Here is a 231,628-nt window from a genome sequence, read left to right on the forward strand (position 1 = left end):
GGATGGAAATAAACGAGATACAAAGGTAAGTCAAACACAGAAAGCAAAAGGATGAAAATAAGTTGAGGAAAAATACATTTAAAAGCCCAAATTGGTAAAGTATGGGTAGAGAAATTAACAGGTTTTTAATACAGCTTCTATTGGATTCCTGAAAGCAAAGGAGGTGATTAGAGCTTTATATTATGAAATGTGGAGCTTTACATTATAAAATATGGAGCTGAAATAGGGGATTACCAAGGTGGTACAGTTCTTGTCACACCCTCTCAAAAGCTGAGCAACTGAGATGAGGTCAGAGAAAGGCCACATCATGCCTCGCTGCACACTGAAAATAAACTGTACTGTTAACAAATTTTTAGTTGCTGGACAAAAAGTGAGACTTACTGAATGTTTACTACTTTGTTTAAGGGTTTGTGAGTCGCCAAATGTGAACGTGCTCCTGTCATTGTCCTACCTGCCATCCCTTGATATGAATAAATAAATGGGTGTGGTCAACATTTATAGGTTGCTGATGCACTAAGTGCAAGCACGTTAAGGAGATGAGACCGAGCTTTATTATTGTAAGTAGTAGAACATAGACTGCAGGACGTTCAATGTAGCTATCCTCTGAAGTGGAAGATTAGAAAAGTACAACACAAAAGATCATTCCATTTATTTCACATCAGTTGAGCCATCCACTTAACAGTATTTCAGACGAAACTCACAATCTATTTCCCTTTGGAGCATGAAAAATCCATTAGTACTATCTGTAAAGAAGTAGGGAGTCCGTTGACCAACATCATCAGGCAAGTTTGTTCTAATTCTCAATCATCACCTCCATAAGGCAACACACTTTAATAGGAATCAATGGCAAGTAAGAGTGTGAATATGTTCTGAATATTCTCCCTGGATTAGTATCGTCGTGTTCTGGACTCCTAATGTAATTTTAGTACCATTAGCTTTGTCAGCACCAGCCCAGGATTGGCATGGGGTGGGGAGGCGTTGAAGTGGGGTGTTGGCAGACGAATATTTCTGGTCTAGGTGTACATTGACCAGCTCATTCACCCACTGTGTGACTGCTCCCTGTTTAAGTGGAGCATTAACACAGACTTCGAATAGCATCTGTGATCAAATTCACCTCTGAGCTGTGCTGAGTGATACAGGATGGAGAGTATGTAACAAGAGCTATGTACACACAGCTGTAGATCACAGGACCCTAGCCCCCAGTTAACAGTAACACAATGTCAGGTTTCTTGCTCCAACTGTGGCTCACAATTACTATTTGTTAACATCGTTTCATGTGGGTACTCATATCATATTTACGGGAATGCTATTCGGAGGACTGACTGCACTGACAGAACTGACAGGAACATGACTCAAATAAAAACGTTACCTCTTCCTTGAGTGTTGAAATCATTTTATGGATCCTCCAGTCTGATTACCACTCTGTAATAGGAGAAAATGGAGAAACATAGGAGCAGGAGTGGGCCATTCAGCCCCTTGAGTCTCCTCTGTCATTCTCATTCATTTCTGATCGTCCGCCTGAGCACCATTTGCCTGCACTACCAGAGATCCCTCGTTGCCGTTCATACCTAAAAATCTATCAATCTCTCTCTTTGAACTTACTTAATGACTGAGCTTCCACAGCCCTCAGGAAGTAAAGAATTCGAAAGATTCACTATAAAAGTGAAGACATTCCTTCTTTGAAAGTGACCTGTTCTGGCTCCTAAGCCACCATCCCTGGAATTAGTCTAGTGAACTTCGACTGAATTTGTTCAATGGCAAATATATCCTTTTTCAGGTTTGGGATCCACTATATACTATATTCCAGATGTGGTCTCACCATAGTGCCAGACAACTGAAACAAGGTATCTTTATTCCTATTCATTCCTGTGTCCTTAATTTGACTGGTGATCTTTGTTTTGGTTGGTTCTGCTTTGCTACCCAAGGAAGTCTCCTGATGAACAGTTTGACAAAGAACAAAGAACAAAGAATATTACAGCACAGGAACAGGCCCTTCGGCCCTCTAAGCTTGCGTCAATCGAAATCCTCTGTCTAAAATTGTCATCTATTTTCTAAGGATCTGTATCCCTTTGCTCCCTCCCCATCCATGTACCTGTCCAGATACATCTACCACCTCCACTGGCAATGCGTTCCAGGCACACACCACCCTCTGCGTAAAGAACTTTCCATGCATTTCTCCCATAAACTTTCCTCCTCTTACTTTGAAGTCATGGCCCCCAGTAATTGAGTCCCCCACTCTGGGAAAAGCTTCTTGCTATTCACCCTGTCTGTACCCTCATGATTTTGTAGACCTCAATCAGGTCCCCCCTCATTCTCGGTATTTCTAATGAAAATAATCCTAATCTCCTCAACCTCTCTTCATAGCACCCTCCATACCAGGCAACATTCTGGTGAACCTCCTCTGCATCCTCTCCAAATCATCCACATCCTTTTGGTAATGTGGCGACCAGAACTGTATGCAGTACCCTAAATGTGGCCAAACCAAAGTCTTATACAACTGCAACATGACCTGCCAACACTTGTACTCAATACCCTGCTCAATGAAGGAAAGCTTGCTGTATGCCTTCTTGACCACCCTATTGACCTGTGTTGCCACCTTCAGGGAACAATGGACCTGAACACTCAGATCTCGCTGTTCATCAATTTTCCCTAGGACTTTTCCATTTACTGTATAGTTCGCCCTTGAATTTGATCTTCCAAAGTGCATCACCTCGCATTTGCCCGAATTGAACTCCATCTGCCATTTATCTGCCCAACTCTCTAATCTATCTGTATTCTGCTGTAATCTCTGACAGTCCCCTTCACTATCTGCTACTCCACCAACCTTAGTGTCATCTGCAAACTTGCTGATCAGACCATCTATACCTTCCTCCAAATCATTTACGTATATCACAAACAACAGTGGTCCCAGCACAGATCCCTGTGGAACACCACTGGTCACAGGTCTCCAATTTGAGAAACCCCCTTCCAATACTACTCTCTGTCTCCTGTTGCCTAGCCAAGTTTTTTTAATCCATCTAGCTAGCACACCCTGGACATCGTGCAACTTCACTTTCTCCATCAGTCAGCCATGGGGAACCTTATCAAACGCCTTACTGAAGTCCATGTACATGACATCTACAGCCCTTCCCTCATCTATCAACTTTGTCATGTCCTCAAATAGTTCTATTAATTTGGTAAGACATGACCTGCACAAAATCATGTTGTCTATCACTGATAAGCCCATTTTCTTCCTAATGGGAGTAGATCCTATCCCCCAGTATCTTTTCCAGCAGCTTCCCTACCACTGACATCAGGCTCACGGGTCGACAATTACCTGGATTATCCCTGCGATCCTTCTTAGACAAGGGGACAACATTAGCAATTCTCCAGTCCTCAGGGACCTCACCCGTGTGTAAGGATGCTGCAAAGATATCTGTTAAGGCCCTAACTATTTCCTCTCTCGCTTCCCTTCAAAACCTGTGATAGATCCCATCTGAACCTGGTGACTTGTCCACCTTAATGCCTTTTAGGATACTCAACACTTCCTCCCTACTTATGCCGACTTGACCTGGAGTAATCAAACATCTATCCCTAACCTCAACATCCATCATGTCCCTCTCCTTGGTGAATACCGATGTAATGTACTCTTCAAGAATGTCACCTATTTTCTCTGACTCAATGCATAACTTTCCTACTTTGTCCTTAAGTGGGCCAATCCTTTCTCTAGTTACCCTCTTGCTCTTCATACATGAATAAAAGGCTTTGGGATTTTCTTTAACCATGTTTGCTAAAGATATCTCATGTCCCCTTTTAGTCCTCTTAATTCCTCGTTTCAGATTCGCCATACATTCCCGATATTTTTCAAAAACTTCATCTGTCTTCAGTTGACCAGACCTTATGTATGCTTCCTTTTGCCTCTTAGCTAGTGTCACAATTTCACCTGTCATCCATGGTTCCCTAATCTTGCCATTTCTATCCCTCATTTTCAGAGGAACATATCTCTCCTGCATGCTAATCAACCTCTCCTTAAAAGCCTCCCACATATCAAATGTGGATTTACCTTCAAACAGTTTCCCCCAATCTACATTCCCCAGATCCTGCAAAATTTTGGTGTAGTTGGCCTTCTCCCAGTTTAGAACTCTTCCTCTAGGAACTCTCATCTTTATCCATGACTACAGTAAACCTTACAGAATTGTGGTCACTATTTCCAAAGTAGTCCCCCACTGTAACTTAAACCACCTGCTGGGCTCATTCCCCAACACCAGGTCCAGTATGGCCCCTTCCCGAGTTGGACTACATACATACTGCTCTAGAAAACCCTCCTGGATGCTCCTTACGAATTCTGCTCCATCTTGACCCCTAACATTAAGTGAATCCTAGTCAATATTGGAAAAATTAAAATCTCCCGTCACCACCACCCTGTTGCTCCTACGCCTTTCCATAATCTGTTTACATATTTGTACCTCTATCTCACGCGCGCTGTTGGGAGGCCTGTAGTACAGCCCCAACGTTGTTACTGCACCCTTCCTATTTCTGAGTTCTGCCCATATTGCCTCACTGCTCGAGTCCTCCATAGTGCCCTCTTTCAGTACAGCTGTGATATCCTCTTTGACCAGTAATGCAACTCCTCCACCCCTTTTACCTCCCTCTCTATGGCGCCTGAAGCATCAATATCCTGGGACATCTAATTGCCAATCATGCCCTTCCCTCAACCAAGTCTCAGTAATAGCAATAACATCATACTCCCAGGTACCAATCCAAGCCCTAAGTTCATCTGCCTTATCTACTACACTTCTCGCATTAAAACAAATGCACTTCAGACCACCTGTCCCTTTGTGTTCATCATCTGCTCCCTGCCTACTCTTCCTTTTAGTCACACTGACTTCATTTTCTTGTTCCCTACAATTGACCTGGAACAGTTACAAAGATGTGACATTACATGCAGTTCTTTCAATTCCATGCTGCAAAGTTGAATGATGTAGATCCAAAGGAGGCCATTCATTCTACTGTGCCTGTACCAACTCTTTGAAAGGGCTATCTAAATTGTGGTGCTCCCCTGCTCATTGCAAAATTTGCCTTCTGCAGAAGCGCATTCTGTGGGAACAACATTTTTATGGAGTTTTCATCACTCCTCCAGCAAGATTACGACAGAACTTCTACAATAATATCACACAAATATTTTTTCACTTCCTGATGCAAGTAGACCCGCTGTATATTTCTAGTATTTTGCCTGCTCTCTTTCAATTCCCGATTTGCTTTAACTCTTGTAAGCAAAAATAAAAGTTTGAAGTGCCAACGGCCCCATTCGTGTCAAGTTGGCAGACATCGTAAAGAACAAAGTTAAAGGTATCTGATCCTCTTAATCATTCAGAGTTTCTGTTTATTCAGCAGCATGGTATTTAAGGTACCTGTAATATGAGGCTACCTTGTGAAACAAAGCCTACAATTTGAATACAACTAATTGATAAAACATTACATTTGATCAGAACAACGTAAATGAGGCTATTAAACAAAAATATCTAGGGCTATGAGCTTCTCCTGCTTCTACTTCACTTCAAATTGCATTCAGCAGAAAGTCCACTTGCAGGGCAAAGCTGAAGGAAATTCACCCGCTCCATGTTTAATCCACGTCATGTCAAGAAGCATTTTCTATTGAATGCCTTTATGCCTACTGTGATAGGGAGGACAGGAAGGAACAGCATACTTGTGGGCTTTAGGCTCACATCCAGCACCATCCAGGAATGACAGGTGTTCAAACAGAGCTTGCATGCTGTAGAGTCCGAGAGTCATATAGCAAGGAGACAGGCCCTTTGGTGCAATCAGTCCATGCCAACCATAAACCCAGAATAAACTAGTCCTGCCTGCTTGTGCATGGCCCATATCGCTCCAAACATTGCTTTTTCATGCACTCGTCCAAATATCTTTTAAATGTTAAACAAGGAGGAAAGAGTAATCCTTTCACAATAAGCCTAACGTTTTGTGCATGCTCAACGCAAACTGTAGCACTGGCCTCCAAGTGTTTTGTAGCCAAAAAAGAGGGATGGAGAGGGGGGACGACTGGCTAGCTTGACTGAAATATTCTTTCTCTGGTGTGTCAAGTCCGTTCAAGCAGGCAAAGTCCACTCAAGCATTTCTATCATATAAACAGCAACGCTCCCTTTCTTCCTCACATGACCGTCATGATTCAGTCATAAAATTCTTCAAGATTTTTTAGAGAAAAAAGCAATATTACCCCAATGAACAAGTTTAATCAACCAAATGCGCTTGCTTATTTCCTCTCTCTCTCTCATTCCCTCATTCACAACATCTTCAGCCTTTCCCTCTCTAATGGTTTCCACCTACCTATCTGCATATTGTTGGAAATGAAGTGCACACCTACAGCACACTCCCGATATAACAATGAAAAACCTGTTAAGAAGGAATTAACATGTGTTTTAAAAACAGAAAATGTTGGAAATACTCAGTAAATCTAACACTATCTGTAAAAAGAAGGCAATAGATGGGCTGGATGTCTAAAAAACAGTGGAGGTCCTGACACCAGGGTCAGTATATGAGTTGCATAGCTACATTAGGAGGTGGTGGGACTTCCTTGACAATCTTTTTATTAATATCAAAACAATGTCCATAGACCAGCCAAGAACGAGTGGAGGGCAGAAGGAAGTCCAGGCAGCTCAAAGGAGGCCACCATCTTTTTAAAGGTCAATGCTGTCCTTATACAGGACAAAGTAAATCTGCTCCTTTATCAAAGTGAGCAGTAGGATCCAGGTGGACAGGAATATAGAACATAGAACATAGAACAGTACAGCGCAGAACAGGCCCTTCGGCTCTCGATGTTGCGCCGACCTGTGGACTAATCTAAGCCCCTCCCCCTACACTATCCCATCATTATCCATATGCTTATCCAAGGACTGTTTAAATGCCCCTAATGTGGCTGAGTTAACTACACTGGCAGGCAGTGCATTCCACGCCCTTACTACTCTCTGAGAAAAGAACCTGCCTCTGACATCTGTCTTAAATCTATCACCCCTCACTTTGTAGGTATGCCCCCTTGTACAAGCTGAAGTCATCATCCTCAGAAAAAGACTCTCACTGTCCACTCGATTTAATCCTCTGATCATCTTGTACGTCTCTATTAAATCCCCTCTTAGCCTCCTTCTCTCCAATGAGAACAGACCCAAGTCCCTCAGTCTTTCTTCATAAGGCCTGCGCTCCAGACCACACAGCATCCTGGTAAATCTCCTCTGCACCTTTTCCAACGCTTCCACATCCTTCCTGTAATTGGGCGACCAGAACTAGTCAAAGACTTTAACACTGCCCCTTTAGAAATATTGAATTTGACGAAGATGGTACTGGTAGAAAAACACATTTGGGAAAATGAACTTGGAAAAATAAAAGTTTAGACACATTAGGAGCGAAGAGATTTAGGTAGCTGTTGTTCAAAAGTGCTTTCAATGCCAGAGTGCATGCAATGAAGACCAACCTTTCCCTGGATCTGTCACTTAATTAAACATTCAACCCTTCAAAATGAAAGAACAAGCTGCAACTGAGCGCATCTTTGATGAGCAAAACAGAAATCCATGTTCATAAACAAGCTAACTGATGTTACATAGGTCCATCTGATCTGGGCATGAAACCAAAGAGAGCAAAATCTTTGTCATATTTCATGACCATGACACGAGTCTATGTTTCAGAGATTGTAGGAACTGCAGATGCTGGAGAATCTGAGATAACAAGGCGTAGAGCTGGATGAACACAGTAGGCCAAACAGCATCGAAGGAGCAGGAAGGCTGGCGTTTCGGGTTTAGGCCCGCTGTGTTAACCCAGGTATGTGTGTTGTTCAGCGCAACAGCCTTTTCACAATGATAATATTCTGGAGTCACCATCTGCTAGTGTTTTATGTGTTCAGCCAGGACAAAGGGAATACAAGCATGTTACATATCACTTCAAAGACATTGCTGCGGGTAAATGCAGGTGTGTTCCATAAACACAAACTAAAGCAAACCAATCTCAACTACCAGAAAGGTCTCGACCTGAAAGGTCAACTTTCCTGCTCCTCTGATGCTGCTTGGACCGCTGTGTTCATCCAGCTTCACACCGTGTTATCTCAACTACCAGATGTTGCTATTTTGTTTATCAAAGAACTTTTTCTACTTCCATCATTATTTCAAAGCTTTCTTGAGAATTTTCAAGTTCTTCTCAAGAATTCTACTTGAATATCGCTAACATTAGTCCCTTTCAAATGAATCTTTTTTAAATGGGTGCACAATGCATGCTATGTACTTCTGCTTCTTCAACAAAAAGACTGTCACTTTCACATGGGCTTTAAAGTCAAACACTGCATACACATTTTCTGTCTGCACACTTGCCCTCATTGCTCAGACCTTTGAGTATAGGAGTTAGGATGCTATGTTGAGGTTGTATAAGACGTCGGTGAGACTTCTCCTGGAGTACTGTGTCCAGTTCTGGTCGCCCTGTCATAGGAAGGATATTATTAAACTGGAAAGGGTTCGGAAAAGATTTACCAGGATATTGTCAGGAATGGACGGTTTAAGTTATAAGGTGAGGCTGGAGCTTTGGAGGTTGAAGGGTGAACTTATAGAGGTTCATAAAGTTACAAGGTGAATAGATAAGTTGTCTTCTCCCTAGAGTGGGAGATTTCAAAACTAAGGTGCATATTTTTAATGTGAGAAGAGAAAGGCTTTAAAAAGACACAATGGGAAACTTTTTTATACAGCGAGTGGTTTGTGTATGGAATGAACTTCTAAAGGAAGTGGTGGATGTGGGTAAAGTTACAATGTTTAAAAGACATTTAGATAAGTATATGAATAGAAAAGGGTGGAAGGAATAATGGGTGAAGTGCAGGCAGGTGTGGCTGGTTTAGTTTGGAATTATGATTGGCATGGACCGGTTGGACCAAAGTGTATGTTTCTTTGAGTATGACCATATAATTTACATGATTCCAGCTAACTGATAGGGAAGGTAATACACTCAAATCTACTGAATCATCTGCATCAGGATATGCAAGGTTAACAGAGCTAATCCAGTTACTACATTAAAAGATTCCTTAAGAGATCAAGAGAAGATATCCTACAAATGGTGATTCCCTCGAATTTTCAATGAGAAAATTGTAACTCTACAGATAAGCACTATGACTGTAACAACTCAGGAGACGTAACTTTGGCAATAAATAACATGAATAATTAGAAATCAAAGGGAGTAGCTGATTGTTTGCAAGTAATCATGCAATTTTAGGAATAATTCCTTGCAGAAATTTCTACACATTGAACATTTGTTGAGTGTGGGAATTATCAATAGTACTCCTACAGGGCTAATGTTATTAATGCATTGTCAGCCAATTAATTTTCCTTCATAAACATAGATTTAATTGGAAATAGATTTAAAGTGATTTGCAAAAGAAGGAAGAGTGAAGTGAGGAAAAACTTTTTTCACAAAAGTAGTTAGGTTACAGAACACACTGCTTGGATATGTGTTGGAGGCAGGTTCAATTGAGACATTCGCGAGGGCATTGGATGGTTATTTAAATAAAAATAATGTGCATGGGTATAGAGAGAAGGAAGGAGATCAGCACCAAGTAATGATGCTCGTTTGATAAGCTGGTACAGGCATGATGGGTCAAATAGCCTCTTTCTATGCTGTAACACTTCTGTGATAAATGTGTTCAGTCATCATGTGCTTTGAAATTTTGGCAGAATTGATATTTAGACTATAATTCAAGTGTCTATTTATCAGGGCTTCATTCATCTCTGTACCAATGTGCGGACATGACTAAAATAAGGATGCCATAATCAAATAATAATTATACTTCAATACAACCAGAAATGCCTGGTTTTACTCATTGAAGTCAGTGAATTATAGGCTGCCTTCTCATTCACAACATTAAAGAATTCACAGAATGGAGGAATATTTTTGAAAACGAACAAGTTTATTTACAGCATTATATGTACAGAAAAATCTAATATACAAAGTAGTAACTGATCTTTACAAAACCTATGCAGTATCAATTGTATAATGGGCCATAAGGCACTTGACTCACAAATGTTTAGAACAAGTATACTCTGCAGTCAATGAAATGTAGCCTTCATGCAGTCAAAGAAAGTTATCAAGATCTTATTCTATCCCTCCCCAGCCCACACTAACCTCAATTTAATTTGTGCTTGTTCAAAGCAACCGCTGGCCAAGGTAGCACAGTTAACAGTTTTAACCCTATGAGGCTAGATAAAGGGTGGCACAGTAGTTTAGTGGTTAGCACTGCCTCACAGTGTCAGGGACCTGGGTTCAATTCCACTCTCAGTTGACTACTTGTGGAGTTTGCATATTCACCTTATGCCTGGGTGCACTGGTTTCCTCCCACAGTCCTTAGATGTGTGATGCCAAACTGTCCACAGTGTGCAGGCTAGGTGGATTAGCCATGGGATATGCAGGCTTACAGGGGCTGGGTCTGGGCTAAATGGCCTGCTTCCACACAATAGGGATTCTATATATATATATATATATATATATATACACACACACACACTAAGCATTTAACCTACCAGTAGATATTTTTATTTCACTGCAACAAGTGGATGAGGCAGATATAAAGCATGTAACCAATTCCCATAATAATCCTGCTTAACAAACTTTAATAATGTAAAATATATAAAATTCCTGACAAAGATATGTCTGCCCAAAATTCAGTTTCACACATATGTAAGAACCAAACTCCACCCAATGTAGCCAAGGTCAAAGAAAAAGAGATTTGATAGTCAGAGGAACTTGCACATGGACTTTGGCTAATTTCTCCTAAAATCAAGAGGAGGCAATGTTTAGTGCTGCTACTACTGCCATCAAGATCAATGAACTCAGCCCACTTCCAATCTACTGGAATGAATTTTATACACATGCTCTTGGTGGAGACGAACATATAAACAGTACATATAAATCGCACATAAACTTGCACTTTGGAAAGAACAGGATCCTGTTATTGCTTTTTAAAAAAAATTAGACCCTAGATATGTTTTCCAGACAAATACTTACTTTGTGCATATTATAAAATAAAACCATTAACTAGGAGGGAGGTAAAAGGTCACATTTTACTGTTATTTAAAATGTTATCTCTGAAGGTGAATGCTGATTGCTTGGCACAAACACACAGAGGTAAAGGGTGTTTTACTACTGTTTTTCTGTTTCTACATTCTCAAAAATTCTGGTCTTCCTTGGTGGTTCCTGACAAAACTCTGGTTTCACAGGTGCATTGTACCTTGCAAAAGTTCAAGTTAAAATCTTAATTAAAACAATCTCGCTAAGTATTTAACTCGAGAGGGCATAACAGTCATGCTAGATCTCTCCAATAACTACAGTACAGAAATCACTAACAATGATCAGGAACATGGACTCGGGCTAATTTCTCCTAAAATCAAGAGGAGGCAATGTTTAGTGCTGCTACTACTGCCAGCAAGATCAATGAACTCAGCCCACATTGTGGATCAAGCCTGAGGTTCCCTGAAGGGCTCTGACCCATTGAGGCAAAGCTTCTTCTTACATGGTCACCAGTCCAGTTCAGAGGCTATGTTTTCTTATTTTGAAATTGGAAATGGAGAAAAAAAAACAAAACATTTAAAGAATTGAGTGAAAATACAGAAGAAAGAAAATAGTGCTGAAAGACTTTAACCGGACTTTACAAATTTTAAGAAAGAGGAGCAGAGTAATATTGTCATCATCTCAAAATAATAGTCCTTCTTCAATGATGAACGGTGATGAAGTCTAGGTACTTTTTAGAAGAGAAGGATGGGTAAAGAACACCTGTCAATATGTAGTCATTATTACTGAGTGAGCACTGTTGAATTCTAGGTACTTTCGGTCCTGTGTTGTCACCACAATAAACACATTGGACCAAAGCCACGTTCGGCTCAACAGCAAAACTACAGCTGAACGCAGGTAAATTCAAATCAGTTGGAGCCTATAATCTAACCGGAGCACACCGAATAATTAAAATCACAACACAGTTGCTTTAACATTGCTGTATTGGTAGTACAGTTGTCCTTCTTGTAAACAAACTGTGCTACAGGTTTTCACTATTCAATGCTATGGCTGATTAGGACAGTTCATCCAGTATACACCAGCAAAGGACTTAATGCCATGGCAATTGCATTGCACACGGTGCTGCCACCAGACTAATGTGTTTATTGGCCTTTGGCTAATCGGAATATCCAGTATCAGTTAATCTTCAAAGTTGTTTGTCTGAGAATCAGCTATATCACAACAGACCATGCACTGGCAACCTGGATATAAGTGCATGAGAAAAGTCTTTTTTCCCCTCTCACATACATGCACAAAAATATCTAATCTCTTTGTGTTGTATACTGGACTCATTCATTGTAATTAATGTTCTAAGTAACAATTCCCAAATATGTCCCATATATCAGCATTATGGAGCCAACTATCAAAATCTTTAAACACAGAAACCTTATAGTAATCAACATTAGTGTGAGCCTGCAGAAATATTTAAAATAGTCTTTTGCTTGCCAAGTTATGTTGCTTTCAAACCACAAATAATTTTCTTTAATTTTTTTGCATCAGACATCAAAAGGGCTTTATCTTTGATTTGAAAAGAATTAGCCAATTCACTGAACTGGTTATTTAATATGTTTTTATCTGAGCTTTTAAGGATTAAGTTTCAAGGTTTATTTTCTGATCAGCAATACTGATGTTGAGTTTAAGAGGTATTGATATAAGTTGCTAATAAATCTGATAAGGAATTCAGGAGAGACTGCTTTACTCAGAGAATGTAAAGCTTATTACCACATGGAGAGGTTGAGGCAAATAGCACAGATATATTATAGGAACATCTAGATAAGTTCATGAGGGAGAAATGAATAGAAACGTAGCTAAATTAAGGTGGGAAGCAGCTCGGGTGGACCCAAATCAACAGAATAGATATGAATGGCTATTTTCTGTGTTGTATATTCTAACTAATAATTATGTTTAAATGTGTCCATACTAAATGCCAGATTCTGATTTTCATTTCTTCAGAAGTGTTAGTATTCATGCTAAAAACATGAACAAAGGAATACAGTTTTCTAATCAGCCAAGTGCCAAATTTGTTTGTATCGCACCAAAACTGGTTAAAAAGTATATACCAATATTTTTAAGGTATCTTCAAGTTAATTCTTTGAAGCAATGAAGTTAATGTGAAAGTTTAAGAATACAGTCCATTTAGGAGTGAGATGATGTGAAATTTCTTCATCCAGAGAGTGATGAATTCTCTTCCATAGCAAAAAGTTGAGGCCAAAACATTAAATGTTTTCAAGAAAGCATTGGATATAATACTTGGGTCAATGGGATCAAGGTGTACGGGGTGGAAGCAGTAACAGAGTACTGAGTTTGATGACCAGCAATGAACATATAGAATGTCTGTGTTATATGTTAAAAATGAATGCTCAAAATCCATGAAAAATACCCTCAAATTATGAAATTAATATGCAACTTGTACCAATATTTAATAATATTTCAGTCCCACAGATTTTCAGAGTAGTTAGTATCAGCCAATTTAGGGAAGGTTTTACAAAATTGTAATGGCACATTCACTGAATTGATGTGAAATAAAGTAAAAGCGCAGGAATTCGAAGAAAAAGGCAAATAAAAGACTCCAGTGCAGAATTAGATGTGCCTGTCTAAACTGAAAACAATGGAGAGATTACTTGCTCCTTAATTTTAACAGTTTCCATGTTTTCTAAATTTATCTTCCCCCGCAGCTAGCAAAATAAATTAAGTTTGAGGGATATTTTGACGGTTTTAGCACATTAAGATGAAATAGATACCTTTGTTATCAAACAAGATGAACTAATTGGATAATTACATAAACAGTCTAATAGTAAGGAAGTTCTGAGATTCGATGCATACAGCAACTGTTTAGCTCACAGCCTTAGCTCGGATGATAACTTTCATGCCTCCAGGGGTGTTGGTGTATAAAATTAGGCTGATATCTCAGTAAAATAACAGTATAATTTGTATTTAATATCAGAGGTGCCATTAAAATAAGATCCTAACTGTACTCTCAGGTGAATGTAGAAACATCCTGTTTCAAAGAAGAATTCTCCTTGGTGTTCAAAATACTGTTTATCCTGAAATCAGTAAAATATCTAGGTAATATCACACTGCAGTTTGCAGGAGCTTGCCATGCATACGTTAGCTACTGTGTTTCCTACATTATAACAGTTCAAGCTGTTCAAGCAACAGTTTTAAAGCACTTTGGAATATCCTGAGCTCATAGAAGTGCTGATATAAATGCCAGATTTTCTTGAGAAGTCAATTGTCTCTGCAGAAATGTGCCTGTGTTCAACTGAAACTGTACTGCCACACTTAAAACCAACATCAGTACCTATATTCAATATTACAAAGTAATTGCAAATTAATGCACAACATAACATGCAAGATTGTACATTTATATACATTGCAATCTGTTTTCTTTAAAAGCCAAACTGATCTCAAAATTGTGAGGCAATTTATACCCAAGCACAACTTCAAAACTAGATTCAAGGTAAATTTTTGGAACCCATTATAATAAACCTATGCAAGTCCCTCTTAGATATCCATTATTCTGCAGATAATAAATATTTCTTACATAGTAAGTGTCTTGACAATAACGAACAGTATTGCATTAGATTCCTGTTCAATGCCTTATGTTAAAAACCTCTGTGGATAATAAACTGGTCTTCACAGTGAAAAATAAACTTTCATAAAATATACGATTATTTTACAAAATGCAACATTGTTATAAAAATATTAATTGCAGTGCAAAGCTGCATTCGGCCAACAAGGATGATTAGGAATTCAGAGTCCTTTAGCAAAATCACTGACATCCAGCAAAGAGCATTTTTCTTAATGCTACCGACTTACGCAAAAGTCCTTACATCACTGAAACGGAGATTTGTTTTTGTTATTCTCAGCTTATTTGTTGGTTTTCACTGTAGGCAGGTCTTGGGTAGCCAAAACTATTCATACAAAGTTCATGAAGAATCCCAGACAATTTGTCTTCTGTTGTTTCATTGGAAATTTGAAGATGGATGTTGTTATCATAATTCCTTGACTGCAGTACTGCTTGCAAAATATGCTTTGTTTTCACTTGTTCAATCTGTAAAAGTAGGCAGAAAAATGTTCCATTTTTATTTTGCAAAAACTAAGTAATTTTGCATTGGTAAAAATGCTTTTAAGATGATCTTTGCAGCAGGTAGTTTAGGAATCTCGTCTGTCCTTTTTTTATTATTTGTTCAAGGAAGGTGGGAATCGCTAGCTCGGCCAGTATTCATTTTCCATCCCTAATTGCCCAGAAGGAAGATAACAAAGTGTGGAACTGGATGAACACAGCAGGCCAAGCAGCATCTCAGGAGCACAAAAGCTGATGTTTCAGGCCTAGCCCCTTCATCAGAGAGGGGGATGGGGAGAGGGAACTGGAATAAATAGGGAGAGAGGGGGAAGCGGACCAAAGATGGAGAGAACACAAGATAGGTAGAGAGGAGAGTATAGGTGAGGAGGTAGGGAGGGGATAGGTCAGTCCAGGGAAGATGGACAGGTCAAGGAGGCGGGATGAGGTGGTAGGTAGGAAATGGAGGTGCAGCTTGAGGTGAGAGGAAGGGATGGGTGAGAGGAAGAACAGGTTAGGGAAGCAGAGAAAGGCTGGGCTGGTCACACACCACCCCACCAACCTCCGGATACAACGCATTATCCTCCAACACTTCCGCCATCTACAATCCGACCCCACCACCCAAGACATTTTTCCATCCCCACCCTTGTCTGCCTTCCAGAGAGACCACTCTCTCCGCGACTCCCTTGTCCGCTCCACACTCCCCTCCAACCCCACCACACCCGGCACCTTCACCTGCAACCGCAGGAAGTGCTACACTTGCCCCCACACATCCTCCCTCACCCCCATCCCAGGCCCCAAGATGACCTTCCATATCAAGCAGATGTTCACCTGCACATCTGCCAATGTGATATATTGTGTCCACTGCACCCGGTGTGGCTTTCTCTACATTGGGGAAACCAAGCGGAGGCTTGGGGACTGCTTTGCAGAACACCTCCGCTCGGTTCACAACAAACAACTGCACCTCCCAGTCGCGAACCATTTCAACACCCCCTCCCATTCCTCAGACGACATGTCCAGCATGGGCCTCCTGCAGTGCCACAATGATGCCACCCGAAGGTTGCAGGAACAGCCACTCATATTCCGCTTGGGAACCCTGCAGCCGAATGGTATCAATGTGGACTTCACAAGCTTCAAAATCTCCTCTTCCCCCACTGCATCCCAAAACCAGCCCAGTTCTTCCCCTCCCCCAACTGCATCACAGCACCAGCCCAGCTCTTCCCCTCCACCCACTGCATCCCCAAACCAGCCCGGCCTGTCTCTGCTTCTCTAACCTGTTCTTCCTCTCACCCATCGCTTCCTCTCACCTCAAGCCGCACCTCCATTTCCTACCTACCACCTCATCCCGCCTCCTTGACCTGTCCATCTTCCCTGGACTGACCTATCCCCTCCCTACCTCCTCACCTATACTCTCCTCTCTATCTATCTTGTTTTCTCACCATCTTCGGTCCACCTCCCCCTCTCTCCCCATTTATTCCAGTTCCCTCTCCCCATAACCCTCTTTGAGGAAGAGTCTAGGTCCAAAACATCAGTTTTTGTGCTCCTGAGATGCTGGTTGGCCTGCTGTGTTCATCCAACTCCACACTTTGTTATGTTGGATTCTCTAGCATCTGCAGTTCCCATTATCACTGCCCAGAAGGAAGAGTCAATTTCATTGCTGTGACTTTGGGCTTGCATGTAAGCCAGACAAGGTAAAGATAGCAAATTTCCTTCTCTAAAAGAACATTAACAAACCAGATAGACTTTACCAACAATCAATATATACATAGTAATGTTCCGATCACCATTAGGCTGGCTTTTTATTCCAAGTTTGTATTGAATCAAATTTCACCATTTTCCGCAGTGGAATTTGAACTCATGCCCCTAAAATATTAAGCTTGGAGTCTGATTACTTGTTCAGTGACATTATCACTACATCACCGCCATCCCCTCCAATGTAATAAATTCCTTTACCTCCACGGCAATTAATTTTTTGTTGATGGGTTTCATGTCAGGAAACTCCTCTCCAAAACATATAATCACTTTGTTATCTGGAAGGGCACACTGGGGGTTCTCTGCGGAAAGCTGCAGAGCTGTAAGAGAAGTACAATATTTTAAGACTACAAACCATCATCTCCATTGCACCTCAAGTTTAAGCCAAATTGTTATTTAACTCTTGTCTCAGATTAACATAAATTTTCATTCAAAAAGATTTTCTATTCTTTGTAAATGCACACCAATACCTGTATAGAATGTATATATAAAATTCTGTGACAAATACCTTGTCTAACTTCCCAAACAGATGTGGGTGACTTCAGTCCATTCATATATCAGGTACCCAAAACTATCAGAGATAACAAGGTGTAGAGCTGGATGAACACAGCAAGACAAGCAGCATCAGAGGACCTGGAAGGCTGAAGCTTTGGGTCTATAACCTTCATCTCAGGCACCCAAAATTATCAGTATTTGTTTTCAACAAATTCATGAGAACTTCTTGAACTAACAGCCTACAAGATGAATTTACAAATCTCCCTCCTCTGAGAGACCAATGCTTATTAATATTTCTACAAGTAAGATTTGATATGCAGGAGAATCTGTACAAAGGGTTTACAAGACATAAACACATTACATGTACAGTATCCCACAATGGCCACAAAATCATAGGCAAGTCGAGGACGGGGCCATTAGGCTCATTCATTCTTCTTTGCCAGTCATTAAAGTCATGTTTTATCTGATTGTGACCTTAATTGCAATTCCCTACCTGCCCTCCACAGTCCTTGACTCTATCATTGACAAATGTCTGTCTCACAGAGAATTGAATAAATTAAACGCTCCAGCCTCCACTGCTCTGCAGCACAGAATTCCAAAAACTAATGACCTTATGTGAGAAGAAATTCCTCTTCTTGATCTTCAATGGGAGATTTTTGCCTTCCTTCCTACTTACTTGCTGTGCCTGCACGCTAACATTGTGATTCATGTACATGGACATTCAAATCCCTCTAAACTGCAGCATGCTACATTATCTCTTTTTTTTTGTAGTAATCTGATTTTCTATTCTTCCTTTCAAGAGGCCAGCCTCACATTTTCCCACATGAGACACCATCTGCCTCTTTTTGCATACTCAACTAAGCTATATCCCTATTTCAGACTCCTAACTACAGCAGATTGTAGCATTTTCTGACTTGTCAGATGTTGGACGAATTTATAAGTTCTCAGTTTGTATTTCCAATCCTTCACCTATTTTGAACAGTAGTGTTATACTTGTTGTTCTCTTCTCTACAACCACTTCCTCCAAGACCCTAAGATGTAAGCTATCAGGTCTAGGAGACTTGTCCGCTTATATTCCCATTCGTTTCCATGCAACTTACTGCTTTTGCTTCCCCGTCCCCCTCTCCGGTTCTTCTAGTATTCTTGGGATGCTTAAGAATTAAGGTCAGTGAGGTTAAGCTCATGCAAGCGCACCAAAAGCTGAGGTGTGCCTTTAAATGCATCTATCAATCCATATCTGTACAAGTAGCAGATGGCAGATGCCTATTTTCCCTTTCCATAAATGGCAAAGTATCAGAATGAGTCAACTGAGCAGTCTGCACACAAAAAAGGAGTGCAACTATTAATTTCTGAACTGGATGAAAAGAAGTTGGACATTCAAGTTTAAGGCTTAAGTGACTGTGAGTCCAAACTGCAATTACTGACACAGAATAAGGCAGGAACTTCTTTGAGAGTTCTTGTAGGCGTCCCTCACCTTTCCCTTACACTTCCAACATTTTCAAACAGAAACAGCATTGTGCATAACTTTCCCTCTCTCCAAGCCAGAAATTGCATGTTATAATTCTACACAAATCCTGGGAGTCTATCACAGAGTATATTCACACAACATTTGCATCTCAGCAACACTGAGCATAAACGGTTGGCTGTTTCCTTCTGTCAGCTAACACTGCTGTAACTGACAGAGGAGACTCATATAAATATTGTCAGAAGCAAACTCATGTGGCCAGGAATTAACACAGGATAAAAGCAATTGGTATCTTATTGTTTCTGAAGAAAGGTCACTGGACCTGAAATGTTAACTCTGATCTCCCCCACAGATGGTGCCAGACCTGCTGAACTTTTCCAGCAATTTCTGTTTTTGTTTCTGGAATCTTATGGCATTTTTCCAAAACAAAGAGACAAATGATTTGGCCTTTGCACCCAGCCACAGATAATAGGAACCCAAAGCCTGTCACAGTCATTTCCAGGTGAGCACTCAAAGGGGAGGACAGACAACCATCCAAAATAATCCCAATTACTCTGATCCCAGAAATTCCACCACGAGAATGATAGGGCCCCTGTGGTGCCAGAACTCCTAGCCTAGCGTAACTGCCAAGTAGCAAATGTTGGCTTCTTATTTAAAATATTACAACCCAAATCTCATAACATTTAGTTTCATTATTAAAGAGTTTCAATACTCTACCCCAGTGCACCAACCCCCGACCAAAAACACTACTGCAAGAATGACAGCTCCAATCAGCTAAAGATCTCTTACTGACGTTAATTTTAAGAGTGGAATATTTCAATAGTATGTTAATTATATTGTTAAGATACACAAGGAAGGGTATGAAGCACTAAGAGCATATACAAAATGAGATTGAGGGACACTGGGTTCATTCACAGGAAACACAGAAATGTTGGGCTGCATTTAGTGATTATTATCAACAGAAGTATTAGTGTCTTGCTTCATACTTCACCAATGATTTGTGATCAATATAACATAACATAACATAACTGGTATAGAGCATCCCAAATGTGGCAAACAATCCATTTTGCAATGATAACAATATTGTCACACCTTCAGTATATCACTCAGACTCATTAACTCACAAATGGATAATACTTCCCTCATTAATTGAAAGCTAAGTGAAATACCATTGGAGTTAACACATCTTGTACTGGTAGCATACCCTTACCTAAATTCCACTGATATTCTAACATAGGTGTTAAACAATTTGTCAGAGGCATTAGTTTTGATATACATTTATAACATATCTCACTCAAAAACTAAGGTATATTTACACTGCAATCATGAAATTCACAAAGACACCATCAGATCATGCAATAATGTTGTGAGCTTTGTAAAGTGAGCCAAGCCCTTTTAAACAGGTTACTCCATGAGAGAAACAATGTACCTCGGACTAGCATACAATGTGATGTACAAATTTGGATAATCAAAATTTCTGTCACATCTTGATCATATTTTGCACTGCGCTGAAGAACGTTTTGTGTGAATCCTCCCTCAGAACGGAATCTGATCTAACTGCGATAGCATCTACTGTCAAAGAGCTCACCGATGCTTTCTCTCGAGGCACACTGATGAAGAATGGCATTTGGTCAAAGCACCTATGGTATAACGTTCTAATGTCAGCACCCCCAGTAGAAAGGCTAAAATAAATTACAACAGTTCACACCCAATTTTCCAAACTAAATTACAATCTAATCTGGAAGATGTACTGTGAAATATTAATTTCTGTGCCAATAACAGCAGTGAACCTCAGTAATATCTACCTCTAGTTAACCAGTTCCCAAAGATTAAATTTTATTTATCTGTCCTGTGCTTCCTGATTGACATAGGGTCCCACTCCAGCAAGCTTTGATTATGTAATTTTCATTCTCAAGTTGTTTTGATAGTCTCACCTTTCCCAATCTCTTTAATCTCCTCCCTCTCATAACACTGAGGCCCCTGTATCCGTCCTGTTCTGGCACCTCTTGCACTAAAATCTAATTTTACTTCCGCCTAAGCTCCGGAACCACCTCCTCAAACACGTTCACTTATCTGACATCTTAAGGCACCAGTTAAAATCTGCCTCTTTGACCAAGCATATGGGCACGTATCCTGAAATCCTAAGGGGTATGGCATTAAATAATACTTCATAATGCTTATTAAGCACCATTAAATATTCTTCTACGTTAGACAGTGCTACCTAAATGCAACAGTCCACAGTTACTAAGAAAATTATAATACAAACCATGCAAAAACTGCTTTGTGTCAAAAAGCTTCACTATCGCATCTCTCTCCAGCTTGTTTGGCCGGTCAGTAAAAGGCGCACAGGGGCCACTCCAGAAAACCCTGCCCTGGCAGAGCCTTTTGATATAGATGCCCTCATTGTTGCTAAGCAGCAGCACTCCACGCTCAAGGTGAGTCAAGAGTTTATTTGTGACTTGCTGCTGCCGGTGGTTCATGATCTTGCTTGTGGGTGGGAACAGGACCTGTTCCATGCCTTCTGGCCCAAATATGGTCTCATTGCTGGTTGGAGCGTGATGGACAGTGATTCGACAGCCATCGGATCGCCGAATGGGAACCCGGGACATTGGAATTCCTCCATAGTAAAAGGTGACTATCATCTGGCAAAACCCTAGATAAAACACAACATTTTCAAGACTCACAATACCTCAAGATCAGAGGCCAACAAAGGAGAAATGACAACTCCCCCCACCCCGCCCCCGTTTCATAATTGTACAGCAATAACCTGTATCTGTCAGCAACAGTCAAAGTGCTTGGGGACAGTGATTGCATCAAGTGCACTGAAACGCCTGGGGAAATTCAACCAAAATATAACCAGTGAAAAGTCATCCTTCACTACCCGCCCCCCCCACCAAGTAGAGGTGTCAAAATCTGGGTCCTCTAATAACAGGCTGGTTCTCTCTTACATTTGCTACTGTTAAGCTTACTACAGTCAACAGTGAGAAGCTGAAGCAGCAAGCCTGCTACAGAAATACAGGCTTCAAGGTCCAGAGTTACAGGGGAGTAACAGGGGCAGAAAATGACTCTGCAAGATCACGGGGTGGAAGTGGGGCATGGCAAGAAGGAAGCATGGTGAGCTGGAGGTCTGGGGTGTGAGGCCACCAGGCTAGGAATCTTTAAATCATGCTATTCTTTCAATGGTATGCATGTATGTTGTCATAGACTATTCAACTGGGCAATGTTCCTTCCTCAGGGAGTGTCAGTCCTGTATCATTTATTGTCACTGCAGTATCTACAGTTGTTACTTCATTTCCATTATTGAGGTGCTTTGGACTTCGTTGACTGATGATTGAACCGTAGTCTGCACAGATTGAGTTTATGCCTTCCGAACTGCAGTTGTGGATCGGCTTCTCGAGCCATGCTTGAGTGCCTGCAATCGTGAGTGTGTATCAGGTTGTTCATTACCACTGTGTGCAAGCAAGGTGACAACTTCTCCAAGCAGGTTCTAAACTGTCAAGTGAGAGGACTCTTGTGGAGTGCATTGAGGTTTTTACTAAGACTGCCTATCCATTGCTGAAATCTAGCAATTGTTTTGCAGTTTTTTCAAAATGAAATTTAAGTTGATGCTCTTTCACCTCGATTCCATCACTTAAGCCTGTTACTATTCCTGGCTTCATTAGCTTTTTACAATTGGAAAAGTAGTCTGGGTGTGCAATCACATTAACTTTTGTACAGACCTGTGCCTTCAGTAAGTATGTTTCTCCACTCAGTGATTGCTTTGCATCTCTCTGTGATTGATTTCCTCAACTTCTTTACAATTCCTTTCGGCAATTTTCACTGCCTCCTCAATCTTCTCATTTGACTGGGAATGGATGTAGAGTTGAGTGTGGTGTTGAATTTCGCAATGCTTTATCAAGCAACTGAATTCTTCACTTGTGATCGGAGGTTCATAGTCACTCATCACGATGTTCAGAATATCATAATATATACTTTCAATTTCATCAGAAGTCACTAAGGTCATCTGGTTCGCCTCTCAGTAGTCAGAAATATACTACAGAGAGATGATAATCAGTTTTAATGAGAAAAAAGATGACCTACTTCCAGCTTCGTTCATGGACCCTGTGAAGTGCTGTGTGTTGTCAGTAACTCTCCAGTGTGTTCAGCTTGGGACTCAAGTATATGTAAATAGAATCTTGCATAAGAAATGCCTTTGGCTTGTCTGTTGGGCAGAGTCAAATTCCAGTGTTTGTTTGTTCCTTCATGTGCTACTGGACAGAACCAAACTGCTTCAGTGACTATGTATGTACATGAACATATTTCTATGAAGAAAGTATATTTTTGAGATTAAAAAATCTGATTACAACAACTGCATTAGCAGATCCAGTCCTTGATTTCACTGTTCAGATCAGGCCAGTAGAGCATATCTATTGTCCTACTCAGACTTGACTCAATTCCTTAATGTATGGGAAATCCAAGATAACAAAGTGTGCGAGATAATGGTCCTCCCTCCGGACCAACCTCAGGGAATCTCTCTCCCACTGCAACTCTCTTGTAATCTCTTCTCCATCTTCGGTCCGCCTCCCCCTCTCTCCCTATTTATTCCAGAACCCTCTCCCCATCCCCCTCTCTGATGAAGGGTCTAGGCCCGAAACGTCAGCTTTTGTGCTCCTGAGATGCTGCTTGGCCTGCTGTGTTCATCCAGCTTCACACTTTGTTATCCTTAGTGTATGGATGTGTTTTAGCATCTTTCCTCCCAACTCCTTAGGGATAAAGACTCTGTATTCTTTATCCAATATGCCACCTTGTCATGTCATTTCACACCTGTCTGCCCAATATGCTTATGGCTATAAGACCGTCTTTGATGCTTTTGGGTCATCCTTCCATCACTACTTCTTGCAACCCTTGGAGTGTTGCATCTTGTTTGGTAGTTCACTTGATTTGAACAAGGCCCGTGACTTTTGAGATTAATATCTCTAAGGGATTGATCATTTCCAGAACAGGCGAAGCTGTTGCTTCTTGTTGGATCTGGAAGGTTTCAGCACCCTCTATTTCCTTCATGCTCTCAACATCCTGTCAGCGATGTCCATCTGCTCCCCTGGCTTGTGCCTCTCATTCAGATGATATCTTTGCAACCCAAAGAACATACTTTCCAAACACTCTGGAGCAGATAGTGGTGGCTTGAGGAAAATATTTCAAAGTGACTTGTGTTTGAGCTCAACTGTCACTTTTTGTCTTCAAAGAAAACATTGGTGAAAGTGTACACCAGCAAAGAGTGGCCAGGCACTCTTTCTCACTCAAAGCATAACAAAGTCCCATTTGTCGTAAAGACATGGATGTAAATTCAATGGCTGTCCTTGCTACATTAGGGTTGCTCCAAGTTCTACCTGCACAGTGACTTCATCATTTACATTACAGTATTTCAGTAGAGGCCTTGCCTAACCATTGCACAAACTGGATGCCAGCTGGTGCAATGGTTCCCATTCAGATGACAAATGGGGCAAGAACCTTGCTAAATATTTGCCACACCCAACATATCATTGCACTGCTTTTACATTTGTTGGTCAACACATCACTACTACAGCTGTCACTAGTTCTGGATCTGGGCAAAGACCTTTTGCTGATGTACAAAACCAATGCACTCGATTTTAGACAATTTAATTGCAATTTTTCTTATTCAGCTTCAAGTTCAATTTGAGGGCTCATTCCAGCAATCACACAGGAATTTGATCGTGGTCATCCATGGCTTCTTCTATTGAGTTTCTACAGCAATAAACTAGCAAATTATCCACCATAACATGCACTCCAGTAAGATAATTAACTGTCTCATGTTGTATGTCTTGATACTTTTCCTCTGGAGCTATGGAAATGCCATATGCTTTATGCAGCCATCTATATCTCTTGAACAGCATTTAGAAACTTGTTAGAGAGCTGCTGCTTTCATGCGGCTTCACTTGCCAGGAACCACCTTTGCCATCTAAGGAAGTGAAGAATTTTGTCTTTGCAAGTTTTGGAAAAATTAATTCAATAGTTGGCATGGTGTAGTGCGATCTCTTCAGAACTCTAATTAGATCTTCAGGGTCAATGAATAGTCAACTTTGCAGGCTGTTTCACTACCACCTGTTATTTTCTTGATTATTCCCTTCTTTTCCAGGTCTTCTATCTTGTCTTTCGGGTTGGCCATAAAAATAGCTTGAGTTTTCCTCAACTGATGCTGAACTGCTCTTGCATTCTCATTGACTTTGACATGATTTTCTCTCAGAAGACATATTGTAAACATATTGTTATACTCCTCTAGGGTCAGTTCCACATTCAGTGCTTTAATGTATTCCAAGTTGTTGTAAATCTCTTTTGGCAGGTTGAGGGTTACTAGTCCAAACTTTAGACTTGCTCTGGTCCGAATGCTTTTTCTTTGCTTTGCTTCTATGATCTGGAATTCCGATTCTCCTTCATGTACGTGCAATGGGCTCACAGAGTGATCTATCCTCTCAGCACAAGTATGGTACCATTGTATAGCCTCTATCTTATTTTTAAACTGCTTAATTTTTGGATCTCCACTTCATTAAGGTCTGTGAAAGACAGTGACGCACCAACGTCTATCTGACACTTTAACCTGCTGTTCTCCTGCTGCAGTCATTATTCCAACAGTCAGAACCACGTTAAACCTGGTGTCCTAACTATTCCAGCTTGTTGTATGGTCCAGCATGGTTCATCAGCATCTTCAGCCGATATCTCTCTCGTGGCCATCTGCACTTACTCATTGCAATTGCTTTAAGCCATACACTTGTTTGTAAAACAATTCAGCTTCTTGCAGTGAGAATATGGTTTTCTCAATGCTGGTCATGCTTTCCTTTCCTTTCCTTTCTTTGATGTTTTCCATACTATCTATATCCTGTACTTTATCTGAGATTATTCTATGCTGTTGGCCTGCAGCTTCTATCAGTATAAAGCAAGGCTGAGTCTTTTCTGCCACCAAAATGTTTTAGTTGCTGACTTATAATTGCTATAGTTGCTGCACACGTCAATCACTTTCTGTACAGCAAGTTCTACCTCTTTCAGGCATGCTCTCACTGTGGGTCCACTGATGTCTAATACACTCCTGTCTTTAGTTAGATTATTTCACAAATTCTGTAAGCTGTGCTGATCAATGGAATCTTTTTCACTTTGGACCCTAATATTGAACACATACCGTTCATTCAAGGTACAAAGTGTGCTTTCTCGGCTTTCAAAATTTCTACTGTTTTTTTCTGTTCTTCAGAGAGATTTAAGGGTGAACACTTTGAAACAGTCCCGCACAAGCTATGACAAAAATATAGTTACTCTTGGCTGTTCTGGCTCATTAAGTGAATCTCTTGTACTTTTGTAATCCTTCTATTCCAAGTGAGAAAACTGCCAGTTCTGCTTCATGTCACATTTCATACAGATTTGCACTGCGAGAGAAACAGGTGTAGCTATCATGCTTTAGGCAGTGTTTCAGCTGTGCTTTGCTTCCTTGTTCCTTTGTCATGTCTTTTACTGGTTTATAGCAGCTTTCACAGCTCTGAACGTGTATCTTTCTGTTGTAACTGTGTTTGTATTGAACTCTTCAACACTTAATCTCACGCCCACATTTAATACTCTGTGGTCAGTCTAGTATATGTTGGCTTCACTTTGACTTGATTTAATTGCAGCTGTGGATCACCCTAGTCAGCGCCTCATGGGGGGGGGTCAAGTTACTAAGGCAAGACAGGAGGCACACTTGTGCAGCTTCCATCCAAGTGAAGAGGGTGCGGTGTGGGTGAGGAGGAAGAGAAGCTGCAAAGGGCAGCAACAAGGGCTCTAAAGTGGATTCTGGGTCTACGACAGGACACAGGAGTTTTAAACATACCAACAAAGGAATACTCAGCTAATTTGTAACCAGGACAACAGTATTATTCCTTGCAAATGAATGCAAAGTATCTAGCTTAAGATTGCTAGAACTTGGGAACTATTTTATGGGGAAAAACTAAAATGATTGCTATTGCAATTAACACTGTCAATCAAATAATATAATAATGAACAGTTTCATTTCACAAACATAGAAAATAGGTGCAGGAGTAGGCCATTTGACCTTTCGAGCCTGCACCATCATTCAATACGATCATGACTTATCATGCAATCCCAGTATCCTATTCCCGTTTCTCTCTATATCTCTGGATCCCTTTGGCCACAAGGGTCACGTCCAGCTCCCTCCTGAATATATCTAATAAACTCACCCCAACAACTTCATGACTGTCTGAGTGAAAACAAATCGTCCCCATTTCAATCCTGAATGGTTTAACCCTTATTCTTAGATATTTTACATTACGTGAATCCCATCTCCAAGGATCTCAGATTATGTGAATTAATTGAGATGCAGTGGCTGTCTTGGAGACAAACATGCAATAGTTCAGCAGAAATCTCAGCAGTTCATGGAAAGTATGTTTAGATGATGCTTTCAGTGTTTAAATTTGTCAGGCATATATTTAAAAATCCATTTGGTGTTAACTTATTTCTCTTCTGTCTCATACCAATTTCAATATTATCGTGTCGAAGAAATCAATGCTTCCTTGTGGGCAGTGGCTTTAAGGTTAAATGGAGCAGTAATGATCATTGAGAATATTGATGAATTTTTCTAATTCTGCCTCTGTGCAAGTCCAATTCCACCATATTTCAACACACATACAGGAAGTCTGCATCAGATATGAACTTCAAAAAGCAACAATGACCAATGATTTTGATACCTGAATTGGGTTGCAGAGGTCCAAAGTTATTGGCATAATAGAGCATTGAAGAATCTGTGACAGAAAAAAATAAAGGATTAAATCACAAGACCTCCATTATAATGAGAAACACAATAAAGCTAAGAGAAACAAGAGTGAGGTATATTTTGACTTCCTGTAGCCACGCAAAGGGGCATTGACATGTTGGAAGGTCATTTTCTGTTTTGCTCAGCCTCTATTGGGAATGAATATCAGGATCTATATCACCTGTTGATTCACTATCAGCCATTTACATGATTCACTAAGTCAAGATCTATCTCATAGAGAGAGTTAAATATATAGCTACTACAGACGTTTCGTCACCATTCTAGGTAACATCATCAGTGAGCCTCCGATGAAGCGCTGGTGTTATGTCCCGCTTTCTATTTATCTGTTAAGGTTTCCTTGGATTGATGATGTCATTTCCTGCATCAGTGATGTCATTTCCTGTTCTTTTTCTCAGAGGATGGTAGATTGGCTCCAAATCAACGTGTTTGTTGATGGAGTTCCGGTTAGAATGCCATGCTTCTGGGAATTCTCGTGCGTGTCTCTGTTTGGCTTGTCTTAGGATGGATGTGTTGTCCCAATCAAAGTGGTGTCCTTCCTCATCTGTATGTAAGGATACGAATGATAGTGGGTCATGTCATTTTGTGACCCACTATCACTCGTATCCTTACGTACAGATGAGGAAGGACACCACTTTGATTGGGACAACACATCCATCCTAAGACAAGCCAAACAGAGACACGCACGAGAATTCCCAGAAGCATGGCATTCTAACCGGAACTCCATCAACAAACACACTGATTTGGAGCCAATCTACCATCCTCTGAGAAAAAGAACAGGAAATGACATCACCTATGCAGGAAATGACATCACCAACCCAAGGAAACCTAAACAGATAAATAGAAAGCGGGACATAGCACCAGCGCTTCGTCGGAGGCTCACTGATGATGTTACCTAGAATGGTGATGAAACATCTGAAAACCAACCTTCCAGCTCAGCGAGCAGTCACATCCAGAACCTCAACCTGAGCTACAAATCTTCTCAAAACTTGCTATAACCACTACAATTACAAACTTGCAATCTTAATGAATGGTTGACTGCTGTGATAGATTCTTTCTAAATGAAAGTAAAATTAGTCTGAATAGCCTTCCTCACCTATAAATGGGACACAAATAATTGACACTGCAGTATCATTCCATTCTTCTCTTTTCAATACAATCTACAAGTCCTGAAATTAGAGTGTGTGATTTGCCTGTGTAACAACATATCCATCCATTTTCCTTATTGAATCAATCATGGAATATAGGCCTGCCTGACAAGGATAGTAATTATAGCACCCCGATTACCCTTGAGAGGGTTGTGTACTTGACGGTGGATCTAAAACTCCTCTGCACTGTTTTTATGCAGGTTTTAACTTGCTCACGTTTTTCCTCTTAAACAGCAGGGAAAGGTAGTTTAGTCAAACATACTAAGTGTTAGCACATAGCCTAAGTTCTTAGATTGCTACATCATAAACTTTACATTTCCTAACCATTACTTCCTAAGTTCCCCCTGCTGTTAATATTGCTCCTGCACTTCTGGCCTCCTCCCTGCATGAAGGGATCTCAGCTCTCAGTCTCCTGTATTTATCTAGAATCTAATGGATTGTTTACTCATGTGTAGATTGTTGAGTGCAAGCTTTGTTCAGGTATTTTTAAGAAATTTCCATCTCAGGATTCACATCTTGCAAGGAGAGTAGAGGAAGTTCCATGGGCAATCTTCACAATTTCGATTTAACTGTTCATATCGGAATATTTCTTTACAAATTTCCTGTGCTTTATTAAAAACTGCTCAAAGCTTACGGATTTTTGTTCTTCTAGCTGACAATATTTCCACGAACAGAGATTATATTCCACTTCCTGACCTTTCAGAATCCTCCTAATGGGTGATAACCTATGATAAAACTTTCCAAAAGACTAAGCAAACAGAAAAATATATAAATCAGATTACAGCCAGTAAAAAAGGGAAGATTTGGCTCATTTTACCTTCAATGGTTTGTCGTCCCCACCAATCTTGCTGTGGTTGACTTGTACAATCCTCCTGTGGTGGAGAATGACTTCTCTTTATTATGCCATTATAATCCACAATAACCTGCAAAATGTATTTCAAAAAGCACATAATTATCTCACCAACTTTTTTAATGCGTTACTAGTTTATCACTCTATACAGACAATAGTCTGTTTTATCCTGCAATTATACATCTGATCCCCAAATTGACGTCAGCTCCTGCTGTTTAGTAATAAGTAGTATGAATTCAATGACTGAAGGGAAAGTCTGAAATAATACATTCATACGTTTTGTCGACTTATCCCCTTCCTTCAATCCTGCTTCCCTTTAATGGAGATGTGGCTGCTCTGTCAGAATCCAATCAATCCACCATATCCTGTAATGTGCCTTTTCAAGTCGTTAAACTCGATGTGTCATGCAATGGGAAATTAAGTTGGGAAAAGGAAAAACAATGACTAGCTTTTACAAAGTTGTACTTCAGAAGTTTGTCTATCAGCATAGTGATGGAATGTGTCACCACAATGCTATCAGGTGGCACTTACCCAGGTGGCTCTGGTCTGACGGACACCCTTTAAGGTATATCTTTCTTTTTTGTTTATTTTCTTTATTCTTAAAATTATTCAAAATGGCACTGAATTGTGGTAACAAATTGCTGTATTTTCTTGTAAACTTACTGTAAAATATAGGTGACAATAAAATAATTCATTCATCACTCATCAGCTCACTTCCTAGACTTCATTACAGCCTAGTCCAAACATTTAAAGAAACAGCTGAATACCAGTGGGGGAATGAAGTGAGAGCTACTGCTCTTGAAATCAAGGCAGCATTTGATGGAGTATGGCATCTTAAAGCCTGTGCAAAATTGAAGTCAATGGAAATCAGGAGGCAATCTCTCCATTGGTTAGATTCTTACCTCGAACAATGGAAGACTGTTGACCTTGAGGAGGCCAATCATCTCAGCCCCAGTACGTTATGGTGGGAGGTCCTCAGAATAGTATCCTGACCAGCAAGCCCAACATCTTTAACTACTTTAATGACATTCGCTCCACCATTAAGTCAGAATTGTGAACGTTCAGTGATGATTGCACAGTACAGAGTAAAATCACAACTCGTCATAATACTGAAGAAGGTGTGTTCATATACAGCAAGATTGGACAATTTTCAGTCTCAGAATGATAACTAGCAGCTGACATCTACACCACACAAGCAGCAAGTAGTGATGATTCAAAGAGAAGGAATCTATTCCCCTGACATTCAATGGCATTGTCACCTCTACTTCTCCTGTGCAAAATCGACATTACGCACTTACCACTGACTAAAAGCTGAAAGTCTGGTAAATATTGTGGCTACAAGAGCAGGCCAGAAGTGAGCAATTCACCTCCTAACTCACCAGAGCCTGTTCACTAACAACAAAAGCACAAATCAGGAATGTGATGGCATACTCTACACTTGACTGAATGAAGATAGTTCCTATAATACAACAAAGGCTCAACAACATCCAGGATAAAGCAACCCATTCAACCAGCTTCCTCAAATCTAAACAAATGTTCATTCACTTCACCACTGTACAATGGCCGTTGTGTGCACCACAGCAACTCACCAAACTCCTTCCACAGCTCCTTTGAAACAAGTGGCCAATGCCACTTAAATAGACTAGGGTATTGGATGCATGGAAATACCACAATTTAAAAGACCCCTTGCAAGCAACACACCATCCAGAATTTCAAATAAATTGCCGTTTCTTCATGGTCACTGATTAATATCCTGGGACCTTTTTCCGAACCATACTGTAATTGGCTATACACAACATGGACTATAGCAGTGCCTCTTCACATGAGTCTAAAGGATGATTAGGGATCAGCAACAAGTGCTCGCTTTAACATCATATTAAATGGGGAACATTTCTAACAATGGTATACTGTCTATGTGGCTTATACACTCCAATCCTGGGCATGGGCCTGAAATCCTTGAAATGCATGACTAGGTACAGCAAAGATTTTATTAACCAGCACCGATGGGACCAGGAGTGACCAAATATTCCAGACAATCAAGAGGTGCATGTAACCATAGAAAACCCTGACCAAGCAAAGCTTCAAGACATCGACATTTCTCAAAAGTTCTACATAAACAAAAAAAAATTTGTGCAACGTCAACACTCGTCCGAAAACCACTGTAAAAACACACAGTAAGCAGTAGAAACATAATGCAGGGGATATGCACAATACTGTTATAATTTATTTACAGCATAAATACTCGAACATCATGGTAGATCGAGGTATATAATTTTTGCTGGTTAACCAAGAATGCTAGTTGATAATGTGCTGGTTAAAACAAAGTTTGCTGTATTACAGTCAAAACCAAACTGACATAGTCCAGGCTTCAAATGCAACATTCCCAGCAAAACTGCTTTCATAACATTACATTTTATAATCAGCGTAAAATTGACAATGAACAAGTCTAATTTTAAAACACAGCACTTACACTGCTCCCAAATAATCTGAGCTTGATACCACAGCCATTTATACTATGGTGTGCACTTCGAGTAATAATTATTGAAATGCTTGCAATTTAAGACTTCTAAAATAGAGACTCCACACCAGTGTACAATCCAGCTCAAACAAGCTTGACAATCAAAAACTGGAAGTCTAAGCAAAAAACCAGAGAGGTCAAGTTAACCACAACAGAAGGACACTAACCTTGACACTTGCTGAGGCTGAAAACTTTTCAGTGCTCAGCGGCAGCAGCAAAAACCAGTTTGTTTGGAGATTCTCTCCATTATACTTGAACACCATAGCACCAACATGGCAAAGGAAAGGTATGCATTCTTATCATAAAAATAATTGGCCCGCCAGTCAGCACTCTTATCTGATGAAGGGTCTAGGCCCGAAACGTCAGCTTTTGTGGTCTTGAGATGCTGCTTGGCCTGCTGTGTTCATCCAGCTCCACACTTTGTTATCTAGTACTCTTATCTGTTCATTTCTGTTCTCCCTGCCTGTCATCTGGCATCAATCCCATCTACATATTAGCATATTTAGGAGCATAAGAAAAAGGAAGTTTAAAAGAAGCAAAATTCACAAAACAGAATCCCTGCAGGATGGGAGCAGGCCATTCAGCCCTTCAAGTCCACACTGATCCTCCAAAGAGCATCCCACCCAAACGGACCTTCCCCATCCCTGCATTTCCCATGGCTAACCCACCCAGCTTGCACAATATGGGCAATTTACTGTAGCCAATCCACCTAACCCACACTTCTTTGGGCTGTGGAAGGAAAGTGGAGCACCCAGAGGAAACATCTGCAGACACGGACAGTCGCCCATTGGTGGAATCAAACCTGGGTCCCTGGGGCTGTAAGGCAGCAGTGCTAACCACTGAACCGTCATGCCACCCCTGGTATATAACTGCTGGTACAAGAAGATAGTTTTTTTTACTTAATTGAAACAAACCAAAAATGACACTAGTTAAAAAAAAGTAATTAAAATTGTTAACCCTTTCTCGGGTTAGCTCAGGACAGAAACAAGACATGGCAGCAGTGGTAACAACTATTTTAGAGAGGGGATGGCTTCATGTCCAATAGAACGAAAGTAGTTCTGACAAACCTCTCTCTCAAGTCATTCTTTAATATTGTCAGGCTATTTTCCTTCCACAAGCAAGTTTCCACATGCTTTTTCACAAAAATAATGCCACTCAAATGAACTGCTACAATGAATGTTAGTAAGAAGTCTGAATTCAAGCAGTTCAGGTGAAACAACAGGCAAAGAACAAAGAAAATTACAGCACAGGAACAGACCCTTCGGCCCTACAAGCCCGTGCCGATCGAGATCCTCTGTCTAACCTGTCATCTATTTTCTAAGGGTCTGTGTCCATTTGCTCCCCGCCCATCCATGTACCTGTTCAGATATATCTTAAAAGACGCTAACACGTCTGCGTCTACCACCTCGGCTGGCAACACGTTCCAGGCACCTACGACCCTCTGTGTAAAGAACTTTCCATGCATATCTCCCTTAAACTTTCCTCCTCTCACTTTGAACTCGTGACCCCTAGTAATTGAGTCCCCCACTCTGGGAAAAAGCTTCTTGCTATCCACCCTGTCTTTACCCTTCATGATTTTGTAGACCACAATCAGGTCCCCCCCTCAATCTCCGTCTTTCTAATGAAAATATTCCTAATCTCCTCAACCTCTCTTCATAGCAAGCACCCTCCATACCAGGCAACATCCTGGTGAACCTCCTCTGCATCCTCTCCAAAGCGTCCACATCCTTTTGGTAATGTGGCAACCAGAACTGTACATGGCATACTAAATGTGGCCGAACCAAAGTCTTATACAACTGTAACATGGCCCGCCAACTCTTGTACTCAATACCCCGTCCGATGAAGGAAAGCATGCCATATGCCTTCTTGACCACTCTATTGACCTGTGTTGCCACCTTCAGGGAACAATGGACCTGAACACTCAGATCTCTCTGTTCATCAATTTTCCCGAGGACTTTTCCATTTACTGTATAGTTCGCCCTTGAATTTGATCTTCTAAAATGCATCACCTCGCATTTGCCCGGATTGAACTCCATCTGCCATTTATCTGCGCAACTCTCCAGTCTATCCATTTTCTGCCGTAATCTCTGACAGTCCCCCTCACTATCTGCTACTCCACCAATCTTAGTGTCATCTGCAAACTTGCTGATCAGACCACTTACACCTTCCTCCAAATCATTTACGTATATCACAAACAACAGTGGTCCCAGCACAGATCCCTGTGGAACACCACTTGTCACAGTCTCCAATTTGAGAAACTCCCTTCTGCTACTACTCTCTGTCTCCTGTTGCCTAGCCGGTTTTTTATCCGTCTAGCTAGCACACCCTGGGCCCCATGTGACTTCACTTTCTCCATCAGCCTGCCATGGGGAACCTTATCAAACGCCTTACTGAAGTCCATTTATATGCCATCTACTGCCTTTCCCTCATCAATCAACTTTGTCACATCCTCAAAGAATTCTATTAAATTGGTAAGACATGACCTTCCCTGCACAAAACCATGTTGTCTATCACTGATAAGCCCATTTTCTTCCAAATGGGAATAAATCCTATCCCTCAGTATCTTCTCCAGTAGCTTCCCAACCACTGACATCAGGCTCACCAGTCGAAAATTAGCTGATAGAAGTGCTCTTTGAATGATCTATGTTGTTATATCAATCCCAATCCCAGATGGTGAAATACGAAATCAAACAGTAACATTTTCACTGAAAATAGATCACAGCTTTGCATGTGTGCTTTCTCGCTATAGTGTCCCAACAGTCATTCATTATAGTGTTTTTGTGAGACAACTTAAACAAAATGAAATTAAAGAAACAGTTGACAGCCCTTTTACAAGGAACAATGTAATGAAAGTAAATCTAAAATGAAATTTACAAACTTTAAACTTAAATATGGTCATGGAAATGGATTATGTATTCCAGCTCCTGCGATACCCACTAGTCACAGAAACCTACAACATACCAGTGGGTGTCATTTGCTCCCTCTCCAAGGTCACCAAGGTAATCCCTCTGAATAATTAATTAAACAACACCTTTTACCTCTGTATTTTAATCATGTAATTAACATACTATTAACTTGGATTCACTATGAGGGTCTGTCAGATGTTAATTCCTCCTAATGCAAATTTGCACTGTTCCGCAGAACAATAATAATTTCATTTGTAGTTCATTCTATTGGTTGTATAAAAGTCATGGCAGAGGTTTCCTCATTATTTCATGGCTGATTGTTTAATTACAACAAAGCCACAAAAGTGAGAATAGACTAGCTAGGATTCTAAATTTATATCATATTAGCTGTTCTCAGCTGGGCTCTCAGTAAGGGTGCCATAATTGGAAAAGAAAAAGAAAATGTGAACCAGAATTCCTGATCCTGTGACTTTTAGTGGAATATCATCAGAGTGGAGACTGATCAGCCGGAGCTATGATGCTAGCCCACAATCATTAAATAGATCTCTACATGAAAATGGACTCCTGGACTACAAATTTGTTTAGACCAATCACGCCTTAGCAAAGTTCATGTCTTCAAAGAATGAGGACAGAAAACTTGACTGGGAAATAAAGTCCGTGACCATAAAACTATGAAGCCTGAAATAAGTGAGACCACTGTTGTCTTTCACTTTCAACATTTACTTTATGCTAGAAGATACTTCAGTACTTCTGTATGACATGAGAAACTAGCCAACCGTCAATTATAACGTAAAATCATCATATCATCAGGTAAGTACATTTCAAGAACAATAAGGTCTCCCAATGTGTTGCTAACATTCTTTCACAGTTAATACTACTATGATCAGGGCTAAGTGATCATGTATATCTTTGACTACTTGCATGAACTTTATCACATACAAACTGATTGTTAAGTATGGCCATACAGTAATTGTGACTGTCACTTGAAAAGTTGCTCATTGGGGAACAAAGAGGCCTTAGAATATCATCTGTCATAATGAGGCCACACTTAAATCTAAATTCCTTCTTAATGCACAGAAATTTCAAACAAAAGGAGGTACTGAACTGTTCACTTTACATGCATGTTTGGATTACAAACTTATTTGGACCCACAGCCATGAAATCAATTAACTTTAATCATTTCACCAAGTACTTTTCAATCTGACTGAGGCCTTAAAACCATAAGAAAGGGATGAAAGGATGCAGTCACTTACGTCCTTTATAAGCTCATCGGATCCAGGCGGGCTGCAATCCATATCAGTGACATCGCCTTGTTCATTGGAATGATTCCCAAATTTGCCTGTTTTAGAAGGTTTAAAATCCATTCAGTCAATTCAATGAACAAAACACAGTATTTAGTTGCTGTTCTGGGATAGTTAATCAATGGAAGTAATTTGTGAAAGTGATAGTATTAGTACTTGTCCTGGGAAGGATTTGTTTAAAGAAATGTTTCTATATTTACTATCCAGGGTACATTTACATGGCCTGATTAATGAGAAAATCATCTCTTTCTCACATATCTGCCCTTTTGTGATAGTAAACTACATTTCAATTGCTAATGAATCCCAGCCACAAATAAAAACCTTCACTACCTTCCAGGGTTCATCAATAGCTGCAAGAAATTGCTGGAAAACTCAGCAGGTCTGGCAATATCTGTGGGGAGAAAGCAGAGTTAACATTTCGGGTCCAGTGACCTGTCTTCAGAACTGACTGTAGCTGGGTGAAGATGGTTATATATGCTAAAGATGGGGTCGGGTGTTGAGTAGATAATAGGTGGAGATGCAGCCCAGAGAAAGAAAAACGATTGGGCAGACAAAGGAATGGGTAAAGGTCAGTTTGGGAGAATGATTAGCTGCTAAAGGGGACCATTAGTGTCTGACAATGGGTTGTTTGTGGTAGCAGCCCATGTGACCACATGGCCCGGTGTGTGAGGATTGGGGTGAGCTCATGGGAAAAGGTATTGAGGCCCTAAAATTGTTGAGCTCAATATTGAGTCTGAATGGCAACACAGACCCCAAGCAGAAAATGAGGTGCTGTCCTTTCAGCTTACACAGAGCTTTGCTGGAATACCGCAGCAGGCCCGAGACAGAGATGCTGGCCAGGAAACATGGCAGTGTGTTGAACTGGCAAGCAACCAGATGCTGTGGGGCATTTTTTTCAGGCACTCTGCCCAGTTGGTGATTCTTTTCCACATTGTAGAGGAGACAACAGTACCCTTGGGTACTCTGCAGCCTTCTGGACTCAATATTAAGTTCAACAATTTTAGGGCTTCAGCACCTTCTTCCATGTCCTTACCTCAATCCCCATACACCAGGCCTTGTCAACGCATGGGCTGCTACCAGACACAATCCATTGTCAGCCATTAAATGTCTCTATCAGCACATTCATTCACCCAGGATGACATTTACCCACTCCCCTGTCCGCCCACTCTTTCTCTCTCACAGGACTCCATCTCCTACCTCCTCCTCTGACCCCATCTTTAACATATATACCAACCTTTCCTAGCTACAATCAGTTCTGAAGAAGGGTCACTGGACCCGAAATATCAATTCTGTCCACAAATGCTGCCAGACCTGCGGAGTTTTCCCAGCAATTTTCATTTTTGCTTCTGATTTCCAGCATCCACAGTTCTTTGTTATTTTTATTCATTATCTGGCTGCCCAATCATCAACAGTGCCCTGGAACAGTGCAGATCTTGTGAGTCAGCAAATTGGCTTAGCTATCAGCTGGGGCTCAATAAGTTCCCCAAAAAGATCAAATTATCTTTGCCTTCCCTTTGAATGAAACAAATACTGTATAAAATTTGTAACCGGATCTTATTTTGAGTCTGTTTTTTGAAGATTTTTTAAATTGTGTATACTGCTCTGCAAACATGGTTAATCTAACAATTTATTACTCAAAATAACAGAACTTTAAGAACTGAAAATTAATTGATTCCTTTGATTTGGCCAAATATCAAAGCAATTGCGTCCTGCTTCATTTTATCAACTTAACGTTGCATCCTCCTGCCTGCAGTCATTACCATAATTTCCTAAAAAGCTGCACAATTTCAACAAGCGATGTCTTGCTATATTTGCTATCATATGTTTGCACGATTCACTCATATCAAAATTCTCTTTCCGTTGCTGTGCTTCCAATAAAATAAATTTGACGCATGTTGCTAATATTCATATAACGAATACGATGAAAGTGTGAAAAAACCTATATCAAACCAAAGCAAATTATTTTCAAGTCATCCCCAAACTTCTACAATAGGGTTAAAATCACTTATTCAAGGAAGTAATTAATTTAATTCCATACGACGAAATCTATTAATTCTAGAATCCCAACAATGATGGGCTATTTGGCCCATCAAGTGTACATTGACCTTCTAAACAGCACCACATCCAGACACACATCCTTACCCTGCCAGACATCCCTGGACAATTTAGCATGGCCAGTCTATCTAACCTGCACATCTTTGTGACTGTGGGAGGAACCCACACAAAAAATATGCAAACCACACAGCCAGTCACTGGAGGCTGAAATCCAATTCAGGATCCTGATGCTACAAGGCAGCGATACTAACCAGTGAGCCACCATGATGCCCTAATGTTTCCAAGTCTCTAAACCCCACACAATACAGCACAGAATGATTTCCCTACAACCTTTTACATCCCAGGCACACCACAAATGCTTTATAAATGAAATCTTTAGAAAAAAATAGAAAAAGAAAAAAGAAAAACAGAAAAAGTCAGAAATGTGAGGCCGGCTAGTAGGTCAGCCGAGAAAACAAGGAAAGCTCAAGACTTTAAAATGGAGCAGCTGCTCAAAATGTATCTTTCCTTTTCAGACATGAAAAGAGCAAACACAACTGAAACCATTGAATCTAAATTGACAAAATTAGATGTGTGAATCCGGCAGTGGAACACCAGGTACATAATCTGCCCAAACTACTGAATTACTTGTGCTCACATTTTTGCTGTCCTTCAGGAACAATTCGATAAACCTTATATGGTTCGGAGATGTCAAGCTGTGAACGGTCAGTCACTTCTTCAAAATCTGGACTTTTGTTGAGTGCACAACGAAGTCTTGTTTTCCAAGTGGCAGGCTCTGCTTTCTCACCTTCTTTATATTTTCCTTTGAAAATAGCCCAAGCCTATAAATGCCATATAACATATAAACCATGCATAAGTTAGTATAGAGTCTCAATGAACTAATTGGTGCACTATGAACTTGTCTTGTACTGGAAGCCATTAAAGAGGTGACCTCTCACATCTCTGATCTCTGCCTTTGCTGAAGCTAAGAGTTAATCTCCAGCCAATACAACTGCAACATTCTTTTCAGTCCCCCAGTTGAAGGACAAGCTTGGTTTTGGCTGTTTTAATCAAAGTGTTGAAAAGCAGGTGATAAAATAATAAGATGCCTTCCTACCCTACCCTGTATTTGGGAGCTATTTTCTAACAGTCACCTACGTTCTTGTTTTTGTTGTTCTCTAAAATCAAAACAACAATTCTGTCCAAGTCTTCTTTAGTTTCACAATAATCCAAATAACAAAGCAGACAAAGGCAAAAGGAAATTTGCATCCTGGACTTACATTCTTAAAAAGATTATAGAATCACTCCAGTGTGAAAACAGGCCCTTTGGCCAACAAGCCCACACCAACCCTCAGAGCATTCCATCCAGTCCCATCCCCCCATAACCCACCTAACCTATGCATCCCTGAACACTATGGTCAATTTAGCATGACCAACCCATCTAAACTGCACATCTTCGGAGGAAATCTGCGCAGACGCAGGGAGAATGTGCAAACTCCAAACAAACAGTCACCTAAGGGTGGAATTGAACCAAGGTTCCTGGCGCTGTGACCCAGCAGTGCTAACCACTGCTGCCCTCAAGGTATTTTGGTTATTTATTTTCCAATGAAAGCAAAAGAAATGCACTCAGTATATTTCATTCAGCTTCTATATATATTTTACAACTTTAAATGTTCCTGACAGTTGCATCAAAATGAAATATTTTTCAAAATGAAACTAAACAGAAGCAAAATAAAATCTAGTTACTTAGAAACTTGGTGCTTAGAAGAGTTAGATGCCCTTGATCTAGATATACTACCTCAATGGATGTTGATTTGCAACTGAGCTTCAGTTTAAACCTTCGTTCAGCTGCTGATACTTTGTCCTTACTACTACTTAATAACATGTAACATTCAGCTAGAAGTGTTCAGCTTTCTGCTCTTTTCACTGAGTGAAATTTCTGAATCCTTCCATAGTCCTGTATCCAGATGCAAACAAGGGGATGTATAGCTAGGGTCTTCAGATCTAAAGAAGGATTACTAGACCCAAACTCTACCTCTACAAACCCTTAACACTACCTTCTTTCCACAGACTGCTGCCAGTCTTGTTGAGTATTTCCAATAATATGTTTTTGTTTCAGATTTCCAGCATCTACAGTTCTTTTTTTTTGGATCTAAAGCTAGGTCTGTTCTTCAGACATGACAATATTGTCATTAGAAGCATTCTCAACCTGGATAAATAATCCCTCCCGATAAACTACATGCAAGTGTTCAGAGATGATTTCACCTTCAGTGCTAAATAACTATTACATCCAGCTTCTTGCCCTATACATTTTTCCATAATTTTATTTTCAGTGTAACAGCAAAATGTCTAAACTTACTGCAACTGCAGAATCTAAGTGTCTGAACTTAGTGCAACTGCAGAAGCTGCAGTATATTTTTGCAAGATAATGAGCAGGAAAATATTGGCCAGGGCCGAGCAAATGAAGCAAAAATTGCCATTATTTTCTACGCAACTTATAAGTTAGTTCTCATTCCAAATAGGGATACTCCCTCACTAAGTAATATCTGTTAAAAGGCCTCCTTTCTCAACTCCCAGAATAAAATGTACAATTTACGTTTTTAAAAGTTCAAATTATTCCCCCACAGTTTTGCCCTTTCGTTCCTCGAAAAACATCCGACAATAGCTAAACTGAACTCAAAAGTCCCTCGATGCAGACCGGCCTCAAAATCAATGAAGCAAATTGGCTTGCAAAAAGATGCGTATATTGGCTTAACTAACTTAGGGTCACTGCTACAAACCTCCAAAGTGCCCCCAAACCTAACCGTATGCTTTACCCTTCGCTAAAATGTAGCCAAGTATTGCGATCATGCGTGGTAAAGTAGGACTGCTACATTAAAAAAGAACAAATGCAGCATCATAAACTGTGCCAGAATCCTCGTACTTTGAAGATCGAAGCGTCCACCTCCTGGTTGTAGTCTTGTTTCCCGGCGTGTTTCCAAGGAATCCGAAAAGTGACTTTCTCCTCATCGTCCCAGACCAAGCCTGGGTACTGATCGCTGTCAATCTGATCAATGAGCCACTGTTTGAGACGGCGCATCCCGGTGCTGTTTCTATCGACCATGCCGATTCTGCAATAGCAACATTTTAACTCATCAGAGAATAATTACCTCGTAACAAACTAGCGTGCCCAAGAAATTTCATTTGTCCTAAATCATAGAAAAAGTTACTTAGAAACAAAATATCATGTTTTAAACTATTGTGAAAAAAGTTTACATTGTAGTGTTGAAAATGTTTCCTCACCCTTGCATCATTCCAGAGCAGTTCTGTGCCAGGTATAATTAACAGAGGTCAATTACCTAACTGCAGTGCTTTTCTCTTCTGGTTTCGTATCTCCTGTTACTATTCCTTTAATTGTCTGACAATCAATGCCGTGTTATCTCGTCTTGAGCTGAACTGTGGGCGTTTATGCACTCCCAGGAAGGTGGGGTTGATGCGCGGCAACTGTCTGCTCATTGACGCTGCCGTCGACCAAACATCTTAGCCAAGTTCAGACGGCGGGGCCAATGAGATGGGAAGGCGGGAGGGATTTCCTCCCGGTCCAACCCTTTTATAAGAAATCAGATGGGTTGCAAGTAGTTGCAGTGGTCGTTCTGTTAAGTGTGTGTGTTTCCTTGTCTCTTTCTAGGAGGTCCGAGGATCGCTTTTCAAAGTTTCCAGCAGCACGTTTTGCGAAATGAGCTTTTATTGTTTTTTGACCTTTCGTCCATTGCACTTTATAATGGTATGGTTGTATACACGTGGGAGTAGAGGGGGATTTACTTAAGTGGCATGTATTGGGGAATTTCCCGGGACCTGTACGCCTCCTCCTGTCCCAGGGTGGTAATAGTATCGGGGAATGGTTTCGCAATACTCTTGAGGCATTGTGTTTTATGAATTCCTAATAAAATGTCCCAGTAGTTGAAGAGGGTTTAATTTCATTGGACAATACCCACAGACCGGGGGTGTTTTACTTTGCAGACGTTTTCAGCAGTGGTCAATGAACTAAGCTGATTCTTTGGCGAGGAAAAAAGACCATCAGAATATCCCTTGTCTGAATCAACTTTCCCTTCATAGTATCTAGTTTACTTTGTTCCCGCTACCACTAGACTTGATATAACAAGGTGTGGAGCTGGAGGAACGCAGCGGGGCAGGAAAGCTGACGTTTCGGGTCGAAAATGATGGAGTTAGGCAGCTACGGAGATAGGGCTGGAGCCTAAGTGAGGAGCTCTTTCAGAAGCCCGTACAGATACAGTGGGTCAAATGCCCTCATGCTATACTGTAAAACTAAGTGATTCTTGCAAGGTCTGTATTCCTAATGCCCAGTTTCTCTGATAGTAGGAACGGCATATGCTGGAGAATCTGAGATAACAAGGCATACTGCTGGATGAACACAGCAGGCCAAGCAGCATCAAAGTAGGAAAGCTGACATTCCAGGCCTCGACCCTTCTTCAGAAAATGTCCAGTTTCTCTGTCGCGTTTTTTTTAACCACCAATACCAGCACGTCCAATCTGACTTTCTTTTTACTGAACCCAGGATTCACTGCCCACCATCCCCCTTCCAGCACCATGATCAACACAGCTGTCCACTGTGTCACCACCCCCAGGCCTCCTACCCTCCCTCGACCTCTTCATCTCCAACTGCCGTCGAGACATTAACCGCCTCAACCTCTCCACCCCTCTCATCCACTCCAACCTCTCCCCCGCAGAACGGGCAGCCCTCCGCTCCAACCCCAACATCACCATCAAACCCGCAGACAAGGGTGGCGCAGTGGTAGTATGGCGCACTGATCTCTACATCGCCGAGGCCAGACGCCAACTCTCCGACACCACCTCCTACCGCCTCCTCGATCATGAACCCACACCCGAGCACCAAACCATCATCTCCAACACCATTCATGACCTCATCACCTCAGGGGACCTCCCACCCACAGCCTCCAACCTCATTGTTCCCCAACCCCGCACGGCCCGTTTCTATCTCCTTCCCAAAATCCACAAACCTGCCTGCCCTGGTCGACCCATCGTCTCAGCCTGCTCCTGCCCCACCAAACTCATCTCCACCTATCTGGATTCCATTTTCACCCCTTTGGTCCAGGAACTCCCCACCTACGTCCATGACACCACCCACGCCCTCCACCTCCTCCAGGACTTCCAATTCCCTGGCCCCCAACACCTCATCTTCACCATGGACGTCCAGTCCCTATACACCTGCATTCCACATGCAGATGGCCTCAAGGCCCTCCGCTTCTTCCTGTCCCGCAGGCCTGACCAGTCCCCCTCCACCAACACCCTCATCCGCCTAGCCGAACTCGTCCTCACCCTCAACAACTTCTATTTTGACTCCTCCCACTTCCTACAGACTAAGTGGGTGGCCATGGGCACCCGCATGGGCCCCAGCTATGCCTGCCTCTTTGTAGGTTACGTGGAACAGTCCCTCTTCCGCACCTACACAGGCCCCAAACCCCACCTCTTCCTCCGGTACATTGATGACTGTATCGGCGCCGCCTCTTGCTCCCCAGAGGAGCTCGAACAGTTCATCCACTTCACCAACACCTTCCACCCCAATCTTCAGTTCACCTGGGCCATCTCCAGCACATCCCTCACCTTCCTGGACCTCTCAGTCTCCATCTCAGGCAACCAGCTTGTAACTGATGTCCATTTCAAGCCCACCAACTCCCACAGCTACCTAGAATACACCTCCTCCCACCCACCCTCCTGCAAAAATTCCATCCCCTATTCCCAATTCCTCCGCCTCCGCCCCCACGATAAGACATTCCACTCCCGCACATCCCAGATGTCCAAGTTCTTCAAGGACCGCAACTTTCCCCCCACAGTGATCGAGAACGCCCTTGACCGCGTCTCCTGCATTTCCCGCAACACATCCCTCACACCCCGCCCCTGCCACAACCGCCCAAAGAGGATCCACCTCGTTCTCACACACCACCCCACCAACCTCCGGATACAACGCATCATCCTCCGACACTTCTGCCATCTACAATCCGACCCCACCACCCAAGACATTTTGCCATCCCCACCCCTGTCTGCATTCTGGAGAGACCACTCTCTCCGCGACTCCCTTGTTCGCTCCACACTGCCCTCCAACCCCACCACACCCGGCACCTTCCCCTGCAACCGCAGGAAATGCTACACTTGCCCCCACACCTCCTCCCTCACCCCTATCCCAGGCCCCAAGATGACATTCCACATTAAGCAGAGGTTCACCTGCACATCTGCCAATGTGGTCTACTGCATCCACTGTACCCGGTGTGGCTTCCTCTACATTGGGGAAACCAAGCGGAGGCTTGGAGACCGCTTTGCAGAACACCTCCGCTCAGTTCGCAACAAACAACTGCACCTCCCAGTCGCAAACCATTTCCACTCCCCCTCCCATTCTTTAGATGACATGTCCATCATGGGCCTCCTGCAGTGCCACAATGATGCCACCCGTAGGTTGCAGGAACAGCAACTCATATTCCACCTGGGAACCCTGCAGCCCAATGGTATCAATGTGGACTTCACCAGTTTCAAAATCTCCCCTTCCCCAACTGCATCCCTAAACCAGCCCAGTTCATCCCCTCCCCCCACTGCACCACACAACCAGCCCAGCTCCTCCCCTCCACCCACTGCATCCCAAAACCAGCCCAACCTGTCTCTGCCTCCCTAACCTGTTCTTCCTCTCACTCGTCCCTTCCTCCCACCCCGAGCCGCACCCCCATCTACCTACTAACCTCATCCCACCTCCTTGACCTGTCCATCTTCCCTGGACTGACCTATCCCCTCCCTACCTCCCCACCTATACTCTCTCCAGCTATCTTCTTTTCTCTCCACCTTCGGTCCGCCTCCCCCTCTCTCCCTATTTATTCCAGAACCCTCACCCCATCCCCCTCTCTGATGAAGGGTCTAGGCCCGAAACGTCAACTTTTGTGCTCCTGAGATGCTGCTTGGCCTGCTGTGTTCATCCAGCCTCACACTTTATTATCTTGGATTCTCCAGCGTCTGCAATTCCCATTATCACTGTCCTCTGTGTCCAATCTGTCTCACACATTTCTGCCTTCTCTACTTACCCTCCCTCCAAGAATAATGATAGGGTTTCTCTTGTCCTAACTTGTTAACCAACAGCCTCTGTGTTCAACATATCATCCCATTCTATTCATTTCCATTTCTAGTGATAGCACCACCAAATGCATCTTCCTAGGCGCTCCCCTTTCAGCACTCTGATATACGATATCCTCCATGGTATATTAACCCTCTCCTTGGTCATCTGCAGATTACCTCTTTTCCTACAACACTTTTCCATGCAACTGCAAGAGATGTAACACCTGCACTTCCACTTCCTCCCTCATTGTTATCCATGGGCCCAAACATTCCTACTCAATGAGATTCATTTGCTTTCTTTCAGTTTTGAACAGAGTATTTGCACCTCACAACTTAGTCTCCTGTACACCCGGTGACTGCTTTGCAGAACACCTGAATTGAGGACAACTCTGGGCATTCTGTTATTAGTCCTTTCAATTCTCCATGTTGTTCCTATCCAAACCCATCTGAACTTGGCCAGCTGCAGCATTTCAGTGAAACTCAGGGAGCAGCACCTCATCTTTCAAGTTTGCACTTCCATTTACAAATTGCACTTCTGGATTCACCTCTGCATTCAATCGTTTTTGATATAACCATTGCCCCCGTTTTAGTGTGTTTTTCTTTGCTAGTTCAGTTTTTCTCTTATTTTTTAACTTAATTCCTTTGCTTTCAGGCAGCTGCTTTCCAGATATTTTCACCTCTTCTAGTCAATCCTTTTGTTTCTTTCCCATAATTACTACCACCTTCTTTGACTTTAGCACCATTAAAGATTTTTCTCTTGAATCAGTTCTGCTTTGATCTGTTATCACTGCTTTTCTGTTCAAGGGATCAGTAGTGTCATAGCACAGGTACCAGTCCTTGTAAGGTGCTGGAAGCCCAGTCTGCCAATGGGTTTGCCTTCCAAGGAGGAGAAAACAGAGCATACATGTCCCACACTTCCTGAAAACAAGCTGAAGATATTGTTAGAAAATGCGATCTTTGGTGAAAGTGACTTGGGGAAGGGGATGGAGGAATATGATGGAAATATAAATAGCTCATGATACAATGGTTTGTAGGTAGAGCAAACGTGGAGGAGAGATGTAGTGTAAGGGATTAAAAGGTTACCCTATATCATCTCTGATGCCAGATATCTGATCACATTGAACTAGTATCTGAGTGAAGAAGATTCTAGTGAGCTCCCATTGCACCATGCCTTTGTGCCTAGTGTATAAAGTTAAACATACAGGGAAGGTGATGATCTAGTGCTATTATTGCTGGACTGTTAACCCAAGGACTCAGTTAATGTTCTGGGAACTTGGGTTTGAATCCTGCCATGGCAGATGGTGGCTGGAATTAAGAGTCTAACTATGACCATGAAACCATTGTCAATTGTGATAAAAACCCATCTGGTTCACTAATATCCTTGTGGGAATGAAGTCTGTCATCCTTAACTGGTCTGGCTTACATGTGACTCGAGATCCACAGTAATGTGGTTGACTCTAAATGGCCTGCAGGGCAATTAAGGATGGGCAATAAATGCTGGCTGATGACACCCATAAATTGCGAACAAATACATTTTTTTAAATGTTCATCAGTTTTCACTGATATGGTGTCCACTCTTCATTAATGATCCAGGCTTTTTTGTAAAGCGCACAAGTATATAAAATCTGAAATGTCTTGCAAACTATGAGGAGAATGGTGGTAGTTTCCAGCTAGACATAGACAGACTCCTGGAGCAAACCGACATTTTAACAGGTGAAAGAAAATTTAGTGAAGTGTGAAGTGACTATATGATTGTAGGCAGAATGAAGAAAGACAATATAAAGTAAAGGATACTGAAATAATTCCACAGAGGCTGGTATCCAGTCACCAGTTCACCCTTTATTTACATGTGGAGTCCCTCAGAGCTATCTCTTTAGAATGAACAGAATGGTTGACACTTATCTAACAGTCCCAGTCAGGGAACTCATATTCTATGAGGTTAACCTGGCTGACCTCTTTACGTTTACTACAGATACAATCCTAGAAAGAGTGCAAGGGCTGTGTATACAAATTTTTCAAGCTAGCGAGGAAGGTTAGCAATGTGGTTAGTAAGGTATATAGATCATGAGCTTGATAAACAGAAAGTCTTTGTGGTAGAAAATAGTAAGTAGTCATTAGTAAAGTATATAGATCATGGGCTTTATAAATAGAAGCATAAGAGTGCAAAAGTAAGAAAGTTATGGCAAATCTACGTAAGACACTGGACTGAGGAAGGGTCACTGGTTTCGAAATATTAACGTTGATTTCTCTTCACAGATGTTGCCAGATGTGCTGAGATTTTCTAGCAATGTCTGTTTTTGTCTATGGCTGAACCTTAAACTGGAGCCCTGGGTCCAATTTCGGACACCATGCTTTGGTGCTCCTGAGATGCTGCTTGGCCTGCTGTGTTCATCCAGCTTCACACTTTGTTATCTTGGAGAAGGTGTAGACAGGATTCAGTAGAATGGTCCATTTCAGTTAATTTCAATTCATAGATTTGTGAAAACGGGACTGTTTCCATTAGAGAAAAGAAAGTTGAGAGTGGATTTGACAGAGCTGTTCAAACACATAGGGTTTAAACAGAGTAAATGGCAAACAATTCATGAAAAACTGCAGGGATACCAGGAAAAAACATGGTCATGGCATCAGCTGAGACAGTCTTACAGAGAGTCAGCACAAACACCACAGGCCAATTCATCTCCTGTGCCATAATCATTCAAGATTCAATAAATCTGTGATCCTTCAAAGCCAAATCCAGATCATTCACTCTGAGGAACACTGCTGTATATTTCCCTTCAGTGCTCTCTGTCTTCTGTTTGTTAACCAATTTTGTATCCATCAATCCAAAAAGCTTTATGTTTATCAACAAAATTATTATGTGACATATGAAATGACTTTTGAAAGTCATATATATAACCTCATCATCCAGTCTTTCCACTGGTTGAAGAATTTGATCAGGTTAATCAAAAATTTTGCTTTCTAAATTAAAAGTTTGCATGTTGGTTTTTTTTATTTATTATCAAATGTTTTCCAGATAAAAAATAATTTTGTTCTAAGTTAATGTCTCCAACCAACGTTAAGCAAGCTGGTCTAGAATTTTGAAGATTGTCCTCCCCCTTTTTAATCAGCTATCCCATCTCTGGCAAAACCACCAAAAGCAGAGCAATATTGGAAGATTGTGGCCAGAGCTTTCTACCCTGATTTTCCCTTTTAAGATAAAATGTATCCCATTTGGACCAATTTACTACTACTCACCATCCTGATTTGGAAATATATCAGCACTCCCTCACTGTCGTCTGGAATTCCCTTTCAACAGCATTGGGGACAGTCAACCTGCACACACGGTCTGCAGCAGTTCAAAAAAACAACTCACCATCACCTTCTGGACAGCAATTAGGAACAGGTAATAAATGCTGACCAAATAGGTGATGCCCACATCCCACGAGTGAATTTTAAAAAATGCAATACCTGCTAAGCCTGTAAACAGTTTAATGACAAATTCAGTCCAATCAGAAGCTATTGCCTGCTGAGATCAATGGACTCCAATGGATGACAGATGTCCTTTAACACAGTGCAACATTAGGAGACTGAGGGAAGACTCTATTTACCTATCTGTCCAGGGTTTCCACTAATTTTCCTGCAATATCAATTGTGAGAACACTAAAGAAAATCACTGGCCTATGTTTCCGAGGACATTGACCCACTTCCGGCCTTTACAGCATGGGCCTTTCCAATAATGAATCATAAATAATTGCAGGCTTCTGTGATTTGTATTTGCTTTAAGGAATTGAGAAGGACTTCCCTTATTCCACAAGTTGTAAGCAGGATCTACTCCCTGTTTTTTATTTAGTTTTCAGCACCCCTATCAATTACGGACAATTATTTATATTTCTAAATGAGAAGCACAAATATTTTTATTCATTCATGGGAATCCATTCAATCATTCACTTTATTCATCATTGGCTGGGCTTTGATTGGCTTCGTTGATTCCTTTAATGGAAGACCATAGCATACAGGGTGGCACGGTGGATCAGTGGTTAGCGCTGCTGCCTCATAGCACTAGAGACCCAGGTTCAATTCTCAGCCTTGGGCAACTGTCTGTGTAGAGTTTGCCAATTCCCCCCATATCTGTGTGGATTTCCTCTGGGCGCTCTGTTTCCTCCCATGGTCCGAAGATGTGCAGTTAAGTGGATTGGCCCTGCTAAGTTGCCTTGGGGGGGTAGGAGGATTAGCCGTGGCAAATGTAGGATTAGAGAGACGGGATTGGGGATGAGTCATGTGGGATAATCTCTGGAGAGTCAGTGTGGACTTGTTTTGCCAAAAGGCCTGTTTCCACCTCTTTAGGGATTCTATGATTGCAGAAGTAGGCCATTCAGCCCATCGTCTTCCTCTTCATTCAATGAGACAAAGGCTCATCTGAATATGGTCAACTCTCCTGCCTTTTCCACATTATCCTTGGTTGCCTTACAGATTAAAAACAACCTTGAATACTTAATGACCTAGCCCAGCCTCAACAGCCCTCTGCAGCAAAGAATTCCATAGATTCACAACCCTCTGAGAGAAGACATGCTTCTTTATTTCTGACTTAAATGTGCAGTACCTTGTTCCACAGATTTTTATGTAACATCACTGACACAGATTTCTGACCAGAAAGAAACATTTAAAGGCCAGATTTTGAATAGCCATGAATAATTAATGGCGAACAATGCATGTTATTCACATCCATAGCTCTACCGAAACCGATGGATAAAAGATCCATGATATGCCTAAGTATTGAATTTCCTAGTCTTACCTGAAAATCGCCTTTTATTTCCCTAAAGTGATAGTTGCCTGCATTTAGTTTGTTTTTTCTTCAAATGCAAAATGCAAAATTCTGTTATATATTTAAAGAATAAAAACTGAAGATAAAGAACTCTAGTCATGTGTCACCTAGATATGTGGGGTTTATCCAGTTTCCGCCACTGGTATCAGTGAGATTGCTGATGTGGTTCAGCAACCACACAAGAGTTTATGCAAATAAAGCAAAATGGAGGGGTTCTGGTCGTAATTTGGTGCAAGAAAGTTTATGTTGGCATTTACTATCTGACTGAAAGTACCTGTGCTTACATGGCACCTTACCATACCTGGCAACAGAGACCGTAGCATTTTTCTTCAGTTACTGCTCATTCATTTATCTCTCATGATCAGTACAAGGATTTCTTTCCATTATATTATTTCAGAAAGGTCAAGATCTCTTGAGCCACAGTGTCCCAGATCCTCCAGTATTGGATTATCAGATACCAGCATGTGACCCAAGCTGAGCTAACATCATAGGAATTGAGCAGGAAGTTTGAACTTCTGATGGTAATTTTCCTTCTCCCTCGGGCCATCTACTTACTAGGGTCTCCGACTCTGATCTCAAGTCATTGTACTTAGCTCAGCAGTTACCCAGGAGATGGTATACACACAGTGACATACATGGCTTCCCATTAATCAGTCCTGACTGATCCTCATGAACTTATAAGACATACCTGACTATTCTCCATCATCTGACAAACCCCTCCAATCTGACCTGACTAGCCCCCAACTTTTACTCATTTCATTTCGTCCATTACTATTCCACCACTTACCCCACTCAATGTCTCATTCATCCACTTACCGATTTACCCATACACTAACATTCACACTGGGCATTTGAAATTACTTCATGACAGCTAACACCGTAATAAAGGGATATTGCTAGTCTTTCTGTATGTGACAATACTACAGTGGAATTCTTTGATGAATTCTGTGCTCTGCATTTCTGAAAAAGTCAAGCCGAGAGATGCCTGCATGAAATGTACAGCATCTTTAAAGTGGACAAAAATACAAATAGAATAGTAATCCAACGACGATTTCGACTCCAGAGAAGATGCAGAGTAATTTAAAATAAAGCAGGAAGTAGCAGTACAGGTAACACAGTCACCACTACGTACAGCATCTGCACTTATCTTAGACAGGTATCTACATTGTATCAATGACATTAGCCAATTGACATCATGGTAAACACTTCATACACCTTCTTCAAGACTTCTACCCATACTAGTCTGATGTAATTTGACAACAGACAATATGATTAAGACTGGAAACCAAACCTTATTGCCCCTTTTTATATCTCTATTCATTTGTGGGATGAGGGCATCGCTGGTTGACCAGCGTTTCTTGGCCAGCATTTCTTGCCCATCCCTAGTTGCCCTTTAGAAGGTGGTGGCGAGCTATGACATCCGTCATTGTATCTTCTGATTCTCCCAGTGAAGGTGAACCATTTTGATGAATATGAATTATGTGTTATAATATTCTTTATTCATGTGGTAAGCGCACCCTTAAAATTTTTGCAATATCCTTACAAGAAATTCATAATATTAATAATTTATTCCAGTTATATATAGGTGCAACTACTGACAGGGAGAAGAATGGGGGTCATGTTGTGGGATGGTGTAGTACTACTCTGCAGTTATTCATCCTGACTCTGAACTTTGTAATTATGAAATACGTGGGCATTTGGAACTTGAACCCCGATTTAATGTCTCAATCTTAAAGCATAATGAAGGGTCTAAATTGTTCAACTTTAAAACTGAGTATTTTGCTGCACTCATGAACACAAGAATTAGGAGGAAGAGAAAGCTATTTGGCCCCAAAAACTGATCCATGATTCGATATGGCAGTTCTGAGTATTGCTTCAACTCTGCTTCCCAATCTACCTCCTATAACATTGACACCTTTGAGGATCAACAATATATCCAACTCAGCCTTGAGTATAATCAATGATCCAAACTCCACTGCTCTCTGGTAAAGACAGTTCCACAGACTAATAACCCTCTAATGGGAAAAACCTCTTACCCCAGTCTTAAATGGAAGATCCATAGGCAAGTGGAGAACAGCATTAACATAATGCTAAAAAAAATGACAAAAACCAATGGTATAGAATTGAGAGAGAATTGAAACTGTCAATGCGAAAGGAGTTTGTGCACATCCCACACATACTAGCGCTAGCCTCATTTTTTTCCCCCCAGTGATATAAGTAATGAGACATGGCTTAAATAGAAGGAAGAATCTAGAGAATTTATTTTCTGCTATTCAACTAGTTTCTATTTAACCATAATAGCCATATTGCCATTGGTGAAGAGAGAGTCAACTTTGTTGTGTAGTGACTCTTCCTTTTAATAGAAATGCAATCATAGATAGGCCTAGAAGCTAATTGAGAGCAATCCTCTTCCAGGAAAATACACACAAATGATGACAAGGGTGGACTCATATCAATTTGAGGCTTTTAACAAAATTTTACTTTCAATAGACGATGACAAACTTCCAGGGGCTTTTCTTGTCCTTAGAATGAAAATTGGAGTTGTTAGTTTCCTCATTTTTTGAAATAATTGCAGTTAAGAGTAGCAAGATATTCAACAGATTTGGATCGTCGTGTTACCAAAAAACACTTGGACAAGACAGAGTCCCAAGTGTGTCTAAAATATCAAGACTTTGCTAGCATACAATTTACACTTGAGTGTAAGCTAAAAAGCATGATTTAACACAATTGGCCAAGGTACACAGAGAAAGAAAAGGAATCCATTTTTTCGCCTCTCATTCCTTCTTGCTGTGTGAATCTCTTGATTCCACACCTTTATTGCCAACAGCTAAATCTTAATAAGTGGAAGTATCTGAGCTGGTGCCAGGGCAAGATGTGTAGAGCTAATCTTGCATCGTACTTGCACTGCAGGCTACTGAAGGAAGCAGATTCCATTTCGAAACGAAAGTATTTGAAGTCCCTCATTTTGATAAAACTTTAGGTTGGCTCATTGTTCTGATTATCTGTAGGAAAATAAAAAAGTCATTTGCATAATAAAAAAGTAAAAGATGATCGGTAAAAGAAACAGAAGCTCTGAAATTGTAACCTGGGGACAGGATAAAACAGGCAGTATACCAGATAGAGATCAGGATTTGGAAAGAATTCAGTTCTTCTAGGATTTCAACCTATTCCAAAAACAGCTATAAATTTAGCTTGGGATGAAGTAATTGCACTGCACCCAAATGAAAGCAGTATGCCCAGTAGTTCCCAGGCTTCCCCAGAAATTCCACCCTGTTCATTCTTTATAATGCTACAGAACTATCACCTGCTGACACCGACACCCTTAGAAAGATCCAAAAGAATTCTGAGTCAAATTTAATCAGTTTCAGAGAGAACTGAGTTTTTTTTTTAGAACCCTCAGTTTTCCACGGGATAGAAAATATTATTGTTAATATCAACAAATAAATGCTTTAAAAGAACACTGTAAAAAACTGTCAACTAATTTGGCCAAGAGTTTCATGATTTGAGAGTTACTGGTGTGACTGACAGAACATTGGAACAGGAAGAAGTTATCCAATTCCTCAAGCACATGCATCATTCAACTAAGTCATGGATGATCTCTGTTTCAGCTCCAATTACTCACCTTTGCTCCATTTTTCTTGATGCTCTTGCATAAAAAAGATCAATTGTTGAAGGCTTCAATTGACACAACATTTCAAGAGAAAAATTACCACATTTCCACTACTTCCTGAATTCACTCCTAAATGCTCTATAAAAAATTTCAAGATTAATGAGTGGCATGGTGGTAGACTGGTCAGCACTGCAGCCTCACAGCAGTTCTCCTCATGTCTATGTGGATTTCCTCCCAGAGTCCAAATATGTGCAGGTTAGGTGGATTGGCCATGCTAAATTGCCCATAGTATCCAGGGATGTGCAGACTAGGTAGATTAGCCACAGGAAGTGCAGGGTTACAGGGATAAGGTGAGTCTGGGTGGGATGCTCCTCAGAGGGCCAGTGTGGATTTGATAAGCCGAATGGCAGGTTTCCATACTGCAGTGATTCTATGATTAAGCCCTCTTGTTCTGGATTTCCCCCACCAGACTGAGTAATTTCTTTGTATCCACACTACTGAATCCCTTTTTAAGGGTCATAGATTGACCATGCTTTAAACTTTTAAACTAATGTGAGTACACAGAAATAACACAGTATGGAGCTGGATGGACACAGCAGGCCAGGCAGCATTAGAGGAACAGGAAAGTTGACATTTCATGTCAGGACCCTTCTTCAGAAATGGGGGATGGGGTACGGAGCTCTGAAATAAATAGAGAGAAGAGGGGTGGGGCTGGAGAAGGTAGATGGGATGGTGATAGGTGAGTGCAAGTAGGCAGTGGTGGGGATTGGCCAGTGAGGTGGGAAGATCGGATAGATGGGAGAGAAGATGGACAGGTTGTCTCAGGCCAAGGAGGCAGGGATGAGAGGGAGGGGTTGTTATGGGATGAGGCTGGGGGTGAAGAGATTTTGAAACTGGTAAAGTCCACATTGACACCATTAGGTTGAGGGCTCCAGAGTCAGAATATGAGGTGCTGTTCCTCCAGTTTGTGGGTGGCGTCATGGTGACACTGGAGGACCCCAAGATGGACATGTCACCCAGGGAGTGGGAGGGGAAGTTGAAATGGTTCACGACTGGAAGGTGTTGTCATTTGTTGCAAACAGAGCGCAGGTGCTCTACAGAGCGATCTCTGAGCCTCCACTTTGTCTCACTGATGTAGAGGAGGCCACATCGGGAGTAGCAGATGCAGTAGACCACATTAGCAGATATGCAGGTGAACATCTGTCTGATGTGAAAGGTTATTTTGGTTTCTTGGATGGAGCGGGGTGCAGAGGTACAGGGGCAGGTGCTCCTATGAGGAGCAGCACCTCATATTCCTCCTTGGGATCCTACAATGTGGACATTACCAGTTTCAAAATCTCCCCATCCCCAGCCTCATCCCATGACCAACCCTCCCTCTCATCCCTACATCCTTGACCTGACACAACCTGTCCATCTTCTGTCCCACCAATCCATTCCTCCCACCTCACTGACCAATCCCCTCCACTGCCTACTTGCACTCATCCATCACCATGCTACGACCTTCCCCAGCCCCAGCCCTCCTCTCTCTATTTATTTCTGAGCTCCCTTCCCCTCCCCCATTTCTGAAGAAGGGTCCCAACCTGAACCGTCAACTTTCCTGCTCCTCTGATGCTGCCAGGCCTGCTGTGTTCCTCCAGCTCCACACTGTGTTAGCTCTGACTCCAGCATCAGCAGTTCTTACTATCTCTGAGTGGGTATACAGAAAGTTTTCCCAACTCAGTTCGTTGGGCCATGTCTGCTTATCTCGACTTCATAAAGACTCTTCACGTGCACCATGTTTAATGTATAAAGGATGCATTAGATAACAGAGTTTCAAAAGTGATGAGGCAAAGGTTTCTGTCTGACAGCACTGATCCAGTTTCATGTACTAAACTTGAAGGAACTTTCTCCATTCTTGTTTTGATAAAGCATAACCTTCCCAAATTAGTGAAGAATAACATTTTGCAGATAAAGTGAAAAGTTCTTCAAACTTTCATCTGGAAGAGAAGAAGCACTTTGTCGAATTTGATTTGCACACCACTATTTCAGATAATGGAGAAGCAGGAACAATAAAAGTAAATGTGTTGTCTTTATGTCACATCTGGTTGACAGCTCTCTCTCTCCTAAGGCATTATAAACAGGTGTGATTTGTATCCAAAGTATTCATATCATACTTTGTGAGTACGCTATGCTGGCAGTGAATGTGAAATAATTAAAGCTGAGCTATTGTTAAGTGAAAGCATAACACAGAAATTTTATTTCGGGGCGGCAGGAACTTGGTTTCTGCTCCATGAAAATTGCATTCCTGATTCCATTTCAGAGTCCACAGGGTGTCTTCTTTTAAATTAATTGTGGGATAAGGGTATCACAAGCTGGGTTTATTTATTGCCCTAACCTAATTGCCCAGAAAGCAGTTAAGAGTCAACCATATTGCTATAGGTCTGGAGTCACATATAAGCCAGGTCAATTAAAAATGGCAGTTTCCTTTCCTAAAAGATATTTGTAAACTAGATGGGTTTTTCTGACAATTAACAATTGTCATTCACGGTCATCATTAGACTCTTCATTCTTTGCCTCTCCATCTCACTACATAACATGTGTAGACAGTTTTGTGGTCAGACAGCGAGTAACAGTTCTGGGCTATGTAAACCACTCCATGGATTCTTGACAATTAAGAAAGCTATGCCAGCAAAAAGTTGACGTGTGTTTAATGCTGGGCCACCCAAATGATCTCAAAACACTTTCCAGCAAATGTACTGTTTGCAGCTGTGAAATGGCATGGCTTCCGTAGGCCAAAGGAAGGTATCTTAGGTGGAATTATGAGAATTCATTCGCATTCGATGGAAGGCCATTTTTGTTTTCCGTTTTGAGCAAAGAATTAATTTCAATGTGAAACCTACTGATTCACCGATTAGGTTGATGCCCCAACACTCAGCCAGAGAGTCAGATCTATCCCGTGTCTCTGTTGTGCCTCTATCAACCTGAACATTCAACTGACGTAATCCCCATCAATGGAATAGTGTCAGTTCCAATGGTCAGGAGATATCCAATGGCTGATCAAGATCTTGAAAATTTCAGACCCAGTGAATTTCCCGTTACTCGGTTATTTGACACGGTGTCATCTTGAACACAAAAGCGCTCTCACAGCAAAAGGAATAATTCTGTCAGCAGTAAATTTTACATAATGGACAGTTTATTGCAGAATGGAACTGATACATAAAAGGAGAGAGTAAATATATTCAGCGGTTCATCTGTTACAGCATCTCTGGCTCAGGTCCATCCTTTGACATACAAATGAAACTACTTATAGTCAGCTTGGGTTCGTGGTTTATATGACTGCTCTCTTATCTTAGAAATACTGTGACACTATATAATAGAAGTAATCTCCTGCCATCACATGACAGTAATTACTTCCTGCAAGTGATGTTTCAGAGTTTTTCTTCCTGTTCATGGTTTTTACATAAACCTCTTTAATTATTGGCACAGTTTTGTTGGGTTCTCCTGGTTGTGTTATTACCACATTGGGAATGAGCTATTGAGAGTTTTCTTACTGAGACACTCAAGAGAGCAATTAGGTGCTATGGTTTTTGGGTCTAAAGTGATACGAGAACATGAGGCAAACCATGCGTCTATGGTTTGATTCTGGCAATGGGGAGGATTCCTAAGAGAGGAGACACATTCCAGAATATTAAAGCTGGTGGAAAGTCATATTTCAATGGATGACATTTGCAGTGATGTTTCAATACAATGAGAATAAAAGGATGTGGAATACATAGAGGGAAGTTTAAAACCTGGGAAGAGTGAGAGAAGGAGCTATACATAAGCACCGGTCATTGCAATTTTGTGAAAAAAGAAGTAGCTAAGTTCAGCCTGCTTGTTATCTATCACATCCACAAACATTCAGGGACCCCACCATTGATACTCAGTAGCAGCAGTGTGTACTATCTAGAAAGTTCAGAAGTGGGGTGTCCACAAATGATTACACAATGTGCAGATCATTTGTGAAACTTCTACTACAAATGGCCGTGTTTATCTACCGAAAGACCTCGGCAAGGTGCTAAGTAACATTCATGCCATGCGAGTGTCAGCCCATCACCATCTCTTACAAAAGAAAATCTAACCATCTCCACTTGGCAATCAATGTTATTACCATTGCTGAATCCCCCACTATCAACATTTTCTGGGTTAACATTGACCAAAAACTGAACTGGACTAGCATATATAGCCTGTGGCCACAAGAGCAGATCAAAGCCTAGGAGCTGTTGAAAGCTTGTTTGTTACATTCACTGATGGGACATCAGTGTCACCGGCTGTGCCAGCACATATTTTCCATGTCTAGTTGCCCTAGGAAAGGTACTGGTGAGCTATATTCTTAAACCACTGCAGTACACGTTCTCGAGGGATGCCCACAATGCTGTTCCGAGAGGAAATTCCAGATTATAACACAATAGCCCAGGCCAAAATGGTGAGTGACTTGGAAGTGAATTTGCAGATGGTGGTGTTCCAATGTATTTGTTGCCTATACCCTTCTCGATGGAAGTGGTCATGGGTTTGGAAAGTGCTGTTTAACTATCTTTGGTGAATTTCTGCAGTGCCTTTTCTAGATAGTACACACTGCTGCTACTGAGTATCAATGGTGGGGTCCCTGAATGTTTGTGGATGTGATAGATAACAAGCAGGCTGCTTTGTCTTGGATGGTGTCAAGCTTTTTGAGAGCTATTGGAGTATCACTGATCCAGCCAAGTGGGGTGCATTCCATCACACTCCTGACCTGTGACATGTAGATGATGGACAGGTTTTGGGAGTCAGGATGTAAGTTACTTGCTGCAGTATTCCTAGCCTCTGACCTACTCTTGTGGCCACTCTAATTACATGGCTAGTCCAATTCAGTGTCCGGTTAATGGTAGGCCCAAAATGTTGCTAGTGGGGGTTTCCATAATGATAGTACCATTGAATGTCAAGGAACGATGATTAGATTGTCTCTTATTGGAGATGGCCATTGGTTATCATTTGTGTAGCTTGAATTTTACTTGCCTCTCTTCAGCCAGATGTTGTCCAGATCTTGCTGCATTTGAAAGTGGACTCTTTCAATATCTGAGCTTTCACAAATTGTGCTGAATATTGCTCAATTGTTGGGCAATCTGCAAGGCAAGAGTCAGGAATGGTATATAATGCTGTCCACTTGCCTGGTGGATGTAGATCCAGCAACACTCAAGCAGCTCGGTGCCATCCTGGTCAAAACAGCCTGCTCGATTGGCATTACATCCACAAACATTCACTCCCTCCTCCACCACCATGTGGTAGCAGTGCATTCCATCTACAAGATACAACTCAACAAGACTCCTTTGACAACAAAGTGTGAAGCTGGATGAACACAGCAGGCTAAGCAGCATCTCAGGAGCACAAAAGCTGGCGTTTCGGGCCTAGACCCTTCATCAGAGAGGGTGTAGGCCCGAAATGTCAGCTTTTGTGCTCCTGAGATGCTGCTTGGCCTGCTGTGTTCATCCAGCTTCACACTTTGTTATCTTGGATTCTCCAGCATCTGCAGTTCCCATTATTTCTGATACGAGACTCCTTTGACAGCAGCCTTCCAAACACATGACCTCTACCGACTAGAAGAACAAGAGCAGCAGAGATGTGAGAGTATCCACACCTAGAAGATCTCGTCCAAGCCACATACCACCCTGACTTGGAACTATAGAACATAGAACATAGAACATAGCACAGTACAGTACCTTCGGCCCACCATGTTGTGCTGTGGAATAATCCTGATCCAAAAATAAAATAACCTGACCTACATTCCCTTCAATTCACTGCTGTCCATGTGCATGCCCAACAGTCACTTAAATATCACTAATGACTCTGATTCCACAACTACCACTGGCAAAGCATTCCATGCACTCACAACTCTCTGGGTGAAGAACCTCCCTCCGATGTCTTCTCTATACCTTCCTCCTAACCCCTTAAAACTATGACCCCTCGTGGCAGTCAATCCTGCCCTGGGGATAAGTCTCTGGCTGTCGACTCTATCCATGCCTCTCATTACCTTGTACACCTCGATCAGCTCAACTATATTACCACTGACTGATTGTCTCTGGATTAACATCCTAGAATTCCCTCCCTCATAGTCCCATGAGTCATCCACCATGGACTGGGGCAGTTGAAGATTGTAGCTCACCACCACCTTCTCAAGGACAGTTAGGAATTGGCAACAGATGTTGGTCTAGCCAACAAAGCCCACATCAACCAAATGAAAAGGATCTGGTGTTTCAAACCAGATCTGCCTCCATTCATGATATACAATATTATTTTGGCAATTTACTCTCTTTCATCTACCTATAATCATTTGAAAAATAAATGACATCAGTCACATGGGTTAAGTGGGATAAATCAAATAATTGCTCAATTGGTTTACTCTGGCCTTGAAATACCACCATGCTCTTTTGGAGCCCAGATGTAAATATGGCAGGAAAATGGCAATCAAATTTTGAAAAATGCTGCAAATGACTGGAAGGAGAGAATTAATGCAATCACATTTGAAAAGGTACCACAGTGTATAACAAATTCTCCCAATGTCAAGGCAGGAATCACCTGAAATTCCTCTGGCCTGCCAGTACATAGGCCAAGCCCCATTAAGGGGCTCAGGAGGCTTGAACTTTCTTTCTGTTCTTATTCCTAAAACCTCACTTCATTTCTAACCATTAAAAAAAACTATACAAATTCTGGCAGCTGGAGGATTTCTCAAACTAATGCCCTCCTGCCAGGAAGAATCTGTTCTCCTGAACTCAGCTCCTTATTCTTGTGAACCCAGTAATGAAAAGCATATGTAAAACAAACAAGATTTAAAGTTTAAATTTCAATACAGTAGCATGTGAGTGTTGGTTACATTTGTGAAGGGCTTTAGTTCAGAAAGCAGGTGACTATGAACCCTTAAAGTGTTAATGGAAAATTTGTTGTACTGTGGTGGTTTAGGAAAAGTAGGTAAATGTGAAAGACTGTTAGTTTGTTTTCAGTTCAGGGTAAGCAAGGATTGATTCTGGTTTAGAAAATCCAGTGATTGAAGCTTTTTAAAGCAATTTAGAACAGACCTAACTGGGGTCAAAAACAAGTTTATTCTTATCTCCTTACAACAGTATAGAACAGTTCTGGGAACAGAGGCATGGGATTGAGGGTGATTTAGCGGTTTAGATCAGAAATTGGTAAGCTGAAAGAAGACAGAGGGTGGTGGTTGATGGGAAATGTTCATCCTGGAGACCAGTTACTGGTGGTGTACCACAAGGATCTGTTTGGGAGCCACCGCTGTTTGTCATTTTTATAAAAGACCTAGGTGAGGGTGTAGAAGGATGGGCTAGTAAATTTGCAGATGACGCTAAAGTCGGTGGAGTCATGGATAGTGCGGAAGGATGTTGCAGGTTACAGAGGAACATAGATAAGCTGCAGAGCTGGGCTATGAGGTGGCAAATGGAGTTTAATGTGGAAAAGTGTGAGGTGATTCACTTTGGAAGGAGTAACAGGAATACAGAGTGCTGGGCTAATGGTAAGATTCTTGGTGGTGTGGATGAGCAGAGAGATCTCAGTGTCCATGTGCATAGATCCCTGAAAGTTGCCACCATGTTGATAGGGTTGTTAAGAAGTTATACGGCGTGTTAGGTTTTATTGGTAGAGGGACTGAGTTTCAGAGCCATGAGGTCATGTTGCAGCTGTACAAAACTCTGGTGCGGCCGCACTTGGAGTATTGTGTACAGTTCTGGTCGCCACATCATAGGAAGGACGCGGAAGCATTGGAAAGGGTGCAGAGGAGATTTACCAGGATGTTGCCTGGTATGGAGGGAAGGTCTTATGAGGAAAGGCTGAGGGACTTGAGGCTGTTTTTGTTAGAGAAAAGAAGGTTAAGAGGTGACTTAATAGAGACATGCAAGATGATCAGAGGATTAGATAAGGTGAAAAGTAAGAGCCTTTTTCATCAGATGGTGATGGCTGGCACGAGGGGATGTGGCTTTAAATTGAAGGGTGATAGATATAGGGCAGATGTCAGAGGTAGTTTCTTTACTCAGAGAGTAGTAAGGGCGTGGAATGCCCTGCCTGCAACAGTAGTAGACTTGCCAGCTTTAAGGACATTTAGATGGTCATTGGATAAACATATGGATGATAATGGAATAGTGTAGGTTAGATGGGCTTCAGATTGGTTTCACAGGTGGGCGCAACATCGAGGGCCGATGGGCCTGTACTGTGCTGTAATGTTCTTTGTTCTATGTTCTAACACAGTCACCTCACCAGGGAGGTTTCATTTGTGAAACTTCCAAACAAAGAGGATTTGGCTAGAAATGCACAGGTTATTAAAAATAAGGAAACTTATGGTCCGAGAGGTGTGAAGAGCTCACGTTCTTGACAGATTTAGACAAGATTCATCAAATTGTCTCCTCAGTTCATAGTGGGGAGAAAAATCTTGGTAGAATCAGTTAAGTAGAATTTAGCGATTTTATAGAGGGGTAATTTAACTGCACTTCATTCTCTATAAGTGTCAGGAAACATGCTGAGACTTCGTTTTAACATCTATCTAACTGTGTTTTACACTGAGACAGCTTTTTAGAAAATATATTCTTTTGTATAATAAATTGTTCTTTTGGCAAATAAATTATGCAGCCCAAGTGATTCTGTTATAATGACTGACAGCCTTCTAAAACAATTTTTAAAAAAATAAAGATATGATCTATCATGCAAGGTTTCACTCTGGGTCCAAAAAGGGTGTTTAAGTGACAGCAATTACATTGTTCCTCTCCTTCCATCAGAAATATATTGCTGAGATTATATGTAAGATGACTAACATTGACATATGCTATCAGATAGTTGAAGAGCCAAGTTGTTTGGGCTTCAAGTAAGACCAAGAAAACAACATCATCTGCTGCGACTAATTCTCTTGCGATCATATAATAGTAGGTCACCTTGTTAGAAAAGTCCCATTGAAAATCAGCTGGAGGCTCATGATATATTGAAAAAAGCAGCAGACAGATGAGCTAAATACATGAGATTGGAATCTGAATGTGCAGAAAGGTGATGGGTGAAATTGCCTCCTTCTGCGTAACAACCTCTCTGAAACTTTAATACTGAGATGATGCCATTGCTGGATTTTAAATTGTTGTTTGAAATAGTTATAAGATGACGAAAAGATTCAGGAAGATAGTAAGTATTAGGGTTCTGGGAAATAATGAGTTAGAACAGGAGCCAATGAGCCTTCATTTCAACACAGCAAAGATGCATTAAAGAGGAAGAACAGGCTGGCTGTATATTTAGAGCTCTGACGGAATAAGACTGGTGGGCAACCATTTTACTGCAGTTTAAAAAAAGAGAAAGACAAGATAAATTGCAACACAGGCGGGGTGACAGGCTGGAAGTGAGAAAATTAATATCTACTGCTAAATTAATCTTGTCCTCTCAAGGAATGTGTGAGAAAGCCTGGAACAGTTTTACTAGATATGAAAGCTGCACGAAAATCTGGAATTGACATGGGCTGTGGAAAGATCCAAAGCTAAGAATGAAAGGCATGTCTAACAAGGATGATATGTGGGAGTTGCAGTTAATAAGCCACCCACTATTTTCCAGAATATAAAACATCTGTTAGCAATTTATAAGGATGGGAATTTACTGCAACCCTTTCTGGTTGCAAAAGCAGCCACGGAAATACAATTAGCTGTTGCTTTTGTCTGACGACTACTTTCGTTTCATTCACGAAACTATTATGGTTGTCAAATGTTATACTAATGCACAGAAATGCTGTTTCACTACATAGGCTAAACTAATTAGATAGTTACATAAATCTAGAGAACGTGTTCTGATTTGCACCTACATCTTGTTCTATTGTCTACTTTGGACTAATGACAAAAAAATCATTTTGATGACTTGTACCTTATCCGCCCATGACACAGCTCACCTAGGCCCATCTTCCTGCTGTGTTTTGAAATATACCTACTAAAAATTTGATTAAATTAATTAGTGGTCATCATTTTGGTGTCCCAAAGGTAATAAAGAAATGTTACTGTGCTATCATATATTCTTGTTTTTTATTCTTGTCATTACTTTCTCATAAGATTTAGTCGGACTCTGTAAGGTTGTAACACAAAAACTTTGCCAGTCTGATCTAAATAATTTAAGATTTCTATAAAATTCTGTAGGACAGTGTAATATCACTTGCATTGCTGAGACAATAATGAAATAGGTCAAATCATTTATCATTTGTAAAGCCCATCTGATTTCCATCCATTAGATTCAATGAAGCAAACATGTCTTCTGAGGAGGAGTCACTGGACCCAAGATGTTAAATTTGTATTTAGCTTCACAGATGCTGCCAGACCTGTGAGTTTTTCCAGCAACTGTTTTTGTTCCTGATTTACAGCATCCATTGTTCTTTCAGTTTTTATTTTTGTCATGGGAGATGCTGGGATGGAAAGCCATTCAAATGCAATAGTGTGTCTTTGGAATAAAACATCAACAGAAAGTTGTCAATCTTCTGGAAATTTCATAATTCTGTCACTGACAGACAAGTGCCGTGCTAAAGTCTGGTAAGAAACAGGTTTGTGGCTAAATTTCCTCATACAATGAGTTTCTGATCTGTTGTGGTGGGACATAAGCAGGGTGAGCTCTTTCTTCAGACAGAGGAAGTGAAATTGTTGGCTTAGTCACCATGAATTTCTCCCAGGAATCTGCTAACTGCCAATTAAGACCATTGTCAGTTATGGCCTCACCCAAATTTCAAAGGAACAAAGTACATGTATGAGGTATGTAAATGATAAGAACATAAAATTAAGGAGCACAGAACAAGACCATTTAGATATAACCCGTCTTATCTGTGCCAAGCCAGTTAAACACAACTTCAAATATCAAATTAACTCAAATATCAAAACCAGGTTGATGATTGTACTGTTCTTGTTAATAATTGTTTCAAGAATGCCAAGTACACTGTCCCTGTCTAGTTACAATACTCCAACGGATGTAATATAAAGTTGGAGATAAAGGAATAAATGGGCCATAAGCAATTCAGTCCTTGTTTTAAAGCCATCGTTCTTTCTTGATTTTTCAATTAATATAAATTCCAGACACATTTTTGGCATATTATCTTCCATGCTGCTATTATATACTTTTGGTGACTTGAAAAAGGGTGTCTACCTGTATGCAAAATCTCATGGCAAATTATTCAACTGGGCAAGACTACACACCAAAAACAAGGTGTATAATGTCCTTGTACATTTGCTGATGCCACTGCACTGGAATGGCATTTTAATGTTCATTGTATCACCTTGGATATAGCTTTTCTTGGGTCCGGGTGGAGTTTGGACTCGCAATCAGCATCAGGTAGACCAAAGTCATCTTATATAAAGATTCCACTGAATTAATTCCACAGAGGCTGGTGTCCTGTCATCAAGACACCTTTTATTTACATGTGCAGAACTCTTGACATTGATCCAGCTTCCTCAGAGCCAGCTCTTAGTGTTAACAGAATCTCTGACACTGCTGTTTATATCCGTCAGGTAGGTCTCTCTGGTTGGGCCAGATTATAGCCCCAATCAGGGAACTCATATTCAATGATGTCCATCTCGTTCCAAACATTAAATCCATCTTAATTCAACGTTGATAACCTTGATCTAGAGATCGTGTTTCCACACACTTTGAGCCAACAATCACCAGCAACTTATTCCCTATCGATGAAATCAGCAATAGCATTGACTAAGACTGCAACTGCCAAGTGAAGTTGCGAAGTTGAGTGTGGATGATCAACAAACTAATGGAAAACACAAATTTCTGTGTTACCTGTGGGCGCAGCATCCTACTTTTGCACCCGCAAGGCATGGACAACTCAGCCAAGCCAAGAAAAATAATTCAACTTGTTTCACTTCTGGTGTCTCTCATGACAACTGGGCCTATCCAGCACATAAGAAAATTAGAGGTAGGAACAAGAGTATGCAATTCTGGTCCTCGAACCTGCTGCGCCATTTGATGTGATCATTGCTGATCTCATCTCGGCCTCAACTCCACTCCCCTGCTTGTTCTCCAAAATACTTCAACATAATAAGAAATGAAAATCTGTCTATCTCCTGCTTAAATGTAGTGAATGTCCACTGCACACCAGCATAGTGAATTCCAGAGCTGCACACTGCAAAGCTGATCTGACTCTGTACACATATTTCTCCATTCCAAAGTGGTACTCATCTGTCTTTTGGATATTGCCTGCAATTTTTTTGTATTATTTCTTCATGGTTTGTGGACATCGCTGGCCAAGCCAGCATTTATTGCTCAGCTATTACCCTTAAGAGATGGGGGTGAGCTACCTTCTTGAACGGTCGACTCCTTGGCATGTAATACACCCCCAGTGCTGTTATAAATGTAGTTCTAAGATAATAACCCATTACAGTAAAAGGAATGGCGATATATTTCCAAGTCAGGATGGTGTATGACATGGAAGGGACTGGCAATTGGTGATGTCTCATATATCTGCTACATCTGTCTTTCTAGGTAATGGAGGTCACAGGTTTGGGTGAATTTCTGCAGTGCGTTTTGTGGGTCTACCCACTGCTGCTACTGAGCGTGAATGGCACGAACATTGAAGCTGCTGGAAGGGGTGCCGAGGAGGTAGTCTACATTAACCTGGACGGTGTTGAGTTTCTTGAGTGTTGTTGGAGTTGCCTTTGCCCAGGCAAATGGGGAGTGTAACATAAGACAGAAATGCCTTACCTAATTCTTTCAGATCTGATCAAAATGAATGCAAGAAACCACTGATATAAAGCAAAAACAGAAATGCTGCTTTTTGTGCTGACAGCTCTGATAAAGAGTCACTGGACTCAAAATGCTTTCTTCCCACAGATGCCACCATTCTGCTGAGGTTCTCCAGCATTTTCTGCTTTTGTTTCAGATCTCCAGCATCCACGGTTCTTTTTTTATCGGTATAAAGCAAATTTATTAGCTTTGTGTGACTTGTGGCCTGTATGTAGGAACTGAATATTACCTTATACTACTTTAGATATGTTGAAACTAACGATTAGCTTAAATTACTTAGATATATTCAAAAGAGTGAGTCTCATGCCCATTCACCTGTGAGGAAACCAGACACTGGCACTTGGAGATCGATCTCAATTTCCACAGCATCCATCATGAACCCAGTCTAATGAACTGTGAGAAGTCCCAAAATTAATGGTACACTGGATTTGATAATACATGCTGAATTTCCCCTTCTAAGTACTTTTCCCAAATATTCCTCTGGGCTTGGTCAAAAACAAGTCCAGGTAATGCTGCAATACTGCTTGTTCTCAAGAAGGCTACCTTCTTGCAAAACAGCCTGTTTTCACATACATTTCTGCCGTCCAGCAATTGCCTATTGCTATGTCTAATTAACCATTAAATGATCTGGTTTGGAGATGTCATTTCTGGCATGATACACTACAGGGAGCATTCCATCATACTTGTGACTTATGCCTTTTAGAAAGTCAACAGGCATTCAGGCGACAGGAGGTCAGTTACTCTCAACAAAATTCATAGTCCCTGATCTGCTATTTAAAGCACAGTAGAGCACAGGAACAGGCCCATCAGACCACAAAGCCTGCGTTGGCACATGATGCCTTTCTAAACTAAAAACCTTTTGCCTCTATCCTTCTATTCCTACCCATCCATATCTCTGTCAAGATTCCTTTTAAACATTTACACAGATTATATATAAGGTAGGAACAAGAGGGGGCTATTTGGCCCTTCAAACCTGCTCCACCATTTTCACAATCATGGCTGATCGTCCAACTCAATAGCCTTATCCTCCTTTCTCCCCGTAACCTTTGATCCTATTCACCCCAAGTGCTATACCTAATCGCGTCTTGAATACATTCAATGTTTTTGTGTCAACCACTTCTTGTGGGAATGAATTCCACTCTTTGGGTAAAGAACTGTCTCCTCATCTCCGTCCTAAATGGTCGAGTCTGAATCTTCATACTGGGGCCCCAAGTTCTGGACACGACCACCATCAGGAACGACCTCCCTGCATCTACCCTGTCTAGTCCTGTTAGAATTTTATAATTGTCTATGAGATACCCCCTCAATCATCTCAACTCCAGTGAAAACCATCCCAACCTAGTCAATCTCTCCTCCTACGTCAGACCTGCCATCCCTGGAATCAGCCTGGTAAACCTTTGCTGCTCTCCCTCAAGAGCAAGACCCTCCATCCTCAGAATAGGAGAGCAAAATTGCACACAATATTCCAGGTGTGGTCTCACCAAGGCTCTGTACAACTGCAGCAACAACACATCCCTTCTCCTCTACTTGAAACATGTCACAACGAAGGCCAACATACCATTTGTCTTCTTTACCACCTACTGCACTTGCATGCTTACCTTCAGCAACTGGTGCACAAGGACATCCAGGGCCTGCTGCACACTCCTCTCTCCTAATTTACAGCCATTCAGGCAGTAATCTGCCTTTCTACAGTTTCTGCCTCCACACCGCCTCTGGCAGCTCATTCCAGGCACTTATCACCCTATGTTTAAAAAAACTTGCCTCTCACATCTCCATTAAACTTACCCCCTTTTACGTTAAACCTATTTCCCAAGGAATTGACATTTCTATCCTGAGAAAAGGCCTCTGGCTACCCATTATATATCTCTCATAATTTTGTAAAATTCTATCAGTTCGCCCCTCAACCTTCAATGTTTAAGTGAAAACTTGGTTTGTTCAATCTCTCCTCAATACCCCCCAGGTAACATCCTGGCAGGCCGTTTCTGTACACTCTCCAAAGATTCCATATCAGTCGGAGAGCACGTTGAGTCCAGTGACCATAACTCCCTTAGTTTTAATGTAGTTATGGAAAAAGATAGGACAGGTCCACAGATTAAGGTTCTAAACTGGAGCAAGGCCAATTTTATAGCCATTAGGCTGGATCTAGCAAAGTTCAATTGAGTCGGTCTGTTTGAAGGAAAAGGAACAACTGGCAAATGGGAGGCTTTTAAAAGAGTGATTTGAAGAGTCCAGGGACAGTCTGCCACTCATAGGGTGAAGGGAAAAGCTGGCAAGTTTAGGGAATCCCGGGTTGACGATGGATATTGAGGCTTTGATCGGGGAAAAGAAGAAGGCATACATTGGGTTTAAGCTATCAGACTCAAGAGAATCCTAGGTGACAATAAAAACTGTAGGAGCACACTTAAGAGGGAAATCAGAAAAGCAAAAAGGGGGTATGAGATGGATCTGGCAGATAAGATTAAAGATAATCCCAAAAGGTTCTATAGCTATATTAAGAGTAAAGGGGTGGCTCAGGAGAGAACAGGTCCCCTTAAAGATCAGCACGTCTGTCTATGTGTGGAGCCACTGGAGATGGGGGAGATTTTTAATGAATATTTCTCCCCAGTGTTTACTGAGGAAAGATTTATGGATGCTAAGGAAGTAAGGGAAACAAGTGGGGACATTTTGGATCGAATACATATTACTGGAGAGGAGGTGTTTGCAGCCTTAAAGCGCATTAAGATGGATAAATCCCCTGGGCCTGATCAAGTCCATCCTCAGAAGTTGTGGGAGGCTAGGGAAGAAATTGCAGAGGCCCTTGCAGAGATTTTTACTTCATCTTTAGCCACTGGTGAAGTTCCAGAAGACTGGAGGGTGGCTATTGTTGTTCCATTGTTTAAGAAAGGTAGTACAGACAAGCCAGGAACTACAGGCCAGTGAGCCTGACGTCAGTGGTAGGCCAGTTATTGAAGAAGATACTGAGGGACAGGATCAACCAACATTTGGATAGTCAAGGTCTGATCTGCGATAGTCAGTATGGATTTGTGTATGGGAAGACATGTCTGACAAATCTTTTAGAGCTTTTTTGAAGAGGTAACCAAAAGGTTGTTGTTCTATATGAACTTTAGTAAGGCATTTGGCAAGGTCCTGCATGGTCAGCCAGTCATCAAAGTTAGGTTGCATGCGATCCAGGGAGAGCTAGCTAATTGGGTTCATAATTGACTCAATGGTAGGAAGCAGGGGGTGATGATTGAAGGTTGTTTCTCCCACTGGAGGTCTGTGACTTATGGTGTGCCACAGGAATCAGTGCTGGGACCTTTGTTATTTGCTATTTACATAAATGATCTGGATGTGAATGTACAAGGCATTATGAATAAGTTTGTGGATAATACAAAATTAAGAGGTGTCATTGATAGCAAAGAAAGTTATCAAAAATTACGGAGGGATCTTGATCAATCAGAAGTGGGCTGAGGATTGGCAAATGCAATTCAATGCAGATAGGTGTTGCACTTTGGAAAGGCAAGCCTAGTTAGGACTTATACAGTAAATGGTAAGGAGTGTGTGGAACAGAGGGAGTACAACTACATCGTTCATTGAAAGCAGCATCACAAGTAGACAGAAAAACAAAGTTGCTGGAAAGGCTCAGCAGGCCTGGCAGCATCTGTGAAGGAAAGAACAGTTAACGTTTCAGGTACGATGACCCTTCCTCAGAACTTGTCACAAATAGACAAGATGGTGAAGAAGGCATTTAGCATACTGGTCGTCACTAGTCAAGGCATTGAGTATAGGACTTGGGACGTTATGTTACAGTTGTATAAGTCATTGGTGAGGTCACACTGGAGTATTGCGTACAGTTTGGTCACCCTGTTTTAGGAAAGACGTAGTTAAACTGGACAGTGTACAAAGAAGATTTACCAGGACATTGCCAGGATGTGTTGGTCTGAATTAAAGAGAGAGGTTGCACAGGTTAGGACTTCATTCCTTGAAACATAGGAGAATGAGGGGTGATCCGACTGAGGTGTATAGAAACATGAAGGGCATAGACAGGATGAATGCAGATAGTCTTTTTTTCCCAGGGATAGGAAATTGAAAACTAAAGGGCATAGGGGAAAGATTTAAGAAGAACCTGAGAGGCAACCTCTTCACTCAGAGACTGGTATGTAAATGGAATGGGCTGTCACAGAAAGTGGTTGAGGCAGCTTCAATAGCAACATTTAACAACATTTGGGTAGGTAAATTGATGGGACAGGTGGACCAAATGTGGGCAATTGGAACTAACTGAGAGGGTACCACGGTCAGCATGGACCAGCTTGAGCCGAAAGGCCCGTTTCCGTGCTGTACTAGTCTATGACTATGGCTCCTGCTGGTAATGTGATGACCAGCAATACTCCAAATGTGGCCTAAATAAAGTTTTATATATATCTGTAATATGACTTGCCAATTTTCATACTCTACCACCTGACCAATGAAGACAAGCATGCTAAATGCCTTCTTGCCCACCTTATCCATTTGTGTTGTCACTTTCAGGGAACTGTAGACATGTACACCTAGATTGCTCTCGATGTTAATACTTCTCAGGGCTCTGCCATTTACTGTATATTTCCTTCCTGTAGTAGATCTTCCAGAATACATCACCTCAAATTTGTCTGGATTAAATTCCATTTGCCATTTCTCCATCCAAATCTCCAGTATATCCATGTCCCACTGGGTCTTCTCCTCACTACCTGCAGCTGTGTCATCTGCAACCTTACTAATTAGGCCACCTACATTCTCCTCCAAAACATTTATATATATCGCAAACAACAGAACATCACTGGTCACAGATCTCCCGTCAGAAAAGCACGTTTCCATGCAGTCTCTGTCAGTTCTATATCCAACATACCAGTTCATGGGAAACCCACACCACTCTATTATTTTTGTATCAGCTTACCACAAGGGACCTTGCCAAAGGTTTGCTAAAGTCCACGTAGACAACATGTATTGCCCTGCCCTCATCAATGATTTTTGTCACTTCCTCAGAAAACTCAATCAAGTTTGTGAGACATAACCTTTCCCACACAAAGCTATGCTATCTATTACTAATAAGTCCACCCCTAAGAATCTTCTCCAATAATTTCCCTACCACTAATGTGAGGCTCACCAGCATGTAATTTTCTGGATTATTCCTGTTTCCCTTCTTAAACAAAGGAACATTTTTTGGTTATTCTCCAGTATTCTGGGACCTCTCCGGTGACTAAAGAGGATACGGAGATTTCATACATGGCCCTAGCAATTTCTTCACCTGCCTCCCTCAGCATTCTGTGATAGATGCAATCAGGTTCTGAGGACCTGCCTACCTTAATGCTTTTCAACACACCCAACCTTTCTGCCCTTTTTATATTGACATGCCCTAAAACATCTATGAGACCCACCATACACCATGTCCTTCTCCTTTGTGAATAATCATTCCAGACCTCATCTACGTCCTCTGGCTCAACGCATAAATTCCCTCCTTTGTCCTTGAGTGGACCTACCCTTTCCCTAGCTAACCTCTTGCTCCTTACATATGCATAAAATGCCTTGGAATTTTCCTACTGTTGTAGCCACAATATTTGTGTGTGTTGCCCAGATCAATTTCTAGTCAATGGCAATTCCCACGATATTGATAGCAGAGGTTTTGACTCTACATCCAAATAGTTGGAGAACATTTTCCAGTGTGAAGTCAGCTCTGACAGACCTCTGTGACCCTATTGCTGGACGTGTTCACTGTATCTTACCAGACCATTCCTGGATTACTTACTAAGCATCAAACTGATCTCATCATCTTTGCTGATCTTATCTCAAATTTGACTCGGTTTTAGTGGTGTTATATTCACCTGATGATAAATCTTCATACCTAGATCGACGATCTCAAGTTTTTTTAACTATGGCAAGAGCAAAGATAGGCTATCTGCCAGAACCACTTCCTGGTTTGCATTTAAGAATGAAATCATTACTTTGAAACCTCAAGAATAACCCCTGTGATGTCACTGGCATTTCACACAGATTATTCTTGTACATTAGCTCCAGTTGATGATGATTACTCTTCATTGTGATCTTTCTCCTCGAGAGCTCTGTATAGAACTTCTCGTGTTCATATAAGACTATGAAAAACATTCTTTCTACACTGGCATATCTGGTCTCAGCTAAAATTAGAGCTTTGCCAATGCTAACAAAGTGTGAAACTGGATGAACACAGCAGGCCAAGCCGCATCTCAGGAGCACAAAAGCTGATGTTTCGGGCCTAGACCCTTCATCAGAAAAGGGGGATGGGGAGAGGGTTCTGAATGCTGCTTGGCCTGCTGTGTTCATCCAGCTCCACACTTTGTTATCTCAGATTCTCCAGCATCTGCAATTCCCATCATCTCTGATCACAATTTTAACCTCACTGCGAAGCCTCTTCCAGGAATGCCCAACCTGAAGAAGTTACCCTCCTCCCTCCGGACCCTATTTATTTCAGAACCCTCTCCCTATCCCCCTTTTCTGAAGAAGGGTCGAGTCCCAAAACACCAGCTTGCATGCTCCTAAGATGCTGCTTGGCCTGCTGTGTTCATCCAGCTCCACATTTTCTTATCTCAGATTCTCCAGCATCTGCAGTTGCCATTATCTCTTTGCCAATGCTATTGGCTTTTACTCTTGTACCAAGAATGCTTTCAGTCCTTTCATGGAACCATCTACTTGCAGAGTAATGGGTTGATTTTTTTACTGCTACAATATGACTGATTTGGTCTCTCTGCATATTACCAATTTGAGTTTGTTGCAACTCATGTCATGTGACTCTGACCACTGGTAATCTGCGACTTCTTTCATCAGCTCCTATGGGTTTGCTGTGTGTTTTGACATATACACTAAGAAGGAGCTCATGAATTGAATGAAAGCAAGGAAACTCCTCACTTCTCTCATCTCTTGAAACTTCCATCCAAGAAATAGCCAGGATTCTTTCAGGATTTGGTTTGATTCCTTCAGGTGTGTGCACTGTTGGACTACATTTAACTTGAGTCCAAAATCCCTAGTTTTCTCCATCGTGTTACGTAAAAGGTGCAAATGATCTTTATCCTCTGTACCTTATATTTCAATATAATCGGCCGTATCAATTGCTCCTTTTCATCCTCTGTATGTATCATACACTTACTGTTGAAACACATCCTGGATCATTTTAAGGCCAAAATGGAGAGGCAGAAATTGGTTCACTCCAAAGGTTACGTTGAATGTTGTCAACAGTGAAGATGTTGGGCCTAGCGTCACATTCCAGTAATTATTTCAGACACCAAGGGGCATCTCAGGGCCTGCTTGGCCTGCTGTGTTCATCCAGCCTCACATTTTATTATCTTGGAATCTCCAGCATCTGCAGTTCCCATCATTTCAGACACCAAGTTCACTTTTGCCACTGTCAGTGCTAGTTTATGAACCTTCCAGAGTTGGAACGGGCTTGTGATCCTTCTTTATGGCCTGATTATGATCTTTGGGATTCAAGAACATTTTAAGTTATACATTTGGCTTCTCTCTCACTGCAACTGAATTTACCCAGCCTGCGGACTACGTCTGCTGGTCACCGTCCTATCTTCAATCTCTTGGGGCTCTCTTTCAAACATTCCTTTTGGTTCCTTTGATATTTTATGTATATCACAATTCACTGATTACATCGTTAGGTCAAAGGTGATGTGACACTCAAAACCTTCCAAGTATTTCATGAAATACTCTGGCTACATTTGCACCGTGCTCCTTTACATCTGTTTGTAGGGGGGTGCGGTTTCAGTGTGTAAACAATCTTCAAGCCCCCAGCATTGCCTCCTTCATCTCGTGATTGAAAGAGATAATCTGCAGGCCTTCGCAACAGGGCAACTCCAGGTAAACAGGACTGAGTGAGACTCTTGTGGCACAATAGTAGTGTCCTTATCCCTGGATTCCTGTTCCACCGGCTCCAGAAGTGCGTCATGCCACATCACCTCTTATAGGACCGTGTATCTCAGTGACATAAAACATACGTGAACATGTTTTCCTTTTGTGTGTGTCCCTCTGATTTGATTTGTTCTTGGTTGTCGAACCTCAGTTCCCCATAAGCTGTAAACACGAACTGCTGAGACTCAGAATGCCCTACATGGCCACATGCTGTTTTAATATTTTAACATAAGGCACTCATTCCCATTGTTAGCCATTAATGGTCTCCATTAACAGCTATTCACCCATCTATTCTCCTCTCTCTTTGGGCTCTACTGCTGCCTAGCATTGACTCCTCACCCCCTTGCCCCCACCCTAATTTCTTCATTAAAAAGCAACATTTTATTAGCTGACATCAGTTCTGAGGAAGAGTTACTGGACCCATAACATGATCTCTGATTTCTCTCCTCAGATGCTTCTAGACCTGCTGAACTTTTCCAGCAATTTCTGTTTTTGTTTCTGATTTCCTGCGTTCGCCGTTTCTTTGATTTTTATTCAGTGTTCTTTCTCTCTCCCTCCCTGTCTCACACTAACTTGGGCCAATTTTGCTTATCAGAATTAAATTAACTTAAATTGTTTTACATTTATTCACATTTGCCACCATGTTGTTTTCTGGCTATATTTGGTGACCAGATTTTAAAATGATCACACTCTTTACTTAAAAGGGTGAACACTCCTTGACTTTCGTCCAATTTGCCATGCTATCTGGTTCACCAGTGTCTTGTTTCACTTGGCCTGATGCTCGACTGCAGTAGTTAATGTCTCCCTCCACAACACTTGCACATAGAGTTGGTTCCTGGCTAATTTGTTCACAGCTCTTCACCAGGTAGTAAAACACTCTATAATAATTGTATAATTTACTGAACATTCTACAGACTTAAAGGGTTAATTCAATAGTGGCTTTTATCAGTCATACAGTTAATTGTGATAGTTTCTGATCAAATTATATCATATATTTAACCAGCATGAACCTGCCCTATAACTTTGCACAAAGTGCAGCAGCTAAGAAATGTTTGATCACTGATTAGATAACTAAGAAAGAAAACAAACAATAAGATGCTGTTTGTAGGGGGGTGCGGTTTCAGTGTGTAAACAATCTTCAAACCCCCAGCATTGCCTCCTTCATCTCATGATTGAAAGAGATAATCTGCAGGCCTTCGCAACAGGGCAACTCCAGGTAAACAGGACTGAGTGAGACTCTTGTGGCACAATAGTAGTGTCCTTATCCCGATATAAGACAAACTCGTCCTCACCCTCAACAAATTCTCTTTCGATTCCTCCCCCTTCCTATAGACAAAGGGGGTGGCCATGGGCACCCGCATGGGCCCCAGCTATGCCTGCCTCTTTGTAGGTTACGTGGAACAGTCCCTCTTCTGCACTGACACAGGCCCCAAACCCCACCTCTTCCTCCGTTACATTGATGACTGTTTCGGTGCCGCCTCTTGCTCCCCAGAGGAGCTCAAACAGTTCATCCACTTCACCAACACCTTCCACCCCAACCTCAAGTTCACCTGGGCCATCTCCAGCACATCCCTCACCTTCCTGGACCTCTCAGTCTCCATCTCAGGCAACCAGCTTGTAACTGATGTCCATTTCAAGCCCACCGACTCCCACAACTACCTAAAATACACCTCCTCCCACCCTCCTGCAAAAAGTCCATCCCCTATTCCCAATTCCTTCGCCTCCGCCGCATCTGCTCCCACAATGAGGCATTCCACTCCCGCATATCCCAGATGGCCGCCTTCTTCAAGGACTGCAAACTCCCCCCCCCCCCCGCCGCTCCTGCCGCAGTGGTCGAGAATGCCCTTGACCGTGTCTCCTGCATTTCCCGCAACACATCCCTCACACCCCGCCCCCGCAATAACTGCCCTAAGAGAATCCCCCTCGTCCTCACATACCACCCCACCAACCTCTGGATACAACACATCATCCTCCGATACTTCCGCCACCTACTATCTGACCCCACCACCCAAGACATTTTTCCATCCCACCCTTGACTGCCTTCCTGAGAGACCAGTCTCTCTGTGGCTGCCTTATCCGCTCCACATTCCCTTCCAACCCCACCACACCTGGCACCTTTCCCTGCAACCGCAGGAAGTGCTACACATGCCCCCACACCTCCTCCCTCACCCCCATCCCAGGCCTCAAGATGACTTTCCATATCAAGCAGAGGTTCACCTGCACATCTGCCAATGTGATATACTGCATCCATTGCACCCGGTGTGGCTTCCTCTACATTGGGGAAAACGAGCCGAGGCTTGGGTACCGCTTTGCAGAACACCTCCACTTGGTTTGCAATTAACAACTGCACCTCCCAGTCACAAACCATTTCAACTCCCCCTCCCATTCTTTAGATGACATGTCCATCATGGGCCTCCTGCAGTGCCACAATGATGCCACCCGAAGGTTGCAGGAACAGCAACTCATATTCTGCTTGGGAACCCTGCAGCCCAATGGTATCAATGTGGACTTCACCAGCTTCAAAATCTCCCCTTCCCCCACCGCATCCCAAAACCAGCCCACTTCGTCCCCTCCCCCCACTGCACCACACAACCAGCCTAGCTCTTCCCCTCCACCCACTGCATCCCAAAACCAGTCCAACCTGTCTCTGCTTCCCTAACCTGTTCTTCCTCTCACCCATCCCTTCCTCCCACCCCAAGCCGCACCTCCATCTCCTACCTACTAACCTCATCCCACCTCCTTGACCTGTCCGTCTTCCCTGGACTGACCTATCCCCTCCCTACCTCCCCACCTATACTCTCCTCTCCACCTATCTTCTTTTCTCTCCATCTTCGGTCTGCCTCCCCCTCTCTCCCTATTTATTCCAGAACCCTCACCCCATCCCCCTCTCTGATGAAGGGTCTAGGCCCGAAACGTCAGCTTTTGTGCTCCTGAGATGCTGCTGGGCCTGCTGTGTTCATCCAGCCTCACATTTTATTAATAAGATGCTGTTCATTAGTTACAAGTTACAGCATGACTGAAGACCAGAGTTTAAGTTTTTTGTTTCTTTTAAGAAAGTAAACTAATCTTTTTGGAGACTGACAGCGCTAGTGCCAACATTTTCAGTCAAGCCTGGCAGAATCCTACGCTTGATCGTCACTGTAGTCTGAAAGCATCTCAACCAAAGGAAACGAAAAGGAAATACAAGATTCTTCAGTTTGAATAAGTTGCATTCTCCAGATAATCCTTACCTGGTTTCAGTATCACTGCACTACTCAACATATTCCCACGCAGTGGTTTCATGATCCTAGATCTCATTCTGTTTGTCCCTCAGCCCTAGACCTCTGCCATGAGTGTTTCTAGACTCCTTCTCCAAAATAATCCCTAGCCATCTACGTTGAAACACCCAGGCCTATTCACTTCCCAGACAAGCCATGTCCTAATTCCTCCCTCCCACTCCTTCGATCACCCCAGCTCGAATCCCTTGCTTTTTTCTGGCTTAATCCTTGCCATATTCTCAGGAAAGCAGTCTGCACACAAGTGCTTCTTGGCATAATGCCCACTCGTTTGTTGCTCTGCCTTTATTTATTCAGCAGCACCACCACCCCCCATTCTAGTAACGACATTACACCTGTTTCCTTCTGTCCAAACCAATGGAAAGGACCCATACGAAAGCCATGGACACATCAGCAACAGAATGTGCAGCAAAGATAGACAGAAGGGAAAGCTGAAGTAAAGACTGAACGAAATAAAAACAATAAACAAGACAATACAAGAAGATTTGACCTGAAGGGGTGGCAGAAGTGAGAACCATCATAATTTGGTATTTAAATGAGCATTTCAAACACCATTGCATACAAGGCTATGGGCCAAGTGCTGGAAAGCAGGGCTAAAATAGATTGGTGTTTGATGACCACTGCAGACATAATGGGCTGAAGAATCTCGTTTCATGCTGTAAAAGAGAGAAGGGGATAGGATGACAAAGAGAAAAACAAAGATCAAATTTAAATGGGGAATATGCAGAAACAAAGTTGCAAGCGGCTAAGACACAGTTCAGGGAGTCTTGTGCCTTTTAAGAATAATCTCAGGCTGGATCATTCCTAGCAATGACATGATACCTGGTCGCAGCCCGCCTGTCCCCCAGAAGGAAACATCAGGAAAACTGGTCAATGAGACATATTAGTTCAACTGGATTCATGTACTTCAAAATGGAGCTTCGGGATAATCCTTTCATTTCCAAGTATCAGATTTTTGTTTTTTCCTCAGGGTTATTGGGTCTTCCAAAGGCAGCCAATAAAAAAGGCTTCACTGAGGTTCCCTGTGAAGCAACTTCACTTGTCAAATAATTAATAAGCTCTGAGTACATGTGCCAACTCTCCAGCAGAAGGTGACCTGTAGTCATTGCCAATTGCTGCTGCTGAGGTGCTCAGGGTTGGTGGATGGTAGAAGTGGAGAAGAGAGGAAGAACGCACTTCCAAGTCCTAAGCCTGCCACCTCCTGGAAGCCAACTGTGGGCTCCCTGCTCAGTGAGAAGCCAATTCAGTGTCATCACAATCTGCCCACAAATAGGCACTCAATCACTCAACTCAAACAATGAACTCCAGATGGAAATCTGAAACAAAAACAGCAATTGGATGGAGAAACTGAGCAGATCCGGCAATATCCATGTGGAGAGAAGCAAAGTTGACATTTCGAGTCTCGTTCTGATTAAGAGTTCCTGGACTTGAAACATTAACTCTGTTTTCCTTCTCCACAGATGCTGCCAGATCTGCTGAGTTTCTCTGCCAATTTCTGTTGCATTTCCCTTAATCACTCAAGGGCTTTTGGGCAGTTAACCATTGCTGGTCATGACCTGCCTCTGTTAGGATTTTTTAGAGGCAGAACATGTTGAGCCAGTAAACCAACACCCTTGGTTCCAAACTTCCTCTATGCCCAGACGTCTAGCTCCATCCATTAGACTGGGAAGATTTCACCTAATTTCTTTCATCTGGGGTCTGTTCATTTATTTGCTAAAATTTAGTGCAAAAGACAATAACAGCTGTATTAGAAAGTTTCACATTTCAGCTGCAAATTGTAGATATTTTCTAATCAATCTGTTCAGAGATGTTGCAAATAAAAGTCTAGAATTATTGAAAATTAGCTGTGACAAGTCAACAGTAGAGACTAGGTACAAAACTAGAGGCATTTCTTTTTAATCAAAGCATGTTACAAGTTCTGACTGTGGTCAGTATAAATTAACTATTATCCTTGCACAAGTTTAATAGGTACATAAGATTGGATGTTAATACTTTACATATCTATTACTAATTATCGTTATAGTGTCAGTAATAAAAAACAAAATGTGCCAATAATGAAGATCAGTTTCTGATTTCCAGTAAGCATTACATTTATCTTTATATTGTACTCCACCCACTTACCTGCAGGCACCTTTAGTTGTAAGTTCCTTCATATAATGTGCCATAAATCAATGGTTGTAGAAAAGATAAGATGTAATTTTTAGCTTCAGCGAGATTGGGTAGGGCAGTAAACTAGTGCAGTTTTACTATTCACAGAAAAAGATCCGAATTCAATCCAGATGTTTGAGATGCCTGCCACCAATCCCAACCAATTATTCAGACTTTAAAACTCAATGAATGTGAGCAGTCCTAAGACCACTGACCACCTTGACAGCTTGGCACCAATTGTCATTTTGACTCAGAGAAGCCACAAGGTATCTATTGGGAAACCTGCAAAGATTCACCCTGGTAGGGTAAGATATGAAGTTGGTCTGAAAGCATTTTGTTGACATAAAATATAGGGAAGTGCAATTAACCCATGAAAAATCTATCCCATCAATATTTAATACATTGGATGCCAGATGTAGAAAAGTGTCTCATATATTTTAAGGCTGACAACTTTCACGTGATCAATGCAATGATAATAATTTATTTAAATGTCTTTAGTTCTACTTTTATTATTGGATTAGCAAAGTAAATAAGGGGCAATACAGTCCTCAGCAGAATCTTTTGAGACAGAATTTATGTCTAATTGCTCACAGGGTAATCACTTCCATATTCGATAAAGTGTTTGATCACTCAATCAAACACCTCCACTCTGCCTATAAATATAACACTGATCACCCTGTGACCTCCCCAACACTGACCTGCCCACCTATCTTCATTCCCAACTCTGACCTATGACCAGCTACGTGAAGCTCAGTGTGAGCTCCAGAAACAGAAATTTCAGTAACTTCAGACTGCAGCTAAAGTCGCAGCTTTCTATCCAGTGAGGAAGCTGCTGGACTAGTGAAGTAGGTTTTGTTGGCATTTCAAGGAGGGGTTGAAACTTCTGATGTGGATTTTTTTGTCACAGGAACCCTGTTCTTGGGTGACAACCTCCCTTTTCTTCCCCTCATTTTGGGAGTAACATTTCCAGTTTTGATTTTAGACTCTTAAATGGATTTGTTCTTTCAGCACCTTTTCGTTTCTTTACTGGCAAAGGCCTTCATATCTCCTATGAACGTCAAACCATGAATTTCTGGACGAGAACAAAGAACAAAGAAAATTACAGCACAGGAACAGGCCTTTCACCCCTCCAAGCTGCACCGATCGAGATTCTCTGCCTAAATCTGCCACCTATTTTCTTGGGGTCTGTATCCCTTTGCTCCCCACCCATCCATGTACCTGTCCAGACACATCTTAAAAGACACTATCGTGTCTGCATCTACCACCTCCGCTGGCACCCACCACTCTCTGCGTAAAGAACTTTCCACGCATATCTCCCATAAACTTTCCTCCTTTCACTTTGAACTCATGACCCCTAGTTATTGAGTCCCCCACTCTGGGAAAAAGCATCTTGCTATCCACCCTGTCTATATCCCTCATGATGTTGTAGACTTCAATCAGGTCCCCCCTCAATCTCCGTCTTTCGAATGAAAATAATCCTAATCTACTCAACCTCTCTTTATGGATAGCACCCTCCATACCAGGCAACATCCTGGTGAACCTTCTCTGCACCCTGTCCAAAGCGTCCACATCCTTTTGGTAACGTGGCAACCAGGACTGTACAAGGTATTCTAAATGTGGCCGAACCAAAGTCTTATACAACTGCAACATGACCTGCCAACTCTTGTATTCAATACCTCCAGCACTGGCACTGAACCCATCTCTTCTGGAGATGAATGTGCCATTGGCCTCCAATATCATACTCTCCCAATTTCTGACATCCCAATATAAAGCAGTGTAGGTTTCCTCCAGGTGCTCCGGTTTCTTCCCACATGCCGAAGATTTGAGGGATGGGTGGATTGGTCATGCTAAATTGCCTGCAGTGTTCAGGGATCTGTAGATTGGGTCGGGTATAGGGGATGGGTCTGGGTGGGATGCTCTAAGGGTCAGTATGGACTTGTTGGGCCGAAGGACCTGTTTTCACACTGTAGGGATTCTATAATATCTAATGATATCTATGTATGCAACCTGTGTTTGTTCATGAGATGCATGAATTTCCCTATGTGCAAGACGGCTCGGCCCAAAGCAAGTTATAAATGTGCCTGAAATCCAAAGTGAAATCCTCATGGAATGAAGTGATGTAGGAATTGGTCCAACAGGGATATGGCTGGCTGTTTGGTGCTGTCACCTGCTAGGATAAAGGATGCCAGGGGACAACCAGGCACAGTTTTGTGAAGACAAAGATTTATGAAGGCTCAGAAAAGCAAGTGATGAGCTGCTTGCTGCCAGGTAACCATCCTGGCTTTCGTGTCGGGAATCGGTGAAAAGTCAGGGAAGGAGATGCATTAGAAATGAGTAAGTTGATCTGAAAATGAGGGACAAATGCATAGAAATAAGATGGTCACCAGTCATTAATGAGATTCAGAAATTACTGATTAAGCCCTTAGGGGGCAATTAGAAATATTTTCCTAGATGTGGAGCATATGGTTTGTCAATGTTTGCCCTATCTTGCCAACCTTCCCACCATTGCCCACTCTACTTAAGGGAGCAGAACATGATGCCCATTGTTTCAAGCTCTTGCTGCTGAACAGAATTTATTTCTCCCTCTCCTGATTGCCTTCCTTCCTTGCCTGGTTTCTTTTCACCTGCTTTTGTAACTTGTCAAAGCATCTACCAGAGTTCTAATGTAAGACTGTCAACCTGAAAAGGTAACTTACTTTCTTGCTTGCTTTTATGCCAGGTAATTTTTAATTCATTCTACCCATTAGCTCCATCTCGGAGCTTAAAATGTCAATTGGTCCCTCTTCCACCCTTTAATGGAGTTTCCCTCATTTTAGATCGGAATAAAGCTAAATATCTGGAAAATCTATTTGTTATTACTGGCGCAAATGGACTTGATGTACATTTGCAGTGTTATCTGTTTTCAGAACGCACATAAGTTTCCCTTGACCTTCCCATAAACTAAGCATTATTGAAGTTGCACACTGATCTGAACTGCTTCAGAATCCCAAAATAAAACAAAGAACTGCAGATACTGGAAATCAGAAACAAAAATGGAAAACGCCAGAGTATTTCTGTTATCTCCCAACTGCCAGACCTGTTGAGTTTTATCTAACAATTTGCACTTCAATCCTCATTGTTTAATAGGAGTTATTTGTACAATTATTGATAATTCTCATGATCTTTATAACTTACATTGAGGCAATATAATATAACGACTCTCAATAATTTATTGCGATTGGTATGCAGTTACTTGCATAAGTCTGACATGCCTTATCCTGGAGTGTAGATAGATGCCTGCATGTTAGTAAAACCAGGTACATATGGAAGTGCTCCAGTGTTCATGTGCAGGCATGTACATTCAGTTACATGTTAAGCATTTGCACATATGCAGCCAAAGCTCTGCATTTCTGAATACTGATGCTACAGGCTAATGTTGCAGATTCCACAGTATTGCCCCCTTGCTGTCTGCTGTAAATATTCATGATTAGATTTAAATGTGAGGCGTGATTGGAAAATTTGCAAATGATGCAAAAACTCAGCCACTTAATTGAAAGTGAAGAGAATGACAGTCAACTGCAAGATGATATCAATTGTTTGATAATTGAGCAGTAAAGTGGCAAATGGAATTACATCCGAAGCAATGTGCAGTTATGCATTTGGAGAGAACAAACAAATTGAGAGAGGTGGAAGAAATGAAAGGTCTGGGAATGCATATCTGGAGGTCCTTGGAAGTGGCAGGGCAGGTCAATAAAATGGTAAAGAAACCATATGGAATGTTTTCTTTATTGGATGAGGTAACAATTAACATTGGGATATAATACTGGAGCTATATAAAATGCTGCAAAGCAGTTAGGTTCTTCTTTAAACAGGCAGATCAGGCTCAATTATATCTGTTACAGATCAACTGCAATTTTAACCCGAGTCCTGGTTCGAGTGGTTACCATGGTTTCCCCACCAACCCAATTTAACGTGCAAAGAGGTGGGGCCAGAAGGGTGCAGAAATGTCGGGTTAATATCGAGATTATCTTCATTTATTTGTTGGCCAGGAACATCAGAATGCTTATTTTGGCTCCACAAGGAGACTAAGCCCTTCCATAGCAGGCCTCACATCCCAGTCCCTCATTATATAGCTTATTAAATAAGTAATCTCCTTGCCATTGCTGCAAGTGACCCAGGCAGATCTGCAAATAAGGCTTTTAATTTTAACTTCTCACTCATTTTCTTCAAATCCTTTGAATAGTTCACCCAAGTGATATGGTGTCAATGCTTTCCAACTGGTGCAGGAAGGTATTGTTCTGGACAGACAATGAGCAAGGTGACCAACGGCAGAGAAGGCAATCTAAAGGCTGCTCAAAGAAAACGGTCATTACGAGAAACCTACAGGAAAACATCCAACGAGAGTTGGCCATCCTGTTGGTTGTGACCTCAAACCTCTTAAAAACCCTCCCCATGACCAAGATTGACAGAACGGACAAGATTGAATGATATATCTGATGTTAATTGAGATGTGAAGTTTACCATCTGATCTTGGAATTCATTCATCGGAGCTTCTGTGCTGACCAATGTGAAAGCTGAGATTGTTTCCTTATAGCCTTCTGTCTGTCTGTCTCTTTCAGTCCTTCTCCCCCTCCACTGGTGGTCTTACTGATGGGGGACTGCACATGTGTCTCCACTGCCACCATGTTTCTAATCAACAATTTTAACAGCAAAGCAGAGAATCAAGTAAGGATGAAGGGACTTCAATAAATGTATAAAATCTCACAGTGCCAGAAGATCAGAAGGTGTAATTCCACAAGGGAACCGCTACAAGTGGTGAGTCAGCAAGCTCTTGACAAAAAATAAATTCATGGGGTACAGGCAATATTGTCTGGGCCATCATTTGTTATCTATCCCCAATTAGTTTGAAAAGGCAGTGCTGAACCACATCAGGAACCGCTGCAGACTATAAACTGTAGGTGGACCCACAACGGGAGGGAGTTCCAGGATTTTGGCACAGTGACAGTGAAGGAACAGCGATATATTTCCAAGTCAGCATGGTGAGTGGCCAGGAAGGGAATTTGAAGTGGGCAGTGTTCCCATGTATCTGCTACCCTGGTCCTTCTAGATAGCAGTTGATTTAGGCTTGGAAGCTGCTGACTACAGATCAATGGTGAATTTCTGTAGTATATTTTGTAACTAATATCCACTGCTGTTACTGAATGGTAGAGGGAGTGAATGTTTGTGGATGTGGTGCCAATAAAGCAGGTTCTTTTGCCCTTGGACAAAGGTTGAAGAACCTTAAATTTCTGGTATATCCAGTTACAACTAGTGGAACTTGTTCCACTGAGTGAATTTCCTCACCAACAGCCTCACTGGCACTGTTGTACAATCTATATTGTACAATTACCATTAGCATGCAGATTCTCCTCCCTGATAAGATGAGATCTTGCAGTTTGTCAGGTAAATTTGAGTCTATAGGAAGAAGTTTGGTTGATAACTGACATTCATTAGTTATGTTATTGTGCAAGACACCTTCTTGAAAAATCAGCAAATCTTTCTAAGATCTTCATGAAGCAATCACTGGCTTTCTGACAACTGCAATTTTCCTTTGAGTATTTGTGGTTTCTTTCCGTGCCAGAATATGTGCTAAATTGGCAATGAGATGTAGAACTGAGTTGCACAATGCATTTAGAGATGCAGTGCAGAGTCATAGATCCACATGCATTACATCATCGCAGTGGTCAAATTAGAATGCTGGGAATCAGTCATAATTCTGCTCTGAAGTACAGTACTACGATTCAGCATTGACAGTTCATCAAAGTGTTCCTCGCATTTTCAATCGCATTAGCACCTTACAGGATTAATTAAATCTTCAAAGTGAATCGTCATTATTTTCAGGAACAAAAACAAAGTTGCTGGAAAAGCTCAGCAGGTCTGGCAGCATCTGTGGAAGAGAAAACAGAGTTAACGTTTCGGGTCCAGTGACCCTTCCTCAGAACTGATGGTGCTGGGAAAATGGCCGTTTATATGCAGAAAATAGGGGGGTGGGTACGGTAGGGAGTAAACAATAGGATAGAGCCCACAAAGAGAGAAAGACACTTGGACAGACAAAGAGTTGCTAACGATCAGGCTGGGAGGGTGAATAGTTGTTAACAGGGACTGTTAGTGACTAACAACAGGGGGTGTGTAGTGGCAGGCTATGTGGTAACATGGCCTGGTATGTGGGGTGGGGGGCTGGGAAAGGGGAGAGTTTAGGCCCTAAAATTATTGAACTCAATATTGAGTCCAGAGGGCTGTAGGGTCCTTAAGCAGAAAATGAGGTGTTGTTCTTCCAGCTTATGTTGGGCTTCAATGGAATACTGCAGCAAGCCGGGGACAGAGATGTTGGCCAGCGAGCAAGGCGGTGCATTGAAGTGGTAGGCAACAGGTAATTCAGGGTCTTTTTTGTGAGCAGAACATAGATGTTCTGCAAAGCAGTCGCCAAATCTACGCTTTGTTTCCCCAGTGTAGAGGAGGCCACATTGTGAGTAGCGAATGCAGCAGACTGGATTCTTGGAAGTGCAGGTGAAGTCGGGATACTGGGGAGGGAAGAGCTAAATGTGCAGGTGTTGCACCTTCGCTGGTTACAGGGGAAGGTGCCATAGGGCTGTGGGGAGCTGTTTGGGGTGAAGGAAGTGTGGACCAAGGTGTCCCGAAGGGAATGGTCCCTGTGGAAGGCGGACAAGGGAGGGGAAGAGAATATGTGTCTGGTGGTGGCATGTTGCTGGAGGTTGCGGAAATGGCATCTGATGATCTTCTGGATGTGGATGCTGGTGGGATGGTAGATGAGGATAAGGGGAACTCTATCGCTGTTGCAGGAGGGAAGAGAAGGGGTGAGAGCAGAAGTGCGGGAGATGCGTTGGACCTGACTGAGGGCCCTGTTGACAACAGAGCTGGGGAATCCTCAGTTGACGTAGAACGTGGACATTTCAGAGGCTCCCCTGTCGAAGTTAGCCTCATCTGAACATATGCAACAGAGATGGAGGAACTGAGAGAATGAGATGGAATCTTTACAAGAAGTGGGGTGTGAGGATGTATAGCCCAGGTAGCTGTGGGAGTCAGTGGGTTTTTAATGAATATTAGTGAAAATGTCATTATATGATATGTCACATATTAGTGTCATTATTTTCAGATTTACTGCCACCTGTACAAGCTTCTTAGGGAAATTATTTACTAACATGATGTTGGATAGTGCACATGATAGGAAGAGAGTCTTGTGATACTTAGTCTTCTTCCACTGGAGCAGAAAATGTTGTAAAGGGAAAAGAAGGACTTGCATTCATGTAGCCCCTTTCACATCCCAAACACACCACTAAGAGCTTTTCAGCAATCCTGAACAATAATCCAAGAACAAGCCAATGAGTAATGCTTAACATTTTCACTACATAAATGCCGGGTAGCGATGAAGCCATCTCTGCTTGACATTTGATGGCAATACCACCACTGAATCACACCCTATTAATACCCTCAGAACTAGTGTTTAGCAGAAACTGAAGTGGACCAGCCACATAAATAGTAGTGCTATAAGAATATGTTTGAGAATTCTAATTTCCAAATTTCAATGAAACTTGGTAGACAGGTAGGAAATGGCCGAAGAGGGTTTCACTGAAGATGCAGATCTGGTCTAGATCCTGAATCTTTTAAAAGATACATTAACATTGGGAGATAGGGCCAAATTGACTTTCTCTTAGAATGTTAGGCATTATTTGATTGAGAATGCTGTTGATTATTTTAGGATGTTATAAATGGTCTTAGCTGACATCATGGATTTTATCAGTTGTCATGCGTGAGCAGAGTGGTTTTAGAGCAATTTGTTGGATGTGGGCTGGCCTGGGGCCTCGTTGGTGAAATGGATGTTGTTAATAAAATTATTTTATTTTTAAAGTTTGTAGTTTGAGTATCAACCAGGCAGGGAACAGCCACAAGTTAGAACTACATATTTGTCATCACATTGAGTTAATGCAGCATGGCAAAGGATGCACTCCACTGAGTTCCGACTTGATTTGTTTTCATTATTTTGCATTGCTAGTTACTTAGCAGCACTGCATGCACCAATTAATTTTCACTGAATTGTTGCCTGTATACAGCCAGATCGCCAAATAGAGGAAGTTTTAGTATGCTGTCAGAATTCGCACAGAGCCACAAGCTCACAAAATAAGCCATAGCTATCAGGAACATCTTCCGACACTCAAATAAGAATTTCAATGGCCAGCATGTGAGAAGAAATGGATGATAATAAATGAAGGAGATGAACTCCATAATGCAACCAGTGACATTTGCAATCTTAAAGAATTGACACAACACTAAAGTACAAAATACATCACCAAAACTTAGACCACAGCAAACATGGTTTCTGAAGCCTTGAAAGGCACTGCAGTGGCTGAAAACCCTCAACATGAGATTAGAACCTAAAAGTGACTAGCTGTTTATTCAAAGGCAGGGGCTATATCAGGCTGAGATAACAGGGTGTAGAGGTGGATGAACACAGCAGGCCAAGCAGCATCACAGAAGCAGGAAAGCTGATGTTTCGGGCCTAGAAAAGAGGCTGTTTGGAATGGAAAAAAATTGATGGATTTAATATAATTGAAAGATTTTTGGATAGAAATCCGGATTGGCACAATGGGATAGCATTCCTGTTTTTGAACAAATGTTAGCCTACTGATTATGAATAGCTTATTGTTTGCACAACAAAGTATAAATTGAAATGTACCATTGAGTGCATGGCCCATTGCCATTGGCAGTTTGTAAATGGCAATCTCCCCTTTCATAAGCTAGCACGATGGTCAGTTAAAGTGACTGATGTGGGTCAGCAACTCCTGGTTGCATTTCACTAGTACCAATGACCATTTGTTTCCATCATTGTATTGTAAATGTATGGATGGACCAACTGCGTTAGGTTCAAGCTAACGTGGCAAAAAAAGTGGCTCCAGCTTGGTTATATTGACCTGAGTCATCAAAGGGATGTAAGGTTTAGAAAAAAAAATAAATTTGCCATGTTTCATGATGTTTTCAAAAAGTGTCAATAAAAACATATACCAAAAATATTGTAACAAAGCGTTCATATTGAGACTGCTCCCATTTCCTATTATTTATTTAAAACTATTAAAGAAACAGATGAAAACTAACCACAATCACTCTTCAGATCCTTAAACTCTAACCAGTTACAGAACATGGACTCATCATCTCTTAGCATCCTTTTTTCTGAAGTTTCTGAATGACAGGTTCAAACCACCCCATTAACCCCCTCCATCTGTCGAGATAGGATTTGCAATTTTACACAGACGTTCAAGTACAGCTGAAAAGTTGGATTCAATGCATGTTATTCATTCAACCATTTCCTTGCTCCTTTTGCAATCTACCCTCCTTCTAATCTAAGTTTGATTAGAAATGTTTCGGCCTCATTTACAGAGGTTATAGACCTAATGTGTTGAAAGTTGTACTATAGGGTAAAGAAAACAATAGTTAACTAACCTTATTCTAGAGACATTGTCTGTTATAGTAAGGTCTTTCCAGATTGAAAATACTGGGTAAAAAGAAAAATATCAGGAAATATCTAGAGAGCTGGAAAATGAATATACCGAGTACAGTATTATCCATGCAATAGAAATAGCATGCTTTAGTATTGAGTTATAAATTTGCCAATTCTCTAATAATATTTTATTTTTGATGATGCACGGCAACTCATTTTAACAGGAATCTAGTAAGAAATACAACAGTGTTTTGTTTTCTATAAGGAAAACATTTTATGGTGCAAATATATAGTTACACGTATATTCAAATCCCATGACAGAATCAAAAATGAAGCCTGCACGGTATTGGGATGGTAACAAGTCTAGACAAATACCATACTCAACTGATGTCAGATGTGATTTATTAAATATTCTTTCATCATTTCTTTGAGCTGATTGCAGCTGAGATTATATATCAAGGTGTGGAGCTGGATGAACACAGCTGGCCAAGCAGCATCATAGGAGCAGGAAAGCTGACGTTTCGGGCCTAGACCCTTCATCAGAAAAGGGGGATGGGGAAGAGGGTTCTGAAATAAGTAGGGAGAGAGGGGGAGGCAGCTCGAAGATGGATAGAGGAGAAGATAGGTGGAGAGGAGACAGACAAGTTAAAGAGACAGGGATGGAGACAGTAAAGGTGAGTGCATGTGGGGAGGTGGGGAGGAGATAGGTCATTCCAGGGACGACAGACAGGTCAAGTGGGTGGGAAGAGGTCAGTAGGTAGGAAATGGAGGTGCGGCTTGAGGCGGGAGGAGGGGATAGGTGAGAGGAAGAACAGGTTAGGGAGGCGGGGATGAGCAGGGCTGGTTTTGGGATGCAGTGGGGGGAGGGGAGATTTTGAAGCTTGTGAGATCCACATTGATACCATTGGGCTGCAGGGTTCCCAAGTGGAATATGAGTTGCTGTTCCTGCAACCTTCGGGTGGCATTGTTGTGGCACTGCAAGAGGCCCAGGATGGACATGTTGTCTAAGGAATGGGAGGGGGAGCCTAACCCTAACTCTAGCCCTATTAGCTCTGCAGCTGAGATTATTCTGGATTGCTTCTGTTAAAATATTTAGAAGTGGTTGAACATCAAACAGAAATATTTCGAACTGTGAATTGTGTGAAGGAGGTGTCTGCATGGCTACAAATTCCATATCGATTGAAAAACTGAGTTAACTGCAAAAAAATCTGTTAGAGTTGGAGAGTCGAGTTGTACAGAAAGCAACGTATAGACATGTCATTATTGTGATATGCCAGTGATTAAGCACAGTTAGTTATCTTCTCAGTACAATAGTAATTACATTATAAAAGCATTTAATTAGCTGTTAAAGACTTTGGGACAAAATTTCATAAAAAGTGCAAGGTAAAAACATTTTTTGTTTGTTCATAGGTTACATTTTAATATTTGTGTAAAGTTTCTTACTATTTTAAATTTGCTAATGTGGTTTCAAAGTTCTGAATTTTACATAATTATAAGTTCATAACTTTAAAAGGGGAATGAAGCTCACTGAATTTCTCCAAGGAAAACTGACATGGACTCAAGCAGCCAATTGGCTTCTTCTGTGCCATGAATGACTCTATGACCCGGTTTGCAGAATAAGGTCCTCATAGGTTTTCAGGCAAACAATTTGTCTCTTGTCTGACTGCAGTGAACATGCTATTAGCCATTGTGGAAGAAGTTACTCTTTTGCTCATTCTAACAAATAGTCAATACAAACACAAAATTATTGCAGCTGGCAAACCTGCTCTCACAGTCCAGTGAAATGAAATAGTGACAGTTAATATATTAAGTATTCATTTTATTTCAGGACTGGATTCATGACATTGACCTCAGGCATTTTGTGCTGTATTTTCAAAGAGCGAGATGCAATAGCAGTCACATGCAAGCAGGTTAACTCATGGCCTATGATTAAAGTTGACCCATCATTGACCACAGTTCAGCATACATGCCTGAATTACTCACTGTTTGGAGGTACTGGTAGGAGAAGTTTCATGATTCAGGTTTTGTGTACAAGGAAGTGAAGATACATTGAAATAAAAGCATGAAAGGTTTTCCCTGAAGATATTTCAGGATAAGTGGCTTGTACAATTCAAATAAGAAGCTTAAGATTTGGTGTGGATTTGACGGTTCTGTAGTAGACTACATACAATTTTGAAACAAAAAATCTATCAGTATCTATGTGTACTTTTTTTCTTCTCTTTTAAAAATCACCATACTCTACAAAGCATTCCCCAAATGTAATGTATTTCCTCAGAATTCCTTCAAATGTTTTCTTTGTTTAGCTGCCAGCAGATGTACGGAGACCATTGATTAAATCGTTCTTTGGGATTTTCCAGATTTGGATCTGAAAATTATTCCATCTGGGAATGTAAATTCCCAGTCCTTCTTCCCAGAGTCCTGAGCAACATACATACTGCATCAGGATCTCAACAATAGTACCTTGAAGATTTTGCCTTCTGATTGTTTCATGAGGGTTGAAGAAGTGAGTAGGAGTCTCTTACCACAGTTGTTCAGATCCTCAGCTTGGGGACCAGCTCGCGGCAAGAAAGAAGCTGTGAAAGACGGATGGCTTGCAACTCCACAGGGCTCAGGTCAGTGTGTGACATGCTCCAGCACGGAATGAAGAGATACATGCAACAAAAAGGACAAGGAGCAATAAATGGATTTAGAACAAAGTTAACGTGGAAATGGGAGTGATGAGGCAGCGTGTAAATGTGAAGCAATTGGTAGATTCGAGTGCACATGTGTCTCTAAGTAGTAAGGACACAGCATGTATGCAAGTAGTCACATGGAGCTATAATACAGTGACAAAATGGAGACCTGGCACAAAAGATGAGCTTTCAGTATTTCTGTCTACAAGAGAAAAAAATAAAGTTCCCTTAAAGATCAGCAGGGACCACAGGAGATGGGGTAGGGACTAAACAAGTATTTTTTATCAGTATTTTCTGTGGAGAAAGATATGGAAGATATAGAACATGGGAAAATAGATAGCAACATCTTGAAAAATGTCCATATTACAGAGGACGAGGTGCTGGACATCTTAAAATGCATAAAGGTGGATAAATGCCTGGGACCTGATCAGTGTGCCCTAGAACTCTCTGGGAAGCTAGGGAAGTGATAGTTGGGCCCGTTGCTGACAAAGTTATATCATCAATGGTCACAGGTGAGGTGCCAGAAGACTGGTAGCTGGCTAATGTAGTACCACTATTTAGAAAGGTGGTAAAGAAAAGCCAGGGAACAATAGACTGTAAACCTGACATCAGTGGTGGGAAATTGTTGGACGGAATCCTGAGGGACAGGATTTACACATATTTGGAAAGATAAGGACTAATTAGGGATAGTCAACATGGCTTTGTACGTGGGAAGTCATGCCTCACTAACTTGATTGAGTTTTTTGAAGAGGTAATGAAGTGAATTGATGAGTGCATAGTGGTGAATGTGATCTACATGGACTTCAGTAAGGTGTTCGACAAGGTTCCTCATGGTAGCCTTGTTAGCAAGGTTAGATCAAATGAAATACAGGAAGAACTAGCCAATTGGTTACAGAACTGACTAAAAGGTAAAAGACAGAGGGTGGCATTGGAGGGTTGCTTTTCAGACTGGAGGTCTGTGACCAGAGGTGTGCCATAAAGATCGGTGATGAGTACACTGCTTTGCGTCATTTATATAAATGATTTGGATTTGAACATAGGAGATATGGCTAGTAAGTTTGCAGACGACATCAAAATTGTATGTGTAGTGGATAGCAGAAGTTACTTCAGATTTCAACGGAATCTTGATCAGATGAGCCAGCAGGCTGAGGGGTGGCAGATGGAGTTTAATTTGGATAAATGTGAGGTGCACTTTGGAAAGGTAAATCAGGGCAGGACTTACACACTTAATGGTAAGGTGCTGAGGAATGTTGTGAAACAAATAGATCTTGGAGTTCAGGTTCATAGTTCCTTGAAAGTGGAATCAGAGGTAGATAGCACAGTGAAGAAAGCATTTGCTATGATTGCCTTTATTGCTCAGTGCATTGAGTATGGGAGTTGGGATGCCATATTGTGGCTCTACAGGACATTGATTAGGCCTCTATTGGAATACTACATGCAATTCTGTTTTCCCGGCTATAGGAAGAGTGTTGTGAAACTTGAAAGGATTCAGAAAAAATTTACAAGGATGTTGCCAGGGTTGCAGGGTTTAAGCGATAGGGAGAGGCTGAATGGGCTAAGGCTATTTTCCCTGGACTGTCAGAGGCTGAGGGGTGACCTTATAGAGATTTATAAAATCATGAGAGGCACTGAGAGTAAACAGGCAAGATCTGTTCCCTGGGGGCCAGAGGGAGTCAAAAACTACAGGGCATTAGTTTGAGGAGAGAGGGGAAAGATTTAAAAGGGAGTTAAGGGGCAACTTTTTCATGCATTGGGTGGTGTGTGTATGGAATGTGCTTCCAGAGGAAGTGGTGGAGGCCGGTACAATGATGACATTTAAAAAGCACCTGGATGGGTATATGAATAGGAGGAGTTTAGAGGGAGATGGACCAAATGCTGGCAAATGGGAATAGATTTATCTGGTCAGGACAGATGAGCTCAACCGAAGAGAGACTATGGGGACTGCAGATGCTGGAGAATCCAAGATAACAAAGTGTGAAGCTGGGTGAACACAGCAGACCAAGCAGCATCTCAGGAGCACAAAAGCTGATGTTTCGGGCCTAGACCCTTCATCAGAGAGGGGAATGGGGAGAGGGAACTGGAATAAATAGGGAGAGAGGGGGAGGCGGACCGAAGATGGATAGAGCAGAAGATAGATGGAGAGGAGAGTATAGATGGGTGGTGAGGAGTGGATAGGTCAGTCCAGGGAAGATGGACAGGTCAAGGAGGTGGGATGAGGTTAGTAGGTGGGAGATGGAGGTGTGGCTTGGGGTAGGAGGAAGGGATGGGTGAGAGGAAGAACAGTGTAGGGAGGCGGGGACGAGCTGGGCTAGTTTTGGGATGCAATGGGGGAGGGGGAGATTTTGAAGCTTGTGAAGTCCACATTGATACCATTGGGCTGCAGGGCTCCCAAGCGGAATATGAGTTGCTGTTCCTCCAACCTTCAGGTGGCATCATTGTGGCACTGCAGGAGACCCATGATGGACATGTCCTCAAAGGAATGGGAGGGGGAGTTAAAATGGTTTGTGACTGGGAGGTGCAGTTGTTTATTGCAAACCGAGCAGAGGTGTTCTGCAAAGCGGTACCCAAGTCTCTGCTTAGTTTCCCCAATGTAGAGGAAGCCACAGCAGGTACAATGGATACAGTATACCACATTGGCAAATGTGCAGGTGAACCTCTGCTTAATATGGAAAGTCATCTTGGGGCCTGGGATGGGGGTGAGGGAGGAGGTGTGGGGGCATGTGTAGCACTTCCTGCGGTTGCAGGGGAAGGTGCCAGGTGTGGCGGGGTTGGAGGGGAATGTGGAGTGGATAAGGCAGTCACAGAGAGAGTGGTCTCTCCGGAAGGCAATCAAGGTGGGATGGAAAAATGTCTTGGGTGGTGGGGTCAGATGGTAGGTGGCGGAAGTATCGGAGGATGATGTATTGTATCCAGTGGTTGGTGGGGTGGTATGTGAGGACGAGGGGGATTCTCTTAGGGCAGTTATTGCGGGGGCAGGGTGTGAGGGATGTGTTGCCGGAAATGCAGGAGACACGGTCAAGGGCGTTTTCGACCACTGCGGTGGGGGGGGGGGGGTAGTTTGCAGAAGGCGGCCATCTGGGATATGCGGGAGTGGAATGCCTCATCCTGGGATCAGATGCGGTGGAAGCAAAGGAATTGGGAATAGGGGATGGAATTTTTGCAGGGGGGTGGGTGGGAGGAGGTGTATTTTAGGTAGCTGTGGGAGTCTGTGGGCTTGAAATGGACGTCAGTTTCAGCTTCAGTTTCATTGGGGAAACCAAGCGGAGGCTTGGGGACCACTTTGCAGAACACCTCCGCTCGGTTCGCAATAAACAATTGCACGTCCCAGTCACGAACCATTTTAACTCCCCCTCCCATTCCTTAGAGGACATGTCTATCACGGGCCTCCTGCAGTGCCACAATGATGCCACCCGAAGGTTGGAGGAACAGCAACTCATATTCTGCTTGGGAACCCTGCAGCCCAAAGGTATCAATGTGGACTTCACAAGCTTCAAAATCTCCCCCTCCCCCACTGCATCCCAAAACCAGCCCAGCTCATCCCCTCCCCCACTGCATCCCAAAACCAGCCCAGCTTGTCCCCGCCTCCCTAACCTGTTCTTCCTCTCACCTATCCCCTCCTCCCACCTCAAGCCGCACCTCCATTTCCCACCTACTACCCTCATCCCGCCTCCTTGACCTGTCCATCCTCCCTGGACTGACCTATCCCCTCCCCACCTCCCCACCTATACTCTCCTCTCCATCTATCTTCTCCACTATCCATCTTCAATCCACCTCCACCTCTCTCCCTATTTATTTCAGAACCCTCTCCCCATCCCCCTTTTCTGATGAAGGGTCTAGGCCCAAAACATCAGCTTTTGTGCTCCTGAGATGCTGCTTGGTCTGCTGTGTTCATCCAGCTTCACACGTTGTTATCTTGTGTTGGACCAAAGGGTCTGTTTCCTTGCTGTACATGTCTATGACTCTGTGACTTTAAATGATATTGCATAGCATGTTCCAAAGTTCTCTAATCCTAAGAGAGAAAGAAACTATGAAATTTTTAGATCACTTGGCCTAATACCTTTTGGCTGGAAATTTCCAGTGTCTATAAACAAGGATAGGGTTAGTGAAAACCTTGAAAACTGGTGCAGTGCATAGTTTTTGTAACTGGTAACTTGTAACCCATGCTTGATGAACATGATTGGTTTTTAAAAGATGTGACAAAAGACGCAGACAGGCCAATGTCAATAGACAATACTAGTATTTATGTAAGAAGGTTTTGGAGTAGATCTGTAGGTATGTAAAAATATAATAGATATAGTAGATATGTAAGAAGGCTATAATACCTTCAATGGATTTGTCGTATAAATTTACCAGGGTGACACTTGGACTCCAGAGGCAACATTCTGAGGAGAAGTTATGCACACAAGGGAAGTATTCTTTGGAATCCAAAAACTTGGGGACTAATTTGCTGGAAGTTTCAATAAATTAAGGGGAAGTGATCAGGTGGATTGAAACAATTTCTCTAAAATTAGAGGGCTAGAATTTAAATATAATTGTCAAAGTAGTGACCTTTCAAAAGTGAGATTAAGGAACATTTCGGCATTCATTATGTTTTGTTTGTTGGAAGCATTTTCCACATTACATTTATCCTTCAAGTTGGTTTTCTGCTGCCAAAAATAGACATTAGGCGGACAGACTGATCGATATCCAGCCTAAAGATCTTAGACACAATGCACAGTTTCGAGGAGGGCTGAGAAATAGCAATGGCAATGCTACCCTCACAATGAAGAAATTTCACAACAGATAATTCACCAAGTTTAGTACTGCTACACTTGAAATTTAAAGTGTGGAGAGTAGGCAAAAAGAAGACGAACATTCCAGTGACAAGATGCAATAAGAGATGACACTGTCAATGCAGGGAGGAGGAAGATCGACTAGGTACTTTTACTTTGCAATGCACATGATATCACTTCTCTAGCTGTATCATATACCATTTACAATGAACTTCCATGCACACTGACCACAATATCCTCCCCAAAAAAGTGATCTGAGAATTTAAGCTAAACTCACAGATCGTTTATCCAGCAGTGTTCATGAGAATGCAAAACATGCCACGTCTACAAAGTCAATGGAATACTTTAGACCATAACAATGTAGGGGCAGAAGTAATTCATTCAGGTCATCAAGTACGCTGTACCAGTAGATGAGTTCAGGCTTGAACTGATCTTTCATGACTTCACTTTCCGACTTTTCCCAAAAACCCTTCTTAATTAAAAATCTGTCTATCCCAGTCTTGGATATACTTAATGACCCAGCCTCGATGTTGTTCTACAGTAAGGGTTTTCTTCGATTTGCTGAAGATTGAAAGAAGAAATCCTCCCTCATCTCAGTCTTAAATATGCAACCCCCTTATTCTGAAATTATATTCTCTTGTCCTAGACACTCCTACAAAGGGAAGGCAGCCCTTCTGCATCCACCCTGTCAGGTCCCCTAAGATTCATATGCAATTCAATAAGGTCATTTCTCATTTTCCTAAATTCTTATGAATATAAGCTCAATGTACTCAACTGCTCTCCATAAGAATATCACCATACCAGGATCAAATTAGTGAATGCTCTCTGGACTATTGATTTGAAATTCCTCCAATAGTATCTTATCAAACTGCGCCTTGAAATCCAAATATATTACCTCTAATGGTTTCCCTTTATCTATTCTTCTCATTAGGTCATCAAAAAATTTTAATAAATTTGTCATGAAGCCACGGTGACTCTGTGTGATTATTTTCTGCATTTCTAAATGCTCTACTACAACATCTTTTATAATTGCCTATAACATTTTTTCCAATAACTGATGCTAAACCACCTGGACTACAGTTACCTATTTTTTGTCTCCTTCCCTTGAAAAATGTGTCACAGTGGCAGTTTTCCAATTTTTCAACACTTTCCCAGAGCCCAAGGATTTTTGGAAGTATATCCTTTATCTTTGTAAACCACTTCTCTTATCCCAGGATATCCTTAAATCCTGGGATTTATCAATCTCTGGCACCTTTAGTTTCCCTAGTTCTTTTTATCCAGCAATAGTTATTGTATTTCTTTCTTTTCCTGTTTTTGCCCCTTGGTTTACCCCTTTAGTATTTTTGGAATGCTCTCTGTCATGTCGACAAAGTATTTATTCAACTCCCTCTGCCATTTCCAAGGTCCCCATTGTTATTTCCCAACCACATTTTCTAAGTAGCTTCGCACTTTCTTTTCATTTACAGGTAGTTCTGTTATAACGCATGTTTCATTAACGAGAATTGGCTGTAGTACGACTGATGGATAGTGGATTCTGTTTGGATATTATGAACTTTCTGCTGTACAGGTGTAGTGAATTCCCGATAATGCGATTTTCTACAGCTCATTGTCAAACAGGAATGCAACTTTCGCATAAGAGGAGAACCGCCTGTATTTAATGCAGCTCTTGCTGCCTGTTTTGATACTACTTGCAAGTTTACCTCAAAATTTATTTTCACATTTTATTTTGGTTGTCTATTGTTCAGTTTTTTAAAACTTTCCCAATCTCTTGTTTGCCAATAACCTTTGCCACATCATACATGATTTTGTAAACTTGATATAATTCTTAACATCCTTGTTTAGTGGTCTTCCATTATGGTGTTCCTTGATCCATCTTCCTCACTGGGATATACATTCATTATGAGCCATGAAATAGTTTCTTATGTTAGCTTTGAGCTACCATCTTTGCCACTAAAGTCCTTCCCCAGTCCACTGTGGCTAGCACTGCCTTCAGTCCCTTATAATCTCTACAGAGCAGAAACAGGCCGTTTGGCCCAACAAGTCCACACCACCCTCTGAAGGGTGCCCCACCCAGACTACAGCCCCTATCCTATCCTATTTATGTAACCCTGCATTTCCCACAGCCAATCCACCTAGTCTGCACATCTCCAGACTGTGGGAGGAAACTAGATCACCCAGCGGAAGCCCATGCAGAGACAGGGAGATCATGCAAACTCTACACAGTCACCCAAGGGTGGAATTAAACCTGGGGCCCTGGTGCTGTGAGGCAGCAGTGCTAACCAGTGACCCACCGTGCCATCCAAAATTTAGCATAGTTATGTCAAATCAAAGTTTCTTCCTCTCAAACTGAATGCTAGATTCTAACCCTTTTAAAGTTAATGTTTTTGAAGAGATTTTTTAAGCGTGCCATTACACATCACTAGAGCCAAAATACTCTGATCCCCAACTGAATCAACAATATAACTTTGGAGGAAAATATCCTGAAAATCCTCTATGAAATCTTCCTCATGGCTATCTTTACCAAGCTGACTTTCCAATCCACCCGAAAACTAAAGTTACTCTTGATTAAAGTGCTTCCTTTTTCACATGTCATCACTATCTGATGATTTATTCTCTGACCTATCCTGTAGCTATTGTTGGAGGTGGTGCATGGGAGGTCATATACTCCTACTAGTGTCTTTTTTCCCTTGTTATTTGTTATCGCCACCCATATGGATTATACATCTTCTGATTCAAGGTCATTCATTCCAGTATTCATTCCAGTCCATATGAACAAAACTATCCCATCTACCCTGTCTTTCCTTCCTGCTTGCCCTTTCAGGAAGTCACATGCCCCTCCTTCTTGCGTTTCCAGCTTTAATCACCTTGTAATTGTATCTCCATAATGGCTGAAAGATTATACTTGTGAATTTCTCTTGTTCCGTTAATTCACTTATTCTGTCTCAAATGCTACCTGCATTCAAAAAGCAATAACTTTCTTCTTTTTACCATTTTTCCGTCCTTTTACCCCATGTATTGCCGTTTATGCACTCTGTCCTACACTTGGTATAGTTATTCAAATACCAACTCTGAAATGCTGCCATATCATTTTGCTTTGCAAGCCTCCTTTTCCCTTCTCCCCAACCCTCCTTCCCTCTGAAACAGAGCCTTAGACTGACCCATCACTGCCCACAAAATAGCAAACTCAACTCACCCGGAAGGATCGACTAGTCTTGGTACAATATCTTAATGATAGATAATAAGAGCAGAAGGGCAGATTACAAGGAACTGTGTATTTGTATTACTTAAGATAATTTGTTTCATACCTACCAAAAAATGTGAAAACCTTGTACGTTGGCCAGTATCAATGGTTATAGAGCTCACTGTAATATTGAGTGACTGAATCTTTCTAGGTACAATCATGTCAATGTAATTGATTGGGACAACAACAAGATCCTGAGACAAGCTAAGCAGAGACAGGCACGGGAGTTCCTAGAAGCCTGGCACTCCACGAAGGAAGCCATCAACAAACACATAGAGCTCGACCCCATATACACTCTATTGCAACGGAAAACCGGAAGTGAGGGAATCTAGCTCCACAGACTCCAGAGTTTAAAAACCAGGTGGGAAAACACAACAGCGCTTCATCGGAGGCTGTATGGATGATGTTACCCAGTAGGGTAATAAAACATCTGCGGAACAACGGCAAACCAGCTCGGCGAGCCAACCAGCCACAACATCCACACCCGAGCTACAAATCTACTCACACCAATGTATTTGATATATGTCCAGGTTGTTCAAAGGATGTCGTGCGGACATTGGAGTGAGTATCTTGCAGAGAATTAATACCAAGAAGCATAGCCAGAATCTCCTGGACTGACAGAATTTGATTTACCTGGTCTTGTTACATTCAATCCATTTTCATTTTTATTCATTCATACCAAGGCCAAAATTTGTTACCTATCTCTCTAACTGAGCTGAATGGATTGCTCAGCCATATCAAAGAGACAGTTAAGGGTCATAAAGTGTGGAGCTGGATGAACACAGTAGGCCAAGCAGCATCTCAGGACCACAAAAGCTGATGGTTTGGGCCTAGACCCTTCATCAGAGACCCGAAACGTCAGCTTTTGTGCTCCGGAGATGCTGCTTGGCCTGCTGTGTTCATCCAGCTCCACACTTTATTATCGTGCATTCTCCAGCATCTGCAGTTCCCATTATCTCAGTTAAGGGTCAGTTGTATTGCTATTCGGCTGAAGTCACATTCAGGTCAAACTAAGCGTGGAATCTTTTCGGGGGCCTGAGCAATGCGGGCTACTGTGAGAAAACCGACAGAATCGCGTGACATGTCAAAAAAAGCCTTTCTTGACATCGGGAGCAACTCTTCGTATTTATAAACAGACTCCTGGGCATCAAGACAAGATTCACACTGGGCAGCAGCGACATGCCCATTAATGGAGATTAATGCTTGTTGTTGGTTTCATTAATGGCAAATCTCACATCATTACTATACAGCTTCCAATCCTATCACCTACCACGAGAAAACTAAACGTCAACCATGCCAATGAAAGTTGAAGCAGGCACCTTATGACTTAAACTCACTGCCTGTTCCTCCAGACTGCCATCTTGGGCAACTGGTGCCAACAGCTATGGGGATCCACGGACGTTTGCATCTGACATGTGTCAGCCTTCCCACACCATCATGGCATACCTCTGGTGCATTTACAGTAAGCTGTTGAACCTTGGTCCACAGCGGCAGCCATCACTGCATCTACAACACATAAGGGCAGGCACCCAACTCCTGGATTAGACCAGGGTGGACCGCGTTCGGATCCTCCGGCTTGTTCTCTCAGCCACTCACTCGCTTCGGACATAGCTGGATGCTCATAGCATCCCTGCCTTGCCTTGCCCTGTGTTTTTGTGATATGTTCCTTCAGCCACGGCTACCAGGCTCAGAGTACTCCAATCTCACCCATTGTTCAGTGCAGGCACAAAGCCAGGAAGCTTGCCCACGCTTGTCTGCAGTCCTCTGTCAAGGGAGGCAGCCTTGAGCCAGAAGCTGCCAGCACAGTCCAGGGGCCAGAACATGGACGGTCCACCGATCGGGGTGGTCAGAGTGGGGATCCTCTCCTCGTAAAGGGGTGTGGCACTGAATATTGAGCAGGAAGCCACCTGTCTTGACTCTTTCTGCCCTATTGGGGGCCTCTTTCTCCTGGGCTGAGAGATAAGGCGGCAGTAAGGGAGATGAAAGTGGCTGGTGCAGCTGTCACTTTTGGTCCAGGTGAAGAGGGGAGATATGGTGATGTGTTTGGAATGAGAGCGTAGGCAGTGTGGAATTTGTAGCACAAGGAAATTGAGGGATGAGATCCAGTGAGGAAATTGGATACGCTCAGTGGAGAAAAAGCCTTAGTAGGTGTGTGCAGTCACAGAGAGAGTGAGTGTACGGTACCACTTATACTGGCAAAGTAGTAAAGGGTATTGACCTTCTTCTTGCATTGCTGGGTGTTCCTGCAGACAGGAGAGACTGCATTGACCCAAGTGGCAACCTCAGTCCAGGATGCCATTGTCTGGTGTCATAGCCTCCTCAGATGATCCTGAGGGAACAGGACATCCCTCCTTTGCAGCAGCCCACCCACTAGGACATCTTGGTCCTTGTCCACAATTTCCCCTTCTTCATCATGTCTGCAGCAAATGGCAGGAGCCGTGCAGGGCAGTCCCAGACTGGCAGCCCTCGTCCCGGGTGCACAGTGGTATTTTAAAGATGGCACTGGTGCCAGGAATGACAATTCATTCCAGGATATTCTAGCAGTGATGAGTTCTCCCAGCTAAAGTGAGTGGTAGAAAAAGTCTACTATTGGACCAGAAGAGTCCAATAGTGGGTGTTAGGTAGTTAATGGGTTTGGGAAGATAGCATGAGAAAACTCACAAGGCCTTGCGGAGAGAAACCCACATAACTCACATTTTACCAAAATGTGACAAGATTCAGCTCCATGTAAAGATGGGTTCTGTTCAAATTCTGTCATCAGTGAACCAAAAGGGTTTTTAAAATGATAATTGTTTCATGGCCACCATTACTGAGACTTGTTTTCAATTCCAGGATTTTTCTAATGGTAAATCAACTGTGGCGGTAGGATTTTATCCAGTGTCCCTAGATAATCAAAGCTGAATGTCTGGATTGATAATCTAGGCCAGTACAATACCACCACATCCCTGTGATAAAACTGCCTTGATGATGAGGGAGGAAGTTCTTATGGTATCCATGTGACACTGTAAGCACCTGCCTTTTGTACAAAGCAATTCTTCTAATGATCAAATAAACTGTTATTGTCAACATTTAATGAATAAGGACTGATGGTGCAATTCTGTTCTTCTAGCAGAAAACTGCCCCATTGAGAGGAGTGTTTCAGAAAAATTGTAGACTGCTTCTTCTAGTAGAAAACTGCCCCATTGAGAGGAGTGTTTCAGAAAAATTGTAGACTGCTTGTATGGGTAGTAGAGGCAGAAATCCTCATAACGCTTAAAAAGTATTTAGATATGCACTTGAAATGCCAAGGCATACAAGGCTATGGGCCAAGTGCTGGAAAATGAGATTTGAATAGGTCGTTGCTCGTTTTTGACCCACGCAGAATTGATGAGCCTAAGGTCCTTTTGCTGCTTTTTTACCTATGCCTTATGACTGTGCAATGATGAATTCGCGAGAAATGCATCCAGGAGTGAGAACCATTCCCCAACAGTAGCACCAGTGCACTGACTGCAAACTGCAAGCATTCCAAGGCATTTCGTGTGGATATTGACACTGGGTCATCGAAATGGATACTAATAGGATGACAAAACATTGGGTCAAAGAGGGAGTTTCTATGGAGATCTTGAAAATGAGGTGGTGAGTGGCTGGGTAAGACTTCTGAGACAGAAAAGTTTAGTAAGGGAATTCCACGCTAAAGGAGCTAAGTAACTGTAGGCATGACCACCAATGCTGAAGCAGAGGAAGTGCCCGATGGGACAAGATGCAAATTCCACAACTTACTTAAAAAGCCGCAACACTGAAAACTCAATTTTCCATTTTTTTTAATCACTTTAAAATTCAATTAGCTTATTGAGTAAAAGTAAACAATTACTGATGTAAGCAACACTGAAAAAATCTTGTATGATTTTATGTCCATTCAACAACATTGTCAATGCCTGTAGGTAAAGGTAGCAACTTTATAGATTGTTAACTAATCTACAGCCTGAAATGGCACTGCCCAAAATTACTGCAGCAAGCAAATGTTCAGAATGAAAGGGAGGTGCCAAACAAAGCCAACGCAGCACAATTTAACACTGCAGTCTTATTTAGGCACTTAGTTTAAAGAAAGGCACAACTCGCACACTGTAGCTAATGAAAACAAAATTGAAAATGATAAATAGGAAAAGGAGAAACAATGGTATATAAATTATATGTCTTTCTCCTACTTCATATTGCACAGTTGGTACATATGGCTGGATATATTCTTGCTGATTTACAAATGAATAAAATGATTCAGCAGTATTTCTCCCGTGCTCTTCTTATCTGTTCACCCAGCTGCGACTTGTACTGCCATAGGCATTGTAAGGAAGAGGATAGACTGTCGATGCATGGTTTGTCCAGTGACGCTCCCCAAGTCTCAGCTGCTGTTGCTTTTGGTGTTCATTGTACTGAGACAACAGCTTTTCAACCTCCTGCTTGTCATTAAAACGATTTTCACCATATTCCGCCCGAAGCCATCTCCGATACTGAAACAAAACAAGCACGTCAAAATTCTATTTGTCTCCTCTGATGTCACAAGGGCACATTGCTGAGAAGTCACCAATAATCTCCAATGCCTGTGAGTGGTGGATTTTCTCACCCCAAGCCGATAACAGTAGCCTATTTACATACATGACAAAATCAGATACAATTGTTTCAGCTGCCCAATCAGCTGTGGCACAGTTGGTAATAGACCCGCATGAAAGTTGGCAATCAGTAAATCTAAGCTGACATCCTAGTCCATTACTAAGGGAGTGTTACACTGTCATAAGTGCTGTTTGTTTAATGCAATGTTAAACCAGACCCACATCGGCACCTTCGGGTGGACATTGAACAGTCCCATGGCATTATTGTAAAGAACAGTAGGTGAGTTCACCCAACGTCCTAAACAGAAAGGACGCTTTGCAATTAAATAGTACTTTTCACCAAAACTGCACCATCTCAAAGAGCTTTACAGCAGTTTTGAGGTGTCGTGACAGTTGAAACACAGGAAAACACAAAAATTCATTTATATATAACAAACAAGATATTGATAATGACCAAATAATCTGTTTTCATGGTGTTGACTGAGAGAAAAGTGTTGGGCAGAATAGGGTGGAGAATTCCCCTTCCCTTCTTCAAAATAATGCAACGGAATGTTTTATAGCCTCCCAAGCAGAAGCTGGGGCCTTTGTCTGATGTGGCTGCATAGACAGCACCTCCAATATAAAAGCACTCCCTTAGTACTGCATTGTAGTGTTAACCCAGTTTTTACACTCACGCCCTGAACAGACTTGAGTCCAAAACCTTGTGACTCAGAGACAAGTATGTAACCAGCTGAGATAATAGCGGAAATTTTAATTCTTCAACCAACATCATCAAGATTATAAGATTTTACACTTATTATCACGACATTGCTGTTTGTGTCGGCAGACACTGGTTCCTGCATTTCCCACATTAGAATAGTGGCTACATTTGAAAAGAACTTCATTGGTTGCAAAGCATTTTGGGATGTTTTGAGGCTTTGAAAAGTGAGTCCCTTCTTTATTTTGCCTGTGATCAGTGGCAGCATATTAAAGCATTGTGACCTGTCTTAACTCTGAGGCTGTGAGTTTTTGACTACTGATTGGTGTTAGCACCAACAGAATCCTCGTGATCTGTGCTATCTAAGGGCCATGAAGGAATGGTAGAGGCTGAAATTTAAAACAGTCTATCTTTGCTCAACCTTGGATCTTGCACAAAGCCCTCCAGGTAGTGCATTCCCCATCCTAACCTATAAACTGGCCCATCATCTGAGTGACTGGTGACCATCATCTCACTGGTCAGACAATGGACCTACTGCCAGTCAAGTGACAATTAATAGTTAAGCCCAATCTTGTCTTCGCTCTATTTCTGCACCTTCAGCAGTGAAGCGCTCTGCAGCACCTTCATTGCAGAATCTACTTCCTTCTTAAATGCAAATCTATTTGCAAATCAACATGAAGTTCGGATCTGTGCACATGACAAAGAAGCCCCTTATATCAGTCATAAAATTAACTGTTACTAATTTGCACCAGTATCTCCTTGCCCTACTCACACTCTATAATCTTCAGTATAATATTCTGGATTCACAGTTTACTCACCTTCTATTACCTTTACAAAATCACCTGATTCTCCTCATTTGTCTCATGCTTCCTTCTTACTTTTCCTCCAATCTTTGAATGTATTTCAGCAATCTGAACTGGACCCAGCCCTCATCAGCGTTGTAGTTTAGGTATAATTTACTGTTTGAGCTTTTGCATTTATCAACTCATTCATTGATTGGATGGGAGAGATAATGGGAACTGCAGATGCTGGAGATTCCAAGATAATAAAATGTGAGGCTGGACGAACACAGCAGGCCAAGCAGCATCTCAGGAGCACAAAAGCTGACGTTTCGGGCCTAGACCCTTCATCTGATGAAGGGTCTAGGCCCGAAACGTCAGCTTTTGTGCTCCTGAGATGCTGCTTGGCCTGCTGTGTTCGTCCAGCCTCACATTTTATTATCATTGATTGGATGGGTTTCCCGAACAAGACTCGTATCTCTTTCTATTTTAGCACCATTCATCGTATATACATATCGACTATTTTCCCATCCTACATGCACTGCTTTGCAATTGTCTGAATTAGGTATCATTTTTCACTTTGTCCAACTCAGTTGAATTTTCTGGGCTGCTTCTTCTCATTCTAGAGTTTTCTTTAGTTTGATTTTATCAGCAAATCTGGCCGAAACATTAGTGCTGCCACCTGCCTTTTTCTCCTAATAAAACACATATTGCACATAGCCACCTCTGATGAAGGGCTGCAATCAAAGTAGCATGTTGCCAGGAATGGAGGGTTGAGTTATAAACAGAGGCTGGATAGGCTGGGACTTTTTTCACTCGAGCAAAGAAGATTGAGGAGTGACCTTAAAGAGCTTTATAAAATCATGAGGGGCATAGATAAAATGAACAGTAAAGGTCTTTCCCTACGACGGGGGAATCAAAAACTAGAGGATATAATTTAAAAGTGAGAAGAGAAAAAATTATAAAGGGCATAAGGGACAACCTTTTTTTTACACAGAGAGTGGTTGGTGTGAGGAATGAGCTGCTAGAGAAAGTGGTGGATACAGGTGTAGATATAACGCTTAGAAGATATTAAGATAAGTACATGAGATTGAGAGGTTTGGAGTGTCATGGGCCAAACACAGGCATATGTGACTAGTTTGGTTTGGGAACATGGTCAGTGTGGACAAGTTGGACCAAAAGCCCTGTGTCTATGCTGTATAACTTGATGACCCTATGACCTTGCATTGGATTTCTGAGTCCCAGCCATTTGGGTCAGCAAGAAACGGAAGTGAGAACAACACCAAATCTCAGAGCAGCCCAGACAGTGCTCCCAACATGATACAATGGCTAAAGCAGTGTTTTCCAGCAGGATTCCCTGAAAACCAAAGATTCTACCAGCATGCGTGAATGGTTTGGGTCATTTGAAAATTGCACCATTTTTTTCAAGATTCATTGTGATTACATTAATGAAAAATAATCAAAGTGTTTACATTTTCATTCATTTGTTTGGGCCAAGTTCTATCTTTATTTTAATTTTCAACTATACAACAGCAGGAATGGAGGAAGGACTGAGGGTTGGGGCTCTACCAAATTTCACAATACATCATAGCGTTCCTCAATCAGATGTAAAATGTTGAAAACCGCTGATCTAACAAGGATTCACTCATGTCTACATTTTGATCAGTTTTCTTGTCTCTTCCACAGACTTACCCGAAACTACACTGCCTTCTCTTAGCATTTCATTAAATGTTCTCTTGGGCTATTAGTTCCTTAAATTGAAGGCATTTGGTTAAGCAGGATCTTCCCCTTCTGAATCCACATTGCTACTGGTTTAGCCTGGTTATTATTGTGCAGTTACTCCTTAAACGTGCCTTTCAATCAATTCCACTTGTGTCTCTGTGGTTCAGTGTTTCCCTTTATTTGACTATGTGACAAAGTCGAAAGACTTCAATAGAGAAAAACAGTTAACTTTTTTTTTTAAATTGAGCCAAAAGATAATAACTAATCCATCTAGCTTGCACATCCATGGACCGTGCGAGCAATCTTGCATGGCCAATCCAACCTGCACATCATTGGACAGTAGGAAGAAAACAGAGTACCCAGAGGAAACCCACACAGACATGGGGAGAATGTGCAAACTCCACACAGACAGTTGCCTGAGGCTAGAATTGAACCTAGGTCCCTGTGCTGTTAGTCAACAACGCTAACCACTGAGCCAATACATCAGGCCATTGCTGAGCGTTGTTGGACTCTCGCGTGGGACCACCAGCCTCTGCCCATGGTTACAAACAGGGAACCATATGGAGAGATACTGTTGCTTTACTGAGTACCAATGCAAACAATGAACACCGGTCTGGGTCGCAGGAAATCGGAGTTATGGAGAAAGATAACGGAAATAGGTCGAGCTTTCTTTGGAAAAGAGGGAACTATGGGGTTACTTAACTAAAGTTCTCAAGACTATAAAATGAAAACACAAAGTTGACTCAGGAAAATATCAATGCTTTGAAGTACTCCAGAATGAAAATACAGTAAAAGGACATCTTATCACCTTCTATCACTAACTTGAACTACTTAGTTCTACAGGGATTCCTTTCAAATATGGATCAACATCAATTATGCTTTTAAGAAACATCTGCAGTTTTGAATGAACTTTGAATTAACAAGGCTGCACTCACACCGTAACATATAACAAGGAATGGTACAAAGAGGCCTCAGTAGATCTTTACTTCCTAATGTAAAATTGTACAGGGGTATTTCCGATGGAATTTCCCCCGCTAATGTTTGGTTCAAAATTGTTTTGAGACTGATAAATGGTTTAACTTGATGTAATATACATGAAGGCATTCTGGTTCGCTCTCATACAAATGCTGTTTAAGCTCATAAGCCATTTCACCAGGAGACTGTGAAGACTTCTAGGTCGTAAGGTATAGCCCCATGAAAAAAATTATTTGCCTTTTTTGAAATTCACACAAGTATAGTGTAAACCCCATTGGAAGGTATCATCACATCACTTTGGAATTAAATCATCAAACCAACATTAGGGAATATTTTTGAGGGGGATTTTGGGTTTGGAACAGCTCAACAAGAATGTTGCAGGAGAATATATGTTCCAAGACAAAATTGGACAAATATCTTAAAGAAAATCTCACCATCGCGTAGAACTAGCTGACAGCAGAAAGTGAACAAGATCAGCCAACCGATTGTAAGACCATAAAATATAGGAGCAGAATTAGGCAATTTGGCCAATCGAGTCTGCTCCTCCATTTCATCATGGCTGGTATGTTTCTCAACCTCTATTCTCCCGCCTTGTCCTCAAAACCCTTGAAGCCCTCACTAGTCAAGAACCATTTATCTCTGTCTTAAATACACTCAATGACTTGGCCTCCACAGTCCTCTGCAACAATGAGTTCCACTGAGTACAGTATTGGTCCACCTGAAGATTATCTGTTTTTTGCAATAGACTGATTTCCTGTCTACTGCCTGTGAACAAAGTGGGGGCGGTGATGGTGGGGTATGTCAGGCTCCAAAGCAAAATGATTCTCATAATTTTCAAGAGAAAACATCACATTAAGGAGCATGCCCAAAACTGTGAGAATAATGTAAGGTACATAAGGTTAATAATAATATCCGTGAGATTAGTGCATTATGCCTGGGGTGAGGTTACTAGTAGGAGATACGGAGAGACAGTGGCATCATTGACAGATATGTGAGGGTGAGGTGCAGCATCTAGATGGTGGATGCCGATTCTGACTGAGTGAGTGAGAGAGAGAGAGAGAGAGAGAGAGAGAGAGTGAAGAGAGTGTGTGTGAGTGAGAGAGAGACAGACAGGGAGAAGGACTCGGTCTAGCAATGTGTGGGGAAGGGGGACTCTTGATAATTTTCTGACACCCTCCTCTTCACTAGGCCAACAGTATTTCAACCCTTCGTGTACATCTTGATAAGACTTTGCAAGAATAGTTTGCCTTTAAGGCTTAGCCAGCCCTGAAGATGAATAGTCTGTGCCTTGTGGCCTGAAAATGACACTGCAGGGGCCTCCTGCCATGTGCACAAAATGCCAGCAGCATTCGGCAGCAGAAGGTGCTTCAACGGCTGCCACAATCATTCACAGAATTTTTGTGAGTAAAGTCACATCCAATTGCATGTTACAAATCATCACCCTGCCCCCAAAAATCAGGGGTAACCCAGTTTCCAAACCAGAGGGCCCGCACCTGCAAAACTGGCTGAAGCAACACGATTAAAACTGATCCAAATTTCACTTACAATGCTGGAAAGTCAGAAACAAGCACCGCTGACTTCTGGAGCCATTTACTCGGGCATCTACCTACTAACGTCATCCTGTCCCCTTGACCTGTCCGTCCTCCCCAGACTGACCTATCCCCTCCCTACCTCCGCACCTATACTCTCCTCTCCACCTATCTTCTCCTCTATCCATCTTCGATCCACCTCCCCCTCTCTCCCTATTTATTTCAGAACCCTCTCCCTATCCCGCTCTCTGATGAAGGGTCTAGGCCCGAAACGTCAGCTTTTGTGCTCCTAAGATGCTGCTTGGCCTGCTGTGTTCATCCAGCTCCACACTTTGTTATCTCGGAATGTCCAGCATCTGCAGTTCGCATTATCTCAGTGAACACACCCCTTCTGACTTTATGAAGGAACGAGGATCATTGTTCACGAAAGCTGGTTGGGCCAAGGAGACTACCCTGAGGAACTCCTGTAGAGATGTCCTGGAGCTAAAGAACCACAACCATTGTATTATGTGCCAGCTATAATTCAACCAGTGGAGAGTTTTCCACTGATTCCTGTTGGCTTTAATTCTGCTTGGTCCTTTGATACGGGCAAATGCAGCCTTGATGTCAACAACAGTGATTATCACCACCCCCCTGGAATTCAGTTTTTCTGTCCATGTTTGAACCAAAGCTGTAAGTGAGCAGATTTTTGATAAGCAGGTTCTGCTTGGTAGTATTCTTGGCTATCTCTTCGATCACTTTGTAGATGATCGGGTGTAGACTGATGGGGTCGTAATTGGCTGGGTTGGATTGAGCTGCATTTTGTGTACAGCACATTTCTCAGCAAATTTCTGCATTTTTGGGTCGATGCCAGTGTTGTAGCTTGAATGGCTTGGCACAAATTTTCAGTACTATTGTTGAATTATTGTCAGGGCTATACCTGTTGAAGGATCCAGTGCCTTTAGTTGTTTATTGATATCAAGTGGAGTGAGGTGGATTAGCAGAAGGACTGGTACCTGTGAAGCTAGAGACTACTGGAGAAGACCAAGATGGATCATCCACTCAGCACTTCTTGCTAAAGATTGCTATGAATGCTTTAGCCTTGTATTTTGTACTAATGTGCTGGGTTCAAACATTACTGAGGGGGGCGATATTAATGGACCATCCTCTTCAACGAGTTAATTGTCGACCACCACTCTCAACTGGATGTGGCAGGAATGCAGAGCTTAGATCTGATCCATTGGTTGTGGAATTGCTCAGGCCTGTCTATCACTTGCTGCTTATATTATTTAGTCCACAAATCGCCCTGCGTTCTAGCTTCACCTGGTTGACATTTAATTTTAGGTATGCCTGGCACTGCTCCTGGCATACTCTTCACTGAAATGAGGTTGATCCCCTAGATTGGTAGTTACAGTGGAGTAGGGACAATCTACTGAGCTATGTGGTTGCAGTACAATTCTCCTGCTGCTGCAGATGACCCACAGTGCGTAATGAATACCTAGTCTTCAGTTGCCAAATTTGTTGAAAATCTATTGAATTTAGTATAGTGGTAGTGCCACACTATACAGTGACTTCAATTTCTTACCCATCTTTTCTTGGGACACGGTTCTTTATCTAGGTTTACCATTGTTATATTATACTTCTATGAGCTGCTAACAGGTTGGGAGCAGTTGTATGCAGGGGCAGATATGACAGTGGAATGAAAGTGGCCAAGCAACCACTTGGGCGAATGCCTCAATCATCTGTGCTTTAGAATTGATTATCCACAATGTGAATATGGGACTTCATATCCACAAGGACTGTGTAGCGGTTACCCTTACTGATACAGTTCAACGACAGCTGCAACAGCCAGATTGGTGCAGATGAGGTGAAGTATGTTTCTCCTTCTTGTTGCCTGCTAATGAGCTAGTCTATGAGCAATGTCCTTTCAGACTCAACCAACCAGTAAGTAATGGTACTGCCAAGCCACTCTTGATGGGAGATATTGAAGGGTTTAGTCTAGATTACATTCTACACCATTGGCACTCACTGCATTGTCTACAAGCTGTTCAACACAGAGGAATACCGATTCATGAGATGGAAGTGTTGGAGGGAGCGTACATATTTTTTACTATTTGTGGATAAAGTTTGATGTATGCACAAATGATATTTCATTTTTACTTGGCATTGGTCTCCAGGGTGCTTCAGCTGACCTATTTGACATTTTGTCTTCTTTTGCAAAACTAAATGAGTCCTTTTTAGTACGGTTAGGCTTCCGATTTGGACAAACCATAAATCACCTGTAGCTTCTTCACTAAAGCAGGAACTGGATTACAGTGTGGAAACAGGCCATTCAGCCAAACAAGTCTGCATCAACTCATCCCTTATCCTAACCTTGTAATTTCCCATGGCTAATTTGCCTAGTCTATACATCCCTGGGCACTATGGGCAATTTCCCATGGCCAAACCACCCAGCCTGCACATCTTTGGACTGTGGGATTAAACCTGAAATCCACGCAGACATGGGAAGAATGCGCAAACTCCTCACAAACAGTTGTCCAAGGCTGGAACTGAATCCAGGTCCTGGGTGCTATGAGGCAGCAGTGCTAACCACTGAGCCACCGTGCTGCCCAATTAAATCACTGCTTTAACATACTGCATGTTGCTTACGAAATGACATTCCAGAGAATCTGTACTCTACCGCTTGAACCTTTTCGGTCATTTCTCAATACAGACTGCCACGAGCCCTCCAGTTGTAAAAAATGGCTTCTTCTTACCTGAGCGACGCATTTTTGCATTCGGGCATTTCTGGCAGCAGCAGCATTTGGGAGAGTAGCTTGTCAAAACATGCTTGCAAATGTGTTAGCATTTCAACTGATGTCCATATCAGAAGGAAAATACTTTCTAAATGTGGGAACCTTAGTCAATAATTCACAACAATTCCTTACTACTTTTGCCAATGACAAAGTGATATTCATGATTAAAATATTTTGCTACCTGTTTTCTCATATTTCCTGGTCCTCTCAGTAGCTGTTTGCATTTCACCTCTGATAGAACAAAGGTCATGACTTTGTCTTTGATTCTAATTTCATTTGTATCATAGAGACTCCTTATTTTTTCTAACTTTCCCTTTTACAAGCTACTGGATTTAACTGGTTAAATTGAGTTTCAAACCAAACTACTGCTTCTTTGCACCTCTCACTTTCTCTCTTGTGTTTTCTCTTGGGACCATCCAGTGTTTGGGGCGAGGTCCTTTTATGCAGGTTTCCCAATGCCATAATATACTTCTACAGATTACTAAGAGCTTCGGAGCAGCGGCAGAATAATTTCAGAATTCGAGCACAATCTGGCAGTGAAGTGAAAATGGCCAAGCAACTACAGAAATGAGTGCCTCAATCAGCTTTGCACTAGAATCAATACTGCATTGATGTCTGATTAATGAGTCCACATCAGTGAGGGTTCACACTGCTTACATGTTGAAAGGGCTGAACGGGTAAATGTGTAATACAAGTATATATTTCTAGAAATCTTTTGGGGACAGCAAATGAGTCTATCATGATGAAGAAGTAACTCATTGCTTCTGTTAGCTACATGCACACAAACTGAAGGAGGCTGAATTTGAAATGTGGAGGATTTATGGCGCAATGGATAGTGTCTTTGTCTCGGAGCCAGAACTTCAAGTTCCAGTCACATTCCAAGTCTCAGTGTCCGAGGAAGGTGCAGTCTTAACATGATCAACAAGTCACTTTTCAACTCCCGTAAACCCATCCAACACACACCAACAGGAGGTGGTAAAAGTAGGACAGATTGCTTCTCAGCCATGTGATCAAATCCATTCGTTGCAGAATTGCTCAGGCCAGTCTATCACTTGCTGCTTATATTATTTAGCCGACAACACGGCCTGCATTCTAGCTTCACCAGGTTGACATTTAATTTTTAGGTATGCCTGGTGTTACTCCTGGCATACCCTCCTGCACTCGAAACAGGCCATTCAGCCGAACAAGTCCAACCGAGTCACCTCCCACCACCGCGCCCACCCCCCCCATCCTATCCCTGTAGCCCCACATTTGCCATGGCTAATTCAGCCGAGTGATGGACAGAAATTGGAGACTCCACCATTCCTAGCTCCCAGCTACAACCCAAAGAGTCCAAAACTAGAGGACATAGGTTTAAGGTGAGATGGGATTGTTTTACAAAGGACTTGAGGAGTAACTTTTTCACGTAGATGGTGGTGCATGTATGGAAAGAGCTGCCAGATGAAGTGGTGAAGGTGGGTATAGCTGCAACATTTAAAAGGCATCTGGATGGGTAAATGAATAGGAAGGGTTTAGATGGCTATGGGCAAATTGCTGGACAACTGAGAATATGCCACATTGGGTTGTCTGGTCGGGGTGGATAACCTGGACCAAAAGGTCTATTTCCATGCTGTATGATTGTACAACTCTAAATGTTTATTTGCACAAGATGGTGGGATGTCAAACACATGTAATTTCTGCTATTGATATTTTAAAGTTCTAGAACTGGTTGACCCTTTTATAGGGTTGAAGTCATCGCAAATTTTGAAAGGAAGTTATAAAAGCAGGGAGACCGGTGATCAGTGGCCAGAATGGAGTGTGGTGGTAGACGACATGGAGGGCCTCCTGTGTTGGTCTGCTCAGGAGAGCCCTTGGAGAGAGACACAGTGATGTTTGTCTTTTTAACTTTGATTCTTGTTTTTTGGTCTTTGGTCATACTATGTATAGCTGTAATGTAACTTTATCTTCCCATTTCTCTATTCTGTAACTAAAGGCTGTACCTAGGTACATTTGTACCTATGATAGTTCTATAAATGGTGACAAATACATTTTTCATTGGGCTCATTTGAAGACATGTGACAAAAAGCCAATTCAATTCAATTGAATTATTCAGGTCCTAAATACAGATCATTTGTCACCTCTGTGCCATTTCACTGACGACAGATTGCCCTTCTGCTGCATACAACGTTGCCATCTCAGTGGACCTGGACCCTATGGAGTCGAACCTCATCATGATCAATCCAGCAGGTGGGTTCTCCTGATTCACCCTGCGGTTCTATGTTCCAGTGGTGCATATCTCAGTGTGCAGACCAACCAGTTTGTCTCCAGTGTGGAGGCTCTGTCACCACCATGTGCTGCTTCCACAGGACTGCCAAGGCTCTGGAGATCTGTCCATCTAACTAGACCTACAGCATCAAGCACACACATGCAGGCCTCACGCCCAGCCCAGAGATGGCCGTTCAGGTGGGTGTCTCTTAGAAGACTGCAACTTTGCTGGTGTGTGAGAGATTTGGGATCCTAACTCGATCCTGACATCATATCGAAACCCCTAGAAAAGTTCTGATACGGAGTCAGTGTCACAAGATAATTAACGATCTCAAATGGAAGTTCCAGATCAGTGAATGCAAACAATGTATCTGTGACAGCACAGTAGCTGAACAAACTGCAACATTTTAAGATTCCTGAACAGAGACAGCATTGTGAATTGGCAAGTGAATTCATGAGCTCAGCTCCAATTGAGTGTGGAGCTGACATAATCTCCAGAATTCTAGGAACACACAATAGACTGGCTTGACCCTTCACACTGACAAAATTATTTTCATCTTTCGAGTTTGTTCATTGACTAGGTTAGTTCCAATTTAAACCTAACCATCTTGGCAAGTGTACATTCAGTTCCAGCATCCGGGCTAGAATTCACATTCTCTCCCATGTGGGCAGGCCCATCTAGTACAATGACCACCTGCCCACTGCCTACTTGCCCACCCCTGCTCCTGCCACAAGGGGTGTGGGCCAGTCTATCTGCCTGAACCTGACTGAGTTCCTTGAATGGCTAATTAGATCCTGCTTAAAATCAGTCTGCTGCTGCCAGGATTTATCTCGTGACGCCTTATTTCAGGGAAGATATCATTTTATTGGAGGCAGTTCAGGGAAGGTTCACTGGGATGATCCCTGGTCTGGGAGGGTTGTCTTATGTGCAACATTGAGCAGGTTGGGTCTCTAAGACTGGTGATCTCATTGAAACACGTGGGATTCTTAAGGGCCTTGACAGACTAAATGTTGAATGTTTCCTCTAATGGGAGAGATTAGGACCACAGGGCATAGTCTCAGAATAAAGGGGCACCAATTTAAAACTGAGATGAGGAATTTCTCCTTTCAGAAGGCTGTGAGTCTTTGGAATACCTTAGCACAAAGAGCTGTGGGGGCAGAATCCCCGTGTATATTTAAAGCTGAGATAGTTTCTTGGTCAGTAGGAAAATCAAGCGGTTGGAGAATGGGCAGGAAGGTGGATGTGAGGAATGTTGGATCAGCCATGATCCAACTGAAACGAACAGCAAGCTCAAGGGGCCAAATGACCAACTACTCCTCCTGTTTCTTATGGACCGGAGAAAAATGCTAAAGTCCACCAGAGAGTGTTCCCTGCACAGGCTGGTGGGTAAAGAAGAATTGGGGACCCTCCTTAGCAGTTCCTCACTTCACTGGTCTCTCTACTGTGGCCTAGCAACAAGAGTGACAAAAATCTTTCGCGGAAGATCCAAAGGACTTATTTTCACCTTTTTTTAAGGCATGCAAAAGGAGATCAAAGGAAGCATGTCGATGGCTCTCTCAAGCCTTTCCTTAAGAAATGCAAATTAGATATCAACACACGGGAGTTCCTCATTCAGAAGAACCTAACTTGGAGGAAACTCTTGTCTGAAGGGTGTAATTCTTTGAGAACACCTCTGGGCAAAGGAAAGGATAGAAAAGGAGCCAGAGACAGGAATGCCAGCCATCTCAAGACCGATAGTCACTTCCATCTTCCAGAAACACCAGCCAAATGTGCAGTTGTGGATGTGACTCTACGATTAGCTCATCAGTCACACAGGGACCCACAACACATAGTGACATGGAATTTCTTAGGTGGACAATCATACTCATTACTGACAGTAGGAACTGCAGATGCTGGAGAAACTGAGATAACAACGTATAGAGTTGGACGAACGCAGCAGGCCAAGCAGCATCAGAGGAGCAGGAAGGCTGACGTTTCAGGCCTAGACCCTTCTTCAGAAATTTTCCAAAGAAGGGTCTAGGCCTGAAACATCAGCCTTCCTGCTCTTCTGATGCTGCTTGGCCTGTTGTGTTCATCCAGCTCTACACCTTGTTATCTCATACTCATTAGTGAGTGACTTCAGATGACAGAATTCTTAAAGGAATGCCTCTGACTTTGCCAGTCTGACTCAGCATGAATGTGTGGTGTCATGGGCATATCTCAAATCTTTGGTCTAAGTGGGCAGCACAATAAAAGTAAAAACAGAACACGGTCAAAAACAAAGATGGAGCAACTGTAGCTTTGCAAGATTGGAAAATTATTTTACGATCCTTGTTTTAAAATATCTTTATAAGAATGGACAGAGCTCTGAAATCACCCCTTGTGAGTTTTAAATTGAGGTAAAATACATAAATATTACATCACAGGCAGACGCTTGTGTACATCAATATGATTGGCTACAATGTGGTGGAACAGACTTGATGGGCCAAATGGCCTTTTTCTGCTCTTATATCATACGATGGGGTATGGCCCTGTGTTAGATATTGGATAATAAGTGAGTTTGGTTTGTATCTTCTGTATCGTGGATCACTCCTTCCAAAAAAGTTTCTTAAATGTTTTATTTAACTGTCTTTGTACCAAACATTTACAAAGACTCGGGTGTTACTCTACAGATCCCCTTGGGAACAATGTACATACTTCCTCTTTTTTAAGAGCTGTGGTCCCACAATACTTCCTTGTAGCTATCCTTAATCTCAGTTTCAGTCAAGACATAGAAGTTCAAGAGCTAAAAATTCATCCGCACAATTTTTGTTGGGCGTAGGAGTCTCGATTCCTAACCTGCCCACATCCCCTAAAGTCGAGTTTGGCACTTTTTGTTCTATCATCAAGAGATATTTGGACAGGTACATGGATGGGACAGGTATGGAGAGATAGGGATCAAAGGCAGGCAAAAAGGACTGGTTTCATTGTGAAAGCTGGGCAGCATGGACAAGTAGGCCTGAAGGGCCTGTTTCCATGCTGTAACACTCGAGACTCTATTTCCCTTTAGTGCAGAGATAAGTATCTGTCACACTGAGTATTAGCCCAGTGCTCAGCAGTAGGCCAAGCATTGTGTGTACAGCATATGATGGGCCAGTTTTCTGTTCTTAAAGGTGATCTGTACCTCTTACAAGGAAGCTAAACTGAAATATCCAGGATATTGCTAAATACTATTGCAACGGGAAATGAAACAATGGGGTTGAGACGTGTTAGGAGTCTGTTAGAATTGAGGTGTCAAGAAGGGAGATGAAGAGAGATTTCATGACCTGCCAAAGTCTTGCCAGCATCCATTTGAAGGCTAGTATAGAGTTGCGATCAGTATGTGGCAAGTAATCAGGCATGAATGGGCTACAGCAGAGCGCCGGGATTACTGGGGCACATCCTGTTGAGTTCTAATACAGGGGATTCAGATGAAGATGTTAATGTAGCACAAACAATTTGAGTAAAACTTTTACCAATTAATTGTTATGATCAGGAATGCACTGCATGAAAGTGAATACTAATGTTTAAAATTAAAATGGATAAATACTTAAAGAGGAAAAAAGAAGGAACGATAAAAGATCAAGGGAGTGTAACTCATTACATAGCACTTGCAAAGTGTCAACATATGTATGATGGCCCAAATGATCTCCTTCTACGTTTTGCCATGAATTCATGGGAATATCACCAGCATGAAATGTTATCCCGACTTCCAGACAGAAGACAACCTAGCTCTGTTAATTGGATAGTTCTATTGTACCTGTAGGATACTTGGGGATATACTTGACTTCCACTTTACCCAGTTACGTGATTCATATCATGAGCTTAGTGTGAGGGAAATCACAGATCAAGAACTGCACATGGCTCACCCGAAGAATTCAGATCAGAAGTTTCTAAATTATACGCTTCAATTAAATTTAAGGTAGGAAAGCACCCTGGGATTTTTTTTCAATGGATTTCAGTCAATGATTCTCTAGGGAGAGAGACTTTTTTTTAGCTTGCTATGCAAAGTTAAAGGGGGAAGGAGAATTCTCTTGCTATTGAGAAGGTGGTAATGAGCTGCCTTGTTGAGCTGCTGCGGTCTGTGCGATGTCAGTACACAATTCTCTTAGGGAGCGAGTTCTAGGATTTTGACCCAGCCACACTGGAGGAACAGTGATATATTTCCAAGTCAGAATAGTGCATAGTTGTAAGTTTTGGTGTCCCATGTATCAGTTTTACTTGCCTTTCAAGGCAATAGAGATTGTGAACTTGGAAAGTGATGTCAATGAGACAAAAATGGAGCATTTCTGACTATGTTTTATTATTTATTGGATTCTGTCTTGGTATTCACTGAAATAAAGCCTAGGTCCTTTTTCACTGTTTCAGCCAGTGAAAGGGAACATATATTACAGATTTACTAATATTTGCATCTCGGGTTAAGGCAGGGATAGGTTCCTGAGATCCATGGTTTGATTGCTGCCTTTCTTTGGAAACTCATCGAACAGATCACTCAAACTATTCACATTGGATCACTGAGTCAAACTTACCTAAACAATTCAAATATGTTCATTACTCCTGTAAATTTCACAATATACTGAGAAACGGTGGGAGGATCTGATAGCACATAGCAAACCTAAAAAATAAGTGCAGTGATTCTGTCAGTGCATTTTTAACAACAAAAGAAGTTGTAATTTTGCTTCCAGTCTTCTCCCTGCTCCCACTGAATTGTGAGCAAGTGAACTTGCACATATGAATCCTGTGATGATACACTCTCAGGACTCAGCACTGACAGTGATGTAGACCTGCAGGATACTGTCACAACTCTAGCATTTGAAGGCACATTCCAAACACAACTTGAAGGTGTCAGGAGTTGCAAACAAAATGAAAGCAACTTGTCAACATCTTTCAGTGTCTTCTAAAACACTGTGTTCCAATTCAATTGCACATCTCTGCTTTTGGGGTCTGTGAGGGATAAGAGAGAAATGCTTGATCTACCAAGAGGTTCATTAAGGCTCCTTAGATAGCACCTTCCAAACCCATGTCAACAAACCACAGCACTGTTCCTTCAGTGTCACTGGGTTAAAATCCTGGGACCTGCTTCCTCATTCTACTGCGGGTCTACTGACTGTACAGGGATTGCAGCAGCTCACCACCACCTTCACAAAGGCAATTAGGGATGGGCAATAAATGCTGGCCTAGCTGGTAACCCCTATGTCCCATGAATGAATTAAAAATAGTTTGAAACAAAGACTAAGGCCCTGAATTTGTTCCCAGGTGAGGTATGCAGAGGTGGGAGAAATCCTATATCCACAAACCCAACATTTAACAACGGCCATCCATATTTTCAGTTTTTGACCCAAGGAATCGGGCCTAGATTGACAGTTGGGCCAGGTGATCCAGGCAGAGCAACTCAGGCTGTGAACACACAGGGAAGCTGGGGGTTCCAGCATTGTGTTCAAAAGTTAAATAGAGAGATTAAAACTGAAAACAGCCCACCTGTTCTCAACCCCCTCACTCTGTATGCCACTTCATACCTTTCTACACATCACTATTGTCTCTCATAATGCACATGCCCCCCCCATGCCTATTTACCCATCTCCCACAGACATACATATCCCCTTTGACCACAATCAGCACATGGCCTTTCATAGCCCTTCTGCTAACTCAGTGCCAACTCATGCCAAATCATAACTCCCACCCACCGAGCTTTGCCTTCTCCATGCTGGCTCACCCAATATCTACAATGGGCACTCTTCAGGAGGTGGGCTGACAGAAAATAACATTGCCTGTTTATTGATGATTTCACAATTGAAACAACAAACTTAATTTCACAAAAAAACTCAAAATGTTGGTATTCCTTCAATTAATGCTTATGAAAACAAACATTTCACTTTGGTACTAATCCCTTATGTAAACAAACATGTCCATTCTGTCAGGGTGGCACGGTGGCACAGTGGTTAGCACTGCAGCTTCACTGCGCCAGCAAACCCAGGTTTGATTCCACCCTCAGGTGACTGTTTGTGCGAAGTTTGCATGTTCTCCCCGTTTCTACGTGGGTTTCCTCCCACAATCCATACATGTACAGGCTAGTTGGATTTGTCATGCTAAGCTGCCCAAGTGTTCAGGGATGTGTACGTTTGGTGGGTTATGGGGGAGGGGTCTGGGTGGTCTGAAGGTCGGTGTGGACTTGTTGAGCCCAAAGGGCCTGTTTCCACACTGTAAGGATTCTACGACCTATGATCTATCTTCTATAAACAGATGGAGTTTTCTATTAGAATACTCACTTAACATTAATACTCACAACCCATTAGGAATATCAGAGCTTGGGAATTCAGTGATGCAGCACAAACTCATTGATGGCTTGTGTCAACAATAAAGCTGCAATATCCAGCACTGATTCTTTAAAAATAATTTCATATCTTTGTTTATACAGTTCCTTGTAATAATGTGTTGCAATTCCTTGACAGCTTTGGCATGCCTACCATCATCCCAATCGTCAACAAGGTCATTGTCGACAGTGCTATCAAGCGGCATTTGCTGAGCAAAAACCTGCTCACTGTTGTTCAGTTTGCGCTCTGCCAGGTCCATTTAGCTCCTGACCTCGTTACAGCTTTCATGTGAACATGGATGAGAAGGTTGAACTGCAGAGGTGAGGTGAGAATGACGTCAAGGCTGCATTTGACAGAATATGGCATCAACGAGCCGGAGGAAAACTGGTATCAATGTGAATAAATGGGGAAATTCTTCTCTGGTTGGAATCATACCCAGGACAAAGAAGATGGTTGTAGTTGTTGGAAATCAATCATCTCAACCCCACAATATCCCTGGAGGACTTGCTAAGGGTAGTGTCCTAGATCCAACAAAATTCAACTGCTTCATCAATGAACTTCCCTTCATCACAAGTTGAAAATTGGCAATGTTCGCCAATGATTGCATGATATTCAGTGCCACTTGTGACTCCTCAGAAACTGAAGCAGCCCAGATCCCCAAATTTAGGAAGACCTGGAAACATGCAAGATTGAGCTGATATGTTGCATGCAACATTTGTGCCACACAAGTGTCTGGCAATGCCATCTCTGACAAGACAGAATCTAACCATCTCCCGTTGATGTTCAATAGCATTACAATCACTGAATCCCCCACTTTCAATATCCTGAGGCTTATCATTGATCAGAAGCTGAAGTGGATTAGCCAACTAAATACTTTAGCTACAGGTCTATTGTACCCTGAAGGTGGCAACGCAGGTCAATAGAGTGGTCAAGAAGGCAAATGGCATGCTTTCCTTCATCAGACGAGGTATTGAGTACAAGAGTTGACAGGTCATGTTATAGTTGTACAGGATTTTGGTTCGACCACATTTGGAATATAGCATACAGTTCTGATCGCCAAATTACCAAAAGGATGTGGATGTTTTGGAGAGGGTGCAGAGGAGGTTCACCAGGATGTGATCAGTGATAATGGGAACTGCAGATGCTGGAGAATCCAAGATAATAAAATGTGAGGCTGGATGAACACAGCAGGCCCAGCAGCATCTCAGGAGCAAAAAAGCTGACGTTTCGGGCCTAGAACCTTCATCAGAGAGGGGGATGGGGTGAGGGTTCTGGAATAAATAGGGAGAGAGGGGGAAGCGGACCGAAGATGGAGAGAAAAGAAGATAGGTGGGGAGGAGAGTATAGGTGGGGAGGTAGGGAGGGGATAGGTCAGTCCAGGGAAGACTGACAGGTCAAGGAGGTGGGGTGAGGTTAGTAGGTAGGAGATGGAGCTGCAGCTTGGGGTGGGAGGAAGGGATGGGTGAGAGGAAGAACAGGTTAGGGAGGCAGAGACAGGTTGGACTGGTTTTGGGATGCAGTGGGTGGAGGGGAAGAGCTGGGCTGGTTGTGTGGTGCAGTGGGGGGAGGGGATGAACTGGGCTGGTTTTGGGATGCGGTTGGAGAAGGGGAGATTTTGAACCTGGTGAAGTCCACATTGATACCATTGGGCTGCAGGGTTCCCAGGCGGAATATGTGTTGCTGTTCCTGCAACCTTCGGGTGGCATCACTGTGGCACTGCAGGAGGCCCATGATGGACATGTCATCTAAAGAATGGGAGGGGGAGTGGAAATGGTTTGCGACTGGGAGGTGCAGTTGTTTGTTGTGAATCAAGTGGAGGTGTTCTGCAAAGCGGTCCCCAAGCTTCCGCTTGGTTTCCCCAATGTAGAGGTAGCCACACCAGAGGCTTCCTCCTGAGCCACACATTGCTTGATTTCGCAGACTTGGAACTGTACCGCCTTTCCACCGCAATCAGTGCGTCTGATTTCATTGGAGGCAACAGATGGTTGAAGTTATCAATTGCCTCCAGGAAACATCTTTGCCAACTAAGGACCACCCCAATCCTTCCCACCGCAAAATGAGACAGCCCGCATTCAGTGGTGGGACATAGGGCTCCTGACTTTTTCCATAATTTTCACCACAGCAGACAGAGATTGCCCAACATGGCAGAAAACTGGGGTTAGCCAACAAGGAAAGGATCAGCAATAGTGGCATCATCCGTACCCCTGAATTTAGTCTGACTGTGGTCTAAGCTGGTCAGGACATTGAATATTCTCCTACATCCTGCTGTCCTCACCACACCACTCACAGCCTTGTCACACCTATTCAATCACATCACTCCTCATCTCCATTTATATGCAGGTTCATCTATGCATTCATTACGTACACTTTCTTGTTAGTCACTGTCAATCCTCATGCTGCTCCCATTCACCCTGAACATTATGCAGTGTCAGTCCTCTCTCTCTGTAAGTCATCCTTTTGAATGAACACTGCCCAACAGCTGAATGTATGCCATTATGTTTCAACATCTCTTCTCTGCTTCCTTGGAGGAGGAGACAGGAAGCTGTTTGCTGCCCGATGACACAACGATATAAAAGCCATCTGCAAATCACTGTACCCAGTCAGATTAATTTAATTGCAGTGAGTGAACTATGATCATCTTCATCTTGGGACTTAACTTCTACCATATCCTGACTTTGCCAAGACTAATTCATGTCTTGCATCTCCCGCAGAGCCTTCACAAATGCAGCAGAACTCAGTGGAGGTTATTAACAACAATTCTCCGGGGAGCAGAGTCCTCTTGATCATGGCATCATCACAGGTTTCATTCAGACCATGCAACAACTCAGACACTCACACAGCAGTGAGAATACATGGCTGTTTTTTCTTTCCAACTCACACTCCACAAATGAAAGAGAGCTCATAGTAGGGTCAGGATCAGCAGTGAGGAACTTGTGTCAAAGTGAATAGCTATGTCCACGCACTGCCCACCTGGTCTCAATGCTGTGCCTCGATATCAATGAGTAGCAGCAGCTTGATGGACAATGCACGGCTAAGGGCTCAAAATGGGGTCACAACAGTTTGCCAAGAGGGAGATTGGAGGAGTTCACCTCAAACATGAAGGCAGGTGATAGAAACTAGACTCATGAATTATATCAAGAAAGATAGAAAATATGTGTAGGAGTAGGCCATTCGACCCTTCGAACCTGCACCACCATTCAATATGATTATGGCTAATCATGCAATTTCAGTAGTGTGATCCCTAGTTCTGGACATCCCCAACATCGGGAATATTCTCCCCACATCTCGGCTGTCCAGTCCCATCAGGATTTTATGTTTCTATGCGATCCCCCCGCTTCATTCTTCTAAATTTCAGTGATGATGCAAGTCACTGTGAACTTTCATGGGTACAAAACTGATATGCATACACTCTGGGCACAAGCTGGATGCCAACATATCTGCCACATTAAATTAGGAGATTGATACTTTAATCATGACCTTACAGAACTGCACTGATCTACATAAAGTGTTCTCCAATGCAAAGATAGCATCCCTTTATATCTGTAAAATCTTCGGCTCTTTAATCGGTGTCTATGTTTGACTGACAGTTCAGTCTATCATCAAGATGAGAGAGGTTACAACCAATAATCCTTTACAACTCCTTCTTAAAAAAGAGCTCTACTTGTGGAGATTCCACATTTGGACAGGTGGTGACTGTATGAAAGCTACCTATGATGCTCGTTGACAGTGATTCCATGTAAAAAAGGAACAACCCAACACTGATCTGCCTCATTGAAAATTGCGCTAACCAAAACCTCATAAACTTTGGCCATAGCCTGGGGTCTGCTGTTCTTCAACTGTTGCATTAACCTTCTTTACTGAAGGACAAACAACAGGCACATACATTCTGATAGCATCTTTGACATAGCAAATGTTCAAAAATACTTCCAATGGGCATTAACTAAAAAAAGAAAAAACTTAGAAGAATGGTTCCAGAGATGAGCAACTCTAGTTATGAGGATTGATTGGAGAAACTGCAACAATTTTCTTGAAGATGAGAAGGCTGACAGCAGATGGAAGCTTCAAAAATAATGAGGGGGCTGATCAAAGTACACAGGGAAAAACTGTTCCCACTCATAGAACATAGAACATAGAACAGTACAGCACAGAACAGGCCCTTCAGCCCACAATGTTGTGCCGACCATTGATCCTCATGTATGCACCCTCAAATTTCTGTGACCATATACATGTCCAGCAGTCTCTTAAATGACCCCAATGACCTTGCTTCCACAACTGCTGCTGGCAACGCATTCCATGCTCTCACAACTCTCTGCGTAAAGAACCTGCCTCTGACATCCGCTCTATACTTTCCACCAACCAGCTTAAAACTATGACCCCTCGTGCTAGCCATTTCTGCCCTGGGAAATAGTCTCTGGCTATCAACTCTATCTATGCCTCTCATTATCTTGTATACCTCAATTAGGTCCCCTCTCCTCCTCCTTTTCTCCAATGAAAAGAGACCGAGCTCAGTCAACCTCTCTTCATAAGATAAGCCCTCCAGTCCAGGCAGCATCCTGGTAAACCTCTTCTGAACCCTCTCCAAAGCATCCACATCTTTCCTATAATAGGGCGCCCAGAACTGCACGCAGTATTCCAAGTGCAGTCTAACCAAAGTTTTATAGAGATGCAACAAGATCTCACAACTCTTAAACTCAATCCCCCTGTTAATGAAAGCCAAAACACCATATGCTTTCTTAACAACCCTGTCCACTTGGGTGGCCATTTTAAGGGATCTATGTATCTGCACACCAAGATCCCTCTGTTCCTCCACGCTGCCAAGAATCCTATCCTTAATCCTGTACTCAGCTTTCAAATTCGACCTTCCAAAATGCATCACCTCGCATTTATCCAGGTTGAACTCCATCTGCCACCTCTCAGCCCATCTCTGCATCCTGTCAATGTCCCGCTGCAGCCTACAACAGCCCTCTACACTGTCAACGACACCTCCGACCTTTGTGTCGTCTGCAAACTTGCTGACCCATCCTTCAATCCCCTCGTCCAAGTCATTAATAAAAATTACAAACAGTAGAGGCCCAAGGACAGAGCCCTGTGGAACTCCACTCACCACTGACTTCCAGGCAGAATATTTTCCTTCTACTACCACTCGCTGTCTTCTGTTGGCCAGCCAATTCTGTATCCAAGCAGCTAAGTTCCCCTGTATCCCATTCCTCCTGACCTTCTGAATGAGCCTACCATGGGGAACCTTATCAAATGCCTTACTGAAGTCCATATACACCACATCCACAGCTCGACCCTCATCAACTTTTCTAGTCACATCCTCAAAAAACTCGATAAGGTTTGTAAGGCATGACCTACCCCTCACAAAGCCGTGTTGACTGTATTTGATCAAGCCATGCTCTTCCAGATGGTCATAAATCTTATCCCTCAGAATCCTTTCTAACACCTTGCAGACAACAGACGTGAGACTTACCGGTCTATAACTGCCGGGGATTTCCCTATTTCCTTTCTTGAAGAGAGGAATTACATTTGCCTCTCTCCAGCCCTCAGGTACGACTCCAGTGGAGAGCGAGGATGCAAAGATCTTCGCAAGTGGCGAAGCAATTGCATTTCTCGCTTCCCAAAGCAGCCGAGGACAAATCTGATCCGGGCATCAAGAAAGCAGTTTTAAAGCTTTATTTGCAAAAGAAGCAAAATGCAAGGCAAGAAAATAAAAACTTCACATAGCTTCAAGTTAGGGTCGAGAATGAACTGCTTGGGAGCGTGGAGGAGGCAGATCCAACAGAAACATTCAAGACAGCATTCGATGAATATTTAACAGAAACAATGTGCAACAGATTAGTGATAATGGGAACTGCAGATGCTGGAGAATCCAAGATAACAAAGTGTGGAGCTGGATGAACACAGCAGGCCAAGCAGCATCTCAGGAGCACAAAAGCTGATGTATCGGGCCTAGACCGTTCTTCAGAGAGGGGGATGGGGAGAGGGAACTGGAATAAATAGGGAGAGAGGGGGAGGCGGACCGAAGATGGAGAGAAAAGAAGATGGGTGGAGAGGAGAGGAGAGGTGAGGAGGTAGGGAGGGGATAGGTCAGTCCGGGGAAGATGGACAGGTCAAGGAGGCGAGATGAGGTTAGTAGGTAAGAAATGGAGGCGCGGCTTGAGGTGGGAGGAAGGGATGGGTGAGAGGAAGAACAAGTTAGGGAAGCAGAGACAGGTTGGGCTGGTTTTGGGATGCAGTGGGGGGAGGGGAAGAACTGGGCTGGTTTTGGGATGCAGTGGGGGGAGGGGAGATTTTGAAGCTTGTGAAGTCCACATTGATACCATTGGGCTGCAGGGTTCCCAAGCGGTATATGAATGGCTGTTCCTGCAACCTTCGGGTGGCATCATTGTGGCACTGCAGGAGGCCCATGATGGGCATGTCGTCTGAGGAATGGGAGGGGGAGTTAAAATGATTCGTAACTGGGGGGTGCTGTTGTTTGTTGCAAACCGAGCGGAGGTGTTCTGCAAAGCTGTCCCCAAGCCTCTGCTTGGTATCCCCAATGTAGAGGAAGCCACACCAGGTGCAATGGATACAATATACCACATTGGCAGATGTGCAGGTGAACATCTGCTTGATACGGAAGGTCATCTTGGGGTCTGGGATAGGGGTGAGGGAGGAGGTGTGGGGGCAAGTGTAGCACTTCCTGCGGTTGCAGGGGAAGGTGCCGGGTGTGGTGGGGTTGGAGGGGAGTGTGGAGCGGACAAGGGAGTCGCGGAGAGAGTGGTCTCTCCGGAAGGCAGACAAGGGTGGGGGTGGAAAAATAGCTTGGGTGGCGGGGTCGGATTGTAGATGGGGGAAGTGTCGGAGGATGATACGTTGTATCTGGATGTTGGTGGGGTGGTATGTGAGAACGAGGGGGATCCTCTTAGGGCGGTTGTGGCGGGGGCGGGGTGTGAGAAATGTGTTGCGGGAAATGCAGGAGACGCAGTCAAGGGCGTTCTCGACCACTGCGGGGGGAAAGTTGCAGTCCTTGAAGAACATGGACATCTGGGATGTGCGGGAGTGGAATGGCCAGACCTCCTACCTTCCCTTGACCTGTTCATCTCCAACTGCCGTCGAGACATCAACCGCCTCAACCTCTCCGCCCCTCTCACCCACTCCAACCTCTCCCCCGCAGAACGGGCAGCCCTCTGCTCCCTTCGCTCCAACCCCAACCTGACCATCAAACCCGCGCACATGGGCAGCGCAGTGGTAGTATGGCGCACTGATCTCTACATCGCCGAGGCCAAACGCTAACTCTCCAACACCTCCTCCTACTGCCCCCTTGATCATGACCCCACCCCTGAGCACCAAACCATCATCTCCAACACCATCCATGACCTCATCACCTCAGGGGACCTCCCACCCACAGCCTCCAACCTCATTGTTCCCCAACCCCGCACGGCCCGTTTCTATCTCCTTCCCAAAATCCACAAACCTGCCTGCCCTGGTCGACCCATCATCTCAGCCTGCTCCTGCCCCACCGAACTCATCTCCACCTATCTGGACTCCATTTTCTCCCCTTTTGTCCAGGAACTCCCCACCTACGTCCATGACACCACCCACTGCCCTCCACCTCCTCCAGGACTTCCAATTCCCTGGCTCCCAACACCTCATTTTCACCATGGACGTCCAGTCCCTATACACTTGTCTTCTGCATGCAGATGGCCTCAAGGCCCTCCGCTTCTTCCTGTCCCGCAGGCCCAACCAGTCCCCCCACACCGACACCCTCATCCGCCTAGCCAAACTCGTCCTCACCCTCAACAACTTCTCTTTCGATTCCTCCCACTTCCTACAGACAAAGGGGGTGGCCATGGGCACCCGCATGGGCCCCAGCTACGCCTGCCTCTTTGTAGGTTACGTGGAACAGTCCCTCTTCCGCACCTACACAGGCCCCAAACCCCACCTCTTCCTCCGGTACATTGATGACTGTATCGGCGACGCCTCTTGCTCCCCAGAGGAGCTCGAACAGTTCATCCACTTCACAAACACCTTCCACCCCAACCTTCAGTTCACCTGGGCCATCTCCAGCACATCCCTCACCTTCCTGGACCTCTCAGTCTCCATCTCAGGTAACCAGCTAGAAACTGATGTCCATTTCAAGCCCACCGACTCCCACAGCTACCTAGAATACACCTCCTCCCACCCACCCTCCTGCAAAAATTCCATCCCCTATTCCCAATTCCTCCGTCTCCACCGCATCTGCTCCCAGGATGAGGCATTCCACTCCCGCACATCCCAGATGTCCACGTTCTTCAAGGACCACAACTTTCCCCCCACAGTGATCGAGAACACCCTTGACCGCGTCTCCCGTATTTCCCGCAACACATCCCTCACACCCCGCCCCCGCCACAACCGCCCTAAGAGGATCCCCCTCGTTCTCACATACCACTCCACCAACCTCCGGATACAACGTATCATCCTCCGACACTTCCGGCATCTACAATCCGACCCCACCACCCAAGACATTTTGCCATCCCCACCCTTGTCTGCCTTCCGGAGAGACCACACACTCCGCGACTCCCTTGTCCGCTCACTCCCCTCCAAACCCACCACACCCGGCACCTTCCCCTGCAACCGCAGGATGTGCTACACTTGCCCCCACGCCTCCTCCCTCACCCCTATCCCAGGCCCCAAGATGACCTTCCATATCAAGCAGATGTTCACCTGCACATCTGCCAAAGTGGTATATTGTATCCATTGCACCTGGTGTGGCTTCCGCTACATTGGGGAAACCAAGCAGAGGCTTGGGGACAGCTTTGCAGAACACCTCCGCTCGGTTTGCAACAAACAACAGCACCTCCCAGTTGCGAACCATTTTAACTCCCCCTCCCATTCCTCAGACGACATGTCCATCATGGGCCTCCTGCAGTGCCACAATGATGCCACCCGAAGGTTGCAGGAACAGCAACTCATATTCCTCTTGGGAACCCTGCAGTCCAATGGTATCAATGTGGACTTCACAAGCTTCAAAATCTCCCCTCCCCCCACTGCATCACAAAACCAGCCCAGTTCTTCCCCTCCCCCCACTGCATCCCAAAACGAGCCCAACCTGTCTCTGCTTCCCTATTATTAATGACTTGGATGAGGGGATTGAAAGATGGGTCAGCAAGTTTGCAGACGACACGAAGGTTGGAGGTGTCCCTCAGTATAGAGGGCTCTTGTAGGCTGCAGCGGGACATTGACAGGATGCAGAGATGGGCTGAGAGGTGGCAGATGGAGTTCAACCTGGATAAATGCGAGGTGATGCATTTTGGAAGGTCGAATTTGAAAGTTGAGTACAGAATTAAGGATAGGATTCTTGGCAGTGTGGAGGAACAGAGGGATCTTGGTGTGCAGATACATAGATCCCTTAAAATGGCCACCCAAGTGGACAGGGTTGTTAAGAAAGCATACGGTGTTTTGGCTTTCATTAACAGGGGGGTTGAGTTTAAGAGTCGTGAGATCTTGTTGCAGCTCTATAAAACTTTGGTTAGACAGCACTTGGAATACTGCGTCCAGTTCTGGTCGCCCTATTATAGGAAAGATGTGCATGCTTTGAAGAGGGTTCAGAGGAGGTTTACCAGGATGCTGCCTGGACTAGAGGGCTTATCTTATGAAGAGAGGTTGACTGAGCTCGGATTTTTTTCATTGGAGAAAAGGAGGAGGAGAGGGGACCTAATTGAGTTATACAAGATGATGAGAGGCATAGATAGAGTTGATAGCCAGAGACTATTTCCCAGGGCAGAAATGGCTAACACGAGGGGTCATAGTTTTAAGCTGGTTGGAGGAAAGTATAGAGGGGATGTCAGAGGCGGGTTCTTTACACAGAGAGTTGTGAGAGCATGGAATGCGTTGCCAGCAGCAGTTGTGGAAGCAAGGTCATTGGGGTCATTTAAGAGACTGCTGGACATGCATATGGTCACAGAAATTTGAGGGTGCATACATTGGGATCAATGGTCGGCACAACATCGTGGGCTGAAGGGCCTGTTCTGTGCTGTACTGTTCTATGTTCTATGTTCTAACCTGTTTTTCCTCTCACCCATCCCTTCCTCCCACCTCAAGCCGCACCTCCATTTCCTACCTACCACCTCATCCCACCTCCTTGACCTGTCCATCTTCCCTGGACTGACCTCTCCCCTCCCTACCTCCTCACCTATACTCTCCTCTCTACCTATCTTGTTTTGTCTCCATCTTCGGTCCGCCTCCCCCTCTCTCCCTATTTATTCCAGAACCCTCACCCCATCCCCCTCTCTGATGAAGGGTCTAGGCCCGAAACGTCAGCTTTTGTGCTCCTGAGATGCTGCTTGGCCTGCTGTGTTCATCCAGCTCCACACCTTGTTATCTGCAACAGATTAGCACCAGATCAAAACACTCAGAGATCCGGTGCAGATTCAACAGATGGAATCATCAACTTCTGCATCCTAACAACTCTGTGATTCTGAGAAAATTATGACAGTGAGCTGCACGAAGGGAGTTTAGGACAGATGGCCAAATGTTTTGTCAAAGAGGTAGGTTTTAAGGAGCACCATATGGAGCTCGAGAGATACTGAGGCTTAGGAAGTGAATTCTGGTGGACCTTGTAAACTGGCGGCTGGAGAGATGGAAATTGACAAAGTGCAACAGGTTTGAACTGGAGGCGCACTGAGATCTTGCAATCTGTACCTTCTTTATGAATCCAGTGAGATGACTATAGTAATACTCTGTATGATGGCAGCATCCAGCACAAGTATTTGACCAACCAGCGAGTGTTCAACTGTGAATGATCTCAATCAATGCCTTTTGTCCTTTCTTTGAAATTGTTCCGAAAATCAGTCATGAGCAAAGCACTATGTGTTGTATTTTAAGGAACCTAACTGTGATTAAGATCAGATAATATTCTGGCCCAAATTCAGCTCGGTTATCCAATTCTATTCAATTTATCATCAGCCACGGTCACATGCAACATAATATATCTTACTGTCTAAAAATAAGGCTTCAAATATTCCACTTGCTTACTCTCAACCTGCACATCCATAAAGTCTTCTATTAGTGGCAGTCTGCCGAGGAAATATGAGCAACTAGGAGCTAAATTAAAAAGCAGAAGCAAAAAGTAAGAGTCTCCCAATTATTACATAAACTACAAGGTAATTGGCACAGCATTAACAAAATTAAAGAGGTAAATGTGTGGCTAAAAGATTAATGCAGGAGGAACAGGTTCAAATTCATCAGACATTGGCACAACACTGGGGAAGGAGGAAGCTGTTCCAATAGGATGGGCTCCACCTGAATCATGCTTGGACCAGAGTCTTGGTGAATCACGTAACTAGAGCTGTGGACAGGGCTGGAAACTAAATAGAAAGATGGTGGGTTCAGTTGCATGGAAAATTATTAAATCAAAGGTAAGGAAGAAAATAGACTTATAGATTAATGATGGGATTGATTGTTACCAGAAAATAAAAAAGAAGGGACAGACTGGGTGAATGTCATATTGTTCCAAAGAACTATAGCAGTGTTGAGAAATTTGACAATTGAATAAATTTTAAGATGTTGTATCTTAATGTACAAAGCATACGAAATAAGGTAGATGAAATGATGGTGCAAATTGAAGCAGATAAATATTATTCCACCGTCATTATAGAAACACAACTGCAAGGAAATCAGATTTGGGAACTAACGTTCAGGGATTTTTGACTTTCGGAGAGACAAGAGGGATGGAAAAGGTAGTGGGTTAGCATCGTTAATAAGAAATAAAATGAAGACAGTTGTGTGAGATAATCTAGGCTTGGACTGAGGCAAAAACAACAAGGGAAAGGAGACATTGGTAACAGTAGAATACAGATTCCCAAACTATAGCCACTCTGTGGAATGGGCTAGAGATTAACAAATAATAGGTGTAAGTACAAAGAATAGAGCAATATTTACAGGTAACTTTAATCTTCATGTTGATTTGGTTAATCAAATTGGAAATTGTAGTTATGACAATGAATTCATAGAGTGTATTAGGGATAGTTTCCTCGAGTAGTACATCACAGAAATAAGTAAAAGATTCCCTCAGAGGTATTGATCATTTCATGATAGAATTTAACATTCAGTATTTGAGTGAGAAACGATTTGGGAACAACTGTATTTAAGTAAAATAAAGGGAATTACACTGAAATGAGGATAGAATAGCTCAAGTGAACTGGGTGGATTAGCAGGAATGACAGTAAGCAAGCAATGGCGTAAGTATGAAGAGGTAATTCATAAGTCTCAGTAAAAACACAGTGCAGTCAGGAGGACAGATTCTGAGAGAGGAATAAACCAACAACGGCTAACCCAGAAAGTTAAGAAGAATATTAATTTGAAAGAGAGGGCATTTAACGAGGCCAAAATCAGTGGTGGCTCTGAAGAATGGGATAAATTCAGACTCCAGAAAAGGAGGACTAAAAGGATAACAGAGAAAATAAAATATGAGAGCTAATTAGCAAAAAATATAAAACTGACAATACAAACTTCTTTAAATATATGAAGACGAAGAGCGGGACCTTTGACAAAAAGAATCTCGGCAGACAGTTTTGGAGAACAAGGAAATGGTAAAGGGGTTAAACAGATATTTTGCATCAGTCCTTACTGATTCTTCAAACGTTACATTAATACTAAAGAAACCGGGCAAGGAACTAAGTATCGTCACCATCACTAGAGAAGTAGCATTAGACAAATTAATGGGGCTAAAGGCAGCTAAGTCCCCTGGCCCTGCTGGCTTGCATCCTAGAATCCTAAAAGAGGGAGCTGCACTAGTTATAGTTTTCAAAAAAACATTGGATTCTGGAGAAGTATCTGAGGATTGGGAAACTGACAGTGTTATATCCTTACTCAAAAATGGACAGAGGCAAAAAGCAGGTAACTATAGGATGATTAGCCTAAACGTCTGTTATTGGAAAAGGACTGGAATCAACTATTAAGGAAGTAATAGCAGCATATTTCATAAATCACAATCAAATCAAGCAGAGTCAGCACAGCTTCATGAAAGGGAAATCATGTCTGGCTAATTTGTTAGAGTATTTTTGCAGAAGTTTCAGCCAGAGTAGATAGAAGGAAACAAATAGATGTGCTGTATTTGGATTTTCAGATTGTATATGACAAGGTACCTCACAAAAGGTTAAGTCACAAATAAGAACCCAGGGTGTTACAGGCAGTGTGTTATTGTGGATAGACATTTGGCTCATGGGCAGGAAACAGCGATTTGGGGAAAAAGGGCTCTTTTTCAGGTTGGCGACCAGAGGCCATTGGAGTTCCACAAAGTTCAGTGCCAGGACAACAACGGTTTACAATAAATACTACTGACTTGGAGGGAGCAAGTGAGTGTACTATAGCCAAATTTGTAGATGACACAAAAACAGGTAGAAAGGCAGGTTGTGAGAGAGATACCAATAGTCTATAGAGACATATTGATAGGTTAAGTAAGTGGGCAAAAAATTTGGCAAATGGAAAATAATGTGGGAAATTGCCAAGTTGTTCATTTTGGAAGGAAGAACAAAAGTACAGAATATTACTTAAATGGAAGAAAACTGCAGAAAGCTGCAACACAAAGGAATTTGGAGGTCTTTGTGCATGAAACACAGAAAGCTAGCTCACAGGTACAGCAGGCAATCAGGAAGGCAAATAAAACGTTGGCCCTTATTTCTAGGGGGGTTAGGGTATAAGTTCTGGGAAGTCTTGCTGCAACTATACAAGGTGGTGGTGAGATCACATCTGGAGTACTGTAAGCAGTTTAGTCTCTTTATTTAAGATAATATTTAATTGGAGGTAGTTCTGAAATGATTTACTAGGATGATCCCTGGAATGGACGTATTGTTTTATGAGCAAAAGCTAAACAGGTTGGGCCTCTACTCAATGGTGCTTTGAACAATAAGGAGTGATGTCACTGAAACAAGGAATCTTAATGGGCTTGACTGGTATATGCTGAGAGGATGTTTCCCCTTATGGGAGATTCTAAGACCAGAGGGGTCAAGTCTCAGAATAGAAGAGTGCCAATTTAAGACTGACACGAGGAAGAATTTTTTTTTTCTCAGAGGATTCTGAAACTTAGAGCACCTTGCCACAGAGAGCTGTGGGATATAAGTATGGTCAGGAGAGGAATCAAGTGTCATAAGGAAAGGGCAGGAAAGTGGATGTAAGAATGTTGGATCAGCCATGATCCACTTCCTGAAGCTGCATTCAGAAAAGTATTATATCTTTGGATGCATTCCATCAACCTTTCACAATGGCTCAGCAAATACTTTGGAGAGTTCTTAAGATCTCTGTTATTAATCCTGGACCTTAAATGGACTTCAGAATAAAACCAACACATCTGAAGATCATCCATAATTTGAGAAAGGAACCACATCTAGCCTGTGGTGTTGAAACAGCTATTGCTCAACACAGACACACAATGGTATTTTCTGAGCACATTCTCCATTTCAATTTAATACATTCTTATGTAACTGCATACATTACTGTCCTATCTATCTTAAAAAGGTTTTCCTTTATTTTTGTATCTTATTTCACAACCCTGCAATCTAACAGAGCACTCATCAACTTCTGCCCAAGATGTTTGCTATTATTGTCAGTTGAGAGCACCTGCTAACCCTTGCGTTAGTTTCAATTCTGCTGCTGCTTATTTTGGCATTCATAACTTATTGTGTGTAAAGGATATGAATTTCCATTCCCACAATGAAAAAAAAAACACGATTTGGCCATGTTCAGCACTGGGGGAGGGGTAGCATGATGGTGTGAGGTAATAGCAGATCAAGTGAGGTATTGATCCACTGATGCTCAGAACTCACAGTTCTGAATTTTTTTCTGTCACGAATGGGGAGGCGTTATGAATAGAAGAATTCCTACAGTGTGGAAACAGGCCCTTCGGCCCAGCAAGTCCACACTGAGCCTCACAGCATCCCACCCAGACCCATCTCCCAAGAGCCCACCTAATCGACACATCCCTGAACACTACAGGCAATTTAGCGTGGCCAATCCACCTAACTTGCACATATTTGGACCATGGGAGGAAACCGGAGCACTCTGAGGAAATCCATGCAGACACAGGGAGAATGTGCAAACTCAGCACAGACAGTCGCCCAAGGCTGGAATCAAACCCGGGTCCCTGGCACTGTGAGGCAGCAGTGCTAACTTATGCAGTCAATGAAACAATGAAGTCAGCTCCTTCCAGAGATCACACACAGAACTTTTATAGGGTCAGTTCATATGTGAGGAAGTGTTCAATACGTGTTTTCTGATGACCAACAGTATTCAAGTCAAAGTAACCATTTTAACTCCACCCCCCCACTCCTTTGATGGCATGTTCATCTGACCTTGTCCAGTGCCACAATGACGCCACACACAAACTGAAGGAACAATACCCTGTATTCCGCCTCAGAAGCCTACAGCCTGATGGCCTAAACATAGAATTTGCCAGTTTCAAAACCCCCTCACCACCCGGCCTCATTCCTTGTCCAACCCTCTCTCTCATCCTCCCCTCCATCCTTCCTACTGGCCAATCCCCACCACCTCCTACCTACGTCCACCCAACACCATCCTTTCCCCCAACCCCACCACTCCTCTTCTATTTATTTCCCAGGTCCCTTCCCCCTCTCCAGTCCTGATGAAGGGTCCCGACCCGAAACATCGACTCTCCTGCTCCTCTGACGCTGCCTGACCTGCTGTGTTCCTCCAGCTCCACACTGCATCGAATACTTTTACATCCTGTACTTTTCCTGTTCAAACCTGGATGGTTACTTTTCACAGATGATCTCCAAATTCAATCTCCCTCGTAAGAAACCATTCCTAAACCTCAGAGTGTTGGAGTAAGCTCAATTGCTCCATTAGGTCAGCAACGATCTTTTCCACCTACTCAAAGAATCATTTACTCTATATCCTAAATTCAACATTCCCCCCGTACATTTTATTGTTTCCCTACTTCAATTAACATTCTAAGTTTCTTTTCAAACATTTCCCTTTTCAAAAGGGCTTTCCTTCACCAGTTTGCAACAGAGAATTCCACATTCTGGCCAGCATCCTGTAGCTTGCATAATTTCAACAACCTCTGCCAGGTTCTTCTTATCTTCTCAGCAATCATTAAAAAGCTTTAGTTTCTCACGGCCATCCTCACAATTGTCATCAGACACCTTAGTGTCATAAAACAAGCTTTTGCCATAATGTTCATTATCAGAGTGAAATAATTGATAGAGCAATTTAATAAGCAATGATTGTTACGCACTTCCTGGATGTAGAATCACATTTATCATGAACTAGAATCTGTAGCTCTGCATTTTTCTGCCCAAACAGCCTTTTGAAGTCCCCACCATCCTGGATTGTTACACCACTCATTATTTCTCTCCAGAAGACGAGAATCACATTACGAATGCACGAGAGTAAAATTTAGATTTAGTTACAAAAGTTAAATACAATGAATACTGAACAAGGTTTGATACAATTACAGTGGTAAATGACATGACCTCTTTTTAAAATCCCATTCAGTTGCAGATAGTACAGCTAGAGTCCTTTTATCAATACTGAAACACACTCACCACTCACTTCTATTACCATTCTACTCAAGACCATCACTTCTTTCCACATTTCCTGGCTCAGTTTTTCTCCACCTCTCTGGTCTTTCAACTAGAACCTTAAATGTGTTCTATTAGCCTTTAAATGTCTGGAATGCAGGATGAAGGTTGTGCACACATAAGGAAAGTGAATATTAGATAACAAGGTGTAGAGCTGGATGAACACAGCAGGCCAGGCAGCATCAGAGGAGCAGGAAAGCTGATGTTTCAGGTCTGGACACTTCTTCATCCAGCTCCACACCTTGTTATCTCAGACTCCATCATCGGCAGTTCCTACTATCTCCCAGGAAAATGAATATTGATACTTTCTCTGGCAATCCTTTCTCCAGTTTGAATAAGTCACAGGAAGCAGTCATTTACAAAATCCAAACACTGGCTTTCTGATCTAATTAACACATCAATACTCAAAAGGAGACAACAAAGTGTAGAGCTGGATGAACACAGCAGGCCAAGCAGCATCTTAGGAGCGCAAAAGCTGACGTTTCAGGCCTAGACCCTTCATCAGAAATCAGGGTGTCTAGGCACAAAACGTCAGCTTTTGTGCTCTTAGGATGCTGTTTGGCCTGCTGTGTTCATCCAGCTCTACACTTTGTTATCTCAGATTCTCCAACATCTGCAGTTCCCATTATCTCTAATACTCAAAAGAAACCTGAATGTTTAAGCCATCAGCAGAAAACACTGGAAATCCAAACAGCCATTTTCAACCTTCTGCTATCTTGGCTTTACAATCATCCTGAATGCAACAGAGAAAAATTTGTTTGTGTAGCCCCACCTTGAGCACTGCTCTGCAGATTTAAACCACATCAAATACAATGATATAATGATGAAAATCACCAAAGAACTGTGGAAACAAAAAACACAAATTGCTTTTAAAAATCAACAAAAACTCAGAAGAACTATAACTGGAAACCAAACAATAACTCTGGTTTCTCTCCACAGATACTGCCAGGCCTGCTAAGCTTCTACATTAATGTCTGTTTTTGATTCTGAATTAATGAGACATGCTGTACAGAAAGTCACCCATGTTGCTGCCTATCCTGACAAAATTGGTGTTCCTCTGCATAGCGCTGCCAAATCTTTACACTTTAATGTGTTGTTATATTTACACAAAGACAGTTCCATCTCTATCAATTCTTCAGAGACAACATCATGGAATCTGACTTACGTCTTAACATACTAATTAACCTACAATGCACCTTGCTTTTGTATCTTTTCCAAAGGAATTCCCAAAAATGTGCCTAATACCTAAGTTATTCATTTCTCCTATGGCCTTTATCTCACATCATGTCCAGATGTTCTAGAGACAGACAGAAGTTGACTGCAATGATGAGTTAGAAAATCAAGTACCAGTATATCATATAACTGACAGCATGTTTCTAAGGAAAATAGACAGATCCTGTTAGAAAAAACAATTCTTACTAAATAATATTTCGGGGATAGTACTGTGTTCATCCAGCTGTAGACTTCGAGTATAGAACTCTGATGGAGTTAGCTGGCACAGCACTGATTTTATCTCTCTAGAAAGGCATAAGCAATTCTGAGTTGCCAAGGATCCTGGCAAGGCACAGAAACCTTTAAAATTCTAAGGACTAGACAGGGTAAACACAGAAAGGATGTTCCTGATGACCAGGGAGTCCAGAACCAGGGGTCCCAGATTAAAAACACATGGTGGACCATTTAGAACTGAGATGAGGAAGAATTTCTTCACTCCGAAAGCAGTGAGCCTACGAAATTCTCTGGCACAGAAAGCGGCTGAGGCCAAAATACTGCATGTTTTCAGTAAGGAGTTAGATACTTAGGGCTAAGGGCTCAAAGGGTATGGGGAGAAAGTGGGCAGACTGTACGGAGTTAGATAATCAGCCATGATCACATTGATTGGTGGAACAGGCTCCAAAGACCAAATGGCCTACTTCTAAATCCTAAACTTCTATATTTCTATAACCATTACAAAGATTGTGCTGAAGTGGCAACATTTCTGAACTGATATCAGGGAGTCTTCTGACATCCAGAGTAGCTGCTTTGCTCGTATCTGGAAAGGACTACGACATGACCCTCAGTGAGAATAAACTGAAAAACTACTTTGGGCTAGGTAATGGACTGGGGAGAAGTGATCATTCTCACATCTTGGATTTTTATTCCACATTCATTGTTTAGAAAGGTTCCAACAAATGAGAACTACCCAGCCCCTGGAAATAAAGTATATTAATGCGTCCTCATGAGGCACACAGCTTCTTCAGCTGGAAGGAGAAACACCAAAGGCAGAGTTCCGTATTACTGCAGCCAGACAGCAGACTGATGCCATCACAAGTGACTGAGCTCAGTACATTTAAGCCAACTGTCTGTTCAACCTCAGGTATCAGTGAACCACCCTGCACTATCATATGTTATGCATGTTTCCTATTGACTTATGCATCATATTTAAACTTTTATTCCATAATAAACTTAATAAGTGACCTTGAAATCACATACAAAGTCATCTACTACCTCAGGTATCAGTGATAATGGGAATTGCAGATGCTGGAGAATCCAAGATAATAAAGTGTGAAGCTGGATGAACACAGCAGGCCAAGCAACATCTCCTGAGCTCCTGAGATGCTGCTTGGCCTGCTGTGTTCATCCAGCTTCACACTTTACTACCTCAGGTATCTGTGATTCCCATATTCAAAATCTTAAAAGCCCTTGTTGTTTCATCCAGCAAATCTTAAGCTTTTTCTTCAAAATGAACGAAGCATTTCTTACTTCTTATTCTGACTCCAACTGCGGTAACATCTACTAAAAACCGTTTAATTAACAGTCAATGGAAGTCTATTTGTTGAGTTCTGTTGCACACAACATCATCAATCTATATACTGCATGTGACTTCATGCACAGTGGTTATTTCAGTCTAATACCCAGAGATGCCAGGACATTTCTCCTGAGCTGCAGTTACCTCTTTGACAAAAGTTGCTTCAAATTCTTGGAGCTGTTGCTGGAAGCCAAAGTTTGGGCTGACAAACGATCGGGCAGCCTTCACTGCAGACAAGCATTCTTCCCAGCCATAGTCAGTTACGGTCATGAGGTAAGCCACCACCACTGTTGTGCTGCGTGAAACTCCGGCTAAACTGTGCCAAGGAAGGCAGAAACACGACAAAAGAAATTTAATTACACACTTTACTGCATGATTCCTTGAAGAAAGCATAAGCAGATAGGGATTTATATCAGTACCTACCAATGAACAATGCACCCTCCTCCTTCCATTCGACATTCATGGATAAACTTAATGCACTCCTTAAAGTATTGCATCCTAGGAGACACAAGTCAATGATTTACATTGAACGTTCACATTATTTTTTAAATGCAGTTCAGATACAAAAATGTAAACCAACCATTGTAAATAAGGAGTCCATTTTCCTCAAGAGTTTTCTCCCTCTGTATCCTACCATTATGAGGTTATTATAATGTTTTTAAATTTTTTAATTTTAATTTTTAATTTTTTAGCAGCGACATTGTTTTTTTGCCAGTGATTTCAAACACTCTTCCTCACACTGAGCATTAGACTCAGTTTTCAGATCAATTTCGACAATTTCACAAGAAGTGTTATTCTGAGGCATACAAAGCCAGCGTGTCCCACAGGTTCGCCTACCAACAGAAGAAAATATAATGCTTTCACTTAGTGTTGTGAAGAGCAAAAGGAATGCTACATGCACACATGCAGGTACAGCAGGCAGTGAAGAAGGCAAATGGTATTTTGACCTTCATAGCTACAGGATTCAAGTACAAGACCAGGGGTGTCTTGCTGCAATTATAAAGGGCCTTGGTGAGATCACACGTGGAGTATTGTATGCAGTTTTGGTCTTATCTGAGGAAGAATATTCTGGCTACAGAGGGCATGCAACAATGATTCTCCGGACTGATCCCTAGGAATGGCATAACTGGCATGTGAACGAAGACTGGATTGATAAGGACGATATTCCTTGGAGTTTATAAGAATGAGGGGGAATTGTCCAAGTTCATTTGAAAACTGAATCTAAGGCTGAACATACAATTGGATGACAGTATTAGCATTTCCACTCTCCTGCACACTATCAGTGGTTCAAACAGTGACTGGTTTTAGAAACAGTGCTTCTGACTGGCTCTCAGCAATGATACGAGTTTTCAAATGCAAATTTAAAACTAGCTACTAAGTAGCTTCTCTATCAATCATCACAAAGTGCACCTTTGTACAAAAGGGGGTGAGAGAGTTGAAGAACAGAACCGTGTTGATGCAGCAGCCAAAATTTAAGATACAGAATGATTACTTCAGTTAAGTAATGCTAATTTACCAAACTGACAAGAGCTATTGAACCGCCCAAACTTTTGCTAATAAATTTATGCTTACAACAAATGCTCTCACTCTGTGAAAAGCATCCTCCTGACAACATTAATGTGAGAAAGTATTTGTGACAAAATTTATCCGCCAGGTCTGTCTTCCTCAATCCTACCAGTCCCGTCCCTAGAAGTTGAGTTTATGTTTTAACTAGGATTAAAGAGAGATATCCCCCTTCCTTTAGGAAAGTGTCTTTGCCTTTGGAAAACAGCCCCTAAAAATGGACTTAAATACCAGCCGCCTCGTGTGGGGTTAGTTGATGAGCTTTGCTCCGAGTCCACACAGAGGAAGATGCTGGAATGTGCCAAGGGGCCAACCTAAACTGGTTTCTCCCAGTTTTTCTCAACACAATGGCTTCAGAGCTATCTATACATTGCCTGACACATTTCAGCCCAGAGACTTCTACTGCACAGGAGCAGGCCATTCTTCCCAATGTGCCAATACCAGCTCTTTTATTGAACCACCTAATTGCACCCAATCCCCTAATATTTCTCTGTAGCTGTGTAATTTTCTCCACTTCAAGTATTTATCCAAATCTGTTTTGAAAGTGCTTCCATTACTCTTTCAGTCAGATGTGCTCCAGATCATGACAGGTCAAAAACGCAATTCTTCCTATCTCCCCTCTGGCTGTTATGCTATTTAGCTTCTTAGTGTTTAAGTAGTGAGGACCTGCCACTTCTTTTGCTAAAAGCTGAATTAAACACCGACCCACTTATTCTTTTAACACTTTCCCTTTTTCAAAATGCTTATCACTCACCAATAAGACCCAAAAATAACACTTTGCTTTTAGGTATAAATCACTCTCCTATTTAAATCGAGAACTTACAAGCAGCTACTCTCACATTCTGTAGCTAAAGAGATTGCCTCACCACTTCCTGACTCGTTTCCAAAAGACATTACCTACTCCTCGAATTCTGACTTTGAGAATCAACAGTTTCTTTTTCATTCAGAAGCGTGTTTTTCTTGTAACCTCAAAAGGGTTTCTCTTTTAGCTCAGATCAGGTGCCTAGTACGCTGGTTGCAATGTACTTGCAGCCTGAAGGGTCACAGGGACCACAAATTTAAGGGTTCAGAAACAATGCACTTCCAAGCACATTTGAGACTTGAAATATCAGTTCCAGTGGCAATTGCTCCGTCTTAGGGAAAATGCAAAGCCTCTTGGTTGGATGGTGGGGGGAGGGCACCAAAGAACTGAAGGATGGAGAAACACCAGCATATCACTGACAGGAACCAGCATCACCTGAAGACAAACCGTTTCTGCTGCTACAGTTGAACCCAGTCGGCATTTGAGAACTGGAGCCAATTATCGCCACTTGCTACCAATTGGCTGTACTTTCCAGTTGGTGCCAACCATCACCAGTAGCTACAAACCAATCCCATTCGACTTAACAAGATCAGAAAGCAAAACCATGGATGTTACAAGAGCTTGATGGCAACTCGGTTCCCTAGGCGTCTCATAATTCAAATACATGTAAATTTAGATCCTACAAGTCTAATATTAAAGTCACTTGTGTAATCTCACTGAAAGTTGGAAGTATTGATTTTAAGAATATTTGCAGAACAACATGCCTTTAAAAATGCACTTAATTCTGTCTCACAGCAAGCATGGTGCAATCAAGCTTGCTATTTTCATTCATATGCATCCAATAATATTTCAAATGAGTATCTACTGCCCCAGAAGTTTGTATAATACAAGAAATATATGCACTCAGTACAATGGAATCAGTTCAAACACTTCAGCAGAAGTTTTTGGTTCTCCCAAATCTCAAAAGCACCATCCATCCTCCAATTTTCAAAAGGTAGCACTTTCAAATTGCAGATTTTCAACCCTGACATTGTCAGTCCTTTTCTCGTTTTGGTTTGAAATGGTACATAAAAAGCAAATTTCAGACAGAAAGATGTCTCAAACTGCCTTCGCCTGGCATGAGACCACAGGGCAAATATTGGAAAAGGCCTGTTGGCAAGCACAGAGTTCACATACACGATTACCCAGCAGTGCATGGAAGTGTTGCAGGCAGTAGGTATACTGTGTTGCAGTCATGGCAAAGATATGTGGACTCAAAGGATTTTTTAATAGCAATCTGGTAATCTGTTGAGGTTGGGGATTGCCAACCATGTCCAAAACCTTTCCAGGAGATCTTCTTTTTCTGAAAATGCTGATGTCACACACTGACCTGTCAGTTTAACCCATGCAGAATAACAAGCTTGGAGTCATTTCATGTAATAACCAGGGTTTTCTTTTCCCTATCCAACCACATCTGGCACCATGGCCCCATATGAAGATTTCCAGGGTTAAGCGGTCAAAGCATTCTCTGCCTCTCTGACATCCAGCACCTCGATCAAGGACTCTTACCTGAACCACTGCGTGTGACAACAGAATCTACACTGCCCTCAAAATCTATCACATCTTTTAAAACGTTTGCGTTTGCATGACACCTCACCATATAGTTCAGTCCAATTCAATGCACTTCTATTATGGAACTTCAGAACAGTATGGGTGCCATACCAACACACTGACCTTTACTCGCACTTCTTTTGGTGCTACTGTTATTCTGCCTCCACTAACTCCGCTTTCCATCCTTGAGGCTTGGCATCCGTGAGAAAACTGGCAACAATGATCATCAGCATGTACAACATGCAAATTTACAACACCCAAAATCAGTTCAGGAACAATCTACAAGATTATGTTCTATGCTACCGCAACATTAGCAATGCAATGAGATCACCATTTTGATGAGTTTGGGGTTCTGAAAGAACTTCTGCATGAATTATGCAACTGATTTGTTCAAAATATTGATTACAGATCTCCCAGAATGCTTTCTTTGTCCAATGGAAAACGAATGGCAGTCATTCTGGGACAGTTGGCAACCTAGTTGAGGTGACATCCTAGGACACTGACACTGGTGTTGTGCGGTACAGCCTGTTGTCTTTTGTCGGCACAGCAGCCTTCACCATTTAGGTACATCATCCTTGTGTTGCCAGCCAGCCAGTCCAGACTGCTTTCACACATATCAACGCAGTATGGTCTGAAATCAAGGTCTCAGGACCCAGATCTGCTCAAGACCATTCGGTCATCTCCTTTAGAGAATGTCAGCTGCCTTCCCCACCCATTGTGCTCCAGTCATTGGGGTAGTAGTGTGGAGGAACACTAGGCCATTCACAAGGCAGGTACTAAGAGAAGGTCAATAGTTCAAATTTGTTTATATCATTGCAAGTAATCAAAACATATACAAAGTACCAAATGACCTCCTTCTGTGCCATATTAATCTGGGAGATGTTGTTGGATAAAATTGGTGTGGAAGGTTGATTTGCTGCATCTCTTATATCACAACTTGCAGTCAGATAACTCTTTGAAGGTCTGTGATAGTGGGACAGAGAAGTGTGGGGATTTTCTAATGGAGTCTGATGAGGCCCTCGAGGGCAGCCTATCTGCATTGATGATGCTCCAGGTGCACTCTCGCTTTGTCCTCTCTCTCTCCACCTCCTCCTCCTCTGAGCTTGTCACCAAAGGCTGTACCCCCGATGGCTCGGTTGTAGAGATCATACCGTGTATCAATACTCTCTGGCAAGAACTGGAGGGCTCCCCTTGGGTGGTCCAATCATTGTGACAGCCTGATAATGGTCTACTCCACAAGGTGGCCAGTTACATCATATCATTCACTGGAGTAGCACCGTCCACTCCATCAGTCGTGAGCTGAGTGTAGAGCAAGGAACCCTTGTTGCTCAGTGACCACTCTGTGGTTTGAAATGGTGGCTCAGAGACGAATGGAGTAAAGCAAGATGGCAACATTATGGTAAGTGACACAAGAGTGAGAATTTTCCAGATTGATGGTCTGCGTGAGGTCACACATTACCTGCACATTCCGGGATTAGAATGGTCTGAGTCTCCAGCTTCACTTTCCAGTTGTGATGTCAGACCTGCTGAGTGAAGCATGTGCATTCAGTGAACTCTGTGCCATTGAGTAAAGCCACGTGTTCACTCCTCCTGTTTGGACCAAAGGCAATGAAACTCATTCTCTGGTGGAACCAGCCTTGATGACCTTCCTGATACAGTGGTGCATAACCAAATGGGAAATGACATTGCTGGCTGAAATCCGGACAGATCCACTATTACAAACATTGACCTTGGATGTTCTGTCCCCTTTGACCTAGTCTGAGGCTGTATGTTCCAATTAAAAAAGGACACCACAGTTTAACAACAAGCCTCTTTGCAACTGCTCATGATTTAGTGCGTTCAGCAGAGGAACTCTCTGAAGTCCCTGAATAGGAAGGCCTCCAACTGAACCCCTCCTCCCCCTTCCTCTACAAAACTGGCTCCAGTTCAGGACGTGGGTGAGGGAAGGACAGCCTAGTCTCTCAGCCAGTTCTTACAGCCTGACATGGCAGTATCTCAACTTGTGAGTGGGTCCTGCCTGGGCATATTCCAGAGACAGCAGCAGGAGGAGATTGGGGAGGCAGCAGCAGCATCGATGGCATCACATCCCAATGTGGTAAGTGCGAGAGGGAGGTCCCTCAGTATCTATGGTGGCAGCATCAAGAATAGGCAACTGAGGCCTCCCAGAGAACAAGCTATGCAGAGGACTCATCAAAGACTGTTGAACTTCTAACTTGATTCCTTTACTTTTCCAGGTTCCGTTATGAAGGGCTTTAATGTTATCTATTATTTTGTTTCTTTATTTTCCTATTCATTGTATGAAGATAATGCTTAACTTTTTTAACTTTGTTTCTTTTACTACTCTGTACCTAAGTTTTTTGTACCTAGGTACATTTGTACCCAGGACGGCGCCATGTCTAGTATTCTTGTACTCCTATACTTGAGTGCACATGAGAGTATAATCTGATTCTAAAACCTCCTCTCTTCCCTGTTGCCTCTGCTCAGCCTCCCTGAAATGTGGCAGCCCAAGAGAAACTGCAACAACCGTTTTCTGTGAGTAATAAGAAACGTTCTGCTCAGAGGCATTTCGAATCCATTCCAGTCATAGAATCCTACATGACTGGCACTTCAGCCCATCAACTCTGCACCACCAACGTCCTTCTACAGATCCCACACAACTGCCTGAAAGGGCCGTCAGCTCCTAAAACAACAGAGTCCACAGTGATTCCAATAACTCAGCAACAGCAGAAGAAGAGCAAAAGCATCAAAAGCCTGAAAGTTCCCCTAAATAGCACCAATGGAAGATGGGAGTCTCCCCCCTGCAGCCGACTACATTCTCAACAGTAAGATATGGTGCTAATAGGAAGTGTGAGGTCCAAATTGGCAGCGTTATACATGGACTGATGTCTCAATCTACCCATTCTGCCTGCCTCTGCTGCATGCACAGGGAATTGGTGCATTTGGCATTTACTGTGGACCTTGTTGGAAACAATGAGAGGAGACCATGCCATCTTTATCTTCACCAGCTAACAGGATTGATGGAGCTTTGTAAAACTTTGTGGCTGATGTTGGCAAAATGGCCTTGACGCCAAACCACACTTGCACTCCGTCACTGAGCAACAACTGGCCGATGCAAATAAGGTTGGATTTCTTTTTATCTTAAGTAATTAGTAAAACATATTCTAATTCAAAATTAGACTAAAATTAATATATCTATTTTTCACAAGAATGATCCTCGAATAGTGGTACAAACTATGAGTCAGTTCACAATCTCTCAAGTGAATATAAAAGATCCGGTGGTATGAAGAAGAGAATCAACAGTTAACCACCAACGTCCTTGTCAATATTTATTCCTTATTCATCATCATGAAAATAGACCATCTGGGCATTATCACATTTCCATTTGCTGGGCCTTGCTCTGTGTACAAATTGGCTGTGCGTCAAAAGTAATTCACTGGTTGTGAAATCCTTTAGGGCATCCTAAAGTCATGAAAGGTTCTATATAAATGCGAGGCTTTTTATCAGGTTTTCAGAATCCTCCTTTGCTCATTCCTTAAATTTAAGCTAACACTGAACCTAAATCATACAACACAAAAACAGACCTTTTAGTCCGACTCATCCATGCATTATGTGTCTCCGTAGCTGAAAATTTTTTATTGTTTATGCTCCTTTACAATGAACTGTAATGAGCACAGGATCATCTGTACACATTTGCTTCAGCACTAGCTATTTATATTCAATTGCACAACATTTGGTTAGAGCACCAACTGCTCACTCCCACAGAAAAGAGGAATCGAGTTTTATTGAACTTTAACCAAGAAAATGGGAATTGGTAAATACTTAGTGGGTTGGTCTCAAACTAACTGCAAAGGGGGAAAGAAAATTACAAAAGAAATACCACCGTGTCGATGGGCACTGCTGCTTCAACGTGGCAACAGGTACATCAAGAAGTGGTCAGTTTGTTCATCAAGACCATGCTGTTGAAAAGAGGAATGGCTCAGAAGCAGGTGCTTCTTAACAGCCAATGAGCAATGGTTCAAAGAGCCACTCCAGTCAGGCCGGCTCTTCTGACCTCTCTTCCCAGCTATCCCAAGATTTAAAACGGTCTTTGGGACCTGGCCAATAGGCCTGCCTAATCAGGCAAGGTCATGTCAGGCAGGAGGACAGAAGATCAAATGAAGTGAACTTTTAAATTGAGACTGAAAAAGAAAATTACTAAATGTTTGATAACAAGCTACAAATAAACATAGAAAGACAGGTTAATTAAAAACATGGGAGTTTTAACTGGATAAAACCTCATTTTTGGATGTAATCTGATTTGAGGTAGAGTGTGCAAACTACACGCTATCTGCTTATCTCATTCACTCTATGACACTCAGCTGACTGGCTCCATGTTCCACAAGGGGCCCTAGGGTCACCATGGTAGAGTACAGACAGCCTGGCCTGAAAAAAAGTCAGATTGGCCTTCTTTTGCGGAACTACACATATGCAGCAGGAAATGCTGCAGACTTTGGCTGGAACACTTGGCTGAACAGAATATCACAACAGATGGAGCAACAGAAAAGGGATAAAAGATGCCAGGTTTTCTGATGCAACACTGGAGATAATGGCAACAGAGAAGGAAAGGAGCATGTGCCTGAAGGGGACCAGGAGGTGGTCAAGGTACACCCTGAGAAGGGAAGGGGAACAGTTAACCAGGAGAATTAAATCTGAAAGTCTTGCCCCACTCCTACCCCTCCAATGCCCACAAGGGCTTGGCTGCGGTGCTGGGGAACATTCAATGACCTGGTACAACTGGTTAAGGGCAGGGTAGTGAACGTTTCACATAGTCACCACTTCACCAAGCTCTCATGCTGCTTAATGCATTCACCTCCATCACTCACACAGCAGCAAATGTAACCCAGGTGTAACGCTCCCACCTTCTCAATCCTCCCAATGTTGTGAGCCTTCCAACCACCTCTCACAACTTCTACTTACCCCCAGCTGTTAAACCATGGTAGGAACTTCACCCAAGCACATCAGAACATACTTTCCACTTTCCGTCGTTCTTGCAGGGGATGATCGTTTGCAATCTCAATGACCAAGGGGATACTAACACACTTGCATCATTCAAGCCCTGTGGTGAAGCTGATCATCTGCGTCGAGGGATCAGTTAGGATTGAGGCAACTGCATTCAGCAAATCTGAGAATTTCACAATGACAGAAACTTTCTGCCATCTCCCCTTTTCCAAAACTCCTCCTGTCGGCTGCATGACATTGAAGCAGCAGAAAGTGTGACCAGGAGCTGTTACCTTTTCACCCAAATTCATCACCATCACTTTACCCGCTCCACTTTCCCTTCTCTGTATCTGGTATCAGATACTCAAGAATACTGCCTAGCCAGTGGCAATAGCCTCATCATGAAGCTAAGCCAGGAACATTATCATTTGACTTGACAACCAGAGAACTCGGGGGGATACACTACAGAACGTGGATGGACAGGCACAACATGTAGTTTGGTGCACTGACACCAACTTTTTCTCTGAGCCACGTGGAACACACAGCCACTGGTAAGGTCCGATTTCCATTGGCATGGCATTTTATGACTTCCACTTCAACCACTGTCATTCAGAGACCTTGGAGTTCAACACAGCAACAATCAACATGACAGAGAATGTTGGTTAGCACTTCTACCAACAAATCAAATGTCAGTGCTAAAGAACATGGGGGAGCTTGGAGACCACTTCACAACAGCATTTGTAGTGTCAGGTGCCTGATATCTGTTTCCCTTGGAGTACAGGCTGAAACCAAGTCTTGAACATTTCAGTGGAGCTCAGACCCACATGAGACCCATATTTACTGTCATGCAATCTCTGCTTGGTTCCATACAGGCTCAGGCTGGGATAATAAAGCAGCATGTCGATTTTCACGATGGCCTTGCCATCTGTGATCTCAAACATCGCTTGAATCATTGGGGCATCACCCCAGTGGCAAGAGCCCCATGGAGCAGAAACCTGCTGTCGTCTCTCAAGGTGAATGCATTTGTGCTCCCACCAATGCCACTCTGCCAGTGTCCTTACTATTGTTCTCGACTAATGACCCCAGAAGGCACTTGCTCAAAACAGGATCCTCAAGATTCAGAGCTGCTCATGCTTTTTTTAGAAAGGCCATCTGCAGTCTCGGCCTGTAAAGGCAGCAATCTTCCATCAGCCACTGAACCGGAACCAAGTAGGAGCATCATGAAAGGCAAAGGCAAGTAATGAAGTGATACAAAGTTGCATTTTGGGCGTAATGTTGGAAATATTGGTTGATAAGATTGTTGTGGAATTTTTTTTGTTGGTGGCTTTATTTCAGCATTCAAGCCAAACTATGCCATGATGTTATGCAGCAGAGGGATTAGAAGATGACAAATTAGGGAGCAATTGTGATGTCAGGGGTTCAAAGACAGTTTGCCCAGAGATGAAGGGGTCCTGGGTGTTTCCACCCCTTGCTCAACATCCTTCTCTTCCCCTTCTTTATTCTCCTCCCATTCCTCTCTCAGCTCCCTTCCACACCGCCTGAACTTGATCTCTAAGTCATGTTGCAGTCCAAGGGGAACTGAAACCATAGCCTCCATTATCGATGCAGACCTTTTTTTTGACAAATTTTAAACTCCTCTGTCCTGCTTCTCAAGACCTAGCACCATTCCCTTGAAAACCCAAAAAGCTTGCAAAATGCTCCCTAATAATATTTGCTAGTAAGAAGAGGGAAGTTTTTTCTTACTGCCTTGGAAAGTGCCAGTCTAGATCAGATTACATAAACAAAGGAATATACAAGTGTAAGTACATCCATCATTTAAAATACAGCAAAGGTTAGCAAAGCCATAAAAATCAAACAAGATCTCAGCTTTACCTTTACAGGGATGGAATTGAAAACCAGAAAAGTTATGTCAAACCTGTATTGAGCCTTGCTGCAAAAGCTCAGCAGGTCTGGCAGCAACTGTGGTGGGACAGCAGAGTTAACATTTCGGGTCCAGTGACCCTTTTTCAGAACTGAAGAACTCCAGCATCCACAGTTCTTTCTGTATTGAGTTTTCTGTATTGAGAATACAGTTTTTCTGCATTGAGCCCTAGTTCATTCAGGGTGCTGTATCTGGTTACGATCAGCCTGTTATAAGAAGTATATTAAGGAAATAGAACGGGTACAAATAAAATTTTCAGGGATGATACCGGAAGAGCATGGGGATACATATAAGGAAAAGACTGGCACAAGAATAAAGTTGCTGGAACTGATAAGATTCTGAGGAAGGGTCACCGGACCCGAAACATTAACTCTGTTTTCTCCTCCACAGATACTGCCACATCTGCTGAGCTTTTCCAGCAACTTTGTTGTTGTTCCTGATTAACAGCATCTGTAATTCTTTTGGTCTTTAACTTAGGAAAAGACTGGCAGCTAGATCTGTTTTCTTCTCAAAAAAAGGTGGAGAAGTGACCTACTAGAGGCCGTTAAAATTATGAAAAGTTTTTGATAAGAGTGGGTACAGAGAGATTCCTCTGGTGCTAAGAGGCTTGACAGGGAATCATTACTGTATGATAGTCACCAAGATATCCCACTACAGAATTCAAGAAGAAATGATCTTTTTTTTATCCAGAGCGGTGAAGACGAGGGCATGGTATAGGTGCAGTATAAGTGAGACAAGCACAACGGGGAAGGGACTAGAACATTACAATGACAGATTTACAGGAAGAGAGTTCACAGGAGGCTCAAGTGGAACATGAACACCAGCATGGTCTAATTGAGTTGAGTGGCTAGTTTCGCTACCATATATCTAATGCGGTCTTACGTAAACACAGTATTTCACAGTAAACACAGCACAAAGGGTGTATCGGAAGATGTGCAGAGCAGGTTTACTAGGTTGATTCTGTGAATATGAGGGTCGGCTTATGAGGAGGGACTGAGCAGGGAATCTTGTAGAAACATACAAAATTATGAAGGAATGCTGAAGCAGGGAGGTGGTTTCCACTGGAGTGAAACTAGGACAGGAAGGCATAGCCTCAAGATTAGGGGAAGCCAATTTAGGACTGAGTTGAGGAGGAATTTTTTTCATCCAAAGCATTGTGAATCTGTGGAATTCCCTGCCCAGCGAAGTAGTTGAGGTTTCCTCACTGAATGTTTTCAAGGCAAAGGTAGATAGATCTTTGGGCAGGTAATTGAAGCTGACTCCACAAAAAAATCAGCCACAATCTTATTGAATGGAGGAGCAGGTTCAAGCAGCCATTTGGTCTACTCCTGCTTGTTATTTCCTACTTCTTATTCCACTAACTCTACATCAACAAAAGCAAGTTAATAGCCCCACCCCTAGAAGCGAGATGGGTAGCACTCATACAGAGCAGGTGGGGGCAGACAGTAATAGAGATAAACAGCACAGAAATACACCCTTCAGTCCAACTCATCCAGGCTGACCAGATATCCAATATAAATCTAGTATGTCAGTAGTTGGCCCGTATCCATCTAAATCCCTCCTGTTCATATATTCATCCAGATGCCTTTTTAATATTGTAATTGTACCAGTCTCCACCACTTCCTGTGGCAGCTCATTCCATACATGCACCACCCTCTGTGTGAAAAAGTTGCCCCTTAGGTCCCTTTTAAAACTTTCCCATCTCACCTTAAACCTATGCTTTCTAGTTTTGGACTCTCCTTACCCTGGGGAAAAGACTTTGCCCATTACTCTTCCCATGCCCTCATGATTTTATAAACCTCAGCCTCTCACTCTCCACGGAAATAGTCCCAGCCAATTCAGCCTCTCCCTATAGCTCAAATTCTCCAATCTTGGCAACATCCTTGTGAATCTTTTCTCAACCCTTACTAGCATTCAGAATCCTTCCTATAGCAGGGACACCAGAATTGTGTGCAATACTCCAAAAGTGGCTCCCTCATGCAGAGCTGGGAGTGACTAAGAGGGGACACTAACTGCTTCAACTGGTCCAAAGCTTTTGCATCAGGTCAGGGTTAGAGGCTGTTTGATGCCACAATCCGTCCACTCTGAATCTTTCAGACATCACCCTCATCTTTCGTGCTGTCAGCATGAACACATTGTATGGCCTGTGCAAAATGTGGATGGCATTTTTTGTGAGAAATAATGGGAACTGCAGATTCTGGAGAATCTGCTTGGCCTGCTGTGTTCATCCAGCTTCACACTTTGTTATCTGGCATTTTTTGTGTTCAGGTCTTGGGCGGGGGGGGGGGGGGGGGGGGGGTGGAGGAGAAGGCATATATCTTCATCTTTGTATCTTCTTCAATTTGTGCAGAAGTGTTTTAACAAAAACTTCTTTACCAAAAATTGCACATGGTATAAGGGGATCTGTATGTTGATTTGCCATTCATTTCCAGCTATTACTACATTTCTGAAAGACACAAAAGCCTTTGTTTGAATAATAATCTTGATATAACTTCAATCTTTCCACTTACTTTAGCTTTTTATTAAAAATTAAGAGCTAGATATTTCAATGTCACCAATAATTTTTGCTCATTGTTGGGAGTTAACTGAAATTCTCCTGGGAAGTATACACCCCCTATAATACCAAGTCACATATTTCATATTTTTGTTTTCATATACTACAAGTCTTGAAACTTGACAAACATGATATGCAAGTTTCTTAGTGCACTAGACAAGTCAAAGCATGCATCAAAAACTGATCTGACTTTCTGTACCCTTAATATCTCATTTTGGATGTATAAGCATGTAAATGTTTCTGAACAAATTTACAGTGCTGTCAGACATCTGTTTCGCTATGTTCTGATCAAAATCTTGGAAGCTTGGCAAGGCTGGCTAGGAATCAGTTGAGAATCTCGAAAGTTAAACCACTGGAGGGCAAAGGTGAAAGAAAGAGCTAAATGTGGTGCTTATTAACAAGAGGGATATGAGTTCTCAATCATTTCATATCTTCCATATAATTTGGTACAAAATAAACAGATCAGTTGGTTCCAGAATCGACCCCCAGACTGTGCTGAACCAACTGATTTCCACTGAATAGGCAGTTGGTATTTTATCATGTGGCTTAGTGTTAAAATCGAAGAGTTTGTGTTCAAACTTGCTTGAGGAGAAGACATGGTCGAGAACTGTCCTCAAGTTTAGGCTTCAAAGTAACACCATTTATTATACAGTAATACAAAACACAGTTAGAGAAATTCATTTGTACATGTCAATCACAGATATACCAGCCTCTGCTCCGACATTAGGTAAAGTTTAGCCTAACTTTACATGTTCATATCAAGGTGCTGTTTCAATTCTATGGGCTTTTTAGCCCAGTATGGTGAGATCTAACTCCACCACATTGTGCTTCATGGAGGGAAATCTAGTAAATAAGCTGTCATACTTGGAAATGCATGTATTGGTCACACTGGAAGCCCAGTTGAAGGTAAGACAAGCTGAACCAGAATGTGTCATTCACAATTTTCATGATTTTTTGCTTCTGTGTCGGTATATACCTCTGTGACATTACCACAAGGCTCATTCAAGATCCTCAATATCTTGCACAAGCTGTCACATTCAAATTGGTGCTTGAAACCTGGGCTAGGAAAGAAGTCAGGTAAGGATCCGGCTATTGAACACCGTGCAAGCCCCCATAAAAAAAACCAGCATATGTGCCAATATCAGGAAAGATCAAAGGCTGTGTTGCCAGCACTGTTAAATATATTCCTGCTCAGCTTTGATGATCATGTGGGTAGAGTACCAAAGGGTCTTTGGTACCCATGAATCTGTGCTTTACTTTTAGCTAGAGTTCCCCCAATAGAAAGATGGATGTTAGCAGTCGGTACGGAAACCAACAGCAAAATCAAAATAAAATCTCCTGGATACTGAAAATCTGAAGTAGAAAGAGGAAGAACTGGATAAACTCAACAGGTCACTGGGCTAAGAGAGGATGAAAACCTAGGCTAAAAGTCAACTTCTTTCCAACACCCATTTTCATGTAAATGCCACAATGACCTGCTCAGTGCGTGTACCATCAAAGAAAATTACAAGGTTAGCATTAGTTAACCCTAACTCCTTAGCTCAGGCCCAGCACCCACCCGCTTCCCTACTGACCTGGATAATAAAATGTGAGGCTGGATGAACACAGCAGGCCAAGCAGCATCTCAGGAGCACAAAAGCTGACGTTTCGGGCCTAGACCCGTCATCAGAGAGGGGGATGGGGTGAGGGTTCTGGAATAAATAGGGAGAGAGGGGGAGGCGGACCGAAGATGGAGAGAAAAGAAGATAGGTGGAGAGAGTATAGGTGGGGAGGTAGGGAGGGGATAGGTCAGTCCAGGGAAGACGGACAGGTCAAGGAGGTGGGATGAGGTTAGTAGGTAGCGGGGGGTGCGGCTTGGGGTGGGAGGAAGGGATGGGTGAGAGGAAGAACCGGTTAGGGAGGCAGAGACAGGTTGGACTGGTTTTGGGATGCAGTGGGTGGAGGGGAAGAGCTGGGCTGGTTGTGTGGTGCAGTGGGGGGGAGGGGACGAACTGGGCTGGTTTTGTGATGCAGTTGGGGAAGGGGAGATTTTGAAACTGGTGAAGTCCACATTGATACCATTGGGCTGCAGGGTTCCCAGGCGGAATATGAGTTGCTGTTCCTGCAACCTTCGGGTGGCATCATTGTGGCACTGCAGGAGGCCCATGATGGACATGTCATCTAAAGAATGGGAGGGGGAGTGGAAATGGTTCGCGAGTGGGAGGTGCAGTTGTTTGTTGCGAACCCAGCGGAGGTTCTGCAAAGCGGTCCCCAAGCCTCCGCTTGGTTTCCCCAATGTAGAGGAAGCCACACTGGGTACGGTGGATGCAGTATACCACATTGGCAGATGTGCAGGTGAACCTCTGCTTAATGTGGAATGTCATCTTGGGGCCTGGGATAGGGGTGAGGGAGGAGGTGTGGGGGCAAGTGTAGCATTTCCTGCGGTTGCAGGGGAAGGTGCCGGGTGTGGTGGGGTTGGAGGGCAGTGTGGAGCGAACAAGGGAGTCGTGGAGAGAGTGGTCTCTCCGGAAAGCAGACAGGGGTGGGGATGGAAAAATGTCTTGGGTGGTGGGGTCGGATTGTAGATGGCGGAAGTGTCGGAGGATGATGCGTTGTATCCGGAGATTGGTGGGGTGGTGTGTGAGAACGAGGGGGATCCTCTTGGGGCGGTTGTGGCGCGGGCGGGCTGTGAGGGATGTGTTGCGGGAAAAACGGGAGACGCGGTCAAGGGCGTTCTCGATCACTGTGGGGGGAAAGTTGTGGTCCTTGAAGAACTTGGACATTTGGGATGTGCGGGAGTGGAATGTCTTATCGAGGGAGCTGATGCGGTGGAGGCGGAGGAATTGGGAATAGGGGATGGAATTTTTGCAGGAGGGTAGGTGGGAGGATGTGTATTCTAGGTAGCTGTGGGAGTCGGTGGGCTTGAAATGGACATCAGTTATAAGCTGGTTGCCTGAGATGGAGACTGAGAGGTCCAGGAAGGTGAGGGATGTGCTGGAGATGGCCCAGGTGAACTGAAGGTTGGGGTGGAAGGTGTTGGTGAAGTGGATGAACTGTTCGAGCTCCTCTGGGGTGCAAGAGGCGTCGCCGATACAGTCATCAATGTAACGGAGGAAGAGGTGGGGTTTGGAGCCTGTGTAGGTGAAGAAGAGGGACTGTTCCACGTAACCTACAAAGAGGCAGGCATAGCTGGCGCCCATGCGGGTGCCCATGGCCACCCCATTAGTCTGTAGGAAGTGGGAGGAGACAAAAGAGAAGTTGTTGAGGGTGAGGACGAGTTCAGCTAGGCGGATGAGGGTGTCGGTGGAGGGGGACTGGTCTGGCCTACGGGACAGGAAGAAGTGGAGGGCCTTGAGGCCATCTGCATGCGGAATGCGGAATGCAACACCATTCATGCACCAAACCATCATCTCCAACACCATTCATGACCTCATCACCTCAGGTGGACCTCCCACCCACAGCCTCCAACCTCACTGTTCCCCAACCCCGCACGGCCCGTTTCTAACTCCTTCCCAAAATCCACAAACCTGCCTGCCCTGGTCGACCCATCGTCTCAGCCTGCTCCTGCCCCACCAAACTCATCTCCACCTATCTGGACTCCATTTTCTCCCCTTTGGTCCAGGAACTCCCCACCTACGTCCGTGACACCACCCACGCCCTCCACCTCCTCCAGAACTTCCAATTCCCTGGCCCCCAACACCTCATCTTCATCATGGACGTCCAGTCCCTATACACCTGCATTCTGCATGCAGATGGCCTCAAGGCCCTCCGCTTCTTCCTGTCCCACAGGCCAGACCAGTCCCCCTCCACCGACACCCTCATCCGCCTAGCTGAACTCGTCCTCACCCTCAACAACTTCTCTTTTGACTCCTCCCACTTCCTACAAACTAAGGGGGTGGCCATGGGCACCCGCGTGGGCCCCAGCTATGCCTGCCTCTTTGTAGGTTACGTGGAACAGTCCCTCTTCTGAACCTACACAGGCCCCAAACCCCACCTCTTCCTCCGTTACATTGATGACTGTATCGGCGACGCCTCTTGCTCCCCAGAGGAGCTCGAACAGTTCATCCACTTCACCAACACCTTCCACCCCAACCTTCAGTTCACCTGGGCCATCTCCAGCACATCCCTCACCTTCCTGGACCTCTCAGTCTCCATCTCAGGCAACCAGCTTGTAACTGATGTCCATTTCAAGCCCACCGACTCCCACAGCTACCTAGAATACACATCCTCCCACCCACCCTCCTGCAAAAATTCCATCCCCTATTCCCAATTCCTCCGCCTCCGCCGCATCTGCTCCCACGATAAGACATTCCACTCCAGCACATCCCAGATGTCCAAGTTCTTCAAGGGCCGCAACTTTCCCCCCACAGGGATCGAGAACGCCCTTGACCGCGTCTCCCGTATTTCCCGCAACACATCCCTCACACCCCGCCCCCGCCACGACCGCCCTAAGAGGATCCCCCTCGTTCTCACACACCACCCCACCAACCTCCGGATACAACGCATCATCCTCCGACACTTCCGCCATCTACAATCCGACCCCACCACCCAAGACATTTTTCCATCCCCACCCCTGTCTGCTTTCCGGAGAGACCACTCTCTCCGTAACTCCCTTGTTCGCTCCACACTGCCCTCCAACCCCATCACACCCGGCACCTTCCCCTGCAACCGCAGGAAATGCTACACTTGCCCCCACACCTCCTCCCTCACCCCTATCCCAGGCCCCAAGATGACATTCCACATTAAGCAGAGGTTCACCTGCACATCTGCCAATGTGGTATACTGCATCCACTGTACCCGGTGTCGCTTCTTCTGCATTGGGGAAACCAAGCGGAGGCTTGGAGACCGCTTTGCAGAACACCTCCGCTCGGTTCGCAACAAACAACTGCACCTCCCACTCACGAACCATTTCCACTCCCCCTCCCATTCTTTAGTTGACATGTCCATCATGGGCCTCCTGCAGTGCCACAATGATGCCACCCGAAGGTTGCAGGAACAGCAACTCATATTCCGCCTGGGAACCCTGCAGCCATATGGTATCAATGTGGGCTTCACCAGTTTCAAAATCTCCCCTTCCCCAACTGCATCCCTAAACCAGCCCAGTTCGTCCCCTCCCCCCACTGCACCATACAACCAGCCCAGCTCTTGCCCTCCACCCACTGCATCCCAAAACCAGTCCAACCTGTCTCTGCCTCCCTAACCTGTTCTTCCTCCCACCCATCCCTTCCTCCCACCCCAAGCCGCACCCCTATCCACCTACTAACCTCATCCCACCTCCTTGACCTGTCCGTCTTCCCTGGACTGACCTATACCCTCCCTACCTCCCCACCTATACTCTCTCCACTTATCTTCTTTTCTCTCCATCTTCGGTCCGCCTCCCCCTCTCTCCCTATTTATTCCAGAACCCTCACCCATTCCCCCTCTCTGATGAAGGGTCTAGGCCCGAAACGTCAGCTTTTGTGCTCCTGAGATGCTGCTTGGCCTGCTGTGTTCATCCAGCCTCACATTTTATTATCCTGGAATTCTCCAGCATCTGCAGTTCCCATTATCTCTCCCTACTGACCTGTCTGTCTTTCTGTAGCTCTGCTTCTTCAGAAAAAAGACCTTACTAGTTAACTCTGCTGCTAGATATTTTTAAATTGCCATCTTTAAAATGGCCAATAAATTACTTTGACACCAATTTGTTTTTGCTTGGCAAATCGATTAGATGTTCTTCCTACATTAACTTTAGTTTTTGAACTTTGTGTTTAATGACCCGAACTCAGGCAGATGCTGCTGGGTTTCTTGCTGAGGGGGCTCATGAAAGATTGATTAGTTTTTGCAGAGTGGGCAAAAAGCATCATTTTTGCTCTCGCAAAAGCAAGAATTGTTGAAAATGGTCAACATATCTGACACTATTTGAGCAGAGAAAGAAACACAGGTCTGTGAGCCTTCATCTGAATTAGTGTGGATTATGAAGCACTAACTCTGCTTCTCTCTCCACAGATGCTGCCTAGCCTGCTGAGTGTTTTCAATATTTACTGATTATATTTCAGATATCCACTTTCTGCAGTGCTTTGATCACCATGCTGGGCATTTGTAAGTGTAGTGAGTTCGAAATTAGAGTAAAATGTTTTCTTTTGACAATGCAAAGTATAATTTTCTGTTAATAAAGCCACTTGCGTCAATTAAGATAGCATGTTATTGAAGTCAGTCAAATGGTGCCAATTTACTAGAATGTTCTGCCACTTTTCAAAGATGCAAGTGAAATTAGGAGTCATGTGCCAACAGAATATGCCATTGCTGGTTCAAAATATGCTCATTTATGCGTGATTACTTGTTGTGGTACTCATGAAGTTTGAGACTTTTAAATCTTGCTGTCTGGATATTGCATGGGGCCAGTTTCAAGGAGGCAGAGCTGGCTGCATTATATAAATAACCACGCTGTGCATAATTGTCTAACAAAGCCGTGGTTGTAAGATGTATCATTCTGCAACACGAGCATTGATGAGTTTCACAAAGAGGCACAGAGTACAAAAGACAATGAGACATAAGAGCTGAAATAGGCTATTCAGCCCATCAGATCTGCTCTGATGCTTAATGAGATCATGCAATAGGTTTTGCTAAACCCATAAAAAACAGTTTGACCCCACTACAACTTTGGTTCACAATTCAAAAGATATGAGGGAGGGGAGAAGACAAACAGCCCAGGAACAGGAGAAGAACCAGGGCTCAAGATTTTTAACCCTGGCTCTGCTGAGCATCGAACTTATCCACACTTATGGAATGTTGTGCGCTTCTATGGTCGCTGTAGCTGCTGTTCTGTTTTACTACCGCTGAGCAGGTGAAGCTAGTTTCCAATAAAGACATAACTTCCATTCTGAGTTTATAAAAACTGATTGCAACTAGGAGATAAAGATGATCCAGAGAAAAAGAAGTTACAATCCACGATGCTAGAGGATCTGAAAAGACGACAGTGAATGTGATATATATTTGAGGGAGAAAGAATAGGCTCAGGCAAGTTTCAATGCTTTCACTTGGACATACTCCAACATTTTGCATTATTGACCTGAAGCTGCTATGATGCTGCTTCTGACGCCCATTACATAAAGCAGCAATGACCAGAGTTCATGTTGACAGATCTTGAATAGTTTCCTGTAAGCTGTGGAAAAATTTCTAGCAGCTTCTACAGCTTGTTTTAATACTGCCCCATGGTGTTAAAAGATACAATTTCACATCAGTGCAGCAACCCAAAACCTGGCACACCCAAATCATTTAAAATGATTGGAGAAGGCATTTTAGCAAAATATTATGGGGTGCGTAGCTTTATAATTGAAGGCTAACGATACAAAAACAAGGAGGTACAGCTAAACCTTTACAAAACATAGCTTAGCCCTCAGCTGGAGTACAATGAACCAATCTGCACACCGTAATTTTAGGAAGGGTGTCAGGAGGGGATTTGATTGAAGTGTTCAAAATTATACAGAGTTTCGATAGAGAAACGTTTTCAGTGACAAATGAGCTAGTAACCAGAGGAAACAGATTTAAACCAATTAGTAGAAGAACCAGAAGAAATACGAGGAAACAATGGTTGACACAGCTACTTGTTATAATGTGGAATGCAGTGCCTGAAAGAGCCATGAATGCAAATTCAATAATAATTTTCAAAAGGGAAGTGGATCAATATATGAAGTGGAATCATTTTCAGGGCGAAAATAAATGAGATAATCTCTATCACGGATTCAATGGATCAAATGGCCTTGTTTGAAACTGTATCATCCATGATTCAATGATACAAGTTTCGGAGAATGCAGTTGCCATTCTGTGAAGAAAGCAAATGTCCCATAGGAGATAGACTATTAAATAATATGACTTCTAAATGGTATTATACATGTTGCTGCTTAAGGTCATTCGCCCCTTAAATTCCACTGAGAACATTATCCAAAAGGGTTTCTCGAAACAGTATTTAGATAGTCCAACTAGTGGAGGGGCCATGCAGACAGTAAGGACTGCAGATGCTGGAAGCTACAGTCAATAAATGCTAAGCTGGAAAAGCACAGCAGGTCAGACAGCATCTGAAGAGCAGTAAAGTCAACGTTTTGAGCCAAAACCTTTTGTCTGGACTGGGGAGGGGTAATGGAGCCCACAATAAATAGACGGAGGGGAGTGGGCTGGGGGGAGGGTAGGTGGGCTGGAGATAGGTGGATGCAGAAAGGGGATTTTTGTGGTTGGTTAATGGGAAGGATGGAGTGGAAAGGTGAGTCAGAAGATGGGCAGGTTAACGGTGGAGAATTTTGAAGCTGGTGAAGTCAATATTCAGGCCATTAGGCTGTAGGCGCTCAAAGTGAAATATCAGGTGTTGTGCCTCTAGTTTGCATTTGGCTTCACTATGACACTGGAAGACGCCAAGGATGGACATGTCACGAGGGGAGCGGGAGGGGGAGTTTAAGTGGATGGCAACTGGAAGGTCGGCTTGGTTGGTGTGTGCAAAGCACAGATGCTCTGTGATCCGGTCTCCAGGTCTGGGTTTGGTCTCCCCAGTACAGAGGAGACCACATCAGAAGCAATGGATACAGTAGATGAATTCCGCAGACAATACAAAGATTGGTGGAGTTGTGGTCAGTGTAACAGGTTGTCAAAGGATATGATGGGACAGAGATCAATTGCAGGTATGGGCAGAGAAATAGCAGATGGTTTTAAATCCATGTAAATGCAAGCTGCAAACTTTTGGTGATCATATATTAACAAAAAGTGTACCGTTAATGGCGGGATCCTGAACAGCACTAATGTACAGAGGGATCTTGGGATTCAAGTCCACAGCTCCCTGAAAGTGGCCATGCGGGTAGACAGGGTGGTAAAGAAGGTGTACGGCATGATTGCCTTTATTGGTCAAGGAATTGAGTACAAGAGTCAGGATGTCATTTTGTAGCTTTATAAGACTTTGGTTATGCCACACTTCGAGTATGGTGTTCAATTCTGATCAAGCATCATGTGGAGGAAAGATATGGAGGCTTTGGAGAGGCTACAGAAGAGGTTTACCAGAATGCTGCCTGGATTGCAGGATATGAGCTATAAGGAGGGACTAGAAGAACTGGGGTTGTTTTCTTTGGAGAGGTGGAGGCTGAGGGGAGGCTTGATAGAAGTCTATAAAATTATGACATGCACACATAGGGCTGACATTCAGAATATTTTCCCCAGAGTTGAAATGTCTAAAACCAGGAAGCATGTGTTTAAGGTGAGAGAAGCAAGTTCAAAAGAGATATGAAGTGCAAGTTTTTTTACCCAGAGAGTGTAGAATCTGGAATGCACAGCCAGGAGTGGTGGTAGAGACAGATACAATAAGGACATTTAAAGGACTTTTAGATAAGCACATGACTATGTAAGGAATGGAGAGATGTGGACCAAGGGCATGCCCAAGGGATTACCTAAATTTGGCTGACGTTTGGCACAACATTGTGGGCTGATGGACCCGTTCCCACGCTGTGTTGTTCTATGTTCTAATATCTCTGAATCCAACTGCTAAAACCTAAAAAAGAACAGAACTACCCCATCTCAGTTCCAAATCCTATTTGTGAAGAAAAATCTTGCCTCCTTTCTCTTACTGCAGACCAGAAGCATGAGAATGAGCGCCTGTCTTATCAAGGGCCTTCATTCACCCATCAATTGACCACATCATCCAGTGGGTTTCTAATGCCCTTCATATTTAGCAGCGTTGAAAAGATTTTGATCTGTCTGATGTCAGTCACCATCTTCAATGGCCCATATTCTGCACTGTTAGAATGAAAGTAGGTCAACAGCATCTTGAACAAAGCTGCCCATTTGACCCCTTTGACCATCTTAAACATTCACTCCATCCCCCATTGATGCATAGTGGCAGCAGCCTATGTTGTCTATTAGATACACTGCAGCAACTCACCAAGGCTCCTTCAACATGGGCAAAGTGTTGAAGTGGGATTAGTTCAGATGGATCAGCACAGACTCAATGGGCTGAAGGGCTGTATGACTCTTTGACTCTCTAACGACATATTCCATACTGATTCTCCATACTGGTCCTCTGAACCCAGATCATTTCTCTCTGCTGTACTAATCTCATCCTTATTATCAGAGCTACCCAAATTCTTAGTGCTGTGTTGGATTGCTTTATGAAATAATCTCAGGAGCCTCAAGATGCAGATTAGTGATGGTTTATTCAGCCAATGTTGGGAGACCCCACTTCAGAAAAAATTCCAAGGTAGTACTCCAACTCAGCTAGGATCCATCAAATATTTATACATTGTAAGTCACATATATAGTAAGTAGCTCAAAATCTAAACTGGTCATCTATGGACAAACACCTTGTTTTTAACAATTCCCTACCTGTTACCCATGTTCTCAGCACTCCCTATCTTCCCAGGTACCATTCCAACTTGTCTGTGAGGCATGTGTTCCATTACCACTTCATTAAACCTTATTGCTTTGTGTTTTTTGGTATGGTACAGGATTATTCTCATATTCCAAGCAAGGTCTCATGTTTAATGCTGGTTCAACCACATTTCATTTTCACAGAAACTATCTGTCTGCTGCATCAGCACCTGAGCGTGTTTGTGTAGTTTAAACAATTTTCTTTTTTGCCTGACTACTTTCTTGAACAAGAGTAAATGAGAATGAATCTTAAATGATTTATTTGATTATTGCTTACAAAGTTAACTAAAACTGTCTACCTTACCCTAATCCCAGCTGGAACTTCACGTGGATTTAGAGGTTAACTCATGTCATACCCAAATTGCCCCCTAACAGCTGTGCTCTATGATCCTTTGACTCTTTAACAACATATTCCAGACAGGTTCTACATCTCGGTCCTCTGAATCAAGATCATTTCTCGCCACTCGACTGATCTCATCCTTATTATCACAACAGGAGTCAGTTTAGAACATAGAACATAGAACACAGAAAAGTACAGCACAGTACAGGCCCTTTAGCCCACAATGTTGTGCAACCCTATTATCCTACTAAGATCAAACTACCCTGCATATCCTGTATTATACTATCATCCATATGCCTATCCAAGAGTCGCTTAAATGTCCCTAATGTATCTGACTCCACTACCACTGCCGGCAGCGCATTCCACACACCACCACTCTCTGTGTAAAGAACTGATCTCTGACATCTCCCCTATAGCTTCCTCCAATCATGTTATCATTATGCCCCCTCGTAATAGTCATTTCTGCCCTGGAATAACGTCTTGGACTATCCACTCTGTCTATGCCTCTCATCATCTTGTATACCTCCAACAAATCACTTCTCATTCTTCTTCGCTCCAGTGAGAAAAGCCCTAGCGCCCTCAACCTTTCCATATAAGTCCTGCCCTCCAGTCCAGGCAGCATCCTGGTAAATCTCCTCTGCACCCTCTCTCAAGCTTCCACATCCTTCCCGTAATGAGGTGACCAGAACGGAACACAATATTCCAAGTGTGGTCTAACCAGTTTAGCTCAGCTTGTTTGTGAAGCAGTGAGATGCTGACAGCGTGGGAACAATTCTGGCACAAGCTGAGGTTACCATGACGCTGCGGTGACTCCTTCCTACCTTCTCCCCTCACCTGAGGTAAGGGGGCCACCAGGAGTTGTGTCTCACTAATGAGATAGCAGCCTTACAGTCTGGTAAGACTATAGCGACACGAGTGTCAAAAATCTTAGTCATTCAGAGGAGAGCTGATAGGCCAATGGAATTTAATTGCTTGTTAACAAAAAATGGAAATAACTTGATGGAGAACTGAATGGGAATAATGCCTGTCCAGGAGACAACATTAGTCCAAGCAAATATTTGCAATATTGACTATAATTTAAACTGTTCAAACCAAAGTGTTACTCTGACAACCTATTTGACTTTGTACAGTTTGGTCTCAAAATCCATGCTCCATCACGGTCAATGGAACAGTGCAAGACTTCTGCAATTTGCAGAGGGACCACTGATCTCAGCTGTAATCATCACGAGGTGAAGGGGTGCCACAACTAGAGAGATGCAGCAGCAACGGATCCCAAGCCTAAAAGTCGGTCTGTCTCATCTCCATCCTCGTTTGCAAGTGCTTGGCCGTGCACTCCCATTGGATTGGTCATGCTCATGAGCGAAGTACTGCAGGGGTTTGCCATTTCCTTCTGCACGGTGGCTGACGAGGCAACCTTTCCACTCTTAGAACCAGCCAAATTGGAATGATCGACAGGCTGATAATCAATTAGTCTGACCATGCTGGAGAGCACCTTCCATGGCTAACAAGTGCTTACGTAGAACTTAGACCCAGCTAAAATAACCTGCTCTCTCTGACCCCATTCAAACACATCACCCTAGTGTCAGTCCACAGGTCTGGAGAGGTGGTGGGCTGGTGATAACATCATGGCCTTGTAATCCAGAACTGCTCAATGTCCTGGGAACATGGGTTTGAATTCCATGATGGCAGATGGTGAAAATAAAACTCTGCAAGAAAATGCAAGCCTAATGGAGACAGTATAACCACTACTTATTGTCATACAAAACCCTCTTATTTACAAATGTCCTTTAAGGAAGGAAATCTGGGGTAGTGTGATGGCTCATTGGTTAGCACTGCTGCCTAACAACTCCAGGGACCTGGGTTTGATTCTGTTCTTGGGCAACTGTGTGTGTGGAGCTTGCACTTTCTCCCTGTCTGCGTGGGTTTCCTCCAGGTGCTCTGGTCTCCTCCCACAGTCCAAAGATGTGCAGGCTAGGTGGATTGGCCATGCTAAATTGCCCATAGTGTTCAGGCATGTGTAGATTACGAGGATTAGGCATGCGAAATACAGGGGTAGGTGGGGGCATGGATCTGGGTGGGATGTTCTTCTGAGGATCAATTATGGACTCAGTGGGCCGAATAGCCTGCTTCTACACTGTCGGTGTTGCGTGATCTGCCATCCTAACCTGGTCTGGCCTACATGTGACTCCAGACCCGCAGCATTGTGGTTATCATGTAACTGCCCTCTAGGCTTTAGGATGCGTAATAAATGCTGGTCTAGCCAGTGACACTGACATCCTATGGAATGAATTAAGGTAAAAAGCAAACAAACGACTGACTTGTGCTGCTCCTACAAAAGACTGGGCACAAGCTGAAGTGTAGGAGATCCAGGTTTGACTCCACATCCCTGTCTCTACCCCCACTCAAGCACTGTCACCCACCCCTGAAAAAATATCACCTGCCCTTGGAATTCCAGCACCCTTTGATCTTAGTCGACTTTCCTAAAGAGCACAAATCTCTACAACCCATTCAAATTATGGAATGCACTTTAATGTTTGTGTCAGTTAAGTTAAAGAAGGATGCACAAGGTGCTGAAATAGGGGGTTCTTAGAGCTCTGCATGGCGACGGCAATAGCCTTGGGGTAATAATCCAGAGACCTGGGTAATGTTCCTGGTTCAAATTCTGCCATGGCAGATGGTGAAATTAAGTGTCTAATAATGACCATGAATCCTTTGTCGGTTGTCAGGATAAAGTCCATCCTGTTCACCAATGCCCTTTAATGTTCTCCATTCATTTAGAAATAATCTCAGACATTTAGGGAGTTGAAAGCGATTACATGAAGAATTTCTGGAATTTCAAATTAGAATTTCAAAATCAAATCTAATATCACTTCACCTTTGCCATCCAGAATGAGCCAAACTACTTGAGTTGACATGTTTCATTTCAGATTCCTTTCAAAAAGCAAAAGCTAACAGCAACTTCTCTGTTCAGTGCTATTCTCAATGAAACTCTTTTCTTTCTCTTATTCAAATAACTGTTATGTATTAAAACTAAAACAGAAAACTGCCACCACTATAAACCCAGGGAAGCCGACTGAAACATGTGAAACTTCTTGTATCATCCTATTCTAGCTTTAGCATTGACGTGGGCACATCAGAGAACTTGACAGCAGTATCAGAGGAAAGCCCGTGCTGATGGTATCTGTCTCTTCACTTGGCTGCTCTGAGCCAGCACAACATTATTGGCACTGGGGATATACCATTCAGCCCCTCCAATCTTTTCTACCATTCTGTTAGATTGTGGCTGATCTCTGACTTTGCTGAGGGCTTTCATGCACACTGTGGTGTGAAGTGGTAATTATACCTTTAGTTTCATGAGCATGAGCATAAGGAGCTTTTGTCACAGTGACATCAGATCATGGAATTAGAGCCCGATTCCGTTCAGTTCCAGACAAAGGTCTGCTCTTACCATCTCTTGTATATAATTCTGGTTAATAAAGCCTGTTAATGTTCACCTCGCCAGAATATAGACCTCCTCTTACTACATGGTGGCAGTGGTGGGATCTGAACCAACATTCCTGGAGATTCTCATCTATTCTATCCTCTTTGAATCATAGAATCCCTACAGTATGGAAATTGGCTGTTCAGACCATCGAGTCTACACTCTGACAAGCACCTGACCCAGATCCACCCCATCCCTATAGTCCTGCATTCCCCATGGCTATCCACCTAGCCTAAACATCCCTGGACTGTGGGAGGAGACCAAAGCACATGGAGGAAACCCACGCAGACACAGAGAGAATGTGCAACCACAACACATACATTGTCCCAAGGGTAGAATCCAACCCAAGTTCTGGTGCTATGAGGCAGCGGTGCGAACAACCGAGCCACCATGCTGCCCCAAATAGTAGTTGATAGTGCTGTTCCTTTCATTCTTCCAATAATATGACAGCTTTCCCTTCTCTAAAAGCTTGACCGAAAACAGTGGGACATAATCCAAGGCGAGGAGGGAGCCAAGTGAGGATGGGCTCAGTTTTTTTGGGCTTCCCATTCAATATAACAAACAGTCACAATACTAACAATGTACCATTGGATTCACACATGGAGAACTGGAGTTTAAATGGTCAATATGTGGTTGAAACTTCCCAACCATCAATCGAGTAATCTCAGTCACTCCAGAGGCAACATCTTCATGGAGGAAAGATTATTATCAGTCTAACCTCATTCTCTCCCCAAGTGAAAATATTGCTTTACATTATGATCAAATCATCTGGAAAAAACGAGAGAGTGCCACAAGACCCATTTTCCATTAGCTCGGCTGGAAAGAAAGCCACATTATGCATGAAAAGCTACCACATGGGTTGCAACCTATAACACAGGGACTCTATTTCATGCCTAATACACAAATAAATAATCTCTTGGTTGTGGTGGTTATCAGGGTAACACAATGTGCCCTTGCAGTTGTTATGAAGCATTTCCTGTGCAGGTGCAGCCTTATCCAATGTGTGACTTAAGTCAGTAAACAGCAGCCCCCCACCCCTACCCACCAACCCTCTGAGCTTCAAACCTGCACCCTGTATCTCCACTCTCCTACACCCATGCCTTCCTGTCTCCTCACTTGATCAACCATAACTCCACATGAATCAATAGGAAATTATTGTATTTTCAGAAGCTCTGTGAATTTGTGTCACCTCTTTTTAAGACGGCTACTGTATTCAACCAAAGGAAAGCAGTGTCTGATTTTTGTTACCTTTTGCTTCTCTTTTCTCCTGAATTATGTATAAATACAACTCACCACGCAATAGAGAAAAAAATGTATTTGGGAAATAAGATGAAGTACATGTTGCAATAAAGATGAATGGTTTTAGAATAACTGGAAACAATTGGACTTGAAACACAGTACTACAGTCTAGTCATTCAGCCCCTTTAGTCCTGCTTTGACACTCAATTAGGTCATGGCTGATCTGTGTCTCAATAAATACAAAACAAAACTAAACACTAGAAAAGTTGCAAAACTAATGGGCCAGAACTTCCTGTTAGAATAACAGTGAGGCTAACAACATTCACAATTTCTTACACACAAATCACAAAACAGCTTCAGGCACATTCAGTAAAATGGGAAAATCCATCAGTTGCAGCCCAAAATACGCTGATCCATTGCTAGCTTTGTGAAAATTAGCTCTTCATTCTCATGCACCGTACAGGTTTATGCACTGCTGCAGTAAATCAGACTAAACTCACTAAAATAAATTTAGGGCTGTCCACTTCAGTCTAAGTATCCTTCGATCAGTGAAATAAGTCTCAATTGCCGCCAAATCATCTCTACGGCACAAATAGGTAAGTATTATAAATGTGTTGTCACATTCCCTGAGTTTCATTAGAGTCACAGAGTTGCACAGCATTGAAATGGACCCTGTGGTCCAGCTAATCCATACTGACCAGATCTCCTAAATTAATCTAGTCCCGTTTGCCAGCATTTGGTCCATATCTCTATAAGTCCTTCCTATTGATATATCCATCCAGATGCCTTTTAAATGTTGTAATTGTACCAGCTTCCACCACTTTCTCTGGCAGCTCATTCCATACGTGCACCACCCTCTGCTTGAAAAAGTTACCCCTTAGGGTCCTTATAAATCTTTGCTGTCTCACTTTAAATCTATGTCCTTTCGTTCTGGACTCCCCCAGCCTAGGGAAAAGACCTTGTCTATTTACCCTGACCATACCCCTCATGATTTCATAAACCCCTAAAAGGTCACCTCCTCAGCCTCCGAAGCTCCAGGGAAAATTGCCCCAGCCTATTCAACCTCTCCCTATAGCTCAAACCCTTCAACCCTGCCCCATTGGAAATGCTTTTTAAATTATAAGTATACAAAACAATCTCATTTCTTTAGCTCCCAGAATCATGCTCATGAACACATTCTACTAGATATATGTATCAAAATTCCCTTCCCCACCCTTGTCAGCCATGATATTGCATTAATCATCAGCATCAATTTTTCACCCCACAGATAGATATTTTGCTCACTGGTACCTTATCACTGGATGCAAGGGATGATCAGACAGTTCTGGCTGTGTTACAAAAACGTGCACAAGTTTGAGACACTGCCATGCAGAACATCGCCCTCAGGTGGTGAATGACAAAGATGCCAACACCCACAGTCACACCAAGAGTTCATTTTTGCACCTGGCATAAACGTTAGCCCCAGTTTTAGCAGCAATATTTTCAAGGCTTCAACTAGTGTAAGCATGATGGGTGAAATGGCATCCTCCTGCACCATATCAATTCTGTCATTCAAATACTGACTAATACGCCACAATCTACACTTACTTACATTTACCACTTTGCAGCCCCCATTAGTTCTAGTCCACCACATTTTCCTTCTTGAAAGATTTTGGTAAACCTTCATGCTCATTGCAGAAACTAAGGTCATTTTGAGAATAAAATACGTTTTCACTTCAGCCAGCCCAGAATTTCCAGTTCAAGTATCATGATAGTTAAAGGCAGGATGACATCCTTCCACTGTCCCCCAAAACAAACCTTTCCTCTATAACACAGCAACTTTTAGATTTGGAAAGGTCAACTGTCTAGATTTTATTCACATCCTAAACATGGCTTCATAGTATGTATTTTTACTACTGAACAAGTGTTAGAACATTAGAGATGAAAATACAAAATGTTGGAAATCGCTGAGCAAATCAAGCAGGAAGTACCATTTGCAAAAGAAATGCAAATCGACATGTCTGATAAATGAGCTTTTTTGAGAGTGTAAAATGCTAGGGATGATTTTTAAATGTTGTTGATCGGAAAGCGCCCACAAAATCAAGTTTTTCATTGTGGGTGTAGAGGGTGGAGAGCGTCAGACCAGCAGTCCCAGAAAAGAGATCAGAGGCAGCCACAGAGTCTGTTAGGAACAGAAACAGTCGGTTTAAAAGGCTTGTCTCAGTGACGTGAGATTTCTTCCCTATTAAAGGCCCTCTATCCTTAATCCCTCACACCGATTAACATTCCTCTATGCCCTATCCTTGCCATGTCTTCACACATTCCAGGTTGTGCCCCTCTACTCTCCCTGCCCATAGCACCTCAAAACCCCTATGCCAGACTATGTCCCTCCACCCACCCACGATAGCTGGTCACCCCTCCAATGCCTGGTTATTGACACTCACCTGTTAGTCACTCGATAGCACCAATGGTCTCAGGTGTTTCAACACTCTGAGCCAATAGTTCTGAATGAGGTTTGGCTGAGAACCCAAACATCCATTGGACTATTCAAACATGCAAGCCCCTCATAACCAATGCCTGATTGATAGCTCTAGCTCTCTGATCTCTGCTGTCAATTGCATAATCTTACTTTGAAAGAATTAAAGGTTTCAAGCGTATGCGGTTTTTATTATTGATACTTTAACTAGTCCAGATTATTGAAACTACTATAACTCTTCCTGAAAGGACAGAACTTTTAATCTCACATTGTGGAAATTAATGTATGGATGATTTTTTTTTAAAAACTCTTCCCATTATCACTAGAGCGTTCACTAATTCCACAAAGTGTATAAAAAATGAGCATGGGCATGCATTGGTTGGCATGAGGGGCTGTGGGGTGTGTGAACAGCATTACCTGAAGGGCCATGGAGTGTCATTGGAAGTGCATGAGGAAGACCTTTTGGACTTATTTTTCAAAAGGTACACTCAGCAGATTTTTTAAAAATATCTTTGAGATATCATGAACTACGTCTCTTCCAAAAAGCCGGTCCAATTCTATGAAAATTGGAAGGAACGTCAATCTCTGCCACATTGGGAGTGCTGTGTTCTGGCTCACACTGCCAATTAGGCTGCATTTTTGCAAAACACTCCCAAAAATGAGAAAGCCGGGGATGTGGTCAGGTATCCCGGAATCAGGACACACCCACTATTCTGAAAAGGCTCCATGTGTCAACTCTGTCTGTCTCCACAGGTACCTCCTGACCTGCACAGTGTTTTGTGCTTTTACTTTGGATTTCCAGTTCTAACACTACATTCCTCCTTGAATATCATAGACCTGCATCATTCAGATTCCTCAGTTTGTTACTTCTCTTGCATTTGAAGATGGAAGCGTGAGGCCTCTGTGCTATCCATTGGTCCACTGTTTCTGTCTCATGATGACATTCCCAATTCCATCTCCCACACTATAGCAGCCTCTGGGAACAAGACTGCAATTTGTCCTAAATGACAAGCAAACTGTGCTGTAATTCTGTGAACAGGAACTGAAACTGCCCTCAGCCTATATAAGGACCTACAGAGTCAGCACAGGAAAAGATTACTTCCATCTAAATCAATAACTATGAAAAGGGCAAAATACAATGTTTTACCCCCTTTAGATTCAGTATCCAGAAAACTATTTAGACAAAGCCCAATCACATTCTGTACGAATTCCTTCTTTCTGAAAAAAAAATTTGTATATAGGATTACAGAATTTAAACAGCACAGAAGCAAATCATTCAACCATCTTGTCCATGTCAACCCAAAGACATTGAGATGCCCTTTCTAATGCCATCTTTCTGCACACAGCCCATAGACCTACAGTTTACAGCACTTAATACATATCTTTATTCAGGTCTCGTTACTGTCTCCTTGATCTCATGATAGAAACAAAAAGGACACCTTAAACACTGAACTGAGCTTATTCAAAGGACAGACTGGAAATCCAAAGTAAAAACTGTCCTTTGAATAACCACATGAGACTGAGGGCCACCTGCTTCTGCAAGCAAATGTTAAAGATCCCAAGGCATTATTAGAAGATGAACTGGGATTAGCTAACAGTGGATCAACCACCATTTCTTGCCATTATGAACAGATCAACCCTGAATAAACTGACTGGACTATTACACTGGTCAAGTACATTCATTGCAACTTTTGTGATAGAATCTCAATTTTGAAGGAGGTCATTCAGTCAATAGTTCCTGTGCTCATTCTTTGAAACAGCAGTGTCTCCCTTTGTAAATTCCTCATTGTGTGCCTGAAAAACTTTGCTTCAAAATTATTCATGGAATCAGCTTCCATTATGTTTTCTAGCATTGTGCTCCAAAACTGAACCATTCTCTGAGTAAAACAAATGCTTCTCACTGCCCCATGAGCTTTCTCTAACAGTTTTAAAATTGACAAACTCAAGTTATTAACCCACTCACCAGAAGGAATATATTTTTCTCAATTTATCAGAACTCCTCATCATTTTGAAAAAACATTTTAATGACCCAAGGCACTCCACCAGAGTTAACATCAGAAAATTAAGCACCGAGTCGCAGCATCAGGAGGAGATATTGGAATAATGACTTGCTCAAATAGCTTGATTTTAAAGAGTGAGATGAAGGAAGGGAGAGCAACAGAAGGGTTGAGAGGTTTCTGTTGGAATTTCAGAGCTTAGTGATGTGCAAGAAGCCACACTAAAGCACTGCAGAGATTTTGAAGTATTATACAGATGGAAAAGGTTACATAGGTGTAAAGTGAGAGGCATGGATGCATTTGAAAACACAAATGCAACTTGTGGAAAGTAACACTGCTGAATGAATGTGAATCAATGAGCACAGGGAGGATAAACAAGGAGGACTTGCTGCAAATCTTAAGCTTAATCTTTTCTGTGTGAAGGAGAAAAGTCCTTACTTTTCCAGCCTCTCTTTGCAATTGAAATCCTTCATTCCTGACAATATACCAGTAAACCTCCGTACCCTTTCTAATACCCTTAATTCAGTGCTGACATGTTAGATCAACAATTATTCACAATATTCTAGCTGTAGCCAAATCAATGATTTGTAAATTTCTAATATTCCTTGGTTATTTTTTCTATTCTACACTAAAGTTTTTAAAACCCAAGTAACCCATCTGTTTTCCTTTAGCGACTTGAAAATTTCTCCTGTTAACTATTAAGATTTTGAGATATGAACACTAAGGTCTCACTGCTCTTATTGGTACTTTGTAATATTGAAAATGTTACAAATACTGTGTTGTCTTTCTATATATGTCCTCTCAAAATAAGTAATTTCACAATTTTCCACATTGAATGCATCAGTTATTCTGCTGCATGTTCCACCACTCTCTGTCATCCTGAAACCTATAATTATTCCTATCACTACCTACATCTTTGCCAAGTCCCACATCATCTGCATAAAGGTAATTCTAACATCCAATTTTATCAAAGATGCAAATAGTAAGAGACACAAAACTGAGAAAACCACTGAAAGATTTCCTTTTGGGTCCCTAATAGTCCCATCCCTTTCCTAAGAAAATGGCTCACATTCAGTAGCCCAGATTTTCCAGATAGTTGTAAAGGAAAGCCTCATTCAGAGATCTCTTTTTGCAATTGCTTTAGTCTTCTCAAAGTACAGTTAATTGTTGCAGTGTTTTATGGTGGGTCCCAGTGTGCAATCGTCGTGATGTCATCAAGCTGTTGAAGCAGATGAGTGTATTAAAATATTTCCATAAGTAGCCAACCTAGTAATAAACAGCACTTATAATAAAGTTGAACCATTCACACTAATGTAGTTATTGCTCTGGTCACCACTAACAACCTAGTTCCACCTGATTAAATCAAGCACAAACTTTGCAAGAGGTTTCTAACAGTGATGTGAGAGTATAAATGGAGAAGTTCATGCCACATCAACTGACTTTAATGAGTGCTGCCTCAGGGAGCTGGGGGTGGTAATCTACAGCTCAGCCTACAAAACAGGAGAATAACAATGTTAATATGTCCAAGAGCTAAATTCTGAAGATGTTTTCAGTTTCAGAAATGAAATGATCCCCATTTCAATGATGGGGATTGCTGATAGTTCACTTTAAGAAAAACCGCCATAAGATCCGTTTGTCATTCTTCATGTTCAAACTCTGGATGCTCTTCCATTCCCTCAAAGAAATATGCCTCGTCCGTACCTGAACTATCTGTTTCTTAAATGGTCTCCATTGTGCCATTACTGCTTTAACAACTTTTCTGATCTACCTTTGCTGAAATTAGTCTTTCCCCAGTTCAACACAAATAGTTTTGATATTTTCTGAGCCTGTCTTATTTTAAACCAGATGAAGGTGGACTCACTGTTAGTTCCATCAGCTCATATTACCCTACTTTGCCCAACTTCATTTCCCAGAACCAGTTCCATAACTGTTTTCCTTTCCTGATGGGCACGAAATATATTGATGAAGCAAATTCCACATATTAAAAAATGTTTTCCTCTCTGCCAGTCTATACCAGGGGAGTTAAAGTTTCCTAACACACGATTTTTGCAAATGTTGAAATGTAGCAACAAATTTACTCAATAATCTTCTTACAGTTCAGAGTTTTATTTTAAGTGAACAGATAATCCCATCCTCAACTCAAAACAAATTGTTTCATTCCTAGTAAATGCTTTATATTTAGATAAAAACCGAAAGAATTGCGGGTGCTGCAAATCAGGAACAAAAACGGACGTTGCTGGAAAAGCTCAGCAGGTCTGGCAACAACTATGAAGAAAAAAAATCAGAGTTAACACTTCCGGTGCAGTGACCCTTCCTCAGAACATTTTTGTTCCTTTATATTTAGAACTGTAACATCGTTCTCAATCAATATGCTAACTCCCCCTCTCTTTCCCTCTCTATCATGCTTGAATATTTGGTAACCAAAAATATTAAGAATTCAGAACTGGCGTTTTATTAGTGTCATCTCTCTGGTACTCCAAACATATCATAATTCATTGTAGCAATTCAGCCACAGCACACCAAACTTGAGGTTACACTTTGGGTTTCACATCTAGTTTTAAGTAATCTGCATTAAATGCAGCACTTTGTGAGGTGAAAATTTTGTGAAATTCTGTACAATGGCCTGATACAGTGGCAGTATGTTTTGGATTGCTGGAGGACAAGCTATCCATAAGGACCATAGCATCTTGCAAAATTCAGCCTATTTCCATCACCATAATATCAACCATCTCCAACCCTGCCTCAGCATATCCACTGCTGGAACATTCACTCAATCCTTTATTATCTTTCAATTCAATCATTCCAATGGATCCCCCAGTTGGCCTCTCCCACCCTACATAAACCTAAGCTCCTCCAGAGTTCTGATACACATTCCCTGGACTTTGTGGCAAGTCCTGCTCATGTGTCACCCCTCTGCTCATTGACCAACATTGATTCCCTCTCTCTAGCAGCAGCTATATTTTAAAATTCATACCCTGGTTTTCCAATCCCTCCACGTAACTTCTTCCATCCCGACAACCCTCTGAACAGCTCCAGTTGTGGACTCTTGCACATCCCTACAAACCACAATTGATGGTGCTGTTTTCAATTGCCTCAGCCCTGAGCTCTGAAGTTCTTTCACAAACCCCTGTGCTCTCTGTTTTTCTCCCCTCCTTCAAGCGAAACCAAGTTATTTTTTTAAAAAAGCCTTTGCCCAAATATTGCCTGACACCAAGGCTCTCTGATCAATTGCCTGATATTAAATCCCGTAGAGTGCCTTGAGATGTTTTACTATATTAAGGTGCTATATAAATGCACTATGTTGCTGTGATATAACAAAAGGACTTTCTTTTTACAATTCACTCGATGGTAACTAACATGGCCACAATGATGGTGAATGCAACATTTAATAGATCCCCATCCTTTTAGCATAAAATGCCATTATCATCTCAAGTAGGCTTTACTTATTCATATTTCGCACATCACACAGCTGCAGTGACAGCAGTTCAGGAACTTTAGCAGACACCATGTGGCTAACACACACACATGCCCATACGGAGAGTAACCTGTTATCGGCACACCACTTTGCAATACATCCTTTATTCAACCCAGGCCTCTTACTCCATCAGCAAAGATCAACCTGCACCTAAAGAACTGTGCTCTCAGTTTCAAATTGCAAATGCACTGGTTTGAATGTAGTGCTTTGGAAACCGAGCACAAAGCTTGCCGTCAGCCTCTTTGAAATCTTCGTTGTGTCTGCATGATTTTCAGTTGTGAAATCAAGATTTAAAAAACACACACAACTGCAGAAAAGGGTCACTTCTGTAAAAAAACGACCTTACGTCTTCCTTCCTGTGGTATTTCTCCTGGACACATTCTGATTCCAAAAAGGAATCAAATTGTGCACTGACCAGAAAACCATTTCTTGTAAATAGTGGCATTAGTTCTGTATAGTCCATTTCAAGATTCACTTTATTACTTTATGTCTGGTAGTCAATAGGAGCATTTGAAAATCTGATTGCCTCTTGAAATTTACAATCACACTTGAGGAGAGTCACAGCAGACTCAGCAAAAAAATGACTAGAGGTAGATTTTTTTAAAGATCCTGTCAATCTGAGACAACACCTGTTATCAATACAGTTCAAAAACAATTCTAAAATGTTACTTTTGGCCCAATCCGTTTTTTGGTTAAGTTGTGGAACTTTTTTTATAATGGTGCTGTGTGGGTACCTACACATGAAATGCAGTAGTTCAAGATGGCAGCTCATCACAATCTTTGGGGCGGCACAGTGCCTCAGTGGTTAACACTGCTGCCTCACAGCACCAGGGACCTGGGTTCGTATCTACCCTTGGGCAACTGTCTGTGTGGAGGTTGCATGTTCTCCCCATGTCTGCATGGGTTTCCTCTGGATGCTCTGGTTTCCTTCCACAGTCCAATGACGTGCGGGGTAGGTGGGCTAGCCATGCTAAATTGCCCATAGTGCCCAGAGATGTTTAGGTTAGTTGGGTTAGACATGGGAAATGTAAGGGAATGGGTCTGGGTGAGATGCTCTTCAGAGGGGCATCATGGACTTGTTGGGCTGAATGGCCTGTAGGGATTCTATGAATCTTCTCAAGAACAACTTAGGACCACATCACTCTAAGCTTTCCTAATCATAGACCCATCCAGATGCCTTTTAAATGTTGTAATTGTACCAGTCTCCATCACTTCCTCTGGCAGCTCATTCCAAATATACATCACCCTCTTGTTGAAAAAGTTGTCCCTTAGGACCCTTTTAAATCTTTCCCTTCTCACTGCAAACCGTGCCTTTATAGATTTAAAGAAGCTCTTATGGTCTGTTTTTACGTTACTGACAGGTTTGCCTTCATGGTTTATTTTCTTTCTCTTCTTTTAATTTTCCTATTTTTTGGCCTCTAAAACTCTTCGGATCTTGTAAATACCACTAATATGTGCCATATTAAATTGTTTCTCTTTCAATTTGACACTGTCCTTAAGTTACTTGGTTACCTATGTTTGGTTTATTCCCCTCCTAGAATCTTTCTTCCTCATTAGGATATATTTTTGCAGTCAGTCTTGAACTACTTTCTAAAACATCTGCCATTTATCCATAACCTTCTTTTCTGCTAAACCCCTTTCCCAATCCACTACAGCCAACTCAGCCTTTATTCGTCTACATTTACCATTACTTAATTTGGCACAGTTGTTTACAACCCATGTTTCTCACTATCCAACTGAAAGCTAAACCTTGCGAGATCTTTTACTCTAGAGATCATTAATTAAATCTGGCTCATTACAGATTGCCAGATTCAAAATAGTCTGATCGCTGATTGGATCCACAACTTATTGTTCTAGGAAACTACCTTGAATACACTATGATTTTTTTTCTGGTGCCAACTTTACCAATCTGACTTCCTAATCTACATGAAAGTTAACATAGCCCATGATTAATGTACTGCCTCTTTTCATGCTGTCATCGTCTCCTTGAATTATCTTTTATTCTACACAGCAGACAGTGTTCAGGAGCCGATAGACTATATCTAGCAATCTCTTCTTCCCTTATTACCACCTCTGGATGAAGACTACATCATCCAATCCAAGATTATTTTTTGCTATAATACTTATTCCATCTTACAGTAACAAAGCTAACCCAGCACCCTTTCCTTCCTGCTGATCCTTTTGAAAAGTCACCCACCACTAATTGATTTAAAACATATTACAGTCAAATGATCTTGTGGAGAGATAATTTTAAGAAGTTAGTTCCTACTGCGAGGATCTACACGAGTCATAAACAGGGAAATCAAAATACACTTTTCGTAGAATCTGAACTCTTGCTAGTGGAGATATGGTGAAGGGGATGTATTTTCAAACCAAACCACTCCTATTCATCCAGTAGGTTGCGTCATATTTTTGATTGAGCAGAAGAAAGTCATTGATTACAATGAGAATGCTGCAATGCTGGTTTAGCTGTCCCCAAACCAAATCATGTCATATTAGCAGCAACTCAGCTACACAAAGCGTTCATTCTGTTGAGCAGGTATTCAAATTCTCCCTGGGATTCAGATGCTGGTGCTGGTCAGGGCCCTGTCTCCTGTGAGCACTGAATATGAAAAATTCTCCATTCACAAATGGTTCAGCTGCCGTTTTCTGTTTTGTTGATGGGGTCAATATTTACTATACTTGACCAAATATTGGCACCTGGATGGACAATTTTTTTTGGACAACGTTGATCTGTTTATTAAAATAAACAGAAATGGGCGAATTGCAAAATTTACAGATGGGTCTACCTTACCTGAATCACAAACACAATTAGTAGCATTAATGAAGCAAGACTTATCATTCTCTATTTTTGGGCTAGATAGCTTGATTTGGGTGGCTAGTCCAGAGGCCAGACTAATGTGATGGATACATGGGTTCAAACTCCCCCCAAAGCAACTGGTGGAAATTGAATGCAATTAATAGATTGGGAGAAAATGTAGTAATGGAATCCATGAGGGCTGTCACTAACTGTTGTAATATCTCAACTGGCTCATTAATGCCATTTCGAGAAGGAAGTCTGCCATTCTGGCCAACAAGTGACTCCAGACACCCAGCAATGTGGTTGACTCTGAACTGCCATCTGAAGTGGCTTGTAGCAATGTTAAAATCAAGCTTCAGTACACAGTGACTTACTCAAACTCGTTCTATGCCAATACTCAAAATATGAAACTTCCCATTCTCCTCAGTTTCCCTACTCCCTACCAACACAGGTCTGGCTTCATTATTCCTCATCCTCTCTGCCATTCTTTGCAAACTTGGTTAAAGCCCCTCAATTCAGGTCTTGTCTTAACTTCTTCTCTAATAATAAACAAAATTAAAAGTGGTACAGTACCACACAGGTGCTTGAATCGTGTGAAAGATGCATGTCGGGGACCCAATTTATCCTTGCAGTATTTAATGCCATAATTATCAGCCTCTTAAAGTCAAATTCATATTACTCCTCTTCAGCAGTGAAACCAGAAAGAAAAGATACTGGAGAAAAAGAACAACAATTCCTCAAGTGCACAACAAGCATGCAAACGCTTTCACCAATGACAGAATGAAGAAGATTCCTCAGTTAATCCCTCTGTATTCATCCCGGCTTTACATATTTGTCAAGGTTAATACTTACAGATTTTGGCTTGAAGAATCAGCTGCAGCAATACAAAGGTATGTCATGTCCTGCCAAAAGAAAAAAAACACAGCATCATTAAGGTAAACAAAGATTAAACTTGCCTATGTTCTGCTTTTGTTATAGGCCCAAACCCTCTCAAATCCCTTCTAGACACCAACTTTTTACATTATTTAATGGCACATATAAGGTACAGTTTTGCAGACGTGATTCAGTTCGCCCACTACTCGGGTTTATGCAAAATACACCTTGTTCTTATAACACAGTTAAAGTACAAATGATAAAAGAAAAATTGGTTTAACTCTGCTGAAGTACTTAATAAAATAATATACTATTTAACAATTAATCATTATTTGCTCCAGTATAGCAGCATCCCATAAACACACCCATGGCAAAGGCAAATTCAGCAAATCAGGGTTTCCTCATGTGTCATTTCCGCTACAATCCAGGAGAAAATAACATTGACAGAAACTGTCTAGGAGCAGACAGTAAACTTAAGCTTTTCCTGAAGCAGGGGACAGCTATATTTATCAGCTTCAAATAACCAGCTCCAAAACCCAACTGAAAGGAAAACTAAAATTTATGTGAGCCTGACTCCACACATGCATGCCTCTTTTGCCTAATTTTGAAAAGAAACACTCTGGGAGTTCAGGCCTGTTTACCCATTACTTCTAAAGTAGACATTCCACTACCATCTTTCTCAAGGACAACCTGTTTTATATTATTCCCTGTTGATTCTAATGGTGATGTAATTCAGGTAGGCTTTAAAATCAGCTTCGCACCCGATTCCAAGGCTTTCCTGATGGTCAGGTCAGGTTAAATGCTTGAAGCATTTTTACGTAAGGAATATATTAACCGAGTTCCAACAAACTAGGTTATAACTAGAATGCGCTGCTTTTTTCAGTGATGTCAAATGTTAAAAAATACTGGCCAGATCATTGGTGAGAACCCCCTGTTCTTCACTAATAGTGCTGGGATCCTATTGTACACAGAATACCCTGTCTAGTCCTGTTACAATTTTATGGATTTCTATGTGATTTCCCCCTCATTCTTCTATGAAGGAGAAATCCCGTAGAAATTCGTGAGAGGGCAGATGTGGCTTCAGCCTAACCTTTCATCTGAACAACTGATACTGCTGACAATGCAGCACACCCTCACTATTACATTCAGGGGTCAGCCTGGAATTTTGTGTTCATGTTTCGCTCCAAAGTTGTGTATTTTAAATGTGTATCCAGTATTAGATACCTCATGCTTTACCACCTCGTCAGTACAGCTTATTATTTTAGAAGACAGTGATCAGGTATCCCTCAGACTTATGATGTGGATAAATAGGAGGTCATCCACTTTGGCAGCAAAAATAGAACGGTAGATTATTATCCGAGTGCCAATAGACTGGGAAAAGGGGGAGGTGCAACTAGACCTGGGCGCCCTTGTGTATCAGTCACTGAATATAAGCAGGCAAATGCAGCAGGCAGTGAAGAAGGCAAATCACATGTTGGCATTCATAGCAATAGAATTCGAGTACAGGAGCAGGGGCTTGGTGAGACCGTATCTGGAGTATAACATATTGTTTATGTCTCCTTATACTGGGAAGGACTGGCTTTACAGGGAAAGCACAAAAGTTTACCCGACTAATTCTTGAAATGGCAGACTGAGAGAGGAAGAAAGATTGGATTGGTTAGGACTATATTCATTGGAGCCTAGAAGAATAAGGGGTAAATTGTATATAAATCTATAAAATTGTAACAGGACTAGACAGGGTAAAAACAGGAAGACCAGAGACTCCAGCAGCAGGGTTCTTAGTATAAGGATATGGGATAAGCTATTTGGGACTAAAATGAGAAAAGTTTCAAACTGGTGAACCCATGGAATTGTCTGCCACAGAAAGCAGTTGAGGTCAAAAGATTGAATATTTTCAAGAAGGAAATATAGTTCTTAGGTCTAAAGCGATTTAAGGGTATGGGAAGAAATCAGCAACACAGTATTGTCATAGAGGCATAGTCATTGTCATAAGAGTCATACAGTGCAGGAAAGGCCCTTCAGCCCATCGAGTCTGCACCAAAAATAACAACCACTAAAGGCATGCTCAACCCAATTTCCTACATGTGTCCCATATCCTTGAATGTTATGTTATTTCAAGTGCTCATCCAAATATTTGTTGAAGGTTATAAGGTTTCCTGCCAGTGCATTCCAGATTCCCACCTCCTTCTGAGTGAAAAAGGCTTTTTTTTTCCAAATCCCCTCTGAATCTCCTACCCCTTACCCTAAAACAAGGGGGAAACTTCTCCCTACTCACACCACCTATCCCCCTATCTAATGCCCCACACCTCGTTCCCATACCCCATGCTAAGTTGGATAATTAGCCTTGATCATATTGAACGGTGGGGCAGGGTCAAATGGCCTACCCCTGCTCTCATTTTCTACATACCCATATTTTTCTGTTTCTTTTCTCCTGTAAATCTGAAATTTCCTTCAAGAAGTAAGATCACTAAAGTAACAAACTATCCTGATCACTCGCCTCTGAACTCTATACATGTTGACACAGTGTAACCAAGGGGCTACTATGTAATCAGTAGAGATAAATGGCAACTGCATGGCAAACTAGATAATAAGTCTGACTGACATAAAAAGCTTTGAAGGATGAAGATTGAATAGCAACCAAAAGTTTAGGAATACACAATAGGCCCATCAGCACCTGAAAATAGAAGAGCCAAATTAACCAGTTAATGCTGAAGGCTGAACATCGTTCTCTAGATTGTATATGACTTTATATTCTCTAGATTGTAATGATTGTATATTCAAGAATTGGATGCTCAATTTATAATTCAATCCAGTTAACATCAAGGCCAACATTCTAATAAACCTTTTCTTGACTTCATTTAGTATCTGTATATTATTATCGTAGTGTTATGTGTATATGCACTGCTAAATCCTCCACTTTGTTCTCTCCAGGTACTTGTCCCTTATCAATTAAGAAAGTAGTTATTTACATATAGGTAATTTGAGTATTGCTTAAAAAAAGACACATTTTGTCAATGTTTTGCAAACTGCATTCATCAGGACATTTCACAAGAATATCAATTCAAGGGCAAACCTGGCATTTATACAGCATGAGCAGGGAGTGCTGATTGGTCAACAGGTGGATCCTGCTTGGTGGAAATTTTGCCATGGAGAATGCACCCACTAGTACTGATTGGTAACTAACTATCAGGCTTTGTTTAAATTTGAAATGCATGAGGCATGTTGACTCTGATTGGTCGGTACATTGTTCTGAGAAAAGAATGAGCAAACTACTGTCATTTATTTGAGTTAAAACAGGCACAGTGCTTGTACATACACATTCTCTCTGCAAAGGCCAGGGCCTTGTATATTAACACATCTAGCTTCAATACATCAAGTACACCACACAGCGAGTGAGCTGACAATCCTAAATTAGTTTCCAGCAAATGTCCTTGCACAATCAGGATTATCCAGAAAATGTTGTCCAATTACAGAATCACAACTAAGGCAGGACAGTCTGTGGTGACTTTATAAAGAGCTGTTTGGTTGGGTACAGCAGTACCTCTCCTGTTGCAAACAGCCAAACTGACATGCTATCTATTACGATCATCATGTTCATCACACACCTCCACCAATCAGAACCCACTTGCCAACCAATCAGCATTCTCCTCCCTTGCAGAATAAATGCTGGTTTTCTCCATGAATTGATATTTTCGCAAAATGTCCTGATGAATGCAAGATGAAAAGCTTCAACAAAATGAGCCATTTTTCAGCAATAATTAAGGAAGCATCCTAATAATTTCACAAGCGCATCTGATGCAAGAACATTGTTTGTGGATTGGAACATTTCACATGTCACCCCCGTAGTTAAGAAGTAAGAGAAAGAGAAGCAAGATAACTACAGACTAATAAATGTTTGGAGATCTTACTGCAAGTATTAACCCAAAACAGCACACATGATGGATTTGTACAAATTGAAATCCTTCAATTTGTACAAATTGATCAAAGAAAATCAGCTTGGGTTAGTAAAAGGTAAATCATAGAATCATAGAACTCCTACAGTGTGGAAAAAGACCATTCAGCCCAACAGGTCCACACTGCCCCCACAAAGAGCATCCCATCCAGACCCATTCCCCTAACCCTGCATTTGCCATATCTAATACACGTGGACTATATCAATCTGAGTAATCTAGTAAATCCCTTTTAAGATCAGCAGTATGGCCAATAAAGGAGTACATGTATAGAGACTTTCTAAAGTCATTTATAAAATGTTATTAGCAAAAGCAAGAACAAAACTGGAGTCAGAGGTAACCTTACCACAAGCATTACTCATTTTTTTGAGGAAGGAGACAGACAGTAGGAACAAAGTTTTCACTCAATTACTGACAGGATATGGCAAGTGTGTTCTGCAGGGATAAACTTATAAAACGTTGAAAACATGTAGCAGATCTGACAGCTTGGGCAAAGCACAAAGCAGAGTTACCCTTTATCAGAACTCATTCAACCTGTTGAACATTTGTTGCATTTTCTGATCTTATTTCAGATTTCCTACAGCCATTTTATTTGTTTCTATAGTAATATTCCTAGTGATCTATATAGTGTCCTTAGTGTTTCATTTATATAGTTAAGTGGGATTAATTAGATGAATGCTTTACAGGGCACAAACCTGCATTATAGACTGAATGATCTCCTTACCTGCTGTAATACTTCTATGCCCGATGAGATTATAGTCATGCATGAAGTACAGACTAAGTTTTTTTGGTGGCAATAAGGGGACACATTGGATGAAACACAGACTAAGTGATTGGACAAAACTAATGTCAATAGAGTGCAAGCAATGTAATCATCTCTTCGGGGTCTGGAATACCTTCTTATTGTTGCACAGATTAAAATCCCACCACAGCAGCTGATGGAATTTCAATTCCATTCATTCTTACCAGGTCTGGCCCAAATGTGATACCAGATTTATAACAATGTCATTGACTCTTAACTACTCTCTGAAATGGCATAGGAAAGCATTCAGTTGAAGGGCAGTCAGGGATGTGCAACAACTGCTGGCCTTGTCAGAGATGCCCATCTCCCAATAAACAGCATAATATTACTTTGTATGTAATTTCTCAGTGCAGTGTAATTCAGAGTGCACTTTCCAATACCGTATAATCCAGTGTGTATTTTCTGACTGCAGCATAATTCAGTGTATAATCTTACAGCTGTCTACCTTCTATCATATGCAATTTCTCAGTAAACTGGAAGGATTTTTGTGTAAGTTTGCCCTTGATGTGGAATCTCAGAATGTGAATAAATGAAGCATTAACATCTCCTGTGGAATCTTAATGTGTGGTATTATGAAGCAGAGATCATTAAAACTTGCCAGTAAACTTAAAGTCACTCTCCCACTTGTTTCGTACACATTGCATCCCAACCACATCCTCCCCATTATTTTCAAGTATTTACCAGATTTGCAACATTAAACTTGAATTAAACTCATTGCTAAAAGTTAGGGTTTTATGCTTGACTGTATAAATGGCTTTTAGCAACATCATCATTAACACAATGCCAAACAACCTCTCCTTCCCAAAAACTGAAATATTTCAATTGAACAGTCCCAATCCTTCATCTAGTAAAGTCCTCTAAATGAGACTTAAATATATATACATAAATATATATTTTGTTTGCTTTCTGTCATTTTTCCTCTTTCTTAATCCAATCATTTTTTACTTCTACAAACGGTTATTTGTCCTGCACAATATTTCCAACATTTTTTGCTTATATTTCAGATTTTCAGTGTGCACAGTATTTCTGTCCTTTGCTCTCTCTTCATTTCTTTCTCTGTACTTGATTTGACACTAATTCACTTTATTTCCTTCCCCATCCTCCTTCTTGTTCTTTCACAATACATAAATCTTTTTGGTTAAGCAGACAGACAGTTGACCCTGATGTTCAATTTCTCCAAAGCCTTGTTGTCCTCACCAGCTCACACTTCCAAGAACGTCATGGGCAAAAATGTCCCAGCTGAATCTAAAGGTGGAATGACTAACCAACAGAGCACACATCGAGATGGTGCAGTCCCGCAAGCTTTCAGCCATTATAGTCAAAGCACTGCATTTGATAATCAATAGACTACATATCACGGTAAATTTACTGGGTTGGTCAAGGTAGAGAGTTTGGGATTTTGGTCAGCATGGACTGCTTGGATCGACGGGTTTGTTTCCGTGCTGTATTACTCTAGGACTGTGTGACGTGATGGCACATCAGTCCCAAAGTAATTGATATTGCCATAGTGTGTTACCACCTTTTAACAGTGCACTAACCCTCCACTATCTCATAACATTAAAACGTAAGAAACGGTAGCAAGTATAAGCCATTCAACCCCTTAAGTCTGTCCCACATTTCTAAAAAATCGTGGCAGATTTGCCTCAGGTCTCAACTCTTCTTTCATGCCAGTTCCTCATTTCCATGAAATTTCAGAAATCTCTCTACCTCATGTTTATATATTTCCAATGGTCTAGCCTCTACAACTGTCCACGTAGAGATTCATTATGTTCTGGGAGAAGAAATTCCTTCATGGCAGTTTTAAATGACTGGCTACTTATTCTGTCACTAGGTCTCCTGATTCGAGATGCCCCCACTAGTGGAAACATCATCTAAACACTTGCCCTTTCAAGCCCCTCTAGAATCTCATATATTCCAATCAGATCACCCTGATTCTTCTGAATAAAGGCGTAATCTGTTTTATCTTTCTCGATAAATTAATCCCTTCATCCCAGAAATCAATCTAGTGAGTCTACTGTCAATGTCTATCATTCCTTTAACAGAAGCTATAGCCAGGAAGTATGAATGTTAATATATCATGTCATTATTTAATAATATTTTATTAAATTCCTCAGAGGATAACAGACTTTGCTGCCTTATGTCTTCCTGAACAGTTGTAATTTGTGGAAACTCGAGTCTTCAGTCACTTAGACAGCAAGTTGGAGGTCATTTTTGAGGTCACGTCCGGCCTAGCATCAATAAAGGTCATTTATATCCAAATCAGTGAGTCAAATTTGCTTTGCAGTTTCTATGGCAACATCCCATATTAGAATATTATGAAACAACTTCATTGTCATGGAAGAAGGCCATTCTGGCATCGTAGCTCATACAAGCTTTGTAGAAGAAATGTGCAAAGGAAATTGGTCACATTATGTCATCACCAAAGGCAGTTAAATAACTTAAGAGCAGATCTTCCACTGTGTTGAACAGAACGGGAAAATATAAAGAATAGAATTAAATAGAGTTAATCTATGTACGCTATATCCTATGTTTCTTTATATGACCCAATGCTCCATTTGACTTGGTACAAATGTCACTTGTTATCTGAAGTCACAGATTGTTTTTCAATCTGTCAGTGGCTTTCCTTGCAAAATGAATTGGTTGCTGCCCCCTGCTATACAACAATAATTACATTTCAAAAGTGCTTGGCTGCAAAATGTTCTAAGACACATTGGGTTTATGAAAGATTGCACACAAAACAACGTCTTTATTTTTATTTGCCTGCACCTCTTCATCCTGTTCTCCTCCTTCATTAAGACCCACCTTTTTGACTGATGCTTTGGTCACCATCTTCAAAGTAACTCCCTCTTTAGCTCGTCATCCTTCTTGGTCTCCAGACAGCACTTAACATGTTCTTGAGCACAGGCTCTTCCTAAAGTCTCGTGCCCAAATCCAACGTTACAGGATGTCTCACTCACCCTCACCCTGTGCCTACTGACCTATTGGCTCCTCAACCCTGTTACATTTTCTGCGCTCCTCCAATTCTGGCTTCTTATGCATCCAAGATGTTCATTGTTTGAACATATCCGGTCATGTCTTCAGCACAAATATTTTGATATCCCTCTCGAAAGCTCTCTCCTTACCTTTCAGAATGCTCTTTGCAACCTGTCTCTTTAACCAAACTATTGGTCACCCTACTCAGACATTTCTTTATTGGGTTCATGGTCAAATGTTCACTGATAATGTACTGTGAAGTATCTTGTGATCCTTTACTATGTTAAAGATGCTACAATGGAAGTTGTTCTTGTCTTCAACTTTGAAGACAAATTGTTGTGGATGTTTCACCCATTAGGCACCCTGATCAAAATGTCAATTCCACACATGCCAAACTGCACAATGAGGGACGGCAGGATTCCCAATTTGCAAACATGAGAACTAGGAGCAGGAGTAGGCCATCTGACCCCTTGAGCCTGCCTCGCCCTTTAATAAGATCATGGCTGATCTTTTTGAGACTCCGCTTACCCACCCACTCACCATAATCCTTAATTCCTTTACTGTTCAAAACGTTATCTAGCCTTGCCTTAAAAACATTCAGCAAGGTGCTTCACTGGGCAGGGAATTCCACAAATTCACAACCCTTTGGGTGAAAAAGTTCCTCCTGAACTCAGTCTATATCTGCTTCCCTTTATTTTGAGGCAATGACCTCTAGCCCTAGTTTCACCTGCTAGTGGAAACAATCTCCCTGCCACAACTTTATCTATTCCCTTCATAATCTTATATGTTTCTATAAGATCTCCCCTCATTCTTCTGAATTCCAATGAGTATAATCCCAGTCTACTCAGTCTCTCCTCATAATCCAACCTCTGAACTCTGGAATCAACCGAGTGATTGTCCTCTGCACCCCCTCCAGCGCTAGTATATCTCTTCTCAAGTAAGGAGGCCAAAACTGCACACAGTACTCCAGGTGTGGCCTCACCAGGACCCTATACAGCAGCAGCATAGCCTCCCTGTTTTTAAACTTCATCCCTCGAGCAGACAGAATTCCATTTGCCTCTCTAATCACCTTCTGCACCTGCAATCCTACTTACAGCAATTCATGCACAAGGACACCCAAGTCCCTCTGCACAGCAGCGTGCTGCAATTTTTTACCATTTAAAACCTAGTCCATGTCCCCTTCCAGCTGTCAGTCATTGACTAGTGAACAGAATAAGCTCCTGCACATAGTACATTCCTAACTCTGCTCCAGTGCAAATAACCCTGCCTCACTGCTTATTCTTGGTGAACTCAGTACTCGATAGGAGGAGGGACCACAAAGGCACACAGGAGTACATCCATGTGAATATACACTTCTAAAGCACACATTTGAGTGCATTTTCATTTGCAAATTTCCCCCTGGGGAATAAACCTGTCCTTATCCAGCCTTTATAACAATTGTAGAAAGGCTTTACAATAAAATATTGCTCACTGCACTTGCAACTGCCTTAATTCTATAACGACCAAGATATCAGAGGCTGTAATAAACTAAATTCCAGTCTCAGAGGTTTAGATCCTCTCTGCAGAACCTGACTAACAGCTACTGCAAAGTGAAGAAGATTTAATCTCATAACATGATGCCAGTCTGACAAAGAGGTAGTACTACAATGTATTAATGTGCTGAAAAGATAAACAAATTGGCCCAGATTTTGTTGTGACAGGGTTTCTAATTTTTACGATTTTTTTAAGGCAAGTTGCTGATTGAGAGAGCTGTGAGAGGAAGGAAAACATCTGGAATTTGACTGAACAAAGAAATTCGGGTTGAAGGATTTTGAAAGCCTGAGTAGTTTCATTCAGATAAATGTAATTCCAAATCAGGTACCACAAAAAAAGAGAGAGGGAAAGGAGAATAGATTAATTAAAGAAACAGGTAGTTTAAAAATAAAAACTGAAAAATAAAAACAAAAATTGCGGATGCTGCAAATCAGGAATAAAAACAGAAGTTGCTGGAAAAGCTCAGCAGGTCTGGCAGCATCTGTGAAAATGAAAATCAGAGTTAACGTTTCAGGTCTGGTGACCCTTCCTCAGAACTGACAGGAGCTGGGAAAACATCGGTTTATATCCAGGAAATATGTGCATATAAACCAAAATTTTCCCAGTTATCATCAGTTAACAAAATGTTAACTCTGATTTTTTTTCTTCACAGATGCTGCCAGGGCTGCCGAACTTTTCCAGCAACTTCAGTTTAAAAAGAACTTTATTTCATATTGTTAAATCTGCAGCAACAATAAATATTTAAAAGATAAGACTCTAAACTTGTAACCATTAATTTTTAGGGCAGTAGAAGTTGCTTGGCAGTAATTCATGCCGATCACAGAATTTAAATGGTGTCATGTCGAAAATAGAAAGGACTTGACTTCCAGCTTAGTTTGAGCCAGCAACACAAATACAGCAACATCACACTGTTCAGTGAATTTCAGTCATCAAACAGGTTGAAGTGCTGTAATTACAAAAATAATGGCAGAGCAATACAACTCATGCTCAAACATTTGGATATTTGAGCACTATTAGCCTCGCCATTAAATTAACAGCAAGGCATATCTCAAGAGAGACAATTAAGTGTGGAATAGTTGTCCATCCAGTTCATGTATGAATTGAAATCTATCTTTGCTTCTTTTCGTCCACCTTTACTGTAGCACCCATGTATATCTAATTTGGGACAATGTTCAACTGATTTCTGTCCAGTAACGGCTGAAAAGAAAATATAGAAGGTATAGCACTTATGGAAATTTCTTCTCAAATACAGGAATAATAGTAGTCATTGTATGTTCTGTAAATTCCCAGAGCAAAGAACTGGAAATAACATGGAATGAACCATCATAATAAGCTTACTCAAATCCAGGATTAATGCAACTTTAAATATTTCCTTCCTGCTGTCAAGAAACAAAATCCAACACAAACATAATATATTTTGTTTGGTTGTGGAGTTAGATGAAGAAGAGTGAAAACAGGCTGATGTGGAGCTTAAATACCAGCACAAGCCTTATGATCTGAACAGCCTCTTTCTGTGCTACAAAAGTGTCTGAAGCTTTGCAGTATATTTAACTGAGTGGCTACTTTCTAAAACTGATGCAGTGAAATCCTGTTACAACAACACTAACAACCTGCAAGAATATAACATAGAATAACATCCCAAAGTCGTTCAGGGGCGAGTTACTGCACTTTGACCAGTAACCCAAGTGCCAGTTGCAGCAGGCAGGTTGGTGTGTCAGAGGACGATGGTTTATGATATGTACTGCCAACTGTGCAAGCCACAAAGTGCCTTGCATTGCTGGCCAGCGCAGCTCAATACCCAACTGCTCAGCCTTTCCCCTTCAGTGGACTACGCAGAATCCCAGGCCTGCAAAAGAGCTTGCCAAATTGATGCTCGGGCTGCAGAACAAAATGATCCAGTTAACATTTTGTGTTAAACAGAGGAGATGATGTTTCTTCAGAATTATGTGCAGCCCAGATGCACTGAAGGAAGGAATGCACTTGAGGAAGGGGCTGTCACCATTCAGGATGTATTGGGAGGGAAGCAGATCTGCTGACTGACTTGCAACTAACTGCTGAATGCTGCATATGCTTTGTACTACTGTCCCCTAGTGTTTTCCTGTTGTAATACACTGGCAGTAGCTTTTAAAAATCTGGTTTTGTTCCATCGAAATTGCATTTGATTCCTTCTTCAAAGCATACAGTTTTTTATTAAATGCAAGGCTTAATTTCATCCATAATCAGTTGAATATTTCCCTGTGCCAATGTTCCTGAAGTGAAATGTTAATGTTACCCTTCAATAAAAGATTATGGAGTAATGTTGGTGAAAGACACTATAGAACCATGGTACAGAATCATGCTGCAGTGAGGTTCCACACCACTATGATACATTTGATCAGTGTGTTTTGACTCATTCATGGGAAGATGGGCATTGCTGGTTGTGCTGGCTTTTATTGGACATTCCTAATTGCTTGGCAGAACGTGGTGGTGGCACAATGGACTGGATTATATGATAAAGTGGACTCCCCGCACCCCAGGGTTAATGTTAGAGCTGAGGCCAGATTCACTTGGCTGCCTCAGCCCACTTTCACTTTTCAGGTGAAAGCCTTATAATGTGCATTTTGTGGGATTTTTGTCAGGCTGCAGGAGGAGGGCTGGCCTCATGGAGCTGTTGGCCAGTCTAGAGGGTGTACACACAGAAGGAGCCTCTGATTGTCTCTGGGGACCATGCAAGTGCTACCTTCTTCATCCAATCCCTACCCAAGCTCGTTGGTACGCCAACAGTTCACAGGGTTAAAGCTGCCATCTATACTTCCAGTGTCAGCCCCTCCGATTGCCTATTAAATCAGTGCTGTACCATTGATTGACCATTAATTGCTCACTTAAATGCCTCCATTGGGCCACAAGTAGGCAACCCACCAAATTTTCCCTGCTGCTTGTAACATCACAGTGAGGATGGCAGTGGTCCAGCGTGGGCATGACACCAATGGTACCTTGTCTAAATATACGGGTCCACCTCCCTGCTTTCACACCCATACGTGCCTCAATGAACCCAGCCCCATGCGCTCTGTAACCACCGCGGCACAGTGTGTTCCAGTACTGTTATGACAAAGTATTTCAGCCAATTCTTACAACAGTCTGCGTGCGTTCGCTACTTTATCAATTCATTCACTTTCATAAACATTAGCAAGCTGAATGTCGGATCCTGATCCATTTCACTGTCAAAATAATTCTCAGTGACCACAGCAATTAACCTCTACTTCTGGATTTAGGCATCTTGTACACAGTCACACCTCAACAGCAAAGGCCACACATTTGATACATATTGTAATATTCCTTATAAAATTGACCAGCTAGAGACTCATTCTCAGTGCTCAGGGTCCACTGGAACATTCAACACATGAGCTCCACAAGCATTTAGAACATAGAACATAGAACAATACAGCGCAGAACAGGCCCTTCGGCCGACCTGCCGATGTTGCACCGACCTGTGAACTAATCTAAGCCCCTCCCCCACACTATCCCATGATTATCCGTTTGTAGAGACTCAACTCCAAATAATGGGATTACAGTTCAATGAATTCCATATTGATTTCACAATATAAAGTGCATACTATGATATTCCACTTGTCAAAACAGTTTGGAATCAGTGTATCCAATCTATAATCGGAAATGGCAAAACTGCCTCAGCAATTGTTTGTTTTGGAAATCTACTCCAATTCATGGATTTTAAATTATCAACGCTCACATAAGGTGAAAATTGGACTCTAACTAATCTACCACAGCTCCCCAAACATCATATCATCCCTACAGTATGGAAACAAGTCATTTGGCCCAAGAGGTCCACCCCACCCCTCCGAAGGGCATCCCATCCAAACCCATTCCTCTATATTTCCCATGTTTAACCCAAACATCCCTGGGCACTACATGCAATTTAGCATGGCCAATCCACCTAGTCTTCACATCTTTGGACCGTGAGAGGAAACCAGAGCACCCGGAAGAAACCCACACAGACACGGGAAGAATATGTAAACCCAACATGGACAGCCACCTAAGGGTGGAATTGAACCTGGGTCCCTGGCATTGTGAGGCAGCAGAGCTAACCACTGAGCCACCATGCTGGCCAAACAGTCAACATAGTGACTGTGTATAGGGTAGGAACAGGCTTCTCATCCCCAAATCACAACATCCTTCTAGTACAATGTCAGATATTACACACTAGTAGAGCTCAGGAAATCAAATCCATTTGAAGAGAATATCATCCAATCATTGCTGATTTTGGGAGTTTGCTGTGCGAAAATTGGTTGCTGTGTTTTCTATCTTTGCAACAGTGCTATCCATTATCACTTCACTATTAACCCAAAAATCCATTATGAAAATCTGGATTCAAAACCTGCCACTGCAGATGGTGGAATTTGAATTCAATAAATATCTGAAATTAACAGTCTAACGATTGAGCATGAAACCATCATCAATTATCAGAAAAAAACCAAACTGGTTTGCAATTGTCAAGGAAACTGTTCTCCTTTCCAGTCCGGCCTACATTTAACTCGAGAACAACAATGAGCAACGAGGGATGGGCAATAAATGTTGGCCTAGCCAGCAACGTCCATCTCCCATGAATTTTTTTTTAAAAAGTCTTTGAAAGCTATTCATTGTCTGTAAATTACTATGAAAATGCAAAATGCTAAATAAATGCAAAAGTCTCTTGTGGTTGTTGTGACATTGTTCTTTTCAGGCAAGTTCTGGGCTCTGCAACTTTGAAACAGTGAGAAGCAAGTCCAGGTCTGTGGCTTCAATGTCACAATCTGTAGAGAGGAAAGAAGAGTCACTGTGGAGCTTCATTCCCCTCCCAGAAGTGGCTGCTGGAATTTGTCACACTGCTCAGGTGCAGAAATTTCTCCTGTCTTGGCCACCCCTGGTCAGAGCCATGTTTTGTGATTCTTTTGTGATTCCAACTTAATCCAAGGCTCCTTGAATGCAAAAGAAGGGAACTCTGAGCTGCAGTGTGATTGCCTACATTATAACGTACATTAATGATATATATAAATGGAGCCACTAGGGAGTCACTGGGCAGTTCACTTTAAGAGACAAAATGGCATGACAGAACCAAGTGTTGACAGAAGAGAATCAAAGTTGGGGCAGAAAACAGTTTCCTCTTGACCCATTTAGCGAAGAGAAAATTGCTTGCTCTAATGATGTGCTAAGATTACATTTAAATCAGCATGGAAATTCTACACTTGAAACTTTATTGGCTTGTGGTAAGTCATTGTCAAGAGCAGAATTCCTCAAAATAGTCTCATGCTTGCAACCAATATTAAATCACAGACAAAACATCCAGTCAATGCTGACTTGAACAGTCTATTGGATTTTCCCAATTTTGTATTATAAATGGGACCTATTTAACACTCATTAAACAGTCTAGAACTGAAGTGAACTGCACATGGCCTGAACCTAAGGCTCGAGGCATATCCAACCTTCCTCATGAACGTCTATGTGACAACCTAAATCCAATTACTTTTATGAATAGCCCCATATACTACGCAGTACATCAACTTACTGACACTCAGTCTAAAGCATAAATCACTCGCTTTACACCTCATCGAAAATCAATCTCTTCTTCTCCTGTGCTCACACATATATGTCTTTTTTTCAGCATCTTGCGGTATCTCAAATGTTCCATTGCTTATTAAAACTAAAATTAAACCTTTTTCCATTTATCGGTACTTACACAACTTTTTTAAAATTTGCCAGTAATTGATGGGCTTTAGTGTTTCCTTTAATACCTTCTTTCAGAATGTAACTGAATACATAGAAGACATATTCATTTGTACATTTGGAATCAGAGACCCAGCTGCAGTGAATGCCATTACTCAATGACTCAGGACCTCACTGTCAGATTTAACCACTAGTCTTGGATATCCTGGGAAAATACTTGCGAGCATCGCTGAACTTGATAACCTCTCAAAACCAGGAGATACCAATCATCATTTTCATACAGAAAAGCTGCCTGTCTATTTTTATAATGTTGATATTTTTAAAAAGTGGCAGATTCTCTCAAAACGCATATTTTTTCCAAGTGGTAATTACAGTGACTTTTCCCTCCCCATGAATTTTTCTATGTGCACAATACTATACCCGTTGGTTGGCAGCTTGGATATAAGATTAAAATGGGTTCAAAGATAAAAAGGTTAAGAAGAGAGGGAAGGGCATGAGAGGCAGATGGTGGCGAGACAGACAGAAAAGAGGATGGAGGACACGGACAGAATTGAAAAAGACAGAGAAAGAGAACTGGAAGACAGCGAGGTACGACAGCAAGAGAAAGTATGAAATCGAGACAGGATGGAGAGGCTTACAGGAATCTATTAGGGGTGGCACGGTGGCTCAGTGGTTAGCACTGCAGACTCACAACGCCAGGGACACAGGTTCAATTCCAGCCTCGGGCAACTGCCTGTGTGGAGTTTGCACATTCTCCCCGTGTCTGCATGGGTTTCCTCCGGGTGCTCCGGTTTCCTCCCACAATCCAAAGATGTGCAGGTTAGGTGGATTGGCTATGCTACATTGCCCATAGTGTTCAGGGGTGTGTGGGTTGTAGGGGAATGGATCTGGGTGGGATGATTCAAGGGGCATGTGGACTTGTTGGGCCGAAGGGCCTGTTTCCACACTGTAGGGAATCTAATCTAATCTAAGAGGAGGTAGTTGCGGGACAGCGTGCCTGCTTGCTTCGAAAGAAAACTATTATGTTTTTCCGATGTACTATTTTGTACAATCTAATCTATTACAAATCTATCAATCTAAATTCAATTTAGTTGCTCTAACATGTGCACTGAAGCATTATGTTGTGCACTGGAAACTGTCAGACCACCCAGCTGATGTGCCCTCTGGTGTGTCAAGACTGGATGAGAAAATTGTGTGGACAGAGTCCTAATTGAACTGTTTATACCAGCTTGATTCAAATCAATTTGCTTCTGCATTTGCTTTTGACCAGCATCAGGAAATGAGCAGTTTTGCTCCAATCAAATGTTGCTGCAAATTAATTTTCATCCTTTTTATTGTCCACTTGATTCAAAACAGCTGCATTTCAGAAAACCTTAGATAGGTCTTTAAAAACTTAAAACTGTATAGTTCTCAACTGATGTGCAACAAATACATCACAAACAATTTGATACTAGGATGGTAAGCTGTGCTTATAAAACAGCCCACGAGTTGTGTACCATAAAGAAATGGCACTTGTACTGGAATTTAGCTTCCTTCAACAAATAGGGACCCCCCAAGTCCAAATTAGCAACCAACTAAATATCTTAATGTCTTTTCATACTACTTGTAAACTAGAACATTAACAATAGATAGGCAATGGGGAAACAACAGGGGAGAGGGATTAACTGGATAGGTCTTTCAAAGAACTGGCATGGTTATGATGGGCCAAACAGCCTCCCACTGCACTGACTCTTTGTGCACAGCCTATTTGTACTCAGTAATTTCCCACAAAATATATGATAATGGCCAGACAATATTTTTAGTAATTTCAAATAAAAAGATTAATATTGGCCAGGACACCAAGAATAATTCTCCTGCTGTTCTTCAAGAACGCCATGAGAACTTTTGAATCCACCCAATGCCCAATGCTAAAGACAGTCACTTCAACACTGCAGCATTCTCTCAGGGCCACAGTAGAGAGCCAGCCTCAAACCTTGTCAGCCTTTGTACTCAAGCTGCTGGAGTGGCACTTAAAGCAACAACCTGTGAGTCAGAAGTCAGACAGATTCCCATCAAACCGCAGTTAACACTTGATCACTTGTCCAAATCCCACCTTCACATTGATGGAAGTAAATTATCATTGGGCAGACATAACTGTTGCAGTTCTTGCTAAGTTGTGGTGCTTACCTCAAGTACAGGCTTGGCATTGTGGCAGACAGACAATACATGGGAAACTCCATTCTTTACCAGGGTATCTTTGTCCTGGGAGTCTGTGGGCGGCAGCAAATACAAAAACCACATTCATAGTGACTAAACACCCACATGGGTACAATAATGTGCAAAGAATAATAGTGAATTTCAATTTTGCAATTAAAATTCTACAACGTGGGGTGTGGATCGCATTACAATTAGGGAAAGCATCCTTCAATTTATAGACATTTTATGAAAATTAAGTGCCAACTCATTTCACAGTTTGCAGTAAAGGGAATGAACCAAGATCAAAACAGGCAATAAAACTGAAACACAAACACTGGAAATCTCAAAAATAGAACTGAAAATGCTGGAAATACACAATGAATTGATGACCTTTGAAGGTATGTGTTTTGGGTGGGACCCTTTGTCAAAATGAAACACCCCACCTAATCAGTGGCAGAGGACAATGGGGCTGCACAGATATCTTCCTGCTCCTCCTTGTATATTAGCAAAGTGCACCAAAAATAAATCACAGCAAGAAGAGATTCCTATTCTCTTGAGCGCTTGCACAGAAGGCAACAACATTGTTTGTTCCAGGAGTCTCCTGGGCTAATTGTTTACATGGCTCCATTTCATTAATAAATGAAGATTATCACATAGTGAAAACAGTGAGAAATGACTTGAGCACAAGAGAACAGTGTGACCCGTAACTGCAACCTCTGTGCAATGCAGCTGCACCACTGTTGCTGTCATTTTCAAAGCAGATATGAAAGAAACGATTTTCTTTTCCTCTATTTCTCTCTGCTCCTCCCCGATGCCACTGCCTTTGGCCAGGGTACAATTCTGAGGGAATGAAACACTCTGTCTCAATATGTAATGAGGGACTGGCTTAACCATGAGGGCCAACTCAGTGCAGCTAAAACCTAACAACCTGGGGGCATCTGATGGTGATCAGGCACAGGAACTCAGGCTCGTTTTATTTTCCTCTTGTAAGACCATAAGGCATTGGAGCAAAAGTAGGCAATTCAGCCCATCAGGTTTGTTTCAACATTCAGTTGGATCTAGGCTAATCAGATAATCCTCTACTCCAATTTCCTGCCTTTTCTCCATTACCTTTGATTCCCTTACTGATTAAAAATCGATCTCAATTGCGAATTTACTGAATGACTATAGAGAATTCCACTACCCTCTGAGGGAAAAATATTCCTCCCCATCTCTGACTTAAATGGACGATTCCTTACTTTGAGATTGTGCCCTCTGGTCCAAGGCTCTCTCACCAGGAAAAACAAGCTTACCACATCTCTCTCTCTCTCTTACCACATCTACCCTGGTCAAGGCCCCTAAGAATCTTAGGCATTTCAAGAAGGTCTCTTCCCGTTCTTCTAAACACCATTGATTACAGGACCAACCTCTGTTCTTAAGAAAATCCTTCCACATCTGGGATCAGCCTTAAGGATCTTCTCTGGGCTGCCTCCAGTGTCAATGTATCTTTTTTTAGATAAGGGGACCAAAACTTTTCACAGTATTCCAGCTGTTGTCTAACTAGAGTCTCCTGCCTAGCTCAGGATCTCTATGGCCTACAGCAACATCCAAACAATTTTAAACAACACATCTGTATTGTGAAAAGAAATGCTGGAACATCTCAAAATGCAGGTTCACAATTCCTTGTGCGTACAGAATTAAGAGCTGATCCTATTGAAATAGTTAGAATAATTAAGGGATTTAATGGTATAGAGATAGATAAAGAAATTACATAGTTATTATTAGTTAAACAACTACATCATTATTTAAGTAATTTATGCTGTAAATAAAGCATGACAGTGATGTATATAGCCATGAATTTTGTTTCTATTACTTAGTGTGTGTTTTTATACTGATTATGAGGACCTATTGATCAACTGGAATATTTGATTAACTGGTATACTCCTGGTCCCACACGTGCCAATTAATAAAAAGTTTGCTGTATTTCCTACATTGAGGGAATCCATAACCAACAGACATATCCTCAACATTAGAGTTTGGCCATTAAAGGATGAGTGCAGGAAGCAGTTCTTCATATCAAGGGTGGTGAAAATCTGGAACTCAACAAGCTGTGAGGCTGAAGGTTCTACAGAAATTTGAGAGATTTTTGTCAGGTAATGGCATGAAAGGATATCAGACCAAAGCAGGTAAATGAGACAAATGAACTCCAAGCTAACTGAATGACAAAACAGGGTTGTGGGGCTGAATGGCCCACTGTACTTTAGGGAGTGATAGCAAACAGAAAGTTGGCAAAGTAAAATAATGTGGAGTCAAATAGGGTTGAGCTCTGATTAACATCCTGTTGTTTAAAGCTAACAGTTACACAATAACACTAAATATACACACAGGAAGTACTGAAAACGTCACAGGACAAGTGGTGAGCTTTCAAAGTGAAATATAGCTAAACAGGGAGCCTCTGCCATCTGTCTGCACGGATTTCTCCTCAAAGTAATTACTACTTGTATTTAGCACTTTATTCTGAGGTCTCCCACTAGAGGAAGTAAATCCAATAAACATTATTTATCAATGAAATGTGGAAGGTGACAAAGTCTGATCTAAAATTAAATGTGGCGACCAAATATTTTATTTGTGTATAAAATGAGATGACTTGTTCACCATGAGCCTGGTAGTAGATTATTGTGGGGTACTGTAGCACGGAGGTGATATTCCTGCCCTAATAACCTAGGGACATGAAGTCAAATCCCACTATGGTAACCAGAAAATTAATTCACCAAATCTTACATTTAAAAACTGAAGCACTATACATGGTCTACCTCCAAGCATAGCACACATGAACAAATGCAAGTTAAAAATTAGTATCAATAATGGGAACCATGAGCTAACTGACGGTCATGAAAATCTGGTTCACTAATGTTCACTTACAGAGGGAATTCTGCCCTCTTTCCGAGACCCATAGGAGCATGATTGGCTCTCAATCGCCCTTCATAAAAGCCAGAAAGCCATACAATGGAAATGCTGATGGACAATAAATGATGGTCTCACCAGCATCCACATGAATCAACAAATTTTAAATAATCCATTTACTTTACAGAGCTACAGCAGATTGTGCTACCATGACTTAGGGTCAGTACAGAAAGATTACTGTAGAGTCTCGTGTATTATTTCTTGAATTACCAACAGAATTCTTTTATTCATTCACACGATCAGGGCATTACTGGTTAGGCCAGCATTCAACTGCCCATCCCTAACTGGCCATAGGACGGTTGAGAGTCACCCATATTGATGTCAGTCTGCAGGGGCACATGTCGGCAACAGCAAGCAAAGATGGCAGCTCCTTTCCCCACAGGACATTTGTGAACCAGATGGGTTTTTGCTAACAATTGTCAATGGCTTCACGGTCATCATTAGGCTCTTAGTTCCAGAGTTTTAAAGGTTTCAAATTACACAAACTGCAGGATTCGACAGGTCCCCAGCGTCTATGGATTAATAGTCTGGTGATAATAGCACTGGGCCGTTGCCTTCTCAACTTGAGGCTGTTTGGTCCGTTGTACAAGTTCTGGCTGTTTGAAAGTACTATCCAATCAGTCTTGCTCCCCAATTCAGTCATTATCGCCCTGCAAAACCTGCCCCTTCAAGCACTTATTCAATTGTCTTGTGAAAGTTATCACTGAATGTGATTTCAATCATGAGTTTTAGGCAGTATATCAGATCATAAAAACCTGCTGCTTAAAAAATAATGCCTTTAAGTCACTCCTGTTATTTTTGACTTCTCTTTGAGGGTCCTACCATCAGTAGATTCACTAATCCAACATGTGTGGTGTGCTTCTCTCTTCAAATCATCCCAGTCCCCTCCAATGGAGCACACCTATCACTGTGTGCATCATTCTGATAGAGCCCCTGGCTCTGACAGCCAGCAAAACATGCAGCATTTCAAAACTTTATTGTCATAGAATCATGGATCTGTACAGCACAGAAACAGACCGTCCAGTCCAACCTATCCATGCCAACCAGATTTCCTATATTAACCTAGGCCCATTTGCTAATATTTGGCCCATATCCCTCTGAGCATTTCCTATTCATGTACCCAACCTTTTGTATTAAAAGATGCCTTTTAAATTGCACCCAACTCCACCACTTTCTCTGTCAGATCGTCACAGACACGCATCACCCTATGCATGAAAACGTTACCCTGTAAGTCCTTTTTAAATCTTTCCCCTTTTGCCTTAAACCTATGCTCTTTAGTTTTGGACTCCTCTATTCCAAGGAAAAAGACCTGGGCTATTCACTCTATCTAAGCCCCTCATGATTTTATAAACCTCAGGCTCTGATGGCCCAGGGAAAATAGCCCCAGCCTATTCAAACTATCCCTATAACTCATGACCTCCAATCCCAGCAACATCCTTGTAAATCTTTTGTGCACCCTTTCAAGTTTCACAACATCTTTCCTATAGCAGAGAGACCAGAACTGAACACAGTCTCCCGAAAGTCCACCGTAGTTTCATCTTGATGGTTTAGCTCAAGTGCCCCCTAACTGAGAGGTCTGACAGAAAATACAGCATTTGCTGCTGATTTACAATTTGTCAAATATTCCCCTCTTCAAGTAAGTTCACCACAATGTTTTGCTGCTTTTAAATTAATATTATTTTATTCTGAATTCATGTTGCCTGCAAAATTTACAGCCTTTTTTAGTAGCAATACAATTTTTTAAAAACTCTCCAGCCGTACAGAGTTGTCTGAAAACACAAAAGCTTCTTTAATCTGTCTCCTTAGCATTTCTCCAAAACAGAGACTGGATGCATGCCATAGCAGAAGAATTAGGCATGCAAATCTTTTTAGATGGATTAATGAACGGTCCAGTCTTCTGCAGCCCATAACAAATAAGCATTCAAAAACACTTGAAAGATATGTAGATTGCTGCTATATGCGCATTATCACATAGAATGTAAAACACAATTTATATTGCTCCTTCTGCTCTACTTCATATGATGGGACGTGGAAGTCACTGGCTGGCCAGCATTTATTGTTGCCCTTGAGAAGTTGGTGTTGACCAGCCTTCTTGAACCACTGCAGTCCACATCCTGTAAGTAGACCTGCAATGTTGTTAAGGAGGAAATTCCACGATTATGATCCAATGACATGGCAGAAGGAATGGCAAAAAATTTCCTAGTCATGATGGTGAGTAGCTATGAGGGGAACTTGCAGGAAGCTATTTTCCCAGGTATCTGCTGCCCTCATTTTCATTGATTGATTGATTTTATTGTCATATGGAACAAAATACAGTGAAAAGCTTTGTTTATGAGTGGTACAGGTAGATCACAGTAAACAAAGGATGTACAGATCAAAAAGACTTAGAGGCTTACAGGGTACATTATTTGAGGCTAGAGTCCATTCAACACTCTGAAAATGGCCAGAAAAAAGCTGTTCCTGAACCTGCTTGTGCTTCTTCTGTCTCTTCTGCCTGACAGAAGAGACCATAGGAGATCATTACCAGGGTGCGATAGGTCTTTGATGATGTTGATTGCCTTTCCATGGCAGCAAGCCCTGTAAATGGAGTCCATGAATGGAAGGTTGGCTGCCATGACAGTCTGGGCTGTGCACAGCACCTTCTGTAGTTTCTTACTGTCCTGGGCAGAGCAGTTGCCATAGCAGGCCGTTACGCACACAGACAGTATGCTTTCAATATGCACCTGTAAAAGTTGGTGAGGGACCTAATGGACATGCCAAATTCCCTGAGCTGCCTGAAGAAGAAGAAGAATTGTTGTGCCTTCTTGACCATCGCATCTACGTGGGAAGTCCAGGGCAGATTGTCGGTTATCGTCACTCAAAGGAAGTTGATGCTTTTCACTCCCTCAACCTCAGTTCCATTGATGTAGATGGGGGTGTGTTCTCCTCCTTTCTTCCTGAAGTTGATGATCAGTTATTTAGTTTTGCTGAATTTGAGAGACAGATTTTTTTTTTGCACCACGTCACCAAGCCAACTATCTGCCTTCTGTATTTTGACACATCGTTGTTAGATATCCATCCTACTATGGTGGTGTCATCAGCAAATTTGTAGATGGCATTCACTTGGAATTTGGCAACACAGTCGTAAGTGTACAGGGAGTAAAGAAGGGGGCTGAGGGCACATCCTTGGGTGGGGGAGAGCTCCAGTGTTGAGTATCATCGTGGAGGAGATGCAGCTACCTATCCTCATTGATTGCAGCCTATGGATCAGAAAGCAGAGGATCCAGCTGCAGAGGGCGGATCAGTCTGGATCTCAAAACTGTGTGACTTTGTTCTTGACTGTGCCCCTTGCAATTGGATCATCAGCTTTCTAACCCATACCTTCTAGATGGTCATAGCCATGGGTTTGGAAGGTGCTGTCAAAGGAAATTGGTGAATTTCTGCAGTGTATTTTGTCGATAGTACACACTGATTCTACTGAGTGTCAGTCGTGGAGTGAGTAAATACTTGTAGATGTGACAGTCATCCGGCAGGCTGCTTTGCTCTGAACAACGTTAAGCTTCTTGGAGTGTTGTTGAAGCTGCACCTATGTAGGTAAGTGAGGCATATTCCATCTTGGCTTATCCTTTGTAGATGGTGGGCAAGCTTTGGGGAGTCAGGAGGTGAGTTACTTGCTGCAAGATTCTTAGCCTCTGACTTGCTTTTGTAGCCAGTCTATTTATGTAACTAGTCCAGTTCAGTTTCTGGTCACTGGTAACCCCAGTGTGTTGACAGTGAGGGATTCAGTGATAGTCATGCCATTGGATGTCAACAGGCAATGATTAACTTATCTGCTATTGGAGACAGTCATTGCCAGGCACTTATAATCCTATCAGCATTATCTTCCAATCTTTTCCCTGGATACCTATCTTGCTTCTCCTTAACTGCTCCTACACTATCCACCTAATCCACTCCATTCATTGTCAATTTCCACAATCTTACCAGTCTTTCAGTAAAGGAGTTTCTCCTGAATTCCTTTTTGGATTTATTAGTTTAATTTAACAGTGCATCTACTTTAACCTAACATTTAGGGCACTTAGAGTGGGGCACTTTTTCCACTTAACCCAACAAACTTGAGAAGGAACCATTACAACGCTCAGCAAGCATTATAAATGGAAATTAAGCTTTCAGGTTGAAATTGACATTAATTATCAGTGAGTTATTATTTCTCCTGGCTGTGGTGTCAGTGACAGGTAAAGAGGAGTCATCAATACTGTCATTGACAATCGGGGCGAGAAATGTTCTTACACATAGGTTATTGGAAATTAGATGCTTTGCCATAGAAAGTGGTTGAAGCAGAGTTAGTTTCAAGGTAAGACTGAGTGACTACTTGATGCAAAAGGAAGAATCATGGTGAGTGGAAGGCAGCTTGACACAACTATTAGTTTTGGATTGCTTCCGCAAAAAGCAGGCTCAGACATGATGGGCCAAACGGCCTAGGAGCTTTCATGGGTCTGTGGAATGAAATTCTATTATTTTGCAAAGCAGTCACTGACCATCGTATTTTAAAATCAGGTGATAGCTTTGTTCTAATCAGTATGGAGCTGGATAAGCACAGCAGGCCAGGCAGCATCAGGGGAGCAGGAAGGTTGACGTTTCAGGTCAGGACCCTTCTTCAGAAATGGAGAGAGGGAAGGGAGCTCAGAAATAAAGAGAGAGAGGAGGGGTGGGGCTGGCAAAGGTAAGTGAAATGGTGATAGCTGGGTGCAGGTAGGGAATGGTGGGGGATTGGTCAATGGGATAGGTGGGGTGCAGGTGGGACAGAACATGGGCAGGATGTGTCAGGTCAAGGAGGCAGGGACCAGAGGGAGGGTTGGACACAGGATGAGGCTGGGGGTGGAGGAGATTTTAAAGCTGGTAAAATCCACGTTTAGGCTATCAGGCTGTAGGCTCCGAGGCAGAATATGAGAAGTTGAGTTTGTGGGTGGTGTCGTTGTGACACTGGAGGAGGCCCAAGATGGACATGTCACCCAAGGCGTGGGAGGGGGACTTAAAATGATTGGTGACTGGAAGGTGTTGTTGTTTCTCACATACAGAATGCAGATGCTCTCCGAAACGGTCTCCGAGATCTCACTGATGCAGAGGAGGCAACATTGGGAGCAGAGGATACAGTAGACCATGTTGATGGATATGCAGGTCTGATACAGAAGGTTTTGATTTGTGCCTTGAATAGAGGTGAGGGTGGAGGTGTAGGGGCAGGTGCAGCACTTCCTGCGGTTGCAGGGGAAAGGTGCTAGGGTGGTGGGGCTAGTGGGGTGTGTGGAGCAGACAAGGGAGTTGCGGAGAGCGCAGTCGCTACGAAAGACAGATAGAGGTGGGGGGGGAATATCTCTTTGGCTATGGGGTTGGACAGTAGGTGGCAGAAGTGGTGGAGAATGATACATTGGTTACAAAGGTTGGTGAGGTGATATGTGAGGACAAGGGGGATTCCATCTTTATTTTAGTTGGAGGGAGGGGATGTGAGGGCAGAAGTGTGGGAAATGCAAGAGATGCGGTTGAGGGCACTTTCGATCACTGGAGGGGAAAAGTTGCGGTCCTTGAAATAGGAAGACATTTGGGATGTGTAGTAGTGGAATGCCCCATTTTGAGAACAGACACAGCAGAGGTGGAGGAATTGGGAGTAGGGGATCGCATTCTAGCTGGAGGGTGGGTATACCTGGACTACACCTCTTCTCACCCACCCAAAACATCAACTTTCCTGCTCCTCTGGTGTTGCCTACCCTGCTGTGTTCTTCCAGCTCCACACTGTGTTGTCTCTATCTCCAGCATCTGCAGTTCTTGTTATCTCCGAGCTTTGTTCTAATGGTGGGCAGAAGAATTTAATGAACCGATAATGCAGTTTCAATCCATGGTAATGATGATTACAAGCCTCTACAGTTAAGAAATGATAACCACACTTACCTCTAATATTTCCAAGATAGAGGCCATCTAAAACCTAGTAAGAGAAGAAAACATTTTTATTAAATCAAGAATACATTTTCCAGATCCTAGCTGCACACTGAGATCAGTGATAGCAGTAAGTTAATTTCTTAGCAAGCTCAGCTTCTGCACTGCACAGCAAGTTCTTCCATTAGAAGTTACTCTGATGTGCAATGTAGTGTACTTTCAGGCTTACAGAGAGACACATAGCACTAGCTTTGATTAACCAGTCTGCACTTTGTTAATGAATCCCAGCAGAGACAGTGTCACTAGTTAAATGCTGGTTGGCAGTAGGTGGAATGAAGGACCAGCTCTCAGTATCACTTGTCAGAAGGCAGCTTCACAAAAGGTGAATTTACATACGGATCAGATGGATGAAGCATTGGGTTCAGCAATGATTTCCTACGCGGACAAACATGGTAATGATTAGATACTTGAGGTACCAAATGGGTGCTGGTAGCTCTAAGCGGCATTTCAGGGTGATATCCTTCCTGCGCACCCTGCTGGCCAACAGAGGTTACGAGTTTGGGCGGTACTGTTGGGGAAGTCTTGGTGAGTCACTGCAGGGCATCCTTTGGACAGCCATAGGGCACAGGTAGTGGATGAGTGGGTGTATAAGGAAGTAGATGAGTTGCAAATCAAGCAGGCTGCTTTAAGCAGAATGGCATGGAATGTCTAGAGAGTTGCTAGTGTTACACCGATACTGACAACTGAAATTCACTTGAAATTAAAATAGAAATCCCATCACTAGGAAGAGCAGGATTTCTTCAAAGTGAGCATATCTGGTAGAGAAATGGGAGTGAATTAAACACTCAAAAAAGGCAAAATGTGGACGGTGGAAATCTGAAACAAACACAGAGAATGCTGGAGAAACTCAACAGGTCTGGCAACATCTGTGGAGATAGGAACAGTTCTAACATGTCAAGTCTGGAATTACTCTTCCTCAGAGTTTCTAACTTGAAACGTTAACTCTGTTTCTTTCTCCACAGATGCTGCCAGACCTGCTGAGTTTCTCCAGCAATTTTAAGGGCTTGCTTGTGAAAGTCTCATGATTGCATTACTCAATTCATCATTTGCATTTCTTTGATGATGGAATGGTTCGAGGTTTGTATCACAGAACGCTACTGACAAAGATTGAGAAAGTGTAGATGAGAGAGCAAAGGTTTTGGTTAGGTTAGACCATTCAATTACAATTTTAAAATTTTAATAACTTTGTTGTTAGAGGTGGAATTGTTGGAAGTGAGAAAGGTAGTGTGTTCTCAAGCTTTAGGATAGCTACTTTAGGATAGGCACCAACGACATAGGTAGAAAGAGGGATAGGGATGTCAGACAGGATTTCAGGGAGCTAGGGTGGAAGTTGAGAGCTAGAACAAACAGAGTGGTTATCTCTGGTTTGTTACCCGTGCCACGTGATAGCGAGGCAAAGAACAGCAAGAGATTTCAGCTGAACACGTGGCTGCAGGGATGGTGCAGGAGGGAGGGCTTCAGGTACATGGACAATTGGAGCTCATTCTGGGGAAGGTGGGTTCTCTACAAACAGGACGGTCTCCACTTGAACCAGAGGGGCACTAATATCCTGGGTGGGAAATTTGCTAGTGCTATTCGGGTGGATTCAAACCAGCTCAGAAGGGGGATGGAAAACTGAGGTGTAGTCCTAGTACACAGGAGGATGAGCGTAGGGAGGACACAATCAGGACCTCACTGTCACAGGAGTGTGCTGGCAGACAGCAAGCTGGATGGAAGTGCGTCTACTTTAATGCCAGGAGTATCCAGAATAAGGTAGGTGAGATTGCAGCTTGGATAGGTACCTGGGACTTCGATGTTGTGGCCATTTCGGAGACATGGATAGATCAGAGTCAGGAATGGATGTTGCAGATTCCAGGGTTTAAATCTTTCATTAAGGTCAGGGAAGGTGGTAAAAGAGGGGGAGGTGTGGCTTTGTTGGTCAAGGACAGTATAACGGTGGCTGTAAGAACCTTTGAGGACTCGTCTACTGAGGTGGTATGGGCAGAGGTTGCCGAGGAAGATTTGTCGACTGAGTCAGTATGGGTGGAAGTTAGGAACAGCAAGGGAGCAGTCACCTCATTGAGGGTTTTCTACAGACCCCCAAATAGCAGTAGAGAGATCGAAGAACTCATTGGCCGGCAGATTGTTGAAAAGTGCAAACGTAGCAGGGTTGTTGTTATGGGTGACTTCAACTTTCCCAATATAGATTGGAACATCCTTAGTGCAGATGGTTTGGATGGAGCTGTTTTTGTCAGGTGTGTTCAGGTGTGTTTCCTTACTCAGTATGTGGACAGGCCGACGAGGGGAGAGGCCATTTTGGATTTGGTGCTCGGCAATGAGCCAGGACAGGTGTCAGATCTCGTGGTGGGAGAACACTTTGACGACAGTGACCACAACAGCCTCACATTTACCATAGCCATGGAAAGGGAAAGGAGCAGTTACCAGGGGAAGATATTTAACTGGGGAAAAGAAAACTATGACGCTATCAGACAGGAGTTGGGGAGTACAGATTAGGAGCAATTGTTCCACAGAAAGGGCACAGCAGATATGTGGAGGCTGTTTAAGGAGCAGTTGTTGCGAGTGATGTATAAATTTGTTCCTCTGAGAGAGGTAAGAAGAGGTAACATTAAGGAGCCTTGGATGACGGGTACAGAGGTGCTTCTTGTCAAAAAGAAAAGGGCAGCGTACGTAAGGTGGAGGAAGCAAGGGTCTAGCACAGCTTTAGCAGATTACAGGCTTGCTCGGAAGAAGCTCAAAAGTGGACTGAGGAGGGCCAGGAGGGGGCATGAAAAAGGCTTGGCAGGAAGGATTAGGTAGAACCTGAAGGCATTTTACTAATACGTGCGGAATAAGAGAATGATCAGGGAGAAGGTAGGGCCGATCAGGGATAGCGTAGGGAACTTGTGCGTGGAGCCTGAGCAGATAGGGGAAGCCCTAAATGAGTTTTTTGCTTTAGTTTTCACTAAGGAAAGGGACCTTGTTGTGAATGAGAACTTTGAGGAGCAGGAAAACAGGCTTGAACAGATCAAGATTGAGGAAGTTGATGTGCTGGAAATTTTGGCAAACATTAAGATTGATAAGTCGCCAGGGCCAGACCAAATTTATCCTAGGTTGCTCCGGGAAGCGAGAAAGGAGGTCGCTAAGCCGCTGGTGAAGATCTTTGCTTCCTCACTCTCCACAGGAGTCGTACCGGAAGACTAGAGGGAGGCAAATGTTGTTCCTCTTTTCAAGAAAGGGAATAGGGAAATCCCTGGAAATTACAGACCAGTCAGTCTTACGTCTGTGGTCAGCAAAGTTTTGGAAAGAATTCTGAGGGATAGGAATTATGACTATTTGGAAAAGCATACCGTGATTACAGGGAGTCAGCATGGCTTTGTGAGGGGCAGGTCATGCCTTACAAATCTTATTGAGTTCTTTCAGGAAGTCACGAGACAGGTTGACAATGGTCAAGCAGTGGATGTGGTGTACATGGACTTCAGCAAGGCATTTGATAAGGTTCCCCACGGCAGGCTCATTCATAAAGTCAGGAGGTATGGGATACAGGGTGATTTGGCTGTCTGGATTCAGAATTGGTTGGCTGACAGGAGGCAGAGAGTGGTTGTAGATGGTTAGTATTCTGCCTGGAGGTCAGTGCTGAGTGGTGTCCCGCAGGGCTCTGTTCTTGGGCCTCTGCTCTTTGTAGTTTTTATAAATGACTTTGATGAGGAGGTTGAGGGGTGGGTTAGTATGTTTGCTGATGACACAAAGGTTGGAGGTGCCGTTGATAGTATCGACGGCTATTGCAGGCTTCAGCGAGATATTGACAGAATGCAGAGCTGGGCTGAGAAATGGCAGATGGAGTTCAACCTGGATAAATGCAAAGTGATGCATTTTGGAAGGTCGAACTTAAATGCTGAATATAGGATTAAAGGCAGGATTCTCGGCAGTGTGGAGGAACAGCGTGATCTTGGTGTTCAAGTGCATAGCTCCCTCAAAGTTGCCACCCAGGTGGATAAGGTTGTTAAGAAAGCATATGGTGTTTTGGCTTTCATTAACAGGGGGATCGAGTTTAAGAGCCGCGAGGTTATGCTGCAGCTCTACAAAGCCCTGGTGAGACCACACTTGGAATATTGTGTCCAGTTCTGGTCGCCCTATTATAGGAAAGATGTGGAGGCTTTGGAGAGGGTGCAAAGGAGGTTTACCAGGATGCTGCCTGGACTGGGGGGCTTGTCTTACGGGGAGAGGTTGACTGAGCTCGGACTTTTCTCTCTGAAAAGGAGGAAGAGAGGTGACCTGATCGAGCTGTACAAGGTAATGAGAGGCATGGATAGAGTCGATAGCCAGAGACTTTTCCTCAGGGCAGGATTGGCTGCCACGAGGGATCATAGTTTTAAGGTGTTAGGAGAAAGGTATAGAGGAGACGTCAGAGGGAGGTTCTTCACCCAGAGAGTTGTGAGCGCATGGAATAGTTTGCCAGTGGTAGTCGTGGAAGCGGGGTCATTAGTGACATTTAAGCGACTGCTGGACATGCACATGGACAGCAGTGAATTGAGGGGAATGTAGGTCAGGTTATTTTACTTTTGGATTAGGATTATTCCACGGCACAACATCGTGGGCCGAAGGGCCTGTGCTGTGCTGTACTTTTCTATGTTCTATGTTCTACTACAATGCACAAGATACAGCCGACTCAAAACAGGATCAGTAACTGATGAATGTGGAATCCAAATGCAAGGACGGTTCTGTACAAAGACACAGTTCCTCACTGCACAGTACCTTCTTTAGACCACTATCATCCAAAAGTCACATTCCTCACATCTGCTCTACATCAGAAACATTGACATAATTCTTAAAGGCATATCACAACAAAGCTGGGACTAAGGTGTTTTACACAATTGATCCAAACAGTCCTTACTTAGGAGGTGAAGCATGAAACGTGGGATATTGGTGACTTCAGAGAAAACAGCCCTGAGAAACGGCTTTCAAAGTCAAGGTTTTCAGTTGGTTTACTTTACTGGTTAAATTTTTCCTATGTCTATCCTAATCAATGGCTGCCCGTTGCTGACAATTCACAGCCACAGGAACTCTCAGCAATCACTCTACATCTGGATGTTAAGACATTTCACATGCAGCCAACATACCTCAACAGCTGCTCACATCTATGGCTTTTGTCAAATTTCACAGATTTGGCTCTTGTGTGAATGGTTTGACATGGATACGAACCAGATACAATTGGCTGAAATAATCCTTTACACATCAAATATCTTTTATACCTTTAAGGACAGAATATCCTGATTCATTGTAAAACATGTACAAAGGTAACTGATTCAGCTTAAATGGAAGAATGACACAGGGATTGGTTTTAGCATCAGTACTTACATATAATTTACCCACTCCTCTGCATGTAACACTGAGCAAGTCTCACAGTATTGTCTACTGCAGGACCCCACCATGGAGACAAGGGTACGTATTTTCAGTCTGGGATCAGGAACTTAATATCTGGAGCACTTCTGAGTCCTAACCCCACAACAGGTTTGCAAGTTAACAGAATTCTCAATTGAGCGAGAGACCAACTCAGCATCTGATTTATTGAACTGACTCTGGAAGCAATGCTCAATAGCAAACAGCAGGTATTACAGGGCATGACATTGTCTTGCTGATCAGATCAGACATGAGGACAAACATTAAGCAGCAATCACAACGCAAATAAATAGACAAACAGGCAATCCATAAAGTACCACTCCACTCAAATGATGACCACTTTGTACCATTAATTGAGCTCCTAGTTTTGAATAACACATTTTGCATCCAATGCTTTAATCCAATGGCAACAGTGGCTCCCCGCAGTGTGCCCGACAAGTACTAATGAGTCCCAGCTTGTTTACTCTTCCTGTTTGGCTGGATTCTTTGATCACCACGTTCTGGTTTCATGGCAAAAGCAAATGCAACAATTTACTGGGCCAGAGATGGACATGTAATTACACATGTTTTACATGACCAGGCTAAGTTTCTAATGGAGGATCTCACCATTAATATAGATTTGTTTGGGGCCTTGCAAAGCTCAGGAAGCCGCATACTCTGCAAGGTAATGAAATGTGAGGCTGGATGAACACAGCAGGCCCAGCAGCATCTCAGGAGCACAAAAGCTGACGTTTCAGGTCTAGACCCTTCATCAGAGAGGGTGCAAGGTACACAGCTGAGAACTCCCAGGGAAACAAGAGCAGGACTGCAAGGTTCGTTGTCTATGTTTGCCAATCGATTGGATGATTAGACAATGGAAACTCTTGCAGTTCACAGATGTTGCTAGTGGTTCCAAAGCAGTTCCACGAGGGCCATCCACCCCAGGGAATGGCTGCAAAGCCCATTGTCCTGGTACCAGGCAGTCCTCATTTGTAAGGAATCTGTCAAACCCTTTGAAATGAGGGCAGAGAACACTGTCACATCTTTGAATCACCCATGCATTCCAGACCGCAAAAAGACATCCTTTACCCACACTTTTTGGTCACTTTATAACAACCGTGGGCAAGAGGTTGCCACGGGATTGATTTGGTGCCATGTCTTGCTGCACAAGGTAGCAATCTTCGATGACTGCTTCTCAGCCCAGCATCAGACATCTCTGGCATTGTCTTTCAGAAATGAGGAGGTAGGTTCATCCACATCCTACAGCTGCACTGACTTTTGCTCTGCTTTCTCCGAATTGCTCCCTCCTGGTCATCCGCTCCCTCAGGAGTTAACGAAAGAAAGTCCTCTTCTGTTGCATCCTCTCCTCCTGCTCCCAAGTTTGTAGGAATATTGGGTGTACGTGTCCCATGGGTGTTCCACTGAAGGAAACATGCGAGTAAGGTAATCCACAATGTGAGTCCATGGATTTCATCCATTCTGGTGTTGAGCACAAAAGTTTCATACTTCTCTCACTCTTCACAGCAAAACTCTGTCTACTCCACACTTAGCCTCTTCCCATTCGGATCAACACTTCTGCCAGTTGTAGGCAAGTTTTTTTTTTGATACAGCCAGTAACAGTGTGCATGTGAGCTTTGATTTGTAATCCATGACCCTGCACCCTCTACGATCACCTTCCCCTTTGTCCCTATCACCTTTGATCCTCCTAACGATACTTTGTGCCTTCCTTCATCCTTGTTCCTTCTGAACTTCCTGTCATCACCCTAGAACCTTTCATCATGCAGATGGATATGCCATCTCCCCTCAATGTGCCAAAACCCAACCCATCATTATTCCTCCTATAATCTAGACCCTGTGATCTGCTGTATAAAAATCTTCAAATATTCAGACTCCCACTGTCCCATTAACAAATCAAAGTGTCTCATGACTGAGCTTCCTTTTGCCAGCCAGTATCTTGACTTTGACTTAAATATGGACAGTATTAATTTTGCCCTCCATTTAACATATGTGCTAGCGAGTTTTGAGAAGGTTTGTAGCTCAGGTTGAGGTTCTGGGTGTGAGTTTGCTCGCTGAGCTGGAAGGTTAGTTTTCAGACGTTTCATCACCATTCTAGGTAACATCATCAGTGAGCCTCTGACGAAGCGCTGGTGTTATGTCCCGCTTTCTATTTGTCTGTTTAGGTTTCCTTGGGTTGGTGATGTCATTTCCTGCGTTGGTGATGTCATTTCCTGTTCTTTTTCTCAGAGGATGGTAGATTGGCTCCAAATCAATGTGTTTGTTGATGGAGTTCCAATTTGCAGCCAATCTACCATCCTCTGAGAAAAAGAACAGGAAATGACATCACCAACACAGGAAATGACATCACCAACCCAAGGAAATCTAAACAGACAAATAGAAAGCGGGACATAACACCAGCGCTTCGTCGGAGGCTCACTGATGATGTTACCTAGAATGCTGATGAAACGTCTGGGAACAAACCTTCCAGCTCAGCGAACCAGCTTACATCCGGAACAAAATAAAGACCCACTCTTCTGTGGACCGAGAGGAGGAGAGCGCGACTGTGTTGGAGGTGGAAGGAAGACGATGGGTTGACTGTGCACCCTTGCAACCGGTGGATCTTAATGCTGGCTTCGGCCTAACGCTGATTCAGGGGAGCAGCCAGCCTGCAACGATGGCTGTGGCGAGTTCTCGTGCCCCGGGTCAGGGGGTCCGGAACACCATCCGCGTTTCCATGAAGAAGGTGGATGAAGGTGCTTCTGTGGACCGCACCTTCTTCGTGAAGAGGGTCCTGTTGGACTGTTGTGGGTTTGCTGCTGCGGACATTTACTGCCTGCAGGATTTCCCCGGAGGAGGTTTTTACGATGTGACCTTCAGGAGTGCCAAGCTTTGCGAGCGCTTCCTGGAGGTTTTCAAGGAGAAAGGAGGTAAGGGCCCCCTCTCTGTATTGACCGCTGTCCCGCTGTTCGTGATGCCAGCGCAGAGGAGCCGTATGGTGACTGTACGCATGTACAACCCGCATATGCCAGCAGTTGATGTCCTGACCTTCCTTGGAAGGTACGTGAAGGTGGAAGGGGACCTAACTGATATCATGGACCCCTTTGGCATCTGGACCAGTAAGAGGCAGGTCAAGGTGACGCTGAGGATGGGCGTGGATGGGAACATTGTACACCCATCGTGCAGCTTCGTGATCGGCGGGAGCAAGGGCTACCTGACCTACGCAGGGCAACCTAAAGTCTGCCATGCCTGCGGTAGGTCAGGTCACGTGGCGGTCGACTGCAAAGCCACCATCTGCAGGAACTGCAGGGAGGAGGGACACCTTGCAAAGGATTGCCCACAAGAAAAAAGCTGCAACCTTTGCGGGGAAGCGGGCCACCTCTATAGGGCATGGCCGCGGCGGGGGACCACCTACGCCCAGGTCGCTGGCAGGGGCAATGCGGGGCAAACCCCCCCACCCCCGAGGAGAGGAAGGCACCGGGACCCTGAAAGGACCCCCCTAATGTGCAGGAAAGCCAGGTCGTGCAGGAGGGCCCTGCCCCGCAGGATGGACCCAAGATCAGCAAAGCACCCCTGCAAGCTCCACTCCCCCCCGACAACCCGGAGTCGATGGAGGAGGCAACAGGTGACCCAGGGGAGTGGACGATGGTCCGGAAAGCGAGGAGGAAGGCGTGCCGGCGGGCCCAGGAACCGCAACCGTCAGGCGGGAAGAGGCAGCTACAGGGGGACTATAAGAGCTCCTCTGACGAAGGAGATTCGGAGGAGGCCCGCCCAAAGCAGAAGGTAAAGATCTCAAGGGAGAAGGAAAGCAGCACCCTGCTTCCAGGTGACAGGAGGCATCCTGAGGCTCCCTCCGACACCCAGCCATGCATTGCTGGGGCCCTGAAGGGACCCCCGGAACTTTCAGGCAGGAAGGAGGAAACAGTGTGTCCCAGCCTGACCCAGAGCCGGACTCTCCTGCCTCCGTACCCCCGACAGGGGGATGCCACCTGGAAGGCAGCACGGACGGTTTCCTGAGCCCGGACAGCGTCCAGCAGTTAGCCCGGGCAATGGGCATGAAGGGACAGATGGAGCGGCTGGACCTTAGACTTGGGGAGGGTACTGCGGTCACTGCCCACAATGGGGGTATGAGTTGCGAGCATTAATGTGCGCAGAGTCAAGTCCACCGCAAGATGTGTGTCCACGTTGGCCTACCTGACCACCGTCAAGGCAGACCTCCTGTTTCTGCAGGAGTGCGGGATACCGCACCTCAGCAGGTACGGGAAATGGTCGGGCGCCTGGACCTGTGGGCCTTCAATCTGGTCGGGGGGTAATGACTGTCGGTCCTTGGGTCTGGCTATCCTGCTGCGGGGGCGCGAATTCACCATCTCTCAAGTTCAGGAGGTGGTGGGGGGGCGCCTCCTAGTAGCTGATGTCACCTACAGGAACGCTCCCCTGAGGTGATCAACGTGTACGCCCCAGCGGTACGGAGTGAGCGGTTGGCCATCCTGCAGCGGCTTCCACCCCTGCTGGCTACATCCAGGTCCGGGTCATCCTAGGCGGAGACTTCAACTGCATCATTGATGCAGATGGAAGATCCGGCATGGGGATAGCGGGTGGGGGGAGTCAACTGGACGTCACGTCCAGATTCCTGATGGGCACGGTGAAGGACGCCAAGTTGCTCGACGTCTTCAGCACCCCTGCAGACGGAACGCAGCGGAGATACACCTGGTCGCGGCCAGACAGGTCTATCCGCTCAAAGGTAGACTTCCTGTTTGTGTCACGGGCGTTCTCGGTCAGGTCCATCAGCGTCGAACCGGTGTTCTTCTCCGACCACTGCCTCCTGCTGGCCGACTGTCACTTACAGGACGATCAGCAGGCCGGCAAGGGGACGTGGAAGCTCAACACGACTCTGTTGACCCCAGAGAACGTCGAGGAGCTTAAGGGGGAGTATGCTGGTTGGAGAACCGTGAAACCCCTCTTTGAGTCTCCGGGCGACTGGTGGGAGACAGTGAAGGAGAACATCAAGGGGTTCTTTGTCCTCAAGGGTGTTCGGAAGGCAAGAGAGAGGTGGGGAAAGCTGTCGCGACTCCAGAAAAGGGTGCAGAACCTGCTCCTTCTGCAATTGATGGGGGTCGATGTCACGGAGGACCTCTGCGAGGTGAGGGGCCAGCAAGCCTCACTCTTCGGCACGGAGGCCTCCAGGATAATCTTCCGGTCCAGGGTCTGCTCTGTGGAGCAGGACGAGACATGCTCGCATTTCTTCTTTCAGAAGGTGCACAAAAAGAGCTCTGTGCTTAGCCGGTTGAAGGAGGACGACGGCTCAGTGACGTCATCTCGGCCTGACATTTTGAGGATCAGCAGATCCTTCTATGCCGGACCGTACAACGCGAAGCCCACGGATAGCACGGCCTCTGAGTCGTTCCTGTTGTCTATCACGGAGGTCTTAGATGATGGCACGAGGGAGTGGCTGGACTGGCCGATATCCCTGTACGAGCTGACTAGAGCCCTCAAGTCCTTGGAGAGGAATAAGACACCCGGGAGCGACGGCTTACTGATCGAGCTGTATTCCGCTCTGTGGGACCTGGTCGGCCAGGGCCTGCTGAAGCTGTACGATGGTGCGCTTCGGGCAGGGGAAATGTGCAAGTCCATGAGGAAGGGCATCATCACCCTCATTTACAAGAGGAAGGGGGAGAGGGAAGAAATTAAGAATTGGCGTCCCATTTCACTATTGAACGTGGACTACAAAATCCTGGCCAAGGTCATAGCCAACCGGGTCAGGTCTGTCCTGGAGTCAGTGATTCACCCTGACCAAACCTGTGCTGTGCCGGGCAGGAAGATCGCTGAGAGCCTTGTGCTCATCAGGGATATGATTGCCTACGTGCAGGACAGATGGGTGGACACCCGCCTCGTCAGCCTGGACCAGGAGAAGACCTTCGACAGGGTCTCTCATGCTTACATGAGGGACGTCCTCTCCAAATTGGGGGTCGGGGAGGGCATCCGCAATTGGATCCGGCTGCTCTACACCAATATCATTAGCGCAGTCTTGATCAACAGGTGGTAATCGGACAGTTTTCCCATCAGATCTGGAGTCAGGCAGGGCTGCCCTGCCCGCTCTCTCCTGCCTTGTTCATGTGCTGTGTGGAGCTCTTCGCCGCATCCATCAGGAAGGACGTGAGCCTGAAGGACGTGACTATCCCAGGCAGCGGAGGCCTTCAGGTCAAGACCTCCCTGTACATGGACGATGTCGCCGTCTTCTGCACCGATCGTCAGTCGGTAAGTAGGCTGTTGGACATCTGCAGCCAGTTTGAACTGGCCTCGGGTGCCAAAGTCAATACAAGTAAGAGCGAGGCCATGTTCTTCGGGAACTGGGACGACCGCTCCTTCATCCCCTTCACCGTCAGGACAGGCTACCTGAAGGTGCTGGGTGTTTGGTTTGGTGGAGCTGGGGCGTTCACTAAGACTTGGGAGGAGCGTATTACCAAACTGAAGCAGAAGCTGGGCAGGTGGACGCTCGGTCCCTCTCCATCGCGGGTAAGAACCTAGTTGTCAGGTGCAAGGGGCTTTCGGTACTGTTGTATGTGGCGCAGGCCTGGCCTATTCCCTGGACCTGCGCCGCTGTGGCCACCCGGGCCATCTTCCACTTCATTTGGGGGTCTTGGATGGACCGGGTCTGAAGGGACACCATGTACAAAGACCTGGAAAATGGGGGAAAGGGCATATCGAATGCCACCCTCGCCCTGACGGCTACCTTTGTGTGCGGCTGCATCAAGCTGTGCGTAGATCCTCAGTAAGCAAACACCAAATGTCACTACTTACTGAGGTTCTACTTGTCCCCAGTGTTGCAAAGGATGGGCCTGGCCTCGTTGCCACGGAACGCTCCGAGTAGTTGGACCATCCCGTACCACCTGTCCTTCGTGGAGAAATTTTTGAAGGGAAACACCTTTGACCACAAGGGCGTCAGGCAGTGGTCAGCACATAGTATCCTCGAGACCCTTCGGGAAAAGGAGAGGGTGGATCCCGTCGTGTGGTTCCCCACGCAGACTGCCAAAGTCGTTTGGCAGAATGCCTCATTGCCAGAACTTTCAAACAAGCACAAGGACATTGCTTGGCTGGTGGTGAGAGGGGCTCTGCCAGTGAGAACCTTTATGCATGCCCGGAATCTCTGTGCCACCGCACGCTGCCCTCGAGGCGGCTGCGGGGGGACGAGACTGTCGATCACATCCTTCCGGAGTGTGCCTATGCACAGGAGGTCTGGAGGGGGATGCAGTGGTATTTGTCGAGGTTCATCCTGAGCAGCTCCGTGACGCGGGACTCCGTGCTCTACGGGCTGTTTCCCGGGACGCACACTGAGATCAACATCAACTGCGCCTGGAGGACCATCAATGAGGTGAAAGACGCTCTTTGGTCTGCCTGCAACTTGCTGGTCTGCCAGCTGAAAGAACTGACCCCGACCGAGTGTTGCAGACTGGCACACTCCAAGGTCCAGGACCACGTGCTGAGGGACGGGCTAAAGCTTGGGGCAGCCGCCGCCAAGGCGCGGTGGGGAAAGACCACCGTATGAAACTCCTCGTCCAGAATAGAAAAAAGGGCCCTATCTGGTAACTAGGCCCAGCTGGCGCCTTCCCCAACTGGTCAGGGGGCCAACGGGGACTGTGCGGTGAGACGACTTCCGGGGTGTTTCCTTCACTTTGTTTTTTTCCTCTTCTTTGTTTTTTTTTTCTTTAGTTGGTGCACGTACCCCCTGGGTAACCCGGAGTGGCTTGCATGACTGGGTAGATGTATAAATATGTTTTATTTTTTGTACATCTTATGAATAAAGTGTATTTTTTCAAATAAAAAAAAAGTGACGAAACGTCTGAAAATGAACCTTCCAGCTCAGCGAACAAACTCACATCCAGAATTTAACATATCTTCGTTGACAGTTCCTGCACTGCCATCAGAATCAAGACTGGTCTCACTGAGAACTTATACACCCCAATTCCACCCATCGTCCTCCTTCAGAGCCTAGTTCGACTCTTCCGTGCCCTGAGCCCACCTACTGTTTAGCCCCCAAAATCCTCCTGGCTTTGTCCATGGCCCCACCTGAACCCTTTTCATTCCTGATTCATCTTGGACTATTCTGACCCTTCATTCAATCTGCCATTCTCCAGATACCTCTTCCTGGTGCTGCTAAATCTAACAAATTCTACCATTCACCTCAGACACGATGCTAACTGGTGCCCAACACTTTCAATCATGTCATCATTCCAATGGGTTTGTCAGCTTCATCACAGATATGATTGAACTATATGGGAACCACATGGTCCCTATCCTCTAATTACACTTGGTGCAGTGTTAAAATGTGTGACAACAATGCAATGTTGCAGAAAGTAAATGTCTTTCATCTAGCATTGAAGGACATAACCACACAGTCTGTTCGTTTTTGAACTGAAAGTTTTTATTTAATTCCACAGCTAAACAAGGGGTAGTTTTGTGATTTTACTGTGTAACACCTAATGGCACACACTAGGGCTTCATATCCATACAGCGAGCGACGGGTCATGTTGCACATCACAGGAACATACCAATAACCTAACAGATGTAAAAGCATTACTTTCATAAATTGACCTCACTCCTTCAGGAGCACAGCAGCTAGAGTTGAATTTAAACTATATACTTACCCACTCGGCATGCTAGGTTCTGCTGCAACTTGTAATACATCATTAGCTCCCAGCATGGTATTAGAAGCTCAGACTGGGAGAGGTGGATAATGATGTTAAAAATGTTCTGAATTTCCAAACTGAACAGGAATATCAAATATCAGGCTTTCTCAATACTATCTTTGCAGTTCCTATTTATAACTCTCCACAAACATGAGTTGACTGAAACCTATGCTGCCTAATTCTCACCAAGTCCTCCTCATCCATCACTCTCCTGCTCACTGCTCTATGGTAATGCCTAATTCAGCAATATCTTGACTTTAATATTCCCACCCTGATTTCAAATCTTTCCATGACTCTACTTCTCACTATCTTGGTGATCTTCTCCAGCTCCAACAACATCCTGCAATCTCAGTGCTCCTCTAACCTTTGGCCAAGCTTTGATTATGTTCCCATGAAGGCCTTTGGAAACATTTCAACAGTGCCTTGTAAATATTTTAGTTCTTGACTCTCATGCTGTTTCAGGTTTGCTGGTCTCAGTCAGAGCAGTAGCTTGGGAACTACAATTATCCCTGCTCTCCTAGTCAAGGCTGCTAAGTGCCTCTAGGAAAGTGCCAACTGGTAACGAAGTTGTATGTCGCCTCCAGAGTCAAATAGCACCTGTGATTTGGGTTAATGCCCAATGAATGACCATGTCTGAGGAGCCCCGGGTTGCTGTGGTAATTCCAGTGAATGGCTCATCTTTGAGACAAGGAGAGGAAAAGAAGCACTTTTCCCTCAACATGCAGGAGCTCTACACCCTGTGAAACAGACATTTCTGGCCTAATGCTTCAGCAACTCCTAGAATACGCAATGGCAGTCTGACCATAAACTGACCTTTACAAAGAAATGCATTTTGCTTGCCAGACTATCTCAGATAAGCACTTGCCAAGAAATAAGATGTTTGCAGTCAGCTTTTATTCAAAGTAACATTATACATGTCCTGGGTGGGCTTTCAATCATTATAAATGCTCTGGGTTTTATTCCTGGGCGGTATGTTCCTATATACATTGTGTGCAACCAACCACACACCAATAGCAAGTATTATAGTTGGTATACTGTGATAGCTACGGGATTTAAACTAGGATCCCAGGCCTGTATTTAAATGTCACTGATTTGAAAAATGAGCTGTCTGACCAGTTTACAGGTGAAGTTTAACAAATGTTTCATGCTTGCTGTGTGTAAGTTCTGCCTGCTGCCATCAGACAAAAATTATCTGCTCCCAACTAATACCAAGAAACATATCAGTCTTGGTTCAGGTGGTGAATCAAGAATCCAGTTGCATTTATATGACACCTGTCACAACGGAATGCCCCAAAGTGCTTTATGTTCACCAAAGTATTTTTGAACTGTAGTCAGATTTGAAACCTACTGGTCTCACCTCTCAATCAGAGATCGTGCATGCAGATCTAACATCAGGTTATTGGGTAAATAATCTAGACTGACACTCCCATCAGGTACTGAGGGACTTCTGCACTAACAGAGGAGTCATCTTTTCAATTAGACATTAAATCAATATCCTTCAGTCTTCCGCAGTGACCCAAAGTGAAATGATATATTTCTAAACACTATCATATCTTTCCAGGAATGCCCAATGAATGGCCATGTCTGAGCAGCCACTGGTTGCTGTGGTAATGCATTCGACTGAACGGTGCACCTTTGAGACAAGGGGAGGGAAAGAGGCACCTTTCCCTCAACATACAGGAGCTCTATACCCAGTGAAATGGACACTTCCGGCCTAATGCTTCAGCAACTCTGAGAACGTGCAATGGCAGTCTGACCATAAACTGACTGCAACTTTTCAGCTGCAATATAATTAGCACCTTGTTCAAATTCAGCACAGGCAATCTTGTGGCAAATATCCACACCTCTGGGTCAGAAGCTACAGGTTCAAATCCTACTGCAGGACTGGAGGATAAGGAATGTATATTCATAACAGTGCCCTACTGATTGAGTATCAATCTCCAAATCCCTCCATCATACAACAATGGCAAGTAGTAAGAATGGGAGAGATTCTTGTTCAGCCATGTGGTGGAAAGACCTTTGGAGCACCGAACACAGCTTCAAACTACCGCATATATTTGAAAGGGCATGTTGTCCATGCCACAAATTCAATATACCATCACTGTCTTTGTGTTTTATGGCTCAAGATGTAAAATCAACTGTAGTATTTTTCTTTCTCCAGTTAAACTGTTTGGCCAGTTTAAATGGCACATGTTTCTGCACACCCCACTCCTCCATTTCAGGTTCGGTGGGGACACAGAGTCATGAACTCATGTGGCATGGAATCAATCAGTCCATGCCGAACATAATCCCAAACTAAACTATTTTCACCTGCCTGCGCCTGGCCCATATCCCTTCAAACCTTTCCTATTCATGAACTTATCTAAGTAACTTTTAGACATTGTAACTGTGCCCATATACATGAAAGATGGGTTGCACTAAACTGGAGAGGTGCCGATACCCTTGCAGGGAGGTTTGCCAGAGCCACTAGGGTTTAAACAAGAATAGCAGGCAGGGGGGTGGTGGGAACTGGTGCAGTAGATCAGCAATGTGAGAAGATGGTCCAGATTAATAGGATGAACAAGGCAGGACTATAAAAAGTATATCAAGTGAGACAGAAGGGAGAAATAATAAAAAGGTGCTGAAGGACAGAATAGACTGTACAGCCAAAACTAAAGCTCTTTATACAAAATGCTCAGAGTGTAAGGAACAAATTAAATGAGCTGTAGGATCAGATTCAGAATGGAAACAATGGTGTAGTAACCATTACAGAGAGACGGTTGCAGGTTGGTCAGGACTGTGAAGTAAACATATCAGCTTTTAAGCTTTACAGAAGGGATACAGAAAAGAGCAGAGGAGATGCAGTAAAATTAGTGATTAGAAATATAATCACTTCTATGGTGAGTGAGAATGTAATGAGGGGAATGAGGAAGCATTAAGGAACTAAATCCACATAGGCATCGTATACAGATCACCTGGTAGCAGCTCAGAAGAACTAGATTGTATGAATGTTGAAATTAGGTAACTATGAAAAGGCAGAGCAACAGTAATCAGTGATATTGTCAATGGCCATGGGAAAATGGCAGACATACAGGATGAAGGAAAGCACAGTGGCTCAGTGGTTAGCACTGTTGCCTCACAGTGCCAGGGACTGGGTTTGATTCCATCCTGGGTGGAGTTTGCACATTCTCCCTGTGATTGTGTTAGTTTCCTCCAGGTGCTCCAGTTTCCACCCACAGTCCAAAGATGTGCAGGTGAGGTGCATTGGCCGTGGAAAATGCAGGTTAACAGGGAGAAATAGGGTAGGGGGGGGTCGATCTGGGTAGAATGCTCTTCGGAGGGTCAACAGGCCAAATGGCCTGCTTCCACACTGTAGGGATTCTATTTAAAAAAAAATACACTGCTATTTAAGAAGAGTCACAGATGGAAACCAGGGAATTACAGACAAATTACTCTGACATTTATGGTGAGTATATTGTTGGGAGTCTATTATCATGGAAAGGGTAACTGATCATCTCGATAAATTTCAGTTAATTAGGGAGGGCCGGCATGGATTCATGAAGCGTAGTCATGCCTGACAAACCTCATAGAGTTTTTTGAACAGGTGACAAAGGTGGTTGACAGAAGTAGGAATGTTGTTTATACGGACTTCAAGAAAGCCTTTGATCAACTACTGCACGCAAGAGACTGTTAACTCAGGTTGAAGGTCACAGAACTGAGGGCAAGTTACAGACATAGATAGAAAATTAGTTGAATGACGTGAAACAGAGAGTTGGAATAATGGGTAGGTACTCAAATTGGCAGTAGATGACTAGTCGTGTCCCGTGGGGATCTGTGTTGGGGCCTGAATTATTCACAATATTCATTAACGTCTTGTAGAATGGCATAAAAAGTCAACATTCAAATTTGCTGGCAATATAAAATTGGGCAGCATTGTAGATAGTGTTGATGGCAACATAGAAATTCAACAAAATATTAATAGATTTAGTGAATAGGCAAAGCAGGCAGATCTTAACATGAGCAAGTGTAAGGATGTCTATTTCGGACCAGAAAGGGATTGATCAGGGTTTTTTTAAAAGACACAAAGTTAAATTCACTGAGTCCAACACAATTTGTGTGTTCTGGCGAATAGTTCTTTAACATGCCATGAACAGTTGCCGAAAATAGTCAAGAAGGCTATGGAATGCTGGCCTTCATAGCTAAAGGGCTGGAGTATTAAGATGTAAAGATTATGCTGCAGTAATAAAAAAAACCTAAATGGATCTCATTTAAAGTGCTGTGAGCAGATCTGGGCCTTAGCTGTTAGGTGGGAATTCCCAATATTTTGATCCAGTGCAAGTCACGGATTAGTGATATGCTTCCAGATCAAAATAGTGCATAATTTAAAGGGAAATTTGCAGTTGATTGTGTTCAGTTGGGCCTGTTGCCCTTGTCCATCCAGATTAGAATCATCAAAAGTTTTGGAGATGCTGTCAAAGAAGCTTTGTCTTGTAGATGATCATATTCTGCTGCCACAGACTCTCAATGGTGGAGATGGCAATACCAAAGACAAAACACCAAACAAGCAGGTTACTTTGTTTTTGATGGGGTTGAACATGTTGGGTTTCATTGGAAAGATGCTCATCCAGGCAAGTGGGGATTATTTCTTCACACTCCTGGCTTGTGCCTTGTAGATAGTGGAAAAAGCTTTGGAAGACATGAAGTGTATTTGTCACTCCAGAATGCCCAGCCTCTGACTTTCTCTTGCAGGCATATTATTTACATATAGTTGATCTAGTTCAGTTTCTGATCAATCAATCTTTCATACGATCAAGTCTACAAGCAACACCATGCTTTATTCCAAAGAACAGTATGACACTAATTTAATGACACTGATCACAGAAGTGTTACCATGCTGAAGGAGGCTAATCAGCCCATTATGTCTGCACCAGCTCTTCAAATGAGCATCATTACTCATTGAAATATGTCAATTTTCTATTAACCTACATGCCATACCTAATGTCACTGGGCTGATTAAATGTAGGCCTGTTAAAGTTTGGAAGAGTTGTTACTGCACTCACTGTGAGGATTCCATGGCCCGAGTACAAGGAGATATATTTAAGCAAGCTCCCAGAATAGCCTGCCACAAGAACAACTGCCAAGTTGCCTGCTGAGGCCAGATGCAGCACCACAATGCTGTGCTAACTTCCAAATACATTCACTGAAGAAATGCTAACAGCATTTTTGAACAACCAAATAACTGCATACCTTCTGTGCATGAGAAGAACATTGAATAGCAAGGCCAGTACACTTTTTTTTTAGAAAGGTTGGCATGAATCACTTCACCTCCTTTTGTTTTGAGGAGAATATAAACCAACAAGAGCATGCCTCTTTTAAGGTCAGAAGTCACACAGTACCAGTTTAGAGCCCAATAGGTTTATGTGAAAAGTTGTCTGATCTTGCCCACCCCAGTCCAACACCGCCATCTCCACAGCATTCTTATTTTTAAGACAGGTGGGTGTTAAGACACACATTTCTGAGGGTAGGGGAGTGGGGTAGAAATCGGGAAGAAGTGACTAGAGTTGGAAGGATTTAAATGCGAGGACAGCGTGTCTGGACATGACGCGTGCATTTCCACCAACTGATACCAGTCTGAGTGTCCTTGCTGTCTACAGGGGGTCATATTTAACTCACGACCCTCGTTGGGCACTGATGAAAAATGCAGGTCCTTCGGATCAAATGGACAAAGAAGTTCAGCCACGGCGACGGCAGTCTTCTCCCTCGCCACATCGCTTAAAATACATCAGTGGTTTTAAGTGTAACCTCTTCTGTGAACCCTGTGTTTTGTTTTTGTTGGTTGCCACAACAAACCCACTCCGAGGCAACGCTGGATGAACAACATCAGTTTTCTGTCTGGGACCTAGGGGTGGAGTTCAGCCCCAAAGCAGGGACAGCAAATCCTGACTTTCGGGGCTATTCAACTCCCTCCGTTCACCGCCCCAACCCCCTCACAAAGATTATTTCGACCGACCGTCAGAAACTGTTGTTTGCCCGTTTGAGTTTAGGGGGTGGGAATGGATGGGGTGGGTGGGGGCGGATGGTGAGGGTGCAGTTGGTGAACTTTGACGAGGCTCCCTCAAGCGGTATTTAACACGTAGCGGAGACACCCTGCTCACTTCCGATCAAAATGCCCTGATGTTTTGAGAATGTCAGCCTTGCTTGGTGGGAAACGCGAGCTGCCCGGAGGCACGGGCTGCAGTTTCACCGAGAAATACAGCAAGATTTCAGCAAGCTGCAAAGATCTGCCTCTCCAAATCTCTCTCCCTCGGCAACACTGTCAACACACACGCCCCATGTCTACCACATACCTTACTCATTCCAGTGCCCATGGCTCACAGACTCGGGCTTTAACAGGACCTGCGGTTCGAAAATAAGGTTATCAAGGGCGCCACTGACTTCGGTACAGAGGGAACCCGGCGCTGAGCTGGTTTCTTTACTGAAGCGCTTGAGACCTGTACCGGGATGAACTCGGATTTGCAACGTGCCAGCCGGTTTTCTTTGAGCTGGAGCTGGAATTCCAATCTGCTTCCGCACTCCCTGGAAAATACATCAGCGCGGTGACATCACCGCTAGGTGTCTCCAACTTCGATTAAAGGGGACACAACATGGCTTTCATCCTCTTCCCCACCTTTCTGCCTTTCACTCATTCCTGCCCTTCACCCCCCTCACACAGGCCCACCTTTTTCTTCTTCCCCGCACTATTCCCTTCGCCCAACAACACCACCCCCCCCCCCCCGCCCACTGCCTCTGTACCACCAAATCGCTTCTGCACTCTCTCCAATGTGTTCGCATCCTTCCTGTATTGGGGTGGCCATATGCTGAACAAAAGTTTTTAAAAAAGCAAAGATCATGGACCTGACACATTAAGCTTCACTTACTGTCTCTCCCTCAGCGTTGTTGACTGGCTGCCTCAGTGTTTCACTATGCTTCCCAGTCTTTATTTTAACTCCCGCTCACCTCTACAAGAAGGATGCAAACACATTGGAGAAAGTACAGAAGCAATTTGCAGCAATAATGCCACGGATAAGGAATTTCAGTTTATTTTTCCATATTCATTCACAGGATGAGGGCATCACTGGCCAGGCAGCATTCATTGCCCATCCCTAATTGCCCAGAGGGTAGTTACAAGTCAACCACATTGCTGTCGATCTGGAGTCACATTTAGGCAAAACCAGATAAGGATATTAGTGAACCAGATGGGTTTTTACCCCCAACAATCAATAATGGATTCATCATTATCATTAGACTCTTAATTCCAGAGACATATTGAATTCAAATTCCACCATCGGCCGTGGCAGGATTTAAACCTGGGTCCCCAGAACATTATCTGGGTCTCTGGATTAACAATCCAGTGATAATACCACTAGGCCATTGCCTCCCCCTTATGAGCATTGATTGAAGGAGTTGGGGCTGTTCTCATTGGAGAGAAGAAGGCTAAGTGGAGATCTGAAAGAGGTTTTCATGAGCTGGCTTGGTAGAGCAGGTAGGGAGAAACTGATCACACTCATAAAAAGACCAAGATTCAGGGTGTGCAGATTTAAAGCAATTTGTAATAGAAGCAAATGTGATCCCAAGGTAAGTAGGGTTTGGAATGCACTGCCTGGAAGTGTGGGGAACGAGGCATTCAGGAGGGCATCGGATGATTACTTTGAAAGAAATAATTTGAAATAGTGTGAGAGAGAAGCAAGAAATTGATGGGAATGATGCTCAAGTGAAGAGCTGGTGCATACATGATGGACTGATTGACCTCCTGCACTGTAACACTTCTGTCTCATTACTGCATGAAGAATGAAAAATGAATGATGCTAAAACGAGATGTGAAAATATCTTCAAACTTTTATTACTATATGCCTTGCTCCAGGTATCTTCTACCTTCTAGCCACACTTGACTTGAAAAATACATTTTGTCTTTGTGTGCAGAACTGTGAATAACTAACTCAAAGCTTTGAACGTGTGAACCTGAGGGGACAGCATTTTAGAAATTAACTCAAAGCCTAAGTTTATGACCAGTTGTTTGATACCACATGGTTTCAAATTCCATCTTGAAATTGTTTTGTGAACCCATGTTATAATTATGAAATCAAATTTATCCACAAGTTTCAAATAAAAACAGTCCACTATGATTTTATTCTATCCACAGTTTATTACTGCAGTACAATCCCTTAATATATATACACAAAAGAAAACAAGGTACATGGAGCCTTAGTTCCACCAATAAAACAGACAAGAATACCAAAGCCTTTACTTCTTTATTATTTTCACCACAATATGTAGGAGTATAAATTTGGTTCATGTGGACGTAAAATAATAATGAATACAACTGAATTTTAAAAACTATATTTTTGTTATACACTGAAGGGGTAGAGTTGATGATCGACCAAGAGAATCCAGTGACATGACTGAGATAGCAAAGGTGGAAACGATTAAGAATGTTTGCCTTTCCTGCATATATTGTGCGGATCTCACCACCATAGAGGAGATTCAATTTTCCCAGTCATGTTGCTGTTGTGCCACACTCTTACTCAACTGGACATAGCAGCTCCCATCTTTATTAAACATCGGTTGATTTGATCAAGTTGAGACAGATTGTTGAGAATTGTGGAACATAGATGTGTGAAAATGTCTAAACAACATTCAGTGTCATATTGTCAATGCTGATAAACAATGCAATGCCAACATGCTGGATAATAGGCTTTCTTGTTTTGATGTTGTTGCTGTATCATCAGCATCTTTTGACAAGACAACATCATCACTCAAGTGTTCCTGGAGCATGCTAATTTTTATCAACTTACAGTCGTTGCCAGGCTAATAATGGATGATGGCTGTATACTCAGAACTTCTTAGTAGGGTAATAGATCGGCACAATATCGTGGGCCGACGGGCCTATACTGTACTGTACTGTTCTATGTTCTGTGTTCTGTGTAGTGAATTAGCAACTGAGTTATGACCTCCTGAGCATTTAAATTTCCAAGACAAGGAAGATACAAAAGTGGCAGGTATTGATTCTCACAACAGATGCAGCCAGCTATGGTCTCTGAAGGTAGACTATTTGGAAAGGTATTGGAAGAGGCAACCATGAAACAACCAACCCAGATGGCTGAGTTGATGGCTCAGAGAAACATAGAGACCTCCAAATCATGCACTTTCTCATCCAACTGTCTTCTTCCACAGCAATTGAGGGAGATTACCATTCCAGAGTGAGCCACACTGGGTGATAAAAACCAAAAGGCCTATGGATGCTATAAATCAAAGACAAAAACAGAAATTGCTGTAAAAGCTCAGCAGGTCTGGCAGCATCTGTGGAGAGAAATCAGAGTTCAAGTTTCCGGTCACGTGATTCTCAGAACTCAGAACACACTGTGTGATGCTTAATGCAGAGTTCACTACCACAATACAAACCATTGTCTTATGAGAGAGAAGACTCTCACAAGGGCCTCTTTTTAATACAGAGGAGTTTCAGACACACATAAAGATGAAAACAATGGCGTAACCCTGGAATCATTTCCCATTTCACTCTGGAATTGCTTGGGAAGGATGCCTCACACTGTCCTGTAGTATTATATACTGAGCATGAGTTCAATCTAGTACCAAGTTCAGAATTTTAAAAAGGCTCCAGAAATCCTTAGACATCTGGAAATTAACTTGACCATTTTCAAAGTTTTGGGAATGCATTATAAAGCTACTGATACAGCTCTTTCCTGTCTAATGGAGGTTGTGCAGCATTTTGCCCACTGCACTTATCATTCTCCATCTAATTTTCAGAATTAGCACCCGTTCCTTTCATAGCCGTTGGGTGGGAATTATTGGAGGAGAAGCATTGTGTACTGGCCACAGTATATTAACATTTCCCACCCACATTTGTAAAGGATCCATAGCTCAGAAAGGATCACATGATTCAGAGGTCTCTCAGGTATGAAGGAACACTTTGTGTAACCTTTTATTTTTGTGTTTCTATATACACCTCTGAGAGGACTAAAAGAAATCAGCCTGTATCTGTCTACAAGATAGCTGTTTCTATAGG

At 42.8% G+C, this 231,628-nt stretch overlaps 2 protein-coding genes across 4 annotated transcripts; both read right to left on the bottom strand.

The window, feature by feature from the left end:
- Positions 1-9,952: 9,952 nt before the first annotated feature.
- irf8 (interferon regulatory factor 8) lies at positions 9,953-41,864 on the bottom strand. Of its 3 annotated transcripts, none has more exons than XM_048546979.2 (9): positions 41,735-41,864; positions 41,320-41,506; positions 39,055-39,238; positions 36,315-36,400; positions 29,605-29,710; positions 27,557-27,610; positions 21,103-21,489; positions 17,078-17,196; positions 9,953-15,115 (listed from the first exon to the last, which is right to left on the bottom strand). In XM_048546979.2, exons 2-9 carry the CDS (start codon positions 41,497-41,499, stop codon positions 14,927-14,929), a joined length of 1,305 nt encoding a protein of 434 aa, XP_048402936.1. In that variant the 5' UTR covers positions 41,500-41,506; positions 41,735-41,864; the 3' UTR covers positions 9,953-14,926. The 3 variants fall into 3 exon arrangements, with proteins under 3 accessions (XP_048402936.1, XP_048402935.1, XP_048402937.1); XM_048546978.2 differs by having other exon boundaries at positions 41,679-41,864; XM_048546980.2 differs by lacking the exon at positions 17,078-17,196 and having other exon boundaries at positions 15,024-15,115; positions 41,679-41,864.
- Positions 41,865-103,920: 62,056 nt separating this feature from the next.
- Positions 103,921-228,179, bottom strand: dusp22a (dual specificity phosphatase 22a). Its single transcript, XM_048546180.2, has 7 exons — positions 227,916-228,179; positions 207,512-207,545; positions 198,641-198,723; positions 181,499-181,548; positions 141,517-141,591; positions 141,238-141,409; positions 103,921-104,621 (listed from the first exon to the last, which is right to left on the bottom strand). Exons 1-7 carry the CDS (start codon positions 227,934-227,936, stop codon positions 104,415-104,417), a joined length of 642 nt encoding a protein of 213 aa, XP_048402137.1. The 5' UTR covers positions 227,937-228,179; the 3' UTR covers positions 103,921-104,414.
- Positions 228,180-231,628: the final 3,449 nt, after the last annotated feature.

Source organism: Stegostoma tigrinum, chromosome 16, assembly GCF_030684315.1.
Source record: "Stegostoma tigrinum isolate sSteTig4 chromosome 16, sSteTig4.hap1, whole genome shotgun sequence".
Lineage (NCBI taxonomy): Eukaryota > Metazoa > Chordata > Chondrichthyes > Orectolobiformes > Stegostomatidae > Stegostoma > Stegostoma tigrinum.

Coding starts and splice junctions, on each gene's coding strand:
- irf8 (XM_048546978.2), bottom strand. Junction 29,711..36,314: donor CCGATGAGCTTATAAAGGAC/GTAAGTGACTGC, acceptor TACATTTTGCAG/GTTATTGTGGATTATAATGG. Junction 27,611..29,604: donor GGGACGACAAACCATTGAAG/GTAAAATGAGCC, acceptor TTTCTGTCACAG/ATTCTTCAATGCTCTATTAT.
- dusp22a (XM_048546180.2), bottom strand. CDS start 227,936: ATGGGCACTGGAATGAGTAAG. Junction 181,549..198,640: donor ATGCCAAGCCTGTACTTGAG/GTAAGCACCACA, acceptor TTCTTTTGGCAG/GACATGACATACCTTTGTAT. Junction 141,592..181,498: donor GATTCTTCAAGCCAAAATCT/GTAAGTATTAAC, acceptor TGTGTCTCCTAG/GATGCAATACTTTAAGGAGT.